The sequence below is a fragment of the Emys orbicularis genome, chromosome 4 (genome assembly GCF_028017835.1).
Source record: "Emys orbicularis isolate rEmyOrb1 chromosome 4, rEmyOrb1.hap1, whole genome shotgun sequence".
Lineage (NCBI taxonomy): Eukaryota > Metazoa > Chordata > Testudines > Emydidae > Emys > Emys orbicularis.
In genome coordinates, this window is record NC_088686.1 from 109301042 (window position 1) to 109562756 (window position 261715).

The 261715-nt window shown below is 45.0% G+C and overlaps 1 protein-coding gene and 1 non-coding gene across 2 annotated transcripts; one reads left to right on the plus strand and one right to left on the minus strand.

Moving 5' to 3' along the window:
- Nucleotides 1–76028: 76028 nt before the first annotated feature.
- On the minus strand, nt 76029–210202 carry PPP6R3 (protein phosphatase 6 regulatory subunit 3). The gene is made up of 25 exons (XM_065404344.1): nt 210043–210202; nt 209369–209460; nt 173452–173612; nt 162028–162260; nt 160112–160298; nt 156862–156999; nt 145149–145214; nt 144557–144669; nt 143947–144060; nt 141503–141632; nt 133112–133264; nt 127697–127846; nt 126862–126926; nt 119320–119435; nt 117797–117882; nt 112084–112170; nt 107852–107949; nt 105302–105356; nt 98455–98585; nt 97084–97202; nt 95170–95323; nt 92656–92762; nt 91160–91310; nt 87010–87132; nt 76029–77495 (listed from the first exon to the last, which is right to left on the minus strand). Exons 4-25 carry the CDS (start codon nt 162252–162254, stop codon nt 77444–77446), a joined length of 2622 nt encoding a protein of 873 aa, XP_065260416.1. The 5' UTR covers nt 162255–162260; nt 173452–173612; nt 209369–209460; nt 210043–210202; the 3' UTR covers nt 76029–77443.
- A 1433-nt stretch (nt 210203–211635) lies between these two features.
- TRNAA-AGC (transfer RNA alanine (anticodon AGC)) lies at nt 211636–211708 on the plus strand. The gene has a single exon. It is a non-coding gene; the product is annotated as a tRNA-Ala (tRNA).
- The last annotated feature ends 50007 nt before the right edge of the window (nt 211709–261715 follow it).

Here is a 261715-nt window from a genome sequence, read left to right on the forward strand (position 1 = left end):
AGACTGTCACTAGATGTGCTGGGATACCACTGAGAACAAACCCCCCTGCCAGAAAAGGCTTCCCTCCACTCCCATCTTGCTGAGCTAGACACACCAGTTGGCTCCAGCACAGACCAAGAGGCTGGGCCATGCCCCCCTGCAGTTCACAGAAACTAAGGCCTTGGCTACACTTGCAGCTGTACAGCGCTGTAAGGTAAACCTGTCTTCGTGTAGCTGAGTAGGGAAAAGCGCTGCAGTCTGTCCACACTGACAGCTGCCAGCGCAGTGGTGTGGCCACACTTGTAACATTTGCAGCTGTGTTGGGAGCGGTGCATTATGGGCAGCTATCCCAGCATTCATGTGGCTGCAACGTGCTTTTCAAAACGGGGGGCGTGGGGTGGATTGTGACAGGGAGTGTGGGGGGAGAGAGAGTGCTTTTTGGAGCATGTCAGCTCTCTATTTTGCAAGTTCCGAACTCCCGGCCCCCTGCTCATTCATTCACTCACTCAAAGCAAGCTGCAATCTGTTTACTTTTCTCATATAGAAGTGGGTTGTAGCCCACGAAAGCTTATGCTCTAATAAATTTGTTAGTCTCTAAGGTGCCACAAGTACTCCTGTTCTTTTTGCGGATACAGACTAACACGGCTGCTACTCTGAAACCTTACTTTTCTCTGTGGTACAAGCTTTGAAACCGGCACTTCCGCATTCCTGCAGCCGGTCACAACAATGGAGAGGATTGGCCACTTGACAAGGTGATTAGTACAGCGCTGCAAGCGTTTACACTCACACCCGTGAGTCGTAGCCACTCCCCTGCAGCTGTTATTCCTCTCGGGGAGGTGGAGTAACTGCAGCGGTGTACCCAGGGAGATACAGCGCTGTAAGTGCCCTGCCAGTGTGGACGGGGAGTGAGTTACAGCGCTGGGGGAGGCTTTACAGCGCTGTAACTTGCAAGTGTAGCCAAGGCCTAAGATTCACTTGGCCCAGGAGTTTCTCAGTTAACAGGAACTTTCCCAGCATCCAGTATTCAGTTTTTCTGGGAGCCTAAACCCCAAATAAATCTGTTTTACTCTGTATAAAGCTTATGTCCATGAATGATTCAGCTTTTTGCAGGCCGAAGCCATTGTTTACATATTAGTTTGAACGTTCCCAGGAAAGCTCAGATGTGGATGGGCGTCTCCCAAAGTCCATTGTCAGATAAGTGTTTCTTGAGTGGGCACTTACTGAGACTAGTCCTTTCTCAAGAAGCTGACCAAATGCTTCACTGATTCACTTAGAATCAAACACATTGATATACAAGTACATAGCCAATACTCATAACTTCAAATACAAAAATGATACACACACACAGACAGAATAATCATAACCAGCAAACTACAACGTTTCCATAGACACACCACTTGACCTCCTCTGTACAAGACCTGGTGCCATCATAGGACCCTGGTTGCAACAATGATCTATACAGTCACGGTTCATGTCAGTAACATCACAGACGGGACACACTGACACCTGAAGTGGAGCACCCACAGGAACAGCACTCGAAGAAGAAGATTTGGTTATCCAAAAACTTGATTTACAATTACCTTGAAATTTAGGGGGGACATGGTGCACTGGTGCAATCGTTACTGGAATATTATGTCCAGTTGTGATGTCCAAAACCCCAAAAGGATACTGATTAAATTGGAGAGCCATCGATGGGACAGGAGAATGATTAAAGGATTGGAAAACATGCTTTACAGACTCAATAAGCTCAGTCTGCTAAGTTTAACCAAAAGAAAAAAAAGGCTAAGGGTGACTTGATCACAATCTATAAATACCTACATGGGGAACAAAATTTTGATATAGGGCTCTTCAGTCTAACAGACTGAACAAGATCCAATGGCTGGAAATGGAAGCTAGACAATTTAAAATTTTAATTTTAATACTGGAAATAAGGTAAAAAAATTAAGTGAGTGTAATTAATCATTGGAACGTCTTACCAGGGGTTATGGTGAATTCTCCATCACTGATAATTTTAAATCAAGATAGGATTTTTTCTAAAAGATATGCTCTAGTTCAAATATGAATTAATTCAAGGAAGTCCAGTGGCCTGTGTTATACAGGTCAGAATAGATGACTACAGTGGTCTCTTCTGGCCTCACAGTCTATGTTTCTATTATATTTATATGATCTAGAGATAGTCAGAGAGCTGTATAAGACTGTTTCAATCTATCTAGTACTAGTAGATACTAAAATAAAACCTTGTGAAAGAAAGCTGAACACACTACTACTGTTTTCTTGTTCACGAACATATCTTTGTATTTTAAATGCAGGGCACTTATAATTGCATCATCCGTAATACCTGTTTTTCATTTGCAAATTTAAGTTATGAACAGAAATTACAACAAACACAGACCACCTGATCTGGAACTTCACAATCAGGTGATCAATTTAAGTTAAACAATGGTCCCTTTGAATATGTGTTAACTACTTACGATAAACAATCTGTTCCACATAACTTTGTTAGACACTACGGGCATGGCTACACTTGCAGATGTAGAGCGCTGTGAGTTAAACCAGCCCTCAGAGAGAGAGCAGTAGGGAAAGCGCTGCAGTGTGTTCACACTGTCAGCTGCAAGCGCACTGGTGTGGCCACATTTGCGGCACTTGCAACGGCATTGGGAGTCGTGCATTATGGGCAGCTATCCCACAAAGCACCTCTTCCCATTCTGGTGCTCTGGCTTGTGGGAAGGGGGCGGGGGTACGTGGGGCATTCTGGGTCCTGTCCCAATGCCCCGTGATGCATCGCTTCGCATCCCAGCAATCCCTGTGCTTCCATCCACATTTGGCGCCCTCTTTCAACGTTTTTTGTACGGTGCGCTTTGTCTTCCCTTTTGGTCTGCGGGAATGGATCCCGAAGTGCTGAGGAATATGCTGATAGGTCTCGCCAGCACATCACGTTTGGCAGTCGAGTTACTCCTTAAGCTACAAACTGACAGTGAGGAGTCCGACAATGATGTCGACTCACATAATGCGTATGACACGAGATTGCTTGTGGCATTCACGGACATGCTCACCACCGTGGAATGCGGCTTTTGAGTTTGGGAAACAAGCACTGAGTGGTGGGATCACATCGTCATGCATGTCTGAGATGACGAGCAGTGGCGGCAGAACTTTCGGATGAGAAAAGTCACTTTCATGGGACTGTGATGAGCTCGCCCCCCACCCTACGGTGCAAGGACACGAGATTGAGAGCTGCCCTGCCGGTGGAGAAGCAGGTGGTTATTGCAATCTGGAAGCTGGCAACTCCGATTGGTCGCTAACCAGTTTGGAGTGGGAAAGTCAACCATTGGAATTGTGTTGATGCAAGTTTGCAGGGCCATTAATTGCATCCTGCTCAGAAGAACTGTGACTCTGGGTAACATGCATGACATTGTGGCTGGCTTTGCACAAATGGGTTTCCCTAACTGCGGAGGGGCGATAGATGGGACGCACATTCCAATTCTGGCACCAGCCCACCTAGCCTCTGAGTACGTTAATTGAAAGGGGTATTTCTCTATGGTTCTCCAGGTGCTTGTGGATCACCGTGGGCGTTTCACTGACATTAACGCAGGCTGGCCTGGAAAGGTGCATGACGCACGCACCTTTTGGAACACTGGCCTGTTCAGGAAGCTGCAAGCTGGGACTTTCTTCCCATACCAGAAGATCACCGTAGGGGAAGTCGAAATGCCCATTGTGATCCTTGGAGAGCCCGCTTACCCTTTAATGCCGTGGCTCATGAAATCCTACACAGGGAGCCTTGACAGCAGCAAGGAGCGGTTCAACAACAGGCCGAGTCGGTGCAGAATGATTGTGGAGTGTGCTTTTGCCATTTAAAGGGCTGCTGGCGCTGTCTGTATGGGAAGCTGGACCTGGCTGATGACAACATCCCCACGGTTATATCCGCATGCTGTACCCTCCATAACATTTGTGAAGGGAAGGGTGAAAGATTCACTCAGGGATGGAACTGTTCAACACCTGGAGGGTGAATTTGAACAGCCAGAGAGCAGGGATATTAGAGGGGCCCAGCACAGGTCTGCAAGGATTAGGGATGCCTTGAGGGAGCAATTTGAGGTTGAAAGCCACCAGTAATGTTTGGTGCCCTGCACAGGAGTGAAGAGCGGTGGTTCCAATGTTAGTAGGAATCTGTGTTTGCTACACTGACTTGCAGTGCCTGTTGCTTTCCTGGGCTAAGGTATCTTTTCCTTAATGCAATAATAAAGAATGTTTTCAAAGCCAAGAAATCCATTTATTGAAAAGAAACACAACTGCTTTGGAAACAGAAAGGGCAAGGGGGTGGGGTGGTGAAAGGTTCAATCACAGATTTGCATATGTCCTGTTATCACACTCAGCCTTCCTGTCTGGAGTGCTGTGCAATGGGTGCTGCACTTCAGGCTGGCTAAATTGCATGGTGATGGGGGTTGAGTGCAGTGGGTAAGGGTCGTAGTTTGCAAGGCTGGGTGGTGAAGCTACAAGTGTTGGAGGCAGCTGGTGATGATAAGAACCCGGAGGTGGGGGAATGTGGGTTGGAGGTGACATGGGGGCACAAGGGAAAGAGTTTTGGAACAAGGGATGCAGGTGGGGGTGGGTGCGGTAGTGCTCCGCCTGCATTGCTATGAGCGCCTGTATCGAGTCCGCTTGGCGCTCCATAATGCTTAGCAGCAGCTACATGCTTTGGTGACGGCGATCCGCATTCTGCTGGCGGACCCTCCTTTCACTCTCCCACCATTCCTGCGCTTTTTGATTTTCATTAAGGGACTGCTGCATTACTTCATGCAGCATGTCCTCTTCATTTCTACGTGGCCACTTCCTTATTCTTTGGAGCATAGGCTCTGACTCCGTGGGTGCTCCAGCCCCGGAGCACCCACGGGGAAAAACTGGTGGTGCTCTGTTGAAAAACTGTGGGTGCTCTGCACCCACCGGCAGCTCCCCGCCCCAGCTCACCTTCGCCTCTGCTCCACCTCCGCCTCCTCCCCTGAGCATGCCGCGTGCCTGCTTTTTCCCCCTAGCTCCCAGCGCTTGCTGTCGAGAAAACAGCTGTTTCATGCGGCAAGTGTTGGGAGGGAGGGGGGAGGAGGGGGAATGCGGCGCGCTCCGGGAAGAGGCGTGGCCAGGGTGGGGATTTGGGGAAGGGGTTCAATAGGGGCAGGGAGGGGGCGGAGTTGGGGTGGGAACTTTAGGGAAGGGGTTGGAATGGGGGCAGGGCAGGGGCGGGGAAGGGGTGGAGTTGGGGCGGAGCCGGGGGGCACGAGCACCCACTGGCACTGGGGAAAGTTGGCGCCTATGCTTTGGAGTCTTTCGGCCAGTGATAATAAGGACAGCTGAGATCTCAAGGTTGCATCTGTAAAGCCAAAATGCAACACTTAACAGAGGCAGCATTGTTCACACCAGACAGAGCAATGATTCACCCATACTTAAAGACAAGCACAGTCTACACAATAGCAGAATTTGCCCGTCCCAAAGCAAACGCACATAACCCACAGGAGCCCCAAAATGGTGAGTAAGCACAGGGGCAAGGGGGACTGATTGTTTCACGGCCATACTGTCCTCTGGGCTTCTGTGCCTTGGGGAGAGCTAACAGCTGCAGGGGGCCCCTATACTGAACACTGTCCCCACATTTTCCACAGGAGTTCGTCCTGGAAGATATCTCGCTGCTGAGGGTGACCTGGAAAGCAAGGGAGGGTCTTCTACTACCATGCGGCTTCCACCCTGGCCCATATGCAGCTTGCCTGTGTGCAGCAATGGTCCCCCCAGACCTCACGGCACAGTGGCGCGGGCATGTTAGCCTGACTGGGACAAGGAGCACAGTAGCTCTGACAAGGAACCTGCGCAAACGCATTGCCCAGCTTCTGCATGAGACCTTTGAAGAGATCACTGAGGCCGATTACCACGATGTGAGAGCACATTAACGCCCTATTCCGCATCTAGGCATGCATGCAGCCCTAACCCTCCTCGCTCCAAGAGCCCGCACTGAACAACTTACTTCCCAAAATAAAAGCCACTTACTGGGCACCTCCTCTGGTGTTTGTCCTTCCCCAAGCACCGTCCGCTGCGACTGGCTACCTTCCTCCTGGCTTGAGAATAGCTCCTGGCTGCATGCATCTAGGGATGCCAGGCTGTCTCCCTCCTCCTCAGCACCCTTGCTCCCGCTTTCCTCCTCCTGACTTGTTGAACTGGTCTCTGAAGTGCCATGGTGGTACTCGGAGTGGATGTGGGGTCGCCCCCAAGTATTGTGTCCAGCTCTTTGTAGAAACGGCAGGTCACAGGGGCAGCACCGGAGTAGTGGTTTGCCTTGCGGGCTTTGTGGTAGGCATTCCGCAGCTCCTTCACTTTAACCCTGCACTGTAGTGCGTCCCGGTCATGGCCCCTTTCCATCATGTCCCTTGATATCTGACTGAAGGTATCATAATTCCTACGGCTGGAGCGCAGCTTGGACTGAACAGGTTCCTCCTCCCAAACACTGATGAGGTCCAGCACCTCACCATTGCTCCATACTGGGGATCGCCTAGCGCGTGGAGGCATGGTCACCTGGAAAGATTCGCTGAGACCACTCCATGCCTTGCTGAGCAAACAGGAAGGGGATTTTCAAAATTCCCAGAGAATTTAAAGGGCAGGTCTGACGGTTAGTCACCTGAGGGCAGGGCAGTAGAGTTCAAAGTGATGACCAGAGTGGCTAGAACAGGCATTGTGGGACACTTCTGGAGGCTAATCAGAGCGCATTAATAGACTAGGGCGTCCACACTGGCGCTGCGGCACTCCAGCTGGGGTGCAGCGAGCGTTATTCTTCTCGTCGAGGTAGATTACCAGGCGCGCCCCAGCCGTGGAGTCCGGGTGCTCTACGTGCCTTGCCAGTGTGAATGCGTCATGAGTTAGGGTGCCCGGGGCTGCTTTAATGCGCTCTAACTCGCAAGTGTAGCCATGCTCTACAAATCATGGTCTTAATAATGACAATGGATTTATGGCTTATTACAATAATCTGTAACCCACTAGCCTCCCTTTTTTGTCCTATGACTGCAGAGGTGCTAATGAGCCACTTCACCTTGAAAGGTCCCTTAGAAAGTGTGATAGCTACTTATGCTAAACAATCTGTTCCACCTTGTATTTAGCTACAACATTCTGAGTACCTTTCCCAGACTTGAAGAAGAGCACTGCTTAGCTTAAAAGCTAAAAATCCTGGGACCAACACAGCTACAACACTGCAAACAACCATAGAAAAATTGGATATTTCACATATCTTGGCTGCATTGTAAGTACAACAGGTGGACCAAAGACATTAAAGAGAGAATAGTGAAAGCCAGACATGCCTTTGTAACTCTAAAGCCCATCTGCAGAAACAGAAATCTTGCCATCCAAAGTAACTTTGACTATTTAACACCATTGTAGAGTCAGTTTTACTATATCGTACTGAAACTTGGAGACTTATTAAGACCTTACTATCTAAACTCCAAATTTGCATAAACAACTAGCAGCCTTAGACAAATCCTCAATATCAGATGGCCAGAAAAAAATCACTAAGGAAGAACTCTAGAGGAGAATGAAACAGAAACCAGTAGCACAGGAAATTACAGAAAAAAAATGAAGATGGCTAGGACATACATGGAGGAAAGACCCAAACAGAATAACAAGATGGGTGTTGGACTGGAACCTCTGGGGTAAGCAGCAACAAGACCAAGGATAACATGGAAATGCACAATACAAGCAGAATTGAAAGCTATCAAAATGACATGGTGAACCTATGACTGCAGCAGGAGACTGGCAAAAATGGAAGGCAGTGGTGAAGGTCCTATGTTCTACGTAGAAGAGAAGAATAAAAGAGACAAAGAAATTGTAGCTAATACAACTTATATAGTAATAACTTTAAAGCATCTTATGCTTTCTCTTTATATGGGAACTGTGCTTATTCACACACATAAATCAAGAAAACGTTTATAAATAGAAATCTCTATTTTGTTGAATCTTACTGGTATCATTCTGACATTTTGATTGATTGTTCCTTCTGGAGGGCAGGTACTTAGTGACAAAACATTAGAATTTCTTTGTTGCATCATTAAGGAAGACAGAAAATGGACACTGTATGAGTGCGACAGTGGATAAGGTGGATATGTATGTTTAGCTTCTTCTGAAGGATTTAGGTCTTGTAGCTTCTGACATTTTCCAAGGATTTCATTATCATGATTGTCTTCTACAAGTGGCTGTATTTTGACCTTGAGTATTGTATTTTGACTTTCAATAGTAAGAGGGTATTTGAATTGATCCAGCAAAGTTTCTCCAACAGCCATAGCGCATAAATGACTGTCTTGACTGGAGTGAAACCCTTCTTTACCAGGTTTATTAATTACTGTATTTTCAAAGTTAAGGTTTTCAGAATTAAATGGACTATTTTGACTAAATATTTCAGTGATAAATCCATCTTCTGTACTTGAAATTCCACCAAGCAGTGTCTGATTTTCCATAGCCACAGTTGGAATCTCAGTTTGTTCATATCTGTTTTTCTCCTTGGGGATATTTAACTTTTCTAGATCAAAATTCTTCTTGGTAAGTCTTTCCTCTATAAAATAAATAGCATAATTTTAACAAAACTACAAACACACACAATTAAAGGTGAGCCCAAACCAAAGTCTAATTCCAAACAAACCCACATGTTGGCAAAATTCATAACCAGAACTGAATTTGCAGCCGAAATTTTAGCAATTTTAAAAAAAATGCAAATCCAACACTTTATATTATATTATAGCAACTGTTAGTCACGTTAGCTCCATATAAATATTATTTATATTACAGTAGTGCCTAGAGTCCAGGGCAATATTGTGCTAGCCACTCTACAAATATATAACAGAGAGACATACCCTGAAGACTAGTTTACTATCATTCTCAATACTCAAAGGGGGGTGGGATGGATTCTCATATTCAACCCCAAGGGAGACGGGAGTGTGGTGGGGAGACATAGGTACAATCCTCTAACCCCAGGGGACAGAGGAGAGAAAACAGGGCAAGTGCAAAGAAGGGTAGCGACACGAGAAAAGGTTTTATTATTCCTATTGTGCCTAGGAGCCGGAGTGATAGATTTGCATCCAGAATCTCCAGGGATCTGGGCAAGAAATAACTAGTGCCCAGACTCCAGGATGGGGTGTGTGGAGGAACTAGTAGATTGTGGTTTCTAAACACTGCCTGTGTTATCATTTGCAGAAGAAGAAAGGGGCAATTGGGACCCCAGTGGGATCATGAGCCTCAACCCTCTGTATGACTGGATTTTGAGCCTGCCCCATATGAGAGGGACATGGCCCATGGGTTTGATCCCCAGTGGGGCACAAGGGAGGCTGGAATGGATTGTGACCCCCATCTCCGCCAGAGCACTGTGGGCTGCATTAGGGACAGCTCTCCCATGTGTGGCTCACGATACTCCCTCTATCTGCAGGTATAACGTGCATTGGGACCCCCTATCCCAGGATCACCCCGCAGCTGAGGGGGACGTGCAATGGGACACCCCATGTCGGGGATGGAGAGCATACCCCGCCCCGTGGGTGGGGCAACAGGGTGTGCTCACTACCCCGGGGCGATCAGGCTGCAGCCTCCTTCACCTTCCCCTCGCCCCGCAGCGAGCTCCCGCCTTTCCCCCTCCATCCCCCTTCCGGCTCCGTGCTGGGCCTGTGAGGGGGTCTGCGTGCCGAGACCCGCCGCCGCCGCCGCGCGCCCTGGGACCGTTGGGGCCGAGAGACCGTTAGGGCCGGGAGCGCCTGCGCGAGAGCCGCGAGGGGGGGAGGGAGCTTCTTTAGGGCTGGTGGAGTCACGTGGCGAGGGCCAAGGCGGGTCCCCAGCCCACTTCAGGCCTCGCGCGGGCTGGCCAAGGAGAGCTGCGGGCGCGGGACAACAAAGGCGGGCGCGGGAGCCCCGGGGAATGCCGCCGCGCGCAGAAGCAGGGCTGCATTCTAGGGCAGTGTCCGAGTCCCTCCCCGGCTTCCGCATGGCTGCCCCCGCCCCGCCCAGCAGCGCGTGGGAGGACGGAGGGCAAGGGACCAGAGAGCGCGCTCTGCACCACGCCGCCTCCGGCCCAGCCCGGGAACGGCCATTTTGAGGGGGTCCGTCCGTTCCCCTCGTGGGGACAGTGCTCAGCAGCGTGTACTCATGCTTTGCGAGCACGGAGACTTCAGAATAAGGGGAGGTTGGGGTAAGGAAACAAAGCTGGAGGCCTAAGGAGAAAACCACCAAGGTGTCTTTTGATAGCCCCTGAGCTCTAATGCAAGGAGGGCGCGGCTTCTCAGGGCCCTAGCCGTAGTGTTTGATCTATTGCATGGTGCCATGCTGCCCTCTAGTGCCCACCTTTTTATCCTTACGACCGTATCATTACCCGACTTCCAAACGCTTGGCGAGAATTAGCGTTGTTGTGCCCGAGGCTTTGTTGGTGTTTAAAAATAAAGTTAAAACGAGCACTGAGCCATAGCTGTAGGAGCTCCTGCAAACGTTTTAAATGTAGTTAAATGAACTCCCGCTTTCATTCCTTCAAGCAATTCTATTCTAATAGACTTTACCAGCATGTGGATTTACAGGTCCATGGAGGGTTACCACCTTTGAAATGCAAAAAACCTGCCCTCTCCCGCCCCCCCAGGCAAGCCCACAGCACCGCCGACCCCCAGTCACAAGGCAACTCCCCCCTCCCCAACAGCCACTTACAGTATCTATAGGGATAACATATATAGGTAAGATTAACATTTGTCTCACTCTCATGTGAGGCAAATCTCTCATTAACAACCTTGCCCTGCCCCTGCTCACTCCATCCATCACTCACGCTCTCCCCCACCCTCGCTCACTTTCACCGGACTGGGGCAGGGGTGCGGGAGGGGGTGAGGGCTCTGGCTGGGAGTGCAGGCTCTGGCGGTGGGGTCATGAGGTGTTCAGGATGCGGGAGGGGGCTCTGGACTGGGGCAGAGGGTTAGGGTGCAGGAGGGAGTCCAGGGTATAGGCTCTGGCCGGGCAGCGCTTACCTCAGGCAGCTCCTGGATGCGGCCGGCATGTCTGGCTCCTAGGTGGAGAGGCCAGGGGGCTGTGCCCTATCCCCACCTGCAGAAGCCACCCCCGCAGCCAATTGGTTCCCGGCCAATGGGAGCTGCGGAGCCAGCGCTCAGGGCAGGGACAGCACACGGCGCCCCCCATAACCACCCCCGTGCCTAAGAGCTGGACATGCCGGCCACTTCCAGGAGGCAATGCAGAGCTAGGGAGCCTGCCTTAGCCCTGTTGCACCGCCAACCAGATTTTTGTGGCCTGGTCAGTGGTGCTGACCGGAGGCACCAGGGTCCATTTTTGACCGGGCATTCTGGTCGAAAACCAGATGCCTGAAAACCCTAGCATACAGCTGCTGTATTTTCAATTTGTTATTGCTTAAACTGTGGAAGTGGGAACACTGCAGCATCTTTAGCTGGACACAAACTTTTAACGTTAGATATCCCAGTGTGTTATAATAAAAAACATAACATAAAACACATAAAAAACAACTTTGGTAGATTAAATAATTTTTCTGGCAACTGGCAAATTCGTTTAAAAAAAAAAGCCAGGCTGCTCAAATACTGGCAAGGTGGTAACCCTAGGTCCACGAGCAGAGACATGGGAGCAAAGGGTAAGGAAGAAGACTCCAAAAGGATGAGTGATAATTGTGAAACCCTTAATTTTTATTGTTCAGAGTCAGAAAGGCAGAACAAATATAATTAAAGAACAAACTAGAAATGTTAGATGTAAATAACTGATGAAAAGATAGTACAAGTGGAGTAAATGAGCATGATAAAACCAGTATAAATTAGTAAATCTGATATAGGAAATCAATATGGTACAAAGCATAATAAATTAGGAACTTTTTTAAACTTGGCGGGCTAAAGTCAGACACCCTAATCCATATTCCCACCAAAAAACAAAAAACAAAACTTTAAAAATAGTTAGGGCCATCAACCAGAGTAAGTGTTAACACCTAAATATTAAGTTTCCCAAATCACACCAAAAAGCTAAATATTAGAAAATCTGGAAATACACAATTGAGTTGTCCAGCCAATTCCTCAATGCCATGTAATAACTGATTTACTATAATTCCTACCAAATTCTATTGCCTACTCAACCTTAGCTTTGTCCTCCTTAAATCACTGGTTGAGAATCAACCAATCAAGAATTTTTCTAAATATATACACAATATTTTAACTTGGCCCTGCTTCTTAGTATTATGTGTACCACACTAAAAAATTAGAGGTAAACTGTCACTTTCATACAACTTAAGCAAACAAAAGTGAGCAGTTTCACTGTGTGTACATAATGTAGAGGATAGGAAGATTAAAAAAATTTTAATTAATGATAACCTACATTCACTGTGCATTTTTAAGATTTACAGCCAAAAGAGCACATTTTTATTTACACGCAGTTGACATTGTAAGATAAATGAAATACAAACCATGTTTAGAAATTATCTGCTCCAAATAAAAAATACATAAGACTTATCCTTTTCAACATGTACAATAAAAACAAACTCTTCCTGTGCCAATTATATTTACATTCTCTTAAGGAATGTAAAATTGCATTGATAACTGCACTACCTACAATTACATATGTAACATTTAAAACCTGAGAGTCAAACCTAAATATTTTCTTAATAAAAAATTCTCCTACAAGCTAATATGTCAATGTTAATTTAATACAGATTGGTCAGTGGTCATTATAAATAGTGCATGATTTCTGCAGCTCCAAAAGGACAATTCACTGTGAAGTTGCTGCAGTAGTCTGATTAGATGCCATGCCTGCCAGTTGCAGTAAGGCTTATTTGATAATCTCCTTTCCTGCACACTGTATCTGACCCAATAAAAATTATCTGGCCCACTTCTGTCGGGTTCCTGCATTACAATATTTACATGACTATGCATCTGGGCCTCTTCCCAAACTTGTGTATCAAATTTGTGTGAAACCCAGAGGGAAAAAATTTTACATGGCAGAGTCAAAACAAGATAATGGTCAGAAAATATTCATATGCTCAATCTAAAGATAAATTTGACATTTTCCTTTACAGGGCTGTTAATGTTGTTATAGCCCTGGAGCAGCAGTCATTTTTGTACTGACCACCACTGTATATGTTACATGATCCTTTTATATACAGTTGCTGTGACAAGTACTTGCCACATTTTATGCTGCTTAGGCTCTGTGTGATATAAAGACTGTCTAAAAGGAACACAACCTTGAATCCCAGGGAAGAGAGGTATCACAAAAAGCTACTTAATTTAATTTCATAGCAACCATGAACTGTGAAGGTTTCTTTACTTTGCTTTTAAAATTTCCATTATATACCTTTTTGAGTGGTACTGCTCAGTTTCCCCCCCCCCCCTTTCTCCCTCCCTCCCCATTTGCTTTCCTCATTAACTGTGTGTTGATTCTCCATGGCCCTACCCAGAGCCTCTCCAGGCAGAGACCAGAGAATGCTAGATTTCACCATTCTGGCATTACCATTTGACTGTCTTAATCCTTTCCCCTTAAAGATGTTTGGAAATGTGGTGGGTGCTGCTTTAAACATGAGGGTAGACAAGATGCAGTTCCTTAGCTGCAGACAGTCTTCTTCTATGGATTGCCCAATGGGTTTGTATGTAGCTAATGGCTACGTTCCCTGGAGTCCCAGAGAAAAACGTGCATGAGATGCAGCAGTTATCTTTGGTGACTTACACAGCAAAATGGTGATTTTTAGAAATGTGGTGGTTCTGAAACAAAGTTAATTCATTGTCTCACCAGGATTGGTCTTTCATTAGACAGACAAAGGGGCATTTCACAAAGAGGCCCTCAGCCAAATTGCAACGTGTAAAAACATGAACTCTTATCCTATGTTGCACCTAAATAAATCAACTTGAGAATTAAATTTACAATCCCATTCCCCTTGTTCAGCATAGAAAATGTATAGAAATAATTCAAAAAACAAGAACCCCACAGTGTAAGGTTTCCCTGTATTGAGGCCTTTCATTTTTAAGGCACTGGCTCATACAACATGCAGGTATGTTCATATGGTAATAAAATTAAGATGTGGCAAACTATATGCTTATAAAACAGAGGAAAATAGGCGATACCTGCCATTCTTTTATGTAATGCAACTATTTTACCACCCACTGTAGCATATACTTATTTCCAAGAAGCACAGTATATTTTCAGTTAGTGCATTACATTAGGTTATGTCAGGTTGTGATATATTTTCAATGCAAAGAAATACCTTTAAAAAGTGACAACTTAGATGAATACCCACAAGTCTTGTCACTCTCAGACAGAAGCAGCAGATATACTAATTGATGTTTTGCTACCAGTACATATGAAGTCAAATACTTTCTGCTGATTAAGGTTGACTTAATAAATTTTATCCACTCATTTATGAAATACAAGTAGACCCAGATTTTAAGTAAAAAGTTACTAAATGTACACAAAATTGAGACAGGCCTACAGTAGCTACAGTACACATGCCTTTCACATGATGTTGCCTTATACTATCCCTAGAATCACATAGGATGTCAAAAGTCATCCCTTATGGGAAGAAAACTCTTCTGAGCTATTGTGAAGTGATAGGACATTTGAACCTCAACCTAGGTGTTGAATCCTTATTCACAGGTGATCACTGGATGATGATGACCCAAATGCCCCTCCAACCGTTGCATAGTACACCTTGCTTTCATTCATTGATCAGAAGAGTTCTCGCCCCAATGGTAGGACACTGGCATTGATATTAGGGAATCACTTGGTAGAGTTAATACCAATGCCAAATAAAGCTATGGTGTCAACCATTGCTTGCTTGATGTTTTTTCCAAAACGATGAGAATCCTAAGAGAATAAAAAGATATAGGAAGAGTTGTAATGCAAGAACTGCCACCATTATCTTGTAGCCAAACTTATCTATTTCCTCCTTTCATTTTTTGTAATTTTGAAATTTATGGAATGAAGCAGTCATCTATTCATACTGAAGTAGGAGAATGTGAAAATCTGAATAATTTTAATGCAGTATATAAGAGGGCTATCTCAGCATGGATCCTCCTCCATTATCCATTTCGTCCCTGTAAACGGAATTTAGCTGTATTTTAGTTTGAAATTAGATTGGTCTCTATTGTAGGTTAAATTGAAAAACTTTCTCCCCCAGGAACAGCACTGACTTTTGCAGATTACTATTTCAAAGAGTGACGTGTTTAAAAAAAAAAAAAAAAAAGACTCAGCAGGAACCGACTTTCAAATGACACCAAAATGTAAGGAAATATAGATGACCTGGGAGAAATCTTTTAACATGAAGTCTCTGGTGACAATTTTGTGACACTACACCTGATATTCTTTATAGAAATATTGTTTTAATATGATTATAGCATATCTAAGATGTATTTTATGCAAGATGGGTCTTGTGAGATATCATTGGAAAGGTTATGATTTACTGAATATGATTATCCTATTTGTATGCATGTATGCTTTTTGTATCTAAAGTTAGGAATATTGACTATACATTCATCAGTACTACAAAAGTGTTTGCACCTGAGGAACGCCCACCAGACAGAATGCAATCAGTCTGGATGAGCCATTATGGGAAAAACAATAGGTCTTTAACAATGCTAATTTCCCACCTTCCTGGGATGCTACAAACCGCCTCTGACTCATGGCTGCTTTGACACTGCAGGGTCATGTGATCAAAGTCACATTGTACTGGACTCCATAATAGATACCAGTACTTTTCCACTAGGGGGGAGAGGGGGGTGGGGGGAAGAGACCACAGTGGAAAACAAAGGATTCCTGCTATATGAAAAACTTATTTAAGGCCAGAGATTGACTTAATCAAGTTCATTCTTCACTGAATGTGAATCCTTTCTTCGATAGGATAACGAGTCTTGTGGATAAGGGAGAAGCTGTGGATGTGGTATACCTAGACTTTAGTAAGGCATTTGATATGGTCTCGCATGATATTCTTATTGACAAACTAGACAAATACAATTTAGATGGGGCTACTATAAGGTGGGTGCATAACTGGCTGGATAACCGTACTCAGAGAGTTGTTATTAATGGTTCCCAATCCTGCTGGAAAGGCATAACGAGTGGGGTTCCGCAGGGGTCTGTTTTGGGACCGGCTCTGTTCAATATCTTCATCAACGACTTAGATATTGGCATAGAAAGTACGCTTATTAAGTTTGCGGATGATACCAAACTGGGAGGGATTGCAACTGCTTTGGAGGACAGGGTCATAATTCAAAATGATCTGGACAAATTGGAGACATGGTCTGAGTTAAACAGGATGAAGTTTAACAAAGACAAATGCAAAGTGCTCCACTTAGGAAGAAGAAATCAGTTTCACACATACAGAATGGGAAGAGACTGTCTAGGAAGGAGTACGGCAGAAAGGGATCTAGGGGTTATAGTGGACCACAAGCTAAATATGAGTCAACAGTGTGATGCTGTTGCAAAAAAAGCAAACATGATTCTGGGATGTATTAACAGGTGTGTTGTGAGCAAGACACGAGAAGTCATTCTTCCGCTCTACTCTGCTCTGGTTAGGCCTCAGCTGGAGTATTGTGTCCAGTTCTGGGCACCGCATTTCAAAAAAGATGTGGAGAAATTGGAAAGGGTCCAGAGAAGAGCAACAAGAATGATTAAAGGTCTTGAGAACATGACCTATGAAGGAAGGCTGAAAGAATTGGGTTTGTTTAGTTTGGAAAAGAGAAGACTGAGAGGGGACATGATAGCAGTTTTCAGGTATCTAAAAGGGTGTCATAAGGAGGAGGGAGAAAACTTGTTCACCTTAGCCTCTGAGGATAGAACAAGAAGCAATGGGCTTAAACTGCAGCAAGGGAGGTCTAGGTTGGACATTAGGAAAAAGTTCCTAACTGTCAGGGTGGTTAAACACTGGAATAAATTGCCTAGGGAGGTTGTGGAATCTCCATCTCTGGAGATATTTAAGAGTAGGTTAGTTAAATGTCTATCAGGGATGGTCTAGACAGTATTTGGTCCTGCCATGCGGGCAGGGGACTGGACTCGATGACCTCTCGAGGTCCCTTCCAGTCCTAGAATCTATGAATCTATGAATCCCCGCCCAGGATGACTGCTGGAAACATCTAAGGGTATATCTACACTTGCAAGTTTCTGTGCAACAACTTATACCACTTTTATTAAAGTGCTGGAATTAAACTGTTGTTGCGTGTCCATACTGTGCTCCTTATGACAGTGGAGCGCATCCACATTAGCAGCTCTTGCAACAGCAAAGAGAGTAGTGCATTGTGGTAGCTATCCCACTGTGCAACTGGCCGCAGGGTGCTGTGGGAAGGGTTTGCAATGCCTCGTGGGGCAGGCACAGCATCACATGATGCAGGTTTCCCAATCCCATTGTCCCATGGGTATCCTACTACATTGCCAGTTGCTTTTCAACGCGCGTGCGTGTGTGTGTGTGTGTGTATAGCAGGAGGAGAGACACTGTGTTTTGGGGGATAGAGTGTGTCAGCATGCTGTTTTCTAAGTTCAGACAGCAGCAGGAAGCAACCAGTCCTGAGCCAGGGGGAGTGGGAAACCCCGACATCAGCCCCGCCTTTCTCCCTGGACACTCTCTTCACAGCAATCTCTCTCTCTCTCACACACACACACGCCTGCCTCTGTGTTCAATAGCATGAGCATTCCACATTAATGGTTTGCTTTGTGTCCCGGAACAGATCAGCACAGCACGCAACAGCTGTCAGAAACGGAGCTTTGAAAGGGGAGGGGTGCATATCTCCAGGGCAGCCAAGTTCAAAACAATGAGCAGAGCGGCCACTTGAGGGATTATGGGACACTTCCAGAGGCCAATTGATTGCTTTCTGCGCTGTAATGTATTTACACTGCCAATACAGTGCTGGATCCTCTGCGCTGTAAGGCTTATAACGCTCATCGAGGTGGTTTTTTTGCAACGCTGCAACTGAGGAGTTTCTGCACACTAAGTGGCTTGGCAGTGTCTACACCTCAGGAGTTACACCGCAGAAAACTGATTTACTGTGCAGAAACTTGCCAGTGTAGACAAGGCCTAAGAAACAAAGATAAAGTGGAGGGGGAGAAGGACTGAGCCCAGGCTGGGAAGGTGTTTGGCCTGTGAAAGAAATACCTGGAGTTTTAATCTGCAAGCAAGAGCAGCTTGCCTTCAAGAACCTCTGCAATCTGCTTAAAACAACATTTAGGGTGAGAAATTACTATTTGTAACCAGTTTTTTTAGCGTATTAAGCTTAGTTTGCGTGTTTGTTTTATTTGCTCAGTAATCTGCTTTGATCTGTTTGCTATCCCTTATAATCACTTAAAATCTATCTTTTGTAATTAATAAACTTGTTTTTGTTTTCTCTAAAACCAGTTTTCATAACTGGGGGGGCAAAAAGCTGTGCATATCTTCCTCCACAATGAGGGACGGAGTAATTTTCATGAGCTTACGCTGCACAGTCAGTCCTCTGTGCAACGCAAGACGATACAATTTTGGGTTTGCACTCCAGAGAGTGGTGTGCACTCGACTGCTGCGCAATTCGCTAGCTGAGTCTTCCCAGGCAGAGCTGATTTCAGTGTCTGTGTCTTTCTGCAGCTGGGCGCGTCCCTACTTGTGTGTGTGCAGGAGTAGGCTTGAGGGCCTGGCTCAGCAGGACAGTGTCAGGGAGCCCAGGCTGTGGAACAGGCAGGCTCAATGGTACCCCAGTACATCAGGTGGCACCTGGGGGGGGGGGTAACCCGTCACAAATACATTTTGTACTTGAGGTTGTGTTGGGATCTCTTATCTTTCTGGCACCAGAGGGTTATGAAAACTATAGTAAATAATTGTACAACAATGCTCTAGTCTATTAATAATAAACTGTGAACCAGACCAGTTTTCCTTCTTGTAAGTTAAAGATCAATAATAAAAGGAAGGAATTAAGATTAAAAATAGGACCAAACACTTATAAAACTGAACACAGTGCACACTGGGTGTAGAAATAGTATTGAAGTCAAGGTCACTAATAAAAAGTGCTTCCTTCTTGGTGTGGAACTCTAACTTCACTGATGAGTAAGGCAAAAAACCTGAGGCAACTAAAGGATGAATTTGCATGATCCAAGGACAACAATTTATGTCCTAATCCATTTATGAATAGGGAATAGTAGCACTGGAAGCATCGCTAAGATACCTTAAATTATCTATGAGATCAGTCCCAACAAGACGATGAGATCATCTATGTGGCTAAAATTCAGCAGGTTTATAGAAACACAGTAAAAAAATAAAATGAATGACTGAGGCTCACCCTGTATCACAGTATATTCCCACCTGATCCTAATGGATGACTCTCACTAAAAGCTTCAGAATATACTACACGTTTATTAAATACTGATCAACACAATAACTGGACAAGCTTCACATACTATAGTTTAGACTAGGAGATACTTTTTTTCAGAAAGAGGTGGCATACATTCTGCACTGTCTTAAAGCTCCAATGCCTCCAACTAGTGGAAGGCCTGAAGAAAGATGTGCAGTATTAAAAAGTGAGAATCCACCAGTGGTGTTTACTGGATGGATAAGGACTATCTTACATGAGTCCCATGACACTGCATGTGAGAGAAAAAGATCAGGCCATATATTTTCATGGTGTATGAAAGTCTGGATGAACTTGAATGGGGGCAGCTTCCATTGTTTATAAAGATATTCAACACATACAAGTTGAGAAAAACAGATTCACAGCAGATCTAAAAAAGTCAGCAGGAGTAATCACAGAGAAGCCATATACTACAGATTCAGATATGTTTTTAAAAATATGACTCAAGGGACATTTCACAAACGAATCTGAAAATGTAATCACTACTGAGCTGTGTAGGAAAGGTTAATAGAATTGTAATTTTACTTCACACTTACTGTCTCAGGACAAGAGAATTTGCTGGACACATGGAAATGGATGAGGTGTTCACCCACAAGAATATAAGACACACCATAACCATCATCAGCAACCTGTGGAAAAAGTATTTAGCAATAGGTTTAATACACTCATATATAACAGCACAATTCCTGTTCTATAACTAGGTATTAAAATAACTTCAAGTTTTCTCTAAAGCCGGGATTCTTGACCTTTTCTGAACCATGCTTCACCTTGGCAGTTTTTTTGTTTTTTAACTTGGAGTCCCCCCCTCCCCCTCCATGTCAGGTCACAACAGGCAGCCAGGCCAAATTTGGCCCCTCACTTTTACTATAATTACTGTCAGAAGGCTTGCAGTGGCTCTCTAAAAAGTTTGCTATACCTCCCGGTTAACAACCTCTGCTGTAATGCAAAAATAAGTTTTAATGTATGTTTAATGATGCTTCAGCTCAAAGAATTACTGCTATTTAGAGGAACACAGAACAGTTTAAATGGTCTGCCTTCAATGTTATCAGCACATGACCATCCAAGTGTCAAAATGCAGCTCCATGGGACAGATCCTATAATACACATAGGAAGGACTGTCCAGCTGTACACCTCCTACTTATTAAATGTAATGCATCCTCCCTGCACGTGGGGGCATCTCCCATTCTTGCTGAGCAGTCTGATACCCTAGTATTCTTCCTTTATACTACAGGGTCGTGCTCTGTAGAGCATTAAAAGAAGAGCAGAGAAACTAGGAAGTAAGGAAGTAATGAGTCCTTGGGCTTCCATTGTCGCAAGGGGAGGGGAGCCCATTTAGAAGCGAAGAGAACATTCAGGGGCAAGACAAAAGAAATAATAAAAAGGAACAGGAAGAAGGAATATGATGAGTGAGACAATGGAACATAAGTAAGAACAAAAATGAAAAGACAAGTAAGAATGGACTGAAATCCCTATGGCTGAGACACATTTCTTTGTTGGCAAGTGTCCTCTTTTGGATACCAATTACTGGCCATATATAATCTGGATGTTGTGGTTCATGAAACGTTTCTCAAGTCAAACTACCCCATAGAAAGGATTTCAGAGGTTCAAACGCTGCCAGGGGAAAGTTTCACTTAGTCTTGTTGAGTAGGTAAAAGTCTTATTTGGAAAAAAATGCCGAAGCCTCCTAATTTGAACACCCCTTTGGGGAGCTCTTTTATTTTATGACATTGCAATTAAAAAAAAACAAAACGTATCTCAATGTACTGGAGAAAAGATAAAAATCATACCAAGGATGTGATTTAAAGGTATTTTCAGGCTCATTAGCTGGTCAGAGTACAGTATCACATAGCATATATACTGCAATCCCCGCCTCTGATTGGGGGGAATCTAACAAAAATAGGTACAGTACATATGAGCCTTCATCTGTAGCTACTCTGTGTTCTCAATGGTTGTTCAGCAAAAAATGGGAATATGTCATAATGAACACAAATACCACAAGTAAGAGGTGAAGTAAGCCCCCATCCACCAGATTTCATGGTATAGTTATGTCTGCCTAGCATACCTGGATTCCTCTGCAAGACCTACCCAATTTACCTAGTCTGAAAGAAAAGAACAAAGCCAAGACAACAGATTCTCCTGAGCACATACATACAAAAGGAAAACATTAACACACATGCTTTCAGAATCCCCCAACAAGTCTTCAGTCTTATTACTGAGATAAAGTTTCAAGTTAGGAGCATACAAACTAAGCCCCTGTTTAAGAAGTATGCATTATAAAATAGGTTTTAAAAAACCCCAAACTTACAGGTCCAAAGCCTCCGCCACTGGATACAAACTCAGGGTTCTTCTCCAGATCAATGTGCTGCTGTGGTGTCTGACTTGTTGACAACCTCCAAGGCTCTGACAAAACCTTTAGAGCATATGAAGTCCAGAGTAATGTAATGTGCATATGGGCAGCTTGTGTGTTGCAATTAAGTAGTTGTGATCAAGCTAAGCTACAAGACTTTGCTTAATAAAGCACTACTACTAAATATGAACTCCAATAAACATTCCCAATGGAATGAACAGGTTAAAATGAATTATCTATATTTCAGGACAAGCTATGTTTAAAAAAAAAAAAAAAAGCAGCACACAAGGCCTTGACATTGATCCCATACAGAAAACAGATAAGTTCCTGTTAGTATCATGCTTGGAAAAGGCTTGCTGAAATAAGAAGAGTGATCACTAGGGATCTGATCGAAAGCCCACTAAAGTCAGTGAAAAGATTCCCATGGACTTCAACGGGCTTTGGGTCAGGCCCTTGATTTGCAACAGTAAAGTATTAAGAAACTGTAACCCTTACAAAAAAGTAAGAGTTCTGTGTAATCTCTAGTTATAGCACATCAGTTTCAAGACAGGACTAAGGAAAACTGCAAAAAGTTGTTTTCCTCTTCAGCCTGATCATTACATTCATTAATCTCTGTGACCCAGACAATGATCACACACGTGATTAATCTTTTATGGAATGAAGCAGCAAAGAATTTTTGTCATCTATGAGAAAGCAAATGCAATACTGCACCATTTTTCCATGTCTAGAACTTACAAACCCAAACTATATAATAAGGTTCTTTAATTTCACTAAAGAAGATCAGTGGTTCTCAACCTATATTTATAATTGTGGGCTGCATATGCAGCCCACAATGTGTTACATGGGCCGCAGGTTGAGAACCATAGCACCCACCCCGCTAAGCCCCCTACAGACCTTTATGCCCCCCGCCCAAAGACTCCTCCACAGAGTGGGGCCAAGAGTGCCACGTGCGGGGTGGGGCAGCCAGAGCTGGGACCTGGACCCCGCCGCGCACAGGGCCAGGCAGCCGTGGTTGGATTTTTTTAAGCACACAGCTGGGCCGCAGCTGTGTGCTAGCTGGGCCGTGGGTTGAGAATCACTGATCAAGATAATACTCTCTTCTGTTAGTGTGATAATCCGTAACATTTATATATCTCCACACATGCGGTTTCCTAAGCAAATATTAACTTCAAAGGGTGATATTTTACAGTGACCAGGGCCGGCTCTAGGTTTTTTGCTGCCCCAAGCAAAAAAATTTTTGGCTGCCCCCCCCCCGCCCCGCGCTTTTTTTTGGCTTTTACACATGTTTGCACTTTGCAGTTTTGTTTTGACTGTTTAAAATTTAAAAAAATGAAAACAGAATTTGTAGTTAGTGAAATAAAACAATTTCCTACTAGTGTAATTTTAACATTTAATTTTAACAAAAACACAATAACAAACAATTTGAGTTCAACTATACACTGTAATGAAAAACTTTAGTGTCTTCCAGTTTCTCATAAATTAAAAGAATTTATATGAACTGAATTTTTCTGGTTTTTATACTTGTGTAGTCATTTAATTTTAACAAAAACACAGTTACAAACAATTTGAGTTCAACTATACACTATAATGAAAAACTTTAGTGTCTTCCAGTTTCTCATAAATTAAAAGAATTTATATGAACTGAATTTTTCTGGTTTTTATACTTGCGTAGTCTTTTAATAAGTCAGTGAAATCTAAATTTTTTGCAATAGTACTTTCAATTGAAATTAATGCCAGTCCTGACATACGATTTTGAGACATGGTGGACCTCAAATAATTTTTTAGTAATTTCAGTTTTGAGAAACTGCGCTCACCAGAAGCCACTGATACTGGTAATGTTAAAAGAATGCGTAATGCTATAGCAGTGTTTGGAGTGAAAAAATCATTTCTTGCTATAAATTCTAATACTTTTAGAGGAGAAGTTTTAGGACTTATTAGCTCAGATAAAGCTATTAATTCATCATACAATTCTACTGCATCAATGTCAGCAGTGTTATCAGTACTGAGCGCTAAATGTAGGTCTTGGCACTGCTTCATGAGGTCTTCTTTGGAAAACTGATTTTTAATATTTCCAATAGCGTATAAAAATTCGAAAGTTTCACAATGACCATGCAACTGACAAAATCTTTCTTCAATGGAAGTTATAGCTACATCCAAAATACAATAGAAACATTCAACTTTAAACCTTTCGTTTGGATCGAGAATAGGATCATCATGAGCCTCATAACAAAACTGTCTTGTTTTTTTCCGAGGACGAATGAATTTTTGAGGTGCAAACGTTGGTTCAAAATCAAGATCCTCTGCTATTGTTGTTGCTTCTTTGACAGTTTCTTCAAATCCTTCATCTGAACGGTATTTTTTTAAATATTCCAGCGTTTTATTCAAAATCATCTTTGCCTCGGATATGTCTATGGTTATGTTCTGCATAACTTTGCTGGTCAAATTAATTTGATTTAGAATATTGTGCCAAATAACCGTGCAACATGAAAATTGAAACTGCATCATTTTCTCAGCCAATGTTTCAGCTTCATGTCGAAATGAAGGATCATACGACAAGTCCTGGCTTATTTCGAATAGTGCATCGTAAATCTCTCCTGATGAATATTGGAATGGTCTAATAGCTTCTATCCTGCTTTCCCATCTAGTTTGACTCAGAGGTTTAAGTGTGAGTTTTTGTTCAAGATACTTCTTCAAGACTGCCCAACGGTGTGTGGAAGCACTAAAAAAGTTGTAAATTGCTTGCACTGTGGTAAAATATGAAACGGCATCTTTAGATGATTTGGTGGCATCACTGACAACCAGATTGAGCGAATGCGCATGGCAAGGAATGAAAAAAGCTCGATTGTTTAAATTCAATATTCTTTGCTGAACACCTGCATGTCGTCCTCGCATGTTTGAGCCGTTATCGTACCCTTGGCCACGCATATTTTCTAAAGGTATTCCATAGTGTTCCAATCTCTGTAGAATTACATCTGTGAGGGCTTTCCCAGTAGTTTCATTCACTGGTATAAATTCTAGAAAGTGTTCACAAATTTTCACTTCTGCATTTTCATCAATTTTCAGAAATCGTAAAACTATTGACATTTGCTCGGTTTTGCTCAGATCTTGAGTACAATCAACTATAATTCAGTAATATTTGGCATGTTTCAAATTCGATAAAATTTCATTACGCACTCCATTAGAAATTAATTCTATTATCTCATTTTGTGTATTTTTACCCAAATAATGGGTGTGAATCTCTCCATCTTTCACTCTTCGTACATGCTCAGCCATAACATTATCAAATTTTGCCAATAACTCAACCAATTTTAAGAAATTTCCATTGTTATTCTCATATAAAATATCCGAGGCTCCACGGAATGCGAGGCACTGTTCGGCTAGGAAATTAATGATTGCCAGTAAACGTTCCAACACTGCTTGCCAACGTAGAATTTCTGAATTTAGTTGACGTTGCTGTACCGCATCGATTGTTGTACCGGTCCGTAATCTGTTTGACAGCTCAATCCAATTTGTCAATGAGCGTAAATGATTTTTTGATGTTTCATGTTCTTTCAAATGCTGATGCAAATTTCGCCAGTCATTAAAACCTGCAGTTGCCAGAAAAATGTCCGAGTTACAGAACAGTTTGCAGCAAAAACAAAAAACTACATCTTTGGTCTGTGAATACACTAACCACGATCTATTAATTTGTTCCCCATTTTTCATTTTTTTCTTCATACTGGATGGCATAAATCGACGATTTGACTCATTAAATGGATATTCAAATGTAGGATCTAGTTTTGAAGGACCTTTTTTCACAATAATAATTCGCATTGTATCAGTAATTATTGTCGGCCATGTACTTGGATCCGATCCTATGTCAGTCTCTCCACCTTCCAATAATTGTTCTTCAGTTTTAGATTTGGATAACAGTTCTTCATTTCTGGACTCTTCAGCTGAAGTAGTAAATCTTTGGATGGATTGTGATTGTTCATCTTTATCAGTTAGTGAAGATAATCTTTGGTCAGATTGTTGTTCATCTTTATCAGTTGATAAAGGTAATCTTTGGTTGGATCGGTCTTCATCAGTTGATGAATAATCACCTTCAGTGCATTGCTTAGAGCTTTCTCCTTGATTGTCGACTTTTTAAAAATACTTTTTTGAAGTATGAGATAGTTTTTCTAATTCTTTTTGCCGTTTCTCTCTTTGTTGCCGGTAAGCAGCACCAGAAAGTCGTTTTCGTTTTTGTCCCGGCATTTTAACCCTATAACCACTGGCACCGACCCGAAACGGAAATTAGCGCGAATGGCGCCGATAGGGCAGCACAGTACACACACGTAATTGTGATTTGAGTGACCGTGTCACAACATGATATGATATTTTTCACGTCACACTCCTATTGCACTACTGTACTTGCTGTAGATAAGGCGCTAGTCATTGGGGCGAGAGAGCTCCCCACGAGCTCGGATACACACTGGACCCAGCCCTGCTGGCGTTTTCCCAGCGCTGAGGCCGCCCAGCTGGGAGCCTGAGGGGCATGCAATGGAGAGAGCTCTGTGGCTGGAGGAGCCAAGGAAGAGGTGCTGGGCTTGCTGGACAGATGCTGCCCCTCTCTGCCAGGTTGCTCGCCCCCTGCAGGGGAGGAGGCAGAAGGAGACTCCAGGCACCGGCACCCTGAGGCCACCCTGCTGGGAGCCCGAGGAGCATGCAATGGAGAGAGCTCTGGGGCTGGAGGAACCAAGGAAGAGGTGCTGGGCTTGCTGGGCAGATGCTGCTCCTCTCTGCCAGGTCGCTCGCCCCCTGCAGGAGGGGAGGCAGAAGGAGACTCCAGGCACTGGAGTGCTGTGAGGGGCTGGGGAGGGAGGCAGCAGCCTCTGGGTCTCCAGCAGGCAGAAGCTCCCCAGGGGTCCTGGGGACCCTCCCGCCTGGCCCGACTCTTACCTTGCTGCAGATCTGGCCTGAGGTGGAGTCATCTCTGGTCACCGCTGCTCCCAGGGCCAGGGGTTGGGGCTGCTGCTGGATCCCAGCCCTGTTCATCCTTGGGCTTCGCCTTGGCTCTGGCACGAGCTGGGCTCAACCCGGGCTGCCACTCTGCTCCCCTCTCCCCTCCCCTGGCAGGAGGCGGCGCAGGGAGGAGGAGGAGGAGGAGGCAGAGGCGGGGACAAGCCGAGGAGGAGCGGACTGCCCGGGCGCCATGTTCCCCCGTCCTCTGCAGCCGGAACAGGGCCGCGCTACCGGCTCCCGCCTGGGGGGGGGGGCCGCTTCCCGCTGCCCGCGGGAGAGCGGCGCGAACAAGCCGAGGAGCGGCCCGTCCTCTGAAGCCTGGGCAGGGCCGCGCTACCGGCTCCCGCTGCTCTCCCGCTGTCAGCGCCCACCCCCCAGGCGAAGCCAGTAGTGTGGCCCTGCCCCGGCTGCAGAGGACGGGCCGCTCCTCGGCTTGTTCACGCTGCTCTTCCGCGGGCTGCGTGAAGCGCCCCCCCCCCTCAGGCAGGCGCCGGTAGTGCGGCCCTGCCCCGGCTGCAGAGGACGGGCCGCTCCTCGGCTTGTTCGCGCTGCTCTCCCGCGGGCAGCGGCCACTTCCCCCCCAGCATTTTGCCGCCCCATACATTTTGCCGCCCTAGGCACCAGCTTGTTTAGCTGGTGCCTAGAGCTGCCCCTGACCACGGCATGTTTTATATCAACAAACGGGGATGCACACTCCTCTCCCCTATGCCAGGAAGCCCTCATGCTGTGGGACTTCTGTGTAGAGCACTCAATACACTTGCAGGAATCATACCTCCCCTGGGATATAGAACGAGCTGGCGGACAGTCTCAGCTGATTTTTTTCATGGCCACGAGTGGTCCCTCCAGCCGAACATAGTGAGCTCAATCTTCCATCACTGGGGCTTTCCCCAAATAGACCTGTTCGCCACACAATGCAACAGGAAGTGTCAACTATTCTGCTCCTTCCTGAATCAGGCTCCATCGCGGATGCCTTCCTTCTTCCATGGGGGGGCCATCTCCTATATGGGTTCCCGCCGGTTCTGTTGGTCCACCAGGTGCTCCTCAAGATCCACAGGGACCGAGCCCTAGTGATATTGATAGCTCCGGCCTGGCCACACCAGCACTGGTTCACATCGCTCCTGGAAATGTCCGTGGCGACTCCAATCACCCTACCACTTGTCCCGGACCTGATCACGCAGGATCACAGCCGCCTACAGCACCTGAACCTCGAGTCGCTCCACCTCACAGCATGGATGCTACATGGCTAAACGCCGTGGAGCTGTCCTGTTCTGATCAAGTCAGGCAAGTTCTCCTTGGCAGTAGAAAGCCCTCTACAAGGGCGATGTACCTTATCGATAAACTAGGCAATTACAATTTAGATGGGGCTACTATAAGGTGGGTGCATAACTGGCTGGATAACCGTACTCAGAGAGTTGTTATTAATGGTTCCCAATCCTGCTGGAAAGGCATAACGAGTGGGGTACCGCAGGGGTCTGTTTTGGGACCGGCTCTGTTCAATATCTTCATCAACGACTTAGATATTGGCATAGAAAGTACACTTATTAAGTTTGCGGATGATACCAAACTGGGAGGGATTGCAACTGCTTTGGAGGACAGGGTCATAATTCAAAATGATCTGGACAAATTGGAGAAATGGTCTGAGTTAAACAGGATGAAGTTTAACAAAGACAAATGCAAAGTGCTCCACTTAGGAAGAAAAAATCAGTTTCACACATACAGAATGGGAAGAGACTGTCTAGGAAGGAGTACGGCAGAAAGGGATCTAGGGGTTATAGTGGACCACAAGCTAAATATGAGTCAACAATGTGATGCTGTTGCAAAAAAAGCAAACGTGATTCTGGGATGTATTAACAGGTGTGTTGTGAGCAAGACACGAGAAGTCATTCTTCCGCTCTACTCTGCTCCGGTTAGGCCTCAGCTGGAGTATTGTGTCCAGTTCTGGGCACCGCATTTCAAAAAAGATGTGGAGAAATTGGAAAGGGTCCAGAGAAGAGCAACAAGAATGATTAAAGGTCTTGAGAACATGACCTATGAAGGAAGGCTGAAAGAATTGGGTTTGTTTAGTTTGGAAAAGAGAAGACTGAGAGGGGACATGATAGCAGTTTTCAGGTATTTAAAAGGATGTTATAAGGAGGAGGGAGAAAACTTGTTCACCTTAGCCTCTAAGGATAGAACAAGAAGCAATGGGTTTAAACTGCACCAAGGGAGGTCTAGGTTGGACATTAGGAAAAAGTTCCTAACTGTCAGGGTGGTTAAACACTGGAATAAATTGCCTAGGGAGGTTGTGGAATCTCCATCTCTGGAGATATTTAAGAGTAGGTTAGATAAATGTCTATCAGGGATGGTCTAGACAGTATTTGGTCCTGCCATACGGGCAGGGGACTGGACTCGATGACCTCTCGAGGTCCCTTCCAGTCCTAGAATCTATGAATCTATGAAAAACCTTGCCAAGTGGAAGAGGTTCTCCATCTGGTCGGAGCAGCTCCGTCAGTTGCCAACTCTCACCTTGGTGACATTCATACTGGACTACCTCCTCCATCTTAAGCAACAGGCTCTGTCTATGTCATCAATAAGGGTCCACTTGGCCGCCATCTCCGCCTTCCATTCGGGCGCAGACAGCCACTCAGTCTTTGTGAACCCAATGGTCAGCCTTTTCCTTAAAGGTCTCGACAGACTTTACCCTCAAACGTGACAGCCTATCCCATCTTGGGACCTTAATCTGGTCCTTGGGACCTTAATCTGATCCTTTCCAGACTTACAAGTCTACCATTTGAGCCACTGTCAACGTGCTCCCTGCTTTCTCTCTCATACAAGGTGGCGTTTCTGGTGGCGATAACCTCAGCTAAGAGAATGTTAATTTTATTTATTTATTTATTTATTTTAAATTTAATGTCAGCGCTCAGGGCCCTTACATCATGGCCCCCTTACACGGTATTCCATAAGGACAAGGTTCAGCTCAGCCCGCACCCGGATTTTGTCCCTAAGGTTGTCTCCCAGTTTCACATCAACCAGGACATCTTCCTCCCAGTGTTTTATCCTAAGCCACATTCCTGCGGCAGGGAGCAAAGGCTTCACGCATTGGATGTCCGCAGAATGCTGGCCTTCTATATAGAGAGAACGAAGCCGTTCTGAAAGTCCGTCCAGTTATTTGTAGCGGTGGCGGACAGGATGAAAAGCCTTCCCGTCCCATCACAATGCATCTCGTCATGGATCACGTCATGCATTCGTGAGTGGTGCGACGTGGCGAAAGTGCCCGCTCAGCCGATCATCGTGCACTCCACCAGGGCTCAGGCCTCCTCAGCAGCATTCCTGGCACATGTCACCACACAGGAAATCTGCAGAGCGGCAACGTGGTCCTTTCATGATACACACTTTCACAATGCACTATGCGATCACTCTACAAGCCAGAGACGATGCAACCTTCAGACGAGCTGTGCTCTAAACAGTGGATGATTCCGACCCCACCTCCTGAACTTTGGCTTGTGAGTCACCTGATTGGAATGGACATGAACAAGCACTTGAAGAATAAAAAACAGTTACTCACCTTCTCATAACTGTTGTTCTTTGAGATGTGTTGTTCATGTCCATTCCAATACCCTCCCTCCTTACCCCTCTGTCGGAGCAGCCGGCAAGAAGGAACTGAGGGGGTGGGGGGTCGGCAGGGCGCTATATTGGGCGCCATGAAGGTGCGACTCCAGGTGGTGCCCAAGCCGACCATATGGACGCTGCTAAGGGGGAAATTTTCTGGCTGGCCTGCACACGGCACGCACACACCTGATTGGAATGGACATGAACAACACATCTCAAAGAACAGTTACGAGAAGGTGAGTAACTGTTTTATCCTGAAAGCTAACAGGGTTTCAATTTTAGTGACAATCAGAGTTGCAGGAATTGGTCTTATTTCCTATGGTTCTGGGTAAACACTGTCTTTTTAAGAGAGTGCTGCCCATTCACAAGTATAATCAATGAGATGATCCAAGGGCAGTTATGATCTGTGATGCAGTCACATTAGCATTTTGACTGGGTGACTCCATCCATTGTGTAATGGGCAGCAGTTTTCTAACTAACTGGGTCTGGAGTTTGGAATCTTTGTGCAATGTAGCTCATGGACAAAGGTCCCTTTCATCTTAGCCTACACTGTGTTCAGATGGAAGGAGTGGGAGAGGAAGGGGGAGAATTCCCTACTTCTGATGATCATCTTCCCAAGATAATGCTCACATCTCCCTTCCAGAGGTGGCTTTTGTCCCTGGCTCATAAAAGGTTTTGCTAGAGAACATTCTTTTTCCTATGGAGTTCACCATGTGGCAGGGAGTTTAAAAAATGTTCTCCACGAGGAGATAACTCCTGGCCCTACCCATCGGAACTAAGTGCTTTGTCCCTTCTGGAAAATGAACTCAATCTCTGAGCCTCCGGGTCCAAAATAAAGAGGAGGAGAGGATATTTGTGCTGCTGGTGTTTCCTCTCTAGCTTCTTAGCCACCTTGCAGCACCTTACAACAGTGTAGTGCCTTAAGCACAAGGAAGGAGGGTCCAGGAGGCAGCGTGCTAGCTTGGCCCTGGGCTCAATTCCCTGTTCCAGCGTTGATTTTGTGTGACCGTGGCAAGTCACTTAAGGTACGTCTACACAGCAAAAAACCAAATACCCCTCACCACTACTACCAAACCATGGCAGAGTCTCAGAGCCCAGGTCAATTGACTTGAGCTCACACTATGGGACTAAAAATAGCAGTGTAGATGTTCCCACTCAGGCTGGAGCCCGGGCTCCGAAACCCGGGGTGGGTCTGGTTTCTGCTATTTTTAGCTCCGTAGCGTGAGCCTGAATCAATGGACCTGGGCTCTGAGACGCGCTGCTGCAGGGCTTTTGGTTTTTTGCTGTGTAGATGTGCCCTGTGTCTCTCTCCGGGCCTCAGTCCCTAATAAGGGGATAATAGCACTGCCCTGCCTCAGGGGGTGGTTGTGAGGGGAAATTAAACATTTGTGAGTGTGGCATTGCACCCCATGAGGCTTTATGGAAATATGCTTATGAATGTACATAGGACATAACTGGAATATGTTTGATGCTACATATGCCATGTAACATATCTCTGTAAAGGTTCTGATCTACTGAATACATTCCTCCTTTTTGTATGCATGTATCATTTTTGTACTTGAAGTTATAAATATTGGCTGTATACTTGCTTGATTTCTAAGTAGCCTTAGTAAAGCATTTGGTCAGCTTCTTGAGAAAGGAACATGCAAGTTAAGTGCCCAATCAAGAAGCACTTAATGGACAATGGATCTTGGAAGGCTCCAATCCACATAAGAAGTCTACTTGAGGACGTTCAAGGTAGCATGTGAACCATGGCTGCTACCTGTAAGTTCTGAGTCATGCAATGGACATGTGACTTGCCCATGTGACTCCAAAACTCCATCTTGTAGCTGGAATTCTACATGGGAGGGGGGAAGGGTATCCATACCCAAGAGAGAGTCTATTTAAACCCCTGGGAAACCCCTCCATTTTGTCTTCAGCTGGCTCAAGAGAGAGCCTCACCACCCCCAAGGATATCTGAGAGAAACTGGAACAAAGGACAGTATCTACAGGGGGTGTGAGTGATTGCTGGACCCAGACTAGAAGGAGACTAGTCTGTAAAAAGAAGCTTATTGAAACATCTCTGAGGGTGAGATTTTTATCTGTATTCAGTTTTATTACTGTATTAGGCTTAGACTTGCGTGTTTTATTTTATTTTACTTGGTAATTCACTTTGTTCTGTCTGCTATTACTTGGAACCACTTAAATACTACTTTCTGTATTTAATAAAATCACTTTTTACTTATTAATTAACCCAGAGTATGTATTAATACCTGGGGGGACAAACAGCTGTGCATATCTCTCTATCAGTTTTATAGAGGGTGAACAGTTTGAGTTTACCCTGTATAAGCTTTATACAGGGTAAAACTGATTTATCTGGGGTTTGGATCCCATTGGGAGTTGGGCATCTGAGTGTTAAAGACAGGAACGCTTCTGAAGCTGCTTTCAATTAAGCCTACAGCTGTTAGAGGACATGATTCAGACCTGTGTCTGGGTTTGCAGCAGGCTAGCGGGTCTGGCTCAAATCAGGCAGGGTGCTGGAGTCCCAAGCTGGCAGGGAAAGCAGGGGCAGAAGTAGTCTTGGCACATCAGTTGGCGGCCCAAGGGGGTTTCTGTGATCCAACCTGTCACAGTGAGGAGCTCAGATACTATGGCTGCTTGTCATAATTGGGAGCAGCATGAAACAGCTATTTATGGGTGACTCTAGCCCCAGATCTCTCCAAAATCCAGAGCAAAGAGAGATGAGGTTGAGGGGAAAGGCTGGAGAAGATCCATAGATGTCCTCTGGGGTTTTAATGACAACTCTGAAGTAGATCTGGCAATGAACGAGGGAGCTCCTGGGAGACGTTTGAGCAAAGGAGGTTATGTGCTGCTCCTTCATCTCTCTGGCAGGTGAGGAGCAGCATTCTCTACATGATGGGGGCTGGGCGCTATGTTTGGGGCAGAGCTGCCAGGGATGAAAACACAGCTACAGATACTGCCCCTTGGCTAATGCTGTTGTAATTTCAATAAGCACGTCTTTCAGTGAGAGAGAGGTTTGAAAGCACAGTGGTGACTACTGGTTCTGAGTGCCAGAGGATACATGGCGGATATCCAGCCCCATGATGCTTCTCAGTATTCATGGGCAGACTGGTACATGGGAGCCACCACATACTGCTTACTAGTTAGTGTTGCCTGTAGGCAGATGGATATGTGGAGGTTACCATCTGCAGTGGCTTGCTTATGCACAGACGCCAAGGTTCCAGTTATCAGAGAGGGATATGAAGGCTACGCCAGAGTGCAGCGAGCAGAGATGTTCATAGGTATAGAGCAATTCTTAAAATTGTTACTTAATCCAATGTATATAGCACCTGCTGAGCACTCCAGCTGCTTTACGCCAGTTAAACCTAACACTACTGAATATACGAACAGAAATCATTGACCTGCTGAGGTAGAACCAACCCACTATGCAGCATGCATCCACGAACGGAGCTTCAGAGTGTCTGTGGGTAAATGGAAGATGATTATACCCATGCAGGAATGGACATGGGCCAATGAAACTGTGACGTATACATCTAACTAGCCCAGTTTAGGGTACCCATGAGCAGACTGGATGTGGAAGATACTCTGGTACACTGATTTAGACTGTCTGTGGTCTGATGGATATTGCCATGAGCCAGGATCAGCTATAATGGTTTTTATTACAGTTGTACTTGGAGGTCCCAGACAAAATATGGGAGGGAAAATGGAGACAAAGTGGCTTACCCAGGGTCACACAGCCAGTAATTGGCAGCGAGGAATAGAACCCTGATGTCCTAGTCCCTAGGGCAGTGCCCTGCCTGTTGGACCATACAGCATCTAAATGGTGATGCCTTCACAAAGAACATGGAAAGTGCTTGGAAGAAGCTTGGCTGAAGACACTTTTATAAAATAGTTATATTAAAATAGATATATTCCTACCTTTGTTTCACTGGGGTTTCGGGTGATGACTAGAGCTAGTGGAAAATTTTCCGATGGAACATGTTGATTCATCAGGATCAAAATGTTCTGCAGGCACTCAGTGAAAGTTGAAAGTTTTACTGAAATCTATTGTAAGTTTTGATGGAAAGCAGGCAGGTTGGCCAACTGGCCTGTGTGGTTTCCTGCTCACTGGGAAAGTTCTCCAGCAGCCCACCTAGTAAGCTGACTGCCTCCCAGGCTTGCTGGGGTGCCCAGTTGCCCACTTCCCTTTCAGCCACAGCCATAACCGGCGTGAGCAGGACAGCCACCCAGGACGCAAAGTAGTGAGGGCGGAAAAAGGGAGCGGCGAAATGAAGGGAAAAAATGGTAGGGGGCACAAATATGGTTGCTCGCCCCAAGTGCCTAAATGCCCTAGTTATGGCTCTTGCAGCAGCCCTGAGAATCCAACATTTAAGGAAATGGCATGACTATTACAAGCCTCATTAACATGATCTTCACATTTCTCCTGAATCACACGCAGCCCTGGCTTCTATTTATAGCTGAACTGTGACGTTGTGCAGTCTATATGGTTTTATAAAAACATGATAATAAGTGAATATAATGTAACTGGGATAGTTTTAGAAAAATATGGTAATAAGTGAATATAACATAACTGGGATATGCTTCATGCAAAAGGTCTCTTGTAAGGTATCATCACAAAGCTTATAATCTACTGAGTATGATCATCCGATTTGTATAAATGTACCATTCTTGTATCTAAAACTAGAAATATAAAATATAACTCTGAGGGCCTATTGTAATTATGTAAAGTGTAGGCCATTAATGATGGTTTGGAATCTTGATGACTCCCATTAACAAGGACCATTATCCGCAGATGGCTGTATTTACCTGTGAGTCTTCCTGTATATGTATGTGCTGGCAAGTGGGCAATGAAGTCTTGCAGTGACATGTGATCATGTCATCTGAACTGGAATCCATCTTTAACCTGGTGCTTTTCTAGTGAGGGGGGGTGGAAACCCAGAGGGACAAAGGGTTCCCGCCTTATGCAAAAGATATATAAAGGGGTGGAACAGAACAAAGGGGAGAGAGGAGCCATCATGAAGAGTCCCCTAGCTATCACCTGAGCTGCAACAAGAGCTGTACCAGGGGAAAGAATTGTGCCCAGGCCTGGAAGGTGTCCAGTCTGAGAAAAAACTTACCAAAGCATCTCTGAGGGTGAGATTATCTGTATTCAGTTTGATTAGGCATAGATTTGCGCATTTTATTTTATTTTGCTTGGTGACTTACTTTGTTCTGTCTGTTACTACTTGGAACCACTTAAATCCTACTGTCTGTATTTAATAAAATCACTTTTTATTTAGTAATTTACTCAGAGTATGTATTAATACCTGGGGGAGCAAACAGCTGTGCATATCTCTCTATCAGTGTTATAGAGGGCGAACAATTTATGAGTTTGCCCTGCATAAGCTTTATGCAGGGTAAAACGGATTTATCTGGGTTTAGACCCCATTGGGAGTTGGGCATCTGAGTGCTAAAGACAAGCACACTTCTGTGAGCTGTTTTCAGGTAAACTTGCAGCTTTGGGGCAAGTGATTCAGACCCTGGGTCTGTGTTGGAGCAGACGGGAGTGTCTGGCTCAGCAAGACAGGGTGCTGGAGTCCTGAGCTGGCAGGGAAAACAGAAGCAGGGGTAATCTTGGTACGTCAGGTGGCAGCTCCCAAGGGGGTTTCTGTGATCCAACCCGTCACACTAACATAGAACTGTTAAAATTTATCTGATAACATTTGTTAAAACTGCATGTATTTGAACCAGAGTGGGAACTGGAGCTGTGGCAGGGGGCTTTCTGCTTGGGGAGCATCCAGAAGCAGCATCCAGTGGGACAGCCCATGCATTTCGTGAGATGGAAACCACAATGCCTCCATCAATGTGTGTGGGACCGAAGGGCAAGAAGTTCTCTTCAGATGTTCGCAGTGGCTGCATGTTTGGACTGAGGGGCTTCTGTGAAATGTCAGGCTGCTCCAGAAAGCTCTGTTAGATTGTGCAATAGTGTCCTGAGGGAAGTGGTGGAAACCTCATGGGTCTTTGAAAGCTAGATAAAGCACATTATAGGGACTGTACTGCCTTGCAGGGGGATGGATTGGAGTGACCTGGGAGGACCTTTAAACTTCTATGAAAGGAAACTGTGACTAAATGAACAGGAAAGAGCTGCATGTAAGGTTCTTTTTAAAAAAAAAAGACTAGATGTTCCCATGAAGAAGAATAGCCCTTTTTATTCTGGCTGGGTTATTAGCCTTCATGCCTCAGGGTATAAGTTGATTGCTAGCTGCGGTGAAAGCGATGGTACAGTGTTGCACAACTAAGTGCAAGGGATTCTTTTTTTTAAGAATAACTTTCTCTGAAGTATTGGATATTAGTCACTGTTGGAGAGATGTTGTTATTAAGCTCAAGAGACCACTGGTCTGCTCTGATATGGTAGGTCCCATGTTCTTACATACAGGAAACCACTTGACCTAAGTACAACTCCTGATGTGACTCTTAACTTGTCCTCCTGGCATTCATTCAGATTGCTGATAAACACAGTAGCTTGGTCCTGTACTGTGGGGGTGGTGAAGATAGCATAACTCAGTGTTTAGTGTCCTGTTTGTACCTGACCCGCAGAGGTTATGAGCCTGTTACAGCTTCTGGATCCAGGACATGTACTCTTTGACTCATGTTATGGGGGTTCATGTTCCTAGCTCCAGAAATCCTGGGGTCACTCCTTGGTCTGACCAAGATGGCAGCCATCCCAGTAGCATTACTACTCTGCTGTGATAACATATGCTTGTGTTGCCTGTTGTCCTCTTCTTTCTGGTGTTTCCTTCTTCTGTGCAGGACTGGTTGACTACAATGGTAAGAACACTACAGACCCATTTACATTCCACTTTCCACTGTTACTACCACCAAGAGTCGCACCAGCAGTAACTCAGGGGCCCTAAATTTCCTAGTGTAGATAAGGCCATAGTGGGTATCCTTCCTCTTCTAAAGGCCATAACAGTGTAACTTGTACTAACTGACACAGTGTAGTTCTTTATCTTCTAGTAGCTAGACCAAGTACAGAGGTTGAAGTCTGCTACTATCTCTGAGATGACATACCTGGTCTTTTAGTTCAACCACTAGAAGTTCATACTTTTAGATGCAGTGGTGCCAGATTCAACCCTACAGATGACACAACTTAGTGGTGGTGTTACAATTACAGTCATCTCAGGAGACCTACTTACAGCTGATAGATCTGATCTGCAGTATAAACAGAACCTTAAGCATGCTCCATAACCAGACCGAAACCCCTGAGGCTGTGGCCAGACTGAGGAAAGCCATCAGAAAATTTAGAGTAGTTCTAGCACCAGAGTTAAAACCACTGTGAGTTGTTGTGTGGACAAGGCTTTCCAGCCAGAGCTGAGTCTCCCCCTCCTCCCATGACCATTTTAGTTCAACCTTCTGAAAATCAAGTCCAACTGAAACAGTCATAAAAAGAGCTGGAGCTGCCAGAGTGCTAGGTTGCTGCACTAAATGGTTCCCACCAGTTTTAACACTGGTTCAAAGGACCTGATGTTAGAATCAGTTTGACTATTTAAGCTTCCCCTGAGTAGACAAAACTCAAGTGCCTGTGAATCTGAGTGAAGGTCAAGCAGGCACGTAGGGGCGGATTGAAGGTTGTCTGAGAGACATAGGGCCTGATTCTCCTCTTATTTAGATATTCTGATGCAAAACTATTATAATGAGAGGCAAATCAAACCTCTTCACTTTGTATTTACTTATTTTTTTCAGTGTTTTAAAATACATTCTTAACTTGGAATTTCCTTGTATTCTACCAGCTGGTTTTGTAATGTTTTAAGAAGGATTTTCCTCCTGTATGTTATTGCTATGAACATGCAACCTTAACTCCAGTTTAACAGGGGCTTGGAGTGTGAGCCTACTACAAGAGCGCTGCTTTGTGTGCTCCAACTCAGCAAAGCACCTCCCTATGTGCTTAAACTGTTAACGTATAATTATGTCTTATTGACTTTAATTAGGCTAAAACACATGCTTAAACTTGAGCATATCCTTAAGCGCTTTGCTGAATAGGAATCTCAGAGGCTATATACATGTGGCATGTTGCATCAAACACAGACTCCTAGATGGGGGTAAGTTTTGAACTTTGCACCCTAGTAGAAGCTCAATAATCAGCCCATGCCAGAATGTGCATGTACACACGCTTACCCGTACAGTGGTCTAGGAATTGTCTGATTCAAGCAGACCTGAGGTCCATCTAGTCCAGTATCTTGCCACCAGCATGGCTAGTAGCAACTGCTTCAGGGGGAAATGCAAGAACCCCACAGCAGGCAGATATGGAATAATTACATTAATTCTCACTCTGATCTCTAATAGAGATTTGCTTAAGTCCTGCAACATGAGGTTTTATATCCTTCCGAAAACTTTTGTTAGCATTCTTCTTGTGCCACTTCTAGCAAAAATTGGATAGCAGTGCACTGTAGGGAGATTTCATTATACCACAGAACATGTGCTACAGAGATTTAAAATTTAATTCCACTCCTCAACTGACCAATGGTGCTGTATAGTTTTTGTTTGCTTCCTCCCCAATCCCAGTTCTCCCAGGTGGTGAGTCATTCTCAGCAGATCTCCCACTCGTTCGGGTGAATTAGGGAGGTCCTGCTGTAATTTAATAATGAAAGAATACTAAAAGCAGCTGCACAGTGAAAATATTCAGCCCAATAAAAGAAGGAAGGGAGGGACGGCTTTAACCACAAAGTGCTCTTTAATTGTAACCTGGGCTGCAATTGACCTGCTTGCCCTATGATCTTGTATGGGGTAGGCTGAGATTAAATCTGTGTTGTTAGCCAGCTGTATGGTATTTACATAGACATTTTTAGTCTCTGATAAAATAAAATTGTTTCCATGCAACCTTTGGCTTTGGCCACCCATATGCTTTGGGATAGAAGAGGGCTTCTTAACTTCTGCCTGTTCTAGTCTGCGTCATTCCTTCCCTCTGGTCCTAACCTTCCTGGTAGGTAAAATGTTCACTGTGTTGGGGAATGAAATATCATTGGGAGAGGAATATTTAAATACATTTCACCTAGCCATTCATCATTTTCCCACACACAATATTCCTGCGGAAGTGTATGTTTTCTTCAAGTGCAAGTATTCTTTGCCCGATTTGTGAATACCATGCGATTTGTGGATACCTCTACCATATAGAATAGAATATCAGGATTGGAAAGGACCTTAGGAGATCATCTAGTCCAACCCCCTGCTCAAAGCAGGACCAATCCCCAATTAAATCATCCAGCAGATTTTTGCCCCATATCCCTAAATGGTCCCCTCAAGGATTGAACTCACAACCCTGAGTTTAGCAGGCCAATGCTCAAACCACTGAGCTATCCCTAATCCTTGACCTGTATTGGCAGAGCTGTCTGGGGTCCAGTACTGTATAGTAGAAGGTGCTGCAGCAGGTCAGGACTGAGGTGCATTGGCGGAGCTGTAGGTGGGGACCATTCTGAGCTCTCCCTTAAAATGAAAACTGATCTAAATCTAATTTTTGTTTCCTCAGGTTCCAACGTATTTGGCAAACACAGTTGTTAGTTGTGACTGTTGTCTGTGCCTTTTGAGAAGTGCTGAAGTTCCATGAGAATAAACAATTCCTGAGCCAGCAGAAGCCTAGAAAGAATTTGGAATCTTGTGAGCAAATCTGATCTGGCAAGATATCCAGGCTGACTTCCCGACAAAAGTCGTCTGGGCAAACCCCAGAGAGTTCAGGTGCATATTCCACTGGAGCCTCCCAACTTGCTGAGGTTTCTCATTGTTGGTTTGTATTCCTGAAAAATAAGCTAAACTTAGGGTGTTGTCTCCCAGTACGATCTAGGGAAACTCCCTGTTGCCATTCAGCCACCTTGAGAAAGGATGAGCAACAGCTGCTACTCGCACTCCATCAGCAACTGTTTCTTGTTATCCGCCGCTGGTGTTTACTTTTCCTCCCCATCTGCTCTAGCGGCTCAGCACATTGAGGATCTTAGCCTGTGCCGCCCCTACACCCTGCCTTGCATTGTACAAATGAGTTTCAGGAGGGGCTGGAGGCTTGTTTCTAAGCTTCAATGCAACATCATGGTCTCTTCTGCTGGCCCAGTGAGAGCAGAATGGGCAGGGAGGAGTTAGGGGTGGGAGGAGAGGAAGCTATTGTCATCTGTGAGCTATTGGGCCACATGTCAGCTCTGCAAGCCGAGGAAGTCACGTTCCCTTCTGGTGGCTCTCCCAGTCGCATCCCAGGATCAATCAGAAGTGGGTTACAGAGTGTCACATTCCTCGCTGGTGGCTCCCCCAGCCTCATCCGTGGCTGACTCATAAACAAGCTAGGAAAATGTGGTCTAGATGAAATTACAGGAAGGTGGGTGCACAACTGGTTGAAAGGTCATATTCAGAGTAGTTACGGTTCTCTGTCAGACTGGGAGGGTGTACCTAGAGGGTCCCACAGGGGTCTGTTCTGGGTCTGGTACTAGTCAATATTTTCATGAGTGACGTGGGAGAATGGGGTGGAAAATACGCTTATAAAATTTGTGGATGACACCAAACCGGCAGGATTAGAATTGAAAAGAACCTTGACAGATTAGAGAATCAACAAGATGAAAGTCAATAAAGGCAAGTACGAAGTGCTATACCTAGGAAGGAAAAATCACATGAACAACTATAAAATGGGGAATAACTGGCTAGGTTGCAGTACTGCTGAAAAGGATCTGGAGGTTATAGTGGATCACAAATTGAATAGGAATCAACAATATGATGCAGTTGCAAAAAAGGCTAATATCAGGTAACAGGAGTGTTGAAAGTCAAACACAGGAGGGAATTGACCCACTCTACTGATGAGGTCTCAGCTGGAGTACCGTGTCCAGTTCTGGGTGCCACACTTTAGGAAAGATGTGGACAAATTGGAGAGAGTCCAGAGCAGAGCAACAAAAATAAAAGGTTTAGAAAAACCTGACGTCTGAGGAAAAGGTTAAAAAAATGGGCATGTTTAGTCTTCAGAAAAGAAGACTAAGGAGGGGTGACCTGATAAGTCTTCAAATACGTTAAATGCTGTTATAAAGAGGACGATGATCAATTGTTTTCCAGGTACATGAAAGTAGGACAAGAGGTAATTGGTTTAAGCTGCAGCAAGAGTAATGTAGGTTAGATATTGGGGAAAACTTTCTAACTATCAGGGTAGTTTAAACTCTGGAATAGGCTTCCAAGGAAGGTTGTGGAATCCCCGTCACTGGAGGTTTTTAAGAAGGAGGTTGGACAAACACTTGTCTGGGATGGTCTAGGTTTACTTGGTCCTGTGTAAGCACACACAGCTGGCCTAGATGACTTCTCAAGGTTCCTTCCAGCCCTACATTTCTATGATTCTGCGGTACAAAGCAGGAGGCTACAGAGTGTCCAATAGCAACAGTAAGAATGAGGGAAGAGGAGATTTCTCCTTTGGGTTGCTTGCTAGGTGCTCTCATGGCTGGGGGACAGCTAGGCTTATTAAACAAGAGGGCTTTTGTTTATCTGGTGATTGACATCCTGGTCTGAGACATCAGTAGTGAGGAGAGGCCCATTGACTGGCAGAATGCAGATGTGAGAAGGAGACATGTCCATTCACAGCAGTGGGAAGAGCCACTATCATAGTTTCTAGAGGGGGAGAGAATCTGTCTAATTTTCTGTTTTTAAAGCCAGCTTTTTTTTGCGTCCTGTTTAATATTTCTGGCCTGAGACACACTGAGGGTACAGGGCACGGACAGGGTCATGAGCAGAGCCAAGACTATTTTTTCTGCTTTTCAGACTGTTTGGAACTGGTGGGAGCAGACATTTGCCAAAACTGTTGCTGAAGGGTGGGCATTATGGGAAAACCAGCTGCACTCTATTGTTCCCGGCCACACTAGGACTTCACCAAGCGGCCGTGAGCCAGAGCAAGCAAACACATTGGTGAGACTTGCTCCTGAGAGGTGCACTTGCAAGGATATACCGGTTAATGCTTTTAAAAGTCGGTGGGACTTAGATTCTCAAGTGGCTTGGGTGATTTATGAGCAACACCTTGTGCCAGGTTAAGAGCACTTCTGTATGTGGACACAGAGGGCCCAACCCAATTCCAATTAAAGCATCCTCTCAACTTCAATGAGTGTTGAGCTTGGGGCAAAGTGTTTCCAGAAGCACTGCGGCTTTCTGAACAGCTTGTGGCAATGCCACATTTCTTTCGTTCAGATGGACCTAAAGTGTCAGACAAATACATTCAAGAGCATATGGCCTCTTGTTTCCCACAGCTGGGATCCCCTGCCCTTATTTGTGGTGTCCATGCTTCATGGCCACCCATCCATCTGCTGCAGTTGCCTGAAGTCCAAGAGCAGGTTAGACACAGTGGGCAGAAGAGCAGTGGGTGCCTCCTTAATGCAGGAGGCTCCAGCCTCAAGTGGGAGCCAGTTTGGTTGATGCAAGGACAGTTGATGACTGTATGACAGAGGGTTTTGACTCTCAGTAGCAAAGGAGCAGGGGCCGTAGCGAGACTGCTCATATGTAGTAAGGCTTTTGTTTTTGTTATGATGGTGCCTAGAGGCCCCAGTTGTGATCTTCATTGTCCTAGGTGCTGTATGTATGCACAGTTAAGAGACAGGCCCTGCTCTGAAGAACTTGGTCTTACAAACAAGACAGATACAAGGTGTAAGGAAAAAGAGAGGGGAACAGAGGGTGCAGGGCAGTGGGAGAGCTGGGGATAGACCCCAGGTCTCCAGAGTCGAAGGCTAGTGCTCTAACCCACTGGACCATGTTTTCATGCAAGGAGAACGGATGAAGAGGAAAACCAGAAGCTAACGTGATATAGAAGCAGACTGGTTTGTTTCTAAGTTTTCCACAAGGCGTCAGCCCTCCTTCAAAGATGTCAGCTCCAAACGAAACTGTTCCAGGACATTTCCTCAGTGTACTGCTCAGCCGCAGTCTGTGTTGGCTGTAACACTGGACCGACCTCTTGGAATGGTTTGGAAGAGCAACAGACTGGCTGCCAGGAAACACGCCTTAATTCTGTGGCTGGCAAGGAGAAAATGTGCACAGGGCTGTGGCTGTTTTGCATGCAGGAAGCACTGGGCATTTGACGAACCATACAGCAGGGAGCATGGCAGCGAGGCTCAGCAGGCCTTAAAGAGACACCAGGGTGGTGCCATAAAGCAAATGGAGTTGTGTTGCTAAAGGAGCACTCGGGGCAGGTTATAATCAAAAACCACTTTCGTAATCTGTATTGGAATTCAATTGGGCTGGGGGTGCTTTCATTTAGTCTGATATCCTCTCCTGAGACCTTGGTGCCAGCAGGTGTAACATATGGCAGCACAGATATGCACGGCTGAAATCAGTCTTTGAGTTGCAGAGTTTTACATGCACCCAGCACTGTTTTCTATACTAAGTTGGTGTATTTCAGTCCCGCAGTGTTAGTGTGCTCTGGGGCTAGGGAACAGGTCGGGAGACCTGCTTTCTGTTCCTGTCTCTGCTTAAGGAAAGAGGACATGCAAACGCATATTTTTCCCTCCCCCTAGCCATCTTCGACTGAACAACAACTGAACCAAACTTTTCAAAAATAGTAGGGAGAGACCAGACTGGTAACATTCCAGCCCAAAAGGTCAAAGTTGTAAGCAACTGAAAAGGCCACTTAAGAATGGGAACTGTTAGGTAGCTTTAACTGCAATTGTTCTTATGTGCTTCTCCGCTAATAAATAACAGGTCTGAGAATGTTTGGTGAGGACATGGAATGTTTTACAAACAGTCCAGGTACTTATGGGGATGCTAAAGTTCTCTAGCATAGACAGATCTTAACAGTACACAGCATCATTGCGCAATAGTTCTTAAGAGGAGTGGAGAAAACTGGATCCAATTGAAATTTTAAGTAGGCAAAAGGAACGGTCATTTCTCCAACTAGAATGTGGCCCAGACAATAGACTTTTAACACCCTGACTCCTGTGAAAAGTGCTAACAGAGGTCAAGATCTCTGCTTTGTCTCATCTAAAAATGGCACCTCCTACAGTAGAGTTTATCCTAGTACTAGACTCAGGCTAGGCAAGAACGCCACCTACCAAAGTGCAGATGCCACCTCTGACAGCACCAGGGATTTATTTTTATTTTTTTTTGATGCCTCCTACTCTAGTATTGAGTCAGTCCAACTCGGCTTAGCTTTGGAGATCTGACAAGATCACACCCTGAAGTGGTACAGCCACAGGTGTTAATAAAGAAAGCTTATTAAGCGGCAATTAAGTCACATTAATTAAATTTATAATTAAAAAGCCAACAGTAATGTTGTTAGATTAGGAGTGTTCTGTTGGGCTTGCTTTTTTTCACCCCCTTGCAAAGGACTAGAATGTTGAAAAGGGGAGGGGGGGAAACCACCTGTGAAATAATTTAATTTATACTTCAGATGAAATGCACATGGTTATCAGCAACGAATGGGGCCTGAATGAGGCTTAGAGAGGTCAGAGGGCGCTTGGTTAGAATAGTGCGAGTACTTCTACCAAAGTTGCCTTTTCTCTTCTGAGAACTGATTGCATGATGGGAGATTTAAATCCCCTCTCTCTGAGGGCCACTGAAATGTCTCTGCCAAGGAGCTGTTCTCTGGGAATGAGAGAAATTCAAATCTGAAATAGAATAAGAAAGGGAATGTTTACACTTGGTGTTTGCATTGCTAGACTTCTTAGACAGTTTTGGTCAAATTCAGCCCTATAACATTATTTATTGGTATTACAGTAGCATCTACAAGCCCCAAGGAAGATAAGGGCCTGCAGTGCACTGCAGGCTGTACAAGTAAGAGACTGTCCTGAAGAGCTTACAATCTGAATGGAGAAGACAAAGGGTGGACGAAAGGATGTATTACTATACCCCATTGGGATATAGTATTGGGACCAAAAGAGATTAAGACCCAGGGCCAATAGAAGCTACGAGTCTAAATACCTTTTGAAACTCTGGGCCTAAGTGATTTGCTCAAGGTCACACAAGAAAGCTGCAGCAGAGCTGGGAGTCGAAGTCCGATCTTCCGAGTACAGAGCTGCATGCTTGGACCACGCGTCCAGCCTTCCTCTCACGATATGCTTCTGTCATCCAAAAATTTGCTGATAGGAGAATGCACATAGCATAGGGTATTTCATGCTTTTCAGAGAGCCTAGACATTTACCAGCCAGTTGCTTACCAGCCAGTGCCTACCAATCCAAACGAACACACTCTTCCACTCATATTCTCTTTCCCAGAGTGCAAAGCATATCACCTTCTCTGGTGAAAAATTGCCTGGCTTGGGAATTTGAAATCCAGAAGGAAGTGTTTTAGATTTGTTTTTCTCATCTACAGTGCAGCGGAGGGAGAGGGATCACCAAAGTGAATTAGAACACTTAATAAAGCAGGAGTGGGTGGGGTGATACCAGTTGGTATCACCACACCTAGAGTAGTGGAAGATCCACAGCATTTGGCCCGTGGCTCTAGGTTAGACTTTTAGGTGGGGTGCGGTAACCCTCCTTCATTGGCCCGTTGCTGCAGTACTCTCATTCGTTAATGGCACCTTCTAGAAGTGCCTGTGACTGCCGAATTGTAGAGTCAAGAGCAGGCTCTTCCCAACCTGAAGGTGGCTTTGGAGTCCACCAGTGAAATACACCTGCCTCAGCCCAGGGCTCTGAAACAGCTTCTTCCCTTCCACCCTCTGGAAGAGGGACTGTGGCAAGCGAACAGCTGTGAACGGCCCACAGAGTTTGGTTGATTGTATATTTTGTCTTTTCTCTTTGCCTTACACAGAAAGAAATAAGAAAATAATGTCCCATGTTTCCCACTAGCAGAACTATCATTGGCCTGGCTTCTCATCTGCTACTCTGCTGAAATATCAGGCAGTAAATGGAGAAGCCAGTGAACTGTGGAAAGAGCTAAGTGCTGAGTGAGTCTCTCTCCTTATCTGCAGCCTTTCATTACAGCCAACCAGCAAGTCCCAACAAGCCAAGGACACACTGAAGCGTTCATCATAAAAGCATCTCATTTGCAATGACCGAGAGCTGATCAGGTTATTGGTGGGGATAGTAATTTGGGGGCCACTGGCTGATGTCCAGATTTACCTGCTGCTGGATCAGTACAGTGGAATCCAGTCCAGGCATATGCAGATATCTCCTGGCACAACTGGAAGGATTTTTTTCTTTCAGCAGCTGTGGATAGGTTTGTGGAATTATGAAGATGGGAGACTGTCAATTGAAGGTGACTTTTTTCCCTGGCTGGCACTCTCACCCAGGCTCAAGGACACAAGGGACAGGAATATAAATAGTGATGAGCAAATCTCAGACAATTCAGATTCTTCCATGAAATTTTTCAGGTCTCCTTCCCTCTCAGCTTAATCCCTTCTTTTTGTCCACCAACACCTCAACCCCTGTTCCTCGGCCCTTAGCAGGCCCCTTGAGTTGGAGGATTTTTCATCAAGGGACTCTAATCTGGTCCTTGCTCTCCTGAACTCACTCAGCTGCTATCTTTAAATCCCATGCATTTCAGCCCTTCCTTAGCTCCAGGGCCGGCTCTAGGTACCAGCAAAGCAAGCAGGTGCTTGGGGCAGCACATTTGCAGAGGCGTCCTTCGGGCTATCCTTTTTGTTTTTGTTTGTTTTTTGTTGGGGGGCCGGCCCTGCGGGCGCTCACCCAGGTAGACGCTGTCCCGGCCCCCAAGCTGACGCCAGGTGGAAGAGCCGCAGCGGGTGGCCAAAGCTGGCCCCGAGACTGGAGTCCAGCAGCAGCAGCGCGTCGTGCGCGGGGGGCGCTATGGGGCCACTGTGGTTCATGCTGCCAGGCCCGGGCGGGCCATCCGGTGAGCTCCGACACATGGAGCATGGGACGCTTGGGCTGGGGGCCGCCCCGCGGGGCGCGCAGAGCCGCCTGCAAGTGCCGCAGGGCGGCCGCCCCCCAGCGTTACAGCTGGGGCTGGGCGAAGCGACCCAAGCCGCCCAGGGGCTGCGGCAGGGCGGCCAGGAGCAGCAGCGGGGCCATAGAGGGGACCGGTGCCCGGGGCGCTGCCGTGCGGGACCCACATCCCGCTCTCTGGGGCTCCGTTCCCCGCTGGCCGCTCCCTCTGAGGCTGCCCTGCCCTGGCTCCTCAGCCCCCTGCCGGGGCGGTTCCCCTGGCTCTGCCCTCCCAATTCCCGGCCGGTCCTGGAGGCAGGAGTCCTGGATGGAGGGACCCTGGGCTGAGGCACGGCCCGGGAGCCCCGCTGCTTACCCCGACCCTGCCAACGCCAGACCGACTGGAGGTGAGGGGGGAACAGGCGGAGTCATGGCCCCCCTGGGCACCGGGAAGGAGTCGGGTGGATGCAGCCTCCGCCCCTGCTAGTGTCATGAGCGGGATGCTGATGACCCACCCTGGGAGCGAGTTACCAGTGACCCAGGGCTGGGGCAGCAGGGGGGGTGCAGGTGGGGGGGGGGAAGAGCCCAGGGGTGGGGTGGCAGGGGGGTGCGGGTGGGGGGGAGGGCACTGGTGGAGGGGAACTCAGAGCTGGGGTGGCAGGAGGTGCAGGTGTGGGGGGAAGAAAGGGGGTGGGGGGGGCAGCCAAAATTTTTTTTGCTTGGGGCGACAAAAAACCTGGAGCCGGCCCTGCTTAGCTCTTACATATGATACCCTAGAAACAAAGAGCTTTGGGTCAAGCTTCCAGACTGATCTTATCGTTTCCAGTATGTGCTGCCCGTTCTTATTTGTAAAACACGTGATTCAAAGGGTTTTTGCCATGCTGCTTGGATCTAACTGTCCCTTGCGTTGGCAGTCTCAACACAGAGCCTGACGACTGAATGGGCTTGGGCCCAAATCCTGAAAAGTATTTAGGTGCCTATGGTCCATTGATTTCAGTGAGAGTTTGGAACCTAAATACCTTTGTGGATCTGGGCCATAGCGACTGAACTCCCTTTTACAGCTGGAGATGGTCCCTCCTGAACAGAGTTGAGGCATTTTGCCCTGCTGCTGCCCATGTTCCACCTGTTCTGTGGCCGGAGGACATAATTCCTAGAGGGTGTCAGTTTAGCACTAAACTCACTGTAAAATCCCATTCAAAAAGGTGGGTGAGCTGTGTGGGGATGAGGAAAGATAAGCCTGGGAGGAGAGGTGGAGACTAGACATGTAACGAACCCTGTGGCTGCAGACGGGGCTGATCAGAATCCCACGATGCCCTTCTTTCCATTAACAGCCTGTCTGCCTGCGGTCAACAGTGCTAGGTTGAGCCTTGAAAGCAATTCAGTTCAGATCAAGGAGATTGTATTGGCATGGCAAGCTAGGCAAATGTTGACACAGTGTAAAGTAGAGATGTTCCTTGGGTATGTGGCAGGGAGTAAGATCCATCCAGGAGAGGGCTGCACACTGCATCTGGGGATTGATTCCCTGTGCCGGCTTATCACTGCTGGTCATTCTGCATCGCCTGTGTCTGATTGCTACATAGCGTGATGGCATCTCTGGTGTCTCTCTCCTTTCTACCCAGGGCCAGGCCAGTTTTTCTTCACTGCTTTTTAAGGAGACCTCTTTAATGGTTCCTGATCATTTGAGGAGCTCTCTCTCTCTGTCTCAGTCCCTTGAAGGCACTTCTCTCCCCAGTCACGAAGGCATGCGCATCTGCTGCGCTTTCACCACCACGATGGTACAGCCTGCTCCTCCCTGCGTGCTCAGCCCATTGCACTAGGTGGGGCACAATTCAGGTTGGGACCATGGCTCTGCTCCCTCCCTGACCCACCTTAACTTTGGTGTGTCTTACACCCATGGTACATTTCCAAAGGTGGCAGAGCTGGGGATGGAGAGTTGAATGGGGCTAGTGTCTTTGCAATGGAAATATGGTGGGGGAGGGACTAATCTATGTTTCCAACTCCCCCAGTGTTTTCCACCACCACGGCACACAAGAACATGCTGGCTGCCGGGGAGCAGGTAGGAACACCTCTCCTTTCCCTGCCTTCCAGGCACAGTGGGTCCCAGTGGAGATAACTGGTTTGGGGAGGGGCAGGAACACACATGCCAGCACCGGGCCAAAGCGGAGGACAGGGTGTCAGCACCTGGCCAGAGGGAGGGGGCATCGGTGCACAGGGCACTAGCCACTGAGGAACTGCCAAGATGCCCCTTCCCAGCCTGAAGTCAGCTGCTCCCCTCCCCCCCCATCCTGCAGTGGATTCTCAGTAGCTCCCTCCTCTCCCCCCACCCACATCCATTCACCCGTATTCACATGGAGCTTCCACACCCCATGATTTAATCAATTCTCTGCCATTGCAGGGGCCTCAGGCACTGGTGCACCTTGGTCCTCCTATTCTCTGCCTGCCTGTGGCACATAATAGTCTAGTCCCCTGTGAGCTATAATGCTCTGATCTAATTGCAGTTGCTGGGTTTAGTGTGTGGGTGCTGGAGCTGGTGGCCTGTGATACATAGGAGGTCAGACTAGATGAGCTGGTCGTCCCTGTCACAGCTCAGAGTAACTGCATCTGTATTCCACCTCCATGGTCCCTCAAGGGCACATACCTCTCTCGGGTGGAGACCTGCATCTCTCTCCCTCCCAACCAGGGGTTTTCCAGGATGCCGAGTTCCCTGCCTACACTGACATTCCCAGCAAGCCAGGCTGCCTAAGCCGGCCAGCATTTGCACTTTGCTTTCTCTTGGAAGGTTTTGAACAATGTAACTGACAGCAGTTATAAGTTACCATGCAGATCTTTCTAAGCAAGCACATTTATTCTTAAGGTGTGAAAGCATTACAGAGAAAATAAATATAACCCCCAAAAGAGCCCAGGCCTATGCTAAACAGCTTACCAGAGATCACACCTTCTCCCCAACTCCAACAAGGGTTCTCGTCTGCATCAGTCCTTCCAACCATTCTGCAAGGATTGTCTCCCACCCCTTGGGCACAAGGGTCTGTCCATTTGCTGGATCGGAAAGAAGACCCCAAGTCAGTTTAAACTCAGGCTATTTATCCAAAAGTCCTTTCTTTGTCTGTTTGAACCAATATATGCGAGCATCCCCAGGTGATGGTAGCTCTCTTGGGTGGGTGGGGGGGTTACAATCTGGCTGAATTCAGTTGCCTTAATCACCACCCAGAGTTTTTAGTTCTTGGAGGAGCTGTGGTAGCCCTACCCCTGCAGTAGAACACAGTCATGCATAAGCCATTCATTTAAAACAATGGACCCCAGAGATACTTAAACTTAATTGAATAAGGCCTCTCAAGGATATGCAGGAGAGTGCCATATCTGTCTGTAACAGGGTGCTGGCCAGGAGGGCCTGAGCCAGGTCCCTGGTAGCCCAGCTCCAATTAAGAAGCATTTATTGGGGCTAGCTGAGTATGCCACGCCTAATTGATAGAAGGGAAGCACCTGTGGGCTTTATTAGCCGGGGACTATATAGCGCTGGCTGGCCCGCAGGGGGTGGAAAGGGAGGTTGTAAAGGCTGTGTATCCCTGCTGGCTAGAGAAGCTAGCTGTCCCCCAGGTTGCTGGTTTGGAGCAGACTGTAAATAGAGGGTGGTGGGAGCTGACACTGAGAATAAAAAGTACTGGTGATTGCACTCTGAAGGGGTCTCTGGCTGATTTGTTGCGAGGGCAAGCATTGTCACAGTCTCTTCTGGCCTTAAACTCTATGACTGTGGGTCACCAAAAGGGAACCATTCCCATGCTCCTCCAGGTGCAATGACTGACTTATGCCTGACTGTCTGTGACCTTCCTCTTCTCCCTGGGCCAGGGATAGGCTCACAGCAGGATCTTTAAGGTATGGCATATCTGGGTCACAGCACTGCCAGTGTCTATTTCCAAATGGGTGTCCAGTTGACTGAGTAGGAGACGGGCCAGTCATATGGAGATGCAATGCTGGCTGGATTGATCTCTTGTCCCATATCATTCAAAACCAGAAATCGCCAAACTTGCCTGAAAGATTCCTTTCCCCCCCCCCCAAATAAATTCTAACTCTTGTCTCCCACATTGGGCTGCCTTCCATCTCTGGGCTGGTACCCTCCTAGAAGGGACCTTTGGTAGCAGCCAGAAAGTCCTTTGCCACGGCATAATCTTCAGCCAAAATCCTTAGTGGGGGATCTCTGATTGTATGGAATTCTGTTCTTACAATACAGGCATGAATTTAATCCTCTGAATTTGTGCTGACAGAGCGATTGGGAAGAGGGGAGAATAGATGTGGTTTTTATCCACATGGATTTCCCACACCCTTCTGTTTGTTTGCTGCCTGTGACTGTCTTGGATTTACATGGAAGCTCAGTCTTGCTATTCAGATCTCCTTTCCCTTCCCCCTCCTGCCTCTTTCTTAGATTAAGCCAGAATATTTGTCTGCACACAGAGATCAATCCCAGATTTGTTGCGTGGGCAGTACTAACAGTGAGTAAGGAGAATGAAGCAGAGAGAAAATTGATGCTTTACTAAAAATAGATGCTCCGCAGAAGGTGGAAACTAGTTCCTCATGTTGAAGCTCAAAGCATAATTAATTGAGCAATTGGGGCGAATTCACAAAATGACTCTCGGTGAACCAAATCCTTCCCGAACTCACTGCGAGCAGGCAGAGTATGTGAGCTAGGAAGGGGCAGGACACTATTATTATTCAGCGCTGATGAATGGTGCTGGATGTGCAGCTGCTGGTGACTGAAGGCCTCTCTTCCTCCTCTGTTTCTTGCAAGAGGCAAAAGGAAGCTTCTCCCCAGCGAGGGGCCAGAATATTGTTGCCTGCAGAATTTGTCACTGACTTCCGAGAGCTTTCGATAATACCTTTTCCCTCCAAACAATTAACTTTGAGCTTGGTTGAAATACAAAATCAAACCTTGGAGAGACAGCAGTGTGCAGCATGTAATTGGGGCTCTGAAGCCCTGGGTTCTTCTCCTTGATCTGCCACTGGCCTACTGGGTGACCTTGGGCAATTCAGTTTTCTGCATGTGTTCCTCCTCCTGTCCTTTGTCCTGTCTATTGTCTAGATACTGCCTCCTGCTGGGTGTTTATACAGCACCTGACACAGCAAGGCCCTGATCTTCACTAGGGCTTCTGCACACTATTGTAATTGAACTACTAGTAGTAGGGGACTACTAGCCTGATCTAAAGCTGATGAAGCCAATGGGGAAACTCTTGTTGACTTTAGTAGTCTTTAGATCAGGCCCTAAAACATAGATGTATTACTGAGTCTGCTAAAGCAGGTATTACAGATCCACCTGTTGTCCTGCAACCCAATGACTCTGTGAATCTATCTCTAATAAGGCTGCTAAGAATGTGTTGTTTTTCCTTATTTTACCATAGTAGAAATATTAAAGCAACTGGGCTCCCAAAGCAGCTGCTGCTGTTTAATTGTAATTAATAGATTTTTACATAGAGCGGGGGCCATATTTGCCAATATGTGGAAAAAGGCTGCCAGGGACAAGCCATCCATTAAGCTGGTGTGAACTGGGGGCTCTTGCAGAGTGTGTGCATGAGCTGGTGGGTTTTAGACTATTGTCTTAGAAGAGCTGAGGATAAAAGCCGTGCAGGGGGGAGAAATAACTTGACATTTACCAAAATGTGGCAGCCCCCAGACTGCTGCTTCTGCAAGCATCCAATGCAGGCATGTAGTGCCAGGAGTATGCATGGTGATGGACAAGCTACTAAAGAGAGTCCCTGCTCCACGGTGCTTACCCTTTAAATGAGACATGAACACAGCAGGGAGGAGAATGAGCAAAGGAGAAGGGCAGGGGAGGATGAGAACTGCAATAGTGAACGATGAGAAGTTTGTTGTTTCATATAGACCCATTTAATCAGTTCCTTTATATTTAATTTTTCTTTTCATGTATTAAACTTTGGGAACTGTGTCCAGAGTGGTGGAAAGTTATGCAAAAAAGTGGGATATGAGGAAGGGATGGAAAGAGAAGACAAGGCTCTGTGATTGTGTGCACGCTCAGGGACAATGGTTGTTCCAGGCATAGCATCCTCATTCCCCTACTGTCCTCTTGTAACATCCCTTGGTTGGTAGAATGGAAATGTACAGGCCCCTTGAACAAAGATGGGTTCTCTCCCTAGTACTGCCAGATCCTAGCAGTTTGGTTAACCACTGCTTAAGGAAATGTTGAAGAACCTATTCTGTCCTCTACAAGAGAGACTGTGAATTCAGTGTCGTCAACCCTACCAGATTAGGCATTGAAAACATCTCTTGGTTGTTGTCACTGCTCTTTCCACAAGTGAAATGATGTTAACCACTGTGTCACAGCCAAATTCCAATGTTGCCAATTCTTGCAGTTTTATCGTGAGTCACATGGGGGGAGCGGTGGTTAAGCCCCATCTCTAGGAATTAGGTGATTACTTGAGACTATCTGCTTTCACCTTGAAAAGGTTGAGGAGAAAAGCTTGAAACTATGATTCTTAAAGACTCAAAACCCAAAAGGCAAATAGAGCCAACCCCAAATGTATTTTTTTTTTTAAATCTCATTATGTTAAAGCCATTCTCACGATTTCTGACCTCTTGGGTAAATTATGTTCTATCCATTAACTTTCATCCATCTGTCTCTCTCATCATCAGAGAAACAAGCTCCCCACAGACCCACTCAAAGCCGTCCACAGATCCTGCCAGAACAACAGATGCAAAACGTGCAGCCATATCTCCACTGATATGATGATCAATACCCCCCACAACACACCTTTCAAAATCCATGGGTCCTACTCATGCCTATTACGATTGTGGTATACCTCATCCAGTGCATCAAAAACTCGAACAACAACTGTGGGTGAAACCAGTCAATCACTACACTTGCGGACAAACTCTCTCAGAACAAAGATAAAACACAAAAAACACCATATCACCTATGGGTGAACACTTTTCACAAAACAACCAGGCCATACCTGAGTGCTCAGTACTCATCCTCAAGGGAAACCTGCACAAAACATTCAAAAGGGAATTTAATTCATAACTCTGCTAGATACTAAAAACATGGACTCAACAGAGACACTGATTTTGTTTCCTGACAACAATTTGTAACACACCCCACTGCCTCCTCCCCCTCAATTGCCCACTTCATTTTATGTGGTCTCCCTCTCCCACAACATGTTAACCCCTTGCTTAACAATCTGTCCCAACTGGTATTTAGCTCAAACACTGGTTTCCTTCCCCACACGTGAAAAAGAGCTTTGTGAAACTCAAAAGCTCGGCCCTTCCACAAACAGAAGTAGGTCTAATAAAATATATGATCTCACCTACCTTGTCTATCTCATATCCTGGGACCAACACGGCTACAACAACACTGCAAATCTCTCTCTCTCGTGCACACGCACACACGCAAAGCCACCTAACAGATCTGGATACCCAGTTCCCAATAATTTCTAATGGGATTTTGGCATCTTAATCTTTTAGATGGCTTTGAAGACTCCACTCCTATCTCAACTGCAGAGTCTTTATCATCACTTTGTATTGATCCAGGGAGGGGAGCCAGAGGGTAACTTGTTGCCAGGTGGAGTATGGTAAGGTAGTCAGGCTGCATACTTCACTAAGGAGAGGTATTTTGGGGTTGGATGCCCAGCAAAGTTGTACATTCCATACAGTCCCTAGAAGATCTCAGTTCTGGGACTTTCTCTGTGGGTGCTTCCATTTGGAATAAATCTCTCTCTCTCTCTCTCTCTCTCTCTCTTTTTAACCTCAAATAACATTTCATACTTGCTGTATTTGGGAGGACCAGCTTCTCTTTTTAAACTGTTAGATAATGTGGCTGTGCACTGAACAGTTGCTGAATTCCACCCCAGAGGTGGCTGCATTTCAGTGATCAGGGGTGTGTGTACCGTACACACATATATATGTAGTTTATAAAGTGCTTTTGGATACTTCTGGAGTAAAGGTACTATAAAAATGTGAGATGGTGTTATAGTTATATAAGGGACCTCAAGCTGGCTAACGTGGCTCCCAATAGAAAACAGCTGTACTTACAGGGCTGTGGCCTGGTGTCATTGCTTGTGACAAAGCTACCTCTACCAGCCAGCCTCCCTCTTGGAAGGCAGTTCCATGTCATTGGACACAGCACCACATGCGCGTAATTCAGGGAAAACTAGGGTTTTTTGCCTCCCGGTACTGACTGCTCTTCCTTATTCACTTTCACATAGGGATTTGCCATGCATCCCGATTCCTGAGCATGGCTTTCATCCCAATCACCACTTTCAGGTACATTTAATAAACAATAGCCAGTGTTAGATCATCAGATCCAATCCTGGTGTAGGCAGGTGCAGTTCTACTGACTCAGTGGAGTTGCAGCTGTTCACACCAGGACTGAATTGGGCCTGAAATCATTAACCAGTTAAGAGCTGTTCCAGTGCAGCAGAGCATGAATACAGGGCTGGCCTTACCATGAGGCGAACTGAGGCGGCCGCCTCAGGTGCCAGACTGTGGGGGGTGTCACTAGGACCCGGAGTGTAGAAAATTGTGTCTGCTGCTGGTGCATATGTATTCTCTCTGCTCTAGATGGAAAGAGATGGTGGAGTGCTGTGCTGGAGGAAGGAGGGCACAAGAGACATAACAGGCAGGCAAAAGAAAAGGTGAGAGGGAATAACAGAAAGCAGCAGGAGCTGCAGGGAGAGAGAGGAGGAGGAGCCTCTTATGTAGCACCCCCAGGAGCCTGGACTGATTAACACCAGCTTCTCAGGGAGCTTCCTGTTTCCTGCTGCTTCCCTGAACCCACTTGAGGAGAACAGGCAGTCAACTGAAGTAATAGGAGCCAGTTAGGCCCTTAAGACGCTGATATCTTCCCTCACTCAGGCCCAGCTACCAGCCTGCTTATTTGTCCCCTTCAATTGACTGTTGAGAGCCACTATAGCTGGCACAGAACAGCAGTCATGAGTGAAAGAAGAAAACGCTACTCTGGGGCAGCATTCAGAAAAAGAAAGAAAGCAAAGGAAGCTTTTCTATCTAAGCAGGAAGGAGCTCTCCTGAGATACATAGACACAAATGTTCACGGTGAGCCTTCCGGCCCCAATGAGGATGTGAGTGGTGAGGAGATGCCTGATCTTCCAGTTAGTCAGAGTGCAGGTGACCTGGCAGCTACTGCAGCATCCATATCTCAATCTCAAATGGATGTAACCAGGCACATTCCTGAAGAAAAGTGTAGATCAGAGAAGAGTGTGGTGGAGGCACAAGAAACAGCTGCTGCTGAGTTTAGTTCCTTAAGGCTAGATGATCCAGGACTGTGGACCCACTTGAGCAGTAGCCTGAGGGACTTCCTTGTACTTCATGGGCCACAACAAGTGAAAAACTTCATGTTCCCCAAAGACAATGAAAATAGACGTTTCCATCCAACACATTACTGGCGTGAAATCCCCAAAGGTGACAAAGTGGAGAGGCCATGGCTTATGTACTCAAAACCCAGAATGCTGCATACTGTTTTCTTGCAAACTCTTCCAGTCTAATGTTCCAGCCACATTGGGTTCTACAGGAACAAAGGACTGGAAAAATCTGGCTAGAAATCTGGCATGCCATGAGAAGGCAGCAAATCACCAGAGAGCATTCCATAGGTGGAAAGAGCTTGAGATGAGACTAAGGTTAAAGGCCACCATAGATGATCAGCATCAAGAGAAGATTGCATCAGAGTCTCTTTACTGGCAAAATGTTCTGAAAAGGCTCATTGCCATTGTGAGAATGCTTGCTACCCAAAACCTAGCACTGCGTGGCACTCCAGATCAGCTGGACCTTTCTGACTTCAAGATTAGGCTTGATAAGTTTATGGAGGGAATGGTTTGAAGGGATAACGTGATTTTAGTCAATTAGGCATTAACGTGCCATCGCGGGTAAAATGAGGATCCGGCTGTAGAATCTTGCCTGTATGCTCGGGGTACTGCTGATCGCCATATTTGGGGTCGGGAAGGAATTTTCCTCCAGGGTAGATTGGCAGAGGCCCTGGAGGTTTTTCGCCTTCCTCCGCAGCATAGGGCAGGGCTCGCAGGCTGGAATATTCTGTTGTGGGTGGGTCAGCTTTTGTGGCCTGCATCATGCGGGAGGTCAGACTAGATGACCATATTGGTCCCTTCTGACCTTAAAGTCTATGAGTCTATGAGTCTATGAGTCTATGAGCTGTATGTGCCAAACAATGGAAACTTCCTTAACATTGTGGAGCTGATGGCTAAGTTTGATGCTGTACTCCAGGAGCATCTAAGAAGAGTCATCACCCAAGAAATGTACACACACCACTACCTTGGAAAAACGATTCAAAATGAGATCATATAGTTACTGGCAACAAAAGTCAAACAGAAGATTGTGGCAGATCTGAAGTTAGCAAGATATTACTCTGTTATTCTGGACTGCACTCCTGACATCAGCCATACGGAACAAATGACTTTAATGGTGCATTTTGTAACAACAACAACAGACCCTAGTGAAAATGTCCCTGCAATGGTGACTGTCAGAGAGCATTTTCTAGAATTTATTGACATTGATGATGCTACAGGAGCTGGTATGACAAATGTGCTTCTTAAAAAGCTGGAAGATACAGGAATTGCGATAGCTGACATGAGAGGTTAGGGCTACGATAATGATGCTAACATGAGAGGAAAGAACAGAGGAGTGCAGACACAGATCTGAGAGTGAAACCCTTGAGCTTTTTTAGTCCCATGCAGTTCTCATTCATTGAACTTGGTGGTCAGTGATGCAGCATCAGCTTCTAGTGAGGCTGCTGAATTTTTAAATGTAATTCAAAGCATCTATATATTTTTCTCTGCATCAACTTATCGATGGCAAATTTTGAAGCAACATCTAGGAACATCCTCTCTGACACTGAAACCACTGAGTGCCACACGATGGGAAAGTCGAGTGGAGGCGATAAAGCCTATCAAACACCAAATTGGGAAGATAGATGATGCCATAGTTGCCATTATGGAGGATAATGCTATGACAGGAACTGTTCGTGGGAGAAGAGTGGCAGAGGGAAATGGAATCACCAGAAACATACATAACTTCAAATTTCTGTGTGGTTTAGTGTTGTGGCATGACATATTGTTTGAAATAAAGGTTGTAAGCAAGAGACTCCAAGGTGTTGACCTTGATAAATCTGGAGCAATGGAACAACTGGACAAAGCAAAGTCATACCTACAGTCTTACCAGTCAGATGAGGGATTTCAAAATGTTCTGAAGAGTGCACAGAAGTTGGCAGAGGAACTTCACACTGAAGCTATTTTCCCACCCATTCAAGAATACAAGAGTCACCGAAGAAGAAGACATTTTTCATTACGAGGCACGGAATAATCCCATAAGAGACCCCAAACAACAATTCAAAGTTGAATTCTTTAACTAGGTGCTAGATTGTGCAATGCAGTCAGTTGAAGAACATTTCATGCAGCTCAAGGAACACAGCAGTCTATTTGGGATGTTGTATGATATTCCAAAATTCCTCACTATACCTGAAGAAGACCTATACCAGCAATGCAGGGCACTAGAGACAGTGTTGACACATGATGACATGCGCGATATTGATGCGAGTGATTTAGGTGATGAACTGAAAGCCTTTTCAAGATACATTTCAGCAGGATCAACTCCAAAGGCTGTTCTGGAATATATCTGCACAAATAAGATGACCACCTCTTTCCAAATGCTTTTGTTGTTCTGCGCATACTTCTAACATTTCCTGTAACAGTTGCCAGTGGAGAACGCAGCTTCTCCAAGCTGAAGTTAATAAAAACACATCTACGCTCCACAATGACACGGGAGAGGCTGGTTGGCCTTGCAACCATCTCAATAGAGCATGAGCTGGCCCAGACTGAGACCTTCAGCAGGAAGCAGTTCAAATATTTGCAACCAGGAAGGCACGGAAAGCACCAATTTGATTATTCAAACAGATAAAAATGCCAGTGTTTACAACGCAGACAAGAAAAGTAACATTTGCTGTTCAGGCGTTTGAAAGTTAAGTGTTACTTAAAATTTTTGAACAAGGCATTTTAAGTTGTTAGTTCTCCTTTATTGGGGTAGGTAGCAGAGCAGTACCATGAGAGGAGCAGAACAGGAAGAAGGCAGAATTGAGACCTTTCAAAGTTTTGGCCCAAGCGAGAGGGCATGGGGGCGTCATTTGAACTCCCCGCCTCAGGTGCCAAAATGTTGTGGGCCGGCCCTGCATGAATAACAAGGCAGCATAAGGTCTTGTTTGTATTGGGAGGACACAATCAATACATTCTATGGGATCCTACTGGGATTTAGGAAAGAGGACACCCAATATGTAATTTATGAGGGCAGTAAAAGATCAAGAAATCTGCTGTGATTGTGTCTTGGAGCACTGAAAACCTTGTCATTTATGGAGATCGTGGCTGCTCCCGTCTCTGTTCTAAAACTTTTTCTTGCCAAGAGCTGTCCTGCACTCCTTTGCCCCAAAATACAGCAGCAGCTGCCCCTGTGTTCTGCAGCTCCACAAATCTTTTGAAATAAGAGGTGAGATGCAGCAGCTTCCTGTGAACCCTACCACAGACATTTCAGCTGCCGAGCTAATTGCCCATGGTAAGGGACAGCAGATAATTTGAGAGAGGACTTAGCCCTCTCTGGCATGTGTAGTGGAAACCTTTTTGGCATGGGCGCCTTGGCCCCAGCAGCACAGGGCAATACTATTATCTGCTTGACAAAGGGGCGGGGAGAAAGCAGCTGCACCTGGACTCCTCAGCCGAGTGTTCGTATTGTCTCTTCCCAGGATGACTCACTGTTCATTTCTTTCACCTCCGATCATGTTACTTGAGGCCACTGCCATACAGTTCCTTCATCCTGAGCTGTTTCTAATCCCTGATCATTCAATTTCAGTAACTTTATAGACACGGCTAAAGTGTTGCCAAAGTGAAGTACCTGTGCATAGGGGTAATGGGGCAGACAGGTTTTGTTCCTCCTCCTCATTCTGGATGTCTGTCTCTGCAAAGGCTAACAAGAATCTGCCAGAGAGGCATAGCTGAGTACTGGAGGGATGTGGGCAATGGGAGACTTGGAACACACATGGTGGCCCTGCCCACATATTAAAGGGTAATGGAAAAGACATTGGAGGGGAGAATACAGGAAATAGGTCAAGAATTACCACTGACTCCTTTGTGGCTTTTACTAGGCTTTCTGTTGTAATTGCTGACTGGTGGCCAGATACTAAATCTGACTCAACCATTTAGTGGGCCCACCCACCTGGTGGTTAGATTCACTGAGTATGGAGCCTGCAAGTAACAGCAAATCTTCTAGCCAGGTCTCTTGTGCGCTGTGGGCAGCAGCTCTTCCTGTGAGATAGAAGGAGCTCTGCTGAGCCTACCTGGCCTGTCGGCTCACCGTGTGGAGGTGTTATGGCCTAAAGAATAAACTGACACTATGGTGACAAAAATAACAATAATCTTCCATTTATTGGTGGGGGTGATGGGGCAACACCCGGATGGGATTATCTTGCCAAAAAAAACCAACCCAAAGGTGGCAGGGATTTTCAGAAGCTATTGACTCCCATGGGATCAGGGCTAGCCCAATGCTGAGCATGTTTGAGAATCCAAACCAGGAGCTTCTGGTCACAGAACCATTGAACTCTGCTAGAACCTGGCGGATAACTAGACAAAAGGTGACTTTCAAGATGTTTGGCATGTGGGTTCAGGTCAGGTTATTAAGCACCCAAAATATGGTACTGATGCCAACCTTAGTCAGCCTCATGGATGCAGGTTTCTGCTGCTTCCAACTTCTTGGTGAGCTGGAAATACCATGAAAACCACCTTTCTCGGGGTAGTACGGCAATTCACTGATGGTAGTTATAGGGAACGAAAGGTGCAGAGACTGAAAATGAGAAGTATCTTGCAGGAGAAGAAAGGGTTAGTTTAAGTTCTGGGGGATGTGGTTTTGCATTAGGAAATATTCTTATTTTATTGGAACTAATGAAGCCATCCCCAGAGATAACTTGACAGAATAATGATCACTTGGACACGCATCAGCTAGCGTGGTAGTGTCACATGAAGCTCTCTCACCTCCAGGTCACTCGTTTCTGTGCTTAAATGGGTAACACACCATAAGGAAATAGCAGCATTTTCTTGTAAGAACTGATGATGGTTTTACAGGGGAGGAAATACTCTTCTCTAATCCTTGGGGGTTTCCCTCTCCAGTGCCAGGGTGCACAGGATGGGTTTACATCTAGCACCAAAGGTCATGTGCTCCCCCAGATCAATAATCTGATTTGGGCTGGCAATCATCTCTCCAGAAGACAATCAATGGTACTAAACCCAAGTGTCTTCTAGAACTCAGTCCCTATCAGGTGACATGGATGTGTGAGCTTATAACCTGGATATCCTGTGGCCACCAAACACTTATCTTATTTACTAGCATTACTATGTATATTTCCCTGGTTACCCGCTGTACCCTGCACCTCACCATGGGGGTGGGGAGGCGCTATCCTTTTTAGATCCTGGAGCTAAACAATGTGTTTCTGCTTCTATAATTAATTTGCCACATTCTGAAGCCTCCATCCTAGTGGTGACCTCCTGGGTGTGAGGGCCCACAAAGGCTGATGGTAGGGTGGCCAGATGTCCCGGTTTTATAGGGACAGTCCCGATTTTGGGGTCTTTTTCTTATATAGGCTCCTATTACCACCACCACCACCCCCATCACGATTTTTCACATTTGCTGTCTGGTCACCCTAGCTCATGGTTCAAGAGCAGTTAAAGATCCAAGCAAATCTGACAAACCAACAAGCTGAAAGAAATACCCCCACATCCTCCCCCACACACACCACATTTAGAAAAATAAAAAGGATTGGGGGAAGGGAGGGGGGAGGAGAGGCAAAAGGCTCCGGGAGACTCTTTGGCCATGAACAAAATCTAAGTAACCAATTAATAATTTGACAGTGAGAAAACACAAAAGCCCTGATCTGGAAAATGGAGCCCTGAGTAAAAAAGGCTTTGCTCTTTGGGAAAACAACATGAAGAGCTGAAAGGCAGAAGCTTCAAGCCCAGCCAGTCCGGCAGTCAGGCCAGGTACAGGGTAGGGAGTAACAGAGGCAGCCTCCTGTCTATTCTATTCTATCTAGGTTTTTATGCCATGCTCATCACCATATGATCTGAGTGCCTTCTAGTAGTGCATTAAGCCATGTGACCTGTCACGTGTTTTTTGTTCTCTCATCATCTCTCCAGAGGGAGAAGCGTGTTCCTGGTGTCTTGTTTTGGTAGAGCGTGTCTTTTAAAAAATATATACACGGATTGCCGTGTGTTTATAGTAGAGAAGGCAAGATTAACAAAAAATGCCTTGCATTGGAGCAGAAGGTGGGGAGGTTTATGATGGTCTTTCGTTCTTAGTGGAGTTCATTCTACAATCTCTGACTGCCCCCAGTGAAAATCCTGTCTCTCGTGTAGACGAGTTTTACGTTCATTGTGCAGACTTCCATTGCACCAGAGTAGCGTAGTTGTTGAACATGGTCTTTGTCCCAGAGCTTTAGACAACCTTTTAGATATCCTGGGCCCAGGCCATGGAGCACTTTGGAGATAAGGACTGAGACCTTGAACTTGATCCGATATTCTCTGGGAAGCCAGCATAGAGAGCAGAAGACAAGTGAGAGATATTCCCGATAGCCTGTGTTGCTGAGGAGACACGCTGTGGCGTTCTGTATTAGTTGGAGTTTCCTAAGTGCTGAAGCCTTCGTGCCCAGGTATGTTGCATTGGTGTAATTCATCCAAGAGGTGATGAAGATGTGAATAATTGAGGCCAGGTCTTTGTCCACCTGGGTGGGATGAAGTTTCCTAGCCAAATGGACGTGGTAGAAAGAGTTATTTGCAGATGCTGCAAAGTCAGAGCTCGACATCAGTGAGGAATCCAAGAGTACTCCTAGACTATGGACTACTTTTCCCCTCTACCCTCACCCCTTGTAAGAATAATGCTTGGCATTCATAGAGTGCTCCTTTCCTTGTTAAATCTCAAAAGTGCTTCAGAAAGGAGGGTAAGTAATGTTAGCTCCACTTCACCGCTGGGGAAACTGATGCCCAGAGAGCTGAAATGACTCACCAAAGCCCCACCACAAGGCAGTGGCAGATCTAGGGATAAAATACTAGTCTCCTGACTGAGGTTGGTTGAAAATTTTCCATTGAAACTGTTTTTGACACAAAATTGGTTTTCAAACAAATGAATTTCTTTTACAAAAAAGTGTCTGCTTTCCAAGAAAAACTGCAATTTTTGTCATAAAAAAACAGAATGCCTGCCTGAAAACTGAAATATTTTGATTGGGAAATGCTGCTGTGGTGCCTCATGGGAGTTGTAGTTTGGTTACCCCCCTCTCCATTCTTCTCTCTCGGCTGAACTCCCTGGCCAGATTACATGTCCCATGAGAACCAGCCAGGAGAGACTGGGATGCATCACGGGATAGGTACTCCAACCTGAGAGCCCAGTCTATAGAGGAGAATGAGATCATGAAGCAATTGAACTACAACTCCCATGAAGCATCATAGCAGCATAACCAAATAGAAACATCTGAGTTTTTGACAGTAATATTTTTCTGTTTGAATTTTCACTGAAAAAAATCAAAATTTTCTGTGGAAAATTTAGCAGAAAACTTTTCATTTTCTCCAACACTTTTTGAGGAGGAGGAAAAGCCCGATTTTTCAATCAACTCTAGAACCCTCATTGTGTTAGTGTGGACGCACTAACTACACATCCCTCGTATGTCCTCAGTTTACATACATTTCTCCCCTGCAACAGGGCCAACGAGGTGGGGGGAAGCTGGTACAAATTACCGGGGCCTGCCGGTCTGGAAGGGGGCCTGGGGCCCAGCTTCCCTGGCTTCCCCCCCTCTCTCATCGGCCCTGTTTAGCTGGTCCGGGGCCCGGTGGTCTGGAAGGGGGCCCAGGGCCCGGCTTCCCCCCCTCTTGTCGGCCCTGTTTAGCTGGTCCGCCCTTGCTGGGGGCCCTGAAAAATTTTTTTCACCGGGGCCTGAACCTGCTCTCGGCGGCCCTGCACTGCAATAAGCTAAAGAGACCCACTTAAGAGCTTCTCTGTGGCTCACGGCAGGTGTAGACCTGCACAAGTTCTCTTCTGGTTTTGCCTCTGGATAGCCGACAAGAAGTTATATTGCTTTGGTGCCTGTGTAGGACAGCTCAAGATTTGACCACAGAAGAGGAACAGAGGAATAAAAGGTTCACAGGGCTTTGGTTCAGACATGCACCCAAAATGCCCGTGCTTATTATTGAAACTTTATCTGAACTGTCCAAACCGTGTGAGCCTGAAGAACAGGGCCTGAAATACCGAGAGAACAAGCTTTTGCACAGCCTTTTGGCACATTGGCTTCTGCACAGAACCACCAGGAAGTGTGGCACTTAAATGAAAATGCAACTAAGTTAGGAAAATGCGAGGAAGTTATCGGCACATTTGTGAGCTTTCAAAATGGGTTCTACCTGGCCAGAAGTTGTGGTTCTTATTTCACCATACTGATTTTCCCACCCATACTTCAAACTGACATATGTGTTGTTCTGCTACAGGAAAAATGGGCTGCCTTCACTCCTCAGAAGCTACTTATAGCAACATTCATGGTGTTGGAGGGCTGTCAGCCTAACAGAACTGTGGGGCAAGGGGGAAGCTGGGACTTTAGATAAGAATAGTACGTGAAATCTTAAATTTGACAGGCCTGTCAGGGAGGAAATTACAGCTTGAGGGAGGAAAAGTGGATGTGTTTTGAATTTGCTGTAGTAAATATAAAATCCAGGGGTTTTGGCGGTGAGGAGGCTGTTCCGCCAGGAATGTACAAGACTTTGTTTGGGGCATGCCTGCCACAGCTGTTTTCCATTATAAAAGAGCGAGAGAAAGACTTGGTGACAAGGAATCCTTGTGTAGTACAGTAGAACCAATGTAAAAGAGGCCAGAGCCCACAGGAAGGCAATCAAAGGGCGGGGGGAAGGGGGGGGGGGAGGAAATGGGCTGGAGAACATCAACAAGCATTTAAATGGTACAGGTGATGGGTAAATGAGTTTGATGCAGGCAGGGCCCTATTATCCCTGCTCTTTCCCAGTGAAACAACGAACGGCTGACTTCTTCCTGTAATGACTCTAATGCACTTTCCAGCTGTGCCAGATGCTGGGCTCCTTTTTCTTCACTGTCTGGTGGTTTTGTGATGTTTAAGAATTTGTTGCTCATTTTAAAAATGATATTAGTCTCTGCTCCACGCTTTTACCATGGGAGAGCAACGTCACGGACCCATGCTTTTATACTGAGTTCCTGTGAGGTGGACTTTAGTCATCCAAATTTAGCAGATAACACTGGTCTACAATTTTTGAGAAGTTGTCTGCTTCAGAGATAAAATGTGCTATTTATTATGTATTTTGATGTGCTGAATTCAAATATGACAATTAAAACAACTGATGGACTACTGTTTCTAAGATATTTAAGTTTTTACATTTTATGTCTATGTATATTGTGTAGATAGTAGAGTTTTAATCATAAATTGTAAACCTAGGTCTTTTCATGTGTTTATGGTTGCTTTACATGATAATATTTCACCTGTCCTGTTTATGTAACACTTTAAAAATCAGCAAAAGGGTTATATAAATAAAATTTATTATGAAACAAAAGGCAAAAAACTATTATGTACATAGTTTAGTCCTATTCAGTGTCTACTCGGCGCTTCTTGGCTTGTCTCTTGTATTCATTAAATGGAGCATCTCTTGTCACTGTCCAGCAATAGTCTGCAAGCATTGATGGGCTCCATTTGCCCTGATAGCGTTTCTCCATTGTTGCAATGTCCTGGTGAAATCGCTCGCCGTGCTCGTCGCTCACTGCTCCGCAGTTCGGTGGAAAAAAATCTAGATGAGAGTGCAAAAAATGTATCTTTAGTGACATGTTGCAACCAAGGCTTTTGTATGCCTTGAGGAGGTTTTCCACCAACAACCTGTAGTTGTCTGCCTTCTTGTTTCCGAGAAAATTTATTGCCACTAACTGGAAGGCTTTCCATGCCGTCTTTTCCTTGCCACGCAGTGCATGGTCAAATGCATCATCTCGAAGAAGTTCACAAATCTGAGGACCAACAAAGACACCTTCCTTTAGCTTAGCTTCACTTAACCTTGGAAATTTTCCACGGAGGTACTTGAAAGCTGCTTGTATTTTGTCAATGGCCTTGACAAAGTTCTTCATCAGACCCAGCTTGATGTGAAAGGGTGGTAACAAAATCTTCCTTGATTCAACAAGTGGTGGATGCTGAACACTTTTCCTCCCAGGCTCCAATGACTGTCGGAGTGGCCAATCTTTCTTGATGTAGTGGGAATCTCTTGCACGACTATCCCATTCGCAGAGAAAACAGCAGTACTTTGTGTATCCAGTCTGCAGACCAAGCAAGAGAGCAACAACCTTCAAATCGCCACAAAGCTGCCACTGATGTTGGTCATAGTTTATGCACCTCAAAAGTTGTTTCATGTTGTCATAGGTTTCCTTCATATGGACTGCATGACCAACTGGAATTGATGGCAAAACATTGCCATTATGCAGTAAAACAGCTTTAAGACTCGTCTTCGATGAATCAATGAACAGTCTCCACTCATCTGGATCGTGAACGATGTTGAGGGCTGCCATCACACCATCGATGTTGTTGCAGGCTACAAGATCACCTTCCATGAAGAAGAATGGGACAAGATCCTTTTGACGGTCACGGAACATGGAAATCCTAACATCACCTGCCAGGAGATTCCACTGCTGTAGTCTGGAGCCCAACAGCTCTGCCTTACTCTTGGGTAGTTCCAAATCCCTGACAAGGTCATTCAGTTCACCTTGTGTTATGAGGTGTGGTTCAGAGGAGGAGGATGGGAGAAAATGTGGGTCCTGTGACATTGATGGTTCAGGACCAGAAGTTTCATCCTCTTCCTCTTCCTCGTCTGACTCAAGTGAGAATGATTCTGGTGCATCAGGAACCGGCAGTCCTTCTCCGTGGGGTACTGGGCGTATAGCTGATGGAATGTTTGGATAATGCACAGTCCACTTTTTCTTCTTTGACACACCTTTCCCAACTGGAGGCACCATGCAGAAGTAACAATTGCTGGTATGATCTGTTGGCTCTCTCCAAATCATTGGCACTGCAAAAGGCATAGATTTCCTTTTCCTGTTCAACCACTGGCGAAGATTTGTTGCACAAGTGTTGTAGCATATGTGTGGGGCCCACCTCTTGTCCTGATCTCCAATTTTGCAGCCAAAATAAAGGTGATAGGCTTTCTTAACCATAGTGGTTATACTGCGCTTTTGTGATGCAAAAGTCACTTCACCACAAACATAGCAGAAGTTATCTGCACTGTTCACACAAGTACGAGGCATCTCTGCTCACTTTGGCTAAACAGAAATGTGTCCCTTTGCAAAATCAAACACTGACAAATAAGCGAGCACGACACTGTATGATTTCTAGAGCTGATATAGGGCAATTTGTTCAGCAGAGTGATGTAAGCTTCGTTATGATTGCATCATCCATGACTTCTAGGAATAACATGATGCAATTCATATCATGTATGACGCAATGCCAGCTTCAGATTGCATCATTCATTGTTTTGCCTCAAAAGCAAGTACTGTCCAAACCCAGTCATAGATTTATTCATAGATCCAGTCAAAGATGTATTTTAGTCATTTCTGGTTTAAATTGAGATCCCTTCCCTTTATAACTCACTTATCCTCCGCCATTCCCAAGTCAAGGGTCGTATATACTGACCCAATAGCATATCTTGAAAACTAGAGCCAATCAACAATTTTAAGCATCATTTTCGTTCTCAGTGACCCAGAATTAGTAAAGTTTGACTACATTTATTTCAGAAGCATTTTGGCTGTAGAGCAGTGTAATTATAGTCAGCATTGCATCAGAGAATGCACCTGGTTCCTCTTTCCACCAGGAGACTGGTGAACACCGCCACAACTATCCTTCCATTGTAGTGGAATGTACTACCACTAGGCGGAGGTAGAACTAAAATAATTTAGGTTCTAGTCTGGGTCTAAAGAGACAAGCAGGCAGGCAATCAGTTAGCTAAACAAGAAATCTTGTTTAGAGGAGAAGCTTTTTGGCTGCCATGTCCGAGCCCAGAGGTAACCAAGTAAGTGGTGGGGCAACTCTCACTGAAGTCAAGGCTGTTTGGACCCACTTATGCCAGGACTGAATTTGTGCCACAGTCTGTAAGGTGCATTGGGATGCCACAGGATGAAAGACTGCATGCATTATGATGATGATGTAATGAATGAATAAGAAATCTCAGTGCAGATGGCATTAGAACCAGGACTAGAACGTTTCCATAAGAGGACGACGGTGTGGTAATGGGGAGCAAGCAAAGGGATGAATAATTGAGTGTGGTGCCCGGGCTCCAAAGGAAGCCAGCCCAGCAACAACCACTTTTGCAATGGGTCTGGCACTGGGGTCCTAAGGTGACATTTTGGTGCCAATCGACTGATCCAGCCAGGACTGTTGTGGCGCCAAGGTAAACATTTAACCAATGGGTAATGCCATAACTGGCTCTGTAACTTCATGAGTTTCTGGGAAAGTGGAGTGCTAGGAACTTTGGCTTTTTTATTTGTGTAATAACAACCAAGTCAGCTGTTCAGGATTTCCCTCCCCTTCTCCCTGCCTCATCACCACCACTCTTTTTCTGGGGTCTCAGAGCACTATTATCAATCATTTAGATAAGCTCTAAGAGTAAACCAAAAGAGATGAATTCCTTAGAAATGAGGATTTCAGATGTGGCACCTGTATCCAGATGGCTACAGTGCAGGTATCATTCAGTATCTGTATCATTCAGTGTACCTTATGCTGATCAGGAGCAGAGACAGAAGGATGGCTTCCTTACTGGGTGCATGGTAAAGGGAGGAGTGGTGCTGGGGACACTTCTGGACTCCAAGAAGGTGGCTTGGCAGCATCACTGCTGCTTCTGCTGCTGTTCCGAGTGCTTCTCTGTTGGTCTTCCTGGCCATAGTGCCTCTCTCTCCCACCACCCCTTGTTGCCTCCAATAGCATCTTTTAATGTTTAAGAACTGTAGTAGGTCTGGCCTCCTGCTCACCAGTGGGCTTGAATTTCATGTGATGTGGCTATGCTGCTTTCTTTCTATAGCTCCCCGGGAGGGACTTCCATATTCCAAAGACAACACCCACTTCACAGCCGAGAGAAAGATGGGAGGAGAGCCAGTGGGATGGGGAATGTATGGGAACAGTGTTCCCGCTGTTTTGACCTCACAGACACACTGTATGTGTGAGGTCACACTGCATGGAGGACACCATTTTATACAGAAACGTGTCAGTGGCTCACACGGGCAGGGGCGGAGCTCCTGCACTTGAAAAATCAGGACTGCAGCCCTCTGGTTCTCCCCTATTAGTTTTAAGTGACACATATCCCTTTGACCAAGCAGAAGTACTTGGTAGACTAAATTCTACAGTTCTTTGCCAGAGTTAAAGGTCAGAGCTCTGGGATTTAGATATTACTCACCTTCTACCAATGGCATATTAAACAGACTACTGAGCGCCATAGTTTAGATCAGGAAGAATGAGCTCTAGTGCCTCAGATTAAACGAACACGTGTCTGTGTCTCTGTAGGTTTCGGATGGTAAACCACAAAGATTTGGCCTTTCTAAAGGCAGCGTACTTAATAATCTGTAATGTCCTAGTCCTTAATAACCCTCCCTACTGAACAGCCGCCCTCTTATAAGAACTTTTTCCCTAGCTTGCCTTTCTGGAGTTGACCCTTTATATTTGGCAAAGGCACACAGCTGTAGGCTTCCAGTAACACTTTTGAATCTAGCTACTGCTTGCTGTATCTCCTTCTCTCCCAGCTGCTAAGAATTTTTAACTCCCGTTATGTTTTTCCATTTTTATTCTTGGGTTCATGGGACCTTCTCATAAGAAGAGCTTATATTTTATCGAGCTACTTTCATCCTAAAGTGCTTTATAAATGATGTATAACAAAATAATATTGCCTAGTATTGAAATGCAGTCATTGCTGGGGTGAGCTGGCAGCTATTGGACAGCTCATGGCAAAAGTCCCTTACCATTCAGGAGAGAAAATGAGGAAAAACACTGGATCCAATCTAAATTTGAGGCTAGGGTGACCAAACAGCAAGTGTGAAAAATCAGGACAGGGAGTGGGGGGTAATAGGAGCCAATATAAGAAAAAGACCCAAAAATCGGGACTGTCCCTATAAAATCGGGACATCTGGTCACCCTATTTGAGGCTGACACTGCCAGCAGCACCAAACGGTTGATGGAAGAACTAGTTTTGCCCCACCTCTCTCCTTATCCCATGATGGTATCAGGATCCTAGGCCTGTGTAGTCACAATGACCTCCCTCTGCAAGAACATCCTGTGGGTTAGAACCTTCCTTGGAATTTCTTAGGAGTGGCCCTGTAAGAAGGCCTCAGTGTCCCTTAGGAAGAAGGGACTGAGTAGAAGTGGTGGGGGCCAACAGTAACAGATGACAGGGGGCTAGCTGAGTCCCCTGCTGAGCCACAACTTTCCCAGCAGCTCTCTTCTGAGAAGACCAAGCAGCACCAGGGGATGATGCCTTTCCAACCCTGATGAGGCCAGTAATTCTGGATTCTTTGTGCTGTTTTTTAAGGTTGGGGAAGGGGTAATTCAGTTATGGGTTTAGGTAAAGAACTGGCTCTGGAGACCCCTTCAGATCACTAGGACATTAGAATGTTATAGCTAATTGGACTCTTTTTTGTCTTGCGGGTACAAGGACCCACCCCTGTCCCAGTGGACAGAAGGAGAGAATGAGGGAGAACACTTCTTGATCCACTGGCTTCCCAGCCCCACGTGGAGTTCAGGAGAGGGCTAACTGATGTGGTAAAAATGCTGATGGGTAGAGCCTTGTCTATGCTATAGCCTCTACCGGAACTGACACCCCTGGCAATTGTTTTGATGAAATTCTGTTGCTTATGTAGGCCTTTCACATGGCAATAGGGGAAACCTATTGAAAGAAATAGGAGAACATGACTGTAAACCTACATTTTAATGAATTACATTTGAAGTTGATAATGTCCCCTTTTAAAATATATTATAATTCCTTAAATTACTAAAGCGAGGAAGTTTAACATTCTATTAATTATTCAGTCTCTGTTTATGCTGCTTGGTTATTGTTTGCTCTTTCTTCAGCTTGGGCAATACAGATAACCTGTTTCACTTCTGTTTATTAAAGATGGTTTAATTTCTTGCCAACTACTGACTAGTGCAATGATGCAATATTTGGGTTGCAAATGCTGCAGGGGAATGTTAATTTGTGTTAACAACAAAATTCTTTCCACTAGTATTTAAAAATAATCCTGGACACTTCACGTTGTCTAAGTGTTGTAAATGCTTTGTTGTTTTCACAAAACCTAAATTTATTTTTGTGTTTTATAACAGCCATAATTGCTCTTCATGTCAGATCTGATCATCAGTTTACATGCCAAGGGCAAAATTTTCAAGCTGGCCAGGTTTGTAGCTCCATATTGTGACTGCTACTATTGGTTCCTGTTGACTTAAATGAAAATCTTTTGCTACAGATCTTTATCTCTTAAGTAGCTCTAAATTTTGATTCCCTCCAGATTTGTATGAAGCAGAGAATGGGATCAGTTACAAAGAGTCACCCTACCTTGCTAGCCAGTGGAATAAAGAACAGGATTCTCTACAACCTTGTACCTTGTGCAATATTTTAAGCCTGTGGAAAGTGAAATAAAAGGAGACCATGGGTGTAAGTGGAGAATTCTGATGTTAACAATGTTTTACACTCAGCATGCAAAGGGATAAATTCCCTTACAAAGTGCAAGATGGTGACAATTTAATCATGTGGCTACTAGGGTGATAAATGTCATCCCTTGGCTGAATGGAAAAGAGTGGAGCCAAAGTACTACAGCATCTGTCAGTAGAGCATTGAACTCTTGCATTTGTGTTGCAGGTGAAGGGATTTATCATTGCTAATCAAGTTTGTAGTTATAAACTTTTGAAGTATTTTCTGAATAGTGGTTTTTTGTTTGTTTGTTTGTTTGTTTATATAGAAGGCAGAGAAGGCAACCACTGTAATCAGGGCCGGCTCTAGGTTTTTTGTCGCCCCAAGCAAAAAATTTTTTGGCTGCCCCCCACCTCAGCCTTGGGCTCCCCCCCCCCCGCACCCCTCCGCTGCCCCAGTCCTGGGTTCTTCCCCCTACACCTGCACCTCCTGCCGCGCCAGCTCTGGGTTCCCCCCCACCTGCACCCCTCTGCCACCCCACCCCTGGGCTCTTCCCCCCCCCCAAACCCATACCCCCCCCCTGCTGCCCCAGCCCATGGTCACTGGTAACTCGCTCCCAGGGTGGGTCATCAGCATCCCGCTCATGACACTAGCAGGGGCAGAGGCTGCATCCACCCGACTCCTTCCCAGTGCCCAGGGGGGCCATGACTCCGCCTGTTCCCCCCTCACCTCCAGTCGGTCTGGCGTTGGCAGGGTCAGGGTAAGCAGCGGGGCTCCCGGGCCGCGCCTCAGCCCAGGGTCCCTCCAGCCGGAACTCCTGCCTCCAGGACCGGCCGGGAATTGGGAGGGCAGAGCCAGGGAGACTGCCCCGGCAGGGGGCTGAGGAGCCGGGGCAGGGCAGCCTCAGAGGGAGCGGCCGATGGGGAACAGAGCCCCAGAGAGCGGGGCGTGGGCCCCGCCCAGCAGTGCCCTGGGCACTGGTCCCCTCTATGGCCCCGCTGCTGCTCCTGGCCGCCCTGCCGCAGCCCCTGGGCGGCTCGGGTTGCTTCGCCCAGCCCCGGCTGCAGTGCTGGGGGGCGGCCGCCCTGCAGCACTTGCAGGCGGCTGTGTGTGCCCCGCGGGGCGGCCCCCAGCCCAAGTGTCCCATGCTCCATGTGTCGGAGCTCACCGGATGGCCCACTTGGGCCTAGCGGCATGAACCACAGCGGCCCTAGTGCGCCCCCCACGCACGACGCGCTGCTGCTGCTGGACCCCAGTCTCGGGGCCAGCTTTGGCCACCCGCTGCGGCTCTTCCACCTGGACTTCGGCGTCAGCTTGAGGGCCGGGACAGCGTGTACCTGGGTGAGCGCCCGCAGGGCCGGCCCCCCCAACAAAAAACAAACAAAACCAAAAAGGATAGCCCGAATGCCGCCTCTGCAAATGTGCCGCCCCAAGCACCTGCTTGCTTTGCTGGTACCTAGAGCCGGCCCTGTATATAATCTAACCGTGCAGGCCTCTGATTCAAAGTGCCCCAAACAGATCTCCCTTTACTCTATTAGGGGGTCATATCACCTCTTCGCATACAATGCCAATATACTGTTGTTGACTGCAGGGCCGGCTCCAAGCACCAGCACAGCAAGCAGGTGCTTGGGGTGGCCAACGGAGAGGGGCGGCACATCCGGCTCTTCGGCGGCGGGTCCCTCTCTCCTTCTCGGAGGGAAGGACCTGCGGCCGAATTGCGGCCGAAGAACGACACAGCAGCAGTAGAGCTGCCGCCGAAGTGCCACCAATCGTTTTTTTTTTTTTTTTTTTGCCGCTTGGGGTGGCGAAAACGCTGGAGCCGGCCCTGGTTGACTGCAATCCATTCTAGATCCCATTGTATTGCTTCTGTAGTGATACAGTCAGAGGAAGAGCATTTCAGTTAATACCTATATTCTTTCCTTTCACTCACTTGAACATTCTAGAATAATAGCTTATAACAGGGGTCGGCAACCTCTGGCACGTGGCTCTCCAGGGTAAGCACCCGGGCGGGTCGGGCTAGTTTGTTTACCTGCCGCGTCTGCAGGTTCAGCCAATTGCGGCTCCCACTGGCGGCGGTTCGCTGCTCCAGGCCAATGGGGGGGGTGGGAAGCCGCGGCCAGCACATCTCTCGGCTTGCGCCACTTCCCACAGCCCCCATTGGCCTGGAGCAGCGAACCGCAGCCAGTGGGAGCCGCGATTGGCCGAACCTGCAGACGCGGCAGGTAAACAAACTAGCCTGACCCGCCCGGGTGCTTACCCTGGCGAGCCGCATGCCAGAGGTTGCAGACCCTGGCTTATAACAATTCTTGTGACCTCTAGAGCAGCTCTAAAAAGCATGTAAAATCTGAACGCCTATCTTGTCTCTTCTCTCCTGAACTTAAAAGCTTACATTTCTGACCAGTTTTGATAAAGTCAGATTGTCCCCAGGCTGAGATTATATCTACCAAATGTTAGATTTAAATAAATTCTTAAAAATAAGCTGTGAAGTCCTGAAAATCAGAATGGAATTTACACACACACTCTTAACATCACATCCCCAAATCTGTTTGTATATTATAACGTCACACCGTCAGTAAACACATATGGGAACATAGTGTGTATTCTTTATTTTTAGATACAGATAGGTGACAATAGAGTCCAGTAAAGACCAGACATGCTAGCATCCCGCTGTAGAAGTCTCTGTGATGGATGTGGTGCAGCATGCTCTAAGGTACACATAGTTAAAGGTGCACTATCGGAGAGAATCTGGTCCAAAATTTAATTTTATAAACAAACTGGGTTATGGAACCCAAGGCCAATAGAAATGATGCTGTGGTTATTTTTATTTTATTTTTTTAAAGTTCAGTGGAAAAAGTCTTATAAAAACAAACAAACAAAAAAAACCCACAACTGATATTTCCCTAGTTTGTTAGGGATCTAAATTGCATGGGAACCTAAAAATGAAATTGAACAGAAACTAAGTATAAGGCAAGTAGTGAGCTGAGACTTTCCTTTTCCTGCTAAACCAGAGGTGGGCAAACTACGGCCTGTGGGCCACATCCGGCCCGTGGGACCGGCCTGCCCAGCCCTTGAGCTCCCGGCTGGGGAGGCTAACTCCCGGCCCCTCCCCCGCAGCCACGCTGCCGTGCGGGCAGTGCTTTGGGCAGCGGGGTTGCGTGCTCCTACCGAGCAGCACGGTGGCGTGTCTGGCTCTGGCCGGGCAGCGCAGCTGCCAGACATGCTGTTCTGAGCGGCATGGTAAGGGGGCCAGGGCTGTTGGATAAGGGGTGGGGGATGCCGGGGGCGGGCAGTCGGGAGCCAGGGAGCAGGGGGTTGGATGGGGCGGAGTTTCTGGGGGTCGGTCAGGGGACGGAGGGGTTAGATAAGCGTGGGAGTCCCGGGGGGCCTGTCAGGGGGTGGGGGTGTGGATAGGGGTCAGAGCAGTCGGGACTGGGAGCAGGGGGTGGGGTCCCGGGAGGGGGCGGTTAGGGGACAAGGAGCAGGGGGGGTTGGATGGGTCAGGGGTTCTGAGGGGGGGCAGTCAGGGGGTTGGAAGTGGGAGGGGTCAGAGGCCAGGCTGTTTGGGGAGGCACAGCCTTCCGTATCCAGCCCTCCATACAATTTTGCAACCCCAGTGTGGCCCTCAGGCCAAAAAGTTTGCCCACCCCTGTGCTAAAGTCTGTTTTATTGTTACTTCATCCTCCTAATCCCCCCCCCATCCCCCCACACCGACTTGTTTGTTTCATCCACTTGTTGTATTTTGTCTGACACTTGAGCCAGGTCTACACTAGAAAAGTTTTGCCAGTCTAGCTATACCAGCAAACCTGCCTCATGTAGACGTAGCTTATACAGCAGTGCTACTTCCCTCAAGGACACCATACCTGGAACCCACACATCTGGAGCCAAAGTTGGTGGTTTTGGTACTGAGATAACTGGTTTAGTAACTATCACAAAAATACAACATAGGACATCCTCAAGATAGCAGATAAAGTTAGCAGTAGTGCATTAAAAATACTCTGATACCAACATGTGAAATATATTCAGGAGTGCTCACTAAGAAGTAAGACAAAGTAGGAATATTCCATTTTATAGAGTGTGACACACTTTTTTCCTCTTTAAAGTGAGTGGGTTCCTGCATCATTTATGCACAAACAAGTAACACTGGTTGTCCTTTTTTACCCTGAAGATTGTTGTGGTTTGCCTTTATTTTGACCAGATGGATCGAGTAATTTCTTGGGGTTTACCATGTGGAATCTCTCTGTGGAGATATTCTAGCATTACATTGTATGAAATGCAAGACAGGAAGAATTAAAAGAAATACCATTATACATTTGTTTTTTTATTTCTGTATGCAATGTAATGTTTAGGCACGTTGCTTGGGACACTTTCTAAAATAAATCATTGGCCATTGTTTAGAGTATCCTTTTGGCTTTAAATACTGGTCAGGAAAACAAACAATGTAAAAATAAATGACTAACTTCCTATTACAGAAATAAAAATGGATTTGCATCTAAAAGTGCAAGAGGTGAAGTACTTTAACCCTTTCACCAATGTGGCAATATACAGTATATTGCTTCTGTTTGTTTGAGAAGGCTGTTGGAATTTCATACTGACATAGAAAATTATAAATTACGCAGAATTAGTTTTCATAATCACTATATATATATATATATACAAACCAGCTGTGAAAAAAAATGGTTTAGAACTTACAAATGAAAGCCTCACACAGATCAATACAGTGAAAGTAACAATTAACATGCTCAGGTGCCAAATTTTGATTTGTACTTTAAAAATACTATATTTTTAAAATGCATGTACTGTAATTACATTAGCAGCACAGGCATTTCACTTAGTTGACTTGTCTAACAGGATTATGGTGTTTTAAATATGTAGATTGTTCTAAAATGTTCAATTGTAGAATGCTTGGTATTAAAGTAAATCTCGGTGAATGGGTTCAAAGGTAGGTGAATCACTTTAAAAAACACAACAAGCCATGTGCACTTCAAATATTCTAGTGTTTCACCTGTAAGGTATTGTTTCAAGCAAACAAGACTAACAGAACATATGGCTTTACAGTAACATCAATTTGTCACCTAAGTTGTAGTAATAAATACTTAAAATCTCTACCAATAGACTTACATTTTTGATCTGATTTAAACAATACAGAAAACAATTACCAATTAAAAACCTGTTGTAAAATGCTGAACACCAAAAATTCTTATTTAAATCACTTCTGTAAGCTAAAACAACCAAAATAACATTTATAGGGCATTTCAGTTCTACAATTCTTCGCCAACCTGGAAGAAACATGAATTTTTTAATTTTATTTTTACAAGGTGAAAAAATGTATGAAAACTGCTAAATACTTTGGTCACACTAATTGTCAAATAGTTATGTCTCAAATACATTAGATTTGTGTATTCACTTTTTTATAAAACTATTCTTACAGCCATTTTAACTATAGTATCACTACTATCATTACCTGGGTGGCAAGATCTTATTTCACAGGCCACCCGTTATTTAGAACAATACAATATAAACATACGCAAAAAGTATTGGTATTTCTCAATGTGCAATTTTTTTACACTTATGAATTTCTGTACAATGTCTTAAAATCTAGAATATAAATGTTGCTGGTCCTGATCCCTTGCGAAATTAGTGCAGCAGTGACTGGCTTTGACAGGCTCTAGATGAAATCCTTGAGAAACACTAAACCCCCTGGATATCAGTTCATGTTCTTCAGCCAACAGCAGCAGACATCACATATCATACAGGGCCATTAACAGCTGCCTCTCCTAAAAGGGTTTGTTGATCAGTCCTAAGAAGTCAAAAGGAGGATGGTAAGTGTATAAGAAACCAATGCACCCTTATAAAATCACTACAATCAAGTTTGGGGGTCAAAGCAAGAACATGAACTTCCGAAGACTTGTCAAAATATACTAATTTAGAATTGGGGTCATGGAAAAGAGACAATGCATCCATAACACTGAAATAAAATAAAAAACACACCCTGCTATGCCCTATTTTCATTTTCTTGTTAATCACAGAAGTAGATTGGCAGCTCTACTCTAGTTAAGGTTAAGACCAGCTTTCTGTTTAAAGGTTCCTTTTCTAACTGCTCTAAAATCTACATGGTTACTGGGATTGCCTTGAAATTTGGTATGTCTAGTGGGGCTGTAGGGTTCTGTTAATGATCCAAATTTGGGGCCATCTGATCAAGGGGATTTCCAAGATAGAACACCTGGAAGAAAACAGCTTTACTTGAAATTGACAGATTCTGGCAACCTAGTTTTGCTCACAGACAGCTCAAGCCAGGGCCTAGATCATTGCATGAGGGTGTTAAATGTGTGAGGGTTACCCCCAAAAGAGTGCGTGACACCCACCACCCCTTTGGGGGAAATCAAATTAAAACATTACTACAAAAAACTCTGGTTATGTACGTGAGAAGGCTTGCACACCTATTTGTGTGCCTAGTGGATTATACTGAGCATGTGCAGCGTGAGAGGCTAACTGTCTGGAAAACTACCTCTACAACATAAGACCTGGATGGCTCTGGCGATGTGTTACGGTCATAAAATCTGAACACCAGCCCAAAAATAAAAACAGGTACATTGTTCCAATCTACCTCTATCACAGGGGAAATTTTATTTTGGGGGAATGTAATCTGAGCACAGCAGATCATTCAGGAGGTGTTGAAGTTAGTTTCTGAAAAGAAACCACACAAGCTATTGCTCACCAGGAGGGGAAGTGATTAGGGGTTGGAGAATAGGTGGGAATGGGGAGAGAGGAAACAAGTGAGACACTAGGAAAGGAGACTGGGAGTGACAGACAAGGGGAGAGGAGAATAGGGCAGGGGCACGTGTGCTCACCACACTCTGGGGACCCCCCCCCCTTCCCTGGCCCCCTCAAGTGAGCCAGGTTTGGGGTGCTTGCTCTTCTGGGGGAATGAGCCCTGCCCACCATGAGCTGGGATTCAGGGTCTGTTCTGGTAATATCTGAGCCCCAATCCCTGTGCCTCCAGGTGTGTGGCAGAATCTGGGGGCTCCTGCCCACCAATGGGGTTCTCACCCTCATCCCTGTCCCCCCACCCCAATGTGAGCCAGACTCTGGGGAAGCCCTGCCCCCCTCTGGCTAGGAAGCTAAGAACAGGGATGCCATGAGCATGCACCCAGAACATACTGTTGACACTGGGGTGAGCAGCTAAGAAGAGGTAAGACCAACACATCAGAAATTGCCTTAGGCTTTGTCTAACATTCTGAAAGGCACAGGCTATCACTGAGCAACCTTAAATCCCCATTAGCAAAGTTTTTGCTATTTAATTACTCCCACTAATTATATTCAGCACTTTAATGAAGACGACTGATGAAGTAAGCACAGCTAATAGAAGTTGCATTTGGTCTTTAACAAAAGGCAACTGGCTTCAGTCACTGATGGAACGCACATAATAGTAGTGATATTGTAAGGTACAGTGTCTCCTCACAAAGTACGTTTCTATTTCCTTTAGAGAGTTCCTCTGCTTTTTATTCTGTACTAGGTGTATTAGGGCTTCAGCTTGCCAAAATATTACTTAAGTACATCTCATATCAATTATTTTTCATATATAAGTAATATTTGCAGAGTCAAAAAGTACAAAGTAAATAAATGCAATGTTTTTAAAAATTGTGCTGTGTGCTAATCTGACCTAGGAGCTGCTGTTTCAGGAGCATTCTGAATTTCATTCACTCCACTATGGTGAAAGGATCAGGAACAGTTTGGGGGCAAGGAGGGAAGAAAGTAAAAAGCAGAAAAAAAAAAAGCAAAAGCCCTATTATGGCAAGAACAGTTTTAGTGTAAACACTCTCCCTGTAATTCAGGCAATACAAAAAAATCCACTCCACTTTCATCCAGTGTGATAATTAATCCACTGAAAGCATATCAAGAATTTTTTTTAAAGGGGGAAAAAAAATGACCATTCTGCACTGCACACAAAGAAAAATTACCTGTAACGCTTGTTCTCTGGTGGTGTACAATCACAGAGAAGCCACACTCTTGGGTCCGTGCTCTACATGCACATGACCAGCAGGAGTCCCCTAGCTAAGTCTTTGGCTGCCAATCACTAAAAACACTTTTTAAAAAATATATACATTAGAGAAGAGACAGACCGCACTAGACAGAAAATTATCAACTTTTCAGGAAAAATCTGGGAGGTAAAATAGAAAGAAACTAGATGGGCAAGAGTCTGTTCTACACCGTCATCACAGCTGTAGCAGTGACCTTCACTAATTGATTGAAATAAGCTAACCCCTGGGACATTCTGGGACTCCTAGCACAGACCTATTATTGACTGGGGGGTGGGGGGGTGGTCACGACTTACCTAGGGGACTCCCACCAACTATAGGTCTATCTACGTATTTATATTGCACTTGTGATGAATCTGATGAAATCTACTGTGACAGCCACCTTTAGAGAGAGTATTTTAAAATACCTTGTCCATTCTAAAATTTGTCATTAGAGGCCAAAAAGGGATTTAGAAACAAGGATATCTAAAACAAAACATTTACTGAAATCAGGAACAATGCAAAGAATTGCTAGCTTTGAGAGCCCTCTTCTGGTTTATGCTGGTAATTCTTTATTCACAGGCTAATACTGTGTGTCTTGGCAAACATCTGACAAGCTTTGCAAAGCTATTTTTAAAATGGTGCAGTATTACAGCATTTCAGTTTTTACATTTCAGATAAACAGTTGGAAATCAAAGAAATGTTCAAAACTTTAAATCTACTAAGAGTGCATGTAAAGGTCAAATAGTTGAGGTGTTTTTAAAAAAAAAAAAAAAAAACACCCATAGTGGAGTGTAAAAGAGAACCCCTACATGTGTTGTTTACTCTTCTTATATATAAAATATTTATAAAAGTACAAAATCGCAACTCAATAAAAACACGGTTACCCACCTTTCGTAACTGTGGCTGTTTGAGATGTGTTGCTCATGTCCATTCCATTCATCAGAGATCTTTGCCTTAGCGGTATCCGCCCCCTTGAGCGCCGCACTCATGCGCTGGTATATCAGGCGCTGCCGGCCCTATGCCCTCTCGGTTCCTTCTTGCCAACAATCCAACAGAGGGGCAGGAGGGGGGGTAATGGAATGGACAAGAGCAACACATCTCGAAGAACAGTTACAAAAGGTGGGTAACTGTTTTTTCTTCAAGGGCCGACGTTATAGCGATCAAAAAGGGAGACCTTCCAGGACAGGAGGAGGAGGGAGCAGGAAGCCAAGGGTTCAAAAGGAGGACCCAGGAGTCTGGACAGCACTATGTTCAGGTCCCAAGGGGGGGACCGGCTGCCGGATCTGCGGGTAGAGGTGTTCCAGCCCTTTAAGGAACGCACCATCATAGGATGGGCGAAGAGGGACCCACCCTGGACTGGGGGGGGGGGGGGTGCAGCTCCGAGATGGCCGCCAGGTGGACCTTGATGGAGGAAAAGGACAACCCCTGAAGTCTCAGATGCAACAAGTAATCTAGGATGTCCTGCAGCGAGGCTTGCTTGGCCCGAAGACGTCTCTCAGCAGCCCAGCACTCAAACCTTTTCCACTTTGCCAGGTAGGTCGCCCTGGTCGAGGGTTTCTGCTGCCAAGCAACACGTGTTGAACACGGGCCGAACATGCTCTTTCATCTGCATTCAGACATGCCATCAGATGCAGCGCCGCCAAGTTTGGGTGCAGCAGGTTGCTATGGTTCTGCGACAGTAGATCCCGAAGAGGCAGCGGGAGGGGGGTGGCTGCTGATAGGCCCAACAGCATGCTGAACCAGTGCTGACGGGGCCACACCAGAGCCACGAGGATGACTTACGCTCTGTCCTGGTTGACCTTCACAGGGACCCTGTGGATCAATGGCACTGGTAGAAAGGCAACATAAGCACCCCGTCCACAGAATGAGGAAGGCGTCCGAGAGGGAACCCCTTTCCAGACTCTGGATGGAGCAGAACTGGTGGCACTTCCTGTTGTGCCTGGACGCGATCAGGTCTACCTGGGGAGTTCCCCACCGTTGGAAAATTACGCTGACCACCTCCGGATGGAGGGACCACTAGTGGTGAGACGAGAAGATCCTGCTGAGGCGATCTGCAAGGATGTTCCTGGAGCCATGCAGATGGGTGGCAACCAGATGAATGGCGTGCTGCACACAGAAGTCCTATAGGCTAAGCGCCTGGCTCCTCCCTGCCTCTTGATGTAGTACATCGCTGCAGTATTATCTGTCAGGACCTGCACCACCTTGCCTTTCAAGCGAGGTAAGAATGCCTAGCAGGCCAGGCGAACCGCTCCGAGTTCCCTGACATTGATCCGGAGGGCCAGGTTGTCCTGCATCCAGCGGCCCTGGATGCTGAACTCGCCCAGGTGGGCTACCCAGCTCAGATCTGAGGTGTCGGAGACCAGGGTCAACGACAGGGATGGGGCCGCGAAGGAAACCCCCTGCAGCATCGACCTGGGGTCCAACCACCAGCTCAGGGACAAAAGGACGTGGTTTGGTACCGTGACCAATCTGTCCAGGGAGTGTCTGTTGGGGATATAAACCAAGACCAGCAATGCCTGCAGTGGCCACAGATGAAGACGAGCATGGCTGACCACGTATGCACATGCGGCCATGTGCCCCACCAGATGAAGACAGGTGTGGGCTGTAGTGAGCAGGTGCCTTCTTAAATGGCAAATCAGGTCCGCGATAGCCTGAAACCGTGTTTCTGGGAGGAAGTGTCTGGCCCACGTGGAGTCAAAAACAGTCCCGATGAACTCTGTGTGTTGAGCTGCCGTTAATGTGGATTTTTCTGGGTTTACTAACAGGCCCAGGTCGCAGCAGGTAGAGTGCACCAAGTCGAGACTTCTCTGCACATGCTCCGGAGACCTGCCCTTAATGAGCCAGTCGTCGAGGTACGGGAACAGATGGACCCCTCACCCCCACATCTGAGGTAAGCGGCAACCAGCGCCATGCACTTTGTAAACATCCTGGGGACCAAGAGAGGTCAAAGGGTAGTGCCGTGACTTGGAAATGGCGCCCTCCCACTACAAAACGGAGGAAGCGCCTGTGGCCCGGGAATATAGAAATGCAGAAGTAAGCGTCTTCCAAGTTAAAGGCAGCGTATCAGTCTCCCAAATCCAGGGAGGGGATGATGGGGGCCAGGGAGACCATGCAAAACTTCAACTTCATGAGAGACTTGTTGAGGCGGCGCACGTCCAGGATGGGTCTGAGGCAGAGGTGGGCAAACTTTTTGGCCTGAGGGCCACATCTGGGTACAGAAATTGTACAGCAGACCATGAGTGCTCATGAAATTGGAGTCTGGGGTGTGTGGGGGGGTGAGGGCTCCAGCTGGGGAGTCAGGCAGGCAGGCTCTGGGGTGGGGCTGGGAATGAGGGATTTGGGGTGCAGGAGGGTGCCCTGGGCTGGGATGGATGGGTTCAGAGGACGGGAGGGGAATCAGGGCTGGGGCAGGAGGCTGGAGCGTTGAGGGCTCTGGCTGTGGGGGCAGGCTCTGGGGTGGGGCTTATGAGGAGGAGTTTCGGGGTGCAGGAGGGTGCTCCGGGCTGGGACCGAGGGGTTTGGAAGATGGGAGGGGGATCAGGGCTGGAGGTTGGGGCAGGGGTGGGGGCGGCGGCTCAGGAGGTGCAGGCTCCAGGCAGTGCTTACCTCGAGCAGCTCCCGGAAGCAGCAGCATGCCCCTTTCCGGCTCCTATGCGGCGCCACCCCTGCAGCTCCCATTGGCGGAGGAGTGTGGCGGGCGAACGTGCCGCTGCTTCCGGGAGCCATGCGGAGCGGCCCCCGGCCCTGCTCCCCATCGGGACCTCGAGGGCCAGATTAAAAATGCTGATGGGTCAGACGCAGCCTGTGGGTCGTACTTTGCCCACCCCTGATCCGAGGCCTCCTTTCACTTTGGAGATTAGTAAGTACCAGGAGTAGAACCCCTTTCCTGTCATGTCCTGAGGAACCTCCACCATGGCCCCTAGACACAGGAGGTTCTTGACCTCCTGAACGAGGAATTGCTCGTGAGAAGGGTCCCTGAAGAGGGATGGGGAAGTGGGGGGGGGGGGGGGGGGGGCCGGCGGTCAAAAATTTCAGGGTATAGCCCCGTGATGATATATCCAGAACCCAGCGATCTGACATAACCCGCAACCAGGCTGAGCGGTAGGGGAACAGGCGGTTGAGGAAAGGTAGCAGTGGATCTGGAGAATTGACTGGGGCGTCACTCTCGACCATGCCATCAAAATGAGTGTTTCGACCCCGCAGAATGCTTGGTCTGGCCGGTTTACACAGGCGAGCGGGAGGTAGAAGGGCGGCAATGACTAAAAGTAGTGTCCCTGTCCTTTCTTTTTGCAGGTCCAGGGTGAGACTGCCATGACCTCAATGGAGGGGGCGGCCGGAATGGTTTATGCACTGACTGCGGTGTGTGGATACCCAGTAAACAGAGGGTAGCCTGGGTGTCCTCCATCCCGTGCAGCCTCACATCAGTCTGCTCAGAAAACAGACCACTTCCGTCAAAGGAAGGTTTTGTATAGAGGTCTGCATCTCCTGGGAGAGACCTGCGATCTGAAGCCAGGAGCTGCGCCTCAACCACTGAGGACGCCACCACCCTGGCTGCCGAGTCCGCTGTGTCCCAGGCCATCTGAAGGGCACAGCAGGCTGCCGAAGTGCCCTCCTGCACCAATGCAACAAACTCCTTGGCCCAGTCCTGTGGGGAGTCAGTCCTTGAATTTATGGAGAGAGTCCCATAAATTGAAGTAACAGGGGCTCAGGAGGGCTTGGTGGTTTGCCACACAAACCTGTAGACTTGCAGTGGAATAAATTTTCCTTCCGAACAAGTCGAGTCTTTTGGCCTCCTTATTTCGTGGGGTGGCGCTGGTGTGTCCCTGCTTCTCCTTTTCATTGGCAGCAGAGATCACCAGCAAGCCTGGAAAAGGGTGGATATAAAGGCATTCAAAGTTTTTGGCCGGCACAAAGTATTTTTTCTCAGCCCGCTTTGAGGCGGGAGGGATGTAGGAGGGCATCTGCCAGATACCCTTGGCAATTTTCAGGACCCCTTCGTGAATGGGTAGTGCAATACGTGTAGGCTGACAGGACGTTGAAGAACGTGTCCTCTTGCTTGGCCATCTCCACCTGCAGGCCCAGGTTGTCCGCCCCCTGTCAGAACAAGGCCTGGGGGTCCTTAAAGTCGTCAGGTGGGCTGGCACTGGAGGGCCCCATGACGATCTCGATAGGTGATGAGAAGGACTGAACCAATGGAGGGGGGGCTTGGTCGTTGTCCTCTGCTGGGGAGGATGGCTTAGGCATAGGTGTAGCCTCCGTCACTGGATGTGCCTCCGGCGCTGGGGCCGGTACTGACGGTGCCAGCGGTCGCTGCTCCGTGGCTGCTGCAGGTGATTGAGCCGATGGGGGCAATACCGTGACCAGAACCTCCCAGGTGTTCTAATGGCCACTGAACAGGCCGCTGTCCTGATTGCCACTGTCCCAGTGCTGCCACTGGCTCGGATGACCAATCTCGCCGCTGAGGTCGAGGTGATGGGTTCAAATGTCCCTGTGTTCCGGAGGAGCCCCCTCCTGGGGACCACGGAGGGGCTGTCAAGGCCTGAGTTTGCTTTGAGACCACCGACATCGGAGACTGGTACCCCTCCTGAGGTGACCGGTATTGCTGGTGCAGGGAGCAGGTGTGGTGCCGGGGCAGGAGGGAGATCATTCCCACGGCATCAGTAACTGGGACTGATGTCGATAACGGGGGACTGGCGCCTCTCTCTTGATGAATCATGTCAAGAAGGCGGCAACCGCGAACGTGGAGACGGAGACCGACGGTAGGTTCACGATGATTTAAGGGGACAAATCAAGACACAAATGATTTGTACATGTTTTGAACAGTTTTGTCCAGGGAAGCAATATATTCAAAATCATCATTTATAAAGATGGGAGTTACCAGCATAAATTGATAAATTACAATAAAGTAAGGTGGGATGTTGGATTACTGGCACTTTCACCAATCCATGAGAACTGAAACAGCAAGATTTATAATGCGCTATTTTCCTTTCTCCATGTTTGCAGCATTTGTGAGCTCATGCTTATTGTGCTAAAGTGTCAAATATGGTTATTGTGCAGGATAGGACAGAGGAGCTAAGAGTAAAATTAACTGTCATTTTCTAAATGACTGTTTTACATTTTATGCCACCATATCAACTCATGGTTCAAAATATAATCCTGAAAAGACTATTACAACACAAAATGAAGATGGATATCTTAAGCACTTCACAAAATGAACAAAAGGTGAATAAAGTGGATTTAAATACACCACAGATTAAATTGCTGTATATCACATTTTAAATGGAGAGTCTGAAGTCAAAAGATAAAACTGCTCTCTGTGATAAATTCAAGGTTTCCCAGTATCTCTGCTTCTAGACTCCAGGATATTCCACAGTAAGTCAAAAGGAATTAGTCACTCTTGTGTGTAAGGCCATCACAAGACCTATTCATCACAATGTCATGTTATGCCCTCAAAATAAGCCGTGCATAAAGCCTTGTGCTGCCTCTTAGGGGTTAATTCCACCCAAAGTTAACGCCATTTTTAAACATCATCAGGTTAGGTGAAGTCACGTCAGTTTCTTGCATTATTCAGTGTCAGTCACCACTACAGTACCTACGAATATGTTAGGTACTTCAGTTTCCAACTAATTGAATCTGAATATTAATTTCATTTGAGAAGACTAAGGTTTTCCCCATCTTTTGGAAATTGTTTGACCATTAAAGCCTTTTATATTTTCAACCCAATAAACTGCCTGCAAAACAATGTTCTTTGTAGTGTTGTTGTAGCCATGTTGGTCCCAGGGTATTAGAAAGACAAGGTGGGTGAGGTAGTATCTTTTACTGGATCAACTTCTGCTGGTGAAAGATGCAAGCTTTCAAGCTACACAGAATTGCTTTATAGGTCTCAGGCTGAAGAGCTCTGTAGTTCAAAAGCTTGTCTTTCACCAACGGAAGATTGTCCAGTAAAAGACTACCTTACCCACCTTTTCTCGCAAAATAATGGAAACAACTCATTTTAGCTACAGTATACTGAGCACAACGCACACAGTACTGGGTAAAAGGGATTTGGATGAAATACTTCAGAGGAAATGATGTCTAGAGTTCTGAAAAAACTAATAGAAAAATACAACTCATGAGAATGCACATAAAACAGGTACAAAGAATAGATTAATGTGTGCAGAAAAGACCCTTAACACCAAGAGTTGATAAATGGATTCTGGAACCAGAAATTGTAGATATATGGATCAGTTCTATTAGAAAAACATGCTATAAACAGCTGGTAATAGGCTTGAAAGCAGCCTGTAATAAGGTTACCTCTGTTCTGGACTGCTGCTATCAGGCTGTGGAGTAGCAGGATTTTCTTCTACAGCTTCTGTGTTCTCCTCCACCACATATTTACAAGAAACATCTTGCGAGGTAGACAATTTTCCTTCCTCACTAAATAAAAAGCAGGTTACAATTTAACTTCAGTTATGGATGTAGGGAATTTCATGCAATAGTTGGAGACTGAGGGAAGGGTCCAGACTACATGCAAATGGTTTTTGAATTATGATTGAAGCATGGAAATCAAGCACGGGAATCTGGACTCTGTAGACATCCATTAGCACATCAGTGATCTGCACACTTAAACTGGATTGAAAAAATGCATGAAATACAATGATTACATACAAGTGCAAGGAGGGAATAAAGAATGTGCTTGGTGCCTGAAGTGAGAACAATCACAGCCTTTACCGTACATACCGATAGGATTTCAACACTCTGAAGCCAAAAGTATGCAAAAAATAGAAGGAGAAAAGTATAAAAGACTTGAGGTTCCTTTCAAAATTAGCACTTTGACTAAATTTGTCCATGGAAAAGCACATCAGCAAAACCAGCCTTATATTTCTCTTTTTATAAAGCCACTTATTTATATTACACTCTACTCATTCAAAATTCCTAAAGACGATATCTTTTCATTTGGAGGCTAAAGTACAACTGGCATATGTTGCATAGCACTAAAACAGACAGACAATGAACAGCACACATTTGAGAAAAAATGATCATTTATGTAGTTGGTTAGGGTTTTTATTCAGCTAGAACTACACATGAAACGTGTGAATTTCCCTTACAGTCGTGAAGCCTATGAGGGGGTGGGGAGGAAACATCTATATTTATTTAAAAGTTTTCGCCCTTCCCATTTGCACTCCAATGCTACAAGTTTTTTTTTGCTAGCTACTCTGTTATGGGCATGTTCATACCCAGAAGATGTCAACCAACCACTTTCATTGATTTCAAGTGCAAACCTTACACCACACCTCTCAAACTGTAAACCTGCCACCATATGACGTAAGTCATCTGACAAAGTCCTTTTTCTCTCAAGATTTGAGAGACTCTCCTCTCCCAGTTGTCCTACTACTTTGGTTGTTCTTTCAGTGGATCCTCCTGCTTTCATATCTCACTTTACCCAGGTATCCCATCCCACAAGGCTCTGTCCTTGGCCCACTTCCTTTCTTCCTGAAGATCCCATCTATAGATGACCTCACTGACACTTTCAGATCCCGCTACCACCTCTGTGCCAATCATACTGACATCTCTCTACCACTGACCCATCTCCCTCCATTATTATTTGTTTGCATTACAGTAGCACCTAAGAGCTCATCCATATAAACTGGCATCTCCTTTTAGATGTTTCGCCATTAACTTAAATGTAATATAACCAAAACTTAACTCAAGTCTGTCTCCTCCAAAGCCCTCCCCACTCCACCCATTCTCCATCACACCTGACACCTGCTATCCTTCCTGTCACACTGGTCCATAATATGGCTGTCAGCTTTGACTCCACCTTTGTTCAAGACCTGCACAACATCCAGGCCATGTCCAAATCTTCCTAATATTGACTCCCTAACATAGCTAATCCCTTTTTCCTTCATACCACTAAAATTCTTGTCTGGATCTTCTCCTCTCAGATAGGTTGTGACATGGCCAGAATTTTCTCCCACTTCTGAGTCTCTCCACTTGCTCTCCTTTCTTCACTGTTTGAAATTCAAACTTCTGGTCTTTATAGACCTTCACAACTTAAGTACCTCTACTCTGTCAGCTTTCATTACCCATTTATCAGTTTCTTCCATAAGCACTGCCATAAAGAGCAACACTAAAGAGTGCATGAAACATCCTTCCAAACTAGTCCATAAAGCTATTACTCTGTTCTCCTTTAAATCTTTTCTCAGAGCAACTTTTCCCAAGATGCCTACCAAAAAACAAACAAAACAACCCCAACTGATGACAAATGCCCAAGAGGGATTTCTGGTATTTGTTTTGTCTTTGCAAATAAACATGCCTATAACTATTTTCCCCATCTTCTCCCCCAAATGTTTTTGATACCTCCTTTAAAATTAAAATTCTTTGGGGCAGGAACTGTGTGTACCCCCAGGTGTGTATTTTAGCACGAAAGGGCCCAATTCTGATTACAGCCTCCAGGTGCTACCTCAATTCAAACAACAGTTAGTAATAATAAATTAGCTGACCTAAAGTAAGCCCTAAATACATTTACTGAAAACCCCTTGTGCAATCTCAAGTTTCGCTCCCATGGTTCAGGGAAAAAGAGGGAGACTGATCTGAACACCCAAGTCTCTCTGGGACCCTGTCAATTTCATTATACCAATTTTCTATCAGCAGCAGCCTAAATAAATTCAAAATGAGAGAATATGGTAAGAATTTGTATACAGCGCCTAACTCAGGGAGGAACAAGCCAGAAGGACTGATGCAAATTTCTATATCCTCACTACTTCTGGACATCCCCACATCCCAAAGCTTTCCAAAGCAGCAAATGGGGTTTTAGCCACACAAATATTGACTCTAATGGGAGTTCTACTGCTCCCACAAAATTCTGTGCACTGCTTTGAAACATTTACAGATTAGGATTACAAGGAATGAAAAGGCACATAATTACAATTGTCAGAGAGTTGATTTGATCAAAGCTTGCCATACTGCATTCTGGAACATTCCCCCGGTTTGTGGGATTACAAGTTACGTTTTCCTATTCCAAGCTACTCTCCCATCTTTCACATTGACCTGATCTCTGTCTTACTAGGCATGCTATTAGTCTAGGGGACTTTCCTTGCAAATTAAAGGTATTTTGGGACTTTCATCTGAAGCTCAGGTCTAACTATATAGTCTCCTTCAGAGGGTTAGAAGTCAAGATATCTTTCTACAATGAGTTTGTTTTTTTCACTCTTCTATGGCTCTCAGAATTCACAATTCTATAGCAAAGTACTTGTGAATGGAAGCAGCTTAGGCTGGAGGTAAAAGAACCATAATAGTAGTAATTGACTTCACGCTGCATGGATCAAAAAATAAGGACCAGTCAAAATAAAAACGGACTATAAAATTCAAAGAGACAGGGATAGACTAGAATAGTTAGATGTGCGATTTACTCAAGCACTGGCCAAAGAGAGTCATATTTTGTTATATATAGAGAAACACCACCATCATGTAGCAGTAAGGGGATATATGCTCTAAACAGTTCTGCTGCTATTGCACAAGCAATTTTGCATTCAGTTTTAGACACCTCATGATCAGAAATACACTTTCAAACTAGAAGAAACTCAGAAGAGCAGCAACAATTATCATAGTGCTGGAAGGGATATGGGCGGGGGAGGGGAAGAGGGGAGTCTCCTGAGGTAGGAAATCTAACTAGAAAACTCTGCTAAAAGCTATAAAACTATTAAAAAACTAACTATAAAGGGAGTGGCAAGGCCAAAAGAGAGCACTTTACATTGAAAGTGGTTGGGGCTCACAATGAAACTGAGAAAACACCTGTGGTTTAAAGAACTATAGGCAAAAGCAAATTTTGGAAATCAGATCAGATCAGAGAAATCGAAGGAAAGCTCCAGACACTGGACATTCTGATCCAGGCCATATGGCAGTAAGAAGGAACTGGAGAGGCAGTTAGTCCAGTCCTCTTCGCTCCACCCTTAAATTCCTTTGGTTGAAAGCACACAGAAGGCACGGGTGCATATATGGACCAAAGGACACTAATTGAAAGAATTCACCCACAGTGGAAGACACGTAGGGACCAATACTCGAAGAAGCAGCTCACTGACCCAAAAGCCCTGGTCACACAAAACCTTCCCTAATTGAAAAAACAAGTCTCAATCTAAAAACTGACATCTCAACACAATTTGGTTAACAGTTCAAAAGGTTTTGTTTTTGTCCCAATGCAGAACATAACCTAGCTCCATAACCTCTATCGAAATTTACATATGAATGAAAGCTCAGATAACAGAAAACTGGAGTCAGACTGTTAAGTTTAAAATCTCTGCATGCAGATGTCTAATTAGTGTCTTGGAAATCTTAGTTCTATGAAATACTTCCAAAAGGACTGAATAAAATGCTCAGTCAACATTTATTTAAAACATTTTTAAAGGAGGAACAAAAAAATGTGTACACCCTGAGTGAATAAGAGAAATGAACTAGGTTTGCTCACCTTTTGAAGACAGCTGTTTCAGTTTTAGCATCTACAGTAAGGCTCAGTGTTTCCTTCATGCTGCCATTCATTACTGTCTCAGTTACCTTGTCTGCATTTTCCACATCATCTTCTCCATCTGAACTGGCCTCCATAGCAACACTTCCTTGGGCTGATACAGTGAAACAAATTAGGATATTGCTAATGATTTTTATAGTTAATGAGCAAGTACAAATCAGTGAGGATGTGTAGGAGGATAATGTCTACTGTAATCATACATAATCTCCCTGCAGTTTTGTTTACTTTGCAAATCCCACATGGCAGGTAAAATATCAATTTTCTGCATCCTCAGCTCTGTGTGTGCGCGTATGTATGTATGTATGTATATGTATATATATATATATATATATATATATATATATATATACACATACATACATACACACACACACACACATATACACACACACACATACATATACATATACACACACACACATACATATACATATACACATACACACACACATACATATACATATACACACACACACACACATACATATACATATACACACACACACACACATACATATACATATACACACACACACACACATACATATACATATACACACACACACATACATACATATACATATACACACACACACATACATACATATACATATACACACACACACATACATACATATACATATACACACACACACACAGAGTAATCAAATATTTTAAAATATTTAATAGCTACTGAAGAAAACATACAAGTTTCATAATAATCTTTTCATTTTCCAAATCAATTAGCAATGTAGATAATTTGCAGCAGCTACAGCTCTTAGTTAGGGCTTGTCCACACAGGGAAATTTACTGATATAACTCCCCATTTTGACACTTATTCTGGAACAAGAGTATTCACATGGGGAGTTATACTGGTATTATCATACTGGTACAGGTCTCCTGGTAAGTTTCCGACGTAGACAAGCCCATAGTTAGGTCTGAAGATCCCGGACTTCCAGCACTTGTTATGTTCATTAACAATGCAATTGGGAAGTGGGGTAAACATGGGTTTGATCTGGTAATTTTTAATCCACTTTGAGCATGTGTTGGAAAAGCTAGATGACAGGAGGGAGAGAAGGGCACACAGACTGTTCACTGCTGCATCCAAAGACTCAAGATGCTAAAGGCCATCTTAATTAACTAAAGCTCTGCCCAAGTCTCACTGACTAATAAAAAGTAAAGTTAATATTAACACTAATAGCTTGCTTTTATACTGTGCTTTTCTTCCATGGATCTCAAAACTCGTTTCAGAAGAGGTCAGTATCCTTACCCTCAGTTTACCAATGGGGGAACAGAGGTGCTAAGAGGGGAAATGACTTGCCCAAGATCTCCCAGGAAGCCCGTGGTACAACCAGGAAGTCCAATGCGCTACTCATTTAAGCCACTCTGCTTCTAAGTTATTCATTTGCACATAATTTGAGTAATTTCAGTGCACTTACCCTCTGGCTGTGTTGCAAGTGCAGATACATTTGCACTCAGGGGATCCATTGGTTCTGTGTTTGTTTCCATTTCCACAGGAGAATTACTTCTTAAAGACTCTTTCGAACTTAAATACAAATGAAAGTGAATTACATTTTGGAAAAAGATTTCTAAACATTAAAATGAAATTTGCTCACATGCAACCAGAACCTTTTAAAATAATGTTTCTATTTCTGTGAATACTATCGACTCCAGAATCCTACTGAAATCAACTATACTAAGACTCATCCAAGAAATGTTAAAAGAATTTTAAGGATGCAAAGTCAAGCACTAAAAAGTTAGGAAAAGCCAGAATTAAGATTTCCTGGTTTACTATCATGAAGAGTGCGCGCGTGTGTGAGAGAGAGGGGCATTGGATAAAAAGGACAAGCCTAATTTTTTTTGCCCCTTGCAGTTTCCTTTTAAATATATTTTCAGCTATATATTGTCCCTTTCAAGGTAATGGTATCTGGGCAAGAGGGTTGCTCAATCTCTATATCCAAATCAAATCAATGCCATCTCTGCCAACAAGGTTGATCGACCACAAAGGTGATCTTTATAACATGGAGGCTTGTCCATTGGTATCTGGATTAAGTTCTCAAAATGTATACATCCCACAGAACCCCAAACAGACACCACATTTCTGCCACTTCCAATCTGAAATAATTGTAAATGATTTCTTGCCCTGATTCAGCAAAAATATCCCTATTCATGAAAGCATGTGTTTAAGTCCCATAAAAGGCAATGCTCCGTGCAGGATAGCAGTCCACCCACATGCTATCAACTGCAGAATTAGGGTCTCATTTTGAAGTGAATTTGAAACAATAGTGGGTTCATTCCAAGGGCACAAGATGCAATTTACACAGTAGGGACTGGGATCCCAAAACTGCAGCAGAAACCTTGAAATTATGCAGCATTGTTCATTTTTAATTCCAAGCAGTCTAGGTCAGACAATATCCCTTGTGTTATTTAATTTGATATTAAATTCAATTTATTGTATACTGCCCCCAAATTTTCAATTTTGAAATGTGCTGTAGATTTTGGTACTGTTAATGTTTAATTGCATTGCAGAAGCTACAGGAAATAATACAGATATTGGCAGGTAGGTAAGGAACAGTTTTGGGTTTTGTTACCTATTAAATAGTTGGACACTTGTTACAGAGAGGGAATACATCTCTTTCCCATCATCTATGAGCAGAGTTCATTTTAAATTTGGGAGGGCAGTTTGAATTACTTGGTCCTCACACCAGTAATTCTTGACAAGCTAGCTGCCAATTGCACCCTGCCCCCATTTTGGGCATTGCATTGAAGAGCTGTAACGGTGACATTTGAAATGATATGAGACTTCATTATAACAACCCAATGGAGATGAATGTTGCAGTTCACATCTCTTGGACCAGTTGCTTCAGGGCAGCTGCAGACTCAGGCAGACATCACTGCATCTGTTTAATTGATTTATATTCTGAATATTATTTTCACCAACCATGCAGGCAAGAGACTAAAGGCATGGTTTACACTACAAAGTTAGGTCAACCCAGCTAACCCTGAGCAACGCAGTTAAGCTGACCTAACCCCCAGTGTAGCTAACAATCTGTCAATGGAAAAATTCTTCAGTCGACCTAGCTGCCACCCCTCTCAGTGAGGTGGATTACCTATGCAGACAGGAGAACCCCTCCCACTGCTGTTGCTGTAGGCAGTGTCTACGCTGAAGTGCTACAGCGGGGCAGCTGTTGCGCTGCAGCTGTGCTGCTGTAGTGTTTCAAGTGTAGACCGGCCCTACATGAAAAAGTACATTCTGGAGCACAATAATTTGGCAATTTTTTAAAGATTCACATTGATGGGGATATTAACATGGCTACAATCTCATTATACCTAGGGCTCTGACTATTTCTGATGTAAACCAATACACAGCAAAAAAGTGCCAAGCACTTCAAAGTACTATGGGACTGTCTAAGCAAGTCACCAGGGGCTTCATGGAGTGGATGGATTTTCAGACATATACAAAACTATTTTTTTTACATCACAAAACAGAGCCATCAGAGTCTTTCAATTTATTTCACATTAAACAGCTGCATGTGTCACTTAGGCCCAATCTACAGCCATAGTCCACTTATTTAAAAAAAAAAAGCATATAAATAAAGTGTGGCTAGGACCCAAACATCCTAGCAATCAACCAAATTGATTAGCAAGATATGTATGATCAGATACCATCTACACCAGAAATGGACCATATCTGGGTCTCCTGAGTAGATTATAGTTGTAGAGTAGATGACGCCCTTACGCACAATATACCTTTTAACGCCACAAAAAATCCCCAACAACATGGTACAGCAAACTACAAGTAACACTAATTATGTTTAAAGCAGAACTCCGTAATGTATTATGCAAACACTTCTGCAAAAGACATGCATATGCCCACTGAAAGGGACTAGTACCAGCTTCCATTATCATTGGCAGCTGGTAGCCTGGGCTGAAGAATAATAAAATTATTTTACCTTAGAGAAGATGTAAACTCTGAAAAAGAAGCCCAGCCAGTTTCTTTTCCTGGCATAGGTTCTTCTGTGCTCCATACATCAGACCCAACAGAATCCAAATTGGCACCATGTGCAGTTTCCATGGGTACGTCAAAGTTAGCCGACCAGTTCGGTGCTAGAAACAGTGACAATTTCAATGATAAGGTATTTAGAAATTGATATAATTCACTTTTCTTAATACGTTATGACTCTATACATGCACATATAGCTATCCTGAAACACTGCAAACTCCCTAATTATAATAGGGGCTTACATAATGTACATATAGAAGAGCATACACTATGCAAAGTTAGAAACTGAATGCAATTCACAAGTACAAAATTAATTTGGTCTATGAAGCTAGAGCAAAATACCACTATAACTCATGGCATTCTGCAATCAAGCCAATCAAATTAAAAATAATTTAATGGAGTTACACCAGGGATTAATATAGTCAACATTTTACAGAAAAAATATGTATGTGTTACTGTCAACACCTGTTTCTAAAAATGAAAGTTTTTTAAAACTGAGTGTTGTTCTCACGGTTTAGCTTCTGTTTACTAGGTGTGTTTTTCTTAGCTTCAACAAAGAAAATAAATTAATCAGTTCACTAGCACAGTGCTGCAAAGTTTGTGGCAAAAAACAAATGAGGACTTAACATTTTAAAATTCTTCCCATTAGAATTTTAAATTTTGGAGCAAGTTTATTTTGAAAATAGGTCTCTAACTTAGAGTACTCATTCAAGGTACTTCATCTTCCCATAAGCAAATATTTGTTTTCATTAGCATTTACATACATAAAACAGGCTGAAAAGGAAGCTCTGTGACTAACTAAAATGTTAATAGGAAATCCCAATCTAGACAGATATGGGAGGATATCCACAAGGATCAAAACCTGGAGACACAGATGCCAGGGACACCAATCTGACAAAAGGAAAAAAGAGAAAAAAACAAACTCATTTTGTTTTGTTTTTATAATTCCTTATAATCAATATAAAAAACCCTTAGGATTTTTCTACACACAAGTTGCACTGGTTTAATTTAAATCAGTTTTATTAAACCAGTGCAACTTGTATGTGTGGACTCTCAATTTAAAAGAGGTTATATCTGTTTAGCTTGCACTTGTGAATTTACTGATGTGACCCAAACTGACCTAAGCCATGTTTACACTGATATGATTATCTACAAACAAAATTGCACCACTTTTACTAAATCAGTATAAAATAAAGTCGTGCCTTTAGTAAAACAGGTACAACTGTGTGTTCAGACCAGGCTTAAGAACCCCTAGAAGTCTAATGCCTTAAAACATTAACTGTCTGTATCTACAGCCCGTCACTTGTTGGCTCCTGTGTAAAACTATTAAAAAAGAACCAGCATGGAGTAAAAGTTTGTCTGAAACGGGTACATATTTTCTGCTCACAGCCAAATTTTTACTTTCACTAGTTTCAGTGAAGATATCAAATGGTTTAGACTGATGGTCTCCAAAGCTTTTATCAGTTTTAAACAGATTCAAACTTGTTTAAACTACACATCCCTTTTGGAGGAAAAACAATTTCTTTAAAAAAACCCCAAACCCATTTTATAAATAGAAATGTTTTCAACTCCTAGCTCACAGAGAGCCTACACGATCAGGGTCTGACTCAGCCAGGCACCTGAGGTGCTCATACTTGACAACACTCACATCCTGCTATGAGGACTTTACTCAGAAAATCTCTTGTTGCAAAGGTGAGATATTAAACTGCAGGGACCTCAATAAAGTGGTAAGGAAGACAAAATTGAACTATGCTCTACCACTTAACTGAATGACCATTACATTTTCCCACACTGATAACTTGCAATCTAATTCCTCCATCAGGTAATCTAAGCAGATGGAGGCAGTAGGATAAAAACCACCTACGTTCATTTAAGTCCACTTCCATTTTGTCTTCTGTATTGGTATTTGATTCAAACAAGTCTTGTTTTGTTCCATCCTCTTCTTCAGAGTCTGTACTTTCTTCACTGTCCGTACTGCCCGAGCTTCAAAAAATATAAAGGGATTGTTTACATTCAATACTTAGAAGGAATTCCCTGGGGTGCATTGGCTAGTGAAGTTTTCCCAAGTTTAAAACAGAACTGCAAATCAAGTTAGCATGTAGGAATGAGGCAAGTCTGACCATAAACACTGAGGGATCAGCTGGAACTACACTGCAGCATTAGCTATTAAACTTACTCTTCAGCACTGCCAGAAAGGATGACGATTTTAGGGTGTTTTTTGACTTGACAAAGTTAACTGACCCATCTCCTCTCCCACAGCAACAAGGGAAAGGAAAGATGGCTGCCACTGCCCTCATGCAAGGGTAAATAGGAAAGTGGAGGGAGTATAGCTATGGGCCAGGCCAAACAACAGCAGGCAAAAAAGCAGAGATGGACTTCATTTGCTCCACATGGGCTGCTGCAATGCCAGAGGAAGGCCAGACGTAGTCCTAAGGAGAGCAGGGCAACAGCTTCCCCACTCCTCCTCCCTTCCAGACGGACATCCAGGTTGTTCCTTCACTTCTGCATGGACATCAGAGCACTGATAACCTGGCCCTATACACATTCCTAAATGCAGCAGCAACATAATGGTCTGGCCCAGAAATTCCTGGTCACAGGTATTTGCAAGTGGAGGGAGAACTGACAACAGGGTATATGGTGCTATTGTGCGAAGGTCAGAGGAGACATTCCAAAGGGATCCCTGAAAGGAAATTCTGGATGACAGTAGAAAGCTGAAGGGGCAGTGGAAGCACTGGGGACAACGGATTCCCCTCAACCTGCTCTTTGAAAAAAAATCTCCATTACTGCAGCACAAGGAGGGGGACCCTGGCACTATAGAGCCTGAGTACACTGGCCTCCTGCTGGTGTAGCATGCTGAAGGGAAGGCAGGCTGCTTGGGCTGGACAGCTCAGTGCCTCTGAAAATCATAACCAGGAGGAGGACTGCGGAGGTTTGGCCCAAGTGGCAGTGGAGGAAAGGAGCAAGGATGGAAGAAAAAAGGAAAGCTGAAGTGCTGAGTAGCAAAGAGGGCTGATGCCTAAACCTCTTACAGAGGCAGAAGATTGGAAGGGACAGGTGCTGGGCCCATCCTCTAATAAGTTATCCAAGAACAGCAGCAACTACTCAATTTGTCTCTGAATTCTCTTTGTTAGGCAGGCCTTCCAAGCAGTCAAGAATCTGCATCAACAGATGTACTCAGTGAGAACAGTGAGGTTCTTCTGTAGTACAAATTGGATGGAAAACAAACACTCTTCACCTGGATCGTCTCTGGGATTCCGGTGTAAACGCAATGTGTTTTTCTTCCCATATATCTTCTTCATCAGAACCACCATCATCAAACTGCTGTATTCTCTCCTTACAGCATGCCTCAAACAATGCAATATTCCCCTACAGCAGAACACAAAGCAAAAATATGAACGGGGTAAAGACCATTCACAAACTGTACACTACTCCACCTTATTTCTATGGTTAAACAATTTTAATATAGTCTCAGAAAAGGATAAAGGTGCATACAAGGAGCCCACACTATATCCCATGAATGAGATATGCACCCAGATTTGGATTAATCAGCTTTGACTAAGTTTTCTATGAGGGCAGTTCAGAAAACTCTGCCTTATAGGGGTGCCTGTTTTACCATTTCCTGCTCCCTCCCTGGGCATAGCTAAAGAACATCAACGTTTTCATGACATTTTTCCCATTGTGGATTCTCTCTCAGCTCACTGCACCAAAGAATGCTCCAGATTTTTGGGGGGAGTGGTGGGAGGTTAAAGGGAGAGGCACATACACTCAAGGAGGGAGAGGTTAGCACACCAGAGAAACATTTTCTGGGGAAAGATCTTTACACTTCTGTCCCCTTATTCCTTTTACCTTGCTGGCTAAGACCATACTTTGCATTTTGGTGGAAGATTGAGCAGCTACTACCCACACACTATAAACTGAATAAGCAAACAGCACAGACCCAGAGAATGAGATCCGAGTCTATTCCTGAATCTGAGGGCTTGTCTACCCAGTGCAGCAATATGCACTAGAGCAGTGTGATTTCTAAAATACACCAACATGTTACGCAGTAAATGTCCCACACAGATGCTGCTGGCATACTCTAGAAGTTCCCTAGGTTGTACTAACTTAGGGAACTCCTAAAAAGGAGGTTACTCACCCTGTGCAGTAACTGACGTTCTTTGAGATGGGTGTCCCTGTGGGTGTTCCACTCCAGGTGTTGGTGCGTCCCTGCGCCTTTGCTCGGAGATTTTTGTAGCAGTACTCGTACCGGCCACGCATGCGCAGAGGCTGCCCCCCCGCAGTGAGTCTAGCTTAATAGTACGCATGCGTGGCCAGTCTCCTCAGTTCCTTCTCTACAACGGAGGCTACCCCAACTCCGAAGTAGAGGGGAGGAGGGTGGGTAGTGGAGCACCCACAGGGACACCCATCTCGAAGAACGTCAGTTACTGCACAGGGTGAGTAACCTCCTCTTCTTCTTCTTCGAGAGATGTCCCTGTGGGTGCTCCACTCCAGGTGACTTAAAAGCAGTGTGTCTCAAGGAGATAGGGACTTCGGATCTGATAGGAATGCCGTAGATAGTACAGCCCTGCCCAAACGTATATCAGAGAGGGGGCCTTGAGTAAGGGCATAGTGTTTAACAAATGTGTGTTCAGAGGACCAAGTGGCTGCTTTACAGATATCAGCCAGGGGAACTTTGCGTAAGAATGCTACAGAGGCAGCCATAGATCTAGTGGAGTGCGTTCTGATGCCGTCTGGAGGTGTAACCTTCTTCATCTGATAGCACAACCGGATGCACTGAGAAATCCAGTTTGAAAGTCTCTGGGTAGAAATAGGAGTACCTTTGGAACACTCCACGATGGAGACAAAGTCTAGAAGAGTTTCTAAAAGGTTTTGTTCTATCCAAATAGAAGGACAAGGCCCTGCGTACATCTAATGTATGGATTGTGGCTTCGAACGAGTTCGCATGTGGTTTCGGAAAAAAGGTTGGTAGGTGTATCGGCTCATTAATGTAGAATGACGAATGCACCTTTGGAAGAAATTTGGGGTGTAATCTGAGGGTAACCTTGTCTTTGAAAAATAGTGTATATGGTGGGTCTGCCATAAGAGCTGCTATTTCTCCTGCCCGTCTGGCAGAGGTAATTACCACTAAAAATGCTGTTTTCATCGAAAGGTGTAAAAGGGAACACGTGGCTAGGGGTTCAAACGGTTGTTGAGTTAGACAAGCTAGTACTAAATGAAGGTCCCATGGGGTGGTAGGTGGTTTAATGTCTGGGTATAGGGCTTGGAGTCCCTTGAGGAAACGCTTGGTGATTGGATGAGCAAAAACAGAAGTACCATCAATTTTGTCATGAAAAGTTGTAATAGCAGCTAAATGGACTCTGATGGAGCTGAAAGAAAGGCCGGATCGCTTAAGGTCCAATAGATAGTCAAGTATGAGCGAGAGAGATACCGACGTGGGACAAAGTTGTTTAGCTGAACACCAATGTGTGAATCGTTTCCACTTTCGTAGATAGGTGGTGCGAGTAGATTGTGTTCTGCTATGTAGGAGCACTCTTTGAACTTGTTCAGAGCAATCTAGTTCGCTTTGGGAGAACCATGTAGGAACCAGGCTTTGAGGTGAAGCATGGACAGGTTGGGGTGGAGAAATCAGCCGCGTTGTTGTGATAGGAGGTTCGGGATGAGAGGCAACAAGATTGGTGGTCGAATCGACATTCTGGTGAGGAACGGAGACCACGATTGTCTGGGCCACGACGGGGCAATTAGGATCATCTTGGCACGGTCTGTTCGTATTTTCATCAGGACCCTGTTGAGAACCGGTATCGGGGGAAATGCATAGAGTAAGTTTCGGTGCCATGGGATCATGAATGCGTCTCCCAGGTAATGTTTGCCCAGTCCCGCTCTGGAGCAAAAGCCGGAACATTTCTTGTTTTTTGCAGTTGCAAAAAGGTCTATGGTTGGGTGACCCCAAAGGCGGAATATGTTGTGGATGGTTTTCTCATCTGTCTCCCATTCGTGATCCCAGGGAAAGGGTATGCTTAGTTCGTCCGCTGTGGTGTTCATCACTTCGGGAAAATAGGCAGCTGATACCCGGAGGTTGTTCGCAATGCACCAATTCCAGAGCTTCATAGCCTCTGTGCAAAGCGAGTGGGATCGAGCTCCTCCCTGCCTGTTTACATAGAACATGCATGCAATGTTGTCTGTCATTATGCGTATATGGTGATTCCTGATTAGTGTAAGAAAGTGACGGCACGCATTGCGAATGGATCGAAGTTCTAGGACATTTATGTGCAGAGAGGTCTCGGTTGAAGACCATAGCCCCTGGACTGTGTGGTGAGACATGTGTGCACCCCAGCCTGTCAGAGATGCATCGGTAGTCAGTATGAGGGATGGAGCCTCCTGAAGAAAGGGGACTCCAGAGCAGAGGTTGGAGTGAACTGTCCACCACAGTAGAGAATCTTTGACTCGGAAAGGTATGGAGAGAGTCTTGTTTAGAGAGTGCACATTCGGTCTGTAAACCGTGGCCAACCACGCTTGGAAGCACCTCATGTAGAGGCGTGCATTTTGGACGACAAAAGTGCAGGAGGCCATGTGACCTAGTATTTGTAGACAGTCTCGGACAGTCACCTGGGGACTGTTGCGAATTTTTGTGGCCAGTCGGCTTATGGAGTTGAAGCGGTCGGGTGGAAGAGATGCCAATCCCGTCCGGGAGTCGAGGTATGCCCCTATGAACTCCAGATGTTGGGTGGGGCATAACGTGGATTTGTTTTTGTTTATTTGCAGGCCTAGAGATAGGAAACAATCGACGGTAAGCCGTGTGGATCGGAGAGCTTCGTCGAACGTTGAAGCTTTGAGGAGGCAATCGTCGAGGTAAGGAAATATTACGACCCCTTGTTTTCTGAGGTAGGCAGTAACTACGGCTAGGATCTTGGAAAAAACACGGGGGGCCGTGGACAGTCCGAAGGGGAGAACCCTGTATTGGAAATGTGTTGAGCCAAGAGTAAAACGTAGGAAGCGTCTGTGGGCCGGGTGTATAGTCACATGAAAATAGGCGTCCTGTAGGTCGAGGGCTGAAAACCAATCGCCCTGCTCCAGCGCTGGGATTATGGTGGTGAGAGTAACCATCTTGAACTTTTGCTTTTCGACAAATTTGTTGAGCCACCTGAGGTCGAGGACTGGTCGCCATCCCCCAGTTTTCTTTTCTGTTAAGAAATCATGGGAGTAAAAACCCTTCCCTTTGTGTCGTTCTGGCACAATTTCTATTGCTCCCAGTTGAAGGAGATGTTGCACTTCTTGGAGGAGTAGTCGCTCATGAGAAGGGTCCCTGAAGAGGGACGGGGAGGGTGGGTGGGAGGCAAGGAGAGGAAGGGGATGGCGTTTCCAATTGTAACCACCTCTATAACCCACTTGTCGGAGGTAATGTTCTGCCATTAGTGGGAGAATGGTCGTAGGCAGTGTCCAAAGATAGGTGTGCTGGCTGAAGTGGGAACGCTGTTTTCTAAACCCTCGACCAAGGCTTCAAAACTGCCTATTAGTTGGAGGGGGTTGAGGCGACCCGGAGAATTGGGACGACGACGCTGGAATCTTTGTCTCTGGCCTTGTTGTTGTTGCTCCTGTGGTCTATGGGAGTTGTGTATATGCGGGGTAGCGTGGATGTTGGTAAGGTTGGTATCTATATTGCCGTCTTCTGGTCGTAGGTGTCTGGAGACCTAAGGACCGGAGGGTTGCCCTTGACTCCTTCATTGAGTGAAGCACGTCGTTCGTGGCGGAAGCAAAAAGTTTTTCACCGTCAAAGGGAAGATCTTCAATGGAAAGAAAGAAGAGGAGAACCATGAACCTCAGCGCATGACCACTGCTGTGGCGGTCGATCTTGCTGCAGTGTTGGCTACATCGAGGGCCGCTTGAAGAGCGGTACGTGACATGATTTGTCCCTCGGAAACCAGAGCTGTCAATTGTTGTTTTTTCTGTTCTGAGATGTCGTCAATAAAGTCCATGAATTTATTATAGTTTCTGTGGTCATATTTTGCAAGAACTGCAGTATAATTAGCTATATGAAATTGTAACGTTGAGGATGCATATACTTTACGACCAAAGAGGTCCAAGCATTTACTTTCCTTGTTGGCTGGGGTGGAGTGGGAATACTGTTGTTTGGCCCTTTGGTTCGCTGCATCTACTACTAACGAGTTTGGAACCGGATGGGTAAAAAGGAATTCAGAGCCCTTAGAAGGGATGAAGTACTTCCGGTCCGCTTGTTTACAGGTAGGTAGGCTTGTAGCTGGAGTCTGCCAGATGGACTTAGCAGGTTCTAAAAGGGCTACGTTGATTGGTAATGCAACCCTAGTGGCAGAAGAGGGCTGTAGGATGTCCGTTAACTCATGCTGTTGTTCGGGGACTTCCTCCAAGTTAATTCTCAAGTCACTGGCAACTCTTTTAAAGAGGTCTTGGAATTCTGAGTAGTCATCCGACGGTGTTGGAGAAGGGGGAAGTAAGGCTTCTTCAGGCGTTACCTCCGGCTCTACTGGAATAGGAGCAGGACTTGGTTGATCCTGCAAGTGTGACGGTGCTGCCTGGTGTCTTGTGTCATTGGCAGGTTCGTCAGGTGGTGGTGCTAGACCGGTGTTGCGCCTGGTTGAGGTGGCATAGCGCGTGTTCTCGAGGGTACGATGCCCATGGTGCCCAATATTGCCATGGTGGTGGGTAGGGCATAGGTGGTGCCATCCAGGGGTTCACCCCCCAGGGGGCAAGATCCTGAGAATAGGCTGAGGTAATTTTTCTAAAACCTCTGTTGACTGGGGTCTGGGGATGGGAGGGTTGATACGGAGAAAAACCCTCCTGTGGTCCAGTTTCCTCCTCACTGGAGGAAGGCTGTTCAGACCCTGACTCTGCCATCGAAGAGAAACAGGCATTCAGCAGGGGAGACTGCAGGATAGGTGACACCAGCAGATCTCTTGCCTGAGTAAATTGGAGTGGTGAGGCTCCTGCGTGAGGTGAAGGCTGTGCAAGAGGAAGTTGCAATGAGGGAACTGAGCTGGGGTTTTGCTTCTTGGCTCCCTGCCAATCAGTTCCACGGGTGCCGGTGCCGGGAGGGCAGCATCAGCCTGCAGGGGGTCAGGCAGGGTGTGGAATGTCGGCACCGCGTCCGTGGTGGTACGAGTACTGCTACAAAAATCTCCGAGCAAAGGCACAGGGACGCACCAACAGCTTGAGTGGAGCACCCACAGGGACATCTCTCGAAGAAGCAGCAGTGGTTCTCAAAGTGTGGGGCACAGAGAAACATTTTGGGGGAAGGGGGGTGGGAAGGGAATGCCATGCTTCCAGCCCTGCTCCACCCCCAGATCAGATCAGTCTCCAACCCTGTTCAGACCACAGTCCTGCTCCACCTCCAGGCCCAGCTCTGCTCTCACCCACAGCTCCACTCCACACGCTGCTCCGGCCCCAGCTCCACTCCACACCCTGCTCTGGCCCCAGCCCAGCTCTGCCCTCATTCCCTCTCCATCCCCAGACCAGCGCCGCCTCTAACCCCAGCTCCTCCCGCAGCTCTGCCTTCAGTCCAACCTCTGCTGCTGAGGAAGCCTTGACTGGGCAGTAATGCCGGGTGTGTGTGTGTGTGAGTGCGCAGACAGGGCAGCGCATTTGGAAAAGTTTGAGCACCTCTGTCCTAGAGTATGCCAGCATGGATTTACACGGGCCAGTTAGCACATAACACATTGACACCCCCCCCCCCCCCCCCAGTACGCTATGCTGCACTGTGCAGACAAGCTCTGAGGCACCTCTACCACAGCAAACAGGCAGCTTTTTACTGCATTTCCTTTGGAGCCGGCTAACAGAAGCACTTGTATCTGGTCATACCTTAAAGTGAAAATGGCTCTGCTCAGAAGCTGATATAGAAAGCAGTGATCAAGTTTCCCAATGACACAGAGGCTTTACATCATTACAAGAAAGTGGGTGGATGAACTACTCCTCAAAGATAATACTGAAAAGAATCATTTGACCCACCACCATCCTACAGGTTGAAGACAAGTAGAAGTTTTAAAGTTTTATTATTTGTTTAGCAGTCCACTCTCTCAAGGACAAAAGTCATGATAGCAGCAGGAATGTACACTCACACTTTCATTTGTATTGAGGGTAAAGTTGATGTCTGACACTCGATCAAAAGACACACTGCAAAAAAAAAAAGTACAGATTTATGCACTAAAAGCAAAAAAAGATGCTGCAATTTACACAACAAATAAAGAGACATTTCATATTCTGAACTCTTTACTGCGCAAGAATACTAAGAGTACCTGAAACTATAAAACTTAAGTAGCAATTTCCCACACAAGAAAATAGTTTTAACTTTTGTGTTTAGGAGAAACATGCCTCCTACTATCATTCAGTTAAACAATTTATTAAATCATGGGATGTTTTCCATGCACAAAATCTTACAAGACAGTTAAGCCAATAATATAAAAATGGCTACCTTTTATCAGATACATGGACAAAATAAATCCAAATAAACTAACTAAATGCATATCATGTGGTCAAACACCACACATCTCAATTTCTTTTTCTCTCTTTACAATAGAAAAATAGTGAGTACACAGTTCCAAGGAATGTCTACCAAACTGACAGAATAAATTTTTAAAAATTGAGTTGTCAACTAAGGCCTTAAGTCCATCAAAGAGATCTATGCAGGCAGATTTTACACCTGCCCACTGACTTCAGGGAGATTCTGAAGACATAATGGTCCACCAAGGCAGATTCTTTTGCAAGACTGGACCCTAAATGTAAATTGTCAAAATTAATTGTAAACTTATTTCCTAAGCAAAAAAACCTGATGACCCTTTTCTTACTGACTAGTGAACAGCAAGGAAAACAATTTCACACGTGAAATACTAAGTTCAAAAAACTAACATTTATTGTCCCTGTAGGCCTAAAAACTGACCTCTCCACAGTGAGCCCACCTGCAGAGTTTCATCTTAAGGACTGCAAACATTCAGTATTCCTCATGTCTAAAATACCCTTCCTGCAGGTGTGAAATAGGGGGGAAAGTCTGCCAGCCTTTCAGGACAATTCACAGGTATTCTCTCTTTAAGCACGTATATGAGTGAGTTTAAAGTTAGCTGTGCATTTGTTAATCTTCCCCTAAATCCTCACTGCATTAAAGATCTGTTGGAGGAGGGGGTAGAAGAGAAACAGCATTTACAGTTCGTTAGATATGACCTTCAAAGTCAAAGCAGATCAATTTTTAGGCCCAACAATTTTAACAATATTCCTTTTACATAAAAGGACTAGAATCACATAACTGAACCACCATGCAAGTAACTAAAGAATAGCCAGCATTTACAGCTAGAAAGTAGGTAAGATTCCAAGCAATGAAGTTACTCATATATATGATTTTTTTTTTTAATGAGAGCCGTGTGGATTCTGATGGGTGATATCAGGGACCAAATTCATAAGTGGTAGCTAGAGGCATAACATCTAGGCAGAGTGCACACCTCAAGGGATCTGCATTATATTTATATAAGCATCTTGTTAATTATGTGCCATCTTCTTGACAGACTCACCCAAGCAGTATAGTAAGCTAGCTCCTATGGCAGGTGTATACCAAAAATACTGCTACCCAAGTCTATTTAACTAATTTAAATTGATCTCTTTTCTACAGAATCCCACCTCCTGAAAGTGAATCTTCATCTCTACACTCAGAGGTTTCATATATAATTCCCTTCCCTGTTGAGAAGGCAGGAGTCAACCTCAATTAGTTTTCCATACCTTACTGTAGCTTGTCCTACAAAATAGTATCAATAATCAGTAATGACAACACTAATCTGCCTTTAATATTTAACTGCTGTCTTGGATTCTTTTCAAATTTGTTTTAAAAAGGATACTTTGCACCATGCACACTTAATTCAATTTAATAAAATTTGGGGATTAGATAGAAACTAACACTTATCACCAGCTCCAATTCACTCCATTTTTCAAGAGGGATTCTCAAAAGCATGGTCCATTTTACTTTTTTGTAAGAAATAGGGATCATCCTACAGATTCTTGGGTTGTGTTTTACCTGGACTAAAACTATTCCTATTTTTAAGTTCTTCACTTACCCTAACTGTAGAAATGTATCTCTGAACTGCTTTGCTCTTCACCATAGATAGATTTATGAAGCCCTTCCTTACTGTCCCCTACAGAAAAGAACACTCATGGATGTGTTGCTCCTGCCAACTTGGCCAGGAAAAGTAAATTTATGCTATGCACATGGTATAGAATATACCCCATGTCTATCTCCTATGCCTAAAAACTATCCCACCTATGAATTCTGCCCACACCAGAGCCATGTGCCAATGGTCTTGTGAATAAGAGAACAGATCCATAGGTTAAGTCTAATATTAAGAAGTCTAATTATATAGCCACAAGAAATGTGTTCTCTTATGTAGCTACTGTGGGTTGGGGGGAGGAAAGAAATAGTGTTGCTCTGAAAAATTGCTCAGGGAAGCTAATCTGCTCTTCCTGGAGCACTCAGTATAAGAACTGACCACGTTAGTGCTGATAAACAAGGCCAAATGCAGACAGCTCGGCATCAGTCAAGGCTGCAATTAATCACTGGGACACAGTCAAATGTGAAATTATGCAATAAAGAAGAAAATCCCAAGTTAAAACCAGCATAAAGTCATACTCACTTCCCGATGTCATCTTGATCAGCAAACTTCTCATCGTTGAAGCCAAACTGGTCAATAAAATTGGACGTCATTTGTTGCATCTGATAATCAGAAAAGGCCTGGCAATCCCAGGACCAACGACAGTGATATAAAGATTCTAATAATACTCTGAATACTATTTGCCCATTTTGCTCCAGAAATAAATTTTGTTAATCTAAACACAGGGGATTATAAAAAGTTAATTTGTTTTAAGTCTATAAATTATCTCAGCCACTGAATATACACTGACCCACATTTGATGGCTTTGATGCCAGCTTGGTAGCAGCTCTAATAGGAAAGTTAATCTTCACTGTACATGGGGTCTTAAATACCACCTTTCCAAATGCATTTCCCAGGACACACTGTGTGACAGGACAGCTTATTAGGTACAGGAGAAAAGCTGCCTTCAACCTTGTCAACATGAAACTTTTAAACCACTTGACTCATGGAAGAGGGGAGAGCAGGGCATTGTTATAAATAGAAAAAAAATGTGTGGGTAAGAAGTTATCAATCTCAACTATAAGATCTAACTAACAGTATCACTTGATTACACAAAAGAAAACACAAGAGGAAACCAAAAGAGTTAATGCAGACATACCACACATCTAAATTTAATGTTGCCAACTCTCACAATTTTATCACAAATCTCATGAGATTTGGGGGGTTTAAGGTTCTTTTTGTTTTTAAATAAAGTCTCAATTGACCTCAGATTACTGGCTTTAAAACTTGTGAAATTTCCTTTATTTAAAATAACTTATTTTCAGTGGGGCTGAAGCCAAACTGCTCTCTGCCAAAACAGTCACCATTCTCTACAGACTTTGCATGTTGAAGGGAGACTGCAAACTCATTGTTTTTAATGAAACTGAACCCAGGTTACCCTCAGGGAAGATAGCCACTCTCTGGACTGTATGGTTAGTCAGCTAGACAGGACGTGGGAATATGGGAAGCCAGAGATGGCCTAAAAAGGAGCAGGTGAGCAAGGTGCTGAGAAGGTAAGGTATAGAGGAATAGGTGATGGCAGAGGGAAAAAAAATACAGGGTTGGGTTGGGGACAGGAAATTATGGAGGAGCTTGGAGGAAGATAAAACAGGGCAGTGATGAGGAAGGAGAGGGATACAATGGCAGCTTTCCACACTCCTGGGATTGGGAGTGAATAAGGGGAACCTCCATCCAAGCAGCCACTGGAGAAGCCTGCCTTTTTGCATGTGTTTCAGGTAGAATTTTGACTGAAACATTCACAAGTGCCAATCAATCCCTCAAGTCTTTTACAGTAAACAGCACTACGTTGGGCAAAACATATGGCTGTGCCTAGTAATATTAGACCTTTGTTCTTCCTGCACTGACTGTCCATATAAAGCATTATTGGGTTGTAGAAAGGCACTAAACACTTCCTCTGTAAAGTACTTTGATAGCTATGGATGAAGAGAACTTATTACTGAATGCATGTGGATGAGAAGACATTCATAAAGGTGTTATGTTAATGATAAATGGAATGATGAAAGAACTAAATTAATGGTGAAAAGTCAATTAGATTTTTAAAATTCTACCAGTTTTCAAGTGAAATAAGTGCAGGCAGCAACTTCTGTTTTATCAAATATATACGTCATCCTAGTGACAGTATCTTTTAAAGCCTAATAGTGGGAAAGAGCACGCTAGAGAAGCGTTCCAAGCGATAGTCAGCCAAGAGTCAGAACCTGCTGACATTTTGACAGGCCAAAGGCAAGCTTTGCAAAGTGGAAAATGAATGGAATCACTGATATACTTCTGCTTGTTGCCCTTAAAATAAAGGGATCTGCAGAAAGATTTACAGCATGAGACCCTTCTTGGGGGGTACCATCTCTAGGGTTTGTCATGAACTTCCCTAAACAAAGCTCATCAAACAAGGGGGGGGGGGGGGGTCAATTTTACCTTTAAAAATGCTACAAAAGATAGCAGAGCAGGCCTAACATCTTTATGGCATCATAAATTAAGTTAGAAGTCAGGTGTGAAAAGTTATGAAACATGTCTGAAGATTTACTTTATAAAAAGGAATGGATTTCTCCAGCCAATAAAGAAAAAGATTTTGCCTGCACAGGCTGTGTAAATACAGTTAAAAACGGTTGGCAAGTAAAAAAAAAAAGTCACCTAAGTGATTATAAGCATTAATTTCTTATCCAGGGCCCGTAAAGAAAATTTCCAAAAGATCCCTTTTGCCTGAGTCATCATGATCAAATCTACTTTAGGTGTTATCATCTAGGGCAGCCTGAGATTTTACTTAGGTCTTTGAAGATAAATTTGGAGAGATTTCCATTAAAAGGAAAACATCACTTTTCATATTCAGTTATGCACACTTGCATTTATTCCTTAACTGTGCCTACAGCAGCAACTTTCTGGAGATCTCATGATACTGCACAAGCGTCAGCACAGCTCCTCTGGTGTTAGCAATTGTAGGAGCATTAGTGTACACTGGTTGGTTGTCAGAATTTTTACCACTATGTCATCTAACGTTGCTCACAGCAGGTCCAGACAACACAATAGTAAAAATGCCAGCAGCTGGTCTACAGTATCACTCCCACTCTTACCAGCACTAGATTAGATGGAGTCTTAAATTTTGCCCAAAGAGCTCAATGTTTGTGATTACTTGTGTGTGCATTACAAATTCTTTCCTGTCGCATGCTTTGCAAATTGGGAGAACCAATTTCCAGTTATGAGGCAGCAGACTCTCCCCCTAATATTTAAAGTAAGGAAGGTCTTTCAAAAAAACTGTCCTGAGAATGAATTAATGAAAGTTTCTTTCAAAATGATAGAGTTTTAAAATTATTTCTGACGACTGAACTGACTGAGGCATTCCACTGATCAGAGATCAACAGAATGAAGACACTTCTGGACTGAGAATTCTTCATTAGAGAGAAATCGAACATTAGAATGGGACTTAGTAAGGAAGCTGAAGAAAAGAAAGCTGGAGGCTGCCTGTTTTAGTCTGGGCCTCAGTAAATCTGGCAAACAAAGCAAACCCACCTAAGAAAGGTTAATAGGTTCCCAGAAGATCAGAAGAGTGGAAGGAAAAGACTACCAGTGCGCTAGACATTACAGTGCCTCCACTTATTCTGGAAAACTGATCTGCTCTTCCTCACAATGGTGTCTCCAGTCTACTGTCTTTCACGTCATACTCAGTTTTCTACAGAAGACAATATCAAGGTACAGTTCTCTATTCTATTGTCAAGCCTCATGACAAACTCTGCTAAGACACTAAAAATATCGTGTTCCACCATTACCCCATATAGCATGCAACAGCAGTGGTCCATCTGCAGTTCTCTGTTGGATTAACTACCTAAACACATGCAGTTGCTGTGACAGTCTAGGCAGAGCTCACCCTGAAGAACAGTCAGAAGATGGTGCTTGAAGACTATGAAGGGTTTTCTAAAAGATTCCACGTTCCTACAGAAGCTGCTACCTTGCTGAAGACACCAACCCCATCAAATCTAGATTGGTGCAACTAAGATGCAATAAATCACTGAAATATCAGACATGAAAAAGTTAACTATAGTTTCTAAAGTTAACAAAAACCTCAATCAAACTTTTGGAACAACTGCACTTTATATAAATGATAAAGGTATATAAACTTTAAGAACTACAGATTGTAGTACTTGGGTTGAGGCAGTTACAAACAGCTAATGGTACAAGCAGCAATTTAAATAACTTTTGTTTAGTAACTTGAATCTATAGCACCTTCAGGATTGGAGATCTAAATCAATGTACACTGTATTCAGATTTTGACAGCTTTCACTTTCCTCCAGTGCCAACAGAGGAATAAAGAAGACGTACATTGCAAATGGAATGATGCTAGTACAGAATAGCTGTCACCCTTTACCCATCAAAAATGGCAAAGTATTAAAAGTGCTTCCAAAAACTATTTTCTAAATGAAAGTGCTAACTCAAGTAGACCGCTATACAGTTAGTTGGTGCTCTGAAAAACACCACTCACTTGTGTGGCATTACCATATTAAATCCTGTAACACTGTCAATTAGCAAACTATAAATATGTATAGAACTCTAAACTGCACACTGCCTACATTTTTTTTTTTATACACTTTCCAGTTTCACCACCGAATTCTCCAAATGGTGTTTTGCATCAAATGCAACAACCCATCCCCAAATACAAAAATCCCACAGAAAAGCTACTTTTACAAAGAAGGCACACCTGTGAACAACACTGTTAAATGAATTTAACTCACTTGCTGCAAAGAAGAATCCTGTGAAAAACCAGTTTCTTTAAAGTCAATTTCGTCATCGCTGGATGAATGAATGTGGCAGGTAGTAACCTAGACAAAAAAGTTTAGACACCTATTTAATTAAACAAAAGGCTTAGTGTAAATTAGAATTATTATGCAAGGTCATTAATTTCATCACAAAAATATGAACTAGAAGATTTTTAGCCCAGCAAACACACTATTTCAACTGTAAATGCATATATTTCATCCACTAACATTATATTTGGATGTCACTAGTCATTACATTAGTGTTTAACACCTTTGGTGAATAATTCCATCTTTAACATCTAGCAAAACTAACTCTAGAGTTCCTTCAGTAGATGCTACTTAATAGGTCCAAACTGGCCAAATAGGACAACACAGGAATAAAACTGTATCTTACCATTTAGATACAATATGAAATTATTCCGGTTAATAAGGAAGTTCTTCCATGAAGGTGAGCTTATTAACAATTCTACCAATTAAGTGTAGTAGTCATCCACTGTGAATCAAAACACTTTTTACCCAGTTACAGCACTATATAGCTGAGTAAGAACACTGTTTTTGAGGGTGGAAGCTGAATTTGCTTTCCACTGAAGCACTGGCCACTGCTGGAGTCAGCCCGTCTTGCCTCACCAGTGTCCAATATAGCAATTGTTATGTGCCCATAAATCAGGAGACGATTTAACAAGGGGGAAAAAAAACAGATGTAAAAAAACCAAAAACCCACATTTTTACACTTACTCATCAGGGTCTTGATCCTCAGAAGTGCTGAGTGCCCACAACTCCTAATTAATTCTCAGAACCTGGTAACTTTACTAAGATCAGGCTTAGTAATGCTTTCTACGAAAACTAAAACACTGTATAGCGCAGTTGTTTTCACCCTGTGGTCTGCGGACCTGTGGGGGTCCACAGACTGTGTCTAAGGGGGAGAGCCAAAACTAGGCATTTTAGTGTCCGAGGTGAGCAAGCACATTTGCGCCCCCTGCCATTTTTCATTATTTTCCCACCCCATTTGTTCACCTCCATGATTTTGCACCCTGGGCAGCTATTCCGCTCTGGTTAAGGCCCTGCTAAGGGGTCCGCGAAAGGTGACTATGAAAATAAAGTTTCAGATCCAAGAAAAGGTGTTCCGTTTATCTGATCAAAGGTATGTGAATACCCCCACCTACAGGTCAAACCCCAGAAGTGTTGTCATTACTGGAGAAGCCCACAGTTTAGCGCCCTCTCTCACTCGGTGTCAAATGCCGTGCTGAGAACATGCAATGTTTATAGTTGAATTTTGTTCAATCAGTTTTCAGTCTATGATTTTTACAGTAGGAGCCAACAGACCACAGGTTGAACTTCCAAAGGGGTCCAGCACCTCCATTCAAACTTTTTTTTAAGGGTCAGCAAATGAAAAAAGGTTGAAAAACACTGGCATAGAGAAAAGGGACCAATTCTTTTATTTGTTATTTTGAAACAAATTATCCACTTTCTAAAATAAATATGACAGCCTAAAAAAGAATACCTTTAACATTCAATTCATGCATAACAACAAATCAGTTTCACCCCCTAAAAACTACCCATAATCTGAGATCAAAGAAAGAATTATAGAAGTGTAAAAATAAAACAGCAAGATTTTTCTATGCAATGTTTTTGAATTCACGGCCCCACAGGGGAATGGAATACTACTTGTTTTAAACAACTTAAGTAACCAAATGAATCTTTGGAACAATTCAACAGTAAACTGCAAATTACTTATAAATTATAGTGTGGATTGTGCATATAGCATATTTTTCACTTGAAAAATTGTTTTAGGCCTCAATTAGGCATTATAATATGGAACTGAGTAAATCATGTCATCTGATCTTGCTTTCTAGTCTACCAAAACCATCTGTTCAGGATTAAACACAATCCCAATCACTTTTGTTCAACTTCAGGTTTCTTAAATTCTAACTAGTAAATCTGTAAATAACAGGTAACTAAAACACAAATAAAATCAAACCAAAGTAAACACTTGAGGATTTAAGTCAAAATTCCAGCTAACTGAATGAGCTTGAAACCAAATTTAGGCATATCTGCAAGAAAAACACTTCAGGATTCTTATCAAGCTCTTCATTTAACACAGACAGTAGGCTCAAGTAAGTACTAGATTAAAAGACCAGTATCTGAACTCTTTCTCTAGTAGTTATCAAAGACAATAGCAAAACAGTTTTTACAGTTTAAGAAAAATTAGAAGCTACTAGTGTTGTTTACAAGTACCCATTGTGTATTCACTACCAGTTCTAATGTCTTTCTTCTTGAGATTTTTCATGTCTCATGAATGGAGCAATTTACCATTAGGATACACAAATTAATCTTTAAATGCATATCTTTTCTCCATAGAAATCTAGTATATTAACCAATTTATTGAGCTAAAAAAAAGTCACTATCATCATAAGACTAGGCTTTGGAAGGATTAGATTTCTTTTTTTAAATCAGTAAATGTCAGTAAACTGCAATTTCATCATACACAAACAAACCAATGAACAAATATTTCTATTAAAAAACAAAATTTACAGATAGGCAAATTAAGAAAAATGCTGCTGAGAATTTGGAGCTGAATTTAAGGACATTTATGTTTTATATTTAGACATGTGATGGTGATAATTTGTGTTCTAACAGTTACGAAGTTTCGTCTTTTTGAAGCTCAGTATTTTTCATTCAATTGTCTGATCCCCCCTTGTCCAACCCTTCCATAATTTACCAAAACTGTGAAAATTTAAAGAGAGAATTGGAAAAGAATGCTTAAAACCCATCATTTTGCACAACTGTGAAAACTGAAATTGATAAAAAAAATTAGAAAAGCTTAAAAATATAGACCTTATCCACTACACTGGGGGGAGAGGTAGATATGCTGGAGAGTAGGGATAGGGTCCAGAGTGACTTAGACAAATTGGAGGATTGGGCCAAAAGAAATTTGATGATGTTCAACAAGGACAAGTGCAGATCCAGCACTTAGGAAGGAAGAATCCCATGCACTGCTACAGGCTGGGGATCCAACTGGCTAAGCGGCAGTTCTGCAGAAAAGGACCTGGGGATTACAGTGGATGAGAAGCTGGATGTGAGTCAACAGTGTGCCCTTGTTGCCAAAAAGGCTAATGGCATATTGGGCTACGTTAGTAGGAGCATTGCCAGCAGATCGAGGGAAGTGATTATTCCCCTCTATTCGGCACTGGTGAGGCCACATCTGGAGTACTGTGTCCAGTTTTCGGCCCCCCACTACAGAAAAGGTGTGGATATATTGGAGAGTCCAGCAGAGCGCAATGAAAATGATTAGGGGGCTGGGGCACATGACTTACGAGGAGAGGCTGAGGGACCTGGGCTTATTTAGTCTGCAGAAGAAAAGAGTGAGGGGGGATTTGATAGCAGCCTTCAACTACCTGAAGGGTGGGTTCCAAACAGGATGAACTAAGGCTATTCTCAGTGGTGGCAGATGACAGAACAAGGAGCAATGGTTTCAAGCTGCAGTGGGGAAAGTCTAGGTTGGATATTAGGCAAAACTATTTCACTAGGAGGGTGGTGAAGCACTGGAATAGGTTACGTAGGGAGGTGGTGGAATCTCCTTAGAGGTTTTTAAGGCCCGGCTTGACAAAGCCCTGGCTGGGATGATTTAGATGGGGGTTCGTCCTGCTTTGAGCAACAGGGGGTTGGACTAGATGACTTCCTGATGTCTCTTCCAACCCTAATCTTCTAGGATTCTATGATACTATGATTCTAAAATTATTTTTAAAAAAAGTCAAATTAAATAAACCAGCCTAAATAAGACATGAGTGAATCACTACAACTGCAGAAACACTAAATTACTCACTGTAGCCAATTTCCGACTTATGCTGTATAAGACGAGAGAGGCTGGGTTCACTTTCCTTAACTAGTTAAGATTTTCAAAATAAGAATTGTGTTAAAGGCCCCAAAGTAATAATGTAAGAAAGGCTTTTTATTTTTGATGGAAGGGATACTATAATCATGAAAAATTGGAGATCTTTACGATGATTAGTTATTTCAATGAACTTCCAATAGCAAACTTGCTTAAAAGTGCTATTTTAATTAGAGTTTATGTCAGACCAGTTAGTGTACCTGGAGAGATCAGACCCCCATTTGTGAGAGACTTGCAGTTGTCAGACTCAAGGGGATCTACTACAGAAGAGCTAGGAGTCTTGCAGTTAATTCAAGAAACAAACTGAACATGAGACAGTTCAGCATTAAACTTTGCTGGCCCCACTTTGACTGGAATTCTGTTGGATATACAGTTTTAAAAGGAATGGGGCATATCTATATCAAAGAAAGTTAATAATCCAATATTCTACCTGGCTTAAAAATTTAGACTGACCTAGAGAAAACTTGTAAGAAAACCTGCTGGAGGCTCTGACCGCACAACACTAGTAATCTATATTTTGGATTAATGTTTCTCAGATTAGGTTATTATTAATCATGGCAGGTTGTTTTACCCCAGGATCAAGAAAAAGCTTTTCTCAAACAAAGAAATTTAATGGTTCCACACATTTACCTAAACTATGCAACATTTCTAAATGTCAGGAGGCTATCAAGGTAAGTTGGATCAGAATCACACTGCAGACCTGGCCGTTCCCAATAAGGCTATAGATCCAAAAAAATCATGTTTCTTCCCCAGTAGGATGCATTGTTTTCTTGAATAAATATCCAATGCAGTTCTGACTAGTATCCATTACAGATATCAGAAAACCCCATGAATTCATTGTTTTTATGCCTTTGTTAGGCAACTCTAGGGTTCTGAATTATTTTTATTTCACACATGGCCTTCTGCTGCGAATCTTGCATTGTTGTACTCTCACGTGAAAATTTTAATAAATTAAGAACAGATTTAACAATCTTTATTCATTTTTTGGTCCAAATTAGTGATGTATAATTGCCACTTAGTGAACCCACAAATAAACCAGTGATTCTTGGAGAAATTAAAAAAAACAAAACACAATTATAATGAGGCCCAAGTAGGCAACCACCTCAGTTTAAAAAAAAAAAAAAAAATCAAGTTTGTCCTACTTTGAATTGAGGGACCTGACTGCTGATACACTGACACTTTTGACTTTAAATATAACAAACAGAAAATGCTGCCTCTGTTTAAGACTATTTCTGCACCTCACAATTAGATGTGTTTAGCCTTTAAAAGGCCAATGTAATCTCTGAATCACTCAGTGCAGAACAAAATAGTCATGACAGGACTGTAATCAAGGCAAAATTATATTTCTTCATTAAAAGTGAGGTAGGTATTTGTGTGCATCATTCAATGATGCAGGAAGCAGTTTCACTTTAACTGTATGTAGGCTTGCTTACATACTGTATATGAAAAACCCCAGCTTCAGCAATTTTAGTCTCAATTCTTCAAGCAGTTTTGGACTTGCAAAGTAACATCTTCCTGTTGCGTGGTACTTTAAGAGTGAGGTGCAATACAATATGAGCCCAACTCCAAACACCCTTGCAAAACCATATTAAAGTGCCAATAAGGCAGCCATATTTGCAAAGGAAACAGGGAGGTGCCAATTCCACAGTGCAGCTACTGGAAAGGTTTGCTGACATTCTGTCTGAGAAGCATGATGGCTGAAAAGACTGCACTGCAACTGTATATCCCTGACACATGGGAAGGGAAAAGGATGTCCTTATAACAGCAGTAACTTTTCAAACTTCATCTTACAAAACCTACTAGATCCACTGTGTTCCTTTTGTTAGTTTCTCCTAAGGAGTTTGTACAGAAGGTCTCCCATCGCTCCCTGACATCATCTGGAAGCTCTAGAGTAAAATGGAGGGGAAAAGTTTTAGTACCAATATCACTCAAGGCAGTTAGTTTTCACTCTCTTCTCAGCTCCCAAAATTAAACTTGCAAAAATCACTGCAGAACATGTTATGCTATACATACAATTGAAAATTTTCTCAGGCACTGTTTATTCTAACAAGGTGTGGTTTTCAGGTAGACATTTCCAGTCTATTAGATGACAATCTCAATGGCTCACCGGTGCAGTAAGCCTGTAACTGTACATGAGTATAAGGAATGTGGGAGTAACCTCGAGCACGTGAGGACTTGGGAAAGATTAACACTGCAAGAAGGAACACAAGGGATAGCTGAGACTGAGAAGGCCTATGCTGGAGAGTAATTATTCTAGAAGTACCTGTGTAAATAAGCCATTCTCCAGAAGAAGATACTTGATTCAGTGTAGTTTTCATTAGGGCAGGACACCAGTGTTCCCTCTAATTTTTCCCCACATGTGCAGAATTAATTTTGTTATGTGCACCAGTATGGAGGAGATGTGTGACATATCACCTTCATATTGGTGCACATAAAATTAATGTGGTAGGGGTGGGGCCAAGGGGTTTGGAGTGTGGGAGGGGACTCAGGGCTGGGACAATGGGTTGAGGTGCAGGGGTGTGAGGGCTCCAGCTGGGGGTGTGGGCTCTGGGGTGGGGTTGGAGATGAGGGGCTCAGGGCTGGGGGTGTGTGAGGGCTCCGGGGTGGGGCCGGGGATGAGGCGTTTGGGGTGCAGGGTGCCCCAGGGCTATGGCAGGGAGTGAGGATCCCTCCCAGCTCTCTCTCTCTCTCTCCACAGCAGCATCTGGGCTGGGAAGGGAGAGGCACCTCTCCCCGCCGCAGCAGCTCCGGGACTGGGGCCGTGGGATAGGTCCCTCTCCCCCACCCACGGCAGGTCAAGGGGTGGGCTGGGGCCAGGAGATTGGCACCTATCCTCTGGCCGTGGCAGTTGCGGGGAAGGGGTCAGGCTAGGTGGGGGCCGGGAGAGGGGCACCTGTCCCCCGGCCACGGCAGGTCCAGGCGAGAGCTGGGTTCAGGTTGGGGGAGGAGCACCTGTTCCCCGGCTGCAGCAGGTTCGCCGGGGCTGGGTTTCCTAAGCCCCTGCGCAGTGCTTAATAGGCTGCTGCGTGGCCACGCAGCTCACAGGGAATTTAGCAGGCAACCCCCACTCACATTTATTTTAAGAAGCCAGGGCACTGTTTCCTTAAGTTTGGGGAGAGCAAGTCATATATTTAAGGGTATCCTAATTTAATAGGTTACCCGAACTTACACAAACAGTAAACCGTTTCTTTCCAAAAGCTGTTTGTCCAAGGGAAAGAAGCAAAGCCCCTATTAAAAGCTGCCTTTTAAATACCTAGCATGATTTAATTCTACAAATCCAACTAACAGAATGGTGAAACAAACCTGCAGAAGTTTAATGTTACCTTTAATAAGCTGTTGTACTAGTGCGCTGTTTGGCCCCTTATCAGTACTGTGCACAATACAGTTAGCTATCCTTGTTAAATGACCCATATAACCATGCCGCCTTCCTCCTTCAGCCCTGAAAAAGAGAAGTTCAAATGTTCATCTTCCCAAATAGCTGGCTGTTGAAGTATTTTGTAGTTATGGAATGCTAAGCCTATAAATCCAAGGAAGCAACACAAAAAGTTAGACGAGTCAAGCGAGAAAGCAAAGTACTTTAAATACTCATAAGGAGAATGAGTAATGTATACTTCAAACCAAAACATTTTTGGGCTGCTAAAACATGTTTTTTGGGCTCCCTCTCTGAACTGTTTCTAAAATGCATAAAGCTATCCATAAAGAAAGAGAAGCATGTTTAGTCATCAAGTTATTCTCCTGCTTCTACATAGTTTTGAGGGAAGTTAGTATGGTCAGAATAAGAGCGAAAATCCATTTAATATTAGATCCAATTTGCCAACAGGTTTGGAGAACCTACCTCACATAGGATGTTCAGACACCTTTCCTGAAAACTAATACTTTTCACTTAATACTTCAAAATATTCCAGAAAGGGAGTTTTGAGTCTCTAACAGTGCTAAGACAATTCACTAATCCAGGCTACAATAAAATATTCCCAGATTTTGTAAATTCTGTCTCAGGGCTAGCCTAACACAAGGGCTAACAAACTTCTACGTACTAGATTAGTTGGGACTGTAGTTTGAGAATGGCATTCAGGACATTACTAGAAATTCCTAGGTCTCTGTCCAAAGTGTTCCGCTGCCAAAGCTAATGTGCCTGACAAGGAACTGGAAATAGCAGCTCCCAGAATGACACCTTGCAGGGCTGAAGGATAACAGTTAAGACTAGCCAGAGCTGGCCTAGCCTTGAGAAACTGAAAGTTAGACAAAACATCTAGATCTGAGCTGCACTGCCAAACACCAGCAGCTGGTTGCAGGACAGGGATATCTGTCCTCAGCCTGGACATATTGGCTGCATTTGAGGAAAAGCGAGATTGGGTTAAGGAACCACTTGCCCGGTTGGGCAGGCAGGCATCCAGTCTGCTATTCAAATGAGCTTCTCAGTTATAAAAGCAACTAGATGGGCAGCTCAGGAGAAAGAAAACTTACAAGCCATATCTTGCACAAAGAGCTTGTCTACATAGGGACACTAAGGAAAATTAATCCAAATTAACTAAAGGTGTTAAAGTGGATTAGTTAAAATGCATTAAACCTGTGTGGAAACTGATGCAGAATTAAAGTGACCTTAATTAGGTTTTGTTTAATGAATTAAAGACTTGTCTACACTGTGCCACAATGCACACTCTGGAGGTGTGAAAAGCAGAGTACACCAAAACGTTATGCTCTAACTGCCCCACATGGATGCTGCTGGCACAAACTAAAAGATGCGTAATTCACATTAACATAGCCCTGTTTGAAAGACTGCATTAAACCCCTGTGTGGAGACATTCGGAACTGAAGTGGCCTTAATTCAATATAGCTTAATGCAGGGGTTCTCAAACTGTGGGTTGCGACCCCAAAGTGGGTCTCAACCTCATTTTAATATTAGACACCTTATTAAGAGTTACACTTTTATCAAAGTCTCTTAACTGATGCCCTTTCTTGATGTGAATCAAACCTGATTATAGTGAATATTTCAACACCCCAACCCACAATAAGAACCAAGACAAGATGTTCTCATGAGTCTTTTAGCTACAATTCAATCCAATTTAAAACTCATTTGGTCTTGCTTTTAAAGTTAATTGATTAAAGCACTGAGATCCACATGGAGTGTTGTCAGTTACTGTATTTAGAGAGGCAAGACAAGCCCATCAATGGAGAAACACAGCCATCAAGCAGAACCTCCTTGAGCATTGTGAAAGCAGAGAAGATATTTAAGCATGGCAAGCTTAAGCACTGACATACACTGTGCACACACAGCCAAGTGTGGTGTTCTTACAGACTTAATCTGTACAACATTTCCTCCTGGGGGAATACTGCACATGCAAAGAATTTATGTCCCCTGCAGATTTCTTTGCTTCCCTGCAGAAAAATGACTTTCTGATGGGGAAGCAAAGGGAAGCCACAGGAGCGGTCAAGCAACCCTTCCTAGCAGTATGTTTTGGGTGCCAAGGGCTGCCGGCAGAGAGGTAAATCACTGTGGGGCAGGAGGTGGATCTAAGGAAGACCCAGCTGGTGGCTCCTAAAGTGTGCAGGCTCAACTGCTAGTCCGGGCTGGGCTAGGGAGGACGGGACTTCCTCTTCCCCTGGATGGCATTCGCGGCTAGGTCAGACCCACCCACAAATTTCTCCCCCAGCTGCAGAAAGCTCTGCAAACTCGCACACCCTCTCCCTCTGCTTCCTGCACCCATCGCTCCTCAGCTGCAGGGGGAAGGATCTCTGTACAAGGAGCTGCTCCTTCATCTGCCCAACCCCTGTGCATCCAGACGCCCTCATACCCAGACCCTCCTGCCGAACCTAACCCTCCAACCCCTGCATTCAGAACCCTCCTGATGAGCCCTGAGCCACCCACACTCAGATCTCCACCCTACCAAGCCCCAACCAGTTGCACCTCAATACCCACCCCACTGAACCCCACTCCCCTAGCATCTGGACCTCCCCACCCCACTGAGCCTCCCACACCCAGAGCCCGCTGAGCCTCAACCACCTTCACCTGGACCCCCTGCAGAGTCCCATTACTACTGCACCAAGAGCCCCCCCCCCCCCCCAACAAGCCCCTCTGCATTCAGATCCCCTCCACACCCGGATACCCGACTGAGCACAGAGGGGCGGGGCTCTGGGGTGTTTCTGGGGCAGGCCCCGTACTTGCACTGTGTCAGGATTGGGTGCAGCCTCACTGCTGAGTCTGTCTGGGATGGGATCTCTCACTTCTGTGCAGACAGTGGCCTGTGCTCCCCAGTGCCATGCTGGAGCCTCCACATTTATTTGACAAATAACATTTAAAGAATTTTGCAGCATTTTAAAATATTGTGTACAGAATTTTAATTTTTTTGGTGCAGAATTTTTAATATTTTGGCACAGAATGCCCTCAGGCGTAAACATTGTTCGGCTCATTGTTTTACCTCTCCCTTTCTATCTGGTGCTCTATAAATCCTACATGAGTGATTGCTCAGGGTTTAGGATTTTTTTTATTTAAATTTATTTATTTTTGGTAATGAATTAAGGAGACTGAAGGCCTGAAGTGAGTGACTGCTTTTGTTTATTTAATTACCATTTCCTCCCTCTCCCTCATTCCTACAGTACACCTATCAGCCTAAAACATGTATAAATTAGCATAACAGATGACTTGTTATCCTTATAACTGTCCATATATGAGGCAGAGAAATGACCCGCAGTTTCTCTCCCCATTTAAATCATGGTCTATTTTGGCGGTTGGAGGTACTACTTCCTGTTGTGGGTTTGGAAGTATTTGGATATCACGGGCATGGTATGAAAACCTATCTAATAGCTGGTCTCTTTCATTTCTGTCTATACCAAGAAGAGAAGCAGACTCCACAAGACCAGAGCATTTGGCCAGGAATAAAAACAGTGAAAGGAGGAAGAATATGGATTCAACATCAAAAAATGAGAGACTATGTTCTATCATAAAGACAAAAAGATTGTAGAAGTTAAAGAACCAAGCCAAGAACAGCCCCTCAGTAATTTTGCTTTATAGTGCATCCCCTCCCCCAAAACAACTCTCGTGAAGTTTAGATTGTAAGCGCTTGAAGGTCCTTGTCTAAAGTGTCGGGCATAATTTTTGGTGCTATAGAAATAGTGTGTAATATTAATTAATTGGTGTCCTGTCACAGGAATGCAAGTCTCATATTAGGCTCCCAATTTTAATAATCCTTAGAAAAAAAACTTACTGAAGAACAAAACAACTGGGATTTCTTTCGTTACATTTACTACAGTGTGCAATAAGAGTTAAAGATGGGCCTGCATATTTCTTACGAGTCACTTCCATGCGTTCACAATACATTCTCAGTTCTTTACTGTAGTAGGTTACCAGCCACAGCTATCAAGCTGCTTTACAAGAAAAAGTCAGAGAACTGGCCTGTGTGCTAAATACTGGTTCATCTTTGAGAAAGTCTGCACATCTTTTAATGGGAGCTTGAGGTTAGTAGATCTGTAGGGAGTCATTTTCCATACTACTTCCTCATGAGAGTTAAGTGTCAACACTGTCAAACAAAGCACACCAAGATCTTTGCAGAATGAAAAGTTACTTAGCTTATACAGTAACTGAGTTCTTCAAAATATGGGTCTGATTTAGATGGAACTCAGAGATTACATCAAAAATTCACCTCCCAAGTAGTGTCAGCGAAATTTTGTCTGTGGAAGAAAGTGTAAGGCAGATCAGCCAGGAGGGCCCCCAGCTTACCTACTCCTCTGGCTGAGGTGATATCAACCAGAAAGGTAACCTTCATCGACAGATGAACATGATGCCAAGGGTTCACACAGTCTTTGTTAATGCTGACAGGACTAGACTGAGGTCCCAGTCAAGGTAGGTTTTGTTATCAGAGGTTCTAACACCAACACTATCTTTTAAAAAACATTCTTCACCCCTCTGGTTGTTCTCCAGAGGGTGACAGGTCTTGATAAGTGCTAAGTGCATCCACATAGAGCTAAGAGATACTTCCAAAGTCTTTCAGGAGAAAAGGTAGTTCAAAATGACAGGGATGTTGTCATCTTTCGGAGTTATTAGACAATGTTGGTACCAAGCCGAAAACTCCTTTCCACTTTTCTCTGTAGCACTTGTATGGAATCCTTCCTACTGTTGTTAAGGCCAGATTGTAGTGCTTCTGAACATGCCTTTTCTAGGTTTGTTGCCCATCCAAATACCAGGCTATCAGGTGGAGGGATGCTGGAGTGGGATGTCTGATCTTGCCTCTGTCCTTGGTCAACAGGTCTGGGAAGAGCTGAATATGGATGCATGGGCATGCTGATATCTGGTGAATGCTGGGAAACCAGAATTGTCTGGGCCATCTGGGAGCAAATCAACATCGATACTCCCTGTTGCTTCACATTCCTCAGAACCTGAGGTAAAAGTGGAACATGTGGAAAGGTCTGTCAGTTGTCCTCCTCAGTTGGTCTTTAAATTGTCTGTAGTCATCAGGTGGTAATGATGAGGTTGGTGCAACCAGCTCGCCTGCGCTTGAAGATTCCAACCCCGTTTGAGCTGGTGGTTCCCTCCTCTTCCCTCCATTAGTTTTTGAGGTTCAGGATCTTCTCTGCAAAGGGAGGGCTGTCTGGATTCCCTGTGGTACTGTAAGAATTCAGGATGTCGCACGTATGGATCCCATGGACCCCAGTAAGGCTAATGTGAGGAGACAAAAGGGAACTGGGGTGGTCTCCATGGAGTAGAGTACCATTAGTTCTGAGGTGCACAATCTCTCTTATGAGATACAGACTATGCCCAAGATACTCTGGATCCTCTGTCTGGACTGACCCCTTGTCTCAGTGATGGCACTTGCCCCCTAACTCTCAACTCATCAGATAAAGGTAGCAGATTCAAAATCCATGGGCAGTGCCATTGATCCTTGGATCCTTACCCCCCATCTGGTAGATGGTATCAGTGAGCGACACTCCCTTTCCTGCATGCCCTGGACCAATGGTGCGGAGATGTCCCTGCTCAGGATCTGTTCTGACAGGAGCGGGGATTCCAGGTTAGTGAAGATGGCCATGTCCTCTGGGCAGCATACCTAGACCTAGACTCAAGGGAGTGGGATGGGCTCCCTTCTTTTCATGGCGCCGCCAGCATCAGTCTCATTGCAGTCTTTGGTACCAATGACTCATTACAATTGCGTGTCTGTGTAGGAGGTACCCACTTTTGTTTTTCTCTTGCCCATACCAGGGATTGCCCCACCCCTACACATAGTGCTGGTTTCCGAGTGCTTTTGTCCATCAGAGCTGGGAGAATGGTAGCATTCTCCTTGTGAGATCCTAACACTCCTGTACCAGGGCATGGCCTCTCACTCAACTTGAAAGTGGTTGGAGAACAGGTCCTCTTTTTGGATGAGAGCCTGGAGGAATCCTTCGCTCTACTCCTGTGAACCCCAGACCTGGAGGTCACAGTGCCAGCGATGGCACTTCTCAGTACCTCTTCCTGATGTACAGGAGGGTCTGATGGACCAGAGTTGGACCAAGGGCTCACACCAGGATCCGTTAGGAATTTCAAAACCCTATACTTCTTGGACCAACAGGTTCAGTCTGGGAAGGATCAACATTTCCTTACACTTTTCTTCCCCTGGCATTGAAATCAGAAACTTAAAGGCCAACAGAAGCTCTAGTCCAAGTGTCAGTGTGCTTCCTTGCCCACAGGGCCGGCTTCAGGCACCAGCTTAACAAGCAGGTGCTTGGGGCGGCCAAGGGAGAGGGGCAGCACGTGCGGCAATTCGGGGGCGGCAGGTCCCTCACTCCCTCTAGGAGCGAAGGACCTGCCGCCGAACTGCCGCCGCCGATCGCGGCTTTTTTTTTTTTTTTTCCCCCAACTGCCGCCGCAGGTCGCGATTGCGATAGCGGCTTTTTTTTTTTTTTTGGCGCTTGGGGCCGCAGAAATGCTGGAGTCGGCCCTGCTTGCCCAAGTTATTTTACCAGCTTAACTTGTATTTTTATTCATGTACAAAAGATAATTACACCTCACACCTACTGACAAAAGGAGAAAAGCATGTTCAACATATTCCATGTTTGTTTATGCCTCTTGTAAAATTTGTTTTAAGGTGAGGTGGGGAAGAACACATTACAGTAAAAGCTGTGTTATCCAGCACTTTACCAACTGGAAAGCTCTATAAACCAGCATTTCTGATCTTCATTGAAAGTCTGATTTATAGTCGGGTTGGCACGAGGCCGGCAAGCTCCCTACCTGACGCCGCGTGGCTCCCCGGAAGGGGCGACATGTCCCTGCTGTTCCTAGGTGGAGGAACGGCCACGAGGGGTTCGGAGTGTGGGAGAGGTTGCGCGGCTCGGGCTGTGGGAGGGCGTTTGGGTGCGGGAGGGGGCTCAGGGCAGGGGGTTGGGGAGTCAGAGGGCGGTGCTCACTTTGTTGCCACTTGCAGGGAGCCGCCCATGTCCCTGTCGCTCCTAGACAGAGGCTAGGCAGCTCTGTGCACTGCCTCCGCCCCACCCTGAGCACTGGCTCCGCAGCTCCCATTGGTCGGGAAATGCGGCCAATTGGAGCTGCAGGGGCAGTGCCTGCAGGCAGAGGCACGCCTCTGCCTAGGAGCGGAAGGGATGTCGCCGTTTGTGGGGAGCTGCCAGAGGTGAGCGCCGCCCAGATCCAGCAGCCCACACCCCCTCCTGCCCCCCCAACCTCCAGCTCTGAGCCCCCTCCCGCACCCAAACAAACACTCTCCCTCTTAATTAACTGGAATTTTTGACTTACCAACACCCCCTCCCCATTCCCCCAACATGCTGGATAACAAAGCTTTTACTGTAGTAGACTCAATTCTAAACTGATCACGCACTCGTATGTTACATCAAATCTAATGTAGCACTTCAATTTCTGGGAAAGGAGTAAAGGCTTTGTTACTCACTGTTTCTTCTCATTCATTTCCCATGCTTCAAGTACTCGTTCCACTAATTGGCACTTAAGAAAAAGCTATTAAAAAAAAGTGTTTGCTTAGTGTTTCTAGAAGCTTAAGTACAAAGTATCATATATTAAGATAATTTCAAATAGAAGTAGCAATTAGTTTCAGGCAGAAAACTATTAGATCACATAATGTGTTTTTATGTTCACAAAACAAAACTCAAAGTGCATTAAGCCCTTTTCACTATATTAAAGACAAAAATTCTTGAGATCAGCACCCCACAACTCCTATTTAGGCACCTAAGTGAGTGTTCAGGTCCCTTTGTTCTCAACACAATCTGCTGAGTACGGAAAATTTTTGAAAATCTGTCCCTAAGTGAACTATGAGCTATATTCAGAAAATCTATTTTCATGAATGACAAAATTAATAGTCCAGAACGTCCAGATTACCCTAACTTTGGGTCCCAAATCATACAACATTTACAAGCCTCCCAGCAAACCAGAAAGGATTCTCTTAAGAGTAGATTTGACTAGCTCTGAAGTTAAAGGGATTCCTCTTCAGACAGACCCAAGACACTAGTTGTCCCACACAACAGTCTCATCCTAGGGATGGATGAGCTACTGCTGCAGCCCTCCCAGCCCCTAGCAGACTGGAGAGCAATCTACCATGCATCAACAAAACCATGCCTTCAACATGGGTAGTGAACTGTCACTAAATCTTTTTTTTTATTCCATGCCTCTATTTAATAAGACACGGTTTTATTTCCACTAGAAAGAGAAACAGCTACAATAGTTAAGAACAAGGCTTACAATGTCAAAATGTCCACAAAAGCACAACTTACATGTTTCAGTAAGAGACTGTCCCCAATGGAGTCCTGATCTGTAATTGTGCCGTTTTCTGTGCTCTCAAGGGGACTTGCAAGAATCAATGCAATACAGATTTCTACTTGAGTATGCAAGAAGTTATTCCATGTGTATTTAAAGAACATATCCTGCAAGACAAATTCAAAAGGATTTGATTACACATACTGGGTTTTTTTCACTGAACACAACAAGCAGCAGTGTAGTTCTAGAAAGTCAGACAGTAACTGGCAATCTCTTAAATACTTTAAAATTTTGTATATGGCTTAGATAGCAATTTATTGTTTTAGAAAGACAAATCTACACACATTTGGCACCTAAATAGCAATTTTACAACCCATAGTTGCCATATGATGTAGATCAGTACTGGTCAATTTATAGATAGGGAAATAGAGGGACAAAAGTTGAGTCAGAAAGACAACCCAGATGTCCATACTTCCAATCCTACCCTTCATTCCCTACAATACTTTAATATTTTTATGTTCAAGTACTGGCTACACAAAGGCACATAGTGAAAAAATATACATTTAAATGTTAATTTTTCGATCTCTCTGATTTAGATCAATTATGTTTCTTATATGGAAACAAGAAATTCGGCAACTGTCACTGGCAACATTCAGAATTATGAGAGAGTTCTTAGAAATACTCAATGATCTGAGATTTTTTAATAAAATTTAGCAATGCCATTATGTATGACAGACATGGCAACTTCCTGTAACATACCTGAAAAACATTATTTAATTAAAATTAAGTAACTTGGAGTCCCAAAGGTACTCAGACTTTAAGGCCAGAAGGGACCATCATGATCATCTAGTCTGACCTCCGGCATACTGCAGACCACAGAACCTCACCCACCCGCTCCGGTAATAGACCCCTACCTCTGGCTGAGTTACTGAAGTCTTCAAATCATGATTTAAAGACTTGAAGTTACAGAGAATCCACTATTTACATTATTTTAAACCTACAAGCAACCTGTGGCCCATGACGCAGAGGAAGACAAAACACCCCCAGGGTCTACCAATCGACCCAGGACAAAATTCCTTCTCGACCCCAAATATGGCGATCAGTTAGACCCTGAGTATGTGGGTAAGACCCACCAGACACCCACCTGGGAAAGAAATCTCTGTAGTAACTCAGAGCCCTCCCCGTCTAGTATCCCATCACCAGCCATTGGAGAAGTTTGTTACTAGCAGTCACAGATCGGCTACATGCCATTGTAGGCAGTCTCATCATACCATCCCCTCCATAAATGTATCAAGCTCAGTCTGGACATTAGTCAGTTTTTTTGCCCCCACTACTCCCCTTGGAAGGCTGCTCCAGAACTTTACTTCTCTGACAGTTAAAAACCTTGGTCTAATTTCAAGCCTAAACTTGTTGATGGCCAGTTTATATCCATTTTTGTCAGGTTCACACTGGCGCTTAGCTTAAATAACTCCTCTCCCTCCCTGGTGTTTATCCCTCTGAAGTATATATAGAGAGCAATCATATCTCCCCTCAGCCAAGCTTGTTGAGGCTCCTCTCATGAGGTAGGTTTTCCATTCCTCAGATCATCCTAGTAGCACTTCTCTGCACCTGTTCCAGTTTGAATTCATCTTTCTTAAACACGGGAGACCAAAATTGCACGCAGTATTCCAGATGAGGTCTCACCAATGCTTTGTATAATTGGTATTAACACTTCCCTGTGTCTACTGGAAATACCTCGCCTGATGGATCCTAGGACTGCATTACTTTTTCACGGCCGCAGCTCATTGATGGCTCACAGTCATCGTAAGAACATAAAAGCGGCCATATTGGGTCAGAGCAATGGTCTATCTAGCTCAGTATCCTGTCTTCCAATAGTGGCCAATGCCAGATGCTTCAGAGGAAATGAACAGAGAGGTAATCAGGTGATCCATCCCATCACCCATTCCCAGCTTCTGGCAAACAAAGGCTAGGGACACCATCCCTGCTCATCGTGGCTAATAGTCATTGATAGACATATCCTCCATGAATTTATCTAGTTCTTTTTTGAACCCTGTTATAGTCTTGGCCTTCACAACAGGCCTCTGGCAAAGAGTTCCACAGGCTGACACTGCATTGTATGAAGAAATACTTCCTTTTGTTTGTTTTAAACCTGCTGCCAATTAATTTCATTTGGTGACCCCTAGTTCTTGTCTTATGAGGAGTAAATAACACTTCCTTATTTACTTTCTCCACACCAGTCATGATTTCATACACTTCTATCATATCCCCCCCTAGTCATCTCTCTTCCAAGCTGAAGAGTCCCAGTCTTATTCATCTCTCCTCAGAGGGAAGCTGATCCATATCCCTTATCATTTTTATTGCCCTTTTCTGTACCTTTTCCAATTCCAATACATCTTTGAGATGGGGTAACCAATCTACATGCAGTATTCAAGAAGTGGGTTTATATGGAGGCAATATGGTATTTTCTGTCTTATCTATCCCTTTCCTAATGATTCCCAACATTCTTTTAGCTTTGACTGCCACTGCACACTGAATAGATGTTTTCAGTGAACTATCCACAATGACTCCAAGATCTCTTTCTTGAGTGGTAACAGCTAATTTAGACCCCATAATTTTATATGTATAGTTGGGATTATGTTTTCCAATGTGCATTACTTTGCATTTAACAACACTGAATTTCATCTGCCATTTTGTTGCCCAGTCACCCAGTTTTGTGAGATCCTTTTGTAACTCTTCATAGTCTGCTTTGGACTTACCCAACTACTCAAAATAGTTATCTGCAAATTTTGCCACATAACTGTTTACCCCTTTTTCCAGATCATTTATGAATAAGTTGAACAGGACTGGTCCCAGTACAGACTCCTGGGCAATACCGCTATTTACCTCTCTCCATTCTGAAAACTGACCATTTATTCCTACCATTTGTTTCCTATCTTTTAACCAGTTACTGATCCATAGAGGACCTTCCCTCTTATCCCATGACACCTTACTTTGCTTAAGAGCCTTTGATGAGGGACCTTGTCAAAGGCTTTCTGAAAATCTAAGTACACTATATTCACTGGATCACCCGTGTCCACATGCTTGTTAACCTCCTCAAAGAATTCTAATAGATGGGTGAAGCATGATTTCCCTTTACAAAAACCATGTTGACTCTTCCCCAACAAAATTGTATTCATCTAGGTGTCTGATAATTCTGTTCTGTACTACAGTTTCAACCAATTAGGCTTACCAGCCTTATCCTGTGATCAACCTATACATCCAGGTCTTTCTCCTCTGCCGCTTCAACTGATAAGTCCCCAGCTTAGAGCAAAAACTGTTATTGTTAGTCCCTAAGTGCATGACCTTGCACTTTGCACTACTAAATTTCATTCCATTTCTATTAGTCCAGTTTTTAAGGAAATCCAAATCTTTTTGTAGGATATTCCAGTCCTCCTCTGTACTGGCAATACCTCTCAACTTTGTGTCATCTGCAAATTTTATTAGCACACTCCCACTTTTTGTGCCAAGGTCATTAATAAAAATGTTAAATAAGATTGGTCCCAAGACTGATCCCTGAGGAACTCCACTGGTAACCTCCCTCCAGCCTAACAGTTCACCTTCCAATATGACCCATTGTAGTCTCCCCAATATGTATTGTTTATAGGCTGGGGGAAAGGGGAAAGAGAATGTTATGTGAATCCTGGCAAGTGTTATGAACTTTAAATGACCGTATTAAACTATGTGCCAGATAAGAATGGACTTTTAGGACATACCGTGTTAAGTGGTTCTCCTGGGAATTTCTAGGGGGACGTGAATGCAAAAACCCAGATTTTTGAAGCTACCCCCTGAGGAGACAATATTGTTGATTACCTGGTTCCTGGAACCTGAAGATCAAAGACCCAAGCTGAATAAAGGAAAGACCAAACTATTCATGGTGGTTCTGAATCTGAGACAGTTCTGACCTTGTAACCATGGAGAAAAAACTCAGTTGTGGGTTTTGAAGAACTGACACCTACCCGAGCCCAAGGTTAGTTGCGGTGATCTCTGGTAAGCTTATTAGCATGCATGTAGGTTTTTATTGTTTAATATTTTTTTCTGTAATACTTTCACCTTAAGAATAAGTGTGCTTGCTTAGATAGGGTTGTGTGGGCACTTTGCTTTCTCTCCAAATGATATAAACAGCTAAGTGCAAACGCTGCTTGCTGGGAATATCACACAATGTAAGAAGGGGACTGTGCAGCCTGGAAAAACCCTAATCAGGAGGGAGTGGAGACCTGGGTCTCTGCCCAAGAGATGTGACTGCTGAGGAAGCCTAGAGTGGGTGTCCTCAAGGGACCAGAGAGAGGAAATACAGGTGCAGTTGCCCTGAACTGTGACAATGTATCATTCAAAATGTCTTTAGGAAATAGCAACAGTCTTCCTTAAGAAGGTGCTATTAAAACTGGATGGTTACTACTCACAGTAATTAAGCCTACCATGAGATTTATGGTATTTCCCATTTCCCATTCTAAGTATAGGGAATACCATAGTAAACTTTGCATTTGTAAAATCATTTTAAAATGGCATCCACTGCAGAATATGAAGAACGTTTAAATGGCTTAGGCCTAGTTTTATTTTACACCCTACACTAATACAACGTATTATACAAACAGCATACCAAATTAAGATTATATAAAATAGAGGTGTATGCAAAGCCAAGGAGGACAAAAATAATGGCAATAAAAAGGCTGAAGCATAAGTAGGAAATAAAAGGCAATCTGGAAAAAATGCATGCTAGAACATAAGGCAAAAATACACATTCAGTGGGAAAATCTATGTGGCAAGAAGATCGCCAACTAGATACAGGTTTTCAAGTGCAATACAGTGGCAAAACCACCACAGGTTTTAAACGGCAGCATACAGAGAGGTACCACTTCAGACCAGGGAGATAACCAGTCCTTAATGTCACTGATGGGACTGTACTTAATGCACTATATACAGTTGACACATTTAAAAGGAATTAAAAACAAAAAAAATAAGGAATGACTCGGGAAGAAAGAATAAAAGCAAAGTAAGTTTACGTAGGTTGGCTGAAAGAATTTGAGCATGGGGAGATGGCAAAGATAAGGTAGCAATCTAGATCTGTCTGTAGAGTGTAAACACCAAGGAGTACGAAAAGCCATGTACTGTATAGAGGTCTAAAGAGTAAACGATTAAGCAGAGCTGAGGAAAATTCTCAGTTACCATCAGGAAGAAAGTTTAACAAAATCCAGATGGTGGAATAGTCTCACAAGGAAAGTGGTGAAAGCCTCATCATATGGCTTACTGCAGAACACTCTAGGGCACAATCTGCACTGACAAAATGAATAGACATTGTGATATCTTAACAGGACTTTGCCATCTAATTTCTGTGATTTTATAAAAATGAAGAGGGTAGTGTAGAGCTTTTAACAGTGTAAGTAAATTATTCTTACCAATATAACTCCTATGCTGTTCAACTCCATAAGTTCCAAGTTCACATTGTTTGTGTTAGTCTGTAGAAGGCTGGATATCAACCTAATCACATTTAAGCGAGTGTTTCCCACAGGTGGATCCAATACGCCCCATGTTGTCTTCATAACACTTTTCTAGACAAAAAAAGTCCATGGGAACAATTTTTTTTAAAAGTACACATTTATTTCAAGTCAGCTCGGTGTTATTTATCCACAAACAGAAAATGTGGTAAGAATCTTGTATGGCCAATTTGGCAGTAGTAGCATGACATTATGTTGTGGGACAGCAAGTTTTAGTTCCATACGTTAACACTTATTTTCTAGCACTATGGACTGGGAACAATGAGAAGACAATTAGGCTGGGGGAAATAAAAAGATATGGAGTATACAAACTTAGTGGCATTATGGACACATAAAAGGAACTGCATTCAGGCCCACAACGGACATTTACCGGAGAGAACAGTGATTTAGAACACACTTTATCAAGCTCTAACTATTCAAGTCCCATGTGTCTAGTTAAGCAGTTTTTGTATTTATCCAGGCAAGAAAATTAATAATTATCGTGGTAAATTTTCTAAAGTCAGAAGAGAGAAATAAACCTTAGCTGCAGACTTCAGAATAATTATGTTTGTTTTACTGAAGAGAATGTTGTAAAAGTTGAATGGTCCCTACTGCTGTCATATAAATGCCAACATACTTGCACAGGAATTTAGGAATTGCGATACCAGATCAGACCAGTGGTTTGTGTACTCAGATAAACTGTCTGACAGTGGTCAATACCAGCTGCTTCCAAGGAAGGCAAAAACCTCATAGTGGACAGTTATGCAATAAACAGCAAACAGGGATTAAGGAAGAAGTGTCCCCGTCATTTAGTGGTTCAGTTGTGCCCTGAATGGAGATTTTATCTCCTTTCTAAGAAAGCATGCTACCTACCTACTACAAATATGGATATTCTCATTATCCTTCAAATTCTATGCTCTTGACCACAATTATAATCTTAGAACAATGAGTTCTGCAGGTTTCCTTATGAAAAATGTACTTTTAAAATATATCTGTAGCCTTTCAATTTCACCAGATGTCCCTGGTGATCTACAAATGATCTACCTTTTCTCCTCTGTCTTTTTATAGACCTCATATCCTCTTAAGCATCTCTCTAAAGTGAGCTTTCCCAATCTTTTCCACAGTGTATATGGAAGCTTTGTCTCGCCCCCCCATGATACATCCTTCTTCTGGACCACTTATTTCTGCTTTATTTTGGTATGTCATACCAAAGCATGCTCCTTTCCAAAGAAAGGAAAGGATATTTTGTTGCACTTTAGTGCAATTGCTTTTTCTCTATTTTGCTCCATTAAACAAAGTCAAACAGTTGAAAATATGAATGCCAATACATTACAGAGGTAGTTGATCACTAATGAATAGCCAAACTATAAGTGGCTCAGAAAAAGGCTTATAGTCTGTGCGTTAAACAGGCTAAAATGTACTTTTTAGCTTTCATTAAACTGGTTTCTGAATAAAAAAAAGTTACTAACCTTTCTGTAACCACTGTTCTTCAAGATGTGTGGCTCATGTCCATTCCACATTAGGTGTGCGCATGCCACGTTCACCATTGCTGAAGATTTTTCCCCTCAGTGGTATCTATCAAGGCAATTAGCATCCTCTGGTGCCATGAGCTCATGCGCCAGCATAAAGGGGCCTAACAGTCCCACACCCTCTCAGTTCCTTCTTGCCAGCTAACTCCGACAGGGGGGCAGGAGGTTGTGGAACGGACATGAGGAACACATCTTGAAGAACAAGAGTTATGGAAAGGTTAGTAATCTTTTTTTCTTCTTCGAGTGCTTGCTCATGTCCATTTCACATTAGGTGACAAGCAGTGCCTGAGGAGATAGGTTCAGAGTTCATGGACATGCAGACTGCAACACTGCTCTGCCAAACTTGGCATCATCCTTGGCCTGCTGGGTGATAGCGTAGTGGATGGAGAAGGTATGAACTGACGACCAGGTCGCTGATCTGCAGAGGTCTTGGACCGGGACATGGGCCAGAAATGCTGCTGATGAAGCCTGAGCCCTGGTCGAATGGACGGTCAAGATGGCAAGAGGTTGGACTGCCCACCTGCTTGTAGCACGTGCACATACAGGGAGTGATCCAGGATTAAATTCTCTGGGTTGAAATCGATAGGCCTTTCATCCTGTCTTCTACTGACACAAAAGTGCTGCATAGTTTACAGACCAGTTTGGTCCTCTCCACGTAGAAGGCCAGGGCGCGTCTAACATCCAGCTAGTGGAGACTCCACTCCTCTGCATTCCTGTGCGGTTTCAGGAAGAAAACTGGCAGGAAATAGCCCAATTACTATGAAACTATGAGACCACCTTTGGAAGGAACGCTGGGTGGGGACGCAGTTGAATCTTGTCCTTAAAGAACACCATATACGGATGTTCTGATGTAAGGGTCCTGATTTCTGAGACCCTCCTGGCCAAAGTAATTGCTACCAGGAAGCCAACCTTCCAGGAGAGATACAAGAGCGGGAACGATGCCAGTGGCTCAAAGGGGAGGCCCATGAGTCTTGAGAAGACCAGGTTTAGGTGGAATCAGTTTGCAAATCTGAGGATAAAATCTTTCCAATCCCTTCAGGAAGAGGATGGACATTTCATGAGAGAAGATTGACATACTGTCCATCAAAGGGTGGAAGGCTGAGATTGCTCTTAGATGCACTGTGATCGATGAAAAAGCTAGTCCCTGTTTCAGATGGAGCAGGTATTCCAGCACAGACCGGAGGGGCAACCAAGTCGGAGAGAGACCTCGTTGGGAAGACCATACAGAAATGTTTCCACTTGGCTAGGTAAGTCGCTTTAGTAGACAGTTACCCATTACCTAGCAAGACCTGGCAGACTTGTTCTGAACAGGCCTGTTCTGCTGGGATCAACCATGGCACATTCACATGGTCAGGTGGAGGGCCCTGAGGTTCAAGAGGAGTAAACAGCTGTGATCTTGCGAGATCAGGTCTGGGCGGGACAAAAGTGGAAGAGTGGGTGCTACTGCCAGGTCCAGCAGCATACCAAACAAATGTTGTGACGGCCAAGCAGTGGCTATAAGGATGACCCTTGCTTTGTCTCGCTTGACTTTCAGAAGGACCCTGTGTACCACAGGAATGGGAGGAAACGCATAGAACAGGAGCTCTGCCCACGGAAGTAGGAAGGCATCTGAAAGAGAGCCCAGGCTGTGACCATGTAGTGAGCAAAACTGCTGACATTTCCTGTTCTGCCTGGTTACGAACAGGTCTACATGGGGAGACCCCTACCTATGGAAGATGGATCTAGGTTGGTGAAAGGCCCATTTGTGGTCTGAAGAGAAAGACCTGATGAGATGATCTGCCAGAGCATTCCGGGCTCCCAGAAGATGGGGAGCTTCGAGGTGAACTGTTTCACACAAGTTCCATAGGCGAATGACTTCCTGGCACAGGGTAGAGAAGCATGCTCCTCCGTCTGTTGATGTAAAACATTGCTGCCATGTTGCCCGTGAGCATTCGTACAACTTTGCCTGTGATCTACGGTAGGAACACTCGACAAGATAAGTGGACCACTCTGAGCTCTCTGGCGTTTGTGTGCGGGGAGAGCTCTCCTGGGATCACAGGTCCTGAGGTGCTCAAGGTGACCCCCCTAACCTAGATCAGATGCATCAGAAATTAGGGATACTGAAGGCTGGGGGGTGACAAAGGGAATGCCTGTGGCCGCTTGATATGGGATCCTTACACCAGTCAAGGGAGGCAAGGACCGGAACAGGAACGGTAAGCACAGAATCCAAGTAGTGACAGTTCAGTAAGTACACAGAGGCCAGCCAAGCCTGAATGGGCCTGAGGCGTAGCCTTGCATGCTGCACCATGTAATTGCACACAGCCATGTTTCCCAAAAGTCTGAGGCAAAACCAGGCTGTCGTGACCAGGTGAGCCTTGACCTTCGACATCAAAGCTGACATTATCTGGAACAGAGACTTCAGGAGGAGGGCTCTGGCCAGAGTCTAATCGAGCACAACCCTAATAAACTATTCTCTGGACAGGGACAAGAGTCAACCTTTGCTTGTTTATCAACAGGCCCAGGGCACGGAAGGTGACTTGGATCAGGTGGATGCTGTTTTTCACCTGAGCCACTGAGCGGCCCTTGATCAGTCAGCTCTGGCGCAGGTGGAGTCAAGCACCGCTCCAACAAACTCTATCCTCTGCACCGGAACTAACGTCTACTTTTTGTTGTTTACCAGCAGGCCCAGGGATCGGCACGTGGCCTACAGCACCGCAACATCCCTTTGGACTTGGGTCAACCTTTGACCAGCCAGTGGTCGAGGTACAGGTAGATCTGGATAGCCCAACACCTGAGCTACTACCGACATGCACTTGATAAACACCCTTGGTGCTGTTGCTAGGCCGAAAGGGAGGACCGCAAACTGGTAGTGGTCCAACCCCACCGTGAAGTGTAGGAAGTGCCAGTGTGCTTGGAAGATCGCTGTATGAAAATACATGTCCTTCAAGTCGAGAGTGGCATACCAATCTCCCGGATCCAGGGAGGGGATGATGGAGGTCAGGGAGACCATGTGAAACTTCAACTTCTTTAGGTATTTGCTGAGGTCTTGCAGGTCCAGGATGGGCCGTAGACCGCCCCTGGCCTTTGGGATTAAGTAGTACTGGGAATAGAACCCCTTGTTCCTGTACTCATGAGGAACCTCTTCCACCGCACCCAGCTGCAGCAACCCTTCTACCTCCTGTGCGAGGAGATTCTCATGAGGGAAGTCCCTGAAGAGGGACGGGGAAGAAGGGTGTAGGGGGGGAAGATAGAAACTGGAAGGTATAACCCTGCGCCACTGTACTGAAGACCCAGCAGTCCGAAGTTATGGTGGTCCACGCCGGGAAGAAAAAAGAAAGGCGATTGGAGAAAGGCGGGAAAGAGATCCAGGGTATAGTCTGGTAGGTCGCCCTCGGGCCCACCCTCAAAACGCCCACTTGCTCCCCTGCTTATTGCCGGTTGAACCCGATTGGGCGAAGGGAGAAGGTGGGTAGCTCGGATGGTGTTTGTTGCCCCTGCTCTTTTTGGGGGGCAGCTCCTACTGCGGTTGGCTCCCTTGGCCCTCAGCTGGGTGCGGTTTGAACCACTTACGGGCTGGATCGAGGACGTACAGCCCTAGAGTTTTCAGGGTGGGGCGGGAGTCCTTTAGCTCATGCAGCTTACTGTCCATCTGTTCTGCAAACAGGGCCTGGCCGTCGAAGGGGAGGTCCTGCATTGACTGCTGAGCCTCTGTCAACAGGCCAGAGAGGAGCAGCCAGGATGCCCGCTGCATGGAGATGGCCGAGGCCATGGTGCCAGCTGCCGAGTCCGCCGCGTCCGAACCTGCCTGGAGGGCCACCCTGGCCACAGCTGTGCCCTCCTCGGGGATCACCAGGAATTCCTTCCTGAACTCTTCGGGAAGCAAAACCTCGCACTTGGCCATGGCCTGCCACATGTTGTAATTGTAGCAGTGGAGAAGGGCTTGGTGGCTGGCCACCCTCAGTTGGAGGTGGAAGACAAACTTTTTGCCCAAACAGATCCAATCTCTATTTTCCGGTGTGGGCCCGGGTTGCCCCTGCCTCTCTCTTTGATTAACTGCCTCAACTACGACAGGGTTTTGAGCCAGGTGGGTGTAGAGATACTCATGGCCATTCAGCCCTTTTTGAAATGGGGGGGCAGGGAGGAGGGAGTTTGCCATAGGGCATTAATAATTTTTGATACCCCTTCGTGTAGGGGCAAAGCCAGCCTAGCAGGTGCCGTGCAGCAGAGGATGTCAAATAGGGAGTCTGAGGGCTCCTCTAGCTCCTCCGCCTGGAGCCCCAGGCGGGAGGCGACCCTCTTCAAAAGCTCCTGATGAGCCTTAGCATCATCTTGTGGGACTGGGTGAGGGGGACCCGTGATGGCTTTGTTGGGCGACGATAAGGACGAAGCCAGTGCTGTGGGAGCCACCACGTCCCCTGGTGGTCCAGCAGACTGTTCCCCTGTCTGCTCGTGGCCCTAGGTGTCCTGCCTTACAGGGCCTCTACTTCTCTTGGAGGGCGGGATGCTGAGGCTGATGGCCTATCTGAGGACTCCGCCACCAAGCGGACTGTCTCCGAGAGCTGGGGAAACCCCCACAGGTTCCAGGGGTACCAGGCAGCCGGTAGCCACTGGCTTTGGGGCCACGGGGTCAGTTGCCTTCCCAACGATTGGATGGTACCGCTGGTGCCAGGGCTTGTCAAGGACTCCTGCTTAGTTCTGGAGCCAGAGGCAGAGTGGTCGCTGCCAGGCAATCATGCTCGAGCGGACTGGCGTTCCTTCTCCATGCGGTGCCAGCTGCTACGCCTCGACGTCGACCTGACCGACCGAGACCAGTCCCTCATGCGGGAACTCAGGGACCGTTGGCGTTCAGCAGATCGGCATCGGTAGACCTGCGATCTACGCTGCACGCTGCTCGACTGGTACCGGGTTGTCTGATTTCCCGACGGCGGGGATCCGCATGTCAGCGATGGGCATCAGTTACCAGTGGCCGCGTTCAAACGATGGTTCACGTGACCGGTGCCGAGGCCTTGGAGACACGAACAGCTGGTCGCGATGCTCTTGCTGGGGGGTGCGTGTCAGTGCCAAGGGCCCGGAGACCGAAGAGGGCTTCGTTGAGCCTGCCTCCCTGATGTGACGGCTCCGAGTGGGCGAGCATTGGCAGGACATCCCCCGCGATGGGGAGCGGTGCCGCTGAGGTGGGGACACACAGTAAGGACCCAAGGCGGGTTTACCCTTTGACCAGGGTACCGCCAGAGCTGGTGTGGGAGGCACTGGTAGCGTCTGGATCTCCTGCGCTGCCTGCAGGGCCTCCGGTGTCGACGGGACTTCTAGATGACAGAGGACCTCATCACTGTCTGGGGTGGCAGGCATAGTGCAGGATGGGCTGGACCGCTCTACTTGAGCTGGGGCCCAACTCCGTGATGGAAGTGTCAAGTCGCCCGGCACGGGTCTTGGAAAGGACAGGGCGGAGGAGAGCCCTTACGGGAAATGGGGGATCTTCCCCTCGTGGTTTTCTTTGGCTTCTTGGTCAGAGCCCGGGAGGGGGATCGGTGCCAGCTTGAAGACACCAAGAACCAGCGGAATGTTGGACAGATATTGGCAGAAGCCCTTTGGCTCTGCACAGGGCTCCACCTCTGACTCTGAGGAAGAGAACTCTTCAGGAGACCATGGGGGAGCAGTACCCTTTGTTTTCATCGACCGGTGCCGTACCAGAGACATCTTTGCTGACGACAGAAGGGCCAGGTTTCCTCTGGTCAGTACCGAAGGGCCTGGTGCTGGATATGAGCTCGGGGCAACATGCTCCGTTCTGTTCGACATGCTCATCGGAACCAGTAGTTGTCCCATCAGGGCCCTGGCCGTTGCAAAGGTCTCAAGGTTGGAAGGCACTGCGATCCCACTGGCACCATGATGATCCCCTGGCATTGGCAGATGGCCCTGCACCGGACTCAACAGTACTTGCGAGCAGGGTGGAGTCTATGGTGCTGCTAGCAGAACAGGAGTGGAGTTGTGGTCCGACACAGGTCGCACTTCCCAGGTTCGTCTTTCCTCAATATTGGGCAGTGTCCTCTCTCGGACCAGTTTCTTGTGCTTCTCTCTCAGTACTGGACAAGTGCTGAGAAACATGCAGTGCCAGAGAGTGCTTTACATCAAAGCTGAGGTGCTGAGTCCAACTTGCTTGGCTCTGATGCAGGTTTATGTGTGGCTTCCATTAGGTCAGCTCTTAGTCTAGCCTCCCTCTCCTTTTTGTACAAGACTAGAAGTCGCGGAAGATTTGGCACATCCTTATATGTGAGCTTCTTCCAGATATTTCAGAGTGTGGGTTACCCACCAGCACAGGCTTGCTGCAGGAGGCGCAGGGTTTGAAGCCCAGAGACCAGGGCATGCCCAGCCCCTGGGGCAAAAGAAGAGGGGGGGGTCTCACTATATACAGTAATATTATCTACACTACTAGTAGAAATTAAAATGGAAGATAACTAAACTAGAGAATAACAGAAAAACCCCTTAATGAATCCCTTGCCGAAGCAAGAGAAGGTGTTCCAGTGACCATCATGGGCGTTAAGAAGAAACTGAGATGGTGTGGGGGACTGGGCCCTTTATAGTGGTCCACGAGTGCATGGCACTAGAGGGCGCTAGAGCCAGCCCAATGGATACCACTGAGGGTGAAAAAAATCTCTGGCGATGGTGCATGCCATGCACGCACACCTAACATGGAATGGACATGAGAAAGCACTTGAAGAAAAATTATTATTTTTAAAGCCTTTATCACTAAATGACAGCCTGTAATCTGTCTCCATTTTCATTTGGTAGCGTTACAGATTCCACTTACTTTCGGGGGCTCAAGTAGTAGCTCATGGAAGGATGCAAGTCGTGCTTTTATGGCTTCTAAAACACTTTTGTTGACTGAATATGTTGAATGGCTCATGCCTGGAGGACAGATCTCTATATGACCTTCAAATCTAAATATACAAAGAAGAGTTTGATGAGTATATTGCAGGATTAGTTACAATATTAACTCAAGTTAGAGACAATCTTAACATAGCACCAGCTCTGTAAACCTATAACTAGAAAAAAAGATTATACACAAAGGGGTAAATCTAGAGCAGCGGTTCTCAAACTGTGGGTCAGGACCCCAAAGTGGGTCACGGCCCCATTTTAATGGGGTTGCCAGGGCAGGCTTAGACGTGCTGGAGCCAAAGCTGAAGCCCGAGCCGGCAGGGCTGAAGCCAAAGCAAGAGAGCTTCAGCCCTGGACGGTGGGGCTCAGGTTACAGGCCCCCTGCCTGCAGCTGAAGCTCTTGGGCTTCAGCTTCCCCACCCGAGGTAGTGGGGCTCAGGCAGGCTCAGTCTTCGGTCCCCCCTCCTCAGGGTTTGTCTGGTCACCTCCTGCTGTGTGGAGTTGGCAACACTGATTAATAGCAAGTCATCATCAATCCCTAGGAAATGCTCTGTGCCAAACAGTACAAGTTTTAAAAGCATGTAAGGCCTGGCATACACTTAAAAATTAGATCAACCTAGTAGCATAGCTCAGGGATGTGAACAATTTCATGCCCTGTGAGACACAGTTAGGTCAATCTAACTCCTGGCATAGATATGGCTAGGTCAGGGGTGGGCAAACATTTTGGTCTGAGGGCCACATCTGGGTATGGAAACTATTGCGGGCCAGGAATGCTCATGAAACTGGAGGTTGGGGTGCGGGAGAGGGTGAGGGCTCTGGCGGGGGTGCGGGCTCTGCGGTGGGTCCAGCAATGAGGAGTTCAGGGTGTGGGAGAGGGGTGAGGGCTCCGGCTGGAGGTGCAGGCTCTGGGGTGGAGCTGGGGATGAGGGGTTTGGGGTGCAGGAGGGTGTTCTGGGCTGGGGGGAATTGGGGTGCGGGAGGAGGTCAGGGGTGCAGGCTCCCAGCAGCGCTTATCTCAAGCAGCTCCTGGAAGCAGTGGTTTGTCCCCTCTTCGGCTCCTACGTGGAGCTGCAGAGCTTGCACTTCCGTAGCCCCCAGCTATCCTTAGGCGTAGGAGCCGGAGGGGGGACATGTCGCTGCTTCCAGGAGCCGCGCAGAGCCACGGCACATGCGGAGTGGGGCAAGCCCCCGACCCCACTCCCCGGTGGGAGCTCAAGGGGTGGATTAAAAGGTCTGACAGGCCAGATGCGGACCGTGGACCGTAGTTTGCCAACCCTGGGCTAGGTTGACGAGGAGTTAGAATTCTTAACTTAGGTCAATTTAAGATTGTAGTGTAGATATGCCCTAAGTCCCTAATAACTTTCACTGACAGTCACTTAAGCTCCTATGTCACTTTTAAAATTTTTCATCAAGATGACTAAAAATATTTAGAAGAATTTGTGTTTCTTCACAGCTTAAAGTTTTGAGACACAATGTATGCCTGCAGCACGACAGCTGTAAATTGTAATGTCACGAGCCCAATTCAAAGCAGATCTTCTGCCAACTTAAACCCTGTGCCTCTGGCAGAGGAATCAACTTAAACAAGTAAAAAATTCAAACATTAAAGAGAGGCAAGTATGAGCAAACAGATAGGGAAGCGATCAAGGAGTGTTCATCATCTTCCTCCTGTTTCGGTTCTAGAAAAAGGAACAGACTGATGCAAAAAAAAAAAAAAAAAAAAAGTTCTAGTCTGCTGAAGACTAGGTTGCAGATGCTTTGGGGTCAAAATAGGCCCTTGGGCTGGATCCAACCACAACAGATATTAAAGACCGCACCTGTTAGCATCAGCTAAGAGCAGAAGCTGAAACACAAGGAAAGCAAGACCAGACACAGAAATGGCTTGTGGTCAACAGTCATAAGGGACACTCAGATGGGAGCCATCATCAGCTATCAAAACAAGGCTGTGAAATGTAGGAACACGTCAAACATTTCATACCATGCTTTTCGTAGAATCTGAGAATCTTGGGACCAGACCACAACTGAGAACACTGATGTGCTCAGACACTTATAATTCCATCACTGTAGTATCTAAACATAAGCTGATATGAAGGCCACCATAAAGGACTTCAAAAACTGAGAAATAAAGCTGGTATTTAAGGATGCAATCTAAAAGTTTATATGGCTACGTTTTTACATTAGATCAAGAGGACCCTTCCAGGTGGGAAGCTGGCAGACACCTGTTGGGGAGTGGGGGTGGGGGAAGTGCATAATACATTCCTGCAGTTCATGGAAGGATGCAAGTCATGCCACCTCTACAAAAGGTAAATTCAGCAGCAGCACAAATCTCACAAAGGATGTGATCACAGATGGGGGGGGGGGGGGGGAGAGTAGTCTTACGTTGGTCGTCTTGTCTCAAGTAAGGTCAGTAATATTTGGATTGCACTGACTATTGCAGATTCATTTTTCTCTTTATGAAAAATATTTGATAGTAGCTGTTCTATAATTTCTTGCCTAGAGAGAAAACATCAATAAAGTTAGACATACAACTTTTAAAAATACAAATAAGTGTTTATACAGAGACAAGTAGCTACAGTGTTTCTTTGTAAAACTGCTGGCCAAGATTGGATGGAGGTTCAGAGCCATTTTCACATTTTTCCCCTCCTTCCACAATATCAAACTGGTTTCCTTCACCATTTTTCTGGCAGTTATTAGCCCACAGCAGCAGATCTAAGTGTTTTAAATCCAGACTTCTGTTAAGTGCCAGCATAATGCACAACTATCAGACCAGACCTACCATGCCTAAAACTGTGTGATGTCAAATTAAATTCAGCTTTGCTCACTTTCATAAATTTAGTTACTTCAGGAAACACCCATATATTTTGTTGGATGCATGTAATGGGAAAGTAATTATTGTTATTTCCAAAAGGCTTCAAATAACTAAAAATAAATGCCACCATTCTCAGAGATTACAAGGCAAATAAATCAGAAGTTAAACTGTCCAACATACTTTTCTAGAGTTGCAAGCAGCGGGTCTGGTTCTGAACTGTTCTGTATTTGTAACATCTGGTCTCTGCTCAGGCGAATAATTTCACAGAGCGACTGTGATGCATTTGAATGCCTCTGAAAAAGAAAAAAATTGTTGTAAGAGCAGTATAGGACTACACACTATCTAAAGAATCCTTTCATCCCAGAAATTATGAAGTTGTGCACAAAAAACACGACCAGATGCCAAGCAATTTATGTTATTTTACGGGGAAGGTAAAGTTTTTTCAACACATTTCTAAACATCAAATGCCTTTAGACAGGACTCCATTCCACTGCCACCAAGATGGCAGAATAGCACTGCTAGGAGACTCCTGCCATCCTATTTCATCCCCTCAAGAATTTCAGGGGCCAGACTTTGATGCAGGTCAGATAATAAGTACTAATTCCATAAATAAGTAAAGTCAATACTGACATTAAAGTCCTATTTCTGATTACAATATTGCTTTAAGATTTTCTATCAGCTAAGATAGGCCTACTAGAATCATAACTGCTTGTAACAGTAGTAATTAATAAGCTAAACAGCTGGATCTTGACAAGCACAAAATAGTACTTACATCTTCATCTTGAGACGGATGTACAATTTCTACAAGCCGCTGGATAATTCTCTCCTCATTTAACCACTGTAAAAAAATTTAGTGATATTGAATAAAAATGCAGTATTTTTCCTTTAAATCAGAGAAATATACAAAGCATAACCTGAGCATGTCGAAGGTCATCTATCACAATTTCTTTAGTAGCATTCTTATTCTTCAAATTAATATTTTTGTATAATAAATTCAAAATTTTCAGAGTAGATACCAAGAGTAGAACAGAAATGTGTAGTGCCAGTGACTACTGCTGGCCTATTATAATCTTTTGTGGAAAGTAATTAAATACAATTTATGAAAAAGACATTCTATTTGCTTGGAGATAGTGGCATCACACTTGCCATTTTGCATTATAACTAGATAATGAACAACAATGTTGAGAGGTACTGGCTCCATATCTTCCAAACTTTCTTCCTTATTTTCTCAACTTATAGAAAAGAACTCTTCTCTATGAGAAAAATACATTACCGTACTGGACCTGAAGAAAAAGGAAATACCATGTACAGGCCTTGGGACCCCAGAAGGCTTATCTTCACATACTGGATGTGTACACATATCCCCAAACTCCAATGTATTAGTGCAAATAGCTAAAACGGTCAATGTAGCCCTCTGAGGAACATGTTACCAAACTGTTATTAAACAGCATTAAAAAAAGCTCTGTTGGCAAGTTAAGAATTTGTATCCGTGCACATAAAGAAATAAAATTCAACTTTTGGAATGGACTCCTGAGGCACTGGATGGGTGGCTCAGAGGCTTTTACAAACGCAAGTACACAAAATGTCATATAAAAGTGGGTTTCTTTCACTTATACAGATTCATCAGCAAATATATTAAAAACAATAACTCTCAAGCAAACCCCCTCCCCTAAAGCCTGGGGAGAGACTTCAAACTGCATGCTGAAGTGGTCAATGCATCTAGGTGCTGGCAAACCCAGGCAGGATTCATCTCAAGAAATCCTCCCCAAGTACATTCTGCCAAAACTCCCTGCCATTTATAATAAGGGAGCTCTAGCTCAAGTAGCTCTGCTGATCTCATACCATACTTGCTGCATTTGCAAAAGGCAGTATCTCAGGTTACCCACACCCAAACTATTCAGAGCTTTGTAAGTGATAAATTCAGGGGGGGGGGGGGGGGGGGGAATGCAGTGCCATTAAATACCAGATCTGCAGTAATTTTCTATGCTTAGTTTCCTTTATGTGGATTGCGTTCTCCAGTGAAGACAATATTGTTAATTGAGAAGGAAGACGCTATCAGTGATGAGCTTTTCAAATCTTATTAGGTTAAAGTAGTTTTTAAAGTTTTGTTCATAACTATAAAAATTCTTTTCTTATAAAAAAAATTATAAATAAAATAAAATTTTATACATAAAAATTCAATACAACTCAAGTGCAAAGTATCTGAAGTGCATTTGAAGGAAGCTACCCTTGGAAGCCTACCTTTATATAGAGTATCCCTAATCTAAAGTGATTAGTTTTTTATTAAAACTAGTTACCTACCTTCCGTAACTGTTATTCTTTGAGATGTGTTGCTCATGTCCATTCCAAGTAGATGTGGGTGCACCGCGTGCGCGATTGTCGGAAGGTTTTTCCCCTAGCGGTACCCGCTGGGTCGGCTCTGGAGCCCCCTGGGGTGGCGCCTTCATGGCAAGGTACATAGGTTCCTGCGACCCGGTGCCTCTTCAGTTCCTTCTTGCCAGATACTCCAACAGAGGGGAGGCAGGTTGGTCGTGGAATGACCATGAGCAACACATCTCGAAGAACAGTTATGTTAGGTATAGTAGGTAACCGTTTTTTCTTCAAGTGATTGCTCAGGTCAATCTCAAGTAGGTAACTCCTAAGCAGTTTCCCGGAGGGGTCAGAGTTCATCAAGGGCATCAACCCTAGCCTGCTGTGTAATGGCACAGTGAGACGGAAAGGTATGGACAGACGACCACGTTGCTGCCCTGCGGATATCCTGAATGGGGTCCTGCACCAGGAACACTGCAGATGAAGCCTCCACTCTGGTGGAGTGCGCCATCAATGCCGGGGCTGGAATCTTTGCCAGGTCATAGCACTTCCTGATGCAGGCCGTGATCCAAGAATAAATTTGTTGGGATGAGATAGGAAGCCCTTTCATCCTTTCAGCGATGGCGTTGAAGAGTTGCATCGACTTTCTAAACAGCTTTGTACGCTCAATGTAAAAAGCCAGTACGTGTCTAACGTCCAGAGCATACGCGCCCTGTCACTGGCATGCAGGTTTGGGAAGAACACTGGCAGGAAAATGTGCTGATTTGCATGGAACTGCAAAACTAAACTACTTTGGGAAGAAAGGCCAGGTGTGGCCACAATTGCACCTTGTCCTTATAGAATCTCTATAAGGGGGCTCAGAATTTAACGCTTTGAGCTCAGGCATCCTTCTGGCTGAAGTTATGGCCATAAGGAAAGCCACCTTACAAGAGAGAGAGAGAGCAAAGAGCAGGTTGCTAGAGGCTCAAAGGGGGGGTCTCAGGAGCCTGGAGAGGACCAGGTTGAGGTCCGGGGGGGGTGGAAATCAGTCGCCGCACCTGTGGGTAGTGTGTCTAACTCCTTAAGGAAGTGTCCAGGTGCACCTTAATTGACGAGACCGCCAGCCCCTGTTGCTTTAAGTAGAGTAACTAGTCCAGTATAAAGGGGATTGAGGATTGGAGCGGAGAGGGTACCCTTCTACGAGGACCAAATAGAGAACAGTTTCCACTTGGCCAGATAAGTGGCGCGAGTGGAGGGTTTTCTACTGCTCAGAAGCACCTCCCTAACCAAGTCGGAGCACTGAAACTCTAACAAGTTCAGCTATGGAGTTTCCATGCTGTGAGGTGGAGAGATTCCAGATTGGGATGCTGGAGGCAGCCGTGGTCCTTCGTGATGAGGTTCGGAATCATGGGTGTGTCCACCGAGAGGTCTAACATCGTGGAGAACCAGTGTTGGTGGGGCCATGCTGGTGCTACAAGAATAAGCCATGTCTTGTCTTGCCAGTCCTTGAGGAGGACTTTGTGGATAAGAGGGAAGAGTGAGAACACATACAGAAGTCTTCCTACACATGAGAGGACTAGCGTCCCAACCACAAGGGGGTTCTCGGGTGACCAAGGAGGCCGATGGAGGAGCACGGACCAACATGGCCCCATACCTCAGCACTTGGGCCTGGTGATAGGTTCATGCTGTCCAAAAGGGCTGAGTCGGCCCCTGCCATTGAGGGGGTCAGGACATTATAGGCACCGGTTGCCCCTCATCCCGCCTGTGGCAGCGCTGGGAGCGGTACTGGCTCCGGCGAGACATGTAGGAGTCCGCCTCTAAATCCGAAGAAAAGTCTGAGCCCAACCATGGTGGAGCGGACCCAGATAGTGCTGTGGAATGGTGCCATATCATAGTGGACTTGCCCCTGTGGCAGACAAGTGTCGGTGCCGCTGTTGGTGCTGGTACACGGGCTGATGGGATAGGAGACTGTGCAGTCATGGCAATCAGATCCCTTGATGCCTCAAATGTGTCGGGCGTGGAAGGAAGACCCCGATCCTCCTCCAGTTCCTCCCGCCCCAGGGAGTCCACCAGGACCAAATTGACGGACCTCACCATGAGGCTGGAGTCGATGCTGCCGGTATAGGTAGGCCCGAGGCCGAGTGTCCCGACGCGGGACGCACCCAACTAGTGCCCGCATGCTCTGATGGCTTGGTAGGGGAGTGCCCCCATCAGCCTTTTTGTTCTTATGCAGCATTGGTGACTGCAAGCAGTGCTGCACACTGGAGCTGGTTATCTGTGTCGGGGAATGGCGGTGCCAGGGCTCCTTAGATGAGTCTTTCCTCGGCACTGAAGCCTCCTGCACAGAAGCCGGGGAACTGCATACTGAAGTTCCCGGTGCTGGATCCAACACCGCCACGGGGCGAAGGGCTGACTCCATGAGGAGGACTTTCAGCCGAGAATACCACTCCTTTTTAGTTCTGGAGGTAAAGCCCCTGCAGATTTTGCACCTGTCGGACTGGTGACTTTCACCCAGGCACTTGAGACAGCAATTGTGTGGGTCCCCTTTGGCCATGGCTTTAAGGCACGACCCGCATGACTCGAAGCCCTGAGACTGAGGCATGCCCCGGTCCCGTAGAAAGGGTTATGGGGGGAAACCCCAAATGTAAAACTAACTAACATATACTAAACTACAACTAAAGCTATATAACTATTTACAGATAGACAAGAAAGAAGAACACTAGGGAAGCACTTGCAAACTCGAGAGAGAGCTGTTCCAATGACTGTCACTGGTGGTCAGAAGGAACTGAAGAGACGGCGGGTTGGCAGAGACCTATATACGCAGCCATGAAGGTGTCACTCCAGGGGGCTCCACAGCCAACCCAACGGGTACCGCTAGGGGAAAAACCTTCCGATGATCATGCACGCGACGTGCACACACCTACTTGGAATTGACATGAGCAATCACTCGAAGAAGCTCTTTTATAATGGTGGTAATTTTCTAGATACTAAAAACATTTTCTCCATGAACACACAAGACCATACAGCATGTTAGAAAGGTTACTGGCAGCAGGTTATATCTAGGACTTAAGTTCACTTAGGGACAGAACAAAAATGCCTACAGTAACTCCTCACTTAACATCGTCCAGGTTAACGTTGTTTTGTTGTTACGTCCCTGATCCTAACCCTCGGTGGCCCTGCGGATCAGCAACTCCCCCCTCCTTCCCGCCCACAGCAACCAGCTGTTTCACGGGCATTCAGAAGGCTCTTGGGCAGGAGGGAGGAGCAAGGACGCAATGCGCAGCCTCCCCCCCCCCCCCCGAGCCTCCTGAACGCTCACAAAACAGCTGATTGGTGCAGGCGGGCGACACCGGGGGGGGGGGGGGGAGAGGGGGGACGCTGCGCGCCATGTCCTCACTCCTCCCCCCATCCCCCACAGAGCCCCCTGAACACCACAAAAGAGCTGATTGCTGTGGGTGGGAGACCTGTAGCCTCCCCGCTGCCTGCAGCAATCAGCTATTTCATGGTATTTAGGAGGCTGGGGGGGGGGGGGGGGGAGAAGAGGAGTGAGGATGCGCTCAGAGGAGGGGGATGGGCCTGGGCCAGAGCCGGGGCTTGAGCATCCTCCCTTTCCCCGGCACTTTGGAAAGTCAGTGCCTGGGCAACCATGCATGCGCCGTCCGGAGGAGGGAGTGGTGCAAGTAGAAATCATTTCTTGCCAGTACTGCACTCATGGGAGTGACACAAGGGGTGGGGGGCACGTGACCTCCCCACATGACCCTCTATGTGACTCCTCTCCGCGCCGCCCCCAGCTCGGGGCCCCACCTTCTGGCAAGTGAAGGGAAATCTGTTCTCACTGTGAAAGATGGTGTTTGGAGTCATATGGGCAAGTTACCTGTCCATCAGCCTCACCCATATTCTAGTTAGAACGTTCACAGGAAAAGTCCATTAAGTGTAGACAGGCGTTTTCCAGGGTCCACTGTGAGCTAAGTGTTCCTTAATGGGCCATTCAACTTGACTTGTCTCTTCATGTGCTAGCTAAATACCTTATGGGCATTACCACAGGAGCAAACATATAGTAAACATAGCTAATATTCATAACTTCAGATATCAAGATGATACATGCATAGAAATAGCATAATCAAAAGTACCAGCTATTTCACGTACATGACTATTCCCAAAAGAGATTCTGAAAAATCACACCACATACCTGAGATCCTATGTGCCAGCACCATTCCCCACTGGAGTTTTGTTATCTGTTATGTAAGAACAGAGATGGAGCCAGTGACATGACTCTGTTTAGCCTAAAAGGGCAAGGTTCATTCTTATCTGTTCAGGTGTGACTGAGCCTTTAGTCAGTGAGGGCATATGGGCACACATTCAGGTTAATGGGCTTCAGTGTTCCTTTGCAGTTAACTTTTTAATGTTCAGAAACCTAGTATGTACTGAGGTGGTTTAAAGCATAGCACAGGTTTTTAGGTTTCCAAATCTGTGAACCTCTGCCTCTGAGATTTTATTATTATTAATTTTATTTTATTTTATTTATTTGCTGGTCAATGTGGGAGGGTATCCTCTCCACCCTCTGCTCATGAGGTTATGCATGTGTCTTGTAGCACTCTTCTGAACACCAGTTGGAAGGAATTTTTTTTTCAGTAAATGTGGACTGATTCTTTTCTCTTAGAAGGCATGTCATTTTTTTCAGGTACAGACTGATTAACACAGAAAACAATTGGGGCTGTTAAACTTTCTTCCAATTCCATAGAAAATTAAATTCAACTATATTTTCCAGAACAGTGATGAAATGGGTGTTTGTATATACAAACATGAACATGCTTAACTACTCACTTTCCCCCAAATATAGTATTTCTGTCTGTTTATATGGAATATGTGAGTTGGGTGAGGAGCCATTTCAGCATATGTATGACTTATTAAAAGACACATTTTAAGTCGAACTGTATCCTAAACTGCATTATGGTATTGTACCCAAAAATTGCATTCAATGGGAGATTCAACTTCCTTTATAGGAACAGAGCAGACTCCTGAAACTCTTACCACAAAAGTGGTCCATAGTCATGCAAATAGTCCCATTGTCTTCAATGGGATTGATCAAATGATTATGGGTTTACAGGATTAGGTTCCAAGTTTGTAAATTGTTCTGGATGAAACAGACAATGCTAGAGCTGTCAGATCAGAAGGAGCTTCATTCGAATAAAGGTGGGCAGATGTGAGGATAAGTCTTAGCTCCGTTGCTAAGATGAGGAACATATTTTCAGAAAAGTTCTTCGCAGATTCCTGAGCCAGCTGCTTTAAGGCCATCAGTTATAATCTTCACTTATAGTTCTCTCACCCACAAAGCTGGGAAATAAGGCATTTGTTTTCTTTGTTTTGGTGCTCCAGTTCCACTTAACAAAATGCATGTTAGAATTCTTCTTTGGAGCCAAAACTAGTCTGTGTACACTGGGGACAACACCTGATTCCCATCAGGCTGCAGAACTGGGCTGACATGAGAATCCAAACATCCTCTGGTCAGTGCAAGCAGAGGCTTTCCTCTAATGATTTGGACTTGATGTGATGCAGTATGAATGTCATGGATAATTCAGACCAATGGGGATAAAACAGAATCAAAAACACTGTTTAAACACCTTCCGTCCCCCCCACCCCTCCCCTCTTGAGGACTCCTGACCAACTTAACAGCACAATATATATGCTAACAAACTTAAACAAAGCCTTTAAGTTTGTTACCATATGTATTGTGCTTTTAAAGCCATATAAAGAATGAATGCCCTCCCTAGCCCCAAGCATAGCCCCACCCCATCCCTCCGGAGGTGGGGGCTAGCCCCAAGTCTTTCCAGTACCCTGTACCTGCTAAAAACCTCTTGCCAGTACTGCATACTGGAGGGTACCACCCTACTTGCACTACTGTGCACACTCCAGAGGGATAGCGTGGGTTCATCATCATGTTGAGTTTCCCCAGGGAAGTGTTTGCAGCCTCTGCCGTGTCTCTATTGTGTCTCCTCCCTCAGTGCTGCCTTGTAGAGTGTGAGGCTACACTAACAACAACATGTTTACCCTTGAGGGCTCAGCAGAGTGCTAGTTCATCATTTAGCAGCAAGGCATTCGCTGGGAAATATCCCACCTGATATCAACACGGTTGCATTAGGAGAAGCTCAGGGAGCTCGTGAGCAGGACCCCAGACAATCCTCTGATTAGTGACTGCAGGAAGATTTGGGGAAAGGGGAGCTGCTAACGTGCGTGAGCAAGAAACAGAAAGGGCTCAAGGAGCTGAGATAGGACATTGCTCCAGTGGCCCTGTGCAAGTCTGTTTTAAATGTAATGGTGGAGGGCTATGTATCGCTCTTCATGCACATCGGGCGGAAACTACTATAGCAACAGACATACTAGACTATAGTAAACACCCATTGTTGTTTACATTGTGTCTGTACAAGTAGAATATTCCCTGAACATTTCTAGCTCGTTGTGATTGTACAATATCACCCAGCATTATGAGTCAAAAACACTCAGCAAGTGATAGTGGAGTGCCTAGCAGGAGCAGTACCACTAGCAGTAAGAAAACCAGGAAAACGATTAGTTTGTGTACTAAATCAGACGTTTTAAGGCGTTTTGATGTAGGCGAGCTTGCGGTAGACATTGGCATCGCTCTGGTCTTACTCCGACCACCGTGAGAATTGGTACATTGTCAGCGGTTTCATCTTCATGTCTTCGGTAGCATTACCACCTAAAAGCAAGGTTAGGCGGTCTAGGTCGGAGTAATGCCAACAAGATATGGGCTAGTGCTCAGCATCTTCTCTAAGTGTGCACAGAGGACCAAAACCAGCAGAACTTGCCTCTACGTTTGCTAGTGATACAAGCTAAGGCAAAAAGTTTGTATGACAATTTGAAGAGAGACCACGGTGAAGGATCACAGCCAGAGACGTTTACGGCAAGTCGGGGATGGTTTGATCGGTTCAAGAGGCACTTCCCACCTCCATAACATCAAGATGTCCAGTGAAGCAGCTAATGCAGATACTGCAGCAGCTAAAAAATTCCCCAACTATCTCAAGAGAATAATCAAGTAAGGTGTCTATTCACCTAAGCAAGTCTTCAATGTCAATGAAATTGGCCTCTACTGGAAGAGGATGCCTGAATGGACTTACATTCCCAAGAGAAGACAGTGCCCGGATTTAAAGCAGCTAAAGACCGCCTAACCTTGCTTTTAGGTGGTAATGCTACCGGAGACATGAAGATGAAACCGCTGACAGCGTACCAATCCGAAACACCACGAGCTCTCAAGAGATTTTCAAAGGAACACCTTCTGGTCATTTGGACATCCAATAAGGCGGCATGGATAACTGTTTTTTTCAGAATGGCTGACTCTCTATGCCGTCCCTGCATGGAAGGAATATTGTGCCAAGGAAAATCTTGATTTCAAGATTTTATTACTTATTGATAATGCACCAGCTCATCCAATCAACCTGGACGACCTGTGTGAAAACGTTAAAGTTGTCTTTCTGCCACCTAACACCACATCACTCATCCAACCCACGGACCAAGGCACCATTGCTGCATTTAAAGGGTATTACTTACACCGTACTTTTGACCAGCTCATCAGAGGCACCGATGGGGAAGGCAAGCCTACAATTCGTAAATTTTGGCGTGATTATAACATCCGCAAGTGCATCGATAACATCGGTGAGTCCTCGGCTGAAGTTACTCAGGCATGCATGAATGGTGTGTGGGGAAAGCTGTGGCCTGAACGTGTCAAAGACTTAATAGGATTTAAAGATGTTGTCCCCGCTATGAAGAAAATTATCCTTGGCTTGGCCATGAAAGCAGGTTTTGATGAGGTGGAAGAAGCTGACGTTACACAGCTTCTGCAATCACAAGGAGAAGAGCTAACCAATGAAAATCTGATGCAACTAGAGGTTATGAGAGCAATGGAACAAGAGGGCCAAGAAGTAAAAGAACCACCAACCCATCGAAATTTGACTGCCAAACATCTTTCTGAAGCTTTCCAAATGATTGAAGCTGCTGGCTTGCAAATCCTTAGTGATGATGATCCTAACAGGGAACACAGCTCCGAAGTGGTTAGGGGAGCTGGTCATGCAATGAATTGCTATAAAGAAATTTACAGAGGGGGGGGGGGAGGGGGAGAGAAAAGGGAAAGCAAAACAATCTCTAGATGTGCTTTTTCGAGTTGGAAAGGTTCAGCAAAAACAGCAAGAGGAGCAGCCAGACGATCCACCCTCTTCCACCCTCGGACTCCACCACCTTGACCAAGTTTCATTATCATCATTGCTGATTACAGTATTAAATTGTTTAAAATTGTTTAAAATTTATACTTTATATGTATACAATGTCTTTTGTATGGCAGAAAAAAAATTCCCTGGAACCTAACCCTCCTCCATTTACATTAATTCTTATGGGGATATTGGATTCACTTAACATCGTTTCACTTAAAGTCGCATTTTTCAAGAACATAACTACGAAGTTAAGCAAGGAGTTACCGTACAATCAATTCACAGTCACTATTAAAAAAGCCCATAACTTAGTTGTAGGAGTACTACAGTACCCAGAAACATAGTACAGTATCTTGCCTATACAGTACCTGATTCAGGTCATGTTGTTAGTACCTCTTTCAAGCACTAGTATCACACAAGTTTTGTTTGTTTCTAAAAAAGCCACATTTGTGGCAACCTGCCACAAATACACAGCAATTCAAATACAAGACTCCAAAATGAACAGTTGTGAACTACTCAGCATAATATTTTAAAAGTTCACGGTATTCCTGAATTCCTAGAGTTTTACAGATTATGGAACTACATCTAGATACCACGTATTTAATTGAGGCTTTAAACAGGTCACGCTGCATCTCATAGTTGTGCAATCCTAACTCATGCACATGTTTGAAACATTAGGCTTCCTAATACAAAAAGCTATAGTTCCAGTTACAATGGAGATCAGAACTATATTTTACAAAAGGCCCAAAGCTGAACTTTAAAGATGCAAAGAAACAATTACGTCAAATAAACCACCACCACCACCAACATATGAGGCTTTCAAAAAAAGCCTTCTTTACATGAATAACTTCAGGGAAAAAAGCATAGATAGTTTCTCAGAGTATCAAGGTAACATTAATAAAGGGTTGTACATTTTGTTGCTTCTGTAGGAACAATGCTTTGCACACACGAGGGGCTCCCAGAATCCCTCCATTCTCCCACACAAGTTCCCCTGATTATTGTGTTACATCCAAAACAGAGGCCAGGTCTCAGAAGTGCTTTGCTGGTACTGGTATATCAGTATATAATAGTGGCAAAGTGTTGCTAGTGTAGATATACCAGGTCACAAAACCCACATCTCACACTCCTGAGCAAGATAACTACTATGCTGGCATACATTTGTAGTGCAGACCTGAACAATCAGAGAAATGCCATCAAGAGTAGGGCCTTGCTTAGCATGGCCACCAAGAGATAAAAAAGTAGAACCTGACCAATTTACAGTGCAAGTTTGAAGACTGACCAATTAGGGAAGTTTGAAGACTGACTTAATGAAACTGGTGCAAACTCATACCAGTTTAAAACTGACAAGCTAAACCAGTAACAGTTTTAAACTGATATAAGTGTGACCACACTTGGGGTTTGCACCAGTTTAACCATGACCTGGTCTAACACTGTTTTACCAGCATAACTATATTGGTAGTGTTTTTTTTTTTTTTTTTAAATTAAATTAATTTTACGCCAGCAGAACTCCCCTCATGTAGATATAATTATACTGACCTATCTTATTTCAGTTTAATAAAGTGAAATAAGCTATACCAACTTAACTTCATCTACACTAGCTATACTAGTAGAACTGCATCTACAACAGGGTTTTTGCTGCTTTAACTATATTGGCATAGTTAAACCAGCAGAATTTAAGTGTAGACAAGGCCTAATTGGTTTAAAAACAACAATTAAAATGACCACAAACTGTTTAGGCCAATCTTTAGAAGGCAGTTTAAAACACAAGGGTCTGAGTTAAACAGATGTTAAAAACAAACTGGGAGAAGAGAAGTCTTGTGAGAGATTAGTCACTCTTGCAATTTCTATTTAAACACAGGAGTTTACACCAGTGCCACCATATACGTTTAAACCACGTGAAGTTAAACTAGACTAGCGTAACAGACAGGTCCTAAGAGTTCACCCATGCCAACCACTATAACAAGTCATAGTTTTACTTACATTTAATACTTCTTGCCTGGGCTGTGGAGGTTCTATACAAGTAAGCAGCCTGAGCAACAAGTCCATAATAGCAGAGGTCCCTATGTGCTTTATAATGAGGTCTACAAAATCATGTTTTTTCTTTAAGAAATCCACAATCTAGAAGAAATAATAAAAAAAACAAGTTTACATTTTGCTGCAAGTACTTTTTATTTCCCCTAGTAGATTAGTATTTCAAATATGTTCTGTTTCACAAGTTTTGAGAGTGGTGAAGGCAGGAGAAGAGATTTCTGAACAAAATGTTCACCCATCTAGAGTGGGCAATCCAAAATTAGGCAGACTTTTTAACACTGTCCTTTTAAACTAAAGAAGAACAGTTTAAAGCACTTCAAGCAGATCTTTAGTTGGGTTATTAACACCTTATTTCTCCTTTTTTTATTTAGTCATTTACTTGTTGCATTTCATTTAGCTTGGACAATGAAAACCAAGCCTATTCCACTTTCAGATTCTTAGTGCTGCATTATTTGGATTTTAAACACTGCAGGGGATTATTTAAAAACTTTTCATTGGAACTGCAAAGTGTGGAAACATTTCTTATTTTTATTTGGCTTATCTACAAAATTTAAGAAGTTGCGTATGACAAATAGAAATGTGGGCCAAGGAGATTTTTTTGGTGGTGCTGAGTCAAATAAGTAGGTTTCTTTAGAGTCTTCCCACAGCAATAATTTGAATAAGAGAAGAATACTGTAAATCTCACTTGGCACTCAGTGGAAACACACAAATTAAGTTATGACTGTTAGAAGATTATGGGAATCCTTTATGCTGAGGAGAGTTTCTAAAGCAATTCATAAAATTAAAGCAAGCACTGAAACAAAGCATTTAACACATTAAGGGAAGCAGCATGAACAGAACTGCATTGTGAGAGTACTTTGTAACAGACTAGTTCACACCTGTTAACAGGTAACCAGATACCACTATGCATGCTATCTAGCCACTGAAATCCAATGCATTAGATCAGTATCATAGAAGTCATTCAATTTGTCTGGCACTTACTTCAGCTAAGTCCCAAAATTTGCCCTTTCCCAAAACTTACGTTCTTGAAAATTGCTTCACAAAATATGGTTCCACTAGCTACAGCAAAATTTTTATAACGGTTGTGGAAACCCACAGAGATTTATCAATAGGCTTTCTTTTTTTTTTTTTATATAAAGATGCTCCTTCACCCATAAGGCCAACAATAATCAGATAGTTTTACCCAAAACTGTTCTTGAAGAGTGTCAGGAAAGAGCAAGTTTTCCTAGGGAGATGTGGTATGTGTTGGGGGAGCAGACAGTACTGAACCACAAGGGGAAGGAGGATAGAACCCCAATGGAACAGGATATTGTCCTGGCATCACAGGAGAAAGAGGACACTTATTCTTGATAGCTTCTCTATGATATTTAAGGAGTCAGAGGTAGAGGATCCCAGCTGCTGGGACCAGTTACAGTTCTGTGGTCTGCTCCACTTTAGACCAAGTTCTTGCTTGCGCACAGACCTCTCCACACAAAGAGCTTTAAAAATAAAAATAATTAAAAAAAAGAAAATGGAGGGGAGAAGGAGATGAGTAAGATGGGAGGCCCCTATAAGAGCTGTCGTGCCCATCTTACCTCTGCAAAGCAATGATAAGCTAAACAAATGGGGATAGCAATAGTGAGCTGTAAGATGGTACTGCAGCCCTCACATTTCCTGCAGCAACTCTCTTCTTTCTCCGCCACCACTCCTGACTTTAACATACTATTGGAACCACAAATATCCATGCTGAAAAAAAACAGGTCTGAAAGCTATACTGTGGCTGTGTCTACACAGCCACAAATTGAATTGCATAATTCATCACTGCTCCAACTCCACTGGTAATAGCAACAAAGGAAGCTGTAGTGCAGACTGAGCTCAGGCACGATTAGATGACCCGGTGGGAAAACCCTGAGCCCTGTCTATACATTACAGCTTCCACCAGTCAAGCTATACTGGTGGTGAATTACACCCCCAAATTTTGCCCAGAGAGAAGGCAAAAGGCACATCTATTCTACAAGTAGAACCTTACAGGGAATTTTTTTTACGATACGGTTCCATTATCTAGTGTAGGCCACATCATTTAGCATGAACCATGCTGGAGTCATGGACCATCTACAGGTTTAGCTTTAAAGTACTATCCACACTACTAAAAAAGAACTACTTTATCTACACCAGGGACAACCTTCCTGTACCCTGATCCAACACTTTACTATAATTAGAACCAAGCTATATCCAGTTGGGCTCCATCTAACAGGATTTACTGTTTAATTGAGGCCACCCACAATTTTGTACAAGTAATAGGGTTATTCAGTCAGTCCACTTTCAAGGTCTCTTTCTGGGAGGAAAATAAAAAGTGCATTGCACTATGGAAAAGAACAAAAACCCCACAAAAACAATTCTCTTTCTGGCAATAGCAGCTCAGGCAATATAGAAAAGCTACCCAGAATCTACTTACACAAGAATAACTAGTGTGGTAAGCAAGGATAGGCCATGGCTCTTCACACACCACAGTACAATGAAAAATGCTTTGTGCACTCTGCAAACAGTTAGCTACAGTTATCAGAACCATGCAAAAATTTAAGTAGGCTCTATCTGTGGTCTGTGAATAGGCCTAAACAGACTACTAGTGATACTGATACACTGCTGCTATCATCAGATCATTAAGCACAAGAGACTAGTAACAAGACACAGAATGGGTGATTTCTAGCAGTGCTAATGACATTGCCTATATTGGAGAGGATGGATTTGAATATACAGAAAAGGAATCTTATTGAACTGAGACAAACTGAAGAGGTTATTTTCAAATATTTTGTAAAGGTTGCACTATACAAGAATTTTACAAAGGGGACTAGATGATCATGATAGTCCCTTCTGGCCTTAAAACAACCTATTAAACATCTTTAACTAAGGGATGGTGACAGCAAGCAGTCAATTCAGGAGTGGGCGGAAGAAAATACTTCCCCTTAGTAACACATTTCTGACCAGACAGCTGTTCTGATAAACAAAGTTAGGACAAGATAAGTCAGTGTGAGTTACCCAGATTTTGTTATATTCTTAGTGTTCATCTCTACTAGAAAACTTTCAATTGTCATGGGAAAAGTGAATCCGGTTGCTTGATTCAGCTACAACCTTTTAAAATGGTAGCCCTACAGAGGAGCGCATCTCAATGTTGCAGCTATTGAAGCACATGCTACAAACGGAAGAGCTTGTAAATATTTACCTGTTCCGGTTTTCTGCTGATAAGAATACTTAGCACCTTGCTGAAGAAACTGGCCAATAAAGGGTTGAGAGGGGATTCATTTAATAGGAAGCTGTACAGTTTCATAAGTAAGGACTCTTCTTCTCCCAATCTATCATTGATCTGCGAGACATCTGACGTAAGCAGCTCACAAGATATATTCGGATACCTAGAAAAAAAAGGGACACCTTCCATCACTCATGCTTATAAAACAAATATTACACAGTAAAATATGGAATCAAAATGAAGCAGTTTGGTGGGCTTGTTGGACAGATATGGAAAACCGTAAGGCTGCTGATTTGCAGAGAGTTGGGTAAATTAGTCTAAATATAAATTTACTGGTCTGTAAAAAGGTTTTATGCTTTTATTCTGAGATCAGGCTTCTCCAGTCTCCCACTATACTGCAGCAGTACAGATATCATACAAGTTGAGTGTCAGAAGCAATACAAATAGTATATGGTGGGCTTTTAGCTTAATATCTACTGGTTAGCCCTCCTGTCTGAGCACTAACCTCCCCACTTCAGAAACCATTTCCCATTTTGTCTTGGGGGTGGGGGGAGAGGTGGGATCGATTCACGTGTCAGCAAGCGAAGAACAGATAGTCCTGATACTCTGTTTTATTCCCAGAGTTCATATGAAGACCACAAAGTCAGCATGATGATTTCTGGATCAATAATATTTCTAACGTTTTTAATATGTTTGTTAAAAGTCTCCCTAATTCAGGCAGCAGCATCTCTCACAAAACCCTACCAAGTTGACTAGATTGCCTCATGCCAAGTTAGAAACAAAAAAACTGGGACAGTTTTTGGATAGTTTAATCTAAAATACTACAACATACACAATATCTACATGCAAAACAACATAAGGCTTTATCCACTTTACACTGGGTAGCTATATAGCAAAAAACAATTTTCCAGTATTTTAGTAACAAAGGTATGCAGACCCACAGTCCTGTGCATTTATTCACTTAAGTTTATTTCTTTTAAAAAATGCCTCTAAGTGCTTTAAAAACAAATTTAAACAAACCAATAGTTAGCATATGGACTTATTTTAACTGCATGGATATCACACAGTAAGAGCTGTGGGACAGCATCTCAGTTACTTTAGTTAAACATACCTTAATCTCTACCCAAAACTTAACTAGAAGCCACAGCAAACTATGGAGGCCTGACGTAACATACTCTTTGCCTGAAATACTGCTTATTAAGATGGCAGCCACATTATGCCCTTAGTTTTCAAGTGATCATCAGGTGCAGCTCCATGTACAGTGCACTGAAATAGCCTAAGCCAGATGGAAGAAGTGCTTGGATAACTGTAGCAAGGTATATAAATAGAAGTCTGAACCCTTTTTTGCCAAACAAATGAAAAACGGTTCTTGGCCACATCTGCAGGTTCATATCTCCACACTGAAGGTTCATAATTAGAGATTAACCACATTCCCTTACAGCGGTAATAAAATCTCTACCATTCATCCCCAATGATCTTCACTAGCCATTAACAACATGGGTACACCAAGTGTTTGATTGGGTGGTATATTCCCCACAAATCCCTATTAGTATCACTCTATTTCTAATGCTACAACAAGGAGTGAGGCTTTCTAGACAGTCACTTGAGATATTCCCTTCAATGGACCCTTTCACCTTTTGGGCACCAAATCAATTTAGGGGGAGTTTTCAGAGGAAGAGGGGGGCTTAACCATACTAAATCTATAAGCATTAATAGGAGTCATGATGTTAAGTAGCATAAAACACTCTGAAAATGCAAGACTTACTATAAAGCAGAAGACAGAACCTTTAAGAGCATACCAGTGCCACTATAGACTGGCCTACAGGAATTAAATACAGATTTTTCTTCTCTCTACCCCTCCCCAATCTCACAGAAAAGTAGTGTTTTCCTACTTGTATCTGATCTTTTCATCCATGTCTTGAGGTGGTTCTTCTATAATAAATGAAACTAAATCTTCCAGACATTCTGATTTCAACAGAAACTCTATAAGTTTGCGATTCTGAGCTTTGCATTCCTGCAAAACATCCTCCTCGTCCATCAATTCCTTCAGCGTTACATCTTCTCTTTCTAGAAGTGTGTCTATGTGGGATGACGAATGGAGATCAAATTTCCAAAACATGCTGGTCTGGACAAGAAGAAAAGCATATGTAGAGTGTTAATTTACTAATTTATTTTAACAGTTAATAACTTGTAGTTCTCCCCAACAAAAAGCCATGAACTCCATTATATCCATTTCATAGCCTCTAAACCCCAAAGGAACCTGAATACATAATAAAGACACCTCTAAAGCTTGAACAAGACACACATTATCAGATGCTGAAAGATTCTGCATGGACTATAGCTGGGTTATTTTACTGTAATTCACAAGTGCTGAATGATAAGCCAATGTTTTAACTCTTCAACAAAATTAGCTAGATCCAGAATTTGAAGATTCTGGAAGGACATGACATGTTAATGCTGTGTGAAAGAAAAAGTTAACTCTGTTCCTAATTTTTTTGATTTCTCTTGTACTCTGTTAGGTATATTTGTATAAAAACAGGGGTTTTGTTCATTGGTCCAGTTGCTTATGCCCCATTTCAATCACAATCTTCAGTAAGGGTCAGATTCAGACCACCTGCTGAGCAGCTGACAGGGCTCTTTTTTGGACAGAGAAAGGTGCCAGAAGCTTCCCCCAATACTCCCTAAGACTGGCAGAGCTAATGCTCTGGCACACATACATACTCCCTAGGAGGCTGCAGAAGGAATTCTTGTTGACAGTAAGAATTTTTCATAGGTGCTCCAGCCAGAACTCAGGCTTGTTGCACGGATATTGCCCTTGGTACCCTCAGGCTTGTACTCTTGCCCTAAGTGATCTTGCACATAAATGCTGTTAAAGGCAATTGTGATAATCAAAGAAGGAATTACAACTTCAGATGGATAGGATAAAAAACTCCTGCTTTTATGCATATATCCTTAGTAAACCACCACAAGCACGCCGTCCCCAACAAGTTATGACTATAGGATTTGAAACTACTACTAGAGTTATTTCCATAAGACATCATCTGGTCTTAAAGGAAATCCTTTTTCATTCACATACGATGAAGGAAGTAGACTCAAGGGGATTTTAAAGCTAGAACCAGTAATTAAAAGAAAGGTTTTCTTCTGGCCAAATTGAGTCTGTAATAGCATGGTTTTAAACAGTCTATAGAGAACAGTATGAAACATTAAAATTTTGTAACAGGTACCTTTACAATTAGAGGCCTTAGCACCAAATTTTCACTACTGCAGTACATTAGTGGCAACAGTATTAGCTTTCTTAAGGGATGAGGGATATACAGAGAAACAACGAGGAGTCCTTGTGGCACCTTAGAGACTAACAGATTTATTTGGGCATAAGATTTCGTGGGCTAAACCCCACTTAATCAGATGCATAGAGTGGAAAATACAGGAGCAGGTATAAATACATGAAAAGATGTGAATTGTCTTACCAAGTGTGAGGTTAGTCTAATGAGACAGTTCAATTGACAGCAGGATACCAAGGGAGGAAAAATAACTTTTTAAGTGGTAATGAGAGTGGCCATTTCAGACAGTTGACAAGAAGGTGTGAGTAACAATAGGGGGAAATTAGGTTTAGGTTTTGTAATGACCCAAACCACTCCCAGTCTTTATTCAGGCCTAATCTGATGGTGTCCAGTTTGCAAATTAATTCCAGTTCCGCAGTTTCACGTTGGAGTCTGTTTTTGAAGTTTTTGTTGAAGAATTGCCACTTTTAGGTCAGACCAACAAAAAAACTTCAAAAACACAGACTCCAACGTGAAACTGCAGAACTGGAATTAATTTGCAAACTGGACATCATCAGATTAGGCCTGAATAAAGACTGGGAGTGGTTGGGTCACTACAAAACCTAAACCTAATTTCCCCCTACTCACACCTTCTTGTCAACTGTCTGAAATGGCCACACTCATTACCACTTAAAAAAAGTTATTTTTCCTCCCTTGGTATCCTGCTGTCAATTGAACTGTCTCATTAGACTAACCTCACACTTGGTAAGACAATTCACATCTTTTCATGTATTTATACCTGCTCCTGTATTTTCCACTATATGCATCTGGTGGGTTCTAGCCCATGAAAGCTAATGCCCAAATAAATGTGTTAGTCTCTAAGGTGCCACAAGGACTCATTGTTTTTTGCTGATACAGACTAACAGCTACCACTCTGAAACCATACAGAGACATGTATACTTTAGCAGAAGTGTCCTGTGAGCTGTACTTTTTGGTATTCAAAATCAGTTTTAGAGTGCACAGGCAACAAACCCAAACTGTATATTATGCATTTGTCAGACATGCGCCTAATAGAGCCTACAAAAAATTTAAATTAAACATTTCATCCACAATACCTAGAATGCAGTCAATTTACTTACAAATAAAATCTGTATATATAGTAATTTCTGGAAAAAAGTTAAGGATTTAGCATGTAAATCAAGTCTAGCTGACACGAAGTGTCAGAGTTCAGCATCACAGTATATCTATCTATATATCAAGGCAAATATTTTTCACAACACCTAGCATAACAGGGTCATTAGGTGTTGTTACTACTAAATTACATTATAGTAAGGTTGTGTGTGTACACCATGCCTATTTTAAATATATTTAGCCAGGGCAATATTGTTTTCCAGTGTAACATGCAAATCTCTCTTAAACACCCCATATTAATCTTAAGAATGTTTACAGCATCCAACAAAAAATTAAACTTTTGTTTCCTGGTTAAAAAAAAATTTACTGGGGTCACTGAAACTGATACGGGAAAGCAGTAAGTGAAAGTTTTAATTTAACATATACTATCATTTTGAATCATCTGAGACCCCATGCAAGAATTAAAAAAGCAAGTACAGATAAGATGTTAAGAATCAATTAGACAGAAGAACAATCTTACCTACCAGTTAAATTAGTAAGTTTACAAGAGTAGTCAGAATCCATACATTTGATTTTATTTACAATAGATGTGTTAGCTTGTAATTTGACTTAAGTTTATTATATAATTGTTTTCAAAAACATTGGCTTATTTGTTGTTACAGCTCTGCAACCATTTACTATGGACAAATATAACAGGTGTATTGTTGACCCAGCAGCAAAACGTATATTTCAGTCCCATTACATAGGATCAACTACCCATACCCCCCAACCCATAATTAATACAAGTTGGAGCTTTGCAAGTAGCAGCTATTAGTGTTAAGAATGCCAGACATAAATCCCTCTGCAATGACTGACGAAGAGACACTCACCCAAGCCTCCTTTCAAAATCTGTTTCAATAATTTCATTGAAAATAAATTTAACAATGGATAATAAGAGAAAAGGCATACTACTGCAAACATGTTACTGCGTTATTTCACAAACTGTCTCCCAGGCAAGCTGTGTTAGGGGTGCTCCCTCAACATGGCAGGTGCTGAGCAGAGATTATTCCATCACTTTCCAACAGGAGCCCAGGTCCCTTGGAATAAGGAAAAATAAACACCGTAAAATGTGCCAAAGGGGAAGTCCAGGAACCCTGAAGAGAAGAGAACTTTCTTAAAAGTATGATTGGCAGTTACCTAGAGGACTTAGAACAGTTCCAAATGAGCACAGCAACTTTGAAAAACAGGCAAGTGACAAGTCCATCTCTACTGATAGTTTTCTTCTACCTCCTCCCCCACCAAAGATTCCTATTCTTTAAAGGGGAACTTTCATGTATGGTTACACAATCCTACTCCCATTGACCGCAACAGGAGTAGAATTAGGCCCAATACATCCACAGCCCAAAAAGAGTCATTTATTATAGCTTGCTCTTTAGATTTTCAACCATCTCCAAAGCCCAATTTGTACTCAAAGTTGCTCTCAGTATCAGTTAGAGCGCCTAAAAACATGTTTGTTGCTTTCAATTCAAGATGCAAAATTTGAGACTTTAAACATGAAGCATGCTCAAAAGTATCAACACAAGCAACTGCTTCAGGATAACTTCATAAGAGTCACTCTTAGGCCAGGTCTACACTACCGCGGTAGTTCGACAGCTGGCAATCGAACTTCCGTGTTCGATTTATCGCGTCTGGTCTGGACGCGCTAAATCGATCCCAGAAGCGCTCGCCGTCGACTGCGGTACTCCAGCTCGGCGAGAGGAGTACCGCGGAGTCGACGGGGAGCCTGCCTGCCGCGTGTGGACCGCGTCTGAACTGCGGTAAGTTCGAACTAAGGTATGTCGACTTCAGCTACGTTATTCACGTAGCTGAAGTTGCGTACCTTAGTTCGAATTTGGGGGTTAGTGTAGACCAGGCCTTAGAATTGAGAAGGTTTAAAAAAAAAAAAAAAAATGAATACCATGGAAGTCGACAGCTGGCAAAATAGCTCTAAGAGCATGATTAACATCGCCTATAACATTTCGCTAGTTAGCTTTGTTTGTTGTCTCTTTTCATACAGACTACACAAGCCCAATAAGATGCCTATGTGTCACCATAAACTTGTAGTGAGTGTTTTTCAGAAGTTCTCTTAACTCACTTTTTTTAAAAACAGACCAAGTTAGTGCAAAATAACGTAGTTCAAAATCCCAAATGAACTGGAATTAAATGTTTGGAGAAGCTACAGCTTCTCTACTAGTAAAGGTTTCAACCAACTTAACTTCCAAAATTGGGTTGGCCAGGAAATTGCCCAATTTACTCTGAAAGGAAGAGAGACAGTACCTACAAACTGCGAAGAAAGTGTCACTATCTGAATTATAGATTAAGAAGTTAGGCTGGTTTGAAATTTTAACTTGCTGATGTTTATTTGCTTCCCTTTAGCAAAGCAATTATCCCTTCAAACATTCCATACAGCAGAGTCTCCTTGAAAATTCACATGCCTGTTGTAGCTGAAGAAAGGGTATTGCAATCAGGCAAAGTTAATAATTTTTACTGAGGCCTTGGCTACACTCGCGGATTCACAGCGCTGCCACGGCAGCGCTGTGAAGCGCGAGTGTAGTCGCGCCGCCAGCGCTGCGAGAGCTGTCTCGCAGCGCTGCAAGTACTCCACCTCTCCGAGAGGAATAGCTTGCAGCGCTGCGAGGGAGCGTGCAGCGCTGCAGGCGCTGATTACACTGGCGCTTTACAGCGCTGCGCTCGGGGGGGGGGTGTTTTTTCACACCCCTGAGCGCAGCAAGTGCAGCGCTGTGAATTGCCAGTGTAGCTAAGGCCAGAGAGTGGTCTGCGGCTCTGTCTTGCTCCCTGTGTGGTCAATGAGAATTTGCCATGGTCTTCAGTGGGAGCAAGATTGGTAACTACGTGCATCAGTATGTTACCTTCCATTGGGTGGTAGAAGCTTAGAAAGGACGTGAGAGCCTAAGATTTTCTTTCACTTCAAGAGATAGCCACCCATGTTTTGGAGTTATAGGACCAGGTGTGGCAGATGTGTGCAGTTTATTAATGTTAGATGGAAGCCTTCCCGTAGTTGGCTGATTTTGATCCTCTAAAAAATAAAATATCCTCATACTTGCAAATGTTTAAGATTCAGAACACATTCGTTTTCAACAAAAGCTTTGAATAAGCTGAGCATTTTAAGACAAAAATGGCTCCTCTAAAGTTTTGCAGTGTCTTGACAAAGGTAGTAAGTTTGTGGCAGAACCGGGAACAGAACCCCAATCTCAAGTAGTAGGCCCATGTCTCAAGTACTAGACTGGTGCCTCTCAGGCAATTTTATTCAAATCTCTAATTAGGTCTGCTGTAAAAGTCAGTAATGCTTACCTACATTTGAAAGTGCATTGAAATCTCCTATACAAGTGCAAAGCATGATTAGCTACTCCATTTTTCTGAGTAACTAAAGGCCAGAGAGAGAGACAGAGACACTCTCTTGAATAGGAAACACTCAAACCTAAAAGGGTTCGACAGACAGAGACTACTCTATGTCCTGCATCTGCTAACTTGATAGGATCTCTTTTTAAAAATCCGCATTTAACATGGAGATAAGATGTGCATGTTAGCTACAGAGCCTATCACATGAGGACTGAACAAGATGGGTCTCCACAGAAGGCCCCATCTCAGATCGACCAAGGTGAGAAGGGAACTATTTCAACTGTCTAGCCAGAGATCCCATAATCTGGAATTTTTAGAAGAGTAGGACTGACCATACAGAAAGCTGTATTAAAAAGTTGCATGGCTACACATTCATGACTCAGGAAGTGTGAAAACTATGATTGCACATTCAACAATAATATATATGCATTACAATGGTCTTGTATGATCACACAACTACTTATCTTATGGTACAAGATATCATACAAATTCCTCCCCGCCTCCTATACACATGCAGGTGTGCATGAAACAACTTATCACCAGTCACGCTAGACACTGGAACTTACTACTAATGACAGACCCTAACCCATAGACTAAAGAATCACTATCTCTAGCTCAGGGCAGCCGCAGGTTCTTACCCTCCTTGCAGACCAACTAGTTGAGGAAAACACGACTGCTAGCTTAGCAGAGTGCAGATAACTTTCAAACAGCCCACAGGAGGGACAGAAGAGGCCATGGAAGTTAAGAGGAGAGGAACTCCACTACTGCATACCTAAAGAAGGTTGCATGATATTATGGAGATGCAGTAGCTTTTACAGGGTTAAGGTTACAATCTGTGTCCTATTGTAAAGAAAGTTCTCCCCCTCTCCCATTACCCCCCACCCCCAAAAAAATCCTCATGGGTTTTCATCAACTAGAATTTGAACTGACATTTCTGAATATACTAAGTTAGAGAGATGTATAAAGTAGCTCCTTTTCGAAGTTTTAAATGTTTATGTCCCTTTGCCAGCCCAATGGTACATCACATCAAGATTCTCCACAAGCAGATTTTATTCACTAATGCTGGGCAGCCTCACTGTATTTAAAATCCATTAACAGTAATTAGATAGCACAGTGATAAATGCTTTATAAATGCTTATTAAGCAGATATGTTTTGAACTGGCTTGTGAGAATTTTTAAAAGCAAGCATAATCAGATTTTTAATGGATATTATTTGAAAATTAGATAAATGCTTATTAGTAAAGCTGACAAAAGAAAAAGCCAGATAATACATTCTACAACTGCCACTAATTACCAATTTTTTTCAGTAAGGACATTGGGGTAATGCTGTCTATAAGCAGTACATTTTCACTGACAGATTCCCCACTCCCCTATAGCAATTTTGAGATCACTAGGGTAAATATGGCTACTGGTTTCCAGTATTTATTGTATTTTGGCCAGTGCCCATCACACCTTTAAACATAAGTATGGGTCACCCAAGATGCAAAAAAAGTTCAATGCAAAGGCTACCAGAAGCTTCCAAAAAATCCAATGAAACTTCATTTGAATAACCAGTTAAAGCCATTAGATGACATATGTACTTACTCACCATACTTAAACACAAACAAAAAGTGAATTGTTGATTACGAGTTACAACTCCCACAAATATTAACAATGCATTTAGAAATGCATATTCTCTCAAGTCACCACTAATTAAACTATGACCCAAAAATAAATGCTACTCTTTCATGAATGTCAACTGACTACAAAACTCAAAACTCCATAACTTTTCAAGTCCATACATACAGATTATTTTACATTCAAGAAACAGAATTTTTGGTAAAGAAATCATTGCTATCTTAAGTAACTGAATTTCACAGTTAACTATCCCTTAAATGGAAATACTGACAACCAAAAACCAAGTAAAAACAACAGGAGTACTTGTGGCACCTTAGAGACTAACAAATTTATTTGAGCATAAGCTTTCATTCATCACAACACAACTCTGACCCCTGAAGTATGCACTTCATTATACTTGATGGGTGTAGCACAGAGGTGGGCAAACTTTTTGGCCGGAGGGCCACATCTGGGAATAGAAATTGTATGGCAGGCCATGAATGCTCACAAAATTGGGGTTGGGGGCAGGAGGGGGTGAGTGGTCTGGTTGGGGGTGCGGGCTCCGGGGTGGGGCCAGACATGAAGAGTGCAGAGTGCGGGAGGGGGCTCTGGGTTGGGGATTGGGGGATGGGGGTGAGGGCTCTGGGCTGGGGATGAGGAGTTTGGGGTGCAGAAGGGTGCTCCGGGCTTGGACCGAGGGGTTAGGAGGGCAGAAGGGGGGGGGGGGGGGAGATCAGGACTGGGGCAGGGGGTTGGGGCACAGGGGAGGCTCAGGGGTGCAGGCTCCGGGTGGCTCTTACCTCAAGCGACTCCCAAAAGCAGTAGCATGTCCCTTCTCCGGCTCCTACGCAGAGGCACAGCCAGGCGGCTCTGCATGCTGCCCCGTCCACAGGCGCCACCCCTGCAGTTCCCATTGGCTGCGGTTCCCGGCCAATGGGAGCTCTGGGTGCAGCGCCTGGGGTGGGAGCAGCATCCAGAGCAGAGCCCCCTGGCTTCCCCTATGCGTAGGAGCTGGAGAGGGACCATGTCCGCTGCTTCCAGGAGCCGTGTGGAGCAGCCCCCAATCGTGCTCCCCGGCTGGAGCGCCGGAGCAGGGCAAGCCCCAGACCCCATTCCCCAGCAGAAGCTCAAGGGCTGGATTAAAACGGCTGGCGGCCCAGATCTGGCCCACAGGCCATAGTTTGCCCACCCCCCCGGTACATCAATTCCTTGCTTTTCGTACAAATTTCTTAAGTGATTGAAAAATTACTTGTACCCAGAAGCCTTAGTATGATTTTTTTAAACAATCATTTTTTTTTTTACATAAAGGAAAGCAATGCTATGGTAAATTTTTATATTATGCTTCTCAAATTAAAATGATTACATTTTCACCTCTGTTACATTATACAGAACAGGAAAAGAAAACAGTGAGGATCCTAGAGTAAGGCTCCTAAAGTATTATTCAATATTAAAACCATAGCTACTGTTTCAAATTCAAGATACAGCTGTACTGATTTACGTGTTCAGGAGTCCTTCATTCTTAGCAAATAAATGTAACTTGTACCTTAAGAAAAATAGTCATGTATAGTGGAGTTTTTATAGTTCAATCTTTTTGGGTACACAGAAGTGAGGTGATAAAAACAAACATGCTATTCTCTGTTACTACGATGAAAAAGAGTTCAAGCTCTTTGCATTCTAGGAAACCACAGGATATGTTCTGCTTCACACAAAGTGGTTAATACATATTCAAGTGTACTGCTCTGGTTGCAGTGTTAAAATATTGGATATATCAAGTGAAAGTACTGCATCTTCTTTCCAGCGGAGTCCAAAATCCTTATGATTCCAGAGCTGCCTTTGGTTATGTAGGCAAAGTGTTTTCTAGTCCCACATTGTGAAGCTTTTATTAGTTTTGTTGACTGAACTGTGTCTTAAGTTTGACCTTTAATCACAATTTATCATACATCTCATCTTTAACTGCATAATTTCTGCACTCAAAAGCTTTCCCCTTAAAATGTACCTAGCTGCTCTTAAGCAAATTGAGAATGAAAAACTCCTATTTGGTTCCATTGTTCAGACTGAACTAGTAAAATATGCCTCTATTAAAAATGCTAAAAAGACAGAACAGGCACATTCCACAGATATATGGTTGAATACCATTCTCTTAAAAGAAGACACTCTTGCTCTGTCCTGCTATGTTCGTGGAATATTCAACAGGTTGCTTAGAAAGAACGTGGTTACTTCCTAATGTGAGTGAATATGTATTTTCCCAGTTGAACAGCAGCTGATCTTCTAGCTAGATCACAACTTTGTATAAGTGTATACAGACCCTCATTAAGACTTATTGCTGAAGCCCCCAAATATACACTGCTCTGACCTAGTAAGTATACAAACACAGTCCAAACTAGTTAATATTTACTAACAAAAGTATTGGATACCTAGATTACATAACAAGTTGTAATAATCTAGCTTGTCTTCACTATTACTACGTTATCAATGAAATTACAATATGAGTTTTGAGACAAAAGAAGCAAATGTCTCTTTGTTAATTCCCCCACTCCACCCCAGTATCTTCAAAGCTACTGGCAAAGATGTTGAATTAGTTCGGACACTTAATTTAAACACAAGTGTAAATAAAAACTGAATCACCCACTCCAGATGTGAACATGGCTGGTTCACTAGTAGCAATAAAAAAATATGAGAAATGCTATGAGAAATTAAGAAATGCTATTTGCTAGGTTTAGAACATTTTTGCTTTCCCACCACCTAATACAATAATATAGTCTACTAATGGGAATAAAGTATCACAGTGCCTTCTGCTAAGCAGACTGTTCATTTATGTTTTAGAAGTGTGCAAGGTGCTTAGCTATGCAGTCTTAGTAATTTTACAATTTGTCAGTAGTCTCAGTATAGTGTGTGTACAGGTTGCTGCAAAAAGTGAATTCAGATGCAGAAGTAGACTGGAATATCACTATTATTTCAAATGTTGATAGCAAGACCCTCTGATGGAAGAGTGTGGTCCACAAAAGTGTGCATCAATCCATGAACACATTTGTTCAGAAACAATTTCTTCCAGCACACAGAGAATGGATGCTGTGAATGCTGGATAGCTACCATTTCTTCTGTGATAGAACCAACAGCAAAAGAACTAGTAAAGGATTTGATTACACAGTACTGAAACGTGGGCCTTGTGTTCTCAAATGAAGTCAAAGAACAACTGACTTTTTAAAATGGGCTGTTTAAAAATATAGATTTACTGGCGCTCCCTACACTACTGGACCAAAAGATGGTAAAATTCCTTCCCTCTCCCCCAGTCACTGCTTTGAAAGAGATTCAAATGACCTTCCTGAAGTCCCCAAATTTCCCCAAAACTTGAGCACTATGCCTGGCTTAGTTTAAAACAAATACCTCACAATTGGGGGGGGTGGGGAGGGAACCACAACAAAACAGAGTAAACAAACTGAATCTGCATTAACAGTCTTGGTACCCCATGCCAGATACCAGTGGCAACTGTGAAACTTCCTAGCACAAACCCCAATAGTTTAAAATATCCATTGTAAAACCAATAGTAAGGTCATCACAATGCTACATTTGCGAAAACGTGGATAGGGGTCATCCAGACGTGGTAGTGGTGACAGCGGTATAGGATACAAAGGAAAACAGCCAGCTAGGAAGAAAAAGAGAAAAATGACTCGAAGAAAGCTGCAAAGGAAAGAAGGAAGGGCTTGGCTACAGAAGCGATAAACTGCAAAAAGGGAAAAACAGCTAAAGGAAAACAGTTGAGTCCTACAAAAATAATGTAAGTAAGCCTTTCTGATGGGGAGAGGTATCAGGGAGAAAGAAAAGATGACAGACTAAAGCACTTAGGAACCACCAAATGTTTAAACTGATGCCTTATGGTGGCAGGAGGGGAGAGAAGGGGAGGAGGGAGAGAAGTTGTCCCCATAGATGAAATTTAATAGGAATGTTTCTTACCTGTTAACAAAAGTTTTAAAAAGGTTAAGAAAACAAAACGATTTGTATTCTCTGTGGCTCCTTGCCCATTACAGGATATCCTGGCAACAGCAAAATCTTTCAATCTACAATATTAGCAGATTAGCAGGACTGAATTAGGTTAAGATGAAGTAGATTTCTTCCTATAAGAAAAAAACAAAACATTTTATAATTTCATAATGTTAACAGGTTTTCATTAAACAGCTCAAATAGCAGTAATAACATGAAGGTGCTGAGTTCCAAGCTACTGGGGATTGAGAATATGAAGGAAGAGAGGGAGGGAGGAGACTTGTTTGGAAGAAATTGATCCTGATCCCGTAAGTCATATTTTTTACATAGATGGTCTTTTGAACAATTCTAGAAGAAAGCTGTTGTCGCTGTTCCTAGTCTGTTCAATATTCCCCCTTTTCTCTGCCATCTCCTGTTTTGAATAAAGATTTGGGTATTTTTCATATTGTTGTGGGTATATGAAACTATCTTGAACAATTTTGACCCTCCATGATTGAAGACTATGTATTTAAGACTCTGCTTTTTACCTTCAAAAAGGAAAAAAAAATCTGGTCAATACCTGTAATTGTGTGTCTTTGAGGATCTCATCTGACTGAGGGTATGTCTACACTACAGGATTAATCCGAATTTATATAATTCGAATTTAGGAAACCGATTTTATAAATTCGAATGTATTCGGCCACACTAGGCACCATTAATTCGGTGGTGTGCGTCCAAGCTACCGTAGTAGCATCGATTTCCAGAGCGTTGCATTGTGGGTAGCCAATAACATCTAATTGCCAATAACATCGATTTGCGGCCACACTAACCTTAATTCGGATTAACAATACCGATTTTGACACTACTCCTCTCGTCGAGGAGGAGTACAGAAATCGAATTAAAGGGCTCTTTAATTCAAATTAAATGGCTTCGTTGTGTGGACGGGTCAAGCGTTAATTCGAATTAAGGCAGCTAAATCCGAATTAAAGTCGTAGTGTAGACCAGGCCTGAATTTATACTCACCTGCCTGCAGTCCCTCAGATTTAGGGAGCAGAGCAAGATTTTCTACTTTTTTTTATGGTCTTGCTCTATCATGACTATGTTTGAGAATCTATTATACTAAGTGCTGATCTACACAAAACTTGTATGAAAATAAAGAGATGCACATTAAAAAGAGATTTAGTTATTTTGGCACAAGTCTGCGTGGGCACTTCAGAATAAAATAAAAGTGGCTAAAGTTAGTTTACCTAAGGTTGGACAAATCAATTTTAGCCACTTATTATGAAGTAAGGGTGGCCACACAGATTTGCACTGAACAAAAACCATGTTTTAAAACAGGTTTTGTTAAATTGCTGTAAGCCAGGTCTCCTAAGTGACCAGTCCTTAGAATTGGGAGAGTTCTTAGTTTGCCACTCAAAGGAATACAGATACTGAGGCACCAGCAGTTGGTCTCAGAACAAGGCTCACCTGCTTGTGCCTCAAAGTGACAAATGGAAAATTTCTTACGAATAATTTCTTTTGTTAGCAGCATCGCCCACAGTTCTTGATATCGGGGCTGCTTTCCTCTCTCGGCAGCTCGTGCAGGCGGATCAGCATTTTGGAGCTGCATGGTCTGGCCATGTCCCCTCAACTCCTGCTTGCTTCCAGGAGAGTTATTCTCAAACTGTAAATCATGCCTATCATTAACAAATATTCTAGAGATAAAGTAACGTACATTAGACCAAGGAAGATGATCTCATGGTAACAATTTCACTTTATACTCAACCCTTGACTCATGAGCCATCCAGGGGTGGGTAGAATTGTGGGAGAGACTGCTATCAGAAAGGAAATCATCAGTAAGAAATTTTCCATTCTGCAGCCCAGCATCTCCCACAATTCTTGACCACTAGGAAGTAGCAAGCAGATGTAGAGAGGGCTATAGAAAAGATCAGAAGGGAAAGGAAAAACAGTATCCCTCCCCATCTAGAATATTTGCTCCAAAGGCAAAACAATTTCCAGGTCACTACATGCAGTACCTTCCTGCCAAAAGGATACCTCTGCAGAGCACAGGAAGTCCACCTTGTAGTGTTTTGACAAAAAATGGTAGCATTTGACCAGGTGGCCGCCTTACAAAATTTCCACAGTGGATGCATTAGCTCTTTCTGCTCAAGAGGTCTCCAGGGATCACATGGAGTGTGCCCTGACGCATTCTGGAACTGGAATTTCCAATGCCTTGTACTCTTTCACAGTGCATGGTCTAATCTATCTCGCAGTAGAGGATTTGGAAGTTCTGATTCCTTGGCATTTTGAATGGAAGGATACAAACGGGGCCCCCAATTTCCTTGTGGACTCTGAGGTAAATTTTCAGAGCCCTTCTGGCATCAGAGGTGTGCCACCTCTCCTCAGTGGAATGCTGTGGCCTTGGTCAGAAGGAAGGTAGAACCATCTCTTGGGAACTGTGGAAAGAAGAGTTCATCTTCAGGATAAATGATTCTAGAGTTCTGAACACCACTTTGTTCTTATGAAACACACACTAAAGGTTCCTGCATCGAGCATGTTGCCAGCTCTGACACTCACCTGGAGGATGTGATGGCTATTAGAAAGCAAGTTTGGATGAACAAAAAACGCAGACACCTGACATCCAATGGTGCTGGGCTGGAGATCTCTGCTGAAGCCTTATTAGAGAAAATCCAAGATAGATGGAATTCCTGGATTTCTAAGATTTGCTTTGTGCTCCTGTCACCATTTGCAAAACTTGGACCAGATAAAGGAGTACGCTTTCAAGGCAGATACTCTTCTAGAAGAAAAGTGTTCTAATGACTTTGGAGGACAGACCCAACAATACTGCACTTCCCTTTTGTTAGGCAGGCTATTAGATGCAGCCAGTTCATGTACAGATTAAGCAGAAGACCTTATGAGATGTCCTAAATCTTTGGGAGCTGCAATGGCAGTCCCAATTTCAGCTCTATTAAGTCCAAAAATCAGGGTGTCCTCAGGCAACGCAGTGTCATCCATGTTACTGTAGTCTATTCTAGTTTTATTTTCTGGACCACCTTCCCTAGTAACAGGAAGGATGCAAAAAAAACAGACAGATCGCCTTGTGCCCATCTGTGTGATAGGGCATCTGTTTGCCTGGATCTGGGGTCCACTTCCTTAGTGAAGTACTTTGGTCTCTAACAGTTATGTGGTTTGCAAATAGGTCAGTTGAGGACAGGCCAAATGATTGGATGATTAACTCAAAGACTTCTTGATTCAGGCACCCCTCAGAGTTGCTCACCTTGTGCCTGCTGAGCCCTTCCACCTTCTTGTTCAGGTCTCCCTTTATGTGAAGGTGAGGAGAGAATGCTCCACTCATCGTATGATTTCCATTACTTCATGGTGTAGTGCTGAGGTTCTTGTTCCTTCCTTGTTTACATATGCAACCATGCTCATGTTATCTGACTGAATCAGAATGTGGTTCCCCTCCAGGCTGGACTGGAGCCTTTGCAGTACCAGCCTGACTGCTCTTGGTTCTAGGTGGTTTCTGCTGTGGATCCTTTTCTCCAGGTTCCAGATGCCTTGAGCTGTGTGGGACCCCAGGTGTGCTCTCCAGCCTTCCAGACTGGTGTCAGTTGTGAGGATCAAAAATTCTGGAACACATATGGGCATGCCCTTGAGGACAAATGCCATGGCTGACCACCATTTTAAGGAATTGATCACCTGGGCCAGAACCCTCACTTATCTTTCACACATTCCAAAGAGTAGTTCCATACCTTTAAGATGGAGCCTCAAAAGTATCTGATGTATGGTTGCATCCATGGAACCATCTGTATGCATGAAACTAGGAAGCCTAGAAGTTGAAGATCAGTGCAATAGTGGGCCTCTTGCAGTTCCAAAACGACAAGAGGAGATCTTTAACCTTCTGGAACCTCTTTAGAGATGGATTTATCCATACAATTGAGGGGTCTATGTCCACTCCCAAGAGTTATCTGGGTGGATAATAAAGCCATGCATCTACAGGAGATTCAAAGTTGGGGGCGTAGCTCTGTGTGCCTTTTTGGGGGATGGAGCTCTGATTAAAAGGTCATCAGGAAGCAGTACAGATGAATCCCCTGTGGCCTGAGTCTTGGTATTATTACCAACATCATCTTTGTAAAGACCCTCAGGGCCAAGGACAAGCTGAATGGAAGCATCGGATATGGATATCCAAACCTTAGGAACCAGTGATGGCACAGTCTGATAGAGATGTTGAGGTATGCATCCACCAGGATCCAGTAAAGTCACAAAATCCCCCTGGGTCAGGGATGACACAATAGAGGTTAGAGTTCCCATCCAGAACTTTCTTTTCTTCATTTGAATCTTTTGAGATCTAGAATAGTTCTAATTCCTCCTGTATGCTTCTGAACAATAAAGAAGATTGAGTAGAACCCCAAGGATCTTTCTTCAGAGGGAAGGCTATTATTCCCATATCCAGCAGGTGAGAAATCTTTCTGTATTAGATTGCGCTTTATAGGGTCATTCAAGGTATGGGACTGGAGGAAAAATGGATGGGCTGGCACCTGTAACTCAAGGGAGTATCATAGATTAACTGCCTCCCTGACCCACTGGTCCATGGTCAAAGCAACCCATCACTCCAGGAAATGGGAAATCCTGCCCCCAAGCTTCAGCTCTAGGTGGAGACAACTGTGGTCTTTTTCATAAAGAGGCTTGGGAGCAGCAAAGTTTCCTTGGGCGTTTCCTCCCAAGCCAAAATTCCATGTTTTTTCTCTGGAAAACATGCTGCCCCTTCACTGGTATTTGTGCAAGGATGAAGGCTGAAAGGAACACTTGTCTAAAGGCCGGTCTGCACTCTCTCAAATGCATGGTGTGGAAGGGACTGTCTAGATTTTACAGCATTGGCTAGCTTCTCTCCAAAAAACCAAGGCTCCCTTGAATTTGGCAGAGCACAGCACCTGCTAGAGTGGCTATTCACCTTCCAGGGACAGAGCGACAGGTGGCACCTGGTCACTGAGCTAGAAGCTTTGGCTGAGAATCTCATCACATCCATTGAGGCATCACAACAAATGTTGTTGGCAGGGAAACTCTCTTTAAAACAGAGCCAAAGTCAGTGTGATCCTTGAGGACTCAGATTTCCAGCCAGGAGAGAGATGTCCTTGGCAAAGCAAGTAGCTGTGAGGAATGCCCTGATGGAGGCTGAGGAGACCTCAAAGTCTTTTTTGAAATTGGCCTCTTTTCCTATTTGTGGGGTTCTTAGGACAGAACTCCCCTTTTGAGAAGATAACCATATATTTAGCCAGAAAACCTATGGCAGCGTTATCCCTGGGTATCTCAGTAATTGGGGCTTTGGGGTCCTGGATCCTATAGAAGCTAGGATCATTTTTGTGAACGTGCTTGCCTTTGTTTGGCTTATCCCATTCATCCCTAATTACTTCCTCAATGGAGGAGTGTAAGGGAATCGTTACCTCAGGGGAGGATTTTGAGGGGAGACGTTTGCTCAGACTTACTCTTGGGATTTTGTTCAGGTTAGTGATGAATCTGAACAGTGGATCCAACCTTGTTGAACACAGCCTTGAACTTCTCAGCGGGGGAGGAACCTTTGCTGAGTCTTTCCATGGTCCTGATTGGAGTCAGAGCCTGACAATTTAACATCCTCTGTGCAGGATACAAGGGAGTCAGAGGACTCGTACCTCCTAGATCTTTTATGCTTTCTTCCCTTTTTTTGCTCTCGCTTTTTTTAGCTCACTTAGAGAGAGCATACAGGCTCTCTCCCAGCTCGGGTGAGGTATTTTGCAGTTCGCCTTGCTGAGAGCCTGAAAGCCTCTTATGAGATCGCTTTGGAGCCTCACCTCCTAGTCCCATTCCCCTAGGAAGGGAGACTGGGAAAATGCTTTCAGAGCTCTCCTGACCAAATTGGAAAGGAGAAGCAGAATTCATAAGAATGCTCACTTTTCCCAGGACCCATTTTAGGACTGGGCAGTGGGGAATTTGTGACTTCGCAAGTCTGCCCTGTGTTCTCCAGAGGTTCATAGGAACTCCTACGTCAGCTGACTGGAGTCCTCCTTGTCCTTGGAGTCTCTCCCTGCTCTGCCCAGACTCCTTGTCCATTTTTTCCCCAAATGGGAGTTGCAGCTGTTATGGATGCTGGGTGCAGGCTGGGAAAAACTGACTGTCTGCCGTGCCTGGGAAGGCAGTCTCCCAGATGGAGCACCATTTGGATTGCGTTCAGTGCTTTTTCGGCTGCTCTGCCATACTTGGAAGGTGCAGAGGAGCTAGCAGGGAGGCATGACAGCTGAGACTCCAGGGTTTTTCCAACACCCAGGTAAAAAACTAGTCCAGGGGAAGGAAGGGCTGGGAAGGAGAAGAGTGCTCACCACTGTCCAAAATTTTGACAAAAAGCCCTTAGACAAATGTCAAGGCGAGATCTGTAAAAACTGCTGTCCACATGCTACCACAGAGGCAGAGAAACTGGAAGCAAGAAGCAGAAGCTTGAAGGGGCATGGCCAGAGCACGGAGCTCCAAGACTGATCTGTCTCTGTGAGCTGCAGGGAACAGAGAGCAAGCCAGATATCAAGAACTGTGGGAAGCACGGGGGGGGGGGGGGGGAGAGGGATAGCTCAGTGGGGGGGAGGGATAGCTCAGTGGTTTGAGCATTGACCTGCTAAACCCAGGGTTGTGAGTTCAATCCTTGAGGGGGCCACTTGGGGATCTGGGGCAAAATCAGTACTTGGTCCTGCTAGTGAAGGCAGGGGGCTGGACTCGATGACCTTTCAAGGTCCCTTCCAGTTCTAGGAGATGGGATATCTCCACTGGGCTGCTAGTGAGTGCTAGGGAAACCAACTCATCCAGTCAACTTATATTTTCATAGAAGCAAATCTGAGGGTGACCTATCCCTTTCAGGTATATGACACATCACAACCATCTATCAATCATTTTTGCTTTTAGCAATCTTGACAAGACGTGAAGGAATGTCAAAATTGACATGAACAGAGTAAAGTATTACCTTGTCCACTTTTGTTTATGACATATAATAGCAGTCGCAAAGATGTTTCCCGTTTTGTTTTAATTTAAGCCTCTACCAGGTTAGACAAGACCTGATTTCTGTGCTATCTATGTCCTAATTGCACTACTTCCCTAAAGAAAAGCTGAAAACTCACCAAGTAGAGGGGAAAGGAATGTTTTAAAACAGAAGCAAATTTGTGGTCTGGAAAACTGATGTCCACGCCTAACACTTTGTTAAAGAAGGCATTGTTGAAGTTTTAATCACTTCTGTCCCTTTCATTAAAATGAGAATTCACACAAGAGCCCTAAGTAGACAGACGTTCTGACCTTACAATCTTGATATTCTATGGTCAAGTATGAGCAGGATTTTTTGGAATTTTCATTATGAAAACCTTTAAATCTTTTGTAGGTCCCCTTTAATAATGCCAACAACAGGCATATCACCCTAGAGAAAGATACTACAAAACAAATAACCCATTAAGCATTTTAATAGTTCTGTCTTCTGAACTTGCTGAGCGAGCAGGGACTTTTAAATATATTTAGAAGTTAACGTGTACAAGAGGTTATATCAAAATTCTAGCAGAAAAGGTAGCCAGTTCCAAATACCAAGATATTTTGTAGCTTACACAGAAGGTTTTAGAAATAAAACCCACTATTTCCAATTTGTTTAGACTAAGAAATGTAGCATAAAGACCCAAGGCTTCGCAGTATGCAAACACTTGCATACCTACTTCAAGACTATTTTAGTAAGTAACAGACACTTATACTGAAGGCAGTCAAAAAAAATTACTGTCAAAATATTACACTAAGGTCAAGTATCTGTTCCTCCCTCTTTAAACCTTCATTTCTGAGTGTCATATACATTTTCCAGTCACTTAGTCAAATGATGACCAAGAGAAGGAAAAGAAACTGTGGTAACAGCATCTGAATTCAGTAGTTTCTCCTAGAGTCAAAGACATTGTCTACCCATCAGAATAGCTACACTAATGCAAATGCCTAGCATAGATAGAATGCAAATCATGACTCTTCCCCTCCCCCCCGCCCTCCAGCAGCATATATCCAGGTAAAAACCACACAGCGTAGACAAGGCTTAAAACCAGATCTTGTGTAGGTCAAGTTCAAAGGTGAAGGTAGCCTTAGTTAATAATGGTGTGCACAATCAGAATCATCTCCATGCATGTTAAGAACGGCCATGCTGTGTCAGAACAATGGTTCCTCTAGCCCAATATTGAGTCTTCTAACAGCAGCCAATGCCACATGCTTCAGAGGGAATGGACAGAATAGAGCACTTTAGCAAGTGATCCATTCTGTTGTCCAGTCCCAGCTTCTGGCAGTCAGAGGTTTAGGGACACAGAGCATGGAGTTGTCCCTGTCCATCTTAGCTAATAAGCATCTAATTCTTTTCTGGACACATTTGTAGTTTTGGCTTTAACAACATTCCCCTGGCAACGAGTTCCACAGGTTGGTTATATTGTGTGAAGTAATACTTCCTTATGTTTCTTTTAAACATGCTGCCTAATAGTTTCATTGGGTGACGCCCCTGGTTCTGTGTGTTATGTGAAGGGATAACACTTCCCTATTCACTTTCTCTATGCCATGCATATTATAGACCTCTACCATATCCTCCCTTGGTCATCTCTTTTCCAAGCTGAGTAGTCCCTGTCTTTCTAGTCTCTCCTCATATGAAAGCTGTTCCATTCCCCTAATCATGCTTGTTGCCCTTCTGTGTACTTTTCCCAATTCTACTATATCTTTTTTTGAGATGGGGTGACCAGAACTGCACGCAGTACTCAAGTTGCAGTCATACTATGGCTTTATATAGTGGCATTATGATATTTTCTGTCTTATTATCTATTCCTTTCCTAATGGTTCCTAACATTGTTAGCTTTTTTTCTTGGACTACCGTTGCAAATTGAGCAGATGTTTTCAGAGAACTATCCACCATGTCTCCAAGATCTCTTTCTTGAGTGGTAACAGCTCATTTAGACCCCATCATTTTGTATGTATAGTTGGGATTGTGTTTTCCAATGTGCATTACTTTGCATTTATCAACACTGAATGTCATCTTTCATTTTGTTGCCCACCCACCCAGTTTCGTGAGATCCATTTGCAACTCTTCGCAATCAGCTTTGGACTTATCTTGAGTAGTTTTGTATCATCTGCAAACTTTGCCATCTCTATTTACCTCTCTCCATTGTGAAAACTGACCATTTATTCCTACCCTTTGTTTCCTATCTTTTAACCACCTACTGATCCATGAGAGGACCCTCCCTCTTATCTCATGACTGCTTAACTTTGCTCAAGAGCCTTTGGTGAGGGACCTTGTCAAAGGCTTTCTAAAAGTCCAAGTATACTACATCCACTGGTCCACCCTTGTCCACATGTTTGTTAACACCCCTCAAAGAATCATAATAATGTATCTCTAATGAGAGAAAATGGAAGGAGAGGAAAGATATTAGGGTTTTTTGTTAATTTTTAAAACACTTGTTTTAAATCGGATATTTAAAAGGATATTTAGTTTGAAGAGGAAATATCCGTTTGTTACTTATTTGGAAACAAATGTTTAAGTTGAGCCTGGTACTACAGGTATCCTGCATTGTTTAAAAACTCCCACAACAATGACTGATTTTATAATCAGAAGAGTGAGGTGTTTGGAACCTATTCTATTCCCTAATAGGTCACTTTCTTGTGGCCTAGCAGAAGCAAAGAGTGAAACTGACTAGTCCATTTCAAATTGATGCACAAGCAGCAGAGCAGGAAGGGGAAAGCAAGTATAAGGATGGAAAAGGAATAAAGAGATATTGAAGATAGATTACATACAACAAAGAGTGCAAGAAAGTATCAGAAGGTGATGTAAGGAAAGTGCAATAGAAAAAAAATCAAAAGCAAACTGATCAAAATTAAGGTGGCAACTGTGTGACTTGCAATTACTTTGTCACCGATCTAAACAAAAATAGTGATCATTGGATTTGTTGCCAAATGAAGTTCAGAGAATTTGCTAGTCCCCCCCCCTTTTTTTTTTTAAAACCACACACACAAAATGTGTAAAATGTGACTTTACACACCTGACCTTGGAAGCTATTGACTGCCACCTGCAAAAGCGATAAGCACCCTCCACTGTCATGGAAGTCTAGGGTGTTCAGCAGGTCATAGGGCTAGTGATGTACTTTTAGTAGTAATAGTACTTCTACTCTCGAGGTCACGTGCACAGGGACAAGCCTGCAATTTTGGGGCTTCAAGCTCTGCAGTGAAATATTTGTTAGATGGTGTCCAGAAGCATTGGTTTTTTTTGTTTTTTTTTTAAAGACAGTCTTATGGATCTAAGTCTAAAAACTCTCTAAAACAGGATTTATAATAAGGTGCCATCTGAACTAAGTGTTCCCCTTTTGAAAACACACACTCCTTGCCAGAAATCTGGCACTGGGGCACGGTTGCAGTGTGCATATTGTTGTGTATTAATTCAGATGCCTTCAATCAGAGTAGGAGGTACTTTTATAAGTACCCTTTTATCAAAAAAAAAAAATTTCATCCAACCGATAGTGGTCCAACTAATGCAGTGAGAAAGTGGAAAACCTAAAAAGCTTATTTTGAAGGTAATCTAACAAAAAGGAACTAGATTTGTACTCTTTATTGCTTACAAATTAAGTTTTACAAAGCCCCAAAAGAAGTTTTTCTACTTTATTTTACATCAGAAATTCAAGTCTTCTCTATCCTAGAGGTGACTGGAGAACTAGTCGTTTTTGAGTTTGGTTATTTTTTTTATTTTTTTTTTAAATATACCAAGGAAGTGAGACCTGATTGAGAGAAGCGATTTTTATTCTGACAGTCTTAAACAAATAGTTTTAGACAATTGTTGGGAGAAAAGTTCTTTGTGAATGGTTCTAACACCCCTACCCCTTCACCTAAAAGCTGTGAAAGCTTCCAGTCAATGATTCATCCAAGAAATCCAAGAGATAAGGAAACATGGATCCAAACACCATTCAGGTTTTTATAACCCTTGAAGCAGCAAAGAAGGCACAAGCCAAATGTTCTTTTCAGGTCACCTTTAAAGAAAGGAACAACAGTTTAAGAGTGAGGCTTGGTCTACACTACCAACTTATGTCAGTATAATTATGCTGCTCAGGGGTATGGAAAATTCATACCCTTCAGAAATGCAGTTATACCAACCCAACTCCTCATGTAGACCGTGCTATGTCGAGGGAAGGGCTTCTCCCATTGACATAGCTACCATCTCTCAGGGAGGTGGAATACCTATGCCACTGGGAGAAGCTCTCCCATCGGCACCACTATAAGCTTAGACAAACCCTCAGTGGGAACACTACGAGCTTTTCTATGCATGGAGACAATCAGAAACAGCTACTTCACTTTAAATGCACACCCTACCTTAATCAGAGTTAACTTTCATGTGTAGATAAGCCCTAAGAATGGTCTTTAATATCTAAGATAAAACACACAACTCTATATTGCTGGAAATAGAAGAGTCACAATGCTGAAGCGCCTCTCAAAAAGAAGACCCAACATCTCCTTGCAACTTACTTAGCAGGAAGCTTTATTCATAGGGCTCTACCAAATTCACGGTCCATTTTGGCCAATTTCAGGGTCACAGGAATTTAAAAATACACCTCTACCCCGATATAACGCTGTCCTCAGGAGCCAAAAAATCTTACCGTGTTATAGGTGAAATCGCGTTATATTGAACTTGCTTTGATCCGCCAGGGTGCGCAGCCCCGCCCTCCTGGAGCGCTGCTTTACCGCATTATATCCGAATTCATGTTATATCGGGTAGTGTTATATCGGGGTAGAGGTGTAGTAAATTTCATTATTTCAGATATTTAAATATGAAATTTCACAGTGTTGTAACTGTAGGAGTCCTGACCCAACTCTGAAGGCAGCAGGGCAGCAGTAAGGGCAGCATGGTACGGTATTGCTGCACCGCTATTGGTGGGGCACCGCCTTCAGAGCTGGGAGCCTGGTCAGCTGCCACCGCTCTCTGGCCACCCAGCTCTGAAGGCAGTGCAGAAGTAAGGGTGGCAATACTGCAACCTCCTACAATAACTGTGCGACCCTCCCCCGCAAAAAAAATCCTTTTTTGGGTCGGGACCCCAGTTTGAGAAATGTTAGTCTCTCCCGTGAAATCTGTATATTATAGGGTAAAAGTACACAAGAGACCAGATTTCACGGTCCGTGATGCATTTTTCACAGCTGTGAATTTGGTAGGGCCCTATCCATTGTCCTTTCCCCAAAATGTCCTGTGTCCCACCCTCCCATCCCCCTTTATTTTAGAGACCCCCTAGAATCCTCTCTGTGCTATGCACTCCTCAGAATTCCTCCGCCACAGACCAGGGGCTCTGTTGTCCCTTATGTTCCTTTCCCCCCAAAACAGTGTCCCCCATCCTCCCTGACCTTGACAGGGGCTCTGTGCACACCACTATTACTCCTTCCCCCATCATTTCTTTTCTTTCTGTCTGAGAAATAAATGTAAATGTCAACATTACCTGTACTGGAACCATGGGCAGAGCCATCGTGGGGGTACTGTTCTACTGTCAGGATTTTTATATGGACACACAAATATACATGTTCACATACATCTGAGAGGGTTATCTCTGGAAAGCTAAGTCAGATGGGTTTTTATTTAGTTCTGAATCCAGCAAGGGTGGCCATTATTCAGTTCAGTCATTTTCATCTTATTATCATTACGCCTGGTCTACATTGGGTTAGTTATTGAAATTTTAAACTGTTTAGCACTTCCCTAACTAAAGCAATTAAATGTTATTTAACCAGTCCTCCTGGATTAAGCTAAACCACACAGAAGCACCCTTAGGTTTGGTCTATGCTTAAATTACGTTAACGCAGTTACGTCAGTCAGGGATGCAAAAAAAACAAACCACTACATGCGATTAACATAGTTATGACAACATAACCCCACGTACAGATTTAGCTACGTTGACAAAGGAATGCTTCCATTGACATAGCTAACTTTGTCCAAGGAGGCACTATTCCCACAGATGGAAAAAAACGGTTCTGTTGCCATAGTCTATCTACACTACAGGAGTGTGCTGGCTTTAGTGCAGGATAAGAGTACCTGCTTAGGGAGCTAGCACAGAATAGCTATACTCCCCCTGCAGATAAGTTCTTAGTCCTGTTTTAACTAATACCCAATAAACTGTTGTGAAACAGGTAAGGTAGAAATACATACCCAGTATGACAAAAACCAAAAAAGCAGACACTTAACAGAACACACCCTACTACCCCACCCCTATCATAAGCCACCACCTTTCTCTGCCCTCTCAACCCACCTTCTTGCATACACCTTTACCAAACTACCCCTTCCCAATACTAGTAGGTGTTACTGTTTTGTGTAGTAATTTGTTGTGAGGGGAGTGAGTAGCTTGATAAAAGATATGGAAGACTGGTATCCCTATGACAATTAGTGTACTGACTGCAGTAATGGCATGGCACATACCTGTGGAAGGAGTGGAGGGCATGTACCATTAGGTGGCTTAATTTTTCATATCCTAGTTTTTGTGGTTGTATGTCAGTCACGTTGTGTGTAGCAATCTTACCTGTTTCCACAGAGTTGTGTACTAATTTCCTAGGTTTTTTTTAAATGTTTAACTTACTCCACAATGGTAACAAGCTAGTGAAAACAGGATAACATCATTCCAATGATGCTGAGCTACACTAAAGATGCATGTTCAAAGCAAAGGAAGTACAGAAAGCATTTAGCTACATAAATTGCTCAATTATCCCCATTTGTGAAATAGAGCACTGAGGGACAGGGTACATTAAGCAAATCTCTTGAACGCATGTAACAGGTCTGTGGCTGAGTTAGGAATTAAATCTAGATCTTTGAGTCTCAGGTCAGTGCTCTATCCACTGAACCATCTTTCCTACACTTGAACACTCAAATGCAGTTGCAGTAAATGGAAGCTGTGGGCGCACAAAGCTTTGGAGGGGAGGGCAGGGGGAGGAAATGAGTTTATGTCTTCCTGAATTCATACAAGTTTTTCTTTACTGACCTTCAGTAAACAGAGATCTATTAAGGGTTGTCTATACATGGCATTATTCAGGAATAGCCCTTAAAGGAAAAAGGAGTTGGCCTATGTCCTTTTGTCTAAGCAGGGCCGTCCCTAGCTATTTTGGTGCCTTACGCAGCCCTGCCACGGGGGGGGGGGGGGTGTGTGGAATGGGGGGGGCAGCTGTGTGGGGCCCCAGGCCTCCGTGGGTGGGAGCGGGGCTGGCCCCAGGCCTCCACGGGAGGGGGGGCTGGTCCCAGGCCTCTGTGGGGGACGGGAGGGGAGAGGGGGGCTGGCCACTTCCTGCAGGAAGTGGAGTGACCGGGCCACAGCCTGCTCCGCTACCCTGGCTCCCAACCGCGCCACCGGCGAGTGCTGGGGGGCAGTTCCCCCCTCCCTCCAAGCCTGGGAGCAGAGCAGGCTGGGGCCGGGTCACTCCACTTCCCGGTGAGTGCAGGGTCGGGCCTGGCTGCAATCTTCAGGGGAGTGGGGGCAGGGCGGGGGCAGGAACAGGCGGGGCTGGGGCAGCACGCAGCTGCGCAGGGCACTAGTGGTGCCCTACACAGCTGTCTACTTTGCCTGTGGGTAAGAACCTGAAAAGATTTTTTTTGTGTGAAAACCATATACGTATTTTACATTAAAAATGCAGATCTTGTCTGGCCCAAAAGACTATGATGGAGAGCCAGTGAAATGCTACTACCGTAAAACTTGAGTGAAAACTGAGCAATGGAGAGATGAGAGGATTTAGTGGGGGAGAAGGGAGGGATATTAACACCTAAGCTTCAATGACTGATCCAGATGAAACAAAACAAAAAATTACTCTAACAAGTCACCTTTAGACTAAACAGATAAGCCTATTTTAAAAAAATTCTTTGCATGTCAGCTTGAAAACAAATTTTAAATATAGGGTGCTGTCATGTTTATGAGAAAATACCTGTCCCTTTTCTGATCCGAGTTTACCCTCCCAGATGGTAGGCCTCTTACCCAAAATGGGTAAATGTGTCATTTTGTGGTGGTTCTTCTCAGAGTATGGCTACATGGAGGGAAAAAAGTGTGTTCTTAATTCAGGTTAGCTAACGAGTTAAAACAGTGAAGAGACAGCAAATCTGCTTTTAACTCAGGTTAGCAGCTGAAGTTGCAGCCTATAGGAGTATATCTATGTTGCAATGTAAGCCTGGGCTCAGACTCAGGCTTGAGCACAAATGCCCCTTCCAACCACACACGAATCTCTCAGGTTCAGACCCAAGGTCCTAGGACTCCATGAGGTTAGAGGGTTCGAGCCCTATCACTCTGCAGGGTAGATGCAGACCTCCCCAAACTTGGGTCCTGGGAGTCCACCAGAAGTATCCTACAATCCCATGGGCCTTCTTCCTTTGTCCTCTCTCCCCCAAGAGTCACCAGTCGACTCCAGGGAAACAGAAGTAACCCCCTTGTTGTAGTACAGCAGCTTGGCAAGTCAGTGTTTAACCTTCCATTTATTCTGCCCGGCAAGTTGCAAACACATTTTGGGAGAATCTTCTGCATTGGCAATGGACACTGACCAGGAAAGTCCTTTGCAAAGCGTGCTGCTTCATGTTTGTGGGAACACAGCCTGATTTTGATTAATCTCTGGTGCGAGGGAAGCAAAAATAGTAGATTTTAGCAAGAGTACCAGTAATGACCACACATACCAGCAAACAATGAAGAAGCTGGCAGCACTGGAAATTTACCATACCCGTGCAGAGAGCAGATTAAACAGCTCAAGCCAGAGTACTGGAAAACCAGGGACCAGAAGCACACCTTGGACTACTTGCTGACATTATATCCATTTTATGATGAGTTTGTTGGGCATTGCACCGAGTACAGCGCTAACAGCAGTGCTGATGACCTAGGCAGCTGGGATGGCAACCTGGTGCCCCCGGAATCTAGCATGGGAACTGAGGGGAACCAGCAGCAGTCGCCAACTGAGACCAGTGAGCGACTCTGCTATGACACTAGTCCCAAACGAGATTTTGCTGTAGGAGCTGCAGTACATTCTGGAGCCGTACTTGGAAGAGCTTTTTGATGCCCCCCACCCCCCTGAGGAAAGAACGGCCACGGAACTGGCAGCAAAAATGAAAGAGGCAGCAGCTGCCCAGAGCCTGGTAAGTTTCTGGCTCCATTTTAATGTTTATTAATACAGGAATGGGAAGGCTTTCCTTTCTATGAACCATTGCAAAAGATATTACAAGCCCCAGAGAGCAGTGTGTTTCCACTAATGGCGGATTACATGCCAGCACTGTGGCATCCCTCCATCACTGTCCCCTCTCTCCCTGTGGAATTCAAAATGGCAACTGGGAAATGCAAACAGTAAAAAAAAAAAAAAAACCTCCTTGAAGGGTGAATTTTCACAAAAAAGGCATATTTTTGCTAGGACATTCTTTTTTTAAACAAACAGCAACCTTACATTGCCATTCCCATAAGCATACCAGTTTGTAATCACTCAACTGTGCAACGAGCCACCTGAAAACAGTTAACTCTGGGTGGAGGTGTGGGAATGGGTTCCCTTTACAAATCTTGTCCATAGGTCATTAAATTTCTCCTAAATACAAGGATGACAGCAGAACTGTGTGTTTGCATGCAGTAACAACAGGCTAAGGCGTATGGAATCTAACACAGCACCCAAATTGCCTCAAATTCTGACCCAATCCTGTGGAGTGATAGCTTCAAGCTTTTCCTGTAACAGGAACTCCAGAGAGGTAGCCACATTTCTGAGAAGAGGCATATTTTCCAGGGCCGCCTCAGTAACTAGCCACCCCACTCCATTTACAGATGTGCTGTTCACTCTCTATAGGTTTGAATACTTTGTGGCATGCACTGCTGTTTTCCCACCAGCAGCTTGGAATAACTTCTCTGCCAACCACAAGAACTTATGTCCTCCAAAATGTGGAATGCCTGAAATGATAGAGAAGCCTTTTGTAGCATGTAGGAAAAAAAGCAGCTGTGATTTTTAACTTGCCATTTTTTGCTGTGATTAACCTGACTGTGTCCAGGGAGCTTCTGTGGTCTGAAACATCACTCTCAATATCCTGAAATCCAGTTTTAAAAGGTAAGATTTAATGCCCTTGAAATTCCACGAGTATTTTTTCTGTGCTCCTGCACTGAGCTATTTGTCTTGTCCTATTCCAGCCCCTTGACCTCTACAAGTTGCAGTAACTCCACAGCATGCCCACAGTGCAGCAGAAGCCTGGGTCAACGTACCTTCGCAGACCATTCCTAGAGAAGAATTTGTGATTAACTTATGGCTGAAGTACTGGAAAGGGCCAACAAGCAGCTCCAATACCAAAGACAGAGGGATTTATGACTAGAGGACAGGCAAGGCGAGAGGCAAGCAGAAAGATCGCACAGCTTGAGGATAGGATTGCAGCATGGGAGCAGACATTTGTTTCACAGTTCCTAGAACAGGAACAGCAGCTACAGGAGGATGACAAATCTCAGCAGAAAGCTGTTTGAGCGGCTGCTATCATTAATGCCTGCAAGAGTACCGGTTCCTGCTGCACCTGCACCATGGCGTAAGTGTCTACTGCAGTACCCTCTGCTGCAGCCCAAGAACAGCTTGGACAACTCTGTGGATGGATGGTCCATGCAATCAGGTCCCTCAGCAGTTGGGCAAGGCAACTGTGCCCCTTGCAGTCCTCCATACTGACCCCCTCCCCTGTGGACATCTCTACACCCCCCCCCCCACACACACACACACACCCCAGTGCCAAGTGCACAGCAAAGGAAAAGAAGAATGGGAGAATGGCCAGGGACATGCAACAGTAGGTGGTTTCTGTCTTGTTCAAACAGTGAAACCATGTACTTGTTCATGCACTTTGTTCTTTTTTTTTAAAAAAAAAGCTTGTTTGTTACTGGTGTTTTGGTATGGTAATGGCAGCTGGCCTGCCTGGCAACGGGTTAATGTGCTTTTCTAATACGTGTTTGTTGGTTATAAACCTTCTTAAAATAAAAAGCTTTACCACCACATCACATCATACAAAGTGTATTTCAAATAAAGGTAAACACACGATCTGGGACAAGTGGAAATTTGTATGCAAACACTTTCTCAATACACAGTTAGCTGCATCAATTCATACATTCCTTACAGCAATCTATACTGTGATTCAACTCCCTCCCCCATTTGATAAGTCAGGTCATCCATAAGTACACTGCATGGCAATCAACCCTCCTAACCCCCAAGCAATCAACCCCTTCCCAACACAAGCACATTCATAAAGGTACTATTCTCCTTCTTCCATTGGCCTAGGTAAGTCCATATTGTGGGAGCGCAAAGCATCCCTGACTTTTGTTGCCCAGGTACATCCAAGCTCTAGCTGTGGGAAGTGCACCTTCCAGCTTAGTGTACTGGTTCAGCAGTCCATCGCTGTCATAAGTCCATTCAGGGGGAAACGGCTCATATCTGGCTTCACAAAGATTGTGAAGAGCGCAGCAAGCCACAATAATGCACACAGCACTGACAACACTGGAATACAAACAAGTCTGTAGACATCTCCAGCAGGATTTCAATCTGCCTAAAGAACATTCAACTACCATTCTATAACCTGCTGAGAGGGTAGTTAAACCTTTTGCCAAGTTCTCTGATATCAGAGGTACAGTTTCACAAGCCTGTACGTGGGGGTCTCCAGAATAATGGTTGGGGGTCAGTACTGTTAGAGTATTAGAAAGCATTTCCCTAGGTGGAAACAGTCTGATCACATCTCTGAAGTCAAGCACACACCCCTTTTGGGATACATATATATATATATATATGCACGCAATTAACGGATATTTAAGACAGCACAGCATCCCCCAGGAGATCTGATAATCTGCTGACTGCATGATATAGAGAGACTTCTTACAGCAGTCTGAATCAATATGAACATTACAACCCACACAAAGCTATACTTGAGACCCAATCCAAACAGGCAGGTTATTAAATAATGCCTACCATCTCTAGAAGAGAAAACAGGTTCCATGAATATACAAAAAATATAGTCTAAAGTACTATTCCACAAGTTAGTGGTCTACAAACAGGCCTTTTCAAGAGTTTCATTTAAAAGGATCCTCATTCCCTTCTGTTCCTCTATCAAATAGTGTTTGTGTGGTACAGTTTAAGATTATAGCACAATGACAGATGGTAAGATGTACTGAACATCCTGCTACAGATGGCAGAATTTTGCTCACAAATCCTGGAGTATTTTAGTTTGGATGTTACAGCAAAATGGATCTGTCATTGCTTAAACATTCTATATATCTTTATACTGAAGTTACACCTTGGTTCACAAAAAATTCCACTTTCTAATAAATGGTATGCACCTACATCCCTTTGTACACAAAGATAGTTTCCAGAAGAAGAAAACCATTCTGAAGGAATCATTGGAGCAACAATTTTCATACAGGCTCAGTGAATACAAGCCATTCACAAGACAGAACCTAGGAGTGTCTCTTAAATTAGGGCCAGCATGTCCTCCAAAAAGCCACAGGAAGATTCACCTTGACTAGTCCTAGTGACCTACTACTCCTCACAAACCTCATCAAGACAGGGCTTTCTAACCCTATCTTATACCCCTCCCTACAGTCTTTCCTCTGCTTTCCACCTTATTTGTAGCCAGCTTTCTCCAGTCACTGGAAACAGGACTGAACTACCTGCAGAAACAGGAGGTGTTACTCCTAGATCACGTGTTCATTACTGAAGCAACAGGAGATTATTACCAGCCCAAAAGCAAGAGGAATAGTCACTGGGTATCACACTGGTACTTCCAAGCCATCTGACTAGTCCAGGATTTGGAAGAGGGTTGCAGCTTTAAAGGAAAATCTATGTTGTATATTGAGAAGACCGTTTAGAACTCTGATTTGTTTTATCAATTTCAAGTCATGGGCCTTGTGAGTCAACTGTCTTAAAAAGCAAATGCAAAAAGCAAAAGTCTACACTATCACGCCACTTCAGCGCAGCTGCACCACTGTAGCGCATCTGGTGAAGATGCACTATGCTGACAGGACAGCACTCTCCTGTCGGCATAATTACTATACCTTAACAAGAGGCAGAAGCTATGTTGGCGGGAGAGTGGACACCACTTTTAAGTCAATGTAACTTACGTCGCTCGGAGGGGTGGATTTTCACACCCGAGTGACATAAGTTACATCGACTTAAATGGTAGGGTAGACAAGCCCTATGCATCATTTACGAAATTTACCAGACACCTAGAAACCCATAAATAGAACCACCACAGGGAGTGTCCCCAGCAAGAGCTAAGAGCCATAGCCTACTGAATGGGCCCAGATGTCACAAGCTGCCAACAATGGGCAGGTTACTAGGATTTCTATCAAGAGTCTGTTTTTAGAATTTGTTCAGAGTTCACTCTTTTGTATCAGACTTTGGCTTAAAGGTTTGAAACTCTTCCTATAGCTGCAGAAGGGGAAGCTTTGTATCTCTTTTCTACTATTCCCCCAGCAATTTTGCTTTGTTATCCACGAGGGCTAGCATACACTACAAAGTCTTTGCCTGTATAGCTATGCCAGCAATGCCCCCTAATGCAGCTGCAGCAAAAGGAGTTTTTGCTGGCATAGTTAGCCACCTCCACAAACCTCATAAGTTCTACTCTCAAAAGGATTCCTGCCAGTGTAAGCTGCACCTACAAAGGGGGTTTCATTGGCATAGTTATATCAGTTAGTGATGTGATCTTCCACAATCCTGACCAAGATAGCTATGCTGGCAAATCTTTGTAGAGTACAATTTGCCTCTGTAAAATGCTCACTTTTGCTGCTGTTCAGTTTTCCCAGAGCAGCGGCACAAAAGTGATCACAGTCTTGATTTTTGCTTTTTGTCACCAGCTCTAAATAGCAGCAATAAAATTGATCAGTCTTGTTAGATTTTTTTAAGCAGTGGTGTGAAACTATGAGCTGTCAAAAACACTGGAGCTGTCTGAAGTGACCCAAGTCTCAGACCTCATTGTTTATATCTGGACATTATCTTTATAACCCTGAGAACTATGGAGTTGTTTGCTTTTAAGCTCAAATTATGCAGACACTGATAGTACAGATCCCATAACTAGCTGTGGCAAGTGTTTCTTGCTGAAAAGATTTCATAGATTCCAAGGCCAGAAGGTACTGTTGTGATCATCTACTGTGACCTCCTGTATAAAGCAGGGTGCAGAACTTCCCTGGAATAATTTCCTGTTGGAATTAGAGTACATCTTTAATTTAAAAATGAGAGAGAACCTTGTTTAAAAAAATTGCCAGTCACTGAGAATCCACTTCAGCTCTTGGTAAGTTGTTCCAGTGGTTAATTACTCTCACTGTTAAAAGTTTACACCCTTATTTCCCGTCTGAATTTGTCAAACTTCCAGCCACTGCATTGCGTTATACTCTTCTCTGCTAGATTGAAGAGCCAATCATCATATGTAAGTTGGTAGGTAAGATCCCGTGGGAAGCAAGTGTAAGGGGAAAAAACAGTTCAAGAGTTGGCAATTTTTCAGAGAGACATTATTAAGGGCACAAGAGCAAACTATCCCACTTCATAGAAAAGATAGGAAGTATGGCAAGAGACCATCCTGACATAACCAGGAGATCTTCAATTATTCGAACCTCAAGAGAGTCAAACAAAAAGCAGAAACTAGGTCAAATTACAAAGGATGAATATAAACAAACAAGTAAAAATGAGAAAGGCCAAGGCACAAAACGATATTAAACTAGCTAGAGACATAAAGGGTAACAAGCAAAGATTCTACAAATACATTAGAAGCAAGAAGACGACCAAGGCCAGGTGAGGTTGTTACTCAAGGGGGGGTGGGGAGGGGACATAGTGAAAATGAATTAGGATCAGAGGCTAAAATAGGGAAAGAACAAGTTAATTACTTAGACAAGTTAGATGTCTTCAAGTCACCAGGGCCTGATGAAATGCATCCTAGCATACTCAAGGAGCCAACTGAGGAGATATCTGAGCCATTAGTAATTATCTTTGAAAAGTCATGGAAGACCAGGGACATTCCAAATGACTGGAAAAGGGAAAATATAGTGCCAATCTATAAAAAGGGAAATAAGGACAACCTGGGGAACTACAGACCAGTCAGCTTAACTTCAGTATCTGGAAAAATAATGGAGCAAATAAGCAATCAATTTGAAAACTAGAATATAATAAGGTGATAAGTAACAGTCAGCATGGATGTGTCAAACCAATCTAAAAGCTTTCTTTGACAGGATAACAAGCTTTGTGGATAGGGAGGAAGTGGTAGATGTGGTATATCTTGACTTTAGTAAGGCTTCTGATACGGTCTCAACTTCATAAACAAACTAGGGAAATACAACCTAGATGGAGCTACTATAAGCCTGGTGCCTAATCGGTTGGAAAACTGTTCCCAGAGACTACTTATCAGTGGTTCACAGTCACATTGGAAGGGCATATCGAGTGGGGTGCCGCAGGGATCAGTTCTGGGTTTGGTTCTGTTCAACATTTTCATCAATGATTTAGATAATAGCATAGAAGGCACGCTTATAAAGTCTGTGGATGATACCACTCTGGGAGGGGTTGCAAGTGCTTTGGAGGATAGGATTAATATTCTAAATATGGACAAACTAGAGAAATGATCTGAAGAAAATAGGATGAAATTGAATGACAAATGCAAAGTACTCTACTTAGGAAAGAACAATCAGTTGCACACATACAAAATAGGAAGTGACTGCCTAGGAAGAAGTACTGCAGAAATGGATTACATAGTGGCTCACAAGCTAAATATGAGTCAGTGTAACACTGTTGCAAAAAAGACAAACATCATCGTTCTGGGATGTATTAGCAGGAGTGTTGTAAGCAAGACACAAGCAGCAATTCTTCTGCTCTACTCCACGTGGATACGGCCTCAACTGGAGTATGGTGTCCAGTTCGGGTCACCACATTTCAGGAAAGATGTGGACAAATTGGAGAAAGTCCAGAGCAAAGCAACAAAAATGATTAAAGGCCTAGAAAACATGAGGGAAGACTGAAAAAATGGGGTTTGTTTAGTCTGGAGAAGAGAAGACTGAGAGGGGACATTCCACAATCTCCCTGGAATAAATTGCCTAGGGAGGTTGTGGAATCTTCATCATTGGAGATTTTTAAGAGCAGGTTAGACAAACACCTGTCAGGGATGGTCTAGATCAGTGGTCCCCAACGCGGTACCCGGGGGCGCCATGGCGCCCACCGTGGCATTTATGTGCACCCGCCTAGTGCCCAGCAGGGGAGAGAAGCGTGGCCCCGCACCGACGGGGAGAGAGAACTCACGCTGCGGACGCGGTGTTCTCTGTTCCCGGCAGGCGCGGGGCCTGCCTAGTGCCCAGCAGGGGAGAGAAGCTGCGGCCCTGCGCCTGCCGGGGACAGAGAACTCCGGGGCTGCAGGCTGTGGGTGCCGGTGTTCTCTGTCCCCGGCAGGCGCGGGGCCCGCCTAGTGCCCAGCAGGGGAGAGAAGCCAGGGCCCCGCGCCTGCTGGGGACAGAGTACTCCGGGGCTGTGGGCGCCAGTGTTCTCTGTCCTCGCGGCTTCTCTCTGGATTCATATATTATGTAATATTAAATATGATGTTTTTCATATTATTTAATGTACAAATGCAAAATAAGCCTTGAAAAATTGTTGGCGCCTGCCACTCTTCTGAAAACATGAATGTGGTACTAGCCACAAAAAGGTTGGGGACCACTGGTCTAGATAATAGTCCTGCCATGAGTGCAGGGGACTGGACTAGATGACCTCCTGAGGTCCTGTCCAGTCCCTATGATTGTTCCCCATGCAGGTACTTACAGACTGATCAAGACACCCCTAAACTTTGTCTCTGTTAAGCTAAGTAAATTGAGTTCTTTCCCTCTATCACTATAGACAAGTTTTCTAATCCTTTAATCATTTTCATGGCTCTTCTCTAAACCCCTCCAATTATCAACATCCTTCTGGAACTGTGGACATTAGAACTGGATGAAGTATTCCAGCAGTGGTTGCCCAATGCAAAATACAAAGGTAAAATAACTTCTACTCCTACTTGAGATTCCCATTTATGGATCTGGATCACATTACTCCTTCTGGTTACAGTGTAGTACTGGGAGCTCATGTTCAGTTGATTATCCATCAGACCCCCAAACTGCGGGGCAGGAAAGTAGTATTTTTTACCTCTCAGTGTATTCCTGGTAGTGGTAAACAATGGCATTTTCTATCCCAAAGCATGACTGCATTTTACTAATCATTGGCATAATCCATGGTAGACAATATAAAGAAAAACTTTAGGTGGGGAAGACTACAATTTGCTTTGTAGATTAGAAAAACGTTAAATCTCTCCCAGCCAATAGGAAGCGAGGGGAATCACCTCTTCAAAACAAGGAACTAAAACTTGTCACTATAAAAGGAGATTATTACAGTCTGGAGTATAATGGAGAAGAAAAAAAGATAACATTTATGCCCTCTAAGAGAGAGTATTAGGCAGCTTAGAACCAAGCTGTCTGAAGTGGAAGCACAACTGCACCTCCCACAGCCACAGTCATTGAGAAATAAAAGTTATCAAATGTTTATATGGACAGAGTAAAAAGGCAAATTCCATCCCTGATTGTATGGCACTGATGTTACAAGACAAGAAGATGTAGGTATATAAATAAGGACTCTAGAATTTTGTCTTGTTCCTGAAAGGACAGTCAGAGCACTATACTTGCAACAATGTAGCTTTTACAGTCTGGGATAAACTGCCTTCCTCACTCAAAGGATTCTTATACCACCATATATAAGGCGACAGGAAGGGCTCCAGATGGCAGGGGAAGCTGTAAAGTTTTAATTAGTTGACATTTGAGAGACCCTGAAGAAAACCTAAGTGCTAAATATTACTATTATTGCCATGAGTTTAATGATCCTACTAAAATGGTAGAGCCAAACCAGTTAATGCAGCTCTCCCAGAAAGGCAATAGCTTTCCAGTACCCCTCATAATCCTCAGCTAAATTTTGGTTTTGCTTCTTCCGTTCTTCCTGTTTCCCACCTTGAAATACATTAGTTACAATGGAAACAATGAAGTAACTGGTATGGGCTGAGCCAAGCAAAAGTACAGCTTAAAAGTAGTTTTATACCATGGTTCAGGAAACATATGCATTTGCATTTATTCTCATGCCAAGTTTCTTGACCACCTTCTTTTACTCAGAAGCAGACAAATCTTGACCACCAGCAATTAGCTTACTAGACAGTTCTTATTTAATGCAGCAGCTCCCTGAGGCACCAACCAAGATCAAGTCCCCATAACGCTTCACACTCTACATATGATGAAGGACAATCATGCTACTGCTTGCTATGGCTGACAGCAGGAATGAGGCTGACTGCAGAGTGAGACTACCTAGAATTAGTTAGTATGATTTCTGCTGTTGCTTCCCATAGGAAGCAAAGATAGACACTGATAACTCAGTCATTTGTTGGAGAAAGATTACAGGAAGTAAAGGGGGCTCCCCGCCCAGCAGCCAGGAAGAAACTTTAGGAGAGGATGATACAAAAAAGCAGCTGCAGAAGGAAAGAATCAATAGAGGATTTGTCACTTTGCAGAAACTGACAGAACTCCAATTTCAGACATGCACTAACTAAAGCTAACCTGAAAGACAGGAGCTCCTCTGTAGAATACAGACATAGCACCACAGTGAGAAGCCCAGCACATGTGCATGCACGCCTGCAGACACTTCTAGCAGCTGGAGGAGGCATGCTGTCTTCTCACCTAAATGGATGCCCCAGAATTCAGCAGGCATCTAGTATCTGCTCTTGGGTTAGGAATGTAATCTAATCTCAATCCTTCCCACACTATCTAGTGTTTCTTAGGGCAAAAAGAAGTCTGTGCCATCCCGATCTATCCTAGGCTGCTCTTTGCACATCCTCAATGTTAAGCTCCATGAGTTTTCCCTTTAAGTTTTTGTCAATGAAGAGATTCTTTTGGTCAGCTTCTTTGACATATTCTTACAGCTGCCCAATGGGATGCCTGCCATAGCAGATGGTCTGGCTCTATTTTAACATGTCCCAGATATGTTCATGTTTCCTGATAAATTTTAGAGATAAGAAGTTGAACATTGACGAATCTTGGCATTTGTTATATACTCTTTCCATTAAATACCTATTTTCCTGAGGCATTTGCTTCTGAACGCGTGTAGATATCCAACAAGTTTGTCAAGACATTAATACAAGTGAATTACAGTCCAAGACATTAAAGATTCCAAGTTAACTGGACAATTAAATTTTAAAAGCAGTACAGCAGTGAGAAACCTAATAAAGCTGAGAAGTGCGTAAGAATATTAAAGGGATCCTTCTTAGACCATAAGATTTAAAACTGCAATGCAGCCATTTAACTAAGGCCTTGTCACATACAGTTTTGGTACTGGTATAAATATTTTGGTTAAAAAAAGCACACCCCTAACTAAAATAGTTGTATCAGTACAGCCCCCAGTGTGGACTGGGTTATACCACTATAAAGGTGCTTTCATACTGGTATAGCTTACTCCTCTTCCCTTATGGGAAAACTATAGTGGTATAAGAACTTTTATACTGGGACAACACGCATGGGGAAGTTGTGCTATTTTTACGTAATTGTCATATACTGGTATAGTGACATTTGGCCAACTGATACTAGTACAGTGACTTAAGATGAACAGTCTCTTCAGATGTGTAACATACATTATTTACTTGGGATTGGAAGGTACTGTATTCCCCCCCCTTCTGTAGAGTCATAAGGAGCAATGTGACTCATTTTGTTACAGGTGGGAGAGAGGTGTTCCTGTAAGATTTTTTTAAAAAACCCAATTGTATGCAACATAATTTTTATACACCCTGAAATAAGTATTTTAAAAAAATGATTTAAATTAAATGTTCTTAAAAATAAACCTAAATATGAAATTACAACCTATATTAAGGCATAAGATTACTATAACCTATTAAAATAATTTAAATTAAATTAAAATGAAAAATATTAAAACAGTACATGTTGAGTACACGCTTACTGCTTAAGTTGTAAAGAAAGCCAAGCCCTGAATCAATGGAAGTCACTGACTAAGCACCTGGAATCAGTTTTTTGAAGCACTAATCCAACTTTTCACAGCAATAACATCTTCTGCAGGTAGAGAGAGAATATATTCTTCATTTGTTTATTCAACTAATTCTGTTCAGTGACTAGTTCATTCAAAGTTAAGAAACCAACTAGAAGTTGAAAATGCAGGAATGCTTTCCTGTTCCAATCTATGAATAAAAATGGTGACAGAGAACAAGGTCTACTAGTTCTAAAATCTTGAAGGATTCAGTTACTAGAAATAATCAGTTCAATGCACTAACTACAGATAATACTTTTATGTAATAAGTCAGTTAAATATGCTGGATACATAATAAATAAAACTACCTTAATTTTACGTAACTAAAAGTTTGAACATGCTGTTTGGGCATTTTCAATTGAATTCCAGTTTCCACCCAAATGCAGCATGACAAGTCAAAAATTTAGTAAATAAGAAATGTATATTTCACCGTGTGCTAACATAATGTGAAGACTAAGAATCTGAATAAATTTATGTTGAGCTATATAGAATTGCTTAAATAAATGCGTATACAGTGTATCCTCCTGGTTAATATAAAGTACCAATTTAACAGTAAAGGCTGTATTTAGATGAAAATCAACAAGCTTTAATGGTTACCAATCAAGGAAAATAACTAAAAAGACCTATTGCAAAACAAGATTAAAATAAATTTAAATCAATGCTTCCTGGTTGCTGATTCAAGCCACAACTGGGGGGGGGGGGGGGGGGGGGGAAGGGGGGTGTTCAATTTTTTATTTAAAATTTACCCACCTAATATATTTAAAGAAAAAAACAGGTCCTTCATTCTGAAGATATTTAAATTGTAACACAATCACACTTTTCATAAGGACTAACAAAACTTTAAAAGCTCCAGGTCGGTCCCAAAGCATTCAAAAATGGAACAGCTGATCAAGTACTAATTCATAAGTTGCAAAGTATAGATCTGTATCCAACTTTTTAGGAATAATGAAAATTTACTCCAAATTCTCTGCAGGAAATTAAATTGAACTCAAAGGAATCTTACTCCTTCATACCTTGCGAGTTTTGTTACCTCATGGATGTTTTACATATGGCTGAAGAAGCAGTATGTGAGGACCAGAGATGGGATACTGTATTAGTACCCTACAAAAAGGAGGAAGGATGGATCTAGAGACTTCTCTGAATATAGAGAGTTAGTAACTCAAATAGAACAAATGCAGGAAAAGTTAAAGGTTCTGAAGCCTAACAGCACACAAATTGCTATATTCTGATACAAGACAAGACAGCCAGGTTCTACAAGACTGCCTCAGGACACTTACCTTTATTAATTAAACTGTGTCCAGTCCTTCAACCCAATATGTTTTTCCACAGCAGACAGCGAACTGGTCCTTACCATTATCACTTTTACTACCCCAAACTCAATAGCTGCTTGTTCTTCAAAAAACAATTAACTATTTCAGAATATTTTTGATCACAACAAAAGAAACTTACAGCAGTCACAATAACCACCACTGCACTGCGGTCATGCAGAGTACCACTGTCCATAAAATCAGAATCATGACAAATGAAAGATCATTAGGTCATCTATTCCATCTTCCTGCTAATACATGACTGTTTTAGATAATGTCCAAGTGCTTTGGAAAGTCTAATTTAAGTGACTCAAGCAACAGTGTTTCCAATACTTTCTTTGGAGACTAATCCCCACTTCAGTAAACCTTACTATTAGCAAATTCTTCCTACCATTAGGATATATTTTCATTACTTAATTACATCTCAGTCTGTTATATTTCCCCTTGGACCATCTTAAATAAGTCTTCTCATTCTTTAGTGCTAACACACTTCAAGTTTTCGTAGATTACGGTCATTTTGCCAATTTACATTTTTAAACTCTAAAGGTCTAGAGCAGGGGTCTCAAACACGCACCCTGCAGGCCGCATGCGGCCTGCCATAGGCACCAACTCCACCGGCAGCCAAGCTCCCCTTCCCCCCACCCCCCCGAGCGCGCCGCACCCCGCTCCTCCGCCAACCTCCCAGCACTTCCCGTCGCCAAGTGTTTGGCAGCACTTAGGACTTTCCAGGAGGGAGCGGGGAAGTGGTGCGCTCAGGGAAGGAGGCGGAGAAGAGGCAGGGCTGGGGCAGGGATTTGGGGAAGGGATTGGAATAGGGGCAGGGAAGGGGTGGGAAGAGGCGGGGCAGGGATGGGGCCTCATGGACTAGACGAGCAGTCTGAGGTATGAAGTTCAGCATGTATGATTCTTTGCTGTGAGTAGTTGGGAAGAATGTTTGTTAAAAGTGGCAACGTATTTTGTATGAATAGTTACTTTAAAAAGTTCCTGCCATTACAGCTATGTTGATCTACACTAACAGTCTATCATCATCAGTGTTACTGACCACATAATTAATAGTTACAGGTGTTTATACTTTATTAAAACCCCTCTTCGCATTACAGTTTAAAAAAAGGTAATACATTGACTTTTAATAGCATACTATATTACTCTTTTTTTCATTTTTGACTATACTTTTGTATCGTTGTATGAAAAGGTTTCAATGATGCGGCCTTTGGGCCAATGTACTAGTCCTCATGTGGCCCTCGTGCTGATCTGAGTTTGAGGTCCCTGGTTTAGAGAAATTGTAATTAAATCAATGAGGATTGTTTATCTCTCCTTAATAACTGTTTAGCAATAGTTTTCTAGTACTGAACTGCCCTCAGATGAAGAATTTCAGTCTCCTTGGTGCCGACTGGTCTGCATTTTGGTATCTCTGAATGTACTCAAAATAGCACTGCCATTTTGCCAACAGATTGCACAGCAACTCCTTAGTTCTGTCCAGTTTCATCCCTAGGTCTTTTTCAGCCTCATATTCCCCAAGTACAGTAAAAGCTTTGTTATCCGGCATATTGGGGGAATGCGGGGTGCCAGTAAGTCAAAAATTACATTTAACTTAAAGGGAGGTAGTTTGGGTGCGGGAGGGGGCTTGGGGCTGAGATGCAGGATGGGGTGTGGTGCAGGAGGCGGCTCAGGGCACGGGAGGGGCTTCAGGGTGCTAGATCCAGGGGGTGCTCACCTCGGGCGGCTCCCCGCAAATGGCAACATGTCCCTTCTGCTCCTAGGCGGAAGCGCTGCCAGGCGTCTCTGTGCGGTGTCTCCACCCACAGGCACTGCCCGCACAGCTCCCATTGGCTGTGGTTTCCGGCCAATGTTAGCTGCGGAGCCGGCGCTTGGGGCAGTGGCAGCACACGGAGTCGCTGTGGCCGTTCCTCTGCCTAGGAGCATCAGGGACATGTCACCGCTTCCAGGGAGCCACGTGAAGCCAGGTACGGAGCCTGCCAGTCCCATGCCAACTGGACTTTTAATGGCCCGGTCAGCAGTGCTGACCGGAGCCACCAGGGTCCCTTTTTGACCAAGTGTTCCAGGCGAAAACTGGACATCTGGCAACCCTACTGAAGATCAGAAATGCCGGTTTTAGAGCTTTCCGGTTGGTAAAGTGCCAGATAACACAGCTTTTACTGAATCTCCCTTCCATTGAGTAAACCTCTCCCGGCCATCGCTAGTGTGCAACAGTACAATTCAGACAGCACTCACAGCATTAGTTTTTGCATTCAAAAGGAAGAGACGGGGGGAAATTGAGGAACAGATGGGAAGGCAATTTAAAGAGAGACAGGGAGGCTGATTGGTTAGGAACTCATCTTTCCAGCCAACACACATATTTTCAAATCTGCTTTCAAGCCACCGCAGAAGCCAATCCATTTTGAATGTGCTTTCAGAAATATACTAGAAAGCAAGGCAACAAGATCTGGTAATTTATGAGAACCAACAATTTCTTCAATCCAACATGAAATACACCAGAGTTAAAAGGCAAACTGTCATGGAGGGATACCAGCATCCCCCCCCCATCAACAAATAAGACAGTAGAACAACATGCTCACCAATACATTCTACTTGATTGCCCTGCTCTCTGACAGCAAACTTCCCAGCCCATTGCAACTTTATTCCTCCAGGACGTCTGAACTGGACCATGAGAGTAAAGGCCTGAACCTACTTGAGTGTTAGGTACCCTATGGCTTTCTTGGCAGGGGCAGAGAACATTAATATCTGCAACAAAAAATTCTGTTTTAAATATGATTTGCAGAGCACTTAAAAATTGTGCTTGTACACTTTAAGGTTCTTTTTGATGTAGAGAGGTCTGAACGGTTCTCTCATATTAGAAATAACAGGAATATCAAACAAGATTACTGAGTGATTTCAAGAGCTTTCAGTTTTCTCCATCCCCTGCTAAAGGAGGTTCTGTTTGGGTTACAAGTGGGGTTTCCTTTGTTCCTTTCCCCTACCAATCTTGCGATTGTGGAAAAACCATCCCTTCTGACAACGCTTTCCATCATGTCCTTACGGTGGTCTGACTAGATAAGTCTGGCCTCCGCTGAAAGCTCATTCCACAGCCTAACATTCAAGAACAATTTATCTCCAGCTTTCATACACTTTATCCTAGGTTTTGCAAATCACGTTGTTCCAGAGGAGCACACTAATCGGAGGGGGGGAGGGGGGAAGAGAGAGAGAGAAGAGAATCGCAGATGAAGGTAGAACTGCTGATGGACCTGGATCCTGACCTACTGATGGCCTTAAAGATCAGAAGCAGGCTAGTAGCAAGTGAAGGAAACGGGTCACAGGGGATGCATTAAGGAAAGCCATCCAATTAAAGTGATGGGCTCCTGCATACTGCTGCTTAAATTGCTTCCACCCTTCCCTTCCAGATACAGAGTGGATTCAATCTGCATATGGCCCAATCCTCGTCTAGGAAGAATGGTAAAGTTTCCTGGAAAGATAGTTAGAAGATGACGTTTTTCCGAACTGATGCTACCCAGTACTTTAGGTTAACTGCTGAGTTAAACAGGGCCCCAGTGCTTTTCACCACTTTGAATCTGCCCTCTTTCATCAATTAGGGAAAGAGTGACCCAGGTAGTTCTTCAAAGCATTTCCCACTTATGATTAACATTTCAATGTTTTACAGGTTGAGTTCAAGACAGTTACTCATTGTATATTGTGAGCTCTCAACTTAACTGAAGAGGCAAAGATGTTGAACCTTTAACAAAGAAATCATCTTGCTAAAGCATTCATTTGGTTTAACACTTCTGACTTTAACGACCAAAGCATTTTAAATGGTTAGACTAAAGGGACAATCCCTTCTCCTTTCAGTTGCTCAGGTTTCAGTGTTTTGAGATGTTATTTGAGTCATTCTCTAGTCTCCACACGGCCTTCCAACAAAGCATAATTTTTAGTATAAAACATAAGCAGAAAATGTTCTGAATGAGCCCAGGTCTCTACAAGCTGTTTCTCCCCTTTGGAGGTCATTTTAAGCATTGCACATTTTTCAGATAACGTTCTCTGTTCCCAAAAAAAAAAAAAAAAAAATTAACATGTCTAGTTACACTTCAGAAAATAATCTGCCAAGTGTTCAATTTGTCTTGCACTAAATTCATGAATGATAGCCTAAATTACAGTATAACATATGCTAGCCTTAATTTATGCGTAAACCTAACTTGTTTGCACATAAACTACAAGACATTATGCATGCTCAGTTCTAACTAGTCTTCCTAAATACATTAGCATTTGAGACTAAAAAGCTCTTTCACCAAATTCCTGATCTCACATGTTTTAGCTTAACTGGATGTTTTCCTGAAGTTTAAGGATCTCTGTAACCTAAACTCTACAGTGACTGTCATTTTTAGCTGAAATAAAATTTTACTGTAGTGTTACAGGCAAAAATGACTTTAACCACCCTGGTAGCTCAAGTCATTATTTCACAGGGTGGATAAAAATCAATGACTTAAAAAAAAAAATCCAATTTTTTTATTTAAATCAGATTTTTTTGATAAAATGCTTTTTGAGGAAAAAAGCTATCTAAAGATAGTTTTAATTAAGATATATCTGAGTTATAATGTCTCATCATGGAATAGGGATTATAAATTCTAATTCTATAGTATGAGACAATATATTCATGTAATGTTTAAGAAAAGTTTTGTAAATGAGTTCCAACAGTTCATGGATTAGAGACCCAATCTTATGGGATTCCAGGGGCTTCCGTATAGATTATTTAGGTTAATCTTTCTATCTACCAAATGGGACTCCGTGCTCAGTCTAAAACAGGGGTTAGCAATCTCTAATTTAAAGGTTTTGCTTGCCAGTAATACATTTTAATGTTTTTAGAAGCTCTTTCTATAAGTCTATAACAGGGGTAGGCAACCTATGGCACGTGTACCGAAAGCGGCATGCAAGAAGATTTTCAGTGGCACTCACACTGCCTGAGTCCTGGCCACCAGTGTGGGGGGCTCTGCATTTTAATTTAATTTTAAATGAAGCTTCTTAAACATTTTTTAAAAACTTATTTACTTTACATACAACGATAGTTTAGTTATATATTATAGACTTATAGAAAGCGACCTTCTAAAAACGTTAAAATATATTACTGGCACGCAAGACCTTAAATTAGAGTGATTAAATGAAGACGCGGCACACCACTTCTGAAAGTTTGCCGATCCCTGGTCTATAATATATAACTAAACTATTGTTGTATGTAAAGCAAATAAAGTTTTTAAAATGTTTAAGAAGCTTCATTTAAAATTAAATTAAAATGCAGAGCCCCACGGACCAGTGGCCAGGACCCAGGCAGTGTGAGTGCCACTGAAAATCAGCTTGCGTGCCCATAGGTTGCCTACAACTGGTCTAGAAGATACCATCAGAGATGCTTAGTTTTGCAGTTCTCAAACTGTGGATTTGTTCTCCAGAGATAACATGCTTGTTAACAACAAAAATGTTTTTAAATAAATAATAGAGAGGTGAGAAATAACAGACCTAAATCCTATTGTCCCTCTGCAAATTTGTGTACACAGAGTCAATCCCTTACCTCTCTCTAAAAGTGCAAAGTTTCAAAAAGTTTAATGAATAGATTGTTGGGGCGGAATAGATATGGACAAGGAGAACAACTCTGGAGATAAATGGGAGAAGGGAGGGACAGGCAGTAGAAACAAAAGTGAAACTGTTTGAGCGGCATATTCCAGAAGTCTTGAGGTCGAATGTAGCCTTCATTGATTTGAGATCTACCATACCATTCTCTCACTAGAAGGGAAAACCTATAATGGCAGCAGGCTGTAAAAGAGACCCAGTTTGGGAATAAGAACCATTCAAGAAATATATGTTTGCTGATGATGTTCTAAAGAAAGTCACCCCAGTGAACTGGTGGAAGTCACTTAAGCACTTGGATTCAGAGACTGTTGAAGTGATAATCTCACTTTTAACAGCAGTCGCTTCTTCTGCCGGTGTAGGAAGAATATTTTTTTCCCTTTGGACTAATTCATTCCAAATTGAGAAATCGTTTGGGACCTGAAAAAGCAGGAAAGCTTGTATTTCCTTTCCAGATTAGGAACAAACAGGAAAATGAAGGTAAGAGGACTGAGTTAGCTGCAGGAGCCAAGTTTCTCATGTTGACCTGACTGACATAGTCGATTTAATTTTTGGGTTTTTTTTTAATATTTCATTTAACTATTTTAGTTAAAAACAATATTAAAAAAACAAACCTGATTTTAAAAAACTTGAATGTTTAACTAAATTCAAAAATTCATATGCTTGTTTTGTTATATTATTATATGTTTGCTGTTGAAGGAAAAAAATCCAGAATACATAACGTTGTTGTTTTAGTTAACTAAAACAATTTAAATGTCTGTCTGGTGATGTTCTCTTCCTAATACAGCATGGCAAGAAAATCCTCCAAATATTAATGATTAACCTGTTGAATTGGAGATATTTATGAAGTCATTGGGAGGTGAACTATCTGCTTCAATTACCTTTGGTAAATGAAATAACCAAACAATCATTCATTTTCTGATATAGCTGTAAAACTAATCTGAAAAGTTTTCAAAATAAATCACTTTAAAAATGTATAGTGTGTACCTTCTAAAAATGAAACCTACATCTATCTCTGAATTGTGAAGAATATATATTAAGGTTATAACAACCAACAAGAATGCACTTTTATGTAGAAATCCATGATTAAATTGAGTCTTCCTGACTAGTGATTTAAATCAATTTGATTTAATTTGATTTAAATCAAATCCATCCTGTTATTTCATACACAAATTATTGTTTTTTTGCAAAATGAACATACAAGTTCAAGGAGCCTTACAGGTACAGGAAAGAAATCACTAGTATAAAGAGATTCCTTATTTTTTCCTTGAATTTCTAAAGACATGTTTGTGATTTACACCCCAATCCTACAATGCGTAACATGCAGGTGGCCTACTGTGCCTGAGCAGAGCCCCCCCCCGTAAAGACACTATGTATTGAAGGATCTAGTATTTACAAGTAAAGAATTAGACACCAATGAACAATTTTAAGATTCCCTTCAGTTTTAAAACTGAAACTCCAATCCAAATCTTATTAGGTGGAAAATAAATTATGTACAGTCAAATGAACATGCATACACATACATTATAAAGTATGTTTTATGAAAAAAATATCAATTGATACCTTTAAGAAAGAATGCTAGAGACCTTTCCCTAGCTTTAACATTCCAGTAGAAACAAGCGCTCATGCAGTGTTTGCAATTCAAACACAACAGTGAACTTGAAAGTAAAACTAATTTTTCATTGATAAAAAACACAAGTAAATAAAGAGCATAAATAGTAAAGAATAATCAGAATTCCTTCCATTCAAGATTCAACACGAGTAACACTGTTAAAGGTTTTAACCTCTGATTTTTAAGCTAACAGCATCCAGAAACTTTTCTGTAACTAGTAAGTTCCAGGAGTAGAGGCATGTTTCCTTTACCCAGTTAACATCTACTCAGAAGAGAGCTAAGCGTTCTATAACAGCTTTCACTGGTTACACATCCCAAACAGTTCCAACATAATACCAAAGAATCAGGTATTTTGAAAAGGTTTATTTCTTACATTTTATACCCATCTATACTGATCTCCAGGCACATCATGGGACAGTCTTGGAGCTCCAATTCACTTTTCTACTCAGAAAGCACTCTGAGGCACTAAAGAAAAGGTCAGAATTAAACACTGTCATGTTCAGTACAGCCTAAAATTCACTTTTTGTAAGAGAACTAAAAACCCAAGGGTTTTTTTTTTGTTTGTTTGTTTTTTTAAGTTAGAACTAGCCAAAATGTTGCCACGATTTTGAGAATGAGCACATGAACCACTGAGGCACTAATTTAAAACACAAAGAGCAAAATTAAGTGTGAACAAGAGCAATAACTAGTCTGTTTTCACTGTCCAAACTGAGAAGCATAACAGCAAAGAGGAAACCAAGTTTCAAATTAAGGAGCATTCTGAATGCTTTTAGAAAGAACACTTTAACCTGACAGTGTCCCTCTGATAATTCATCTAGTTTCCCAACAATTACTAAGAACCAAGACAATAAGAAAGCAAAGTTTCTTACTTTGAGAGGTTTAAAATAATGTTTATGGGCCCATTGAAAAACAGCATCACTCAGGGATTCTGCTAGTTGAATAATAGTCTTGACATTTGTACTAAGGAAAATAGATGTTAAAATCCTATGACACCCCAAAAGACATAAGACAGTTATAATTTACATTAAGTGGAACAGAGTAACACACCTTCTCCTACCCAACTTCAACATCTATCTTGTGCAGCTATCCCTGACCCAGAGATGAAATCCACACCTGACCTGTGCAACTCAGCGAGGAAACACATGCGTCTGCAGGCTTGGGGGACACAGACTGACTCAGGGAGCTGGCTACGCTGTGGAGACAGACCTTCACGCACCTTCCTCGAGACAAAGCTCAAAGGTTGTTCAGGTGTTCGCAGAAAGACCGCAATTCAAACTAACACGCCCAGTTCTAACTAGTAAATTGAGAGAAGAGCTGTAGTGAGAAGACAAGCAGAGAAAACAGCTGGATCCCTTTAACTGAGGCAACAGGCGGTAAAAAGTAACACCGGGTCCCTAGTGATTCAGTACCTCCCGCTGAGTACCGCTGGAAAGCAAGTGCGGGGGGGGGGTCACACATGCAGCCATATGGGGGTAAAGTCAGTGCCCCTCCAACGGGGCATATGAGGGACCCAGAGGAAAAGGTACCCTAGGAAGCCCCCACCCCACGCTCAGTGCCGGGGAGGAGGCAAGGCATGACCTGGGACTTGGGGGGAGAGGGGGGTCGACACAGCCCTATTCCACAGGAAGCAAAACAACTCAGCCAGGCCGCTGCTAGGGGCGGGAAGCGAGCGAGCAAACAAGGCCGCCCCCCCCCCAGGCGCAAACCGGGGAGAGGGGCGGGAAACGGCCCCCAATCGCGGGAGAAGGCCTCAAAGACCAGCCCGCAGACTCCGGGGAACAGGAAGACGCGCCCCCCCCCCAGCCCCTGCGCAGGGCGGGGGGAGGAGAGCGCTCACCGGGCCCGTGCATTAGGGCAGAGCGTCAGGGAGGGGGAATAACCCCCGGCGATAGTTGACTCAGGCCGGGGCCCCCCGGACCTCCTTACCTCGGCGAGCGCGTCTCCCCGTCACAGGTCCCGGTCTGCCTCGGCTCAGACGGGAAAGCGAGCGCTCGCCACCATCACCGACACTTCAAGATGGCGGACATATCAGACCCTGTGAGCTCTCCTTCGCTCCCCCTCCTCGCCTGCCAATCACACTTCCCTGACACGCCCAGGTCCCCACCGATCACACTTCCATTGGACAATAGCATAAATTCCGTCTCCCATTGGCTTTCCTTTGGCCGCCAATAACAGATGAACGACAGCACCAGTGGACTACATGGGGATTGAGGGCGGGCTGAACGGGAACCTGAAGGCCAATCAGGGCGTTCGGGTGGGCCCCTCTGGTTCCCACCTTCAAGCCTTAGCAACAGCTTAACGTCACGGTGACAGGCGTGCTTTTTACCCAATCAGAGCCGCGAGTACAGTTTAAAAATAAACCGGGTTAGACCAATCAGCTGGTAAAAGACTCAGACCGATGTGCAACCAATGGAGGTACACAGAGGGCGGGATGGAAGCCGAGGGCCGCAAACACAAAACTAGCCTCGCCCATCACCCTTTCCCATTGGCCAACGGAAGAAACCACGCCCTCAGCAGAGAAGGGAGGTAGCGAAACTGCCTGACAACAACTTGCCGCTCATGGAATCTGGGAGAAAGGAGTAGATCACGCGATGAGTGGACTGCATATGTGTGAGTGACTGAGAGGGAGGTTCATGGCCTGGGGAATTAGCTCAAATGGTAGAGCGCTCGCTTAGCATGCGAGAGGTAGCGGGATCGATGCCCGCATTCTCCAGTGGTATGTTTTTCACTATCGGGTTTTCAAGAAATTCCTTTCCTGCTTATGAATACACGAAAAAACGTGATTTCAATTAGTTGTTTAAAAGTCCATGAGCCATGTATTGCAGATGTTTAATTTAATTATTTCCCCATATATTTTGTTAAACTGACTATGCCTCGACAAACCACAGCAAAAGTAGCTGAAACTCTACAAATACACATGTGCCCCATTGAGTCCTGCAAAATAACAATAATAACAACAATTTGCACATGCACATTTTGCCCTAAGAAAAAACTCTCAGGTGGCTACTGAAAATAATTTTCCCATATCCGTTGCATCATATTGAAAAAATAGCCCCTGGGTTCAATGGGTTCTGCAAAAATGGGCATGGGCTAGTTGCATTTTTTAACAGGACTGTGCACTCCAGTTTAAATAAATGGATCTCTCTAATACACACACACCAATTGCACTTGCAGATCCCAGATTTCCATACCTAAATCAGGTAATTGCAGGCATAAGCAGCACATTATTGCCAGCTCTCACAATTTTTATCACAAGTTTAACAATATTTGGTGTTTTTCTTAAAGCCCCAACTCCTGGAGACGTGATTACATGAGAATCTTAGTTTTCATTTTTTAAAAAGGGTTCTAGTCATCATGGTTACAGAGAAAACCTTGAAAAAAAAATGAAATGTTAAGGCTTGAAAACCAGAAGGCAAATAAAAAGAGCACAAAAGAGCATTTTTTTAAACTCATGATTTTGGGGAGCCAGATTCATGATCTGTAAACACTTGATGTGGCCATACTAGGTTATCCATACTGTACAAAGAAAGCTGGCATCCTGAGTGTGTATTTTATGAGTGCAGTCACTGAGAAGCTCAGCTTTGCAATTTTGGCAAAAATTTTAATTTTGTTTTGTGAACTAATATAGCACTATGAAACATTTAATTGACATGTGAAAAAATATATTTGATTAGCGTACTACTTTATGATACCATGATAGGTATTTTTAATAGCTTATTCTTTCATAATGGGATGGTTTTGTATTTAGGATCCATTCTGTATTATCATTATTTTTTAAACTATGATATATTATTAGGACAAAAGTCAATGGACTAAAAGTTTACTTGATATTTTAAGAAACTACAAAAATATTAAATTAACATTTTAAAAAACAGGGGTATGATAGAAAGTAGAAAGTAAAGGGAGCTAATTGCTGAACTACATCTCAGAACGTTTGAAGGCTAGGCACATGCTTAAATAGCTTCCTGTGATGATTTGGAGAATCAGTTTATGTACTGGACCTGAGTTACTGTGCTGGCTAAGAGTTGGGGGTGGAAGAGCACATCCATAGACATCCCCTAAAGGGTGTGTTTCCTGCCTATCTAAAAGGCAAGGTCCCCTGACCAAGTAAGTGGGATCAGGGGGTGCTTCTGCCTAGGGATTGGAGAAAAGTGAATGTGTTTTTTGGAGTCAGCACTAGCTGCAAGAGAGGAACTCCTACTGTCTGCTCTTCCAGTAATAATACACGTTCTGCTGTTACTGAGCTATGCCCATGTCATCATTAGAGAGATTCTACCTGTTTTTATGCTAACCCAAGCATGAGACTGCAAGATCAAGTAACAGTACAATTTATGAATTCTGGTTGATGCTATGAAATTGTTATGAACTTATTGTATCCTTGCATACATCACTGGATGTGGAGACAGCCATCTGTTATCAGGGCTGTAGAACCAGCTACAGACCAGAGACAATGGTAGGTCATTAGACCTTTATTGGTTGCTTGTTCAGGTGGAAACACTTTCGGACAATGGTTTGGCTGAAAGCCCAGGGAAACCAATGCAACTAAGTTTTTCTGTAGGGTACTGGGGAAGTGGAGAGTGGACAATTCCTAGCAGCAGAACAAAGAAATAGGGATGAAAAGCAGAAGTTTAAAGAAGACTCAGACACAGGAAGCTTTAGTAGAAAAGAGGATGAGGCAGGCGTGCTTTCATAGTATGGGGCCCTGTTTAACTATGGAACCAGCCAAGGTGAAAGGAAGGAAGCTGACTTGGAGTAGAGAGAGGGAGAGACTCCATGATTCTCAAGAGAAAAGGTGCAGAAGGGGGGATCCTGGACACCTCCGATAGTTCTGATAAGGCCAAAGAACTCTGCAGTGATGAGGAAACTGAGGCAAGCAAATGCATACAGTTGTGTATATTACTTTGCCTAGATCTGTGATCTCTCATTTTATCTAAGTAAAATGCAATGTGTTTTAGAATTCTGTGCAAAGTCTGTGTGTGCATGTTTGCTTCACTATCACATGCCCCTGAAAAGATGAACTGTAAACCCAGAGTGCCCACACCGCTGGAGTTCTGGGGGAGGGAGTGCTTAAGCTACAGAAGAGTCTGAGGGGTCAGCACTTGTCCTAGTGGCTAGGCAGTTGGACTACATGGCCCCAGCTTTCAGAAGGGGGTGCAAGACAGAGGATCTGTACCCCGATAGTGTGCCTAGAGAGCCCAGTCAAAGCAGTGCCTGGATCTGTTCAGACTCAAAAGGCTTAAACCACATGGGGCCCAGTGTGGTGGGCCCCAAACACAGCAGCTTGATGAGTATCAAGCCAGGGAGAGCTCTACTAGCACTGTGTGTATGCTACTTACTGATTCAGGGCCTTGATAAAGTGGATGAGAAAAGAGTAGTGATGGGAATAAGAAATATCAGCCAGTAGCTGAGTCTTAATTTCAGCTTCTGGCTACAAATTTCTCTGCCTCTGTGCTCTCTGTGCAAGCTGCTTTTTGAAGTCCCCAAATTGGCAAGTATTATCAGTGGCTTTTGTCAACTGTAGGGGACACAGGTAAGGCTACTGTATACTTCATTCTTGCCCTGGAGAATCAGTATGAGGCCGGTAGTATTCATGACACTGCACTAGCGGACAGAGGTAAGTGCATATGATGTTCAGAGGGGCTTCCTAGGACAAAGTTCAAGGGTGGTAACATCAGGCAGCTCTGGGTTGGTTTGTGCAGAGTAGAAGAAATGGTCAAGTATAGACTAGGTGTAGCCATCTAGTGCAGTGGTCTTCAAAGTGGGGGGTGCGGAAGACGATCCAGTGGGGGGCGCAGCAGGAGGAGCACCGCCGGAGAAAAAAAAAAAAAAAGGGCGGCCGGAGGAGCGCCGCCCTAAGATTGGCTGGAATGCCACCCCTTACAGTGTGCCGCCCCAGGCACGTGCTTCTTATGCTGGTGCCTGGAGCCAGCCCTGTGAGGTCTCCTGAGGGAAGAGTGGGAGTTCCACAACGCGGAGGGGTTGACAGTGGCACCCTCACTCGTTCGTTCACTTTCAGCGTATTGCGACGTATTGAAGTTTACGTGTGCCCGGATTTACGGATTTAAGTGGATTTACGGATTATATTATCTAGTTTTAACTAAAGTAACCCTCACAAAATGGACAAGTGGCTTAAAAAGATTCCTGCAAAGAAACCGTGGATTGAAGATAATACTAATAATGCGAGCACAAGCAAACAACAAGAAAATGGCAGAGCTGACAGTTCTCCTACTCCTAGTACGAGCTCTTCGTCAGCCACATTACAAGGTAAAAACAATGACGATCTAATCAGATCTGACAAGAAGTCGGCCAAAAAAATTTGAAATGATCAAGAAGACTATTTGAAATATGGATTTACATCCATTATCGTTAACGATGAACCTTGCCCTAAGTGTATATTGTGCCTTGAGATATTAGCTAATGATAGTATGAAGTAATCACGATTAGCAAGACATTTAAAAGCTAAGCATCCATAACATGAAGACAAACCTCTACAATTTTTTCAGCGATGTTTAAAGTCATGCGATACTCAATCCTGTACTTTACAAAATTTCACTAAACTTAATGATAAATGTTTAGAAGCCTCTTTTGAGGTTTCTTACTTAATAGCGAAAGACAAAAAGCCACATACCATTGGGGAAACACTTGTTCTTCCTGCCGCGGTAAAAATGGATGAAAGAATACACGGAAAACAATAAGGCGTCAAACTAAAATGCATTCCTTTGTCAGCAAATACTGTTGGAAGACGCATAGAAAACATTGCTAAAGATTTGAAGAAACAAGTATTAGAACAAATTACGCAGTGTGGGAGGTTTGCTATACAGTTGGATGAAAGTACAGATGTTTCTAACATGTCTCAGCTTATGGTGTTTGCTAGATTCTGTTTCAATAAAGAAATACACAAAGAACTACTTTTTTGTGAGCCACTAAAGGAAAGATGTACTGGAGAAGATATATTCGCAACATAAATGACTTCTTTAATAAAAACAATGTTTTATGGAAAAACTGTGCAAGTATAACCACTGATGGAGCGGCTGCTTTGACTGGAATAAAGAAAGGATTCCGGGGTAAGGTTACAGAGATAGCACCACACGTGAAATTCATTCACTGCATCATTCATAGGCAAGCTATTGCAGCAAAGAAGTTGGAGCCAGAAGTGCACAAAGTGCTACAGGATGTTATCGATGTGGTTAATTTTATAAAAACAAGACCTTTAAATAGTAGAATCTTTACAATACTTTGTAATGAGATGGGGAGTGACCATGAAAATCTTTTGTACCACACAGAGGTTCGCTGGTTATCTCGTGGCAAAGTGCTTAAAGGAGTTGTCGAACTTAAAGATGAGTTATGCATTTTTCTTTTACAAAAAGACAAGTGTTCCAAATTTGCTGACCTTTTCTGTGATGACAAGTGGCTGTCAGTAGTATGCTACCTAGCAGATATTTTCAAAAAAATAAACACACTTAATCTGTTCCTTCAAGGTAAAGGTGACATTTTAACAATGAGTGAGAAAGTAACTGCTTTTCGAAAGAAACTCGTGCTATGGAGAGAGCATTTTGAAAACAGATGTTTGGAAATGTTTCCATCGTTATGTGATTTTGTTGCCGAAAACGATGTAAGTGTGTCACCTATAAAAACTCTCATATCTGCACACTTTAAAAACTTGGAAACAGAATTTTCTAACCTGTTTAAAAATCTTCCAAACGAAGAGTTTCAGTGGGTTTTGAACCCATTTGTTAAAAATATAAAAATGCAACACCTTCCGATTAGTTTGCAAGAACAACTAATTGACATCAGAGCAGATGGAAATTTACTAGCCGAATTTCAACAAAAACCTTTGCATAATTGGTGGATGGGATTGAAAAATGAGTATCATGATTTAGTAAGCGCAGGCAATGGTGCACTTCTTCCATTTGGATCTACGTATCTTTGTGAGGCATCTTTTTCAGCTATAACCGCCATTAAAACCAAGGTGCAAAATAAACTGAACTTAGAACCAGACCTTCGAATCGCTGTATCACAAAGTATTAAACCAAGATTTTCAAAAATAATGACACATATTCAGTCACATTGCTCTCACTAAAAATATTATTATTAATAATAATAATATTATTTTTAGTGAGAGCAAAAAGGTTTTTTGTACCATTCATAAATAAAATAAAAAAATATTTTAAAAATATTGTTTATTTCATCTTTATCTCATCCTTTTTTATTTTTCTATTTTTTGTGTATGTTTTATAATTTACATAATCTATTAGTACTGTAGTACATGTATATAATTTATACATAAATAAATATACATATATTGGGGGTGCGTGCTCAAAAATTTTTTACTGATAGGGGTGCGTGATCAAAAAAGTTTGGAGACCACTGATCTAGTGTTCAGTTAGCCTGCCCTATATGCAACATTTGTCTTAGTGAGGATATGGTCTGAGGGTCTCTCGTACTGTACACATCTCCACAGTGCTCTATATCAGTGCTTCTCAAAGCCGGTCCCTCGGCCCGCGCCGCTTCCCGCAGCCCCCATTGGCCTGGAGCAGCGAACGCGGCCAGTGGGAGCCGCAATCGGCCAAATCTGCGGACGCAGCAGGTAAACATTGTGATCTATGGCATTTCACACCCACTTTGTATGGATGTAAATGACAACACCAGGTTCAAGCCAGTAGAGAATCTGGCCCGTATTCTAGAACTTGGGGCTGTATCACCTCCCCGCCTCCCTTCTTCCAAGTATCTTTCTTTAGTACAGCTCAACACTGGCAGCAAGTTTGTGATTTCACTGTGTGAAATTCTCTTCTTTCTGCATGTCATGGCATTTCATTTTCGTTGGTGGACCGTTTGAGTGTGCGCCCCCAAGGTTCTGGCATGCAGTAATAACTTGCTCTTAGTGCTCAGCAGGCTTTTTGTGATGTTGGATAATGAAATGTTTGGATGTTGTGTGGAGGATTACAGGCTTTGTGTGCTTAACTTTGTGTAACTTTAGCATTTGCCTTCCCTTCAAATTATGAGGGTAGTCTTGGCTTTTTGTAGCTCAGTTACACATTTGTAAATGGAGGCAATGTGGTCTATGGATTACAACGCAACTGTGAATTGGGGTGCTGGATTCTTCGTTTTCTTGTTTATATTTGTTATAATAATTGCATGAGTCCTAAGATTTCTAAGAAGTTAAACCATATTAATTAGATTTAAAAGACAAAGATCATTTAATTATTTTAAAGAAAAAACAGATCTGAGAAGACATTACTCAGTGATAGGATAGTTCTGTTGAACTCATCATATGGGACACACTTATAACAGGACATTCTGGATCTGAGTGCTGTCCATTTACACCAAAAGGATGGTGAATCAACAGTTGTCCTACACGACTGGACCTTGTCATGAACCAACTGTCTAGAATAAAGCAAGAATATTTTCAATAATGTATTTCCTTGTGTGCTTCTCCTATATGTATAAAATTCAACCCTGTGAATTTCTAGTCTTACATTACAGCAGACTGCATATTAATTATGCTCACCGTAATGCTAGAAGTCCGACTTCTTTGCTATAAAAGTTCTGCGTATTTTTAAAAAAGTAGATAAGCAAAATTGAGTGAATTTTATTTTTGGAAGGGGATGGATGGTGGAAGATGTAAATAATGAGGAAAAAAACAGAAATGAACTCAAGCTGCATATTGTGGGGTATCCATATATTGTTGTTGACATGTCAATGGAATGTTGTACAGACAAGGTAGGAGGGAGAGGTAAGGCTGTACATACAACTTCTCTGCCACTCCACTCCTTAGAGTAGGGGTTGAATTCTGATTCAGTGTTGTATCAAATCTGCACTTCAAAACCAAACATTTTTACCCACTTTAAAGTTCCTGAAAATGGTGCTAATGTAGACAGGGCTATAGGCCTCCAGGTCCTTTTGGCTCCTCAGGGTTTTACTACTTTAAACCTGGGCGGTGGGGGGTGGAATTTTTAAAAGAAAAAGTAGTCATCATGATTTCAATAACTGCAAATTGGCTAGCATGTCCTGACCTGTGTGTTTATGGCAGATACTCACACAGCGGGAACTCTTGCCAGCACATCAGGTGCTTTATTTCATAATGCCTGTTGCATAAAAGGCTGCATATACAGTAAGTGTGCTATAAGCTCCCAAGAACCCCTGGATCAGCAGGTATAGCCTTAGTGGCAATATCGTGTGTAGTGTTGTATCTAGTTATTAATTGGCTTAACCAAGGTTTTAATGAGAGCATGGATTTACCCTAACAAGAACCATGTTGGGTTATTCTTATTATTTAGATACGTTGCTTAATTTCTTTCTCATCCGCCCCCATTTTGGCCACCGCCATTTCCAGCTCAACCCCTCTGGAGAGTGAGGGGAGCAGTGCCTTGTAGGGCTCTTCATTTTGATTCACTCCAGTTCTTACCCATGTGTGTGGATGTAATTTCCACACTCTACTTGAGTAGCAGTGATAAGCAGTGTTGAGGAATGGAAATCTGTCTTTGGTCAGGGGAGGTAGTGCTGCAAGTTCACATAGCATAGCAGCAATGACGCTAACTGGTATGCTGCTCATGGGGACATTCCCCACTCTTATAGTGAAACGGACAAGATTGTCTTCAAACATAATTGTCTGGAACTGCCAAACTGTGACGTGCAGTTATCCTAAGAGCCTGAGGAAGAACCGTCCATTTATTAGGGTGCTAGCCTAGGACACTTAGGACACTGAGGTTCAGTTCCCTCCGCTGCCACAGATTTTCTGTCTGACCTTGGAAAAATCACTAAGACCTGGTCCACAAAGGGACTTAAGCTGGAGGAAGGGGTGTTACTGCTCACCTTATATGTTTTAGCCCAGTGACTAGAGCACTTCATCTGGGATATGGGAGATCTGGATTCAGTTACCCCTCTGCCTGCAGGGGAGGAAAAAATTTTAACAAAGGTCTTGCACATCTCTCAAGGGAGTGCTCTAACCACTGTGCATGGGATATTTTTGGTGTAAGGCTCCCTCAGTTTCTCGTACTGAAGCTGTTCCACTTTGAATAAATAATTAAATAGTCATTGGAGCAGGGAGACTGGACCCTGGGTCTCCCCACGTCTCTCTTTCTCAGTACTGTATTTACCCAAAGTGGAACACCTTCAGCCAGAGAGATTGCAGGAGATTAGAGCGAGGAAGCAGTGCACATGCCCAGAGGCAGAAATGTAGACACTTAGGGAATTTTTACACTGGAAAATTTAGGAGCTGAGTAAGATTAGGTGCCTATATGGTTATGTGGCAGCTGAGCTGGAGTTTTGTGGATTGCAGTGGAGAGTAAATCAGAGATTTAGTGTCCCTTTGTGTGTCTGGGCCTTAATCTCGCTGACCCTCAATTCCCCATCTGTAAAATGGAGATGATACCACGCCCCTACCTCATGGAGGTGTTGTGAGGATAAATACAGTAAAGATTGTGCAAGGCTCAGATTCTACCATGATGGGGCTATGTAAGTACCTGAGACAGAAAGAGATTCTCCTTACAGGCCTTGTCTACAGAAAAAAGTGGTACTAATTTGAAAATAGATTTAGTTCAGTTGGTGTAAGAACTCCACTCACCTTTGCTTGTGGTGGAAAAGTGTGCCTTATTATAGCAATTTAGGCTTCATGTGACTACAGTGACTTTAACAGGGGTCTGGTCCACACAGAAAGCGGCACCAATTTAACTAAAGATTTTAAGCCAATTTAGTTAAACTGGTGCAACTTTGTGAATGTGTAACTCACTGGTCAGCATATGTTACAAGTCCCCTTTTATGCCTATCAATAGAGGATACAAACTGTGGCAAACTTTAGTTCAAGCAGTTAGCAGTTTGTGATTTTTAGCTCTGAATGTCCCTGGTTCAATCCCTAGTGTGTTTGTTACCTGTGAGGGTGGCCATCACAACTGGATACTCATATTGGTTAAAACCAGCCTTATCTGTTTAAACCAATATGAGAGTGTCCATATAGGAAGTTAAATTGGTTAATTAAATTTCTTTTAAACTGATTTAAGTTGAACTTTATATGTGTAGACAAAATTAGAGTTACTCTTGGTAAACACAGGTATAAAAGGAACTAACCTCTAAGGGTTCTTATAATTAGCTGCTATCATACAAAAAAAGTCCACCAGCTGAGTGGAGTTTGCTCTAAATTAGCTGTTAAAACCAGCTGTACAGCAAGGTTAGCTGGAGACACAGCACCTTCAATTTAACCTCAATCCCCTACTAAAGGCTTTGCCCTGTAACCACTAAGGGGGGAAGGAGCCCTTTAAAGAATTTTAATGATTTAATATTTAGCCCAATGTCTTACTAAAAATGTGTAAACTAAGCAGCTTTGAAAGGAATGGGAGGAGAGCTTCTAAACAATGATTTTTATAGTTATGTTTCAGGGGGAAACATGGCTGCTTAGCTTCACTAAATCTACCAGTTAATCCATTTAGTTGTAACAAAATGTTCAAATTCAGTTCTCTAATCTCATTTCTAACACTGATCCTATTATCACTTCTAAGGCAAAGTGGCTTGGTGGGGTTGGCTGGGACAGGACCTGCATAAAGGCACTCCTCTCATATCCAACAAGGCACACATCAGCCTGAGGAAACTTTCACACCAGTCCAGTTCATTATTGCCTGGTTTTCAGATGCTTTCTTACCATGAAAACAACGAGGAGTCCGGTGGCACCTTAAAGACTAACAGATTTATTTGGGCATAAGCTTTCATGGGTAAAACCCCCCACTTCAGATGCATGGAGTGAAAATTACAGAAGGGAGTTACCTTACAAGTGGAGACCCAGTGTTGACAAGGCCAATTCAGTCAGGGTGGATGTGGTCCACTCCCAATAATTGATGAGGAGGTGTCAATACCAAGAGAGGGAAAATTGCTTTTGTAGTGAGCCAGACACTTTTGTAGCCAGCCACTTTTTGTAGTGAGCACAGCCCCCAGCAAAAACCTCTCCAGCACATCATCAATGATCTACAACCTATCCTGGAAAATGATCCCTCATTCTCACAGACCTTGGGAGGCAGGCCAGTCCTCGCTTACAGACAGCCCCCCCAACCTGAAGCAAATACTCACCAGCAACTACACACCACACCACAGAAACACGAACCCAGGAACCAATCCCTGTAACAAACCCCGTTGCCTACTCTGTTCCCATATCTACTTAGCGACACCATCAGAGGACACAACCACATCAGCCACACCATCAGAGGCTCATTCACCTGCACATCTACTAATGTGATATATGCCATCATGTGCCAGCAATGCCCCTCTGCCATGTACATTGGCCAAACCGGACAGTCTCTACGTAAAAGAATAAATGGACACAAATCAGACATCAGGAATGGTAACATAAAAAAGCCAATAGGAGAACACTTCAATCTCCCTGGACATTCAATAACAGATTTAAAAGTAGCCATCCTTCAACAAAAAAACTTCAAAAACAGACTTCAAAGAGAAACTGCATAGCTACAATTCATTTGCAAACTTAACACCATTAATTTGGGCTTGAATACAGACTGGGAGTGGCTGGCTCACTACAAAAGCAATTTTCCCTCTCTTGGTATTGACACCTCCTCATCAATTATTGGGAGTGGACCACATCCACCCTGACTGAATTAGCCTTGTCAACACTGGTTCTTCACTTGTAAGGTAACTCACTTCTGTAATTTTCACTCCATGCATCTGAAGTGGGGTTTTTTACCCACAAAAGCTTATGCCCAAATAAATCTGTTAGTCTTTAAGGTGCCACCGGACTTCTCGTTGTTTTTGTGGATACAAACTAACATGGCTACCCCTCTGTTTCCTACCATGGTGACTAATTACTGAGATGGCTTGTGTCAAAACTAGCATGGGCTCCCTCCCCGGCACATCATCTCTGATGTCATCATGCAATGCATGAGTCCCACCTAAGCCAGGGCAGCTGACGTAATGGGGAAAGGAAGTGTGGATTTTCAGGTGATCTAAGATGTATGGTTGGGAGCAAATTTGGAGGGGATCAAAAGTAAGCCTAGAAAGGGATGGGGAAGATTACAGGGAGCATGGATAGATGTAGCCGCCCAGGGTGGTGGTAGTTGGACAAGGCTGAAGCTTGCAAAAAGGTGATTCAGAATTTACTCCTTCTCTGGAGGTTTTGGCAAGTGAGGGGCTGATGGTCCAGGAGGACTAGCAGTTGGGTTTTATAATACTGAGTGGTGCAAGGAGAAAAAAACTGATTTGCTAAGCCTGGAGCTTCAGACAGTATCAGAGAAGTAATAAGAGATGGGTTCTAGTGGATGGGGGAAGTAGGCTGAAGAGGGAGCTGAAGTTCTCCTTCTTACTGGTGCAGGTCTTCTCCCTCTATAAGCTTTGAAGTCCATTCTGCTCCTGCTTTACAGTAGGGAGTGGTTGCTGTTGAAGGGGAAATAAGTAAGTAGAGACAGTCATAAGCAGAACAGCTGCACTCCCAACCCAACGGCAGTGGTAAACCCTCCAGCACCACCTTAGGACACTCCATCTACCTGTTACCTTCAGCTAACAAAATGCCTTTTTACAGGAAAGGCTTGGCTAGTGCTATTGTTACAAGGTAACAGCTCCTTTAAGGTCAGGCCTTCAGAAGAAGTGGCTGGGAAGGAGCAAGGCCTGCTTCAGAAGCAGGACATAAGAGTATATAGTGTGAAGGTGTGTGAAGTAGCAGATTTGGAGAGAGGAGCAGTGTGTTAAATGGCTCTTGAATGACAAGGATGCCAGGATTTGGGTAGAACCTATGCTGGGTTTGCTGTGTAAAGGGAGCCACGGAAAGGTCTTAGGGAGGTTGGAGGTGCCTTAACAGAAAAAGGGCCTAACCAGAGACAGGTGTTGTGGGCGGTACCCCTGGGAAAAAGTTGGAGCAGGGCCATCTTGAGCTCAGGATAGAATACTGCCCATGACTCCAGGTCCTGGGGCTGGTACTTATAGTAGAGGCAGTACCTATGGGGAGCCTGTGATGCCACATGGAGAGGTAGTGCAGTGGATTCTGCACTTAAGGGAAAAGGATAGATAACCTGAGGAAGGCAAAAGACTATTGAACCCTGTAATAGGGACTGTGGTCAGCCCTGGGGAGAACAAAAACATCTACATTGAGCACTGAAGAACTTAGTTGCAGAAGGCCTGTTTATTTGGACTCTTGTATTTTTATTTTTTCCCTGCCCAGAAGGAGAAGACTTTGAATTGACTGGAGAGCCAAAAAACATCCAAACACCTTGCCAGGCTGAGGAGAACCATAATGGGCCAACGTCCAGAACTATCCAGGGGAGGTCTGCTACATCTTCACAAGCCTTAGGGCTGGGGAGCATGGGGGTGAGATAACAAAAGGGTATCTCTACCCTGCAACAAAACACCCATGACTGGCCCACATCAGCTGACTTGGGTTCACACTGTGTGACTACAAGATTGCAGCATAGACGTCTGAGCTTGGATGTCTGAGCGTGGACATCTACGCTGCTATTTTACAGCCTCGCAGCCCGAGCCTTTGAGCCCAAATCAGCTGACATGGGCCAGCCCTGGGTATTTTATGGCAGTGTAGCTCATTTCAGTCTTTGAGTATGTCTTACTTACAGGGGTTATTCCCCTGCCACAGCAGCTCACAAGTGTGGAATAGGTGTTGTTCCTATTACCATGCCTGTAGTTTAGTATACCTTTAAATAGCTTGTGAACCCTCTAGTGGCACTTAGACTGTGTATATCTAACTAGGCCTTACTTGTATATATTTAGTAAACATGATTATCTGGGACCCAACTGTGGCCCTGTGACAGTTTCTTATTGTCATTTTCATGTAACAAGCAAAAGATGCAACAATCCCCTTTTTTAGTGGACTAGTCATCATTCAGGATGATTCACCCAGCGTATGGCCAGTTCATGTGGCATGTGGGAGCTTGCTTGTCCCTTATTAGTGTGTAAACCAGGTACAGTATTTGGCCCTTATCCCAATAAAGCAATTGGAAAAAAGGAAAAAAAGGAAAAGTGGAGCAGGTCCCAAACATATTTCCCTGCTAAAAATGTTTGTATTATCCAGTCAGCAAATATCATTTAGGCATACCCAGCGGATCCCTTCTAAACAATGTTAGTGGTAACTTCGTTTTTAGGTACATTATACTAAGGCCTGGTCTACACTGCGAGTTTAGGTCGAATTTAGCAGCGTTAAATCGAATTAAGCCTGGACACGTCCACACGACAAAGCCCTTTTTTTCGACTTAAAGGGCCCTTTAAACTGGTTTCTTTACTCCACCTCCGACGAGGGGATTAGCGCTGAAATCGACCTTTGCGGGTCGGATTTGGGGTAGTGTGGATGGAATTCGACGTTATTGGTCTCCGGGAGTTATCCCACAGTGCTTCATTGTGACCGCTCTGGACAGCACTCTCAACTCAGATGCACTAACCAGGTAGACAGGAAAAGCCCCGCAAACTTTTGAATTTCATTTCCTGTTTGCCCAGCGTGGAGAGCACAGGTGACCACGCAGAACTCATCAGCACAGGTAACCATGATGGAGTCCCAGGATCGCAAAAGAGCTCCAGCATGGACCGAACGGGAGGTACGGGATCTGCTCGCCATATGGGGAGATGAATTAGTGCTAGCTGAACTCCGTAGCAGTAAACGAAAGGGCAAAATATTAGAAAAAGTCTCCAAGGCCATGAAGGACAGAGGCCATAACAGGGACGCACAGCAGTGCCGCATGAAAATTAAGGAGCTAAGGCAAGCCTACCACAAAGCCAGAGAGGCAAACGGAAGGTCTGGGGCAGAGCCGCAAACATGCCGCTTCTACGCGGAGCTGCATGCCATGCTAGGAGGTGCAGCCACCACTACCCCAACTGTGTGCTTTGACGCCATCAATGTAGAATCACGCAAAAGGGAAGCGGGTTCGGGGTACAAGGAAGATGATGATGAAGACAATGAAGATAGCTCACAGCAAGGAAGCAGAGAAACCGGTTTCCCCAACAGCCAGGATATGTTTATCACCCTGGACCTGGAACCAGTAACCCCCGAACTCACCCAAGGAGTGCTCCCAGACCCTGAGGGCACACAAGGGACCTCTGGTGAGTGTACCTTTGTAAATATTACACATGGTTTAAAAGCAAGCATGTTTAATGATTAATGATTAATTTGCCCTGGCAATCGCGGCCAGTACAGCTACTGGAAAAATCTGTTAACGTGTATGGCAGGCCTGCACAACACGCGGCCCGCGGGCAAGCGGTGGGGGGCGGTTTCCGGGTTCACCCCCTGCCCGGGGGGCCCGACCTCACAGCCCCGCGCGCCGCGCTCTGACTGCCCTGACAGTCAGAAGCGCGGCTGCCGGGTTCGCCCCCTGCCCAGGGGTGGGGGAGGTCGGGCCCCCCTGCCCCGGCAGGGGGCGAACCCGGCAGCCGCGCTTCTGACTGTCAGGGCAGTCAGAGCGCGGCGCGCGGGGCTGTGAGGTCGGGCCCCCCAGGCAGGGGGTGAACCCGGAAACCGCCCCCCACCGCGGGCTGTGAGGTCGCCCCCCCCCCCCTCCCCGCACACGCGTCGCCATCTCCCGCGCCTCCTGCCTGGCGTCCAGCGTCACTTCCGGGGCTGCTGAGGCGGGAAGCGCTGGCTGGGCACGAGGCAGACCTGGTAAGTCCGAGCAAGGGGGGAGGCATCCGGCCTGGGCTCTAGCCGCAGCTCACGGGGGCTGGGGTCAGGGGGATGTCCAGCTCAGAGGGGCTGGGCTCAGAGCTAGGGGTCAGGGCTGCGGGGGGATGGGGTCGGGGGGGTGTCTGGCTCAGAGGGGCTGTGCTCGGAGCTGGGGGTCAGGGCTGCTGGGGGATGGGGTCGGGGGGTGCTTAGCTCAGAGGGGCTGGGCTCGGAGCTAGGGGTCAGGGCCGGGGGGGGCTGGGGTCAGGGGGTGTCCGGCTCAGAGGGGCTGTGCTCGGAGCTGGGGGTCAGGGCTGCTGGGGGATGGGGTCGGGGGGTGCTTAGCTCAGAGGGGCTGGGCTCAGAGCTAGGGGTCAGGGCTGCGGGGGGATAGGGTCGGGGGCGTGTCCGGCTCAGAGGGGCTGGACTCGGAGCTGGGGGTCAGGGCTGCTGGGGGATGGGGTCGGGGGGTGCTTAGCTCAGAGGGGCTGGGCTCGGAGCTAGGGGTCAGGGCTGGGGGGGGCTGGGGTCGGGGGCGTGTCTGGCTCAGAGGGGCTGGCAGTCAGGGGGGTGTCCGGCTCAGAGGGGCTGGACTCGGAGCTGGGGGTCAGGGCTGCTGGGGGATGGAGTCGGGGGCTGCTCAGCTCACAGGGGCTGGGCTCGGAGCTAGGGGTCAGGGCTGGGGGGGGCTGCGGTCAGGGGGTGTCAGGCTCAGAGGGGCTGGCGGTCAGGGGGGTGTCCAGCTCAGAGGGGCTGGACTCAGAGCTGGGGGTCAGGGCTGCTGGGGGATGGAGTCGGGGGCTGCTCAGCTCACAGGGGCTGGGCTCGGAGCTAGGGGTCAGGGCTGGGGGGGGCTGCGGTCAGGGGGTGTCAGGCTCAGAGGGGCTGGCAGTCAGGGGGGTGTCCGGCTCAGAGGGGCTGGACTCAGAGCTGGGGGTCAGGGCTGCTGGGGGATGGAGTCGGGGGCTGCTCAGCTCACAGGGGCTGTGCTCGGAGCTGGGGGTCAGGGCTGGGGGGGATGCCCAGCTCAGAGAGCCTTACCATGCTGCTAACCCCCGCCTCCCCCGTCTCCCAGAGCCTCAGCGTGCCGCGTCCAGGAGCGGCCCTGGACAGCGCTGCAGCGGCCTGGCTCCAGCGGGACGTGAGCTCCCGCTGCTCGGCTGCAGCTCGCAGCCCCGCCCTCTTACCACACGGCTCTGAGCGGGAGGAGCTCAGGCCTCTCTGGAGCAGCGCCGCTGCAGCGCTGTCCAGGGCTGCTCCTGGACGCGGCGCTAGGATGACCAGACGTCCCGATTTTATCGGGACTGTCCTGATATTTGCTTGTTTGTCCCGCGTCCTGAACGATGTTCGGTCGGGACACTGGACAAACAAACAATTTTGCCCTCTGCTCCGGCGCACAGGCGGAGCCCGGAGGGGCTCTCACCCCCCCCGCCCGCCCCACTCCGCCTCCTCCTTCCCCCATTGGATCCCTCCCCAAATCCCTGCCCCCAGCCCCGCCCCCTCACTGCCCCATTGGATCCCGAGCCGGGCCTGGGGAGGAGATGCCCCTGTGCAGCAGCCTGGGCACACGGGCCATGGCCGGCCGGGGCCGGGAGCGCTGCAGTGCAGCGCGGCGGCTGCTCCAGCCCTGCAGCCCACGGGGCAGCACGGTGCGTCCGGGGGCAGCGCGGAGCGGGCAGGGCCCGGGTGGGCGGCGCGGCCCGGGGGTGTGGGCCACCCATCAGAGACACGCGGCGGAGAGGGTCTGCCAGGGCAAGACTTGTCCCAGGCGGGGCGGCCGGCGTACAGGGGCGAGGAGCCGGTCAGGGTCCCCCAAACCGATAAACTTCCCCGCCGCTGCCGGGGAGCCCCGCACCTCTCCCGCTCGGCTGCGCTCCAGCGGGCCGGGGGGCCAGAGGCTCCGTGGGGAAGGCAGCTAATGCCCCCGGACCCTGCGAAACTTTTTTTTTTCCCCCTCCGCCTCCATTTTTTTTTGCCCCCCCCGCGCATCCCGATATTTCATCCCTGTGATCTGGTCACCCTACGCGGCGCACTGAGGCACCGGGGGATGGGGGAAGGCGAAGGCAGAGGCGGGGTGGAGCCTCCAACATTCTCATGGGGGATCCTGCGGGGCCTGGGGCAAATTGCCCCACTTGCCCCCCCCCCCCCTCCGGGCGGCCCTGTGTGTGTGTGTGTGTGTTGCACCTGCCCTGCCCCGACTGCTGCCCCCTTCCCTGGTCCAGGGACCTTACCCCTCCCTGGATCCTATCACATTGCTCCCCACCCCCCCAGGCTCCCTGCAGCCCCTGTGTTTGTGTGTTGGACAGTCACATCCAATCCCTTCACACTGCCCCCCTTTCCTCTCCCTGGCTTAGTTCATAGCCCCAGAAAATCCCTTCAAACTGTGCCCATTTTCCCCTCCCCTTATTTCATGGGGGGATGACGAACTGAGAGGGTGGGTGGGCAGGTAGTGGCGGCAAGGCTTTATACTTGGGGGGAGGTGAGGAGGCGAGTGGCGAGTCGGTGGCTGGAAGGAGGCATCCATTTTCAGTATTTTAATTTTTGGTACTGCTGTGTGCAGTAATATAGTGACCCCTGGGGATTAAAGAGGGGTGTAATGGTGGGGCTGAGCAGGGAGGGGGCGGGTCCTATTCTACTGCTGTGATCTGGTTACCCTATGCGCACCGTTTCTTTCCCCCTCTACAGGCTTCCACACACTGTCAGTGCCTTGCTAGTGTGCCATGCGCCGTGAGAGATCTCTTCTCTTTGTGTGTGACTGAGTGTTTTCCTTGTATGTGAATTTATTCAACAAAATCTTGAGCTTCATAATGGCTACCATGAGTGAAAAGAAAAAGAGAAAAATAGAATCAGAGCACAGAGTTTTCAACACTGAATGGACAAATAAATACTTATGTACTGTTTCCAAAGACAAAATACTGTGCCTTGTGTGTCGCGAAACGTTAGCCGTTCCGAAAGAATACAACCTTCGGCGGCACTTTGAAACTAAACATCCCAATCTCGCCAAATTGAACCCAAATGAAAAAATAATTAAAGCAGCCAGTTTAGTGAAAAACCTTAGTGGAGAACAGCAAATTTTCAAGAAAGTGAGCACTGAGAATGATACAGTTACTAAAGTAAGCTTTCAAATTTCTAAGGAAATTGCTGCTGCTGGGAAATGCTTCACAGAAGGCGAGTTTTTAAAAAAGTGTATGTTGATTGCTGTATCTGAGTTATGTCCAGAAAAGAGGGGAATATTTGAGAATGTCAGTCTATCACGCATGACTGTACAGAGAAGAATAGCTGACATTTCTACTAATCTAAGTGATCAGTTAAAGCAGAGAGTCAGTGAATTCTGCTTTTACTCCCTAGCTATGGATGAAAGCACCGATTTAAAAGACACCGCCCAACTTCTTATTTTTATTAGAGGTATTGATAAAAACTTTGAAATTACTGAAGAACTTGTTGGTATGTGCTCCATGATGGGTCGCACAACTGGAAAAGATATCTCCAGTGAAGTGATAAAGTGCATGAATGATAAGTTGGGAGTAGATTTCACAAACTTGGTGGCCATTTGTACTGATGGTGCTCCAGCTATGTGTGGAAAAAATGTTGGAGCAGTTACTCTTCTTGAAGAATTTATCGGGAGACAAATAACCAAACATCACTGCATTATACATCAGCAGGTTTTGTGTAGCAAAGTCTTAAAATTTGAGCATGTAATGTCAGTGGTAGTTTCCATTGTAAACCTCATCCGTTCTAGAGGACTAAAACATAGGACATTTCGAGCCTTTCTTGAAGGGGAAGACGCCGAGTGCAGCGACTTAATCTACCATACGGAAGTGAGGTGGTTGAGTCGAGGAAGAGTGCTCCAGCGTTTCGTTGCTTTGAAAGAGGAGATAGCAAAATTCCTAGAAAATGGGCCAATAAAATTCCCGGAGCTTGAAAATGAGTCCTGGAATCAAGATCTCTTTTTCTTTTGTGACATTACAGCACACCTGAATGATCTCAACATTCAACTTCAGGGAAAAAATCAACTTATATTTCAAATGTGTGCAGCAGTGAAAGCTTTCAAAATGAAATTGAAACTTTTCAGAAGTCAGCTGTCAAAAGGTGAAATGTGTCACTTTCCCACTTGTGCACAGCGTATCCCTCAGAACAAACACGCCGAGTTAGGAGAAAAATACGCAAAGCACATCAATCTTTTGATTGAAGAATTTGACAGAAGACTTACTTTGTCTAAAGATGATGACATCCAGTTGAAGCTGATTGAAGATCCCTTTTCTGTGGATCCAGAGGAAGTGACACAAGATTTGCAGTTGGAGGTTATTGAACTTCAATGTTCGGCAGTTTACCGAAATAAGCACAGAGAAAGCAGCCTGTGGGACTTCTACAAAAGTCTGGACGATGAAAAATACAAGAATCTTATTGAAGTTGCACTGAAAACGTTCAGCATTTTTGGAAGCACTTACATATGTGAACAAACATTTTCCATCATGAACATGAAGAATAAAAACAAGCAACGTTCTTCTCTGACTGACGACCATTTGGAAGACATTATGAAAATATCCACTTCAAATATGACCCCTGAATATGACAAGCTTGTTGCCGAAAAGAGATGTAATATCTCTCATTAAATTTGCAAGATAATTATGAAAAGTACAAATGTTTTCTTTCAACGGAACAGGTGTTTTTCATTTTTCCATGATTCATAAAAAAAATTAAAATAATTTAAAAAATTGTTTGCTTTAATTGAAAAATTCTTAATAAAGTATCACACTCTCTCCCCCCCCCCCCCCCCCCAAAAAAAAACACCCCTTCCTTTTCGGCCCACAGCTGTTTCGGCAGGGCGGCGCTGGGGAAGGAGGGTTTGTTTCCGCGGTGCGGGCAGCGCTGGGGTGGGGGATGTGTTTCGGGGGGCGTAGCAGGGTGGTTACCCCGCTCCTGCCCTGAAGGGCTTAAAACAGCCTTGGGGGAGGGCTGTGGCAGGGGAAAAGCTGAGCTGATTGGGGAAGCCGCTTCAGCTGGGCCATGCCACAATCAGGCCCCAGCTGGCCTGTATAAAAAGGCTGTGAGCCAGAGGAAGTCTCTCTCTGCTTGTAGAGAGAGAAGGGTCAGCCAGAAGGGTCAGCTAGGGAGTTGAGCAGGGTACTGGGAGTGGAGCAGGGCTGGGGAAGGCTAGAGGAGCTGGGGAACTCCAGCCTGGAAAACCCCCAAGCTGCGGACCTAGCTAAGGGCCTAAGACCAGTACCAGGGCTGCAGAGGGGCAGCCCAGCTATAGAGGGAGGCAGCAGGTCCACACCCAACCTTGCCTGTGATGAGTGGCTGATATACCCCAGGGCGCGGGGGCTAGTTAGTGACTGGCAGTAGCCTTATACTGAGGTGAGGTGGGGATTAGAGGATTGGGGGTTCCCCAGCGAGAGGAGACCAAGAGCCAGAGTGTGAGGGTATTGCCAGGGGGCAGCACCCCAGATCAAAGGGCACCAGGGTCCAGGAGGGACACAGAGCCAGCGGCAGTGGGACACTGGCCTGCAGAGGTCGCTCCAACGGCTGGATGAGCTAATTCCCGAGAAGACCAGCAGGAGGCGCCGCCGGGGTGAGTCCTGCTTGCTTACACGGGGGCTGGGCGGCGCTGGGGGGGGGAGATGGGGTTCGGCGGGGCTGGGTGGCGCTGGGGGGGGGGGGGCGTTTCAGTACGGCCGGGGGGTTTCGGCCCTCGGCTATTTTCTTTGGAGTAATATGGCCCTCGCCGCTTTACGAGTTGTGCAGGCCTGGTGTATGGGGATGGAGCAGAAATCTTCCAGGGATATCTCCAGAAAGCTCTCCTTCATGTACTCCCAAAGCCTTTGCAAAAGGTTTCTGGGGAGGGCTGCCTTGTCCCATCCGCCATGGTAGGACACTTTACCAAGCCAGGCCAGTAGCACGTAGTCTGAAATAATTGCATAACAAAGCATGGCAGCGTATGGTCCCGGTGTTTGTTGGCATGCAGACAACATCCATTCCTTATCTCTCTTTGTTATCCTCAGGAGAGTGATATCATTCACGGTCACCTGGTTGAAATGGGGTGATTTTATTAAGGGGACATTCAGAGGTGCCCGTTCCTGCTCGAATGAACAGAAATGTTCCCTGCTGTTAGCCATGCGGTGGGGGGGAGGGGTGAAGTGATCATCCCAGAGAATTGTGTGTGTGTGTGGGGGGGGGGGGGGGGTAGTTGGGTTTGTGCTGCATGTTAACCCGGAAACCGCAGCCCCTCCTTTTACATTGCAAACCCATTTTAAATGGCCAACCCAATGGGTGCTTGGTATAGGAAATGAGGGCGCTGCTGTTTGAAACCATTCCCACATGTTATGAAGGTTAAAAAAGCCAAAAGACTGTGGCTTACCATGGCTGCCTGCAAACTGAATTCTGTTGCCTGGCACTGCCTGAGTGATCTCTCACACCAAACCGGCAGGCCCTCTATATAAGAGGAAAAATGCGACCTTATAACGAAAGCACATGTGCCGTGTAATGTGAACAGCAAAATTTAACGTGAAAGAGTGTACCCATTGTTCTCTAAAATGTGTGTTTTTTAACCACCTCTCCCTTCTCCTCCACCAGCTGCAAATGTTTCTCCTTCACAGAGGCTAGTGAAGATTAGAAGGAGAAAATGGCGGACTCGGGATGATATGTTCTCGGAGCTCCAGATGTCCTCCCACGCTGACAGAGCACAGCAGAATGTGTGGAGGCAGTCAATGTCAGAGTGCAAAAAAGCACAATATGAACGAGAGGAGAGGTGGCGGGCTGAATCGCAGGATGAACAGAGCAAGTGGCGGGCTGAAGATGATAGGTGGCGTCAGCTTGCTGACAGAAGGCAAGAGTCGATGCTCCAGCTGCTGGAGCATCAAACTGAAATGCTCCAGCGTATGGATGAGCTGCAGGAGAGGCAGCAGGAGCAGAGACCGCCGCTACAGCCCCTGTGTAACCAACAGCCCTCCTCCCCAAGTTCCATAGCCTCCTCACCCAGATGCCCAAGAACACGGTGGGGGGGCCTCCGGACACCCAGCCACTCCACCCCAGATGATTGCTCAAGCATCAGAAGGCTGGCCTTCAATAAGTGTTAAAGTTTTAAAGTTTTAAACTGCAGTGTGTCCTTTTCCTTCCCTCCTCCCCCACCCCTCCCGGGCTACCTTTGCAATTATCCCCCTAGTTGTGTGATGAATTAATAAAGAATCCATGAATGTGAAGTAACAATGACTTTATTGCCTCTGCAAGCGGTGCTCTAAGGGGGGAGGGGAGGGTGGTTAGTTTACAGGGAAGTAGAGTGAACGGGGGAGGGGGGAGAAGGGTTCATCAAGGAGAAACAAACAGAAGTTTCACACCATAGCCTGGCCAGTCACAAAACTGGTTTTCAAAGCTTCTCTGATGCGCACCACGCCCTGCTGTACTCTTCTAACCGCCCTGGTGTCTGGCTGCGCGTAATCAGCGGCCAGGCGATTTGCCTCAACCTCCCACCCCGCCATAAATGTCTCCCCCTTACTCTCACAGATATTGTGGAGCGCACAGCAAGCAGCAATAACAATTGGAATATTGGCTTCGCTGAGGTCTATCCGAGTCAGTAAACTGCACCAGAGTGCTTTTAAATGTCCAAATGCACATTCTACCACCATTCGGCAGTTGCTCAGCCTATAGTTGAACAGGTCCTGACTACTGTCCAGGCTGCCTGTGTACGGCTTCATGAGCCATGGCATTAAGGGGTAGGCTGGGTCCCCAAGGATAACGATAGGCATTTCAACATCCCCAACGGTTATTTTCTGGTCCGGGAAGAAAGTCCCTTCCTCCAGCTTTTGAAACAGACCAGAGTTCCTGAAGATGCGAGCATCATGTACCTTTCCCGGCCATCCCACGTTGATGTTAGTGAAACGTCCCTTGTGATCCACCAGGGCTTGCAGCAGCATTGAAAAGTACCCCTTGCAGTTTATGTACTCGGTGGCTTGGTGCTCCGGTGACAAGATAGAGATATGGGTTCCATCTATCACCCCACCACAGTTTGGGAATCCCATTGCAGCAAAGCCATCCACTATGACCTGCACGTTTCCCAGAGTCACTATCCTTGATATCAGCAGGTCTTTGATTGCGTTGGCTACTTGGATCACAGCAGCCCCCACAGTAGATTTGCCCACTCCAAATTGATTCCCGACTGACCGGTAGCTGTCTGGCGTTGCAAGCTTCCACAGGGCTATCGCCACTTGCTTCTCAACTGTGAGGGCTGCTCTCATCCTGGTATTCTGGCGCTTCAGGGCAGGGGAAAGCAAGTCACAAAGTTCCATGAAAGTGCCCTTACACATGCGAAAGTTTCGCAGCCACTGGGAATCGTCCCACACCTGCAACACGATGCGGTCCCACCAGTCTGTGCTTGTTTCCCGGGCTCAGAATCGGCGTTCCACGGCATGAACCTGCCCCAGTAACACCATGATTTGCACACTGCTGGGGCCTGTACTTTGTGAGAAGTCTATGTCCATGTCAATTTCCTCATCACTCTCGTCGCCGCGCTGCAATCGCTGCAATCGCCTCCTCGCCTGGTTTTGCTTTGTCATGTTCTGGCTCTGCATATACTCCAGGACAATGCGCATGGTGTTCATAGTGCTCATAATTGCCACGGTGATCTGAGCGGGCTCCATGATCCAGTGCTATGGCGTCTGGGCTGAAAAAAGGCGCGAAACTATTGTCGGAGGGAGGGAGGGGCGAGTGACGACATGGCTTACAGGGAATTAAAATCAACAAAGGTGGCTGTGCATCAGGGAGAAACACAAACAACTGTCACACAGAATGGCCCCCTCAAAGATTGAACTCAAAACCCTGGGTTTAGCAGGCCGTTGATTTCATGGAGGGAGGGGGAAGCAAATGAATACAGAACAAATCTGGTCCATCTATTTTTTACATCTTAAGCTGGCAGCAGACAGTGCAGCATGACTGATAGCCATCAGCATCTTCTGGGTGCTTGGCAGAAGATGCTGTATTACGACTGCTAGCCATCATCGTCAAGATGGTTCAATAGGACTGCCGGCAGGACTGAGTCTCTAGGAGACAAAACATGTCTGCCCAGGTGCCTCTGACCAAACTCACTGAGGAGTACGACGACGACGGATACCAGTCGTAATACACCATCCACTGCCAAAAGGCAAGGAGCTGTGGCTGTATAGCAATGCAGCCCCACGTCTGCCAGCACCCAGATAGCCGATGACGGCTACCAGTCATACTGCACCGTCTACTGCCAAAAGGCAATTAGCTGCTGCTGTGTAGCAATGCAGTACCACGTCTGCCGGCACCCAGATGACATATGGTGACAGTGAGCTGAGCTGAGCTGAGCGGGCTCCATGCTTGCCGTGGTATGTTGTCTGCACAGGTAACCCAGGTAAAAAAGGCGCGAATCAATTGTCTGCCATTGCTCTGACGAAGGGGAAGGGGCCTGACGACATGTACCCAGAACCCCCCGCGACACTGTTTTTGCATCATCAGGCATTGGGATCTCAACCCAGAATTCCAATGGGCGGCGGAGACTGCGGGAACTGTGCAATAGCTACCCACAGTGCAACGCTCCGGAAGTCGACGCTAGCCTCGGTACTGTGGATGCAGTCCGCCGACTTAATGCACTTAGAGCATTTTACGTGGGGACACACACAATCGACTGTATAAAACCGATTTCTATAAAACCGGCTTCTCTAAATTCGACCTAATTTCGTAGTGTAGACATACCCTAAGTGTAATTAGCTGTCGTGATAAACACGCTTTTGTCTTGGAGTCTGGAAAACTGGATGTTAAAATTTCACTGCCCATTCAAGACACTATTCATTATACAGTAGTAAAAATCATCAGATATCGTGGTAATTAGTGACCTCCTAGAAACCTAGACAAATTATTAACAAAACAAAACTTAGATATGTTATTTATCAGCACCAGATGACCAAAGACCTCTGGTCACCTAATCACACTTTAATAAGGAACCTTTACATACTAAAGACAGCACACCCAAACAGACTATAGAACCTGAGCACTGCATTGATTTTAATTTTTTTGCTCAGATATTACAATAATGAGAAAGCTAGAAATGCCTTTAAATAAAACCCACTTAACATTCTTCTGTAGTCTGCACAGTCCTGAAATCCTGGCTTTTTCGCGTTAGGCAGAACTAGGTGCTGTAGCCTGTGGCACTTTGCATTGTGTAGCATTGGAGCCCTTAACTGGGTATCCTTCATTTGCTGATAGGCCTGAGTTACTGATGTTTGCCTTTCTGAGCTGTCCTATTGATTTGTAAGAGGTGATGAGGCAGCAAGCAGCATGTGCATCGACTTCCATCACTGCTCCTAACTGGAGTGACTCCAAAGATGAGATGCCCATGGGAACTCTCCACATGGTCCAGTGGTTAAGCTATAACTTAGGGTTTTCTAACAAGATGGCTGAATCAGAATAGCAGGAAGAGAGCTACATAGAGCCATCCAGATGGGTTTTTAGGAAAATGTACATCCCTGTTATAGCAAAGGCTACATCTACACTTGGAATTGGGGCATGATTCCCAGCTTGTGCGCACGTTCACACTAGCTCTCATTGAACTAGCACGCTAACAATAGTCGTGTGGCTGTGATAGCACGGGCAGTGGCAAATGGTGGCACAGGCTATCTGCCCTGAGTACAAACACACCTGGACCTGTGGGTCTATACTTGGTGTGGCAAGCCTGTTCCATCGATCACCACTGCCTGTGCTACAGTGGCTGCACTATTATTTTAGCATGAGTATGTCTACGTGAGTTGGGAATCACAGCCCTAGCACCAGGTATAGATGTAGCCAAAGAGAGAGACGTGAGGTGACCTGTTCCTCTCTTGCAGCTATTGGCATACATGCTGTATTGCAGGCAACAGGTGCTGCCCTGTGAAGTGAGTTTTAAAAATAAAGGTTTCAGAGTAGCAGCCGTGTTAGTCTGTATCCGCAAAAAGAACAGGAGTACTTGTGGCATCTTAGAGACTAACAAATTTATTAGAGCATAAGCTTTCGTGGGCTACAGCCCACTTCTTCAGATGCATATAGAGTGAAACATATATTGAGGATGTACACACTATTATTTTTAAAAGCTTATGCTCTAATAAATTTGTTAGTCTCTAAGGTGCCACAAGTACTCCTGTTCTTTTTAAAAATAAAGGTCTGTAAAAATCTAGGGAATTCATAGAAATGCTGCCTTTCTTGGGTGCCAGAATCCCCAAATGCCATCTGTGCAGCTGCCCAAACCTCCAGCTTCCCCTATGACGATTTCTATAACACAGTTATGAATTGCCAGTACGAAAATCTGTGTGTGACGCATTGAAAATTGGGGGCACAATGAACTTGAGTTCAACGTTAGAATAAATAACACCGTGAATACTATAGTGCACAAATTAAGCACAGGCATGTAAGTACAACTCCTTTGTTTCATCAAACTATGTATTTATTAACATTATACATTTTTTAACGATTACTGTAATATACAAACAAAAAATATATCTAGGTTTAAAGGGTGCGAGAACATATTTTGATTTTCGATAAGGGGTGCGAGAACATATTTTGAGAACCAAAGGGGTGCAGGCTCCAGTAAAGGTTAAGAACCACTGCTCTAGTGAAGGCATTATTTGTTCTTGTATTTAATAAACCACAATTTTAATTTATCTGAAGCTGCCTGAGAATTTCCAGTCTGATGCACAAAAGTGCCACAGAAATCTAAAGGGCCTGGCCACAGGATGTAGGTTAAACTTTCTGCAGAATACAGGCATCTGGCTTTTATTCAAAGCTGGCAATACCTCTCAAGGAATGCCATATACCTATCACAAATAGGACAGCACAGCAGCTGAGCCTGGGGCCCCCATCGTGCTAGGCACTGTACAAATCAATAGTGACAGACAGCCCATGCCCTGAAGAGACTGCAGTCTAAACTGGCAAAGAGTGAGAGGGGAATCAGAGGTGCAGAGGTGAAGTGATGTGCCCAAGGTCACACAGCAGGTCAGTGTCAGAGCCAGGAAGTGAATCTAGGGCTCATTAGTCCCAGTTTAGTATCCTAGCCATTAGACCACACTTCCCCCCCTTTAATGGTCGTGTCCTTCAAGTCATTTATGTGCTGGACAGAAAGGATTGGTCCTGCTCCAGTTTCCTGTCATGTGCCATTCACTTCTTTCTCTAGTCATGGAAGCCTTACACGTTACTTACATAAGCTTCATGCATTGATGATCTACATCACCATGTCAAAATCCTTTCGGATTGTCCTTGTGTGTCTTCCATCTTAGAAATTTTCCCCTTAAGGGATTGTGATACTGGTGAGTTCTCAACTTCATTGTTTTCTCGATGTCTGTGAACTCATTGTCTCCTGGGTTTTGTTAATACCAAGGTCAGATTTACTGATCTAGAACTTCCAGGCTCATTCCTATGTCAATTTCTTAAAGACAGAGGTTATGTTTTTCTTATGGTTCAGTCCTTCGCTACCTCTCCCCTCTCTTCTCCAAATAGCGAAAGAAAAATCTCTTTGGGCTATGAATCACTTTGGCCTTTGAGATTGTGATCCAGCTGGTGCTAGACCTGTTCCTACCTTCACTCATTTCTGATGGATATTCTCATTCTGAGGAGGCTGCTTTATTTGCCTGTTTTACAGTTTCATTTTCTGGTGGGAAGGTTGTTTGTATTGCTTTTTAAATAATTCCTTACCCCCTTTTATTGGGGAGGAGCTCAGTGTTAAAATCCACTCTTGCTGGGACATGAATCAAAGACACTTGAAATAACAACACTTACATGAAGATTTTCAAAGGGGTTTAAGGGAGTTAGGCACCCAACTCCCATTGTCTTAACTCCCTTTGAAAATCGCAGTCTCTATTCTTCTCTAATGCCTTCTGGCTGAGGATATTAAAGCGCCTTGAAAAACCATGAACTAATTAAACCTCACAACACCCAGATGTCAACTATCACTGCAGTGCAGCCACTTCTGAGCTGAAATGTGGCCGCTGTTTAACGCTACATAATGATTTAAGGCTGGAAATGAAAAGAGTATGATATCCAATTAAATTACAAGTAGAATTTAGGTAAACCGGATGTAGTGATGTAATTTGACTAGTATACTGGGATTAACATGGCTTCTCTTATAAGAATCCCTATATGATCTTAAATGATCACAATTTAACATCTCATCTGAAAGATGGCACATCCAGCAGTGCAAAATGCCTTATTATGCTGAGACATTGGTTCACTATTGGCTCGGAGGGAAGATCATTGCTCCTTCCTTCAGCAGCTGAGAGTTCCAGATGTCTCTCATCCAAGTTCTCTCCTACTTGGTGAGATCTAAAAGGATTATAGTATAAGGCAATGCGGGAGCAGAATAAAAAAGAAGCAGCCCTTCAATTCTCAATTAAAGATAATACAAAGAGGAGAGCAGCTGAAGATGGTTGGGAGGCAAATGGACAAATTAATCTAGACGTAACTCTCTCTGAAATATTTACCATAGTGTAAAAACAGATTTGAGGGGAAACCCTTACTTATTCTTATGCCGTCATCTCCTTTACATGTAGGGTGTATATTGATTATCGTGACCTGGTTACCTCTAGAAAAATAAATTTCAAGTTTGGCAGCAGTGCTAATTACTTCTATGATCACATGACCAATATAAATTGACAGTCCTAAACCTAAATTATAATATTTTAATAGCTAAAATGATTAAATAAGTGAGGAGAAAAACAAACTGGAAAAATTAACTTATTGCTGCTGCTTCTCAAGAAAAATGAAGGTGGTTTCCAAATCTGGAAATAGTATACATTATGTGCCCGTTAGCTTCCTGGCCAGATTGCCTGCAGGTCAGCAGTTTGGTTCATACATTTGTGTAACTGTAGCATAGGATTAGAGTAGATACACCAAGTAGATCATCACTCCAACTTCCTGCAAAGACAGGAAATAGTCACCTAAGGGCATCTTATGAAGCAGAGATTGAAAGCTTTTGTTGTTGTTCTGGTCCCTACTTTCCCCTTTAAAATCCACACAAAAAAGAAATATTTGCCTCAGTATTGAGGTCTATGGCCAAGGTAGAATTTTCTACCAGATTTAAATTATGAAACATTAAAAATATAGTTGTTTTTTTTCATGGTGGTGGTAGGTTTTTTTGCCACCATGTAGCAAAAGAACAAAGCAGAGACTTAAAAAAAAAAAAAAAAAAAAAAAAAAAAAGGCCAAAAGGGACTACTAGCTTTATGGGTTCATCTAGTCTTAATATAGAGCAGTGGTTCTCAAACTTTTTTTTTTCACGGACCACTTGAAAATTGCTGAGGGTCTCGGCAGACTACTTAATGATCTTTCCAAATGTTGTTTGTACTGTTAGCTAACTATTGTAAAGTGCTTTGGATAAAAGCGCTATATAAAAAAACCTTAATAATAATTAACTTTTTTTTTGTTCTACAAATAAAAGCACGCAACTCATATTTTAATATCAGGAGTCTTACCTTTCTAATGTGATGGTTGTGCCCTCTCTCCCCTGCCGCGGCAGCCCCCGTGCTGGGGCTGGGAAGCAGGGGGGTCTTCCCCACCGTGGTAGCCCCCAAGCTGAGGCTGGGAAGGAGGGCCGTCTCTCCCTGGCAGCCGCAGCCCTGGAGCTGGGGAAAGTTGCCTCTTTCTCTGGCCGCCGCAGCCCTGCATGTCCCAAATTCCCCCCACCCCCTCTTCTCACCCCACTACCCCCTCCCACCTACCCCCTATTCCCCCCAAGGCCACCACCTCATCTTACATGTGTGTCTTCTCCAGGGTCCAGGCACCTAATTAGTGGAGCTGCACGGGCATGGCTCCACTAATAGGTGGGTGGCCCTTCATTCTCTCATGTGCAGCTGCCCAGGTGCACACCTTAGAGGGAATTATCCATGGACCACCTGAATGGAGCTCGCAGACCACAGTTTGAGAACCTCTGATATAGAGCCTAAGACTGAAGATTATCCGATTAATCAATTTTTAAAAATCTTACACTTTGAATAGGAGCTTCAGAACTGCACATAGGTTCTAATGAGATCAGGGAAAGGAGTCTTCATTCCTTTTGTTTTCTGCGAGGAAACAGAGAAGATTAATGACTCAGCCAAGGTCACACAACAGGCCAGTGGCAGGGCCAGACAATTTTCCAATTAACTTTTTAGAATTCCATAAACAAATATCTCCACAAGTGATCATGCACATTCTTCTTCTTCTAGCACAGAGGTGGCCAAACCTTGGCTTGCAAGCCACATGCGGCTCTTTTACAGTTAAAGTGTGGCTTACAGAGCACCCTCCCGCCCCCCCTCGCTCTCTGTCTACCAGACTGGGGTGTGGGGAGCTCAGGGCTTCTGCCCTCAGGCAGGATGATGGGGCTAGGGGCTTCTGCCGTAGACAACTGGTGCCTGCTGAGAGTGGGGGGGCACAATTTAAAGGTTTGTCCGCCCCAACAGCTTGTGTCATGCCTCCCCCTTACCTTCAGTGGCCCTTTCCTGCAGCTCCCAGGTGTTAGCTCCATGTAGAGAGGCAGCGGCAAACAGTTGGGAGCTGCAGGAGGGGCCACTGAGGGTAAGGGGGGGGACATGACTTAAGCTGTTGGGGATGCGGGGGGGAAGGTTGAGCTCTCAGTGAGGAGAGGCAGCAGCTCTCCCTGCAGCTCCCAGCTGTTTGCAACTGCCTCTCCCCATGGCCACGGCTCCCAGCTTGCCGGCTCCAGTAGCTGCCATGCAGGAAGGGGGCCTGGCAGCACCATGTGACCAAGTGGGGCCAGCAAATCCTGGCAAAAATGTGACCCCATATGTGCCCCACCCACATCCCCTCTGGCTTCTTCCCAATGAGGAGGGAGGTCTCGGGGCTTCAGTCCTGCGGGGCATGCCTGCCAGGCTGAAGCCTCGAGACCTCACTTCCAGCAGGGCTGAAGGCCTGAGCCCCGGCAAGCGTGCCCCAGCTCTTGAACTTCTGAAGATTGTCATATGCGGCTTGGAGGGTCAGTACGTTTGGCCAGCCCTGTTCTAGAGTTTGCAGTGCTTGCCAAGCCACCCGACAGCAGCTTCATCAACAGAATGAAGGGCCCTAAGGCCACCATGAAGTCTGGTTAGTTGACACTCGTTGACAACATGCGCCATTGACTGACAGAGACCACGTTGACAAAGAGGATCATCACGCAGACTTTGTGTAGAGGTTGGCTGCACATATTCCTTGGCCAGTTTGGAACTTGTTCAGCAGAGTCCACAAGTGACGTGGCAGGTCAATCCTGGCAGTCAAACGGTTGGATCAGCGACAAGGAAACCATTCCAAACATTTCATAGCGCTATAGGATTGCTGCTGACAGATTCTGATCTGGGAGTTGAGACCACAATGGACTCCTCAACGTATGTCATGATCTGGGGTGACTGAAAATGTCCGTGCACAGTGGCAGACCTGGATTGGCCCATAGCTTTTCCATCAGTCTGGCTGTAGATTCTCTGCAACAAATATGTAGAGGGGCTATGTTGCTCAGAACTGCTTGCTATGGAATAGGAGTCGGGCGCAGTGTGCCTGTGATAATATGCATGGTCAAATTCAAGTCGACATCAACCAATTCAGTGTGAGGCGAATGACCCCACACAGGGTCACAGTATTCCGCTGAGGAATAGCACAACCGATATGCAAAGTATCTGTGCCCCAGGTCACACTGGCTAATTTGTTTATTAGATTATTCCTGGTCCTGATTTTGGCAGCAGTCTTTTTTAGATAGTCATGGTAAGTCAAAGAGCAGTCCAGTGTGACACTAAGGTAGACCGGTTTTGCCTCGTGTTTGTCATTTTCCATTGAGGAAGATGTCTAACTCACGTTTAATGCTTGTGTTGTGGATGTGGAAGATGCTCGAAACTGTCTTGGTTGAAGTTGTCAACTGCTATAGTAGTCTGCCATCTTGGCCAGGTCAGTGTTCAAGATGTTCTCCAATTTGGTGAAAGAGTGCAACTGGGTACCACAGCAGATTTCATCCGCATAGATAAACTTGTGTGACTGAGTCAGTGGCAGGCTATTTGTGTACAGATTGAACAGGGTGGGTGCAAACACGGCACCTTTGGGTAAGCCATCGGATTGTCTTCTCCATGCACTTGTTCTATCTCCCATATGTACCCAAAAACACCTGTCATGAAGTAGAAGTTCAGCAATGTCCACCACCCATACTGGGAGAGCTCTTGATAGTTTTATCAGAAGACCAGAGTGCCATACTGTGTTGTTGGCTGCTATCACCTTCCAGAAAATGGCTCCTGTCTTCAAGTTCTGTTGAAACCCATTTTTTATATATGTAGCGAGGGCTAGAACTTGATTACATGTGCTTCAAGCCTTCTGGAACCCAGCTTGATTGACTCCACTTCTGGAGATATATATTGGAGGATGAACCACTCCAGGACTTTGAAGATGACAAACAGCAGAGAGACTGATTGGTAGCTTGCCGCATTGTATGGGTCCTTTCTGGGTTTTAGAAGGGTGGTCACTTTTGACATTCTCCAGATCTTTGGCAGGTTATCCTCATTGACAACCTGTATCAGGAATTTGGATAACCATCATGCGCATTGATCCACAGCCAGTGTGAAATTTTAAAGTCCAGGCTAGTCAAATGTTAAAAGGTTCTTCATGTTTTAGTACAGTTAGGACTCTATGCTTCAGCTCTTATCATGAATAAGGGCTGTAGTTTGGGGTTCTAAAGGAAGTCACACCAGCAAAGCTCTAAAGCAGTTCCCCTCTAAAGAGCTACTGATAACTGTACAAATGCTTACCAAGCTTAGGCTCGATACAAAAGTCTATCTGGACACTGATTAATAATAGACCCATTGCAAATTGTTTGAAATTTCAAACAGCTGGTAACATTTTCACTCTTTAAATTTACAAAGTAAAAGGGCTTTTTAGGGCACTCATGAGATCATTTCTATTGTAGTCAATCTAACAATTGAAACCTCTCAGTATCGAAGTTCTGTAGCACTTTCTTCTTCACCACTTTACCATACGAAAGAGTTTCTAGACGCTTCAGTACCAAGTAGGCCAGTCAAGGAAGCAGCTTCCATGTCAGTCACAATCAGTTCTCATGTTTATTTTGCTGCACAGATGGGAGACCATAACTATACACAAAATGCTCTGCTCCAAACTGGCCAAAGAGCATTATGCCAAAATTTCCTTTTCTCCCTCTCCAAAACTCTCATTGAATTTCAGTCAAAAGGGTAAACTTCCCGGAAAGCCATAAGCACTTGCAATTATCTATCTACTTATATGGCTCCCATCACCATAGTAGCTGGATGTCTTGCAGTTACCTCATAACTCTCCTGTGAGGTAAGGCAGTACTATTAACCTCATTTTTCAGATGGAGAACTGAGACACAGAGAGTTGAAATGACCAGAGACCTACAAAGAATCTATAGCAGACCCAGGAATTAAACCCAGATCCTCTAAATCCTAGTCCAATGCTGCAACCACACAATCTCATTTCCTCTTTGAAATAAGAGCCGTTTCCAGTGCTGTGATCACACATTTTTTTTTTAAAAAAACATGCTCATATATGTATAGCTAAAGAACATTTACTTTGTACTAGATATTCCAATTTAATTGCTACGCATGGATTCACTTGGAACAAATACATGCCAGATTGTTGCATGAGCCCTTTGTGCTCAGAAGCCTGATAGAAATACCCTAAAACTAGAACAGTTTTACCCTTGTCATATTACTTGCCTTTGTTTGTGCATATACGTAGTGTCAATTTCCAAATCCCACCAGGCAGAAATAGATGACCTAGATTTTAGCTGTGGACATCTGGTAACTCTAACTCGTCCCTCCCCCAATCCTTTAACCCTTTCTTCCCTACCTTCACCCCCACTGCATCTTAAAACTCTCACAACTCACAGAGAGAACTGCTATATAGCTTATGGTGCTCCCTGATGAATGGTGGCAGCTCTGAGCCAATTGTTGGAGGGTTTTTTTTTGTTTGGGTTTTTTTTAGCTTTTTGTTTGCAAAGTTCCTTCCTATGTTTCAGGGAAAAGGTGGTTAGCTTATTTAATAGGTAAATGTTAAAAATACATGCATAAAACATGGCCAAAGTGCTGCTTATTTGCCACTAGGGGGCACCACAATCCCATCTGCCAAAGCCTTCCTGGAATCCAGTGCAAACGGGAGAGAAAAGCCAGATGGGATGTGCTCTGTTTTCCAGTTTCCTTTTTGTGCACATTGGGGTTAATGCCCATTTCTCCAGGCTGTAATCCTGTCTGCCCTGGCAGGGATGGAGTCTCAGAGCCAGCCCATCGGCATCTCTAGCACTGCAGTGCCTCCATTGAAAGCACTGTCCTTGAGGCATGATGTAAGAAACTGTTACTGTTTATTGCCTCACGCTGAGAAACTTGGATGTCCCAAAACTCAGACAGAAGTGGAAAAGAAAGTAGCTGTGATTGCCAATGATAACCACATCCCCAGGGAACCACAAAGTGTTTACAGCACTGCCCCTTATCACCCTTCTTCCAGCATGGGCCAAACACAGCAAGAACTGCTGAAAGTGGACACCGAATAGTGAGCTGGGAATATTCGCTGAAGAATATAGGAAGCAGAACAAAGCTTGGGTAGGGATTGGTGAGAGCAGCCTGAGCAATTCAAACAAATGTTTGTGGCCTTGCACCACTTGCAGCTCATGAGCAGGCTCAGTTTCCCCATCCAGCAGGGGAGAGGGGAAGGAGAGACAATTAATTGCTTAGTTTTTCCTCCCTTCCAGTAGTTTACAGCTCTACAATTGCAAGGCCAGCTCTCTGTGAGAAGGAGGGGATTAGGCAGGGGATTTGGAGGCTCGTGGATGGGGATGGAGGGGAGGGGAGAAGAGGCAGAACAGAGGTCACTGGCTGATATCCCCCACACCCTAGGGTGCCATTTCTCAAATGCAGCCACCGTGGCCGTGACCACCAGGGGGGTTTCCCTGCAGCCAACGGCAGTTTCCTGGGCAGTGGGGGTGGGGGAGCATCATCTCCTCCCCTTTCTCCCTATTGCTCCTGCATGCGCTGCCTCTCTGGAGACACAGGTGGGACACACAATGCTTAAGGAGCAAGGTGAGGCGGCGAGGTGGGCGAGGGGGTGAGAAGGCGAGCGGCGAGGTGAGGCAAGCGGCGAGGCGAGCAGTGGGAAGGGGGAGTAAGGAGGCGCGCGGTGAGTCAGCAGCAGGGTGAGGAGGTGGGGGGGGAAGGCTGGCTGCGAGCGGGGGAGTGAGGAGGCGAGCAGGGGTGTGTGTGAGGAAGCGAGCAGTGAGGCAAGTGGTGGGTGAGGAGGCAAGAGGCGAGTGGCAGGGGGGTCCTGGCAGAGGAGTAAGGAGGTGAGCTGTGAGCCAGCAGCAGGGTGAGGAGGGCAGGTGGGGGTCTGGCTGCGAGCAGAGGGAGAGTGAGGAGGCAAGTGGGGGCCGGACGGGGGGGTGGGGAGGCAAGTGGTGAGGCGAGTGGCGTGGGGAGGGGGGCTGGCAGAGGAGAAAGGAGGCGAGCAGTGAGCCAGCAGCAGGCTGAGGAGGGAGGGTGGTGGTCTGGCTGTGAGTGGGGGAGTGAGGAGGTGAGCAGCAGGTGGATAGGGGGGTGAGGAGGTGAGTAGCAGGGGCATGGGGAGGTTGAGGAGGCGAGCGGCGAGGCGAGTGGCGGGGAAGCCCTGGCGGAGGAATAAAGAGGTGAGCCAGTAGCAGGGTGACGAGGTGAGCAGGGGGGTCCGGCAGTGAGCGGGGCAGTGAGGAGGTGAGCAGTGAGTCACCATTGAGCAGGAGTTCTCGTGACGGGCAGGGGGGTGTTTGTGGCAGAGGAGTGAGGAGGTGAGTGGCAGGTTGGGGAGTGAGGAGGGAGGGCCACAGGAGGTGAGCGGTGGGCACATGGGCAGCGCGTGGAGCCTCCCTTTGGGGAGGCTAGTGCGTCACTCCACCCCTTTCTGTCTGCACTCCCCCTGGCAGCTGGAGCACCAGGACCCCCTGCGCCTGGAGCTACAAGCCCCCCACCCAGAGAAGCCCTGAATGATACCCCTCTGCCCCGCAGCTGGAGAAGCCCTGGGCTGGCCAAAGCCCCGAAACCTGGCCCCCACCTACCTGGAGGAGCCCCAGGGTGGCCAAAGCCCGAAGCGCCCCCCCACACCTTATGCGGAGGAGCTCTGGGCCAGACGAAACACCGAGCCCCCCCACCTGCCCGGAGGAGTCCCGGGCCAGCCGCAGCCATGCCTTCTCTCCTCTCCCGTCCCCAGACTCAAGCCACCCAGATATGTTTTTCATTATTATTTGGACTTCTATTATGTCAAGCATTTTTAAATTTACTTCAGAATTGTTATACAGACAACCACTTTTACCAAAAAAGCAAAAGAAACAATAATAAAAAAGGCAAGAATGTGCAAAGCACCTTATTTGTGTTTCTATTCTGTTAGGTCCAGTAAAGAATAGAGATAACTGTGCATGATTTTTATTATTGAGTCTGAAAAATAACAACCCTAAACCTTACATAAATACATTACAATGATTTGGATGTATATAGGTCTAAGCAGAGTCTGAATGAGCTCTCCCCTGACATCTAGCGGTGAGCTGTGGAAAAGGACTTCAGGAGCTGATCTCGTTTGCATGGACACACCCACCCTGCCTAGGTGCTCAGTATGATGGGATTGCTTGCCCAAATGATCACTTATGGCTGGTGTTGGTGTGACGTTCCCCTCTGGTGTTATCTGGACCAGTGATCTGCTAGGTCACTCCAATCCTCAACTCTGGGAGCCAGTCTTACCCTGCTCTGCTGTAAGAACCACCACTCCCAGGTTGTTCCCGCACAGCCTCTGGCATGTAAGCTGCTCCCAGCTACATGAGTGAGCACTTTTGGCCAGCTGCTGCTTGGATTGTGCAACTGAACGACACTAGCCAATATCTCTGGTCCCAGACACAACCCTAGGAACCTCCGTCTTGCAGTGTCCAATTATGCCCGCTGGATGCTTTAAGCTTATGAGTTTGTCAATTTCTTTGTTAAATTGACAATGTACCAGGCTTGTTATCCCAAGGGGAGTCTCTGACACGCTTCAAACCAAGCACACTGCTTCAGGTAGAATAAACAAACAAAATTATTAACTACAAAGATAGATTTTAAGTGATTATAAGTCAAAGCACAACAAGTCAGATTTGGTCAAATGAAATGAAAGCAAAACACATTCTAATCTGATCTTAACACTTTCAGTGCCCTTACAAACTTCGATGGTTCTCACCTTCAGCCAGGCTCTCCCCTTTGATCAGCGCTTCAGTCACTTGGTGGTGATGTCTGTAGATGGAGGTGTATGACAGGGGAAGAGCATGGCAAACGTCTCTCCCTTTTATCATGTTCTTTCTTCCCTCTTGGCTTTGCCCCCTGCCCTTCAGAGTCAGGTGACCATTACCTCATCGTAGTCCCAAACTGACCAAGGGAAGGGGGGTGAATCACTCGGGAGTCCAACAGATCCTTTGTTGCTGCTTAGGCCAATATCCTTTGTTCCTGTGAGGCTGGGCTGGGTTTATCCCATACATGCCCCGATGAGGTGTGAACTGCCCCTCTGCTCCTGGAGAGTTTTGCCTGGGCTTGTTTTAAGCCATGAGGACACATTTTCAGCCTCATAACTATATACATGAAATTACAACCTATAACATCACTATAACAACAATGCTCAGTGCATCATGAGCCTTCCAAAGACACCCAACATGACAAACTTTGCATTGGATACTACACAGTCATATTAAAGGATGAACATGGGGGTGCAGGATGTTCCCCCGCAATACAGTGTGTCACAGTTGGATCCCCAATCTTCTTGTTATTGGGGCAGGAGTAATAAAGGGTTGTTATCCTTGCTGTGTGCATCGAGGGCAGCAGAACAGTACCTGGCATACCCCAATGGAGGGACTCACCCTCAACTGAACAGCACTCGCTAGGCAGGGGACATGGGTTCCAAAGCCCAATAAGTTGAGAGAGGGTGGGGACAAGTGCTTGTACCTGGTGGTGTGGACTCCTGCTTAAGGGTCCTAGACACCATTTGACCCTTCCTCTCTCCATGGTATAATAAAAGAGCTAATTTAGATCCAATTGAGAGTCTTGTTACATGCTGTAGAGCTGAAATCACTGATACCTAGTTCTAAATATTAGACCTACTTTGGGACAGTGTCTCTATTGCAAGAGACTGCCCAGTGTGCACCAGCAGTGGGGCTCCCCACTAACAGCTGAAATCACTGAGAGCTGTGTTAAGTGGGGAGCCCTGAAGAAATCTTGGTGAGTGGCCAGCCGGGCAGCTGGTGGATAGGCGCAGCAAGCGGCCAGCAGGGCAGCTGGTGGAGAGGCATGGCAAGTGGCCATCAGGGACACTGGTGGAGAGGGACAGAGCAGAGCCCCACAGAGAAGTGCGGCAATCGGCCGTTGGGGCAACAAGCGAGTGCCCGAGCAGTAGAGCATGTAAGGTGCCTCCTCCTCCTTCTGCACCCAGGGTGGGAGGTGAACTCTACGGATGAAACTTTGAACTCTGGGGCTGCACTGGCCAAAGACAGCAACTGTGAGTGGGGTACAGAGGAGGGATGGGCACATTAAAGGGACTTTTGGGTTGCTGGACTTAAGAACCTGACGGGAAAAGGACACTGCCCAACTTACTTGGGGGTGGGTCTTTTGCTCATGGTTTATGTTTATGAACCCTAGTTGCAGTGTTTTCCCAAATTAATGCTGAGTTACTTCCCTCCTTTTATTAAAAGTTTTTGCTACACTCAGACTCTGTGCTTGCGAGAGGGGAAGTATTGCCTCTTAGAGGCGCCCAGGGGGTAGTGTGTAATTGTCCCAGGTCACTGGGTGGGGGCTCGAGCCGGTTTTGTGTTGTATTGTTGAAAAGGAACCCCTAGATACTGAACCCGGCCCTTGTTGCTGCTGGCTCCACCTGCCAGAAGGGTTACATATGTGCATATTACTTTATTAACTTTAGGAAAAATAAATAATTTTAGGAAAAAGTGTCAGTGCGGCCATCAGCAAGAGTTGGTGGCCGCACTCTGAGGCCACCAAAAAATTTGTTGCAAGAACCCCTGCCCTAGGGCCAAAGAGCTGACACTAGTCAGAGGAAAGAAAGCTGAGGAGAAGGGCGGAGAATGATGCTGATCTGAATATTGTGGAGCCTAACTCCTCTGAACCAAACCTCCAAATCTTTTGACGCTTACTTATCCCTAGTCTAGAGGTATTGCTGTAGTCCCCCCACCCCACTTACCTCTGCTGCTTATGGGATGCTCCAGGCTTCCTAATTAACTTCCCCAGAAAGTAAGGGAACAGAGACTTCTGGGAAAGCAAGGTTTCCTCCCCAAATAATGATGGGTCCATTTCAGCACTGGTTTAACTCCATCCATTTCCCCAGAATAGACTTGGGACCAATCACCTCATGCTAGTCCCTTCCAATACAATGTGGTTTGGAGAGCCTTTTCTTTCCCTAGCACTGTCAACACTTGGAGGTGCCACATGCAGAATCTCCTCAGATTAGTTAAACTCGCAGTATGTGGTTAGTGGTTACCAGAGGCCAGTGCCAGAGAAGAAAACAACTGCATTCAAAATGCTGCTGTTCCCAATCCAGATTCTGTTAAGGAAACCTCAAGGGCGGAGAGACCTTTTACAGAGAGGCACCTACTTCTCCCCTGAGCTTTTCTATGTTGAGAAGAGAGTCTCTTAGCATTATCAGAATTATACCTTGATGCCCCCACATGATTCTATAACCATGTTGTCCCATTCATCCTCTCCAGCCCTCCCCCCGCTGAGTTAGAACCCTTGAATGTGCACTGGCATGGGTTAGTCTTGTGCTAGGAATAGGTCCTTAACTGCAGTGTAACTCATTCAAGAGCTGGCTGGATTGTAACCAGATCTCTGGTTATAGATGCAGGGTACATGGCGCCTCTAAAGCTTCAGTCTTGTGACACAATGCAGTTCATAGATCTAAAGCCAGAAGGGATCTTTATAATCATGGAGCGTGATCTCCTACATAACACAGGTCACAGAATCTCACCCAGTGATTCCTGAATCAGGGTGGTTAGATCCTGTACAGATTTTAACCATGTGGTGTCTAGTCCCGTTGGCTGCTTTTGTAATGTAGACGGGCCCTTCATTTAGTTATTTCTTGCATCGGTCTGTTCAAAGATCCTTCATCTATTTACAATCGCATTTCAACTCTGACAATAACAGTGATTGGTGATTTCGGATCAGGAATGCAATTACTCTTTCACCTCAAAACAAGATCTAGTTGGGTTGGCAGATGAATTACACAGTGGAAAAGACAATTACCTTTTCCATAACTGGTGTTCTTCGAGATGTGTTGCTCATGTCTATTCCATAATAGGTGCGCGTGCTCACCATGTGCACCGGTGCTGGAAGTTTTTCCCTTAGCAGTACCCGTAGCGACCCCTGGAGTGGCGCCGCCATGGCGCGGTATAAGGGGTGCTGTGTGCTCCCCCCACCCTCAGTTCCTTCTTGCCAGACAACTCTGACAGAGGGGAAGGAGGGCAGGATGTGGAATAGACATGAGCAACACATCTTGAAGAACACCAGTTACGGAAAGGTAACTGTCTTTTCTTCTTCGAGTTATTGCTCATGTGTATTCCACAATAGGTGATTCCAAACTATATCTGTTGGCGGTGGGTAGGAGTTCACAGCCCTGCCGAAACCAGCGTCCTCCCTGGTTTGGGAGCTGATCGCATAATGCGAGGTGAACGTGTGGACCAAAGACCATGTGGCAGCCCTACAAATGTCCTGGATGGGGACATGGGCCACAAACGCTGCTGACGAGGCTTGCGCCTTAGTCGAGTGCGCCCTCACAACAGGTATGAATACATGAGGTGATCCAGTTGGAGAGCCGCTGAGTGGAGATCAACCAACCTCTCATGCGCTCGGCCAAGGCGATGAACAGCTGCGAGGACTTCCTGAACGGCTTTGTACAGCCCAGGTAAAAGGCCAGAGCCCGTCTCACATCCAGCATGTGGAGGCAGCGCTCCTCACTGGATGCATGGGGTTTGGGACAGAGCACTGGCAGGAAAATGTCCTGACTTATATGGTAGGCAGAGACCACTGTGGGGAGGAACGAAGGATGTGGTCGGAGCTGGACCTTATCCTTATTGAACACCGTGTACGGGGGCCAGGGGTGGCTCTATGTTTTTTGCCGCCCCAAGCACGGCAGTCAGGCAGCCTTCGGCGGCGTTTCTGCGGGTGAACTGCCGGTCCCACGCCTTCGGCGTACCCGCCACCGAATTGCCGCCGAAGCCGTGGGACCGGCGGACCTCCCACAGGCATGCCGCCAAAGACTGCCGCCCTCACGGTGACCGGCACGCCGCCCCCCACGGCTTGCCGCCCCACGCACGCGCTTGCTGCGCTGGTGCCTGGAGCCACCTCTGACGGGGGCTCAGAGGTCAGGGCCCGGAGCTCTGAGACCCCTCTAGTGGATGTGATCACCACCAGGAAGGCTACCTTCCACGAGAGGTGCTACCAGGAGCAGGTAACTAGTGGCTCAAATGGCGGGGGGGGGGGGGGAGCGTCAACCTGGTGAGCACCAAGTTCAGGTCCCACTGCGGGACTGGGGGCCTAACGTATGGGAAGAGACAATCCAATCCCTTAAGGAATCAGCCAGTCATAGCATGGGAGAACACCGTGTGGCCCTGCACCGGTGGGTGGAAGGCCGATATGGCTGCCAAGTTCACCTTGACAGACAAGGGCACTAGACCTTGGGCTCTAAGGTGAAGGAGATAGTCTAAAATGAGCTGAATCGGAGCAGCCACAAGCGAAACGCCCCAATCAGCTGCCCAGCGGGAAAACCGAGACCACTTAGCCAGATAGGCCCGACGTGTGGAGGGGCATCTACTTTCCAGCAGGACATGCTGAACCCCTTCTGAGCACGTCCTCTCCTCCAGGCCTAACCATTGAGCAGCCACGCCGTGAGGTGGAGTGCCACTAGGTTGGGGTGGAGGCGGCGGCCCTGGTCCTGGGATAGCAGGTCTGGGTGGGACGGCAATGACCACGGTGGGGCGACTGCCAGGCTCGTGAGAGTCCCGTACCAATGTTGCCTGGGCCATGCCGGGGCGATCAGGAGAACCCGGGCCCTGTCTGTTTTTATCTTTTGCAAGACCTTGCCGATCAGCAGGATCCGGGGAAAGGCATAGAGCAGCCGGCTGGACCAGGACAGGAGGAAAGCATCAGAGATGGTGCCCATGCCCAACCCTCCCTGGAGCAGAAGCAGGGACACCGGCGGTTCTGCCGGGTCGCAAACAGGTCCACCTGGGGAGTGCCCCACATTTGGAAAGCCTGTGCACCACCTCTGGGTGTAGAGACCACTCATGCTGAGAGGAGAAGTCCTGGCTCAGGAAAGCCACCTGGGAATTCCGGGCGCCAGGTAAGCAGTGGACTTCCAGGTAAATATCGTGGGCTATGCAGAAGTCCCACAGCCTGAGGGCTTCCTGGCAGAGGGCTGAGGAACGGGCCCCGCCTTGCCTGTTGATGTAGAACATTGAGGCCGTGTTGTCCGTGAGAACCCTGACCACTCTGCCCTCCAGGTGCAAGCAGAAGGCCACGCATGCCAGACGGACTGCCCTGAGTTCCTTGACATTTATATGCAGGGCAAGGTCCTGCATGGACAACAGACCTTGGGTCTGAAGTTCCCCACATGGGCTCCCCGCCCCAGGCCTGACACGTCAGACATGAACTCCACAGACGGGGGCCGGCCTCTGAACGGGACCCCATGGAGCATGTTCCCCGGGGAGAACCACCATCGCAGAGAGGCGATCACCGGTTCGGGCACAGTGAGGACTTTGTCCATCCTGTCCCTGGACTGGGAGAACACCAAGGCCAACCAGAGCTGGAGGGGCTGCATCCTGAGTCTTTGGTGACGAACCACATACGTGTACGCCGATATATGTATGCCGATAGGCACGCTCTGGCTGTGGTCACGGGGAACCTTGTGACTGTGCTGATGAGCTCCCTTAGGGACTGGAATCTATTTGGTGGGAGGGACGCCCAAACCGACACCACGTCCAGAAGTGCCCCAACAAACTATGTGCTGCATGGGGACTAACGTGGATTTGGTGTCGTTTACCAGCAGGCCCAGAGTGGCGCACGTGGACAGAAGGAGCGCCATGTGCTCCCGCACCTGCGACCTGGAGCTGCCCTTGACCAGCCAGTCATCGAGGTAGGGGAAGAACTGGACCCCCTGACATCTGAGGGAGCCAAACAGGAGTACCGTAAACTGGTAGTGTTCCTGCCCAACCATGAAATATATGAATATGGAAGTATGCGTCCTGCAGATCGAGGGTGGCGTACCAGTCCCCGGGATCCAGGGAGGGGATGATGGAGGCCAGAGAGACCATGCAAAACTTGAACTTTTCCATGTACTGGTCCAGGTCTCCGCTGGTACCACCTCCACCGCTCCTAAGCCAAGGAGCCGCCTCACCTCCTGCTCGAGCAGGGTCTCGTGAGAGGGGTCCCTGAGGAGGGTGGGTGGGGTACAGGTAAACCGGTTGGAGAAGGGAAGCTTTATTGGAGGGCCTGGGTTGAGGTGCAGACCAGGATTGCCACTGTGGGCGTTTCTTATAGCCTTTTATAAGGGGGCTCATATTTAGAGTGGGTGGCCTGGGTGGGAGTCTGCTGCAGCTTAAACTTGGTCCTGGCCAGTGCCGGGACATAGAGGCTGAGGGTCTTTAGCGTTCTACGGGAATCTTTCAGGCCGTGCAATTTCGTGTCCATCTGTTCCGCAACCAGGGCCTTGCCAGCGAACGGAAGATCCTGTAACGAGTTCTGCGCCTCACTGGACAACCCAGAGCGCAGGAGCTACGACGCCCTCCTCATGGACACTGTGGAGGCCATGGACCTTGCAGCCGTATCTATGGCATCGGAGTCTGCCTGCAGCAGCCGTACCCTCTTCCACCAGAGCCTTGAACTCCTTTTTGTCGCGCTCTTGGAGGGAGTCCACGAATTTGGTGGTTCGCTGTCCTTAGTTGGAAACTGGAGGATGAATAAACTTTTCTACCAAATAGATCCAGCCTCCGTGAGTCCTTATTTTTAGGAGTAGGGGCTGGTTGACCTTGCCTCTCCTTGCGGTTGACCGACTCCACCGCTAGGGAGTTGGGGGCAGGGTGGGTGTACAGGAATTCTTGCCCCTTGGTGGGTACAAAGTATTTCCGTTCTGCCCGCTTAGAAATGTGGGGCAAAGAAACCAGGGTTTACCACAAGGCGTTGGAAATCTTTGCCACCCCTTCATGGTGTGGGATATCTACCCTTGCCGAAGCCGAGAGGACGTTGAAGAGGGAGTCCGAGGGTTCCTCCACCTCCTCGGCTTGAAAGTTAAGACTTGATGTCACCCTTTTCAGTAGTTCTTGGTGGGCTTTAGCATCCTCCTGTGGGACAGGCAGAGGAGGGGCCGTGATCGCCTCATCCAGGGAAGATGAGGATGGGGGTAGGGTACTCTGCTTACCCACCGGTGCCGTAGGTCCCACCACTAGGTCCCCCTCTGGTTGCGAGACTAGAGATGAGAGCTCCACCGAATCCTTCCTGGGAGGCTGAGATTGGGAGGCTGACAGTCCCTCAGAGGCTCCGGCCACTGAGCGAGCCACCACCGGGGGCTGCGTCAGGGGCCAAGGGGCCCATTGGTACCATGGTGCCGGCCAAGGAGCCCGGTGCCACTACACCTGCTGTGGCACCGGGGGAGCAGGCTGTTCAGCCTGACTAGCCTGTCCCAACAACTGACGACTGCGAAGGGAGGCCAGGCTGGCATACGACCTGCTGCTATCCCAGGACCAGGAGGAGTGGTGGCGTTGGGAACGGTGCCGACCATGAGATCATGATCCCGGCATGGAGGAGCAAGAGTACCGCCAGTAGCAGCTGCTCCGCAATCGGCTCTGATGGGCGGATCCGCGACAGCAAGGTGCCAGCAGTGCCGCGGCGGGGACCATGAGCGAGACAAAGAATGGGAACGGCATTGATGCCCGTACTGCGATGGGCTATGGTGGCCTCTCGGAGATGAGGACCTCCAGTGCCGGCTGACCCGGTGTCGACGGGACATGCTTCCCTCGCGAGGTCTACCCCTGCCAGTCAGTACCCAGCCAGACAACCTGGTGGGGGTCGATGGGGACCAGCGCGGACTGTGCACGGGGTGGTCCCTGGGCAGGGAATGGCATCGGGAACCTTTCCTAGACCGTGACCGGTACCATCCAGGCAGCGACTGCGGGGATCCAAGCGGCTGCTTGCCTCTGGACCGGGGAGCCAATGGTGCTGGTGCCCCTGGTACCGGCAGAGACATAACGTCCCGGACTGCCTGCAGGGCCTCCGGCGTGGAGGGCATCCAGACGTCTGGGGAGGCAGGCTCAGAGTGGGCCGGGCTACTCGGCTCAACTTGAGTTGGAGACTGGGAGGCCAATGGGGACCAAGAACTGCCCAACGCGGTTCTAGTTTCTCCCCCAGTCTTGCTCTGGTGTCTCGGCGGAGAAGACCTCTTCTTAGCCTTCTTGGAGTGCCCCATGGATGGGGAGTGGTGCCGCCTGGTGGAGGGCACCGAAGGGTCACCGCACACCGACGCCGTGGTGTTCGGCGCCGACTTGGAGTGGCGCAACGGTGCCGGGGTCAAGGCCAACTCCATCAAAATGGCTCGGAGCCAGATGTCCCGCTTCTTCTTGGTCCGAGGCTTCAAGGACCTGCAAATCTTGCAGTAATCGCTGAGATGGGTCTCTCCCAGACAGCATAAACAGTCCGTGTGTGGATCACTCACTGGCATCGGCCGCTTGCAAGTGTCGCATAACTTAAAGCCCAGGGCACGGGGCATGCCCCGACCTGGGCGCACTAATCTAACTAAAAACTACTTCGACTATAGGTACTACTAGCTATGAACTAACAAAGTCCAAGAGGGAAGCTACAGCAAAGCTGGAGCAGAACAGTTTCGACACACCTTCACTGGTGCCAAGAAGGAACTGAGGGTGGGGGGAGCATGCAGCGCCTCTTATACCGCATCATGGCGGCGCCACTCCAGGGGTCACTAGGGGCGCTCCCCTACGGGTACAGCTAGGGGGAAAACTTCCGGCACTGGTGCATGTGGTGTGTACGCACACCTATTGTGGAATACACATGAGCAATCACTCGAAGAACCACCCATTCTGCTGTCATGTTTACTGCCATCCTTTCCCCATTATGGGTTTGTATAAGTGTGGCCTGGCTTGTTACTGCAGTATCATCGCCAGATCTGAGCATGTTCAAGTTAGTTGGTGGTCAACTGGGCAATTTGTTCCAGGAACAAATATGTTCCAGGGACCCCGAGAAGAAGGCAGAGTCTACTAGACTCAAGGACTCCCTCCTCGCTGGATGCAACAACCCTAAAGGTAGGAAGCCTGGTGGAAAAGAGTTGCTGTAGAGAGAGGGATCAGATCCGGGTCAAAGACACAGAGCAGGATCTGTTTAGATTGGCAAATGAGAGTAAGGAGGGTAGGATGAAGGGAGAAAATGGGGAGGAAACGGCCGCTTTGTATGAGTTTAACATTCAAGCTGTCAAACCTTTGGAGGTTTGCTTATGTTGATTTGTTGCTTATACCTATTAGACCTCTGCAGAGAAGGGGGATTTATGGCATGAGCTGGTGAAAGGTATAGAAGGAAAACAGCTCTCTGGGATGAACACCTGTCTAAATACAGAGGCCAGGAGCAGACACGGCTCTGGTTATTTATGTATTCTCATTGGATTTGGTAGGGTTACCATATTCAAACATTTAAAAAAGAGGACACTCCACGGGGCCCCGGTCCCGCCCCTGGCCCCGCCCCAACTCCACCCCTTCCCCACCCCTGGCCCCGCCCCAACCCCACCCCTTCTCCGCCCCCATTCCAACCCCTTCCCCAAAGTCCCTGCCCCAACTCTGCCCCCTCCTCTGAGCACCCTGCATTCCCCCTCCTCCCTCCCGCTCTGATCTTGGTTGGGGGTTGCTAAGTGCTTCCCTGCTCCCCACTCGCCCCGCAGCCCCTATGCCCTTGCCTGCCCTACTCCTCCTCACCCTGCAGCCTCTGCACCCCCCCGCCCCTGCAGCCTCTGTGCCCCCTGCTCCCCACTCGCCCTGCAGCCTCTGCACCCCCCCACCCCTGCAGCCTCTGCGCCCCCTGCTCCCCACTCGCCCTGCAGCCTCTGCACCCCCCCCGCCCCTGCAGCCTCTGTGCCCCCTGCTCCCCACTCGCCCTGCAGCCTCTGCACCCCCCCGCCCCTGCAGCCTCTGTGCCCCCTGCTCCCCACTCGCCCTGCAGCCTCTGCACCCCCCCGCCCCTGCAGCCTCTGTGCCCCCTGCTCCCCACTCGCCCTGCAGCCTCTGCACCCCCCCGCCCCTGCAGCCTCTACACACACACACCCCGCCGCCTGCCCTGCTCCCCCCGCTCACCCGGCAGAGGGAGAAATGCAGGCTCCACGTGGACTAAACACTTCCTCGCTGCTCTGTGGGGGAGGAGAAGCGGGGGAGGGACTCTGGCTGGTAGAGGCCCTAGTGGCTGCGAGCAGCTTTCAATCAGGCCAGGCGTCCAATCAGCCGCGCCGCACAAGGGGAAGGGGGAAATCCCGGACATTTCTACTTAATTAGAAATCCCCCCCGGACGGCCATTTAACACTGAAAAAGCCGGACATGTCCGGGGAAACCCGGACGGATGGTAACCCTAGATTTGGTGAGTCTGAAGAGGCTGGGCCTAACCCACATATTCAGGATATGGGGTTGTTTACAGTCACTTCCAGCCTCTGCTGTGCTTTATAAGAAGGATGTCTCCAATCACTTCACCAATCAGAACAACACACGGATCCTGCACAGCAAAACACACCAAATGTAAATTTGAATCCCAATCCTCTTGAGGAGGTGGTGGCTTGCCAGGTTTTCAAGAGAGCCAGTTACTAGAGCAATGAAGCTCCCGGGCTTGGACAGTCTCTCTCTTGTTTGGGTAAATTTGGTGCTTGTGCAACCAAGCAATAACTAGAGCTGACTAGAGCAGGCCTAATGCAGATAGACTTTGTGCAACCATCCAATCATAGCTCTGCTAACTCTACAGCACAGTCCTGCAGCACCCCCTGCTGCTCCAGTTCTGATTCTCCACATAATCTGCAGGTGCACCTCAATCCTGCTCTTCCAGTCCCGCTCTCCTCTCCACTCTGTTCTGTCAGCGCACCTCAAGCCTGACTTCCAGCACCCCCTGTTACTCCTGTCCTGCACGCCACCCAAAGGGCCAGGCCAGCAAAGTCATTTTCACTTGTGATTAGAGGTGGACTTGAATCCACAGATGAACGTTGCTGAAACTGTGGTGTTCTGGATGCACATTTTGTTCCTTGGGGCCCATCACTACGTGTCACTCAAGAACTCAGATCTCCAGAGGTTAATTAACCCCACTGTGTTCCCAAATCCCTACCAGGTACAGCTAAGCATAAACTTACCTTCAGTGCCACCAAAGGACACCTACTAACAGCCAAACTGTTTGAAGATCAGGTGCTTGTTGAGATACCCGCTATGGCTGTGAACAAAAGGGCAAGTCTAACGTGGATATCTTCCCTAGGAAATAAACAGCAGAGCACGGGCAATTCCAGACTGAAGGGAAGAGCTGTTCACAGGCAATGGGCGGGTCAGATGCTGTCATGTTTCCTGCTAGAGGCAAGCAAAACAAACAGTCCACATGAGGGAAATGATTTCCAGATGCAATCAAATAGAACAGAGAAGCTCACAGCCTGCAAGCAAACTTAACCAAGGCCAACAGAGCTTGCCTGCACTTATCTTACAGGGGGAGAGAACACATGTCCCAGGATTCCTTTTAGAGAGGCGCTCTCTCTCAGTGGCATTAGCTCCTCAAATCTCTCCTAGGAAGATCCCTCTGAAAAGGACATCTTGCTTCTTCAGCAATCCCTTATTGTACTTGTATGTTTGACTCATTTCTAAAACGAGCTGCCTTCCTGGGTTTCCGAGCCTGCACATATGCTACCCAGAAAGAACAAGCAGTTGTTTTGTGAGTTCAAGATCAGTTCTAATGCAAAGCTGCATCAGTCCCATGTATCCAACTCAGTCACAGCTAGCAAGGCCCATGTCTGCACTAGAAAAGGTTTGCTGGGATAACTATACCAGTGAACCCTTCTAGTGTAGCTGCTGCTTATATCAGCAAAAAAAGTGCTTTTGTTGGTGTAGCTTATTTTGGTTTGGTGAGTGAGCTGTGTTATAGAAGCAAAATCACATTTATGCTGGTATAACTCTGTCTAACTAGGGCTTTTGCTGGTATAGAAATGTCACAAAAAATCACACCTGCTAACCAGCATTACTATATTGGCAAAAGTTTCTATTGTAGATCTGGCCTAAATGTTAGAGGAGACCTCGGGGTGAGAATGAGAAAGTATGGGCACTCCCGACTGACTAGGCATTGAAAGTGGAAGTCCTAGAATTATGGATCTCTTATTAGAAATGAAATTACCCATCCAAGAACAAGAGGGGACTTTTTATGGTAGAGAATTGTACCATCTTGGGTTTTCTAAGCTCCAAGTTATCACAAGACTTTGCAGCTTTTGACCTGGGACTCTTTCTGTAAGCACAGAATAGCAGCGAAGTATCCAGAGATGTTTGCTCTTAAATGCTGTAACCCAGTGGGAAGGCTGAGTGTTGGGGAACAGAACTGTGAATTGCCATAACCTGGCTTTGCTGTCTATGTATATCTAGGTTATTCTGCTCATCATCACAAATCAACTCACCATACTGAAGGGAGAGCCAGCCAACTGGCAAAGCTGTTCTGAAACCCATCCATCTATCTCAAATGAGTACTCATTTCTGTTACATTATAAGCATAGTAATTTTCTTTTGGTATTTCAGCAAGGCCAGACAAGCTTTCCTCAGATTATATAGGGAGATCATTTGAAACAGCAATCACCAACAGCAGGGAACCTGGGATGGGCAATACTGACTCTGTGGGAAGAATTAAGCCTGTTAAATCACTGCCACCTTCCTATTTCTTTTTTTTTTTTTTGCTGAAGATCCTCCATTCCAAATGCTGACCAGGTCCAACTTTATTTAGCTGTGATATCTAATGAGAGCACAGTCACAGAGGAAGTGTCACAGGTGCATGCTGCTTGCTGCTCAGTGGCGCCTCCTCATGGCTCAACTGGGGAATTAGGTCGCCATGGTCCACGCCTCTTCCTGCAGTCGCTCAGCCCATTGTCTCAGTCACTCGCTCTGCG

Bases quoted from the DNA above. Each gene is read 5' to 3' on its own strand.
- PPP6R3 (XM_065404344.1), bottom strand. From the start codon at position 162,254: ATGTTTTGGAAATTTGATCTCCATTCGTCATCCCACATAGACACACTT. The intron at 112,171-117,796 runs GTAGGTTTTGTA...TTTTTTGTCTAG, and splicing joins AAAGGAACACAGTGGATCTA to GTTACTACCTGCCACATTCA. The intron at 98,586-105,301 runs GTGAGTGTACAT...GTTCTGCTGTAG, and splicing joins CCCTCAATACAAATGAAAGT to GGGAATATTGCATTGTTTGA.